The 271425-nt window shown below is 34.6% G+C and overlaps 1 protein-coding gene across 1 annotated transcript; it reads left to right on the top strand.

Moving 5' to 3' along the window:
* Positions 1-100845: 100845 nt before the first annotated feature.
* On the top strand, positions 100846-251440 carry NDST4 (N-deacetylase and N-sulfotransferase 4). Its single transcript, XM_001097335.4, has 12 exons — positions 100846-100957; positions 108660-108814; positions 141663-141848; positions 143827-143955; positions 207417-207599; positions 224822-224918; positions 229343-229466; positions 231375-231549; positions 237717-237887; positions 243574-243683; positions 247433-247535; positions 249862-251440. The coding sequence occupies exons 1-12, from the start codon at positions 100846-100848 to the stop codon at positions 249979-249981; spliced, it is 1665 nt and encodes a 554-aa protein (XP_001097335.2). The 3' UTR covers positions 249982-251440.
* The last annotated feature ends 19985 nt before the right edge of the window (positions 251441-271425 follow it).

Here is a 271425-nt window from a genome sequence, read left to right as displayed (position 1 = left end):
CCTCCGCCTCCTGGGTTCAAGCAATTCTCTGCCTCAGCCTCCTGGGTAGCTGGGATTACAGGTGCCTGCCACAGGTCTGGCTAATTTTTGCATTTTAAGTAGAGATGGGGTTTCACCATCTTGGCTATGCTGGTCTTAAACTCCTGACCTCATGATCCACCTGCCTCAACCTCCCAAAGTGCTGGAATTACAGGCATGAGCCAGTGTCTGGCCTCCTTGCCTCTTCTTAAGTCTTTCCCATCCCACCTAGAACCACTTATAACAGCCTCCCTTATTATAGCACATGTTGCAGTTTGTAACAGTGAGACTAAGATAGCCATATAACTCTATTTATGGATTATTTACCCTGCCAAATCCTGCCAAACTTGGGTTTGAAAATTGTGGTGTAAATAGAATAATGGAGAAACAGCACAAGACCTTTCTACAATCTCAACCAAGCATAATATTTGCTCATATGAAATGTTCAGATATCTGAAAATACAGATATTAGCAAAAACAAATCATTTTATAAGGAATGTGGCATTGAGTTGGCCTCAGGTAGCTTTCATTATTATACCTATATTATTTATTTATTGCATTATTTGGGAAAACACAGCAATGTTACTGATAGCACTTCTAGTTTTTGATCAATTGAGACTGAATAACAGATTCAGCCTGGGATTGCTACTAAATAAAAATAAACCCACTATGCTACACAAGATTAGGTGCACAATTCTGAAGATAATCATCTTTTAAACAATCTTGATGCAGTACTCTCACCTGATCTTTTACTTGTGACTATCTCATCCTACGTACAACTAAATTTATTTTGTGTGTAATTTATTTTGTATTTATTTTGTGTGTAAATGATTTTAGCAAACACATAAACAAAAATTAGAGGACACAATTGAGAATAATAAGGAATCAAAGAGTGTTAAGGTGTTATTGACTTTTTTGGATCTTCTGTTAAAGTGTTTATCTTCCAAAGATAAAATTTGGATACCTCTTCAAAATAACAGGGCATTTTTTTCATCATAAGACCTGATGGCCACTGAAAAGCAAAATGATTGAAAGCAGTAGAATAAGTTTACTTTTTAAAAACCTTCAAAGTTTATGTGAACCAATGAACTCTGTTTTTCATAAGTTCCTATGAAGCACTGCTTGACTGTGACCCAAATATTTTATTTCAAGACTGTTAAGAAAAGATAAAGTGACGACAATTGAGTTCCATCCAGATTTTTCTCATTTTTTCTTTTACATTTTTAGTATTTATTATTCTCTTTGATTAGTATAAATGATAGTGTTCTTTTAATTTTGAAACCATAGGCTTAACAAGAGGCCAGTTACTTCAAAAGGTTCTCTGAGTGGTTGGTTCCTTTCTTCACACCCTGAAAATATAGCATTTCCAAGTTTCAGGCTAAAGAACAATATGAATTAAAAAGTTCTTTACAAGTCTAAATGAATTTAATCAGCTCAAATTCAGCTATTTCACTTTTTTCTTAAATAGAAAAACAAATTGTTACTCACTGCTGCTCAAAATAATATTCAAAAGTCGCTGATGGCTCTCTCAACTGACATAACCCCAAACAGAATAAAATAATATTGAAATTTAACAAAGGCTTGAGCAGTGTCACATATGGAGAGAGAATCAGAAAGGCTATGTGTGTGTGTATATATTTATTAGTGTGTGTTCTTATGGATAGAATTATATCCTGTATATGAAGTAATGTATAATATTTATGTATGTACACATATTAACTGAACTGTGTTTTTGAAGAAAATACTCTTTACTGCCTTTTTTGTTGTTATTTCTGGTTGTCCCTCAGAATTATTTTTATTTTTACTTTTTTATTGACAAAAACAATATATATTTTTCATGTACAACATGATGTTTTGAAATATGTGTAAATCATGAAATGTTTAGATACAGCAAAATGACATAGGAATTAATTATCCCAGATACTTATCATTTTTTGGTGAAAACACTTAAAATCCACTCTTTTAGTAATTTTCAAGAATATGATACATTGTTACTACTAGAATCTACTATAGGTTTCTTCAACTTATTCTTCCAATCAACATGAAATTTTATGTATTTTAACCAAAATCTCTCCAACCTCCTCACTCTCAACCTCTGGGAACTACCATTTTACTCTCTGCTTCTTTGAGTTTAATTTTTTTAGACTCCACAAAAAGGTGAGATTATGTATTTATTTTGCTCTGCCTTGCTTATTTCAATTAACATAATGTCCTCTAGGTCATCCATGTTGTCACAAATTACAGGATTTTCTTCTTTTTGAAGTCTGAATAATATTTCGTTGTGTATATGTATCTCATTTTCTTTACTCATGTATCCACTGATAGACACTCAGGCTGATTCTATATCTTAAATATTGTAAATAATGCTTAAATGAGCAAGGAAGTACAGATATCTCCTTGATAAGTTGAATTCATTTCCTTTGGATATATACTCAATAGTAGGATTGCTAGATCATATGGTAGTTCCATTTTTAATTTTTTGAAGAATCTGCATGTTGTTTTCCATAGTGGCTATACTAATTATATTTCCACCCGTGTATATGAGGGTTCCCCCTTCTCCACATCCCTGCCAACACTTGTTACCATTTGTCCTTTTGATAACAGCCATTCTCACAGGTATGATGTGATATCTCATTATGGTTTTGACATGCATTTCCCTGATGATTAGCGATGTTGAGTATTTTTATAAGCCTATTGGTCATTTATGTTTTCTTTTGATAAATGTTTATTCAGGCCTTTTGCTCATTTTTTAGGTGAGTTATTTGTTTTCTTACTATTGAGTTACTTGAATTTGATATGTTCTTTAGCTATTACCTCTTATCAGATGTATAGTTTGCAATTTTTTCTCCCATTTCCTATGTTGTCTCTTCACTCTGTTGCCTCCATTGCTGTATAGAAGCTTTTTTGTTTGATGTAATTCCATTTGTTTATTTTTACTTTTGTTACTTGTGCTTTTGGGGTCATATCTAAAAAAACTTGCCCAGAACAACGTCATAGAGGTTTCCTCTATGGTTTCTTTTAGTCATTTTATGGGTTTAGGTCCTGCAATTAAGTCTTTCATCTATTTTAAGTTGATTTTTTAATATAGTGTGAGATGAAGCTCTAATTTCATTCTTCTGCATATAGATACCCGGTTTTCCTAACACCATTTATTGAAGAGACTGCCCTTTCCCTATTATCTGTTCTTAGAAACTTTGCTGAAAATCTATTGACTGTAAATGCAAGAATTTATTTCTGTGCTCACCATTTTATTCCATTGGACTGTGTGCCTGTTTTTATGCTAGTATCATGCTGTTGTGATTACTATAGCTTTGTAGTATATTTTGAAGTATATTTGTTTTCCTCGAGATTGCTTTGGTTATTTGGATCTTTTGTAGTTTCATATACATTTTAATATCTTTTAAATTTTTTTTTTCTATTTTTGTGAAAAATGTCCTTGGGATTTTGATAGGAATTGTTTTGAATCTGTAGATCATTTTGGATATCATAGACATTCAACAATAATAATTTTTCTACCTTACTAGTGGGGATAAGCTTTCCATTTATTGGTGCCTTCTTCAAGTCCTTCAAGCATATTTTGTATGCTTTTCTCTTGCTGCTTTCAAGATCCTTTGTCTTTGATTGTTTACTGTTTGACTATACCATGTCTTGGTGTAGTGTTGTTTGGCCTTCCTCTGCCTGAATATTTGTGTTTTTCCTTGGGTTTGAGCAGTTTTCTTCTATTATTTTATTAAATAAGCTTTCTGGATTTTATCTGTGTTTTTCTTAAACTTCTGTAATTTGAATATTTCCCTCAGACCTATTAATGAATAAATATGAGAAATTTGATTGGAATTGAGAATTGAAAACTATTTACGTACTAGGTTACTTATATGTCCAAAGAAAAAATGTTCTAGTCACAGTTTTTGCTTTTTGACTTTATTTTTTGGATAAATACAATTTTGTGGGAAATAATTTCAATTATGTGTCAAAAAGTTTTGATAGTCTCATATTCTTCACTCTCATGGTTTTTTTTTTTTTTTTCTTTTTCTGGTAGTACAACAGTAATACTAGTGCACAAAGATAATTTTATTCTCCTTCAAACTCTACCCCAATTCTAGAACAATGGTGCTGCATAGTTACTGACAATTTTCTATATTACTCCAAAATAATATAAAAGAGGCATTCAGTTGGTATTTTAATAGGTATTTCATACATATTTCAATTTGTATGAAATACCTATTTGAATTTGAAATTCAAATGTCATCCCTATTTCAAGGTATGAAAGAGGTATTCTGTTCCTCAATAAAACAGATTAAGGAAAGCAGGAGTGTTACGGATAAAAAATCTTGGTTATGTTTGTAATTGGACTCTTCTTCAGCCACTCCCACAATTAGACTGGAATAGCAAGAGCATTAACAAATTCAGACATAGCCTTATCCTCAGCACCACCTCACTCTATCAATGTGTGTGTGTGTGTGTGTGTCTCTGGGTGAGTGTGTGTGTGTGTGTGTTTGTGAAGGCATATTTTCATCTGAGCCCAATTTTCTCTTTTGAGATAGAGATTCTGAATTATACTGTTAAAGAGTAAGTACTTTTAAGGCAAAGAATTTTAATGCATTGAAAAGAATACTAGTTTTTATTTTAGTTTTTATTTTATTTTTATTATTCTTCATTTTGAAATGGAGTCTCACTCTATTTATTGCCCAGGCTGGAATGTAGTGGCACAATCTCAGCTCACTGCAACCTCCACCTCCTGGGTTCAAGCGATTCTCCTGCCTCAGCCTCCCAAGTAGCTGGGACTACAGGAGCACACCACCACACCTGGCTAATTTTTGTTTTTTTAGTAGAGACGAGGTTTCACCATGTTGGCCAGGCTGGTCTCAAACTTCTGACCTCAAGTGATTCACCCATCTCTGTCTCCCAAAGTGCTGGGATTACAGGCATGAGCCACTGTACCCGGCCAGAATATGTGTTTTTTGACTGAAATTAAGTGTTCATTATTTCTAATACTTAGTTATAATTGGCCTAAGCTATCTACTGCATATCTTTTTTTTTGTAGAATTATTCATGCCTTATTTCATTTTATCATTCTCTTCTCCAACTAATGCTACTGAGATAAAAATCAATGTCCTTTTATAAGGCAATCAAAATTAAATTCAGACAGTTTCAGTAACTATCATTTGTTTATTAATAAAATTTCATTGTATACCTAAAAATTCAAGATATATGAGAAAGATTACTCATGTATATAAGCTCCTAGAAACTAATTATATTTTTAAAGATGGTAAAATATTATCTATCAATTAAGTCAGACATATGGTCATGTTTTGACCTGTTAATATAACTGTGGTTCTTAAAGCCATCACCCTCTTCCCACTCTCCACCCTCCAGTAGGCCCCAGTATCTGTCATTCCCCTCTATGGGGAATGACATGTGTTCTCATCTTTTAGCTCCTGCTTATAAGTGAGAACATGTGTTTTTTGGTTTTCTGTTTCCATATTAGTTTCCATATCTGTTCCCAGCTACATCCATGTTCCTGCAAAGGATATGATCTCACTCTTGTTCATGGCTGCATAGTATTCCAAGGTATATATGTACTATATTTTCTATATCCAGTCTACTGTTAATAGACATTTAGGTCAATTCCATATCTTTGTTATTTTGAAGAGTGCTGCAATGATTGTATGCATGTATGTGTCTTCGTAATAAAATGATGTACATTCCTTTGGGTATATATATATAAAATAATGGGATTTCTGGGTCGAATGGCAGTTCTGTTTTTAGGTCCTCGAGGAATTGCCACACTGTCTTCCTCAGTGGTTGAACTAATTTACATTCCAACCAATAGTATATAAGCATTCCTTTTTCTCCACAACCTCTCCTGCATCTGTTATTTTTTGACTTTTATTTTTATTTATTTGTTTATTTAGAGATAGAGTCTCATTCTGTCACCCAGGCTGGAGTGTAGCGGCAAGATCTCGACTCACTGCAACCTCCACATCCTGGGTTCAAACAATTCTCTTGCCACAGTTTCCTGAGGAGCTAGGAATACAGACATGTGCCGCCACGCTCAGCTTTAGTAGAGATGGGGTTTCACCATGTTGGCCGGGCTGGTCTTGAACTCCTGACTTCAAGTGATCTGCCCTCCTCAGCCTCCCAAAGTACTGGGATTATAGGCATGGAGCCATCCTGACTGGTGTGAGATGGTATCTCATTGTGGTTTTGATTTGCATTTCTCTAATGATCAGTGATGTTGAGCTTTTTTTCATATGCTTATTGGCCGCATGTATGTGTACTTTTGAAAAGTGTCTGTTCATGTCATCTGCCCATAATGGGTTGTTTGTTTTTTTTTCTTGTAAATTTACTTAAGTTCCTTATAGATACTGGATATTAGACCTTTGTCAGATGCATAGTTTGCAAAAGTTTCTTCCCATTCTGTAGGTTGTCTGTTTATTCTGATAAAACCAAATTTCTAATTTCAATATTTCTTGTGAGCCAGCTCAAATATACATTTCAATATCTATCCTTCCCACTTCTCAATACACACTGTTTTTTGTTACACTTGCCCACTATATAGTTTTCAACTATGACTATCTCATGTCTACCACGACCTATTTTTCTCAGTTTCTGTGCCTTTACTAAACTACTTTTCCTGAATCTACCCATATATTAAGTTCTACTTTTTATAAGAATGTGACACATCCCCTAATGACTCCAGCAGATGGTTATTTCTTTTTAACTTGAGTCCCTGCATAATCACTGACCTTAATTCTCACTTAGTATCTTTATGTATATAAGTCAACTCCGAAATTAAGAGGTAACAGTTTTTCTCACACATCTAGTTATGCCCTAAAGAATGTAATAAGCAACCTTACAAATGATTAAAAAATATTTGACAGTTATAATATTGTCTTTTAACTTTTTTTGTGAGAGCAGAACCATTTAGTCACAGAACTGATTTACTTTCTTTTTTTTTTTTTTTTTTTTTTCTTTGTTTGGGATGGAGCCTCGCTCTGATGCCCGGGCTGGAGTGCAGTGGCACAATCTTGGCTCACTGCAAGCTCCACTTCCGGGTTCACGTCATTCTCCTGCCTCAGCCTCCCGAGTAGCTGGGACTACAGGCACCCACCACCATGCTCGGCTAATTTTTTTTGTATTTTTTAATTTATTTAATTTATTTTATTTTGGAGACGAGGTTTCACCATGTTAGCCAGAACGGTCTCGATCTCCTGATCTCGTGATCCATCCGCCTTGGCCTCCCAAAGTGCTGGGATTACAGGTGTGAGACACAGCGCCCGGCCAGAACTGATTTACTTTCTAAAGAAAGAATAATTTGAGGATAGTTTTGAACTTTATCTTGAAGCAAGTGATTTTTATATTTTGCATCTACAACAAAAGTGGAAAACAAAATCTATGTTATAAACTTGGAGTCCAAAATAAGTAGCTAGCAAGCTAATTGGTTTGGTTTTCCTTCCCATGTAGTGTTTTCAATGGATCTGAACCTAGGCTAGTATTAAGACTTGATCTAGATACAAGTAATTTACCGATGTCTTAACAGGAATGTTTTCATGCCTTTATTTTACGATATATTTTATGAGTTGAAAACCATATGCTTAAAACTATAAAGTGAAAAAGTAATAAACTGTACAAATTTGATGATGAAAACAAAGGTGATAAGTTAACAGATATAAAAAACAGTTAATAGAGAGTCTTGAAAATACAGGGAAATAATTTTAGTTAGTTCCAACAGCCATTTGAAATCTTCTCTTTTTTAAACAAGAAAATGATAAGGTTACTATATTTAAGAAGGACTCTTCCATTAGTAATGTAAACATCTGAAAAAAAATTCCGGTCAAAATATGTTAAGAATTATAATGTCATTAAACAGGAGACAGGTTGCTATGAACAGCAAAGAAGAAACCTAGTATAAAATAAAATTTTAAAATTTGATTCCTAATTTGAATAAGGGTTGGATGAGAGAGAAAAAAACCCTCAAGATTACTAAGTTGGTGCCTTTAGAAAATAAGACATTATTTATCCTGTGAACATTAGCACAGAAGATGAGGGGCTACCTTGGTAAATAAAAGTATTAGTTTTCTATATTTTATGATTATAAATAAGTTTGTTGTATTAGGTAAACTAGTAAAAAATCTGTTTTTAGAATATTTCATACTTCAAACTCAATGAGGTATGAATCATTTTCAGAGTTACAGATGAAAAACAAAGTCTGGTTTGTGGTAGATGGAATCCAGATTTGATGCATATCAGCCAGTGTAGATTTAGCAATGCAAAGAGTCCAGGCAGCAAGAATTGGGTGGATGACCCAGCCAGGCAGTGAAGCAAGCAGTATGTGAAAGTTACTGGCAGTTTCTAGGCGGGTGACCCAGCATACAATCAGCAAGTGTAGCATAAGAGCTGGGCAGTGGCCTGGACTGGTGGGAATCAGCATTTATCAAAGATATTCGGTAGTCGACAGAAGGTACTAAATGTCTGAGTTCAGTTTTGTGGGCAGCAGTCATCTTGAGAAAAATGGCACAGACAGCAGTGGCTTACTCCTGGAGGAAATGTGGGATTGGATAATTACATCACAATGTGGAGTTTGACATAGTGCACATGACAGAGAATGTGGTAGTTAGGAAGTTAGGAGCTCGGTCACAGCAAGCCTGTGCAGGAGAGAGGAGCCATCAGCAATACTTCCCAGAAATGATGGTCTTGATATCCTGATACAGAACTCCCTACGTCTCCCTTGTCAGGGAGGGATTACATTTGGAACATCATGAAATCCTTAGGTGCCCAGCTGTGCGAATTAGATGCACCTCAATTGATCAAGGAGAAAAGCAGGCAGTATCAAGGGCTTATAATAAGAATGGTTTATATTCCATGTAAACAAGGAGTATCACTGTGTCAATTAAATTGTTTTAGTAAGTAGAATTTGGCTTGTTTGAAAAGAGAAGATCTATTATCATGTATTTTGGCAATCAGTAGTGACCTTGGACAACCTCAAATTTACTTTCAAGAGGACAGTTACTGTACAGGCTTTATTTAATCATGATTTTTCTTCTTTTATTGAACATCTCAGTGTGAGTAATCTAGGTTTTCATTTCTTCTGAATTCTTTCAAGTAGCAGCACACATTTCACTTTATCAATGGAAAGAAAAATCATCTGTTTTAAAAAGGTTCATTTATGGAAGCAAATAGGGTTATTCTACACTTAAAAAATTACCAAAACTGTATAAAAATACATTTTTAAAAAAAAATTAAAAAGTTGAGAAAATGCTTACCAGCAATACCTTTTCCTTTGTATATCAGTCTTTATTAGAGAGTTCACACAAATATGTATTCAGTTCCTGATTTCAGTAGTATAGACAGGACATATTCACAATTTTTGCATTGCAAGGCAGAATGCAATATATACCATGCCAACATTATTGTACACAATGGGAACAAAGACAAGGTGACAGTAATTCTTCCTCTAGGAACTAGGAACTAGGAATGTTTAATGGAGGATGTGGCATTTGAGTCCTCTGTGATCACTGGACAGAATTGTAGCAAAGATAGCTGGGCAGTGTATTCTAGGCCGGTGGATCAGCCTAAGCTCAGACTTGGCTGAAAATATCAGGATATTTTTGAGAATGGTAAGTTGCCTGTGTTAATTGAATTATAAGGTAAATGAGAAATAGTTGGACTAAATGTAGGTTCTGTTTGTGGCCAGAATATAAAGCCCCTATCCTGTTATAGAACATTAGCCTTCATTCTGTTGAAAATAGGATACCGCTGGAGTCACTCAGGATTTTTAAGCTAGAAAGTGACATGATCAGAGTTGGAATTAAAGGAAAATATATTGTTTGAACCAGGGAGATGTTTTGAGGAGACCAATTAAATAATCTATTACAATAATACAAACACACTAATGATTGTAACTTAAAATAAGGTATTTATTGAGCATATTAATATATGCTTAAAAGGTGCTAATCATTTACAAGCACACAACAATATTAAGAAGTAATGCTTTATACACTTCAAATGAATAAAATGAGGCTTAACAATATTAAGATACTTGTCTAATATATGGCTAATAAGTGGCAGAACAAGGGACAAACCCAGAACTATCTGTCTTGAATGTTTAAACTCTCTTTTACAAGACAATGGCTTGGCTTGGGTTTGAATCTTAACTTCTGCACCTATTAGTTTACCTTAACCTAATATCGTCAACCCTCAAACCATATATCTGTAACACCAATGTAAAGCAACCCAATTCAGAATATTTTGGTGAGAATTAAAGAGATAAGGAGAGGAAAGTAGCTAAGACAGAGTTTGGTCTATAAGATAGACTCCGCTTATCTTGGTGGCAAACAGGATGGAAAGGGAAGATCAGGAAAGTGCATGCAGAAGTAGAATTGACAGAACTTGAACATGTACCCAATGGAGCTAAAAGAAAACTGGAAATGCAATGTCATCACTACTGTTTTTAGCCTGGATGTGTTCATCAAAATGTATGGAATCAGACAGTTAAAGGTGCTGGAAGGATGAGGAGTTTGATTTACGGTCTCATAATTTTAATGGGTTAAGGCCTAATGATTTAACGTGGGCATCCATATTTGGCTTCTGAAACAATAAATGTAGATTTTCTGGCCCCATCAGGTTGGCAGTGTACACTTAGAAATCATCACACTTAACACTTGCAATTTTAATGGTAATCATTACATAGAAATAAATCAAAGAAGAAGGAAAATAGATTGAATAAATTATTTGCAATATTCAGTGATAAACCAATGACAAGTTAGTTTCATATAGAGGAAAAATGCCTCATGCACTGGGAATGGAGGCTCTCGTATGCCTTTCATTGGTTATAAGGAAGAAAGCATGAATGCTCAGTAGGTACAAGAAGTCCTCAAAGAAAGAAAATTAAAGTAATGCCCGACTCAAAAGAGAACAGTGTTTATGAAACAGGGAAATTACAATATTTGTCTGGAACTTTGAACTCTTTTTTCCCTTCCTATTTATGACTCCTTGATGAATAAGAATTTCAACATGAGACCCTCCTACCATCACTGTGAAATGTATCAACTGACACTGTGTCACAGATACTCCTAAACTTAGAGTGTCGTATAGGGGTTAAGTGTCAAGACAAAAAGGAACTTAAATCTTTACTTTTAGTTGTTCTGCCTAGAAATTATGATCGATTGAAATAATTTTATTTAGTTTTATGTGTTCATTTTCTTGATGACAGAGTTGCAAATATGTCTATTTTTTGTTAGAAACAAGTGGTTTATAGGCATGCTTTCATGTATATCACTTTCCTGTGTGCCAACCAGCTATTAATTTTTAAAAATATGCATTTCAAAACAAGGCCTCTGACCATGTGAAAATTTTCTGCTCAGGATATTTTTATTGTTCTTAATGCAAATTAAATTTTAATTTACAAATTGGGCATTACATAAATTTATTAGTACTCAAAACAAGCTACATAGTAATAGTCTAATACTAATATAGGCGCTGACTTTGGTTACTTTACATTATTAGATAATTAGGGAGCTGAGAGCAATTTCTTGAAACACCAGGGAAGAAGACAATTAAAGTCCATGAGTTCCATTTCACTAGTCAAGTTGTAGCAATTGTCTACATGAGGAAAAGAAAGTATTAAGAAGTATTTTGGTAAAAGAAAGTATTGAGAAATATTTTGGTAAGAAGATAACAAAGTCTGAGAAAGGTAAAAAAGCAATCTTTTATAAGAGTCCTTAAATCTCATGGTAATGCTTTAGAAGCCCTAGGGGAAGTCCACTGGGATATCTTCTGATTGGTTTTCTATACTTTGTCATTCTCTGTGGCGAGATAAATTGTAATTAATTAGACAATTAATTGGCTCAGATTGTAATGAGCCTCCTCAGTTAAAGCCACTGTGTTCCTATAATGATAACCAGCAAAAGATACACAAAATGGTTTCATATCTAAAAAATGACCAAAGAGAAAAAAAAAACCAAAAATTTGCTATTTTCATGCTCCTTATAGAAATACACACGGTGCCCTGAAATACATTAAATTATCATGGAAAATGGCAACTAGTTTACATAATCCTGAGTGAGCTAGAATATATTTTATTACCATTTAGAAAATAGTTTAAACTGTTAATGTAGCCATAGACATTGTCTTTTATTTTTATTCAACTCATCATTACTCATGTCTACTCTGAGCCTAGCTCTAGAGCGTTGCTGGGATTGATCATTTCTACCCATCACTTTTTCTCCCCAAAATAATTCAAATAGTCTTCAGATGTGTTTTCTTTATTTTTATAATTTTGAAATATTTCCTACATTCTAAAGAGTATATATAACAATGTCTATAACTTAAAAGATAATAATAAGAACAGTTTGGCACAAACCATTTAGTTTAGAATAGAGAATAATACCACCACCTTTCCAATCACGTCACTTTTTTGCTACCATTAGAATGGCAAAATATATCCTGAATTTCAAGTGTATCATTTTCTTAACTTTATTTTTACTTGTATCACATAAGAAAACATCCCTAAACAATAAATTGCTTAGTATTTTAGATGTTTTAAATTTGAATTTATATAAACATATTTCTACCATCCACATTTTCTTCAAATTGCTTTTTCTCTTTCTTTTACTCCTATGGTTCACCCACATCGATACCTATAGCTCTAGTTCACTAAACTCATTTTCTTTGTAGTATTTACTATCTCCAGTGTTGGTAGTGTCAAACATTAAAAATTTTGTATTTTCCTGATTATGTGGATGAATAGCTACTCTTGTGCTTAATGACGATTTCTTTTTTATACAGTTTGCATACTCTGTATGTCTTCTTCCTCATTTTAATTTAGAATTATTTTTATATTTTATATTAATTTTTGAAAATTCTTTATATAGTCTGTATTTTAATGCCTGATATATTTGCATATATCTTCTCCTAATGGTATATTTCATGTCTTTTTTATCTTTTAATGATGATATTTGATTCATACAACAACTTAATTTATTGTAGTTAAATACATCAATATGATCATACATCTCTTGTGGGCATTTTTTGTATGCATATTTTGTTGCCTCTAGAAGTTCATGTAATACTGGCCATATTTATTATTTAAAGATTTTCTGAAATGGTCTGAGTCTGAAAATTTAATTTTGAAATGTGTTAAAATTACTTTGCTTGCTTATGGTATACTCTTTGTTGTTTTGCTTATGGTATATTCTTTCTCTTACTGTCTTCATGAGTTATTTGCAGTTTATATTTTCAAAAAATATCTCAAAATACCTCAACTGTCTTGCTTAAAAATTCTAGTTTTAAGTTGTTCATAATAGATCATTATTGTACTTTAAAACTCTCTACCTGTTGACTATGTCACATTTTTTTTTGAATGTTGTTCATTTTTGTTTTCTCTCTTGATTGATCTATTAGACAGAAATTAGCTCCCTTCATTTTCCCTTTTCTTAATCCTCACTATTTTGTCTTCCTTTTCTGTTTCAATGTTTGCTTTTTCCTTTGTGTGTTCCTCCCGTCTATAATTTTTATTTTATTCTGATGTTCTTTCCATGTCTTCCTAAAATATATGATTAATTAATGAAGTGTCACTTTTTTCCTCTCATATAAGCATTTAATATCATTTATTTCAAGATTACAATTTCAACTAAGTGCACCATACTTTTTAAAAGTAGTTTAGCTGTTAGCCTGCAATTTTGAACACTGTCTACTTTTTTTCTTTATTATTATACTTTAAGTTCTGGGATATATGTGCAGAACGTGCAGGTTTGTTACATAGCCATACATGCGCCATGGTGGTTTGCTGCACCCATCAACTTGTCATCTAGGTTTTAAGCCCCACATGTTTTAGGCATTTTTCCTAATGCTCTCTCTCCCCTTGCCCGTCACCCCCCGACAGACTCCAGTGTGTGATGTTCCCTTCCCTGTGTCCATGTGCTTTCATTATTTAATTCCCATTTATGAGTGAGAACATGTGCTGCTCAATTTTCTGTTCCTGTGTTAGTTTGCTGAGAATGATGGTTTCCAGCTTCATGCATGTCCCTACAAAGGACATGAACTCATTCTTTTTTATCACTGCATAGTATTCTATGGTGTATGTGTGCCACATTTTCTTAATCCAGTCTATCATTAATGGGCATTACTCTTGGTTCCAAGTCTTTGCTATTGTAAATAGTGCTGCAGTGAACATATGTGTGCATGTGTCTTTATAGTAGGTTGATTTTTAATTCTTTGGGTATATACCCAGTAATGGGATTGCTGAGTCAAATGGTATTTCTGGTTCTAGATCCTTGAAAAATCGGCACACTGTCTTCCACAATGGTTAAACTAATTTACACTCCCACCAACAGTGTAAAAGCATTCCTATTTTGCCATTCTAAATGATATGAGAGGGTATCTCATTGTGGTTTTGATTTGCATTTATCTAATGACCAGTGATGATGAGTTTTTTTTCATATGTTTGTTGGCTGCATAAATGTATTCTTTTGAGAAGTGTTTGTTCATATCCTTCACCCACTTTTTGGCGAGAGTTTTTTTGTTTTTTTCTTGTAAATTTATTTAAGTTCTTTGTAGATTCCAATATCTTTTTTCAATGTATTCAAGTATACATTATTCTAAATTACTAGTTGAAAGAAGAAAATTTGCTCATTTTCTTTCTACAATGTCATTTGTGTAATTTTAACAATTATTTTAATTATTTAAATATTTAAAAATGCCATGTTGGGACTACACTGAACAAAGTAACTTTGTGTCTCTCTCTCTTTGTGTATATTTGTGTGTGTGTAAATGTTCATTTGAAATGCTGCTGCTAGAAAAAAAAGGTATCAGTCTTATCATTACATAAACTCCCAAATTTATGCAGTCCTCCCCAATAATATTTAACACATATCTAATGCGGACCATCACAATTAGTTCCCTGTTACTCCTGGCATTCATGATATAATTTTTAAAGTATAAATTATTTTAAATATCGAAACTCTATCCTACTTTAATATTTCATGCAAATTTTAGTTTAGGTATGTACAGCTATTTTGAATTTTAATTTTGGTTATAAATCTCTCACAAATTATCAGTAATAGTTTACTTAATTGCAATTAGAGTTTTTATGATGCTTAAAGAGTACTGTATTGACCTCTCAAAATGAAAATGCATTTTTCATTTTCACAATGTAAAAGAGTTATAGAAGTTTACAGTAAATAAAGTTAATTCCTTTCTGAGAAAAGTTTTTCCAAATTGAGACATCAGAATGTCTCTGCTGAGAATTGTTCACCCTAAAGCCCATAAACTTTTCTTAGGCTGCACAAATGAAGAGAATACCTAGCAACTTTTGTAGAAAGACGAAGGAACACATTGATTGGCATCCATATAGCACTTACCTTACAGTATAAATTAATTCCCCTTGAATGATTTGTATGCCCCAATAGCCACTATTTAGTACTGCACCGTGTTAGTCTCTACAGGATATAAACAATAAAGGCTTGCTTTTATGGAGCAATATGGGGACAGTGGAATGGGAACTATCTGAGAAAACAGAAAAAAACCAACATTTAAAAATAACAGGGTTGCAGAGATGTAGTGGGAATAACCCTCAAGATAAGACATGCCGATTAGTTCCTATACTGAAGCTTCAGAGAGAGCTAACCTAGTAAGACTGAGCACCAGAAACACTCTTATAAAAGTCATAAGAGCTATTGCAACTTCTCCTCATGTGTCTGTGTGGAATTTCTTTCCCTTAGTTACTACTAATTAAAGAGTTTAGAAAACCTTGAAATGACTTGTCTTACTTCTAGGACTAGTGGAGAACAGAGGAACATGTGAACATACCCCCTTAAAAAAAAAAAAAAAAAAAAAAGATATAACATTGCAAAGTGAAAGACTAGAAAAAGCGGGTGGAAAGATAGATTGTCTGTATGAAAAATGTCTCTAGAAGAGTTTTTTAAAGTAAAAATAATAGAACTCCTTGGGTTAATAATTTTGTTCACAACTTTGAGTTTGTCCCAAATGTAGGTTCTTAGGGCACATCTGTATTTATTCTCAGCTCTCAAGCCTGCAGAAGGCCAAATGTATTTCTTTGTAATTCTCATCGTAAAATATTGCATCCAAGGATAGTCACATGTGTACCATATGAAACCCTTTTCCATTTGAAGGTAATCACAATGTGGAGAGGAGATATTTTGCATGTCTATAAATATGGAGATGGGGTTCTGTAAGCAATGAGACAAAAGACAACTTTCATTTATTTCATTAAATCATATTGCTCATTCCATACCTAACTTAATGTCTCTTCCAATCCGTTTCTTATCTGTTCACTTTGGTTATGATTAATTCTCACATTACCATCTTGGTACAATCAGAATTCAGTTGATCGCTTTGTTTTCTTTTGGTTCTTGGGGATAAAGTTATTACATTTTGGACAGTTACTCATGATTACACTAAGGAATACCCTTCTACTTTTCTGTTCAGTGCTATGTGATAATAGAAAGATATGTGTTTGGTTTTTGGCCTCAATAAATCTAATTTTGAGCGTGTGTGTGTGTGCGCGCGTGCGTGTGCACCTTCAGAACTCTTTCCACAGTTTCAACTATTCCCATCTGTTCTGACTCTTTGAAACCATTTAATTTTTTAAATAAAAAAGCACAATTAAGTTTTACTACCTGCTAAGATTATATAATTTAATGCTAAGCTTTTCTTACTGCTCTACCTTTTAAAAAATAATAAAAGTTTGGAGCTCCTGTGGAGTACAATTTCACTTTGTATCATTAATACTGAAAGGAAAGGAAATTGAAAGAGACCTTGAAATTGAAACTGGTTCTGAAAATGTTACATTCAAACGTTGTTGCCTTTACCTCAAAGCAGGAGAAATCAGTTCAAAGCATTGTGTCCTATAGAAAAGCACAACTTTATTTTAAATCTCTTAAAATTAAAAAAAAAGAATGGAGGCAGAAAAGTTAAACTATATGCTAAAAATTCAGTACAGACAGTAACATTTATCAGAAAACAAACATAATTTTTTACATATTGGAAAACAGCACATAGAAAGAAGATAAAATATCATGCTAGGATATTTAGCTCATCCAAACTTAAAAAGCAGTAAAATAATGATTAACTTGAAAGCCCTTGTTGTAGCAATAAACCCATTACAAAAATTGTCAGATCTACTGCATTTCCATTGGCAATAGTATAATTGAAGTTGCTTTGCCATCCCAATACAAGTACAAGAATATACACTTAGGGTAATAACATGATTGAATATCATTAACATCACACAAGGAACTTTCAAAAAGTCACATTCCTCAGTGACAGTAATGACTCAGGTGGATGGATAGCTATGAAAAGGTAAAAGTATCATTTCTCTGTGTTTACAGAGGAGACACATTGCCTTTGTGAGCTCTACATTCATTTCATTTTAAAGAAATAAATACTTTCTGGATTTTCTTTTTATGTCAGCAATCTTCCATTAACAGAACATGAAATAGATTCAAAGCCATTTTGCATTTTCAATGTACGACTTCTGAGTGACCTTTCATGATTTTAAAACATATATACATGTGCACATGCTTATAGATATACATATTTACATTTGCCTACTAGTATTATTAATCTTTAATATTCCATACTTTTTATGTGCCTTGCAATAGTGATGTAATATCATGCACACATAGTATATATATTATTGTTAAGCTTACATTCAAAAATAGATATGATTTAATCTATTAGTTTCATCCATTATGGAGATAAATGGGAATCTCATATCTGAACACTGCCCTTTTTGGTGTGTATATATGTGTGTGTGTATGTGTGTGTGTGTGCATGCATGCGTGTGCATTGCTAAGTGGAAAATTTCTATCTACAAGTAACAATGCCAAATTCGTGTATAAAATTACTCATTCAAGTACTATGGTTGAATCAATATGTACTATAAACTAAGGTTCAGTTATAAACGTTAGAAATAATAGAGAAATATAAGCAACATTTTCTGATGTCTGCCAATAGTACTTTCAGATTGGCATTTTTCTGCAGGTCGCTTATGGGTTGCTATATTGCTGGACAGTTCTCATTCTTCTTTCTCTCCTCCTCTCCTTTCCTCATTCTTCTTCTCTTCTCCTTCCCCTCTGCCTTCTCATCACTCTCTTTCTTTCCTCATTTTCTCCTTCTTCTCTCTCTCTGACTCTATTTCTCCTTCCTCCTCCCAGTTGCTTAATGTTTATTCTAGAATGCCAGTTTGAAATAATCTGTTACCAAGAAAAATTCAAAACCTCTTTGTTTAGCTATCTTCTCTTCCTTCCCAATCTATGCACTTCTGCAGGCAGGCTACTGTACCACTGTACCTCCATTGAAATGTTTGCTAACCAAGGACCATTTACTGCAGAGAAAAACATTTCTTATAACCAAAACAAGCATCAGCCTCTGGGATTATATAATGCCAATTTACTTACATATGTAAACTCATCCTGTTTAAGTAACTACAGTGCACAAGCATGTATGTTTGGGGAAATGTGTAAAAGAGAAACAGAAAGAAAAAATACAACGAAGTGAAAAAAATCATCCAAAATAATGGTCCTTTTTCGTACCAAAATTTGTTGTTATTACTAGGACTTACTATAACAGTTTTCAAAATTGATCTCTGACCGTAACCATACAGAAATATGAAGGATTTCTTTTTCTATAATATAAATTTCATAAAAGAACATCAATTGGTCTTTGTAAATAAGGAAACCATATTAATGTTAAGAGTCATGGTCTTGACAGTCTATAAACTGTGCTTAAATCATAGTAAAAAATAAATATTTTTTTTTCTGAGCATGACCAAAAATGCAGGGAAGAGTTTGGTTTTATGGTGATACAGTAGTTTCTAATAAAAGTTGGATGGTACATTGTGAAAGTGGCATTCTATAATACACTTGGTAGAGGGAATCCGATTTCAAGTTTATTTCCTATGGACAATGAAATGGCCTTTCACAATGCTTTATGAAACTACAAATCACTTCAGTTTTTCCCTGGTTGAGAAACTTAAGTTAAATTGAAAGTAACCTCCAATCAACAGTCATTTCAAATTAAGTTAGCTCTATCAACATCATCATCACTCTTAGATGATTACAAGTAATTTTGGAGCCTATAGCTGTTTTACTCTCTATATTATAAGCTCATACTACACGTTTTTTTGAGACAGGGTCTCACTCTGTTGCCCAGACTGGAGTGCAGTGGCATGATCATAGCTCACTGCAGCCTTAGCCTCCCAGGCTCAGGTTGATCCTCCTAACTCAGCCTCCCAAGTAACTGGGACTACAGGCATGAGTCATCATGCCTGTCTCATTTTTATATCTTTTGTAGAGATGAGGTTTTGCCATGTTTCCCAGGCTGGTGTTGAACTCCTGAGCTAGCCCAATTCAGCCTCCCAAGTACCTGGGACTACACGCATGAGTCATCACGCCTGGCTCATTTTTATATCTTTTGTAGAGGCTTTGTTTCTCCGTGTTTCCCAGGCTGGTGTTGAACTCCTGAGCTCAAGCCCTCTACCTTCCTTGGTCTCACAAACTGCTGGAATTACAGGTGTGAGCCATTGCGCCTGCCCTAATAGTATAATATAATCTTAATGCAACTTAATATATATTATTAGTCATGTCCTTGTTAGTATTATTCAAATTTGAACATTTTACAAGTTTCTTTTAAAAAATATGACACACAGTGATAATTGAAATCTAATGTGATTAACGATATTGCTGCTTAAATTAAATGTTGCCCACACTGTGAGTAACATGAACGATGAATATGGGATTATCTGCTGCACAGAGATTCATTGCGGTTCAGCTTGCTTATGCTTACTCTTTCTGGCTCATTTGTATATCTTGCTGGCTTTAAGTGGTGCCAGCTTACCACTTACCTATCATCCCTCTATTGTTTCTCATTAACCTACAGAGTCAAGTATTACTTTGCACAAATTTGATTTAAAATATAGACTCAAATTAAACATTGAAATCACCAGCACTGATCCATAGTAATAAGTTAAAAGAGACCCCAAAATCTATTCGGACTCAAGAACTGATATGAACAATGACAACTTGAACTTAGGTTAAAGTTGCTTTCACTTAGTTTGCTTTCAAATGAATAAACAATAAAATGATTTATACATATCAGTAACACAAGCGTAAAGATACAACTTCCTGTTTATTCAAGGGTGTGTGCCAACTTTATATTTAGCAACCTAGCAATGGGATAAGTCAGTGGTCCCCAATCTTTTTGGCACCAGGGACCAGTTTCGTGGAAGACAATTTTTCCATAAACTGGCGGTAGGAGGATGGTTTTGGGAGGATTCAAGCATTTATTGTGCACTTTATTTCTATTATTATTACATTATAATACATTATGAAATAATTATGCAACTTACCATAATGTAGAATCAATGGGAGCCCTCAACTTGTTCCCTGCAACTAAATGGACCTGTTTGGAGAGGATGAGAGACACTGGCAGATCATCAGGCATTAGATTCTCATAAGGGGCACACAACCTAGATTATTCGCATGCACAGTTTACAATAGGGTTCATGCTCCTATGAGAGTCTCATGCTGCCACTGATCTGACAGAAGGTGGCGCTCAGGTGATGGGAGCAGCTGTAAACACAGATGAAGCTTCACTGGCCCACTGCTCACCGTCTGCTATGTGGTCTGGTTGCTAGCAGGCCGCAAACTGGTACTGGTCCATGGCCCGGGAGTGGAGGAACCCTCAAATAAGCAATGTTCCATGTCAAAAGACAGGTTTTGGATTTTCTTAACTTTATAAAACCATCTTCCAAGGAGTAGGAACCACATCAGGAAACAAGGACCTAAAATTTCAGGATAATACTAACATATTAGGTAATTCTTGATCTGTAATTGTCAGGTCTATACAATAAACTCATAGCACATCACTGACTGCCATTTGTATTCCTCTGCAATGGTCTACAAAGGAAGCTGCATGCACTCCCATTGAAATATCAGAAGAAAATGTTAGCATTTCTGCTCTTTAGGCTTTATCTCACTTTTCCAATAACTATATTTTGTCTTATATGTGTTAAAATCCACATAAAATAAAAATATTGGTGACAATATTTCTTCTTGATTTAAAATATGCATTACACTTTTATAATGATTACTTCTCTAAAATGCAAAATTTCTTATTGTATGAGTGTGTGTAACTTAGAACTTGTGTGTCCACTAGAGTAAATATCCAAAGATTCATTCTAGTTTGAAAAATACTGCTCTAAGTAAATACACCAAGTCATGAAGAAAATAATTCAATTCAACTACTTTCTGTCTAATAGTTCTTCCTTATTTAGTTAAACTGATATGCAAGGACTCCCTCCAGTGATTGCTTGCCTCATGATAGATACAGTAGTTCTGTTTCTTTGTCTAGTTTTCCAATAATTTTAATATTGAAAATAAGCCTGCCATATATTATCTTCTTATAATATGTTATATCATTTTTAGGTAAATATTGCTTTAAATATTGTAAATATTTATTATCAAATATTATAAAATTTTAAAACTTTAATAATTTACATTATTTTCTTCCTTTGAAGGACATCACAGTGACCTCTTATCATTTAGAGAAATACAGTGGGTAACATGGGTAACATGCTTAGTAGATACAAAACTCTTTACTAAGAGCCAAAGTGATTAAGATCCATTAGGTTTCTAAACATATGTAATAGTATGGAATTACTAAACAAAGAAAACCCTTTAGATTTTTATATATATTTCTTACACTCGGTGTAAGAAGAGGTAGTATGATTGTCATAACTGTGTTGTTACGGGAAGGTAGAGAACCAGTAGAATAAAGGAGGTCAGAAGTTCAGAGACATTTGTAAGGGACCACGTACATCCCAATTCATGGTCCTTCTCTCTCTGAGTTGACTGCTTTATTTTCCTGCACGTTGTAAGAGCAGGTTAGGATGGTAGTTATTATAACACATTTTGGTAAATAGTCTAACAGATTTTTACATTCCTAGGAAAATTGCCATATCTTTGAGCATCGTTTTGTATGTGACTGTGTTTATCATTCAAATGTTAGAGGTACACAAGCATATAATAAAATGTCCCCAGAATGCAAGGACTGAGAATTTAAAGGCCAGTGAAATTGCACAGGAAAGAGTGTGGGAGGAGAAAGGATATATATACAGGAATATATACTTTATATGAACTTATATAAACTAGATGAAGAGGTTTGGAAATTTGATAGCATTATGTTTTAGAAAATTACTTAAATGTAAAGCCCTGGGACAATTAGCTCATCATTTAAAAGAAAAAGTCCATTCTACTTAAGTACATTGAGTATGTTTTTCTGAAATTCCATTACTAATTCTTTACTAGTGTTAAAATGTTCATGACTGGTTGCTATCTAGATTTTTTTGTAAATAAGACAACACGATTTTATTTTAATTGCCTGTTTCAGTTGTGTTTGCTGCTCTCTGGCTCTGAGAGAAACATGTTTTATTCAGTTTTACTTTCAGTCAATACATTATGTCTCCCATAACATATTGTGGTGCTTCCATTTATTGATATTTCAGCACATGCTGGCCACTCTAATTTTTCCATTGGGCTCTAGCATGGAATTAACAGTCTTATTTACTTCTAAACATGTACCTTTTGTTTAAAGAATAAATAAAATTTTGACAAAAAATATTTGTTATTTTCTCTTTAATGTGGTTTACATTTGCTGTGTGGCTTTTCTGCACCAGGAATCACAACAATATTTATAGTGACTATTGTTTTTTCTTAAATATCTTCCTCTAGACAGGTACTTAATAATTAGGCTTACTGGGCTAGAATGAAGCTGTTAACACTGTACAATGTTTCTAGAATTAACTGAATATTTGTTGAATGCATGAATGAGTGAATTGTATTAGTCTGTTCTCATGATGCTAATAAAGACATACCCGAGTAAATTATAAAGGAAAGAGGTTTGATTGACTCACAGTTCCACATGGCTGGGGAGGCCTCACAATCATGAAAGAAGGCAAATGAGGAGCAAAGTCATATCTTACAGAAGGGCAGGCAAGAGAGCTTGTGTAGGGGAACTGCCCTTTACAAAACCATCAGATCTCTTGAGACTTATTCACTGTCAGGAGAACAATACGGGAAAGACCTGCCCCCGTGATTCAGTTACCTCACACCAGGTCCCTCCCACGACACATGGGAATTATGGGAGACAAGATTTGGATGGGGGCACAGCCAAACCATATCATGAATGGATAGGTGAATAAAGTACTTTATCCTGACAAACTACAAAGGTGAAAATTTGCATCTACCTCTTTTCGTTATGTATCTTCTGAAAGTAAAAAAGTTTTAGGAGGTAAAATCGTGCTTAAATCTAATTGTCTACTGACATTGCTGGCTTGTGGAACAACCAACACACAACTGCTGATTTTAAAAGAAATCCTGATGAAAGAAAAGTGTTTCTGTTTGAATTTATGAAATATTAATTCAATCCATCAAAATGTGGGAAGCTCAAGACCAGTTTAAATATATAGTACTATTTAAAACTGGACAGGCCGGACGCAGTGGCTCACACCTGTAATCCTAGCACTTGGGGAGGCAGAGGCGGGTGGATCACGAGGTCAGGAGTTGGAGACCAGCCTGGCCAATGTGGTGAAACCCCATCTCCACTAAAAACATAAAAATTAGTCAGGTGTGGTGATGTGCACCTGTAGTCCCAGCTACTCGGGAGGCTGAGGCAGGAGAATGGTGTGAACCCAGGAGGCGGTGCTTGCAGTGAGCAGAGATCATGCCATGGCACTCCAGCCTGGGTGACAGAGCAGGACTCCATCTGAAATTAATAATAATAATAATAATAATAATAATAATAAATAAAAATAGGTAAAAGATCTGAACAGACATTTGTTAAAAGAAGTCATATTAATGGCCAACAGGTATATGAAATGGTGCTCAACATCACTAATCACCAGAGAAATGCAAATCCAAATTACAATGATATATCATCTTACCTCAGTTAAAATGGCATGGATGAAAAAAGATTCTGAAGTGAACATGTCAATATTTTTCATTAAAACGTTTCTGAGAATGTAAATTTTGTGAGAATGTAAATTCTGTATTGTGAGAATGCAAATTAGTACAAACACTATGGAGAATAGTGTAGAGACTCCTCAAAAACTAAACTAAACTAAACTAAAATAAAAATAAAAATTTCATATAATCCAGCACTTCCACTACTGGGTATATATCCAAAAGGAACAAAATCAACATATTGAAAAGATATCTAGACTCCCATGTTCACTGCATTATTCATAATAACCAAAATATGGAATCTACCTAAGTTCTTACCAACAGATGAATGGTTAAAGAAAATGTGCTACATATACACAATAAAGTATTATTTGGCTATAAAAAAGACTGACATCCTCCCATTTGCAGCCACATGGATGGAACTAGAGGCTACTATGTTAAGTGAAATAAACCAAGCACAGAAAGACTAATATTTCATGCTTTCACTCATATGTGGCAAATTAAAAAGTGGGTTTTTTGAAGATAGAGAATAGATTGGTGATTAAAAGAGGCCAGGAAGGATAGGAAGGATGGGAAAATTAAGGGAAACAAAAGAACGTAAATGTAGTTATTACTACTTAAATGTATACTTCAAAAGGGTAAAGGTGGTAAATTTTGTATGTATATTTTACCTCAATAAAAAAACAAAATGAAAAAATATATAAAATTTACAGATCTTTATTCTTTGTATGCACTTAAATAAACTCAGTGAAGACACTGAAATTTGACCCACTGTTGAGAATACATTTAAAACTGCATAAAATCATAAAGGCATGTAATAGTTCAATAAAACTAGGAAATATAAATAATAATCAACTGGCATGGAAAAAAGAGCAAATATGGAAAGGTAGTAAGAAATTTCTAGTTCATTAAAATCTCAAAATTTATAAATAATTCTATCTGCAACAATTGTTTAACTTGAAACTCTTACAGTGTAATCAAAATGCGTACAATCTAAATAAAATTCAGTATGTCACTCTGAGAAGCTATTTTAACTGAGTAGTCTGGGGATTTTCTTCTGGAATAGAGTTCTCTGCAATACAAACCGATAATGTTTTTATGTTTGAAGAAGATTGTATTTCATCAAGCCACGTATGAACAATTTATTTCTGTAGTCATAAGAATTTAATGCAGTACAAAGTCTCATGTACTTAAAATAGTAACTAATAATTGTTCTTTTGGTGGGAAAATGCAAGTGAAGACTGAATTCTTTATGACCTCACAAACTGTGCCTGTTTCCTCCCAGTTGTACCTGCTAAGATTCATGAACACAATAATCAAGCAAGATAAGAATGTTACAAACTATAATTTCATTATATTTTTTATTGAAGATGAAAACAAGGTTTTCCATAAAACAAAGTTATCTTCTTTGAACTTCTTTGAAATCTAGAATCACACTTGTGGAATATAACTAGAAACTATTAATTCCCAATAAACACCATGAATATTTCTGGGCAAATTCTGAAGTATTTAATTCTATTAAAAACCAACAGTCTTGCATTCCAAACAGCAGTGTGTGTGTGTGTGTGTGTGTGTGTGTGTGTGTAAAACTTCATTTTCAAAGCACTACTGGGCAAGGAGGCAGGTATAATTTATGATTGATTATATAGATTCTTACCTGTTTGCATGCATTAGGTCACTTTGCAATATTTGCAGATGATGCTTTCAGAAAAGTTTTAATGAAAAATATTGACATGTTTGAGGATTCTGATTCTCCAGGGCATTGGTATATAACAGACCAAAACTATTACCATTAAGGCTATTTCTGCATATGCAAGAATAAAACTTCAAGAATTCACTCCAATTGTATTCTTATGGGAAGGAAAATTTAAATTCTATGGGGATTGGTAGGAATATATAATATGAAAGCAAAATATTAAAGTAAAAGGTATCAGGTGAAAGATTTTAAAAAAAAAGGCAAGGACTCATGATAATCGGAAAGGTCTGGTTTTGGTTCTTCCTCTGACAGAATTTTAGGCCATATCGTCTCATTAATATTGCTAGGTCTTCATCTGTAAAATGAGCATAAGGAACTAAGATCCCTTAATGGGCTATAAGGCCTTCTGTGCAACCACAAATTGATTATTTTGTGTGGATGTAACCAAGATAGCACAAAACATATGTTTTACATAACCTGAATTTTAAACTTCCCATTTGAATGCCATAACCTCGTATTTTCTCTCCAGTATCCCAACTCCAACAATTTTTACCTCACTGGCCCTCATCACTGAAATGTTCTCATTTCCTGATTAATTCACTATAGATTTAATACCTGCTTTACACCTTCAATCGCCACTCGTCTCTCACAGGGCAAAACTCCATTCCATTTAAATGTAACTCTCCAGTTACTCTATATGCAACTTCAGTTACTGAAATGTATTAGAGAAAACAAACAATTATATGTTGGTTCAATTTAGAGTGATTACTTTTTTACCTGAAAAAGATGTTTGGTCTGGGGTGCTTGGTCACCCTACATGATCATCCTAGGGTAGGTGTCTAACAAACAACTGGTTTATGTGTAACCCTAGGGGTACACAAAGACATTTCTAGCAAGGGCATAGTTTTAAGCTAATCAATGTCAGAATCCTCAATTTGCCTACGTACTTCTTTCTATACATTATCTGCTTGAGAAGGCCTGAGATCCTGACATCCTACTGGTCTCTTTTTCCACTTTCTCTTTAATGATCACCCTTTTCCGAATTTACGAAAGACACGTTATTTCTCATCAGGCCAAATTTTATCATGCTGAAGGTTTATCATCTCTGTGCTGCAAAACAAAAGTTTCAAAATGTTGTTGATAGAATATACTGACTGTAAAGATGAGGCAACATATTCTGTTACAAGTCAATTGGCTTTAATTACCGCTTTCAACAAAAATAATTGAACATCCTCAATCATGCACTAGAGGGAAAACATAGCAACCATGAGAAAGCACTCCTTTAACATTCACAATATTTATGCTGTTTTCCTCCTACAATTATTTCACTAGATTTACTGAACGCACAAATATTCATAATGTGGGCCAGGCGCGGCCGCTCATGCCTGTAATCCTAGCACTTTGGGAGGCTGAGAAGGGCAGATTACCTGAGGTCGGGAGTTCAAGACCAGCCTGGTCAACATGGTGAAACCCCATCTTTACTAAAAATACTAAAAATTAGCCAGGTGCAATGGCGTGTGCCTGTAATCCTAGCTACTCTGGAGGCTGAGGCACGAGAATCGCTTGAACCCCAGAGTCGGAGGTTGCCGTGAGCCCAGATCACGCCACTGCACTCCAGCCTGGGCTACAGAATAAGACTTCATCTCCAAAGGAAAAAAAAATTCATAATGTGACTTACACATGGAAATCTGTTGTCTCTTTGTATTCTCAAATAACTCTAGAAGAAAGTAGTACCTTGAAATTTGATGTGTTCTATTTTCTTTTTCTGTAAAATTATAAGCCTTAAAAATTCTCCTAGACTGAAGTGGCATTACTAATAGTATGATTTTTGATCAAAATGCAATAATCTGCAAACTTTCAAAAGGAATTAGTAAACATAAAATGCTTTATTTGAAATGAGTCTCTTAAAGAGGCTAAATAAGGATTTTTTAAATAAGTGTATATTTTCATGAATGAATTTGACACACTACAAAGACAAGTTCAGCATCAATTTTCTTTCGATGATTTGTTTTTATAAATGTAAATGCTAAAAACCTTGTTTTTCTAGCTAATATGTCAGAGTAGAAGTTTTCTTTTAATATTCTTTTTCAATTCTTTTAACTTCTTCAAAATAGATGCTTAAAAAGCCCACATGGCTATCTCTCATTAAAACAAACAAAACAAAATAAAAAGCCTTTAAAGATCTATCAGCTAAAAAGTTTATCAGGTCTGGTGCTGTTTCAGGCAAAAAAAAATTATAAACTTCTTGCTGTATAAGAGGATGTATTACCCAGTCATTAAGTTTGTCTCGTAATAAGTTTCAGGAAAGAACACGAAATAGCTTTTCCATACTTATCAAATAACGACACTGCATGTAAGAGTTTCACATAATGACACCTCATTTAAACTCATACATTTATAAAAGGTTGAAAAAATCAACTATTACCAAGTCATTATTTTTATAATATTCTTTTATTGAAGGTCATAGATCAATTAATAGATTGATAAACGATATATAACAGGGGAATAAGCATATAGATACATAGATATATAGTCATCAAAACAGTGGAGATGTAAGATTTGATTCAATTAACTTCTTCAATTTATCTGCCATCAAACCTAATTAGCAAAGGCAATCTTTATGTCAACTTACCACCCAAATCAGGCTTATTTTAGCTCAAAGACCACCCACATTATTAAGTTAAAAAATATTTTGTGTAATAGCATTAAAACTATTCTAAAATAAAAGATGCATCTTTTAAAATAGATTACAAACAAAGTTATCAGAATTGAAATAAAATGGATGTAATTTAATTATCTTTTGAAAAATAAGTTATAAGAAGATAAATATATATGCTATTTTTATTATTTACTTTGTAATAATAAATGCTAGAATATTTTCATGTACCAGGGCAAGGAATATGCTAAAACTTATAGTATTCTTGTGGTAAATGTGTGCCTGTCTGTCTGGTTTTGGGCCTTCAAAAGTGATTAACAACAATATTGTAAAAACTCAAAAATTACTACATTAATTTCTATGTAGTTAAAATAAACATATCCACTGTTAAAACACAATGTTTGACACGTAAAACATATTTTTATTTTTGTTACTAGGTTTTAAAAATATTAAATATTTTATAAGGTGGAAACATAATAATTGACTCTGGGTAATGTTGTGATATAACAAAATAAGTTTTACACATCTTACTATGCAAAATTGTAATTTTTTTTCAAGTGGATTTTGTTCATTGTATCTTGCAAAATTTAGAAGTCTTAGGAAATATTCAAATTCAGCTGTAAAGAATGAACATCATTAAGTGCTTAAGCTGTTAGAAGGTGCTTTTAACTCCAGTTAAAGTGTTCTTGGGATGAATTTTGAGGCTATCTGCAATATTTTTAAATATATGAAAAGGAAGTCTTTTTTTTTTTTTTTTTTTTTTTTTTTTTGAGACGGAGTCTCGCTCTGTCGCCCAGGCTGGAGTGCAGTGGCCGGATCTCGGCTCACTGCAAGCTCCGCCTCCCGGGTTCCCGCCATTCTCCTGCCTCAGCCTCCCGAGTAGCTGGGACTATAGGCGCCGCCACCTCGCCCGGCTAGTTTTTTGTATTTTTTAGTAGAGACGGGATTTCACCGTGTTAGCCAGGATGGTCTCGATCTCCTGACCTCGTGATCCGCCCGTCTCGGCCTCCCAAAGTGCTGGGATTACAGGCTTGAGCCACCGCGCCCAGCCAAGGAAGTCATTTTTAAGAGTAAATATTTCATACAATTTTCTCTTTGATTTGCTCTCAGTGAACCTTTCTTCAAGCGCAATGAATTATTGGGCAATAATTCAGAGATAGAAGATATACTAATAAACAATTGTGATTCATCGCCACATTCTTCAAATTCCTGAATAAACAATTTTCCAATATAAAACACAGGCTTAACAGAAATAACTCTTGAATTATGTATCATCTATTTGTCCAAACTTGTCTTATCTATCTAATCATTTATCTGGTACACACACACACACATCACACAGGGAAAAATAAAAATCTGATGTGTTTATGATACCTTGAATAATGATTAAAAGAGGCTACCCTGAAATCAGTATAATGATTAATCCTTTTTCCACTCTTGCATATACTCCAAACAGTTTCTCACCTTGGGAAAATATACCACGATAGGACTCAACTGAAATAAAAGTTAGGGCTTTCTTTTACTAGTGGCAGAAAGACTGCCATGAATACAGGCAAGCACTTAAGAGATTTTTAGTAAATAGAACCTATGTTAAATAGGGATCTGGACAAGTAAGTCTCTTAAAATTCTCATCTTAGTTTTGCTTCTCTAGAGGTAGAACCTGAGAAGGAGATTCTCAAGAGATTGATTGAAGAAGAGCTTGGGAACAGGCCATAGGGAGGCAGAATGGGGCAGGGCAAAAAGCCAAGGAAGAAAGGAATATCAGCCAGGAAGCAGCTTCAGCCTTTCCTGAAAGGAACTCTGGAATGAGTTGCTTCAGTCATTGGCCTGGATGGCTCTTGGGAGTCGCAGGTATATCTGTGCAGCTACCAGGGCAATAAGGCTTCTGTTTGGCCTAAGTTATAGGTGACACATCAGAAAAGGGGACAGGTGTGAGCTATTAGCAGAAAAAACTTCCACAATTGGTGGATGGGCGTACCTTCTGGTAAACATGATTAAGACAGGACACCTCCAGATCCACTACAACTACTCATAACCCTAATCCATTGCCATTTCAAGAATTAGTAGTCACCCCATAGTTCATTGCTCATGGACTTGACTGTGGCAGTTCTCCCATTTTTCTTCCACATCAGTTTTTCCTTCTACTTGATAAGGCCTATCACATCCTCACTTGCTATTATATTCCCATCTTAAACTGAAAATATCAAATAAAATAAAAGTATTGTAGGGAGGGAAAGCAAACCCATATTAGGTGCAGGTTTCCTTCTGTAAGAGAGACTCAGTGGCCTCTCCAGAATGAAAAAGGTCTCCAGGAATGGTAGGGGATCTGTTGTTCAACGTCAGTCTACTGCTGGGAGGTCAGGCATTCAACAATGGCAAGGGGAAGATCACCCTTGTGAGAGAGAGTCCATGCATGAAACCTCTGTACCGAAAACATACCCAGTCTTTTCAGAGATCATTTCTGTGGAAACTACTAGAAGACTCAACTGAAGCGTAAGTTCCTCTAGAGCTCTACTTTTACTTATACAAGTCTAATGAGCAGGGATGGGAGGACTACCAACAGAAAGATCACTTAAATTGGCTAGTGAAGTTTTTGTTTGGTTTTGTTCTTCATTTTGCACAACATTGGCAGCTTGATTTTGAACTTAAAACCTATATAAAGATTGGCTTGATTCTGTATTTTTTCACACCTGAGGCAAATTTTCTCCATCATCTAGACAAATTTCCTCTTTCCCCTTCTATATATGGAAGGTTTATTTCCTCTCTACCCTAAGACTGAGGATGCAAAATTTGAGGTCTCATTTTTATGGATTTCTCTTATTAGACATCGTTCAAGTTTTTCTAAGAGTAAAATTCCCAAGTTGTATTCACATGTTCAACTCTGTTACTATCATTTATTTAATAAAATTACTCTACCAGCTTGCAGTTCATATATACCAGGAGAGTATAAAAGTTTCAATTGCTTCACATTTTTGTCGACACATAACATTGTCATACTTCTTAATTCTCCCTTATCTAGTTTGTGTAAATTTGAATTCATTTTAATCAAATTTGAATTTCCATGATTATTAATAAATTTAAACATCTTTTCATGTGTTTATCAGCCATTTTCATGAAATTTTCCTTGCCTTTTTTAGTCTCATTAATTTATGCATAATTATATTGTATTATTTATCTAATAACTCCAATATCTGATGTTCTTGGTGGTCTAAATCTCTTTTTTTATTATTATTGTTTTCCCTTTTCCTTCCTGCTGACTTTTACTCATGGTGTCTTGTTTCCTAACATGTTTGGTACATTTGTTTTTTTTTTTTTTTTTTTTTTTTTTTTGAGACGGAGTCTCGCTCTGTCGCCCAGGCTGGAGTGCAGTGGCCGGATCTCGGCTCACTGCAAGCTCCGCCTCCTGGGTTCACGCCATTCTCCTGCCTCAGCCTCCTGAGTAGCTGGGACTACAGGCGGCCGCCACCTCGCCCGGCTAGTTTTTTGTATTTTTTAGTAGAGATGGGGTTTCACCGTGTTAGCCAGGATGGTCTCGATCTCCTGACCTCGTGATCCACCCATCTCGGCCTCCCAAAGTGCTGGGAGTACAGGCTTGAGCCACCGCGCCCGGCTGGTACATTTGGTTTTGAAGTTCATTTATCAAAATACATAGGAGTGTTTTTCACCAGAGTGAATATGAATTCTATCCTACTGTTCAATCAATACTTACAAATGACCTGGAATATTTTTAGCCTTTCCGTGGGCTTCAGTTTATTCACAGAATCTTTGGAGGACGTTTCTCACTTTGTCATGCTTTTAGAATCCTTTGTTTTCCCTCACTAACATTAACATGGGCTTGTGCCCTCATGGCAGGCACAATGCATGATATCCTTTTCTTCTCCCTTGTTTCTTCCTTATTGCCCTCTGCTTATGGTTCAGCTCACAGTTGTGTCTGTTTGTTGCCCTTGAATCTTCAATCTTCTCTTAATTTTAGTGAACATATTAATGTAAAACATAAATGTTACTGTAATTTATTCCAGATCTTAGTAGTTTCAGTGGCAATCTCTGTAGCATACCTAGTCCACCATACTTTTGGAAGGAAGGATCAGTCCCTACCTAGGTACTATTTGATTCTTAAATTAAGGCTTCAATTCAGTCTCTGCCCAAGATTTAAATCAACACCTTTCCAACTAAGAGACGTGAAAAATAATTTAGTAGGTTTTAAACAGATGCACCAAATATAGATAGAAAATGCATCTTTTGAATTTGTTAAAATTATACGAACACAACATTTTAATAAAGCTTCTAAAACGCGTGTTTATTTGGTCATGGTAACACAATTTGGAAGTTGCTACTCTAAGTTATCCTTAAAAGCCAGTCATATAACATCTTTTTGACCTCTTCAGTGGTAAGTAGTTTCCTCCCTGAAATGCTATGATACTTCATACAATAACATTTATATTATATCCCTTCTTTATTTCATTTATTCAACATTTATTTTATTCATAAAGTATGCCAGAAAGTAAGCATTTTAGGCATCTTATTTAAATCAAAATAACGAGCTGCAATTTGAGTATTGTATGACCCATTTTACAGATGAAGCATTGACATCCAGGAGACAATTAGTAACTTTTCTACAGTCGTGCATTTATTGTGCCCTCTGAATCAACCAATCAGCCCTTGGTTGATTCAGGATTCTACTCCATCTGTCCCATATCTAAAAACCTATGTTCTTATCTTCCTCACTCTGTGATGCCTTTTTGTAACTCTAAACAGTGGTTCTTGACTTCATTTTTTCTGCAAAACTATGACTTACAGTGAACAGTGTACAGTGCCTATAGTCATGAGTGCATTATTTATACAAATATTAATGCACAATTGCCAATGAGCTGGATAAACAGATGAGAGTATATTCCCTCTACTAACTAAAGCATGCAGAAAGTATATTTTAGTGGTAACTTAAAATGTACATCATCCCCCAAACTTGGATACCTTAGCTCATATTAAAATGTTTTTATAATACTTCTGTCGACTCTTGAGACATACTCTAATGTATCGGTAAAGACCATGATTGACAACCAATATTGTACATATTTATCATAATTTCATTTTTATTTTTGAAGTTATATTTGATATATATATTACTTTAAGCCTTTAAAATAAATTTTAAAACTGAATGAATATTGCTGGCCTAGACTGAGAGTAGACTGTCTTTCATATGTAAACAACATGTGTAGTGGTAAATAAGTTGATCTGCATTTTTAGTGTACCTAAGCACCCTGAGGCATTCCGTAAATCCCGACTACCAAAATTTTTTTTTTAATATTTGAAAAAACACAGAGACATCTGTCAGGCACAACATATACTAGTATTGTTAAGTTTGGAGACCTTAATACATACTAATGAAACACTAGGATGTTTCTTTTGGTCTTGTAACGTCGTGAAATAAATTACCAAGACACTCAAAGTGTCATGAATGAAAAAGTTTGGGAACTTCTAATGCAGAGTCTGGAAACAACCTCTCTGAGTTCAAACAGAAGATCCGCCAGTTGTTAAGATGCCTAGTATATAATGAGTGCAGTAGTCTCCCCTCACTGCCAGGGGATACTTCCTTAGCAGATGCCGTAAACCTTGGATAGTACTGAACTCTATATATACTATACTTTTTCCTATACATACATACATACATGCCTATAATAAAGTTTAATTTATCAATTAGACACAGTAAGGTTTTAACAAAAATAGCAAATAATAAAATAGACAATTATACAAATATACTGTAATATAAGTTATGTGGATGTAGTCTGTCTCCTTCTCTTATTGTACTGCACCTACCCTTGTGATTATGGGAGATGACAAAATACCTATGTGATAAGGCAAAGCGAGGTGAATGACATAGGTCTTGTGACATAGCGGTAGACTACCATTTATCCTTCTGACGACATGTCAGAAGGAAAATCATCTGCTTCAGGTGATCTTGGATCATTGAGCCATAAGGATGTCGATGGCTGGATCTCAGAAGTAGATGACATTGATGGCTAAAGGGCGGGTAGTCTATATATGATAGATACACTAGACAAAGGGATAATTCACATCCAGGCACAAGATGAAGCAGGGCAGCACAATATTTCATCACACTCCTCAGAATGCCATGCAGTTTAAAACTTATGAATTGTTTATTTCAGATATTTTCCATTTATTAATATTTTCAGACAGCAGTTAGAATTAGGTAAGTGAAAATGGAAAATGAAACCATATTAACGGTGGGGCTACTATACTATAAATCTGTTGAATAACCTTGATAAGCAAATCATTATATCTTCAGCACTTACCTTAGAAGTTGGCGTATGATGAGCATTTGGTAAATATTTGGTGACTGAAATTCATTCATAATAGAATAAACCCTTCCACAATAAATCATCTCTTCATAAGGAAGAAAAGTACCACCTTGGTTTTACTTTTCAAATTACTTTCACAAATATCTGAGGTCTATAGTCCTTCCTGAATGTATGTTGAGAAAACTTAAACCTATAGGCAGAAACTCAGACATCTCACAGGTATGTAATGTGACGTGTCAGGAAGAAATAAATGCAACACACCAAATTCTGGTTATAATGATCAGTAACATTCTTGGAATGAAAAGGAGAAAGATATCAAAGGTCTGTGATTCAATTAACTTCAAAAAAGACACTTAATCTTTTTTTCTTTACATTACATTCATATTTCAGCCATACACTTTCATTCAGAGGTAATCCTTCTCAGAGGATATCATTAGCTAGCCTGTCAGCACACAGCTAACCAGAAATCACCTTGAACTGATTTGCATCGTATCATATTTAATATGGAGATTTTTTTCAAACCTGTTTGAGTTTGCCATCAATGAACTGGGAACATTTTTCTGGAAGGCTGAGTCACTTGATGAATAATTACCTCTTTTAAAAAGATTTATTTTTTAGGTAATAAAAAGAGATCCAAAAAAAGTCTTTTGTTAAATAAGTTGTCTAATAGTCTGTCCTTTAATATGCCCTGTATTTTCTGTAAATTGAGAGATGGATATAGAGATTAGATCAGTTTCAGTTTCAATATAGAAGTAAGACTGCTTCAAATAAGGGAGTTATCTTGTCTTCTTCCATAAGGAGACACTTAAAGTCTGTCTTTGTGTCATTTTAGCAGCGATCAATGATCAATGCCTATATGCATTAATTCATTAGGGATTGTGAAATAGTGATATTGCAAGTATTTCTTTATTTAATAGCTAGAATACCTCTATAAAGAGAAACTTCCCTTCTATTTGGTTACTCAGAGGTAGAGTTCGTAAAGGAAAGGTGAAAGAAACTTAGTTCTTTTTACTTATTAATTTTCAAAACAGAGTGTTAGAAAACTAGCATTCTCCAACTGTAGGCAATTACTTGTTTTTTTTGTTTGCTTTATTATCCTTTTGATTTAATACATTTAAATATATACATGTATATATATGCACACATACATAAACCTATTGAAGATGTTGTATTATATTATTGATGCTCAAATTATTCTAACTTTGGTGGGAAGCTGTTCATCTTACTATTAGTATAACAAAATGTTTCCATTTAGTCTTGTTAATTTTCTGGCCTAGGTCAGGTTTTAGCTACTTTGCCAAAGAGCCCTAACTGCTGTTAAAGGTAAAGGCATTTCATGGCTATGAACTGTGCTGTAGGGATGCTCATTGTTTTAATATAAAATATATTACCAGCTTTGGCATCATATTTGTACTTCCAAAGCAAACAGGAAGACACAGTGTTTCATTTCTGTCTCATATTTTGTTATCTCCTTTCTCCTATACAAAGAGGTGATCAAAGACACTGCGGATAACAGAAGAGCTCATATGGATGACTTATTTACCATATCTCATGATATGAATACAACAGTCTTAGAATAATAATGTCAATGTGATTATTGATAAAATCTTGGATTTTTTGGTAGTTCATCTTCTTCTTAAGATGTATCTCGTATGGATGTAGAGAAGAATTGCTTTGCCTACAAGGCCCTTGGAATAGTACTTTACTGTGTTATTATACCTCTAACTGGATATATATTTAGATCTATTGTATATCTTGTTTTTAATATTTATAGATTACTTTTTAAAATTTAACTTAAAAATCACAGAAAAAAGTTGCATGTTTTCAAATAAAAATTCACTAAAAAAGAATATTTACAGAAGTCTAGTTTTTATCTATGCCCTCCCTTTTACTTGATCTTTGCAAAGCTATAAATAATAAATCAATATAAATCGAAATTTATTTATTCATCAAAAAAAGTATATGTGTGTATATATGGGTATGTATGAATATATGTGTATGAATATGCATACATATTCACACACACCACTTACATCTTAGTATTGGTTGCATATAAGTGTTGGGGTTATCATGAGATAATGGAAAATGAATTATTTGAGCCCTTCTATTATTCTCAGTGTTGTTGAAAAACTCTTAGTATGGGAGAAAGGATATATAAATGTGAGACATAAATAAATGTAAGTATATATATGTGTGTGTGTGCATGTATTCTTTACACACCCCTCTTTTCTTAGGTAAATGTTATTATACACCACACACTCTTGATTTTCTTTTTCTTAACAATACGCTGGAGATTGATCCATTGAGGCATAGAGAGACATGGGACATGGTGTACGTTTAGCTTTGTTAGACGATGCAAATTTTTATTTTAATAAATGAGTTAAGTGGTTTACATTTATTGATATAGCTGTTATGAATAGCTTCAGTTCTGTCATATTTTGCACATATGTAGGAATAAATGCACACACACACACATCTTTTATATCAATTTATTTGTCCTATTTTCACTTCTTGCTTAATTTGGATTTGACCAACAAATTTGTTGTTTTTTTATTTCAATGCAGAATGTGTCCACACTAGACACTTCTGTTAGTTAGCTCTGAGGTTCATACATCCAGATCCCTCCAGCCTCTACAAATTTTAGGCTAAATTTAGTGAAAAGAAATACATAAATCCCTTTCTAGCTCTAGCAGGTCTTCTAAGGTTGATGTGCAATGATTTCCAGTGGGCATCCTTAGGGATTTCGTGTTCTATTCTTGGTGTTTCACACACCCTCTTTCTTTCCTTCACTTCCTCCTCTACAAATGCTGGTACTACATGAATCTCTTACCTATATGTAGTTTGGCCCTACTCACTCATTTTGTGGATTTCACTGAAATGCCTGCTAACCTGATTGTTGTATAGATATAGTCTATGATTTTTAGTTTCTCTAAAGTATTTGCTGTTCATGTTTATAAGAAAATCAGAGAGACATGCTGCTGACAACATATTTTGAGAATTTTTTTTTTTCTTTCTGAGATAGTATCTTGCTGTCACTCAGGCTAGAGTACAATAGAGCAATCACAGCTCACTGTGGCCCCGACCTCCCGGGCTCAAGTGAGTCTCCTAACACGCTCAGCCTCCTGAACAGCGAGAACCACAGGCATGGGCCATCACACTTGACTAATTTTTGTATTTTTTGTGGACACAGGGTTTTACTATGTTGCCCAAACTGGTCTTGAACTCCTGGACTCAAGCGATCTGCCCTCCTGGCCTCCCAAAGTGCTGGAATTACAGGTGTGAGCAACCATGATCAGCCCACAACATTTCTTATAACTTAATTTTTCAAGGGGAAATACACATGTTAAAAATATCTGTTCTTAATTACAAGTCCTTTACTTCTTTGAAAATAGATGTTAAGTCATTTTATGAATGTACAATATTGAGATTAGAGATGGGGTGTCTCAAGGGTTTTTAAATTTGTTGAATATTAAATTCAGTGAGTGGATATTAAGCCCCTGGATGTTTTCTCAGACTTAGGCTGTTTTTCCCCAGACTTTCTTTTACTGCATAAAACCAGAGGGATTTAGTCTTTCTACTGTCTTTGATGGCTTTCCTCATCCTTTCCTTTGCTGAGGGCCCTCTTTTCCATTGTCTTACCCTTTTCCCCAGCTTTCTCCTTTCTGTCGTCACTAAAGTTAAGAACAAATCTAATTATAATGATTTTCCTATTCAATACATTAAAAAAACTAAGGATAACAAAGTAATAAACATGAGAAAGCAGGAAAGGTTATGGGACTTTCTAAAATTTACTACAGTAGTCCCTGTCTATAGTTTCTCACTTCCTCATAAAAGATAATTGAAAACCCCGTTTGGGTTCATTTATTCACTAAACAAATATCAATCGAACATGTATTATATGTCAGCACTGTGCTTGATTCTAAACTCACAAAATGCACAGTGTGTTCTCTGTGGATGATATTCTCAATTCTATTTTCATCCTCTCTTTCTGATTTTTGCTTCAGCTGCAATCATAGTCAAAACATGTGTTTTACATAGAACTCACCTGTAAGTTTACCTTAAAGTTTGTTATTTTGCCATATCACTTTCCTTTTCTCTTGCTGCTCTTTTCAAATATTTTTTCACAGTATTTTTCTTCTATAATTTAAGTGTAGGCTACTGAGGGAGGCATAATATCAATGGCTTATGTTGTTGAATACCTGAATCAATACTGCTGACTGTGACTGACACGGACTAGAATTAGTAGGACCCTAACTTTGGCCTTCAGCTTTAGCTTTTTACTGGGAGTTACTCAAACCAATTATTTAGTCATTAATTTTTTAAAAATTGCTGAACATGTACAAGATTCTGGATGCTAAATTTATGCTCTGAAGATACATAAAGAAAAATCCTTGATCACAGAGAATATTCTGGAGAGAAAGATAAATACATACATATTTACATACACATGCACGTAACAATACAATAAGAATAATTTTAAAATTTGGCTTCTGAGGATTTGTGTGATATATAGACAGAAATGTCAAAAGATAAAATTATATCTTTCTTAGCTCACTTTGAGTTTATATACTCAACTCTTGATCTACAAGTTAGCAGTCATCCGTACAATTCAAAATTAAATTCACATATGCCAACTCAGAGTAGCAATCTTCTGTTCAACTAAAACTCCATCTATAGTCTCTTTCTCTTCCCAAGTGGTACATTTTGCTCATTTACCTTGACTTGTCTTGCTTTTACTCTGTTTCCTTGGGTCACTGGTCTCTACCAATGTTCACCAGACTGCAGATTACTCACTCTTCTCCATCTTTTTTTCTTTCGGGAAGAATCATTAACAACCACTATCCTTACAAAGGAGAAATGATCTTGGAATCACAACCTCATGATCTTAATTATAAAATCCTGCTCCTCTTTTCATGAAATCTCTTGTAGCACACACATACATTATTTTTGTTTCCTTCTCCCATCTTTTTATCTCTTAAAACACATAATTTATCAAGCAAAATAATATATAAAAAGCTATTTTTCTTTTAAATGTCTTATCCAAATATTTTAACTAACTTGTGCTTTTTATTTTACCTATTTTATTTGCAGAAAAATATATTATCAGTATGAAAATAAACGCGTTTGAAGGATATTATATAATTGTGTTCCCTATTTAATATCAATGTAATGCTTGAAAATTTTTTGTACTATTGAATAATGATCTTATTTTAATATCTTTATGTTTAAGGCCATCCTTTGATGTCAAGAACTTTGAAAGTAAATTACTCATGTACCATTAAAGTATGCCTTTATGGTAATTCTCTACCTTTAGAAAAGATGCTCAACTTGCAACAAAAAACTCAGAGTGGAATTTGGGTTTGACATCTGACCATTATACGACCTTGGCAATTTTATTAAACTCTTGTGTCAGAATTATCACCTAAGAATAAAGAATATATGAAGATTTTTACTTTTATTGGTCTGCTGAAGTGACTAGATGAAATTATTTATTTTAAATCACTTTATAAATACTATTATTAGTTTTCTTTGTTTATAATATTTTGAATATGACACATACATACATGCACACATATAATTTCTATCCTTAAAATTATATAAATATATAGTTTATATTAAATTTATATTAAAAATTAAATCCCCATATTAATAGCTGTAAACCATGACAACCAGTAATTATTTATATTATAATAATAATAAGGTAAACAGTAAAATGAGATTCTCTTTTGAACTGATGTAAATACCTGTTACAGACAATACTGTATTAAGAAACTTTATATAATAGTCAAATTAGAAAACACTTTCCAACCAGATAAAAATATCTTTCTCTTTTGAGAAGTTAGGCTTTTGCAATAAAAAACATATTAAAAATAATTTTTGTGTTATTACATTACCTATTAAAACAACTATGCTTTAATAAACATCAAAGAAAGCAGTCCAATTTTTCATTTGAATTTTTGTTTGCAAAGATAATTACTCAAGCTTAGAGTCCCAATTATTATTTTGTCTTGCATGAAGTGACAAAAGATAAATTCAAGTTATGCCATCAGTATCTTTCTGTATTTTTACTGGTAATGACATTTTTCCTCATAAGTACAATTCTATAATTGACTTTCATTTAATGAATTATATGTTTTACTAACATTCTTGGTATGCAGCTGAGAAAGGAAGAAGTAGAAATCAACATGGCACTTCTATCTCATATGTGACGGATATATTCATTATGTTTAAACATTCATAATGCATATAACCTTAAGTGAGATGTTCTTACTCCTCAATTTGTAGTCATATAGGTACACATATAGAATAAAAGTCAACCGAATACATATTGCATTATGTTCTCTTAAAACTAAAAACATGCCACTATGTTTTAAATAACACAGCATGTATTTTAATATATTTAACGTTAAGGGAGATTACAAATTATGTTTCCACACTTTGTTATTCATTACTCTTAAAATACATTTCTTCTGCTGCCTTTTTTATTATTTCTACTTCCCCTCGTCTGTAAAACCTCTGCCATTCATAGTGTTTCTCTACATTATTTAACTTTGAAGAATGAACTCCAATCCTATGATCATATAGACTTTACCCACTACTTCAACTATAACATATATCTTTCCACAATTTATAGCACTTGTTTTCTGTTGTTTTGAATCACATAATGAAATTCAATTTGATGAAATTTCTTGCATTATTGTTTTATTACTATTATTTACATATTCTTATTGTTTAAGTTATAACCAATCTTGTTTCTTCCAGAAATGTACAAGTCCTTTAATGGTATAGATCTATCACTTAATAGGATGACATTAAATTTATGTTAAACAAATGAAAGTTTCAAGCAAATGAAATGACAAAATAATGAGTTATAATTTTACTATGTTCTGCAATTGAATATAAAGATTTTGGAAAAATTGTGTTAGTTTGGGTACATTAAGGAACAGATGTAAAGTTGGTATTAGACATGCAAGAAATTTATTGATTGGGGAAGATGGAGAAGGTGGAATGAGCTTTCAGGTTGTAAGGCTCTTCTGACTTCTATAAAAGAGAGGAAGAAGAAAGAAGGATAGATAGGAAGAGTTTCAGATTGCAATACAATCTAAGAAAGTTTAGACTAGGTTGATGATAAATCCTTGAAGTAAAGACACCTATTGAAATAGTCATGTATCTTAAAGAAATAATCTTAAATTATTATTACTGCCATGATCAGTAATCACGTTGGAGCAGGCTGGGGGAGCATTTGGTGCAAAGGCAGTGGTGGATCAAGGCAGAGGCCATGCTTGGGGTCATCAACCAATGTCACTCCCTATAAAAGATTAGAACAGCACATTTTCATGGCTTCCACATCAGCAAAATGAACGTTTTTAGTAAACTTTCTCCCAGATCAAGGTAAATATATATTTTCAAGGCAATAGAATTTTGATTCCTACATATTTAAGCTTAATGTTATAATGAGCACTTCAAATATGACTCAAATTGTTGTAAATATTTATTAATTATTATAACATTTTATTATTGTTGTAATCACCTCTTCTTCCCCTCATTGGTGAGGGAAGGATTCTTGCCCTAAGTTTGTGAGGATAGTCAAACGCACAATTCCTGACACTGACAGATGAGATCAATGGCAATATACTGGTTAAATAATACAACCTGTGGAAGGAGAAAGGAGGACACTGCATCAGCTTGCAGGGCAGATGGGGGCTGCACTTGGGACAGAGTAAACAACCAGTGGATGTCTCAGGCGGCATCTGTATTTCCCTTGGTCCCTTCAGAGAATGTAATTAGCGTGTTTGAATATTTCTGTGAGCCAGCAGGAAGTGGGAACCTGCTACTCAAGAATAAGCAGGATCCGAGTGTGGTCCCCATAAGAAGGAGGATTTTTGACTAGGGACCTTATCCCCTTAAGAACAGTGAGGAGAGGAACATGTAGTTAGGGCATTTGAGGCCTTTCCTGTTTCACCAGATGTCAACACAGAACATAATATTAAACATTGATTTTAGGATCAAAATATGATAAACGTTGCTAGTGTCAAAATACAATTAATTTCTTTTCATATTGAGTCTTTAAGTTGTTTAAAACTGTCGAAACTTTTAAGTAATTCTGCAACTAGCACATTGAGAATAATCTTTTTGTAATTTATGTTAATTCTAAAGTAGCTTTTAAGAAGTATTTTTTTTATTACAGAAGAAATAAAATTTTTAAATGCTTGATAAACATCATTCAAATACTATTCAAAAAGACTGAACAACCAACCTGCCACTAATGGTTTATCTTGTGCAGTCTTTCAATACCTGTGTCACAAATGCCTACTCATTTAATGAATAATAAATGTCATAATCCTAATTGATGAGTACATTCTATATTATTAAATAAATAAAATTGGTTTTGGAGAAAAATCAAATGAGAGCTGTTACTCCACACAATTTACCAAATAAATTATAGATAGATCAAAAAGTTAAATATTAAGATAAAAATGTAAAAGAAAACATTTTAATCAATATTATGAATAAGTAAGTTTCATAAAAATTGAAGACACAATTAATTACTTAAAAATTAATAGCAGGACTATGCAGGGTGGCTCACGCCTGTAATCCCAACACTTTGAGAGGTGGAGGTGGGCAGATCACTTGAGCCCAGGGGTTTGAGACCAGCTTGGAAAACATGGCAAAATCTTGTTTCTACAGAAATTAGCCTTTAGTCCCAGCTACTTGGGAGGCTGAATGCTTCAGCCTAGGAGGTCAGGGCTGCAGTGAGCCATGATCACGCTTCTGTACTCCAGCCTGGGCAAAAGAGTGAGATCCTGTTTCAAAACAAACAAACAAAAACAGATATAATTTTTGCATTCAAAATAAACTTAATTGATAGATTATCAAAATTAAAGCCCCTTTAGAGTTCTGTAGATAAATTGACAAAGTAATCAGATAAAAATAAAAAATAAAATATTAGTGGTAAATAGACCTTGGTGAAAGATATACTACTAATACCTTATTAGTAATCAAAAACATACAAATTCAAAGGAATTAACATGTTTGTTTATAAAATTAGCAGTATTTAAACAGGAACAAATCATGAAAGTTGGTGAAGAAAACAGTATCTTTTGGGAAACTCAAAAGACATCACTAGTGATCTTCCAACTAATGAATTTCATTAGTTGGGACCAAACCTCACACTTCTATAACATTAACAACAACCATTACCTACCAAAAGCTCTTGCAAGGACATAAGCTTTGGTCAGAAGACAGTAATAAATGTGACTGTGATAGATAATATGTAATACAACTGAGGTAATTTCATGAAAACTACAGTGGAAACAATGTATTGCTCTATCATTTAATTATATAATCTAATACAATTTTACTCTAATTTTTGAGGCAGGCAGTGCAAAGAAGAGAAAATGCTCAGTTCTTTCAAATGTGGGACAGGCATTATTATCTCTTCTTTATTGGTTTCTGAATGAATGGGGATTTAGCTTTTACCCTGAAGCTTCTCAAATAAGTCTGGTTACATAAAGTAACCTCTTAATATAATTTTATGCAATTAAGCTATCAGAGAAAGTATTCAAATAAACAAGAATGGAGATTATTTCTTACATGAAAATTAATCATGATTCCACTGAAAAACTTAATTTAAAGAGAGATAATAAAAGTACAAATGTAGTCAATGTTGTTGCTGACTATTACTATTTTTTGGATTGTTTCTTGGGGTCATTTTAATTTTTATTTAGAGAATTACCATCTTTCCTGAAGACTAGGAAGCAGAATATATAGTTTAACATCAGCACCCTGTGGTTCTACAGAACATCATGTGTACTTAAACGTGATTTGCTTCTGTAAAGTCATTAATTAGTTCCAAAATCAATTTTAAAGTTTCCAGAAAAGAGAAGCTCATAATTTTATAATAGGCAGAACTCCCGCTTTTACTGCCACTTAGCAGGGGGCAGAAGGGGGTCTTGATTCTGCTTTCTGTCATTCAGAAAAAAAAGTTTCTGATGCCCCAGTCTTCCGTTACCGCTAGCCACCATAAACACTAAGTTTTATTCAGAATAACAAATATAACAGAATGTTCCATGGGACTTTTCCTTTTTTGTTGAAGACCATGGCATTAAATGCTGACACATCCCATAAAGAATAGGTGTTGGATGGCAGATAGACTCTTAGCCCCTTTCTTACTTCTAGTTTGTAAAAGGGAAGAAAAAAATCTAAGGAAGCTCCAGAGTAAAGATTTAGTTTTGGATATAATTACGGGGACACCTTCTTTTCACTCTCTTCTGTTTGGAGAGAGAGGTGATTTCTACTTTCAACTTGCATGCTTTCAACTACATGAGGGAGTTTAGTGAGTCCCAGAGCTAGCATGGAACCTGAGTGTGTGTAGAGAAACACTTCCTAGGAGAACTTGAACAGAGTTCCCTGGAGTTCAGAAAGAAGAAGGCTGGTGCCTTACTCTTACCTGGAATAATCCCAGGGGATGAGGTTGGCCAGACAGTACTCCACACCAGAGTAAAGAGAGGGTATTACTGGGAAGAGTCTGCACTTTCAGAGTGGAACGCACAAGCTAGATTCATCTTGCAAAAATTCCACCCAAGCAGTGAATTGATCTCAGCAATTGATCTCCTTTAGTCAAGCCAGACGTTATTCCTTTCCCACTCATCTATCCTCTGAACAATGGAGGAGTCAGAGCAACATGTTTGGGGCAGGAGGCAATAAAAACAGCAATGACAACAACAACGACAGGTGGAAGAATAACAAATGAACAGACCACTCCCCTTTCTCCCATTACCAAGTTAAATCTGGGCTGGGGAGATAAAGATGTGTATTAAATCAGATAGGTGATCAAATCAGTTTTTAAAGGGAATATATTTCTTTTAATCCCTGAAAATTAAACTGTTCTAACAATGACAATGAACAAGTAAGTTATGAGCTATCAAAGAGGATTAGAGTAGCAGGAGATAATACAGACAGGGTGATGACCTTGTAAGAGAAATAATGAATTTGACTAGTTACATTGTCTACAGTTGTTTACAGGGTGTGATATTAAGATTTTGAGGTGTTCTCATGACCCTTTTCTGAATTACCTACCATTTCTAGATTAAAGTTGAGGCCCAATACTTATCTCATTGTAATATTATTCTCGATAGAACATGATGCAGTTTTGTCTTCAACCCCATTAACATGTTCTTCATTTTATCTCAAACACATGTTTAAAATTTTAAGGTCTTTGGCAAACTCTCTACCAAACTGAATTAGTTTATCCTGTCTCTCTTTAAAATTTTTATTGTGATTACACACCTATATGATCAGTATTATATTTTTAACATTCTTCATCCCTTTTGAGTTGACATTTCAGTTCGAATCTTTCACCCTGGGATAATAAAAAAAGTTTCTGTTTTATTATATTTCTTCCCAAAAGTCTGACTTGCCTGTGAGACTTCCCTTCTTTCTCTGTTAGATAATTCAGGATGACCCAGTTGCTGTGACTTATGGTTCCTGTCAAGATGACATTACAGAGAAGCATTTCTGTGTGGTTCAGAATTAAGTTCGAACTGGCAGTTTCTCTATTATTTCTTTCTTCTGAGTAAGACAAAAGCCTGCAAATACTGTTATGAATTTTTTAGATGCTCAGTATTAACAGAATAAAAATTATAATATACATTCAAATAGATACCACTTCTAGTCACACCACATTTTGTATATTTTTATATTGTAATTTGTGTTAGAAAAGCATCTCTGATATCTTCTGGCTTGCTGGTGACTGCTAATATATTGTCACAAACCTATTGTTTCTGTTCTCTATCCATTTATAAGCATTCAATGTTCTTGTTTTCAACACTCTAGCTCATGAATTCTCACACAGGAATGTTCCTTTTCCATTGTTCCTCTTCACTGTATAGCATAAAACAGTAATAACAAAATTACACGATAAAGTAAAATAGATGGACTTCTTTGTGTTGAAAGAAAAAAATTAAAGCAAGCATACTTTATGCTCTTTCGCTCCTGGTTTATCACATAATTATGCCCCATCCTCAGCTACAAACTTTTTCCCTGAATTCTCTGTAATGCTCGTTAGATTATAAACCAACTTGCATACATTGTCAACCTTTCTGCAAAATGCTTTTAGCCTATCTTGTCTTAACTGAAAACTAGATCTCTTAGGAACACTTTTTTCTCTATAGTTATCTCTGTAGCTAAATATGCCTGGGCCAGTAGGGAAGTTTGGCATCCTCCTGCTTTATGGTGCCTCCAAACATCACTCCTTTGCCACCATGGGCATTTATGGTGTTTCTAGCTCCTCATTTGAGCATCTGGCCAACTGGCTGTATGAACCTCAGCCTATTCCATTGTCTTCTAACATCCCCCACATCATAAATTTTATTTTTTTTTTAAATTTATTTATTATTATTATACTTTAAGTTGTAGGGTACATGTGCATAACGTGCAGGTTTGTTACATATGTATACTTGTGCCATGTTGCTGTGCTGCACCCATCAACTCGTCATTTACATCAGGTATAACTCCCAATGCAATCCCTCCCCCCTCCCCCCTCCCCATGATAGGCCCCTGTGTGTGATGTTCCCCTTCCTGAGTCCAAGTGATCTTATTGTTCAGTTCCCACCTATGAGTGAGAACATGCGGTGTTTGGTTTTCTGTTCTTGTGATAGTTTGCTAAGAATGATGGTTTCCAGCTGCATCCATGTCCCTACAAAGGACACAAACTCATCCTTTTTGATGGCTGCATAGTATTCCATGGTGTATATGTGCCACATTTTCTTAATCCAATCTGTCACTGATGGACATTTGGGTTGATTCCAAGTCTTTGCTATTGTGAATAGTGCTGCAATAAACATACGTGTGCATGTGTCTTTATAGCAGCATAATTTATAATCCTTTGGGTATATACCCAGTAATGGGATGGCTGGGTCATATGGTACATCTAGTTCTAGATCCTTGAGGAATCACCATACTGTTTTCCATAATGGTTGAACTAGTTTACAATCCCACCAACAGTGTAAAAGTGTTCCTATTTCTCCACATCCTCTCCAGCACCTGTTGTTTCCTGACTTTTGAATGATCGCCATTCTAACTGGTGTGAGATGGTATCTCATTGTGGTTTTGATTTGCATTTCTCTGATGGCCAGTGATGATGAGCATTTTTTCATGTGTCTGTTGGCTGTATGAATGTCTTCTTTTGAGAAATGTCTGTTCATATACTTTGCCCACTTTTTGATGGGGTTGTTTGTTTTTTTCTTGTAAATTTGTTTGAGTTCTTTGTAGGTTCTGGATATTAGCCCTTTGTCAGATGAGTAGATTGCAAAAATTTTCTCCCATTCTGTAGGTTGCCTGTTCACTCTGATGGTAGTTTCTTTTGCTGTGCAGAAGCTCTTTAGTTTAATGAGATCCCATTTGTCAATTTTGGCTTTTGCTGCCGTTGCTTTTGGTGTTTTAGACATGAAGTCTTTGCCCATGCCTATGTCATGAATGGTACTACCTAGGTTTTCTTCTAGGATTTTTATGGTATTAGGTCTAACATTTAAGTCTCTAATCCATCTTGAATTAATTTTCGTATAAGGAGTAAGGAAAGGATCCAGTTTCAGCTTTCTACTTATGGCTAGCCAATTTTCCCAGCACCATTTATTAAATAGGGAATCCTTTCCCCATTTCTTGTTTCTCTCAGGTTTGTCAAAGATCAGATGGCTGTAGATGTGTGGTATTATTTCTGAGGACTCTGTTCTGTTCCATTGGTCTATATCTCTGTTTTGGTACCAGTACCATGCTGTTTTGGTTACTGTAGCCTTGTAGTACAGTTTGAAGTCAGGTAGCGTGATGCCTCCAGCTTTGTTCTTTTGACTTAGGATTGTCTTGGAGATGCGGGCTCTTTTTTGGTTCCATATGAACTTTAAAGCAGTTTTTTCCAATTCTGTGAAGAAACTCATTGGTAGCTTGATGGGGATGGCATTGAATCTATAAATTACCTTGGGCAGTATGGCCATTTTCACGATATTGATTCTTCCTATCCATGAGCATGGTATGTTCTTCCATTTGTTTGTGTCCTCTTTTATTTCACTGAGCAGTGGTTTGTAGTTCTCCTTGAAGAGGTCCTTTACATCCCTTGTAAGTTGGATTCCTAGGTATTTGATTCTCTTTGAAGCAATTGTGAATGGAAGTTCATTCCTGATTTGGCTCTCTGTTTGTCTGTTACTGGTGTATAAGAATGCTTGTGATTTTTGCACATTAATTTTGTATCCTGAGACTTTGCTGAAGTTGCTTAAATTAAAAGTTGGGTTTACTCCTTCCTTTCCCTCCCAATCCCCACTTTACCCTAGATGTCAAATTAGAAGTCAACTTCTAAGTAGAACCTCTCCCAGTCTCATCAGAGCTACCTGAGAGGACAAGAAGTTTGTTTTTTGTTTTCAGTTCCAATCTAGACTTACTGAGTCAACAAATCATAAATCTATTCCCTAAAGTAAGAGAAGAAGAAGAGTTCCTTTTCCTGTTTAAGACCAATGCCTTAACCTGTGCCACAATCCCATCTCTCTCTCCTATGATATTAGTGAACAGCTCTGGCTGCTCTATTTTTCAACTTCTCCTTCTCTAAGGCATTCTCCACACCCTATTAACATGCTCACTGCTTATCCAACTTAAAAACCCTTCTTTGACCTCACATCCCTTTCTGGTTGCAGCCGATCTTTTCTTCTCCTCCTTATTGATATTTCTTTAAACAGTAATCTACCCTTGATTTGAAAGCTTGATAATGACATCTAATTCTCTCTGGGATGGCAGCACCCTGACTAAGTTTCTTGACTGAAGCTCTCACTTTTTCCAAGTGACCCTTTCTACATAGAATTATTTTTCTTCCAGTTCTGGTAAACACTCCCTTCTTGTCACCTTAGTTTTAGAGTGATAATAGAGTCCTGCCTTTAGGCTCTGAGCTACTGTATTATCCTTTGTGGTTTTTCTACTCCTTGCCATCATTTTTGTAAATCATCCCGTTATTAAATTTGCCTCTAGTTATCTAATTTTAATGTGGCATGCTTCCTGTGAGGATCTTAACTAATGCAATGTTCAATTCTCACCCAATGTAATCTGGCTTCTACCATATTTTTGTAATAACACTGTTCTTGCTAAGTGCTCCAGCTACCTACTAATTCCTATTCATAATTAGTCTTTTCAATTTTTATTATATTGCCATTGCCATAAATCTAGTGACACTCTCCTGTGACTTGCTATTTTCACAAATTCAAATGTACAGCAGTCTTCTTGTCTTACTGTAGCTCCTCTCTTTCTTTGATTAATATGTATTTTTTTGGTATTCTCTTCTAATTTGGTATTCTCCTCTGGGAATTTCGTTGCTACCTCTAAGGCCAACTCAGCCCATTGTTATTTCTTATTCTACATTTTCATATTAGGAAAACTAATCAATAGACAGAGTTTCAACAATCACATGTATGTTAAAGTATCCTAAATCGATATATGTACCCATATTTCTTTCCTGACATTCATATTTTAATACAGACACCATCTCCTGGAAGTTTCTGTCCAAAGTGTTCCCATGAACTCTGTCCCTTGTTAAGAGTGTTTATCCTGTTTATCATTATTATTATTATTTGATAGCAAATTGATACAACCAGACATTCATGGTAAGAGTTATGTCTGATCATCTCCATCACTTCCAAGATCTAATCAAGAGTTATCACTGATTGTTATCTCCTAGAATGTATGCCATTCTATTCTTCTCTACTACAAATACATTCATAGGAATAATTGAGCTACTAATTTCTTCCACTCAGGATCATTCGTTTTTTTGTTTTTTTTGTTTTTTTTTTTTAACGGAGTTTTACTCTTATCACCCAAGCTGGAGTGCAATGGTGCAGTCTCGGCTCATCGCAAACTCTGCCTCCTGGGTTCAACAGATTCTCCTGCCTCAGCCTCTCGAGTAGCTAGGATTACAGGCATGCACCACCACACCCAGCTAATTTTGTATTTTTAGTGGAGATGGAGTTTCTCCAAGTTGGTGGTCAGGCTGGTTTCGAACTCCTGGCCTCAGGTGATCTGCCCGTGTTGGCCTCCCAAAGTGCAGAGATTACAGGCGTGAGACAAAGTGCATGGCCGTGAAGTTCTTATAACAGTGCTTATCAAAAAAGTTCAATGCTCAAGAATGGTGCTTTAACATGATGCCAAAGTTTAAGTTTCCAACAAGATACCAAACTACAATAGATATGAAATTACAAAATCAATCAGTATATAAAGGGTCGTCAAAGGAAATAATCAAAATTTGTATCTGTGTTATTTAAAACTTCTCACTTTTTATGAGTGTATAAAAAAGATCAAGAGAGCAGTTTGAGAAAATTTATTCGAAAATAAATCCTGTGAATCCCTAGTCTCCTTCCAAGGAGAAGGAAAGATGTAAGTTGTCCTCTTTATCACCTAAAAATATACAGTGATTGCACTTCAAGGAGATAGCCCGGAGAGCTTAGTCTGTATTATATACACTCCATAAGTGTTGAGATCCAATGCTCTCACCCAGAAATCTAGAAATCAATACATGGGCTGACAAACTGTTTTAATGGAGAGGCTGAGAGCTGAATTCCATCTTTCATCCCAGATGGTATGAAGTCCTGTTGAAGGGGAATGTGTGGGAGCATGTAAAGACTCCACCATATGGGTGGTGTTGCCCACCTGTGAAGTTCACTAAAGAGGAGTGGTCAAGCAGCGACACACAATAACGTGCCTACAAAGCATGCAGAAAAGCAGCCTGAGAATATCATGGGATCCATAGTGCTGATAACCTTCAAAGAACCATGAACACTCCAACAGATAAGGTGTCAACTTCAACACCTGCCAGGTTACTACTTTTTTCTGTCATCCCAGGCTGAGAGTTAAACAGCAACTAGATTCTGGAATTATGGAAGTCAGCAGAGAGAACAGAAGCCATCATTCTTCTTTCTTCAAATGCAGGTTGTAGCCTTTTACATGATTCTACTTTGATTTTCTCAAGGTTCATCTCCCATAAAACTACCAGAAAAATCTATTAAAATACAAATCAGATAAATCCCACCTAAAGTCCTACATGAAACTCTTCAGTAGCTCTTTTATCTGAAAGCACCTTTGCTGTACAATAACCTCCACAACGCTGTGCCTGCCTATCTCTCTGAGGCAAATTCTCAGTTAATTCCCCCACTGCCCACAAAAAAAAAAAAAAAAAAAAAAAAAAAAAGGAAAAGGAAAAAGATGAGGAAATGTTGAGCAAAAAACAACAAGTCTCCTATATCTGGAATTTAATGCTGCTGGCACAAGGGGACTGGAGAGTAAATTACAGAAATGATGAGAGTCAGTATTATTGTTTTTTTCTTTAAATTGTGATTTCTTTGAAAATTAAATTATACACATACATAAATACATGTGTATAATCTGAGTTTCACAGAAATCACAATGCATGTGTATATATATGTGTGTGTGCGTAGTTTAAAAAAATAAGACTATGAGAAAATGTTTGAGTGCATGTGAATGTAGGTATGTATCTTGGTGTTTTGGAGAAAAAACATGCAGAAATCATAGTTCAAATATACTTAACTATAATGTTAACTTTATCCATGACGTGTTTTCTATAGAAATAAATAATTATCATTTCTTCTTATAACACATTTTTTGAGAGCTTTTTACTGACCCAAATCAGTTGCTTCAATAAAGCCAATTATACAACACACTTATTCTACTATAGAAAATTAACTTAAGGTTAAACTACATGCAATCAAATGGAAAACTGGCAACACAAGGAGTTGAAAGGAAATATAATTTAATTATTCTAGAACTAGAGCAAAGAATATGTGGAGGAAAAGGGCGGGCTCTAAATAATGTTCAATATCATGAATTAAAAATCATAGATATTAATTTTAAAACTATAATACTAGTTCAATGGCTATACAAGTATTAGTTGATGAACCCAAGTGACACCATAATTGAAAGGCAAAAGCATCACATATATTACTTAAGAAAATGATTCCATCTATAAAGATTTTTGCAGAATTTACATAATTATTATCAATAAAATCATACTGCATAAATATGTACCTTGGAAAATTATATCTTTGTATTTCAACCCAGGATTACTACATTTGAAATTAAAGAAACTTTAAATTCAGGCATCACTTTAAATTATGTCTCTGTATATTAACTTCTATTCCATTTAATGTGAATAAATATACACTACAGAATTTATGAACTCTAGAAATGTAAGATATGCTCTTCACATTGTAGCATGCTAATGGAATTCACATGGAACAGGTCTCCTCTGATTATGGCCATTATGAAGAACAAATGACAGAGTTAGAAACCTACTAATAAATTTAAATTTTCCTTTAAGGGTAAATTCTATCAGGAACTCTCAATTATCTTCCTCAATTTTAAGTTTTTATTTCAGTGTATATTTTGTTTCCTCATGTTCATAAGCGAATTATTAAAAAGAAATATATCCTTACCTAATTGAAGTCAGACATTCTCCAGGTAAGATACTAAGCTATCCAACAGGATCAGATTGTGAAATCCGAGTCACATAAATCTCACTCACTGATATTCTACTCGGTATCACTCTTTACTAACTAATTTCATGGATGCAAGCAGTCAGGCTCAGATGCAGCAGAGAATGTTCTAGGCTGTTGAGGCTGTTCCCCAGCTCCCTTCCTTCCATGTTGGATGTGTCACACTGACCCAATACAGTGAGGTTCCTAAGGGAGATTTGTGGGGTCCCTAACAGTCTTTGTTTTGTGTTGCTATTACAGAGAAATAAGACTCTGCAATTTATAATGAACAGAAATTTATTTGGCTTGTGGATGTAGGAAGTCTAGGGACATAGCATCAGCATCTGCTAAGGGCCTAGGTGCCGTGTTACCCATGGCAGAAGGCAGAAGAGCAAGTGAATTCCCAAGACAGAGAAAAAATGGGGCCAACTTTTATCCTTTTATCACTCCCAAGATTTCTAACTCACACCCATGATACCAGCATTAATCTGTTTGTGGGAGAAAAACCCTCATGGCCTAATAATTTCTTAATAGTTCTACCTCTTAATTTCATCACAATGGCAATTATATTTCAACACAAGTTTTGAAAGGGACATCCCAACAGTAGCATTCTACCCCTGCCCTCTCAAAACTCATCATTCTCACATTCAAAATACATTCATTTGATTCCAATAGCCCCAAAGGTCTTAATTCCTTCCAGCACCAATTTAAAATTTAGAAGCACAGAGTCTCATCTGAATCAGAAATGGGTGAGACTCAAGGCATGATTCATTCTGAGGCAAATTTCCTCCAGCTTTAAGTCTGTAAAATCAAAATAAATTATTTACTTCCAAAATACAATGGTGGGACAAGCATAGGAGAGGCATTCCCATTTGAAAATAAAAGAAATAGGTAAAAAAAGATGAGTACTGCCAAGTAAGTCAAAACCCAAAAGGGGAAAAAACATTCAGTTATAAATCTGAAGAATAATCAACTTTGACTCCATGTCCCACATCCCCCAAGGCCTCAGGCAGCCCCACTCCTTTGGCTTTGCAGGCCTCAGTCCACTCAGCAGCTTTCAGGTGGCAGAGTTTCCTGTCTGCAGCTTTCCCAAAATGAAGCTGCATGATAGTAACTCTACAGTTCTGGGGTTTTCAAGGTGACCTCACCTTCATGGCTTCACTAGGCATTGCTCAAGTGAGGATTATCTAGAGTGGCTTCACTCCTGTGTTTTTGCTGGGCATTTTCCTAGTGGGGGCTGTGTGAAGTGGCTGTTCCCCTGTGAGGAGGTCTGCCTGGGCTCCTAAGTAGTGATGGACGTGGAGATCATCATGCCTTTACAGCTATTGAATGATGTGAGCTTGCAGAATAGGCACCATATGAACACTGCCAACTTGTACCTTCCAGAGTGGCAGGCCAAGCCACACCTGAGGCCACTTGAGCCATGACTAGGCTGGTCAAGAAGCATTGCACTAGAATGGCAGAGTACAGATGTCTATGGCAGATCTCGTCAATGAGCTTGTAGAAGGTGCCCTGGACCCATCTCCAAAACCATTCTGCCCTCCTATAGCATGGGCCTGTCATAAAAGTAGCAGCATTAAAGTTCTCTGTAATGCCTTTGGTGCTATTCTGCCATTGTGTTCATGATACCTTTTGTCCATACTAATCTCTTTAGCAAATGATGGATGGCTATACCCTTGTTTGCTCTTCTTAACACACTTTTTTACTCTTTGCATGGTCAAGCTGCAAATTTTATAATTTTTTACATTCTGCTTGTCTTTTAATTATAAATTCCATCTTCAATTACTTGTTTTCCTCTTGCATCTTACTGTAAGTGATTTAATTTTTTTTTTTTTATTTCCATAGGTTATTGGGGAACAGGTGGTTTTGGTTGCATTAATAAGTTCTTTTTTTTTTTTTTTTTTTTTTTTTTGAGATGGAGTTTTGCACTTGTTGCCCAGGCTGGAGTGCAATGGCGCGATCTTGGCTCACTGCAACTTCTGCCTCCCGGGTTCAAGCGATTCTCCTGCCTCAGCTTCCCAAGTAACTGGGATTACAGGCATGTGCCACAACACCTGGCTCATTTTGTATTTTTAGTAGAGACGGGGTTTCTGCATGTTGGTCAGGCTTGTCTCAAACTCCAGACCTCAGGTGATCCACCCACCTCAGCCTCCCAAAGTGCTGGGATTACAGATGTGAGCCACTGCACCTGGCCAACATGAATAAGTTCTTTTTGTGACATTTTAGTGCACCTATCACCCAAGCAGTATGCACTGCACCCATTTTGTAGTCTTTTAGCCTTCACCCCCTTCCCACCCTTTTCTCCTGAGGTACCAAAGTTGATTGTGTCATTTTTATGCCTTTGCATCCTTATAGCTTAGCTCCCACTTATGAATGAGAACATATAATGTTTGGCATATTAGTCTGTTTTCACGCTACTGATAAAGACATACCCAAGGCTGGGGAGAAAAATAAGTTTAATGGACTTTCAGTTCCACGTGGCTGAGGAGGCCTCAAAATCATGGCAGAAGGCAAGAAGGAGCAAGTCATGTCTTCCATGGATGGCATCAGGCAAAGAGAGCTTGTGCAGGGAAATTCCCATTTTTAAAACCATCAGACCTCATGACACTCATTCATGATCATGAGAACAGCACAGGAAAGGCCCGCCCTCATAATTCAACCACCTCCCACTGGGTTCCTCCCACGACATGTGGGAATTGTGGGAGATACAATTCAAGATGACGTTTGGGTGGGGACACAGCCAAACCATTTCATTTGGTTTACCATACCTGAGTTACTTCACTTAGAATAAGTCTCCAGTCTCATCCACATTGCTGCGAATGCCATTAATTCATTCATTTTTATGGCTGAGAAGTATTGAGAAGTATTCTATCATATATATATATATATATATATATATATATATATATATATATATGGAATATATACCACAATTTCTTTATTCACTCATTGATTGATGGGCATTTGGATTGGTTCAACATTTGCAACTGCGAATTGTGCTGCTATAAACGTGTGTGAATATCTTTTTTTGTATAATGACTTCTTTTCCTCTGGGTAAATATCCAATAGTGGGATTGCTGGATCATGGTAGTTTTACTGTCAGTTCTTTAAGGAATCTCCACATTGTTTTCCATAGTGGTTGTACTAGTTTACATTCTCACCAGCAGTGTAGAAGTGTTCCCTGTTCACCACGTCCGTGCAAATATCTACTGTTTTTTGACTTTTTGATTATGGCCATTCTTGCAGTAGTAAGGTGGTATCATACTGTGGTTTTGTTTTGCATTTCCCTGATCATTAGTGATAATGAGCATTTTTTCATCTAATATTGGCCATTTGTATATCTTCTTTTGAGAACTGTCTAGTCATGCCCTTAGTTCACTTTTTATGGGATTTTTTGTTTTTTTTTCTTGCTAATTTGTTTAGGTTCATTGTAAACTCTGGATATTAGTCCTTTTTCAGATGTATAGATTGTGAAGATTTTCTCCCACTCTGTAGATTGTCAGTTTACTCTGCTGACTGTTCCTCCTGCCATGCAAAGTTCTTTAGTTTAGTTAAGCCCCGCTATTTATCTTTGTTTTTACTGCATTTGCGTTTGGGTTCTTGGTCATGAAATCCTTGCCTAAACCAATGTCTAAAGGGGTTTTTTCTGTGTGTGATTTAAAGTAGCCATGCAGCTTCTTCAATATTTTGCTTAGAAATTTCTTCCACCAGATATCATAGTTCATCACTTTTAAATTCCACCTTTTATAAAGCCTTTGGGCTTGGATACAATTAACCCAAATTATTCACAACTGTATAACAAGGATGTCTTTTACTCCAGTTCCTAATACTTTGTTCTTTGGTTCCATCTTAGACTTTGATTGATTGGACTTTACAGTCTTTCTTTCTGACTACATTCTGATTATGATCACTTAGGTAATACCTAAGAAGTTTTAGGCTCTTCCTAGTTCTAGGATCTTCCTCTGAGCCATCACCAGAATTGCCCTTAATGCTGCATTAATGATAATCTAGGCTTTTTTCTAACTTGCTTCTTCAAATTCTTCTAGCCTCTATCCATTTCCCAATTCCAACAGTGCATCCACATTTTCAGGCTGTTACAGCAATAGTCCTACTCTGGGTAAATCAACTGATTTACCCAAACAAATTAGCAAGAAAAGAACAAAACAAAAAAATCCCATAAAAAGTGAACTAAGGACACGAATAGACAGTTCTCAAAAGATTTTCTTAGTCTGACTTGTGTTGCTACAACACAATAACACAGACTGGGTAATTTGTAATATACAGAAATTTATTTGGCTCATGATTCTGGAGGTGAGGGCCTTTGTGCTGCATCATCCCATAGCAGAAGGCAAAAGCACAATTGAGTTTATGAGACAGACTGGGAAGGGAGCCCAACTTTATCCTTTTATCTGCAACTCATTCCCCCAATACTAGCATTACTCCTTTGATGAGGGCAGAGCCCTTATGCCCTGATCACCTCTTAGGGGTCCCACTCCTTTATTCCATCACAATGGTAATTAAATTGCAACATGAGTTTTTGAGGGGACATTGAAACCAGGGCACTAACACAGTAGGATGAATTTAAATTATAAAACTTTTACATTTTATGCCCCAAGGACTTCATAAGTTTCATGACATTCTCCAGGAGACTAGACCTCATGCATGCTGAGTTCTATTTATAATAAGAATTTGCTGCCAGGGCATTATTCTCAGGGCATTTTAGAGATCAGGTCTCTTCCTTATGGCAAGTCTAATCAGTTGATTTACCCAAACATCCAGATGATGAAAAGATTAGGCTGGGTCACCTGGCATCTTTTCTTTCTTTGGGGTATGTCCTGGATGAAGAAACAAAATATATCAGGTCAGCTGCTTTAACTTCACTTAAATACATACTCCTTGTTTAGAGGAATTTATATCTTTATGGAGTTTAAACTTTTTTTTATAATAGTATATTTTGTTTTGAGGGGACACTAAAGAAGCCCATTGAATGAAGTAGGCAATATGTTCAGATTTATATACTTGCCATAACATGTTTACAATATATGTTAAAACATAGTTAAGTAAAAGCCAAATATTATATTAGTTCAATGAAAACCAGGTAATGTAGTATCCAGAAGGAATGGTGAGTGAGAATAAGAGGTAGGCTGGTTAAATGAATATTTAGATTAAAAATAAGAAAATAGATGATTTGATAATGAGTTAGCTATAAAGAAGTAATGGAAGTAATTTTGTCTCTGAGATAATTATTAACCACAAAAATTAGCATTTGCATTATCACCAATAAAATTATATTTTCAAATAAATATAGCTTTGATGCAATTTTCTGAAATGAAAGATAAGTTTTGGGAGATTGAAATTTTCATGTCCTGGTAACTTGCATTTTTTATTGTGTTGATATTGATGTATTTTTACTAAGCATGTATAATAATTCTAATAATAATTTTGTAAGTGCTTAGCCCCATGATTATTTTATAAATATTCTTAATTTTGAAATCTTAGAAAAACACAAAATAATGTGCATGTGTCACATATGCTGCTTAATTATGGTTCCTGGTAGTCATGTGAAACTCTGCCCAAGGTCCTTGATAATGGAGGATCTACAGTCTATCCTGCAATCCCTGATAAAAATCACTTGTTTGAATATAATAGTTATAGAAGCACTCTTTATAAGTTAATTGATTTCCATAATTTTTACTCTATTGGTGAACAAATGATTTAAAGTCAATATAATACAGCTAAGATTGTTTGCAAAGAAAACACATTATCAATATTAAAATAGATATTATTAAGAATTCTTAAATCAGCCCCATATTGTTTGTGTGAAAAAAGAGATTTTGCAAACAAAACTAAAATTAAGATATTTCCATTTTGTACTGAGAATTTTAACTCTATTCTACTAAGAAATCTCTCTGCCATATGTTATACCAGTCAATGACTAGTTTGTAATTTGGGTTAAGGACACTTGGAAATTAGTACATTTGGAGTGAATTTGTTTTCTGCTCTCAATGGTTTTCATTTGTACTTTTGAGTATAAATTACTACTAGCTTCATTTCATTTATAATTATAAATTTAAAATATTTTGGCTACAGTAGCATTTAGTGATACATGCATGCTCCAACAGCATTTTGACTTACAAAAAGTAACTAGATTTTGAGAGATATTTGTTGTGGTTCAATCACATATATCCATATTAACATGTGTATGCCATATTAATAAATCATAACTCCTTACCCTTATTAATATGGTAAATGTGTAATAAATTTGTTTTCTCAAATTTTTTATACAAAAGAATCTCTAATTCTTCTAACAAGTTATACTTTCTCTAGTATCCTCTGCATGTGAACAATCAAGAACTGGCTATGTGGTTGGGCACTGGGCAGCATATGATCTGATTATGGATTACCTCTTCTCCAAAAGTAAAATTCACTCTTCTAGATGATATTTTTATTAACAATTGCCTTTTTATTCCTAAATAGCAGAGACATTTTATAATATACCTAGCACATTGTAACATTGGATTGATCTCTTATCATCTGAATGTTTTAATACACATTCCTTTATAAAATAAAGGAATGTTTTAATGATAGTGAATTCTATGGCAAAGGAAAAGCAAATTCATATCTGGTGTTTCCTAAAATCACCTTCAAGGTGTCTAAGAATCTCCTGCCAGGTGGCAGAAGATGATATTTGAATCTGAGGATGTTTAGAGAAACAAGGAATGGCATAAAGCAGTGATCTGGATAAAATAGTATTATATGTAGCAATGCTTTATGAATAAATAATATCTGTGATGTGGCTTTTTTATTTGGGTAATGTGATTGACGGATAAAACAGAAACAGAAAATGCATATATTGAACAAAAATTTCTATGAAATGTATTTGAATTCTGTAGAACCCCAAAGTATAATTAAAAGAGAATCCCTAGCAATCCATCTGTGAGGTTTTGTAATAATATGCTGAAGTTCCAAAAAGTCGGTTTGCTTTATTAAACAGTGTGTTCTTTCCTAATAATAATTAACAAATATTTGACAACTTTTAAATGTGCATTCTGTTTGAACGACTTAGTTGTAATTGAAACCATTTTGTAATTAAAAATCAAGTAACTAATTGAACAATACAATTTGTCTTAACGACACTACAAATTTCTAGATTTTATTATAGAAAATCTTTTCCTAATTTGAATACACACACACACACGCACACACACACACACACACACACATAACAAAACAAGGAGGAAATATTCATGATTATTCATGATTATTACGGTTCTTTTTCTACAACTAGTCACATGGTCATAGCTGGTATTTATCACTATCTTCTTCTACTGCCCATTCTATATATTTTTTGCCTTCAGCAAGCACCTCAGGGGGGTCATACTTCTTTCCCTGGTGGGATGACCCATACCTTCATTCTGGAAGGGTCTGAGTCATTAGCAGTCTTGCCTGGATTGGGTTGTTGTAATTTTCCATTGATAATCACAGGGCATGCTAATACTAAGAGATGTCCTAAAGTATCTCCTGTATTGCATACATATTCTCCCTTTCCTCCATTGTGGAGTATTATCCAATATCCCCCTATTAAGTCACATCAATCACCACAGCCAACACAATAACTCCCTTCTTTCCCTGTTAAATCAGAGGCATGCAAAAGCCAAAGTGGTCAAGTGGTAGTCTTCACTACTAATTCAGTGGAATCATTGTTGGGTCTCCTGGTGGAAATATTCCTCCATTTGGAGATAAAACCTTTATATCAGCAACATGTAAGATTATCGGAACAGAGAGCAAACATTTTGCTAATGAGACATTAAGAGTAACACTGAGTGATGTCATTCCTATTTCCTCTTCTGGATTTCTGGAGCCATGAATTCTGTCTGTGGAATAAACAGTACTGTATACTGGACAATTATTCAGATTATACACAGCCTTCTGAAGAACCTTGCCCTAGCTGCAAAGAATTGCCACCTGCTTGGTGTTGTAGCTGAGTTTTTAAAATGCCTTTCCACTAATCTATCAAACCAGCTGCTTCGGGTTAATGCAGAACATGGTAAGACCAATGAATTCTATAAAAATCCCATCACTGCACTTTATTTACTATGAAGTGACTGCCTTAATCGGAAGCAATAATTGATGGATTAACATGACTATAAATAAGGCATTCTAAAAGCTCATGGATGGTAGTTTTGGCAGAAGCATTGCACAGAGGGAAGGCAAATCCATATCCAGAATGTCTATTTCAGTAAGAACAAAATACTCCTCCTTCCATGCTGTAAATGGTCCAGTATAATCAACATACCAGTAAGCAGCAGACTGATTACCTTAGGGAATGATGCCGTATCAGGAATTCAATGTTGATCTCTGCTTCTGGCAGATTGTGCATCAGTGGTGGCCATAACCAGGTAAGCCTTCATAAGTAGGACTCCATATTGCTGAGCCCATGGATAACATTTATTCCTGCCACCATGGCCACTTTGTTCATGAGCCCATTAGACAGTGACAACAGTAGACTGAGAAAGAGCTAGTATTCATAGAACAATTAGTATTATCTACTTGATTATTAAAATCCTCTCTGCTGAGGTTACCCTTTAGTGAACATTCACATGGAATACAAATATGTTCATACATTTTACACTTTAAGAGAGAATTATCCACATACTTCCCAAAATTTCTTTGCTACCAATTTTTCAATTGTTTTTCCTCCAAGTGCCTGACCATCCAAATAAATACCATTGGTCACAGACCATGAATTAGTCTATTACTGCACAATTTGCCATTTCTCCTTCAGAACAAAGTGAAAAACCAGATGCAATGTTTGAAGTCCTGCCAATTGGAAAGATTTCTCTTCACCACTATCTTTTAAGGATATCCCAAAAAAAAGCCTGTAGTGCTGCACCTGAATTTTATCAAGTCTTGCCTGCATTTCATGCAGAACCATCTGTAAACCTGGCATGAGTCTTCTTTCTCTCTGTTTGATGATCATAGATATTTTCCCATGAAGCTATAGGCACAGGTTGGGAGAGAAATGTCCATGGTCCTCGCACCAATTACACACAAAAGCTGTGAAATTGGTGTGACGACCATGGGCATTTGGGCCACTTCTTCAAATATCTTGTCATGTCAGCTTGACCCCAGTGGAGTGCTACTGGGATTGCCTACCTTTATGACTTGATAGGTCAGATGATACCCAGTTCAAATGTATTGTGGGGATTTGACTCTCTATTTTTATAATCCAGGTTAGACTTCGCTCACTTAACCTAGAACTTACCTGTTCATACACACCAAGTAAGAATTTAGTAGCCATCTCTTTTACTTTTAGGAGCTCTATGACCAACTAGTCAATGCTCAGGTTGTGTGGTAATTTTGTGGCAAATGGTTAAGTGTTCAGACCTAATAAGGTCCAGTAGGCCAAAAGATGTTTTCCAAAAGGAGAGTAGTTACCTAAGGAGGATGGCAAGGCATTGCTCCAAAATTCTAAGGGATTGTGCTGTGATCGCTTAAAGGGGCCTGCCAAAAACTCCAAGCAGCACCCCTATCTGCCATTGATACTCCAAGCACAATTGATTTGATAGGTCATATAACCCAAGTGACGCAGCAGCTTGCATAGTAGCCTGGACTTATTGCAGAGCCTTCTTCTGTTCTGGACCCTACTAAAAACATCTAAAAACCAGTAGATTTTCAAGTCATTAAGTAAATGTGATGGAGTAACACACATCAATGAGGAATACATTGATGCAATAACTTATCCTTCACCTTAGAAAATATATCTCAACGTGTACAATACCATTAGTCCCTAAACATTTTATTGAGGTAGAAGACCTCTGAACTTTTGTTGGATTTACTCCCTACCCTCTTATATTCAAATATCTTACCCATAAGCTCATTAGGTCTAATCAATATGATTCCATTAATGTAACAGACTAGTGTGATAAGTTATAGAAGGGAAGTGTGATCAAGGTTCCTGCAAACTAATTTAGGACATAGGGCTAGAGAGTTGATATAGCCATGAGACTCAGGACAGTGCAAAAGCATTGCTGGCCTTACCAGCCAAACACAAACTGTTTTTGGTAGGCCTTATTGATAAGGATGAAGTAAAAGGCATTTGCCAGATTAATAGCTGCATAACAAGTACCAGAGGTTGTGTTGTTTCTCAAGCAATAAAACTACATCTGATACAGCAGCTGCAATTTGAGTCACCACCTGTTTAGACTTAGGGTAATCCACTGCCATTCTCCAAGATCCTTCTGTCTTTTGCACAGGCCAAATAGTCTATTTAAATAGGGATATAGTGAGAATTATCACCTCTGCATCTTTCATGTTCTTGATAGTGACACTAGTCTCTGCAATCCTTCCAGGAATGCAGAATTGCTTTTGGTATACTACTTTCCTAGGTAGAGGCAGTTCCAGTGGCTTCCACTGGCCTTTTCTATCAAAGTAGCCCTCACTTTCCAGGTTATGAAGCCAGTGTAAGGATTCTGTTAGCTGCCGAGTATATCCATTCAAGTTATGCATTCGAAACTGCAGAAATAAACACAGGATGAGTTCAGGGACCTACTAGGCCTACTGTGAAATGGACTTGAGCTAAAACTCCATTGATCACCTGACCTCCATAAGCCCCTACTCTGACTGGTGGACCACAGAAGCATTTGGTGTCTCCTGGAATTATTGTCAGTTCAAAGCCAGTCTTTATAGTCCCTAAAACATCTGATTATTTTCTTTTCTTCAGTACGTATTTTCCCTGGTCAAAGACTGTAGATCCTTATGGGGAAGATTGGGAGAAAGATTAATAGGGTGTTGTAAGTTTTTAAGTTTTAATTTCTGTGGGTACATATTAGGTGTGTATATATATATTTTATATATATAATATATGGGTACATTTTAGGTGTATATATATTATATATGTATATGTTTTACTTTATATATAATAATTTATATATACTTTATATATAATAATTTATATATAAACACTTTATATATATTATACATAAAGTATATGTTTATGGAGTACATGAGATATTTTGACACAGGCATACAATATATAATAATCACATTAGGGTAAATGGGATTTCAAGCATTTGTAAATCATTTCTTTGTGTTATAAACATTCCAATTATACTTGTTTGGTTATTAAAATGTACAATAAATTATTGTTTATTGTAGTCACCCTGTTGTGCTATCAAATACTAGATCTTATTCATTCTCTATAACTATATCTTCATATATTAAACATCCCCACTTTCCCCCTACCCCCCCAGTACCCACTCCTAAAACCTGGTAACCATAATTCTACTCTCTGTGTTTATGAGTTCAATAATTTTAATTTTTAGCTCCCACAAATAAATGAGAACATGCGAAGTTTGCCCTTCTGTGTCTAGCTTATTTCACTTATCACAATGTCCTTCAGTTTCATCCCTTTTGTTGCCAATGACAGAATCTCATTTAATTTTACTTCTAAATAGTACTTCATTGTGCATACATTTTAAAATTTTGTACCACATGGTCTTTATCCATTTATCTACTGATGAACAATTAGATTGCTTCCACATCTTCACTATTATGAATAATGTTGCAATAAACATGAGAGTACAGATATTTCTTTGATGTACTGATTTCCTTTCTTTTGCATATACACCCAGCATTGGGATTGCTGGATCATATGGTAGCTCTATTTTTTCATTTTTTAGAGAACCTCCAAATTTCCAAATATAGTTGGCAAAATTAATTGTGGAATTGAAAAGACATTTAAATCAAACCGTTATATCAAAATTGGTAGAGTAAAAACATACTCCAATATTAACTGTTTATTTTACTTAATTTGGGTGAAAAAAATCCAGCAAGAAAAGAGAACTAGTGAGATCACTTAAGCTATGGTGTTGGGATGATAGTTTTACTTTGTAACCATCAAGTAATAAAACATTTGATTTAGAATGACATTGAGCCATAACATCAAGTAGTGAAAATTTAAGATGCTGGTTCAATTTCCCATCAGATAACTCAGCCATTTATAAATGAAAGCTCCCATATATCAGTGATAAATGTAAAAACAAGATGTTTTGCTGGTTGTAAAAAATGGTCTCAGAAATACTTAGCTTTGATAGGCATGATATCTAGGATGTAAAGTTGATAAACTATCATTTGTTTTATGATGGTATCATTGATTCTTGGAATCAATTGTTGCCTGTTTATTGGTTTGTAATTTTTTGTTATTGTTTTGTTTTCTTTTGTGAAGTAATTGGTCAGCTCTAAGACTCTAGTACTCATTCTAAGTAGGCTTTGAATCCCCTCTTACTTTATTCATTTTACTCCTATCACACATACACATTTTTCTCTCTCTCATGTTGCCATTTATATATCTTATTTGTAAAATTTAAAAATAATTTATTATATTTTTTGTTAAATTAACAAAGCCTGTTTTATTTATGGACATAAAAAGTTAACACTGCTTCATGAACTTGCAACATTATTCATCAAGGGCAATGTAACTATTGTAGAATAAATATGTTTTTATTTCTATTCTTGTTAGTTGGCTTCCATGTGAAATTGAGTTATTTTATCTTGAGGAAGCTATATTGGAATATAAAATAAAGTAAGTTCTATATTTTTTCACAGAGATAAAAACTTTTAATATTTAAATAGACACTACATTACTTATTATTCCTGAATGAACAGACCTTACGATAGATTTTTACTGTTTATTATTACCTGAAACTGCTATTTCTCTAATAAATTCTTCACTTAGAAAACAAGATGTCTAAGTTGACAATGGTAGGATTTACAAGAAATGTTAGTTCATAAAGCTATCAATCATTTTAGGGAAGTGAGTGCTAAAGATTGCAGGAAAATAATAGTGATGCCTTAATGTTAGTCTGAAACTCCATTGTAAAAGTAGAAAGTTTGATGGTGCATGACGTATAAAGAAAGGTTAAGAAATTCACTTGAATGGAGTATCTGAAGAGATAAGTGATAAGACTTTTCTCAGATTGTAGAAATATAGATAAGTACCAGAATGGCATGACAGCTACGAAGCACAGTTAAGGTAATTGTTTGGCCTATCAGTAAACATGTTACATAGAAATGAATAGAAACCATTCAAGAGACAAGTAAGTCATACAGCAGGATAAGATAAGCATATTATTCCTGAGTACTAAGCTTCTGAAGGCAAACTGCATGTATATAGCATGAATGTTTCTATTTTCCTTTTTATATCTATTTGTCAGTGTTCAATATTGTGGGAATTGTGGGAAAATGAAGGCATTAGAATTATATTGCATATGAAAATCAAATTATTATTAATGTGAAAAGATCAACATAGGCTTTATTAACAGTTATTTTTGCCATGTTTAATTCTGAACCTGTGCTAAATTTAACATTGTATTTAATCAAAATGGTTATAAATATGTTGCAAAAATTTTAAGCAATAATTTATTTTGTATTAGTAAGTGACCAAAGTGCCTAGCAGCAGCTTCATTTTTAGAAGCAATTTAGAAGAAAAATGAATTGTGTTTGAAAGAAGCAAGAACATATCTGGTGATTGTTTTTCATATTATCTGATATTTCAAGTCTATATTCTGATAATCATTTAAGATTTCAAAGTCACAAAGAGCCATGTATGTATTCTTAACATGTACGTGTTTCTTTGAGATACTTTTGTGTATCTCAGCTTGACTCTCCCTCAAGTAGTTCAAATTCAGCCTGTCTCAAAAAGATAACATCATCTTTTCCCACAAACTTCTTGTTCTTCTGCCTGTGATTATCATTCTTGTGATTCCACATGTCTAAAAGTATTGTAAGTAATAAGAATATGGAACATTATATTCATTTGAAAAACGAAAAACTTTATACCCTCAAAAACCTAATTTATTAAACAAAACAACAAAATTATATTACTTTAGATTTAAAACGTACAAAGTGTCCTACTATAGTATGTCACAAAAGAGCAAGTTATCGTCGTGTAGGGTGAAAAGAAGATAGGAAAAAGATACAATAGAATTATATCTTAAAGAGTTAAACTAGTTTAATCTCAATACAAACATTTTAATAAATAATTTTGAAAATGACAGTCCAGCTGCCAGTCTCCCCCAAATTGAAATGTCTCTCTTGCTTATTTTTTGTGAAATAATTCTCAGTATACTACAGTACATGATATTAAGAAAACTGTTCTATATATCAATGATCTTTTTATGCAGTAAAGGTATTTAGTAGCAAGTGAGTGTTTAATTCAGTGACTTTTATTTGTGGATTTTCCCCCCTGGGATTCCTCATTGCAAGGTTGCTATAGTAAATTATTTAGTAAAACACTGAAAGATCAAGTAAATTGGAGTGACTGCATATCAAAACATTTGACGCTTTAAGTTTATGCTAGGGCTCATAGGCAAATCCTATCAGCTTCAGAAAACAGTACGCTATCTAACACCCATATGTGTGTGTAAAAGTGTATATGATTGCTTGAGGCATTATTAATGGAAGTCTATGTTGTTAATATGTGTGCATGGTATTTTATTGTTCCAATATTATAAAGTAAGCTGTTTGTGAACACTATTTGACTGTGACCTGTGTCTTTAAAAGACAATTATAACATAATTGTCAATAGCCATTTGCAAAGAAATATAAAAGGTAAATTCATAAAGATAAATGCAACAATTTGTAGTCAAGATTACCAATTAAAATTGTAGTTGACATCTGAAAGGATTTTTGAATAAGCTGTGATCTCGGTAAAAGAAGAGTCTTCTAAAAATATTCAATTATGAACCTAGACTTAGATATCAATGAATTTACTCATTAAGAAACCAAAAGTTATCAAATTATAAAGGGCTGTGAAATAATTCATTGGTAACTGTATGGAAATGATGGAAACATGAATGGCATATTTATGATATAATCATTTTTATTATCCCTCTAATGTAAATACATTTGATACATGTCTGATAAAAATGCTACAGTTTAGAAAATTCCTGAAAAGGCAGAATTTTAATTGTCCCATTCTTGTACCCCAAAAAGAGCTATCAGGGTGTATTGTATTTCTAAGACTATTCTGGTGGTCAACTCAAATTCTCTTCTGGGTTAGAAACCTCAGAGAGACTCACTGACCTCTAGGTCATTCCCAGGGTTTCTAATTCAATTGAAAAGCAAATAAAGAAACGTAATGCCCATCCTGTGGTGGATTTAAAAGTAAATTTTATTCTAGCATCTTCTGAACCACTTGAATTCCAAGGACAATTTAGAAACAGAGCCAGATTTTACTCAGGCCTCAGATCCTTACAGGGGCAATGCAAACAGAGCCCAGAAAGGATGGGTCTTTGCCACAATTACATTTCTCTTGAGAAGCAAGGGGAAATGCTTGGACCCGCCGAACATATTCCAGAAAGTCTTCCTGTTGTCTTTAGCATCTAAGCAGATATCAGCTAATGAGATCTTTTATTTTGGTTTGTTTTTGTGTGGTAAATGATTCCCTGCACTTCATATCCCATTTCTCCCAACCTTCCTTAGCACTTTATTCCATCAGTCCTTCTATGTCCTTCTTGTATCATCATTCCAGCTTTCTGTTGGAATTCGCAACTCACCCTGCTTTCCTCTTAAACAAACCAACAAAGAACAACCGAACCAAAAATCTCTTTCTTAATCCACGTGTATCATTACCTTCTGTTTCATCAGTTTTTGTCTGTTCACTCTTGAAGGTGCTGTCTACATTTGCTTCTCACTTAACTTTTCAATTGCGTATAGTCTGTATTTTTGCCACTATCACTCCATTGAAATGGTTCTTGTTATTTCCCAGCCATATTTACATTGTGAAAGTAAAGGCACAAATTTTGTCACCGTTTCACAAAACAGCAATATAAGGTTAAGCATTTGGAAGTTTTAACCATACTACAGCTGCATGTTTACTAGTTCCATAGGCTGTGCCTCGATTATCATGTATGTAAAAGGAGGTGATAATATGGTAATAAGAGTTAAATTATTTACATATAGTGTTATTAGCACTGTCTGGCTCAGCAAGTTTAATTTAACTATCAGTGTCTCAATTTCCTGAGATATAAAATGGAGAATTACAATAGTTCATTTTATACAGGAATTAAGCCCTGAGGCTGAATGCTTTAACCAATGTAAAGTACACAGAGTAAATATTCCATAAAACCCTGTCATTTTTAACTCTCACAATTGTAAGTCTTGATCACATCTATTATTATTACTGTTGTTATTATTATTATCTCTCAAGTTTTCTGGCTGTTTCTTAGTAGTCTTCTTGCTGCCTGTCTTTCTCCATTCATGCCGTAACCATAAGTGTTCCCAGGGTGCTGTAGTTGGCTTTCTACTATACTAATTTGACATAACTCTTTGTAAACTTTATCCAAACCCATGGTTACAACTTCACCAGACACATGACAACTCCAGAATCCTCTCCTTATGTACAGTTTATATATAACGCTTTTGGGTATCTCAGCCTGACTATCCCTCAAGTAGTTCAAATTCAGCCTGTCTCAAAAAGCTACCATCATCTTTTCCCCCAAACTTGTTCTTCCTCTGCCTGTGAATCTCATGCCTATGCCTCTACATGTTTACAAGAAAAATTTGGGATTTAAATTAACAACTTCTTTTTGACTTCTCCCCTATATTAAATCTGTATCTAATACCTGTGTATTAAACTACATTGATAGCTTTCATATTTATTACTACCCCTTTTTTCCCAAGTTCAGTTTTTTACAATTATTTTTATAGTTATAGGATTCTAACTGCTTATAGGCTGATTCAGCTTCTATTCATCTGCAATGAATGCTATCTGTTTGATCATCATCATTCCCTTGATTAAAGATATTAAATGGCACCCTGTTACTTTGAGGATGAAATTCATATCCTTTAGTTTGTTACACAAAGTATATCTTTATTTTTGTCTTCTGTTCTTAATCAACTCTTCCTCAGTCATACAGGACTTCTTGCCATTTCCTGAATGTATGTTTTGTGTTGTCTTTCCAGGCTTTACATATACATATTTCTTTCTATCTTTTCTTTCTATCTTTTCTTTCTTTCTTTCTTTCGTTCTTTCTTTCTTTCTTTCTTTCTTTCTTTCTCTCTCTCTCTCTCTCTTTCTTTCTTTCTTTCCTCCCTCCCTCCCTTCTTTCTTTTTCTTTCTCCCTCTCTCTCTTCCTTCGTTCCTTCGTTCCTTCCTTCCTTCTTTCCCTCCCTCCCTCCCTCCCTCCCTCTCTCCCTTCTTTCTTTCTTTCTTTCTTTCTTTCTTTCTTTCTTTCTTTCTTTCTTTCTTTCTTTCTTTCTTTCTTTCTTTCTTTCCTTCCTTCCTCCCTCCCTCCCTCCCTCCCTCCCTCCCTCCCTCCTTTCTTTCTTTCTTTCTTTCTTTCTTTCTTTCTTTCTTTCTTTCTTTCTTTCTTTCTTTCTTTCTGTCTCTCTCTCTCTCTCTCTCTCTCTCTCTCTCTCTCTTTCTTCTTCTTCTTTTCTTTTTTTTTGAGATACAGTCTCACTCTGTCACCCAGGCTGCAGTGCAGTGATGCAATCTTGGCTCACTGCAACAACCTCTGCCTCCCAGGTTCAAGCAATTCTCTGCCTCAGCCTCCTGAGTAGCTGAGATTACAAACGCACAGCACCACAATTTTTGTTGCTATTTTTTGTATTTTGTGGCTAATTTTTGTATTTTTAGTGGAGATGGGGTTTCACCATGTTGGCCAGGCTGATTTCGAACTCCTGACCTCAAATGATCTGCCTGCCTCGGCCATATACCTATTTCTATTTTCTTTTTTCTGGATTGCCCCCACCATCTCATCCAGCTAACTTGTACTCAACCTTCAGATATCACTTATCTCTTGGTCACCCCCTCTAGGATGCCCCCAGTCTTAGTCAGAAGCCCCATTCATACCTAAGATTAATTTGAATATAATAAACCCTGCACTTTTAGGATCAGAATTCTTGCCTTTTCCCAGTGGACTATTAACTCAATAAAAACAAGGACTTCTCTCTCACTGTTCAACCTCCCACTCTCTTCTCCTCAACCATGTGGGCCTCCTAGTTCTTCCTCTACTACCTCAGACATGCTTTCTTCCCAAGATATTGGTGTTGCTTGCCCCTTCTGCCATATATACCTATGGCTCACTATCTCCTCCTCTTTAAAACTCTGGTAAGATCCCAATAGCTTAGAAACACCTGCTGTTACCACCCTATTTAAACTGCAAACCACCCTCTCAGCAGGCCCAGCAACCTTACATTTTAATCTCTACGATATTATGTGATGTATTTATTAGGTCTATAGCCTGTCTCCTCTGTTTAATGTAAGCGTGAAAGAGGGGCCATTTGTGTGTATTGTTCTCTATTGTATCACCAGTGCCTGGAAAAAAAAGTGAACACTCAAAAATATTGAGCAAACAATGAATAGAAAGAGTGATGAATTATTCTTCTTTTTAGGCAGTATAGTGACAAACACATAATAAGTATCCCATAAATATTTATAGAATTAATAATAAATTAAAATGTTTAAGAAGTTCAATTTTAATAATTAAATTCAATTTAAAATTAAATTGAATTTAAAATTAAAGAATTTAAAATTAAAGAATTATTTAATTTTAAATAAAACATTTTAAAATTAAAGAATCCAATCCTTATTAAAATTAGAGGAAAAATTCTCCTATCATGGAAATGTTGAAAAGTAGTCAATCCCGTAAATTCAACTAAACTCCTGTTTGTTCACCTGAAAAGTAAGCTGTAGCAAACTTAATTTTACAGTGAAAAAAGCTAAACTATTTCCCACTTTTTCTCCAATAAAAAATTTAGGAAAAACCCTGAGAACTTTTGCCCAATTAGCCCTGAAAAGGATGAAATATTAAGTACTAAAGAAACACCATACATGTCTTACACAACTCACTGAACTAATATATCTGTTATAGTAGAATAACTTTCTATTATATGTTCAAATTGTACTGTGATTGGGGGTTGATTGAGAAGGGGTGGTTGGTGTGACGAGGAACAAGATGAAGATATATTTATACCAACCTCATGCTCAGGGCCAGCTTTACTTGCAGAATGACAAATAGATATGCTTTTTCTCAGCCGCAGCTCAGAAAGCTTCCTATTGCCTTCGTTGTACATAGTGCACCCAAAACTTAAGACTTGGGAAATAAAGTATTACCATGAACCAGCTGCAAAAGCTGTCTGCAAATTCACTTTACCTCTCACAGGGATGAAAACTGAATTATGTTGTTTGCAAGCCTGTACCTTTCCTAGATCTCCACTGAAAATTCTCATATATTTATTGTTTTGGTAAATCATGATACAAATTTTGAAGCCAAAATAAGTGCTAATAATTGAGTGTGGTCAGGATAAAAAAAACCTTATAATTAGCTTTTTGATTTTAATTGGTTATGGAATTAAGTTGGTACAAATTATTTTCAGCTGTTTATATTTTTAATCTTTTTTTTTTTTTTTTTTTTTTTTTTTTGCTATTTGATTAAAATAAACAAAGGTTTAGGCGATTAAATCCATAGAGATAGGCAAAGAGCAGGAAACTTGTTTAATTTCTAGAAGTAAAGGAGACCACATGTCAATAAGTAAGGAAGGAACAGAGTCTTGCTGGAATGGAATGTCCAATGGTCTAGAGGTACACAGACTCCAAGTTCTCTTCCCCACTCAGCCTCTTATTGACTATTAGAAGGGGCAACATCTATTTAAACACTCTGTGCCTCATTTTCTTTATTTTAAAACAACATTAATTATAATTAACTTTTTCTTTTTTCTTTTTTTGAGAGGGAGTCTCACACTGTCACCCGGGCTGGAGTGCAATGGTGTGATCTCAGCTCCCTACAACCTCTAACTCCCAGGTTCAAGTGATTCTCCTGCCTCAGCCTCCCAAGCAGCTGAGATTACAGGTGCCCACCGCCATGCCCAACTGATTTTTTTTTGTATTTTTAGTAGAGATGGAGTTTCACTATGTTGGTCAGGCTGGCCTCAAACTCCTGACCTAGTGATTTGTCTGCCTCAGACTCCAAAATTGCTGGGATTACAGGCATGAGTCACCGCTAAGTACTAGTATCCATTTTCCTAAAAAAAGAATACAGTCTTTAAATTTATTCTTAATGTCCTTCAGTGACAGACTGGATTAAGAAAATGTGGCACATACACACCATGGAATACTATGCAGCCATAAAAAAGGATGAGTTTGTGTCCTTTGTAGGGACATGGATGCAGCTGGAAACCATCATTCTCAGCAAACTATCTCAAGAACAGAAAACCAAACACCACATGTTCTCACTCACAGGTGGGAATTGAACAATGAGAACACTTGGACACAGGAAGGGGAACATCATACACCAGGGCCTATTGTGGGGAGTGGGGAGGAGGGAAGGATAGCATTAGGAGATATACCTAACATAAATGACAAGTTAATGAGTGCAGCTCACCAACATGGCACATGTATACATATGTAACGAAACTGCATGTTGTGCACATGAACTTCAAGTATAATAAAAAATAAAATAAAATAAATTATTGTGAAAGTGACTTCAACAAGATTTCCAGGCAGAGGTGAATATATCATACAATTAGGTAAAGGCAACATAAAATCTGGAGAATAATAAACACTAGGTTTAAGAACATGGTGAGAGATGACCTTGTAATCATGCATCAGCTTCAGTTCCCATGCATTTCTTGGAGAAACAAGATATATAATAAGATCACTGTTATCACTGTAAGCTAACAATTCCTATGGCCAGTAGTAGCCAAAGACAATCTTAAATTTTGTTTGATTTTAAACATCTAGAATTCTTTTTTTCTTCTTCTTTTTAACTTTAAGTTCTGGGATACATATGCAGTATGTGAGGGTTTGTTACATAGCTATACATGTGCCATGGGGATTTGCTGCACCCTTCAACCTGTCATCTAGGTTTTAAGCCCCACATGCATTAGGTATTTGTCCTAATGCTCTCCCTCCCTTTGTCCCCCCAGCCCTCAACAGGCCCCAGTGTGTGATATTCCCCTCCTTGTGTCCATGTATTCTCACTGTTCAGCTCCAGCTTATGAGTGAGAAAACGTGGTGTTTGGTTTTCTGTTCCTGTGTTAATTTGCTGAGAATGATGGTTTCCAGCTTCATCCATGTCCCTGAGAAAACATAAACTCATTATTTTTTATGGCTGTGTAGTATTCCATGGTACAAATGTGCAACATTTTCTTTATCCAGTCTATCAGTGATGGGCACTTGGGTTGGTTCCAAGTCTTTGCTATTGTAAATAGTGCTACAATAAACATACATGTGCATGTGTCTTGAGAATGGTGTGAACCCAGGAGGTGGAGCTTGCAGTGAGCCAAAATTGTGCCATGGCACTCCAGACTGGGTGAGAGAGTGAGACTCCATCTCAAAAAAAAAAAAAAAAAAAAAGAAAGATTTATAATCCTTTGGATATATACCTACTAATGGGATTGCTGAGTCAAATGGTATTTCTGTTTCTAGATCCTTGAGGAGTGGCCACATTGTCTTCCGCAATGGTTTAAAGACTTAAATGTAAAACCTAAAACCATAAAATCTAGAAGAAAACCTAGGCAATACCATTCAGGACATAGGCACGGGAAAAGATTTCATGACTAAAACACCAAAAGCAATTGCAACAAAAGCCCAAATTGGCAAATGGGATCTAATTAAGCTAAAGGACTTCTGCTCAGCAAAAGAAACTATCATCATAGTGAACAGGCAGCCTACAGAATGGGAGAAAATTTTTATAATCTACCCATCTGACAAAGGGCTAATGTCCAGAGTCTACAAGGAACTTAAACAAATTTACAAGAAACAAACAAACAACCCCATCAAAAAGTGGGCAAAGGATATGAGTAGACACTTCTCAAAAGAAGACATTGATACGGCCAACAAACTTATCAAAAAAAGCTCAACATCCCTGGCCGTTAGAGAAATGCAAATAAAACCACAGTGAGATACCATCTCACGCAAGTTAGATTAACAATTATTAAAAAGTCAGGAAACCACAGATGCTGGTGAGGTTGTGGAGAAATAAGAACCCTTTTACACTACTGGTGGCAGTGTAAATTAGTTCAACCATTGTAGTACCCATTTTATATTAGTCCTTTTACATCTTCATATACTAGCATCACAACTTTAAGAAATAACTTTTTAATTTATTATTTGATAGAGAAGGAGATAAACTATAGGGACATTGAATACGATTCCCCAGCAGACAGAGCTTATAAGTAATGGAGTAGGATTCATACCTCACTCTGCCTGGGCTCTTACATATTTACCATGCTGCCTTTAGGCATGATTATAATACCTGCCTTGGGAAAATGCACACAGTGAATATGAAAACAAATTAAGTTCCTTTCATGAAGTAAATTGAAAGCTGCAAGTTATTTTTGAAAACAAGGCACCATTTACACAATTATTTATTAAGCAAAAAATACAGCAGAGTGCTATATTGAGAGATGCTGTAAAAATAAAATGTGCTACTTGGTTCTAGTTCTGAAGGATTCTATATTACATTATAATATATATAGTATATTATATTAGAGTAGAGTGTATAATTATTATATAGTAAAAATTACCTAATATAGGGAGTCACTGTTCTTTGGTAATCAAACATAAATCTACTCCGGTAAGCAAACAGAATTCTCTTCTGGTATCTTAAGTCAAATCAGTTTATTGGAAGCCATAAGACAGCTTATATATTCGTATAAAAAGCAGGAAAAAAACACAAATCACAGAATAGGGGGCAGGACAAGCTCTGATAATCTAGGTGGGGAAAATAATGGCTGTGCTCTCTACAGCATTAGTCTGGTGGGCTGACCAACTCTAACATTCTGTCTTTGGGTCACTCTTCTGAATAATTACATTCCTGAGAAAGAGTCTGGCTAGCCTAGTTTGAGTGTATGCTGACCCCTTGGACAAGGCAGGGCAAACCATAAGCATCCCATTGAGACCTCATGCAATGCCAGAAAACCAAGATGCTATTACCAGTAAAAAGGAAAATGAATGATTAGCAGGAAAAGCAAAAATGATCACTCTAACAAGTAAATCAATGCTATGGTCTGAAAGTTTATGTCACTAAAATTCATATATTAGTTAAAACTGTCACCCCTAAGGTGATGATATTAGAAGGTGAGGTCTTTGGGGGAGATAATGAGTAGGTCATGAGGATGAAGCCTTCGTGAATGGGATTAGTGCATTTATAAAGATGCCCAGGGGAGCTCATGCATCCTTTCCACCATGTGAGGTCAAAGATAGAAGATGCCATCTATGAACTAGAAAGAGTGCCTTCGCTAGACATCAAATATGTTATTGTCTTGACTTCGGACTTGTCAACCTCCAGAACTATAAGAAATAAATTTCTGTTATTAATCAGCTCCTTAGTCTATGGTCTTTTGTTGTAGCAGCCCAAATGGACTAGGACAATCAGAGATCATAATGGAAAGATTTGGATGAAGATGTCAGGAGAGATGTAATTCTGGAAGGACAGAAAGGTTTTCAACAGTTGAGTGCAGAAAATTATTGCAGAAGGGTAAGAAATTTTGCATAGTAATTAGTTTCATACCAAGGATTATAGACTACTACTTCATTGTTAATAAAGGCTGATAATAAGTATTTGCCTCATGTCATTTTAGGTTTGTTTTGTTTTATTTTGCTTTATTTTTAAATTACTGACAATTCTTTTGGGTCCATATCTGAATAGTCCCCACTGCATACATTCAAAGGGTCTGAAGACATCTTACAATTTGTTATAGCTTTGTGATTTATCATCATTAGTTTATTCAAAGAGATATTTGATTTCTTAGCAGAATTCTAAGATGTAGATATTCTCATGAGGCAAAAAATAAAAAAAAGAAAGGTTAAATTCCTGAAAAATCAGCTAAAATGATAAATGAAGATACTTTACTTTCTCACATTGTAATTTATGTCATTTAACTTTACCCTCATTTTATCATTCTTTGGAACTGGCATAAAAGTCAAATCAGTTCCTCTTAATGTCAGATGATCTAGTTGCCATCACATTTTAGAAGTGAATTGAGTTGACAAAATATAGCTTTTAAACAATTATGAAAGCTAACATTTCAAAACACATATTTGTATATGCTATGGCATTAGATTACAACATGGAATAACAGGTGTTCTTGACTTTCGATAAAAGAATCAGAAGTATATACTTAAATTACAGATTTGGAAGATATTCTTGAAAGATAATAACATTGACACATAAGATTGGAAAAAAGAGGATTTATTGATAAGTGTAGGTCCTTCATTGATCACCTCCCCAAGGGCCTTCCAGACATATCAATTACAAGTTTACTAAATACCTCATCAGGATTGTGAGGTATTACATACCTCCTAACAGCCCTTATGACAATAATTCCTTTCCTCCTGACTTCCATATTTTAGGATACTTTTTCTGGAAAACCTCCATGATTACTTATTGCCTAGAAAGTAAGTTCAAAATTCTTAGCAAGAAAATAGAAGGAAGGAATGCTACTCAGAATGTTTTACCATTCCATGAATAAGCTAAGACTTTTGGTAATGTTATTATTTGTTTACAGTTATTGTGCTTCTAATCTTCTTTAGTCGGAAAACCAGGTGTCCCGTAAGAGTTTTCTTAACGAACGAATATCCAGATAAGAATTATGATAAACTTTAAATTTATCATGATAATATTAATCACTTGCTTTTATGGAGCCCTTTCTGTACAAGAAGAATCAATCCTAAGAACTTACTATGTAGCATCTCAATTATTTCTCACAGGTGAGAAGTAGATATGAATATTAGTTTCATTTTACAGACAATGGAATTGAGAGGTGAAGGAGAATCTAAGTGGTCACACTACTAGTACACAGAGGACCAGGATACAAATCTAGAGCTCCTACAATGACTCAGAAGCAAGACTACTTAGGGTTAAATCTACAGGGCTTCATACCAGCTGTTTTACTTTGGGCAATATACTTAAACCTCTCTGTACTTCAATCTCATAATCTGTGAAATAAAGTAATACTAACCTGCACCCAAATGGTGCAGATTGAATTAGTTAACATGTGTATAATGCTTACAATAGTGCATAATAAATGCTCAATAGAGGATAATTTTTATTACCTGCTAATTCCTATGGAAGTCAAACCTATAGGCATTCACAAAAATGCACAGCTAATTAAATATCTCAATGAAGCAAATAAATCAAAAATAGATATATGAATCCACCCATTCATTAACAAATATGCATCATGTACTTAATTCACACCAGAAACTGTGCTCAGTATTTGTGAAATAACAGCAAACAAAATAGACCCTGACCCCATCTTCATGAAGTTTACTTTCTCAATCTTGTGTGATTATGATATGAGGTAAATAAGACACATTGTCAGCTTGATCCAAAGTTTAGGCCACACAATAGGGGAAATCACAAGTCACGCCTAATCATGAGGCTTGGTGGATGAGGTAACTCCTCTGAAAAGGGCAAGCCAGATTCAAACCCAAGGCCTACAGGGAATTTATTTACCAGCAAGAGTCCTTTGCGAAAAGGAAAATACAACATGCCATAGAGCAGTTTATCAGGGAAATAGAGGCAAGACCACAAAATACTCTATTGATAAAGTTTAGGGGCATGTTAAAAAATGAAACTCTCTAATTACAAAACTATAGTCAGACTACAAAAGTTCCTGTATCAGGAATGTCACTTTGATGATGTATCTGAAAGCAATGAGGCTTAAAAGCCTGAATTCTAGCACTTATGGTATGAGACTGCTTTTAATTCTTGCCCAGAATCTGTTTTCTTTTAAAAACAATGTTTCCCTAAGGCCTTCATCAAAGGGGTGAGGTTTGTGCTACTCCAGAGTATCTGTTACCCAGGGAATAGTTAATGGGGTTGCACAGCATGAGCCATGACCTCCCCATCTCTGCACTTTGGGGAATTCATTCTCAACTTGGATTCTAGGCTGGAAGTGATTCTTTCCATTAAAACAGGTTTTAGAAAACCTCTATCATAGCACACAGCATGCAAGAGAAAGCTAATCTCCAGAAGAGGCTGTAGATATAGGATGCTCACTATGGAGATAGACAAAGAGAAAGTTACAGTGTGAAGCATCCGTGTTTGCATTTAGCAAAACAAGCACCAAGTTTTGTGGACAGCTGCAAGAATTCTCAAACTAGAGGGCATGACAGGAAAGCAGGCAAGGGATAAGAACCACTGCTGGTAGTGATTAATCCTTAGATCCTCTAAGTATGGGAATCAAGTACAAAGCAAAATGATTCCATTAGCCATACTACTTAAAAGTTATCATCAGTACAGGAAACCTAGATATGACCACACAACATATTATATATACCAATGTATCATAGACTACATACAATTTTCAGCATAGCCTGTCATTTCCAACAAATCCTTTAATCCTCTTCAAAAAGATGCAAGTTTAAAACCCCTAGAACCAGGGGGAATTACTTGTCTATTAGAATCAGGATTTTGATGGTTGGAGTGGGCGGAAAAGAACATCGCTAAACATAATTCTTTCATAATGAGTCATATTTCTTTCTGAGTGTATAGAGCAAGCTAATGGAGTATTCACTTCAATACATTGCCTTCTGCATCTGTACTATAGATAAGGCATTGTGCATGTTTATTTATGTGAGAAACATGAAGATAAATAAAACTCAGTTCCTTCTCTCTAAGGCTTTGCTATCTTGTACGAAGTTAGGAAAAGTTTCACAAAAACAATACAAGACTGAATTAATTTACATAGCCTTACTTGGGCGTAATATTTATGATTCAATGTTCTGATTACTTAGACATCAATGTGGTAGGTTATGTTCTGCCATACTGAAAAAAAAAATTCATCACCAAACAATTAAAACAGTGATAAGTTTCACACTCCTCAGAGCTGGGTTTGTGAATTTTTGATAATATTATCACCTATCTGACAGATATATTTTTCCTTTAACAACTTGGGGAACATAAGTCTCTTTGTTTTTTTCTCATTCTATCTGCTTGATATAAACTTGCTATGAGAAGGAGAAAGAAAACAATATGAAAAAATAAATTTTCTCCTCTTAAATAATCTGGGAACACATTGTGGAAGATTTGGATTTATAAGAGGACTAGTTAGTGGGGATATTAGTTTTGTAACAGAGCTTTGGTAGAAGTGAAAAATACCCCACATAAGCAAAAACTCAGAAGTTAGAAAATGAATCATATTGGTAAATAAGTCACATCATTAGCCTGGATAAGGGGAAAATGCGAGGAAGTGAAAAATATCTAAATGACTTTGTCCATGGTACAAACACTTAAGCAACTAAATACAACATTGCTAGGTCAGGTAGCTGCCTCATAGGTACCAGAAGTACCTGTTCAATGCAATACCCTGCAGCACTATTGGTATTTATGACCTCATTTGAGTAAAAGTGAGTAGATAATTCTTCTAAACATGACTTTTTAATTTTTGTTTTGCTCTATGAGGCCACTTATGAACACATGGAAAAGAAATTATCCAGAATCATTTTCTAATTTAGCCTGCATGAAAAGAAGTACATTGGCAAGTAGTTTGAGTTCTCAATTTAAACTAGTGGAGGAACACATACTGAATGAAATTTTAATTTTTAGTATCAGTCTTCTTTAAATAACCTAAGCAATTTGTTGTAAAGAAAATGAGATGTGCTTATTTGATTTTTGGTTGACCATTTTCTGACAGGTACAAGGAAGGGGACTTGGCTTGATGCAGAAGCTGGAACTTAGGAAACAGAGAGGAGAGCTAAGGTTAGCCCATAAAACGCCTCTTGGATGTTTCTATTACTTAAAGGCATTCTTGTCTTGAAAAAGTCTTCTCATACACAAAATTGGGAATTAGTTATGAGTCATAACAATATAACATGACAGAAAACTGCTGTATTACTTCTCTCTCATGTTGCTATGATGAAATACTCAAGTCTGGTTAATTTATAAAGAAAAGAGGTTTAATTGACTCACAGTTCTGCATGGCTAGGGAGGCCTCAGGAAACTTACAAACATGGTGGAAGGCACATCTTCACAGGGGCAGCAGGAAAGAGAGTGAGTGCAAGCGGGGAAAATACCAGACACTTATAAAACCATCAGATCTAAGAACGAACTCACTGTCACAAGAACAGCATGGGGGACACTGCACTCATGATCTCATTACCTCTACCTGGTCCTGCTCTTGACATGTGGAGATTATGGGGATTACAATTCAAGGTGAGATTTGGGTGGGGACACAAAGCCAAATCATATAAACTGGGAAATCAGAGAACCTGGATTATGATCTCTAAGACAAGCTTCCTATGGAAATGTCAGCAATATTACGATCATTCTAGTTTTTGTTTTCTTCATGAATAAAAATGCTATATACATATTGCATATGAGTCATTTCATTTATATTCCACATTAATTCTTTACGGTAGGTATTTTTCTCCATATCTTAACAATAAGAAAACTAAGGTTCAGAAAACTCACTCAGCCAGTCAGTGGACAACCCAAGTTTCTACTTTAAGTCTTTACTGAGTTGTCATTTAATACATCAAACTTTTTTTTTTTTTTTTGCTCAGGGAGCTACAGAGAGATTTTAAAAAACATTTGTAACAATCAAATGCACCATATAGGAAATAAAAACAAAATAAAAACAGAAGCATTCCAATAAAAATGAATAATTGGGAAGATAATTTTGGATAATTCAAATAAAATTCCCACAGAAGTGTCAGGATTGTTTAATGTCAAATAATCATATTTTGTGGTCTGAATGGAGTACATTAGGCAACCCAAAATGACGGTACATGTATGTCTAAGTCAGATGCTTATTCAAATTAACATTGCATTTCAATGCCAGGATGTCAGCATCGTAATGATAATAGTTATTTCTATAAAAGAGATGTCAAAATACTTTTGCTGTTTGTTACTTCTAAGTGAAAATAGAAAATAGAGGTGGCAACTGAAAATGAATCAATAGCATACATGATTATGAATCTAGCTAATCTCTTAATTCAAATTAGAATATTATCAGCCTGTCAATGCGAATGTGTCACTCACATTCACATTAATGTAAGAATCACATTAATGATTCTACATTCACATTTCCCTTCACAGTAGTGAGACAGTTCTGGCTTCATCCTGTTATATCATTAAATGGACAGTTTATAACTGCATAGCTTTCTACCTAGCTTAGGTGAAATTAGTAACAATGAGAAAGAATAATATAAATGCTTCTTTGGGATTCTAGAGGAAAAGCTGTGAGAATTAGCCAGTTCAACACACATTTTAGTATCTAAATTTATACTTCTCGTCCAAGTTCAATGATCTATAATATTTATAAATCAGATAAAATCTCAGGCTTCTTGAAGTGACCTATTCCAAAAAAAGCAGATAATTTATTCAAGAATTTTTCTTCTGCTGCTTAGGAAATCTGTGGAGATTTTATGATTTCCTCCATTCAGCCTGTCATTTTCTGGTTAATCATAAATAGTGATGGTTTGTTGATTAATTAACAGGAAAAATGAAAGCCATTAACGTTTTTTAAACCCAAGGGGACAAGATTTTTTACAAGCTCAAAGTATTCTTCATATTGCAGTCTTATTCTTGTTGTATCATCTGAATATCTAACCCCAAAGGCTCCAAAACCAAGCTGTATACAATGGTTCAGTAACTAAGGAAAACATTTATATATTTGAACATGATTTCCTATTCATCTCAGTCAACTGACAGTAATTACAGCCATACTGGAAATTTCTTTACCCTGGGGACATGAATGTTGAGCACCTACCTCCTTGTAACTGATTTCCATCAGTTTCAAACACTACTAGCTTTCATCCCATAGACATTTATTGATCACTCTGTGTTCCAGGTAGGTTTAGGCTCATGGGATGCACCATGGTACAAAGAAAGACAGAAAAAAAGCAAGGAGATTTGAGGTGAAGCCAAATATTCCAAGCATGTATGTACCCTTGCAGACAAAGAAAGGTTTTCTGCTCTCATTCAAGTGGCTGGGAGAAAGTTTAGATATATAATGCTAAATTATATGGTATACCAGAAGGTGTTAAGTCATATGGAAAATAACATTTTTTAGACAACTTTATTTTGCTTTGTTTGTTCAGCAGAAAATTACATATTTTAAATGTGGGAACAGTTACTTTATTATTTTTGTTCTTGCTAAGATCACGGAGCAGTTCTAAGTGGGTACTAAGTACTCCAGCAATACAAATTTCATTAAATAGAAACAAGAATATGAATTTTTAACAAATAGAATACTATATCAAGAAAGTCAGACATTCTTTTTGGAAATTATACAAATGTGTTTTAACAATGTGGCATCAATGTCTGGGCCAAATATCTGGATTCAATATGGCTTTGAAAAATGGAATAGAGGGAGCATCATATTTTTATCAATTTCCTTAAGATTTGTCAATAGACACTGTTGTTAGAGAAGATATGGAATGTATATGACCACTTACGAATCATGAATAGAAACAGAATTTCCAATTTTATTTTGCATCCTGAGTTGCAGTGGTACAACCAAAAATTAGAAAAGCAATGTCTTTAAGGAGTTAAATTTATGGACAAGGATGGAACTTTTTTAGAAAATTGCTTAGTGGAAGATAGACATTATGAATGCACAGGTTTCCATGATTCACACAACACCTAGATGAGCAGTTGCCTTCATCACTTGGTTTTTAAAACAGAGGCTAAAAAATATTTTTAAGTATTTTACATTTATTTCTCTGTCAAAAGCAGATTTAAGGAAAACATATATTCTCCAATAAAAATAGGTGTAAAGGTAACAGAATATAAGTCTAGTTGGGAAGTGTGATACTAAACTGCAATTAATGCTGAGTGAGTTACTTTCTATTTCTGATTTCTCCACTTGGTACCCAGCACTACCTCTATAACTAGTATTACTTAAAACAGAAACAATAATTTTAAGGCTACAAGGTGAAGGAACACTCAAGTAAGTTTTTTGCCTACTCCAATTCTTACAGATACATGAAGAAATACACAACTAATGCAGATATTGTCCAAATGGATGAATCCTAAACTTTTAAAATTAGGTCCACTTTATTAGTGCACAAGATGTCATTTCTATATTCCCAAAATTTCTAGGATCCTACCATCTAAATAAGAATAATAAGCAAAAATATTTTTAATGCCTCAGCTAAAATTACAAATAAAATATGGAGCCTTTGCAACATGAGTGTCATCTCTTTATTTGAAATTCTAAACACTTACTATCTATAGTATACCATGAAACTAAGTTAGAAAGATATATAATTATTTAAATACTATTTCATTTCTGTGAATTTTAATTCTTTCTTTTGGAACATTGAATTCTGGAACTGAAGTGGTTATTTTTTAAGTAAAATATACAGATATCAGATAAAATGTTTACAATTCAGCTGACCATCAGTGAGTAGTTGATGCTACCCTTACCCAGGAGCTAGAGTTCTCATAGGAAATGTAAAGAACAGATTTGGGATCAGAGATTTAGAGTTTAGAGACTGGTTAAGCAACACCCCTTTCTAAATTAATTGTTAACCTTATCTGTGAAATAAAAGTGCATAGAATTATTGTAAAAGTTAAATGAAATACCGCACGATGACCTTTTGAAAATTGTAAAATGCTCAATGGAGATTATGCATAGTATCCACAGGTTTGGCATCCTGTAAATACTGTACTTTCTATCTAAGTTTTGTGGCAGATGTGGAACCCATGGAAACAAAAGGCCAACTTTATTTATTGAGGAAAAAAAAAAAAACAAAAAACCTTCCTATAAGCAGACCCACATAGTTCAAACCTGTTCTGTGAAGGGTCACCTGTACAACCCAGTGAATCCTCATGTAAATTCTGAACTTCAGCTAAGAGTAATGTGTTAGCATTCATTCATACATTGTAATAAATGCATCACAATAATAGAAACTGTCAACAGTAGAGGAATCTGGGTGGTGGAGCAGGAATGAGAAGACAAGGGACATAAAACTCTGTAATTTCTGCTTAATTTTTCTGTAAACCTAAAACATCTCTATAAAACATAAGATACCTTTAAATGTTGCAGGCAAGAGTAGCTTAAAGAGACGTAAAAACTATAAATAAATGAAATGTGTTAACCTGATGGGATCCTGGAACAGAAAAAGGAAATTAGGGAAAAACTGAAAAAACAAAATAAAGTATGGACTTCAATTAACAATAATGTACCAATATTGGTTCATTAATTGTGACAACTGTACCATACTAACATATAATGCAATAAGTATTGTGTATATGGAAACTGTACTATTTTTGAGATTTTTCTGTAATAATTCATTGAAGAAAAAGATATACTGATTATATACTTTAAACCAGAAACAATACTAGAAACATAAAAAGGCATGTGCCAGATCTCACACATTAATCTAAAGTTATTGAAGGCATATGTACAAATATATATATATTATTAGAATTAGTTTAACTTTTAATTAAAAAGCAATGTAGTACAAGGTTCAAATAATCCATATGTAGAATGTGTATGTCCTGAGAGCACCATGAAAATTTTTGGTTTTTAATCTAAGCACATTATTTCTTTGTTTGTTTGGTTTTTTTTGTTTTTGTTTTTGTTTTTGTTTTTTTGAGATGGAGTCTCGCTCTGCCGCCCAGGCTGGAGTGCAGTGGCGCAATCTCGGCTCACTGCAAACTCTGTCTCCCGGGTTCACGCCATTCTCCTGCCTCAGCCTCCTGAGTAGCTAGGACTACAGGCACCCGCCACCGCGCCCAGCTAATTTTTGTATTTTTTAATAGAGACAGGGTTTCACCATGGTCTCGATCTCCTGACCTTGTGATCTGCCCGCCTCAGCCTCCCAAAGTGCTGGGATTACAGGCGTGAGCCACCGTGCCCGGCCCACATTATTTGTTAAGTATACATACTCCATTTAATTTAGTGCTCAAGTCTCTTAATTTCATTTGTATTAAATTTTATATAACTAATAAGTGGTTCATATTATCTGTTTTGATATTATTGAGATTTCGCTTTTCTCTTGTGGCTAGAGGTATGCATTACCTGCAAATGTGAATAATAACTGACATTCCCAGGAATGTCACATTTTAGCAGCCAGTTTTTTCTGAATATACAGTATGTATTCCTATACCTCATGCTGTGTCCACATAGCCTTTATGTTATTAAAAAATAGTTCTTCAAAATATTTATTTGCCTTTGCTTTACTTTCAGTGGTAAAATATTTGAGAATAGTTTTTCTTGGCTCAGTTAATGTGGCATTTGTTCTCTTCAGCCCATAAGTCATTCATCGTGCAAAAGTCTTGCTCCTGCAGTGGTATTGATCCACACGGCCCTTTTGGTTAGGAGTAAAGCCTCTTTAATTACTTTAGCTGACTTTCATTTTTTACAAAGTCTTAGGCACATTAGCCATCATGTTGTATTGTTCTCATTTGACTTAAATTTAGATGCACCATGGTCTCAAGAGATTGATCAACTGTCTATAGTCTTGAGAAACCAGGGCCTACACCAGTCTATACTCACTCTGCTTAGCTTAGAAATCTGAAAGAGCTATCTCTCATCTTCTCCTAGGGTTTGATAACCTCTTCTCTTTACTTCGCCAGAGGTGTTTTGACCTTTAATTAAAAGGAAAATTTGTTGTCTTCCTTTCAGAAGACAGCAAATAATGAACTCATTAAAATGAGGTTAGTGTTCAGGCCTTAGAGCAATAAGAGTTGAAGTCTCATTAGCAGCTAACAATGCAGAACACAGCACATAAATAAACCTAATATGGCACAGCGAAATGCCTCGGTGCATTAAATTTGAGCAGAATCAAATGTTTACCGTCAACGATGTCTGGGGCATAAAGTTTTAATGCACTTAATAAAGAAAAGCAAATTACTTCCTATTAGCCATGAAATGTTACCACAGAAATTGCCCCAAAAAGTGTATTATGTAAATGTGAGATATATTAATTATTAACAAAGATACTGTAGAAATATATCAGTTCTTGCTTGATATATGCAACAATTAGGAAAAATAAAGATCACTCAAAAATTTCTAAAGGTAATTCTAGTGATTAATGTAAAATAATGTGGGATGTAAGATTTTTTTTAACAGACTTTTATCTCACTGCTGGCCCTAGATAAGAGATATTTGCAATGTCAAACTAAAGAATCAGTTAATAAAACATCCTTGTAGTTTATAAAATATCTTTTGGTCAAGGGATTCCTTAAGAGCATATTTAAAAGAGCTACTATACTTCATTTACACAAGTATAAAGAATGTCGTATGCATAAATTTGAATACTTTGTGACTTTTTATAATATTAAATGTGCTATAGTTAGTAAAATCATAATTAAGAGTTTTATGTCAATAATTCAGTGAATGGAATAAAAGTACTGGTAATAATATGCTTTTTATTCTTCATTGTTTTAGATTCCTTATGTAAAAATAGAAATTTGTTTCAATTTGATATTTCCTCCACAATGAACCTACTATGCTTCTCAAATTTTAAAAGAATTAGTATAGTTATTTTGCTTGATTACTCATTCTATCATCTTTTCTTCAAAATATTGGAACACAATTGCTTCTCTTCCTCACTTCTTGAGCTCTCACGAAAATGCAGACATCAAAAAAAATTGGAAGTGTCAAAAATGCCATAGATTAAGAACACCTGGTTTATGCCAATGATGTCAACTCACTAAAGGCTAGATAGGGGTTTTGAAGAGATGCTTCTTTACTGAAGAATAAAGGTAGCTGGTACTTTGCAAACAATGTTCATCTGATACATAAAGTGTGGGAACAAATCAGAAGTCATCACATGCTACATTCAATTCTTTCACAACCTGCATTTAAGGTATCATTCGATATTAAGAGTTCTAGAAACTTTATCTTCAAACTACATCCCAAATCTGACCATTTTCTTCCTACTTTACTACAAACTCCCAAGACCTCATTTCTCAATTGGCTGTTTTTCTCCTCCACATGTTTTCCTCTTCCATTCTTCTCCTGTCCTGACCCAGGCAATTCTTCATACGGTGGCCAAATATTTAAGGTATAAATCATGAACATTATTTATCTGCTCAAAACACTGCAAAGGTTTCCCACACATTCAGCTGCAATGTATTAGTAATTTATTTGTTTATTGTTTGTGTCACCCACTGAAATATAAACTCCAAACCAAATAAATGTTTGTTTCATTCAAAACTTAATCTCCGGCACCTATGACAGCTGGACTATATTAGCTGCTTAAATATTTCTTGAATAGAAATAGGAACACTTTTACACTGTTGGTGGGATTGTAAACTAGTCCAACCATTATGGAAAACAGTATGGCAATTCCTCAAGGATCTAGAACTAGAAGTACCATATGACCCAGCCATCCCATTACTGGGTATATACCCAAAGGATTATAAATCATGCTGCTATAAAGACACATGCACACGTATGTTCATTGCAGCACTCTTCACAATAGCAAAGACTTGGAATCAACCCAAATGTCCATCAGTGACAGACTGGATTAAGAAAATGTGGCACATACACACCATGGAATACTATGCAGCTATAAAAAAGGATGAGTTTGTATCCTTTGTAGGGACATGGATGCAGCTGGAAACCACCATTCTCAGCAAACTATTGCAAAAACAGAAAACCAAACACCGCATGTTCTCACTCATAAGTGGGAACTGAACAATGAGATCACTTGGACTCAGGAAGGGGAACATCACACACCGGGGCCTATTATGGGGGGGACGGGGGAGGGATTGCATTGGGAGTTATACCTGATGTCAATGACGAGTTGATGGGTGTTGACGAGTTGATGAGTGCAGCACACCAACATGGCACAAGTATACATATGTAACAAACCTGCACGTTATGCACATGTACCGCAGAACTTAAAGTATAATTAAAAAAAAAAAAAAGAAAACTCAAAAAAAAAAAAAAAAAGAATAGGTAAGCACAGCAACGTAGTTCACTCAAATAACACCAAAATGTCTTTATTAAAGAAATAATGTGAAAGATGTCAGTCACAGAACTCCAAAGGATACCATTCATACAGAAAATAATCATACTGTTGTAGTCTCTTGTTGGGAAATGAGAGCTGTACCGGAAAATGTTACCATACATGCATTTTTGGTTTTGCTCTTCTCTTTCGTGAGTGTCTCACTAGTTTCCCTTCATCGACACAAAATCACTTGGTAGACTAGTAGGTGTTTATTAGATTATGTCACTTGCTTTGTTATAAATGTGCATCATAATTAGGCTTTAAATAGGTCTGAGTCAAGGAGGTGACAACCAGACTTCACAGGAGTTTTTATTTTTGAAACTTTTTTTTTTATCAGAGGGAGAGACTTTCCAGAAGAAAAAGATTTATCTGCTGAGTAAAGGAAAATCCATCTTAAAATATTTTGCTATACCATGGATTTTAGTATATATTTTTCCGTCTAGTTTCTGTAACCAATTATGGTCCTATATGAATGATAATGGTTTTCATATTTATTACAAAACCTAAAATTAGATATCTTTATCCTACTGGCAGTGCACTGAGAAAATTCTAGTATGTTTGAGCTTAAAAAGTAAATAAGACTTAATGCCTCAAGTGTATGTAAACTGACTCATAATTTGATATTCAGTCTTTGAAAGTGGTTTTGAGGGTACACATTTAAAGATGTATGTATCTGTGTGCTTACAAAATATGCAACTATATATCATGAAAAATTTCAAAAAGTTTATGAAATTGATCATGAAAATTTGAATTAATCCACATTTCATTAACAACTTAAAAGTTGTTTTCATTAGCTTAATAGTTGTTTTTCATAATTTCTCAGCAAGAATAAGATGCTCCAAGAAATATACCATAGTATTTATCAGCATTATAATTGTTAATTCTAAATATATTTTCAGAATTCCATAATCTAAAGGAATTTATCTTTATCTGAAGCTCTTTAAGGATAGCAAATCCTGGAATAATGGAAAAACACGCCTTTGTACAGATCACTTGCAGAGAGTTAATGTGATTATTTGACTGCATGCATATTCAGAATCACATTTCATATAAAATCACAGCTATTACATTTTTCATTTGCATTGCATAATAAGTAGGAAACTATATTCAATAGAGGAGGCCATGACCCCAAAAGACATCTCTACTTTCCCATGATTAGCCATTCACTTTATGTTTTTTCCTGAATAAGCAAATTGCAAACTCAGGCAAGTGGAGGTGGGTGTTTCTGGCTGATTATTTGAGGTAAAAGATAAGATACATTAAGTGCAAGATTTTCCTACCGAAGGACTTCAGTATGTTAACGTGGGCTGAGACCCTCTCTAGTGGTGTATGATACAGACTGTTTCCTAAACATTTTGAAGACGCAATTATTTTTTCACAGACATTAAATTTTATAGACCCAAATTTATAGCGACCCATGGATCATAGTTTGGTTTACCACTTGTCTGTGGTAAATATTTCTCTTTCACTGGTTGTCTCTTTTTACACAGTGAAATCTTTCATGATGACTTGAAAAAGAAGGTGGCTCAAACATCCACATTCTGCAGATCTTAAGCCGTTTCTGACAGTGGTAACCAAATCTGTACCTGCTCTGGAGCTTCCACATGCAATACAAAGTGTCTCCATTAAGCTGGCCTTCCAACACAAAAGCCAGGATTTTGCAGAGGGATTCAAGTTACATTTTAAAGTTCCAAGCAAATGCAAAGAGGACTTGGACCGAGTTCTCACATCCTTTCTGATAATTCTTGGGAATATTTTGTGTTATAAACTCCTTGTCTCCCACTCTGACCCAAAAAAGATTTTGACTTTATTATTTTGTTTTTATTGTACATATGTATGTATGTTAGTTTCGGCTATTTTATTTCATACTATTCCTAAAGCCATTTCTAAGTCAGTGAGGTTAAAATGACTGACTAATGGATTCATTCCGCTATTTTCAAAGAAATCCTAACTAGTTTGAGTTCTACCCTACTATTACTCTATGACATATTTAAATACTTTGGCTTTAGGAAATACAAATCATTTTTGTTATTATCTTATAAGAAACTTTTAAGGAAATAATTATGCCACACAAACAATGACCTCTGAAGTTAAAATATATATTTATCTTTTTATAAGACAAAAAAAAATTTGTAAGTTGTAATGGAGACTTGAGAGCAAGAGCTTATAGGAATAGTATATTAAAAATATATATAATTGGATGCCAGGCTTAGAGGAACTAAATTATAAACAAAAATGCCAATGCCCTAAATGATACCATTTGAAGGGTCATAATGAGATCACATTTGATTCAAACATACTTACTTGATTCAAAATTCCAATCAATTCAGTAGAGGATGGGAAACATAGAAACCAGAAGAAAAGAGTGCAGGACACAGTCATAGTTTGAGATGATCTTCATGAACTGAAATAAGATGCAATTGAAAGAGAGATTAGAACTCATAAGAACTGAACAGTATTTCACCATTCTTAAGGAAATGTTCTGATCTCAGGAAGAGAGCCAGAGTGCCAATCAGAATACTGAAGCAGAAGCTCGTCTCACACACTTTCAGAATGGACTAAAATCAGTGGCTTATAATTCTGTGGAAAGGAGATGCCCAGGACACTCTCCAGTAACAACGTTTAGGGGACAAGACACATCCACTCACATCTACTAGGAAGGGGGTCAAAGACACATGGAGTGTTTTGCTGATGCAATAAAATATAATTTACAACACTATGAACACACTTCAACTTAATGATTTATATAACCTTCATTGTGTTCTTTGATAATCAGGCAGAAAATGCAAACTCTTCACATACGTGACTTGATTTAATATTATTTTATAAGGTCAAGTCAATTTTTAATTTTTTAATTTTCTTTGCTATTATGTTTAATCAGTATCAATGTTTAAACTTCCAGTATTCAAAAAATACTCCTTATGCAATGAGATCAGTACCCTTACCCATATATATACATTTTGTGTGCAGTTAGTTCCTGAAACTTACCCTCCAATCCTGTGTAACAAAGTTTTGAAAGTAACGACACTAAGTTCTTTTCTGACCCTAAGATCTGTTCTCATTGGTCTCTTTGTTTGGAGCAGACTCCCCAGGTCCCATTTTAGGCATAACTGGTCTGTTATTTTCCATGCACCAACAAAATGGCCTGCCACTTTTCCAGGGTGGACTTTACTGATCTCATTGTCTACCCTGTTGAAACATAGATACTCTGTGTTTCTTTCAATAATAGCAAGGTACTAAAATTAATTTTGCAACACTAGTAACAATTTGTAATTAAACAATTATTTGATTGATTTGTTATGTGTATCCCCCGTGTGCCTAAAAAGAATGTAGGTTCCATCAAAAGACAGAAAACTTACCAGTTTTGTTTATCAGGTACTTTCTAACTCCATACCTAGCTTAAATTATGTAGCCTCTCTGTGCATTATTTTTTCCAGTTGTAAGATAGGATTAATAAAAAGATCATTGGAAGATTTAAATAAATAGAATGTTTCTCATCACCTAACACATAGCGAAAGCTTGATAATATTAGATATTATTTTTGCCATTCTCCACTCTATCCTGAGTACCTAGAAGAGTACCTAAAACATAGCAGTCCAATTAATATTGTTTGAATGAATGAATGATGGCAAAAGGAGGGAAGAGTGCCCAAAGAGAGTGAGCTTTTAGATTCCTGTCTTCCTGGAGACAGACCAAAAAAGAAAAATGGCAATGAAATACTCAAGTGATGGATGGGTTGAAAGAGGAAAGAAAAAATTGCTCTGAAACGTCAAGCTGTTCTTTGGCTCACTAGGTTTTTTTCAGATTGAGTGTGATTTCAGAAGTAGGATCCCTACGGTTCAACCTTTCTCTCCATAAATATCCTTACACTTGTTCAATATTGTTATCAGAGGCATTCACTCATTTTTAATTAATTAACTTATCCATTTCACAATCTGAGCTAAACCGTTTAACATGAAATTACGTAGAAAATTTGGTATGTTGGTATAAGTATTTTGTTAGTGTATACATTATAGCACATTCCTCCTTGAGTGGCAGTAACAGTTTATCAAAAAAAAAAAAAAAAAAGAAAGAAAGAAATGAGATTGAGATGAGTAAGAAGAAAGGTGGAGCTATAAAACGCAAATTTCCAACGCTTCATATTTTCATCCTGGGTCAGCTCTATTCATCTTCATTTGTACATTGACAAAGAGTGTGCAAAAGTTTATGGAATCCCAACTCCATTTTATCGAGGGAGATACACACAAACTTGCTATATTGGAACATGAGGTTACTAAGGTTAGACTGAGTTTTAAGGCAGGCACGGTCAATTTTGGCCTTCTTCTTGTGATATCTGGGTGGACTATTTAATCTTTCCATAAAGCAATATTTTTTACCTGGAAATTATAAATATAAGTTATCTCTTCTGATTCCCATATCAGAATCTAGTTAAGATAAATAAGATATCTTTTTAATTGAACTATTAAGTACAATAAAAGACCGTATGAAACAAACACTATCACTCTGAGGTAGCTGTTTTGAAATTTTGAAAATATAAGACTGTATTAGGCCTGGTGCCATTGGTCATGCCTGTAATCCCAGCACTTTGGGATGCTGATGCAGGTGGATCACAAGGTCAGGAGTTCGAGACCAGCCTGGCCAATATGGTGAAAGCCCATCTCTACTAAAAATACAAAAACTAGCCTGGCCTGGTGGTGGGTGCCTGTAGTCCCAGTTACTCAGGCTGAGGCAGAAAAATCAGTTGGACCTGGGAGGCGGAAGTTGCAGTGAGCCAAAGTCATGCCACTGTACTCCAGCCTGGGCAACTCCATCAACCAGAGTGAGACTCTGTCTCAATAAATTAATTAACTAATTAATTTTAAAAAGATTGTATTAGTTTGTTCTCACACGGCTATAAAGACATATCCAAGACTGAATAATTTAGAAGAGAGAAGTTTAATTCACTCACAGTTCTACATGGCTGGGAAGACCTCAGGAAACTTAAAATCATGGTGGAAGGCAAAGGGAAAGCAAGGCACATCTTACTTGGTGAGAGGAGGAAGAAAGAAAGAGTGCAAGGGAAAGTGCCACACACTTTTAAACAACTAGACTTGTGAGAACTCTTTCACAAGACAGCACTCGGGGGATAGTGCTATACCATTAGAGACCACCCTCATGATCCAATCCCCTCCAACCAGGCCCCACATACCACATGTGGGGATTATAATTTGACATGAGATTTGGGTGGGGACACAGAGCCCAACCATACCATTCTGCCCCTGGCCCCTCCCAAATCTCATGTCCTTCTCACATTTCAAAATACAGTCATGCCTTCCCAACAGTTCCCCTAAGTCTTAACTCATTCCAGCATTAACCCAAAAGTCCAAGTCCAAATTATCATCTGAGACAAATTAAGTTCCTTCTGCCTATGAGCCTGTAAAATCAAAAACAAGTGAGTTACTTCCAAGATACAATGCAGGTAAAGGCATTTGGTAAATGCTCCCATTCCAAATAGGAGAAATTGACCAAAACAAAGGGGCTGCAGGCCCTATGCAAGTCTGAAACACAGCAGGGCAGTCATTAAATCCTAAAACTACAAAATAATCTTCTTTGACTTCAGGTCTCACATCCAGGACACGCTGATGCAAGGGGTGGACTCCCAAGGCCTTGGGCAACTCTGCCCTGTGGCTTTGCAGGGTACAGCCCCCATGGCTGCTTTCACAGGTTGGCATTGACAGTTTGCACGTTCCAGGCACACAGTGCAAGCTGGTCAGTGGATTTGCCATTCTGTGGTCTGGTGGATGGTCTCCCTCTTCTCACAGCTCCACTAGGCAGTGACCCAGTGGGGATTCGGTGTGGGTATTTCAACCCCACATTTCCCCTCTGCACTGCCCTGGTAGAAATTCTCCATGAGGGCTCTGCCCCTGCAGCATATTTTGCCTGAATATCCAGGCATTTCAGTACATCCTCTGAAATCTAGGTGAAGGTTCCCAAATCTCAACTCTTACCTCCTTCCCACCTGCAGGCCCAACACCACGTGGAAGCCACCAAGGCTTGGAGCTTGCACCCTCTGAAGTCACAACGTGAGCTGTACCTTGGCCCCTTTTAGCCATGCCCAGAACTTGAGTGACTGGGGTGCAGGGCACCGTATCCCCAGGCTGCACAGAGAAGCTGGGCCATGAACTTGGCCCAAGAAACCATTTTTTCTCTCTGAGGCCTCTGGGTCTGTGATGGGAGGGGCTGCTGTGAAGGTCTCTGAAATGCCCTAGAGACACTTTCTCCATTGTCTTGGCGATTAACATTTGGCTCCTCTTGACTTACGCAAGTATTTGCAGCTGGCTGGGGCTTGAATTCCTCCCCAGAAAATGGATTTTTCTTTTCTACCATATGGTCAGGCTGCAATTTTTTCAAACTTTTATGCTCTGCTTCCTTTTTAAATATAAGTTCCCATTTCAGACAATCTCTTTCTTTATGCAAATGAATTAGGCTTTTAGGAAGGGCCAGGTCGTATCTTCAACACTTTGCTACTTAGAAATTTCCTCTGCCAGATCTCCTTAATCATCTCTCCCAAGTTCAAAGTTTCACAGATTTTTAGAGCAGGGGCAAAATACCTCCAGTCTCTTTGCTAAAGCATAGCAAGAGTGACCTTTGCTCTAGTTCCCAATAAGTTCCCCATGTCCATCTGAGACCACCTCAGCCTGGACTTCATTGTCCATATCGCTATCAGCATTTTGGTCACAACCATTCAACAAGTCTCTAGGAAGTTCCAACCATTCCCACATCTTCCTGTCTTCTTCTGAACCCTTCAAACTGTTCCATCCTCTGCCCATTACCCAGTTCCAAAGTTGCTTCCACATTTTCAGGTGTCATTATGGCAGTGCCCCACTCCCAATACCAATTTTCTGTATTAGTCCATTCTCACACTGCTATAAAGACATACCTGAGACTGAATCATTTATAAAGAAAAGAAGTTTAATTGACTCACAGGAAGAGAGCAAGTGTGTTGGGGGGAAGTGCCCCACACTTTGAAACAACTAGATCCCATGAGAACTCTGTCATGAGACAGCACTAGGGAGATGGTGCTAAACCATTAGAAACCACCCTCAGGATCCAATCACCTCCCACCAAGCCCCACTTTCAACATGTGGGAATTACAATTTGACATGAGATTTGGGTTGGGACCCAGAGCCAAACCATATCAAATACTGTATCAGAATGTGAATATGCACATGACTTATTAGGTACACTTAGAGAAAGGGTTAGCCTGAGAGTAACAACCTAGTATCAGAATGGTTTAAGAAATATGCATAACACCTTGAAATTAATATAAATAATATACTAACAATATTATTAGGACACTAGTATCCTAATGGTGATAATCTCCAGATTAAAACTGTAAAAATCACTGTTAAAAACAGATTTTTAGTTTTCATTTTATAGTTTCCAATTCAGAATCCCCAGAGGATAAGCCTGGGAGTAGATACTTTACAAGCATGCTGGTGATTCATTTCATGTGGGCAACTTGAAAGTAATTGCTTGACATTTATTAGAACCAGCTGGAGTATATGATGAAGTGCACATTTCTAGGCACTACGACAGACAAAAGCACATTTCCTAAAGTGGGCCCCAGAATTGACAATTTTATCAATTTTCTCTAGAAAATTGTACACACGATAAAGTTTGAATATCATTGCTGCTTTATCAAACAGTATGTAGCTATATAGGGGCAAAGTTGGACTCTCTTTCTTTTTCCTTCCTTCCTTCCTTCCTTCCTTCCTTCCTTCCTTCCTTCCTTCCTTCCTTCCTTCCTTCCTTCCTTCCTTCCTTCCTCTCTTTCTCTCACTTTGTCAGTCAAAGTGGAGTGGCATGAACATGGCTCACTGCAGTCTCAACCTCTGGGGCTAAAGTGATCCTCTCACCCTGGAAGTAGTTGAGACTACAGGCACATTGCACACCCCACCATGCCAGGCTAATTTTTATATTTTTTTGTAGAGAAGGAGTTGCATCATGTTGCCCAGGCTGGCTTTGACTCCTGAGCTCAAGCAATCCTCTCAGTTCAGCCTCCCCAAAGTGCTAGTAATATAGGCATGAGCCACCACAATCAGCCTAGACTTGCTTTCTTCAATACTGAGAAATTTATTAGGAGGATATTGAATTAATGGAAGTAATGTTTATTAAAGTAATAAACTATTCATTTTTATAAGTTACATATTTATTCTCTTTAATATACAATCAACTTACATAGTGAGTTCTTCATAAACAGTAAAAGAAAAAATTTCAGTCATTTATCTTGCTTGTTATGTCATGCAAACTATTAAATAAATAATGTATATTGTCAAAACTATATACACATTTTATTATTTTTATTTTATTTTATTTTATTTATTTATTTATTTTTTGAGATGGAGTTTTGCTCTTGTCTCCCAGGCTGGAGTGCTATGGGGCAACGTCGGCTAACTGCAACCTCCACCTCCCAGGTTTAAGTGATTCTCCTGCCTCAGCCTCCCGAGTGGCTGGGATTACAGGCATGCACCACCACGTCCATCTAATTTTTGTATTATTAGTAGAGAAGGGATTTCACCATGTTGGCCAGGCTGATCCTGAACTTCTGACCTCAAGTGATCCACCTGCCTCGGCCTCCCAAAGTGCTGAGATTGATTACAGTCATGAGCCGTCGCGCCCAGCCATATTTTATTATATATTTTCAAAAGCCAAAGTTCCCACACAAAATATTCAGGTAGAAAAAAGTGTATTTCCTGAGCTTTACTATTTTATATGTATTCTAAATTGAGACACTCTATTTCTAGCTCATTAACAAGTTTTTCCAAAATAAGGGGTTTTAAAAATTAAGGGGTTTTAAAAGAATAAGTTAAATTTATACTTAATGTATTCTTAAATTTATATCCATATTATTATTGCCCTAATATTTCTTCTGACATTTTACATTTTTCCTATATTTGAATTCTTTCTTCTTTCTACTTTTCTTCTTAATTTGTACGGTTTAGCACTTTTCTCTTTTAAATTTATTTCTGATTTTTTTTAGTTTGAATCATTATTTATTGTTATTTTTTTCTCTCTTCCTTTGTCATTGAAAAGCATGAAAACTTCTCTGAAGTTTGAAAACTAAAGAACATTTGCTTGTACTAAACAAGGAAGGCTTGAAAACTTCTTCAGATTTGCTTTTTTTTTTTTTTTTTTTTAGTAGTATTTGTCCTTTTTACTACCTCATTAATCCAGACTACGTGTTAGGAGGCCATGACTAGACAACTCTATTTTTTTTTCAACAGTGAAAAGGTTGGTTAAGTTCTTCATATAGCTAACTAGCCTCCCGTCTGCCTTTGCCTCTCTGAACTTGCTTTGGAGATCTATGACACAAGGCTATAAAACATCTGTGTTATAAAACATCCCGGTGAAATGCTAGATTCTATCTATATTGTTCTGATATCATCTTGTGGTATGGCCCATGAACTATGTTTATCATATTACCATTGGAAAAATGTTACTGATAAAAATTTAAAACTAAAAATAAATGAAACTAATCCAATTATTGCTACGTATTAGTATGTACGTTTATTATACTTTGAATACATCAAACCTTACTCATTTTCATGTATCTCATGTTATTAAATGCAAAAAAAAAAAAAAAAAAAAAAAAAAACCAGTAACGAGATACATGAAAATGAGTAAGGTTTGGTGGAACTTCAGGTGCATAGACTAGAGGAAATCATAAGATACAGCATGGATGCAATAAAGTCAGAAATGATGCAAGTCTTAAGAAAATAATTTAGAAATCTACTTTGATGTACTAGAGGAGGCTTTATACAAAAAGTTGGCATTTGGGTGGAGATATAAAGAGTGGGTGGGATTTGGGAAATGGGATTGGGAGCTGGGGAGGCTTTCTAGGTAAAGAGAATACAGAGAGAAATGGCGTGGGGAAATGTAGGAGGTGGGAGATAGTTAAGTTTAAGCAGAGTACATGGTGATTGAAGGAAATAGCAATGTGTGTTGGAGGCACCAAGGGTACCTAACTGATGGAGTGAGAATGATAGACTCAGTTGTCAGCAATAGTATTTATTAGGCTCATGCTACTTGCCAGACACTTAGCTAAACAATTTGCATCCCTTATCCAATGTAATTCTCATAATAATAGTATAAAATAAGTATTCAAAAGTACTTCCCCCCCATTTCACAGATACATAAATGTGGAAAAATGAATGACTTCAAGAACTTAGAGGAAGAAAGCTAAGTGGATGAAATTGGAGTGGTGAGGGGAATAGCAAATGGGAGAAATTTTTTTACAAATCAAGATAAGGAGACTCAGAAATTATGCATGGAATACAGCCAAAAAAAGTCAGAAAAGGGAACTCACTAAGGGAAATAATGCATAATGTTCTTATTTTACGGCTGTATTCCAAAGGTTTCACCAATATGTTCAACTAGTTCAATACACTTTTTATCTCAACTGTTTTTAATATTTAGTTTAATCTCTCTGAGAAATATATTTTAATATTTTGTAGAACTGAGTTAAGCTAGTGATTCTATTTTTGCCTTCATCTACTTAGTTAATAATATTTAATAAGGTTGAACATGATAACACCCAGTCTAATTGTGGTCTTGGATAACCATTGACTATATATTTTATCAACATTTTAGTTACTTAGTCATTTTTAAAAATCAAACTAATGTGCAGGAGACTCCTTTCACTGTAAAGGAATAAACAGTTAGGTTCACAAGTCTTTGAAGCAAATGCTTAGCCACCACGACTAGTGGAAAAAAAAATTGTTTAAACCTCTGACTCCTTAGTCTCCTTAACAGATGGATAGGAGTAATCAAAAATCAGTCTTATTAATATCTCTCTTTTGAAATTAGCTTCTCATTTTAATCAGAACAAAGTATGTCCTATTTAAAAATTCATTAAAAATAGAAAAAGCATTCTGAATCAATATGCAGACCAGTAAGCAAACTAAAAAGCCCAAGGATATAAGAGTTCTGAATTATGCTACATATTTTGACACAGGAGTAATGGCGGTGAAAGGATTGGCAACAAATTTACGTAACTAATGATGTGTCGTTATTAGCAATGTGTTATTCTCCTGTCCACAAACCAGACTTTAATATAGTATAATTCCAAATCTAAAACCTAGGGAAATGTTTGTCACATTTAGAGAATTTCTGTTATGGAATTAGTAACAAAAAAGGGTATCTATTTTTACGTGTTCTTCTCTTTTTCATAATTAGATTTGCAAGCAATGTCCTATAAAATATACATTGCTCTTTAGTTTGTAAGGTAAAACCCAAACTTTCAATTTAATAATTATGCCTTTAAACATGATGAGAATGGTAGCCCAGTTAAATTAAAACAATACTAAATTGCAGTTCAAACAAAAGTTCTCCTCCTATTGCTTCCCAAGAAAACAGGACTTGTCTGCATTCAACAATTCTGAAACATTTTCATCACATAAAGGAAATACAATAATCCAAAGTTCAAGAAGTGTCTCACACAGAAACGAAAAATGATATCAGTGCTGTGGAGTTGGACAATTGCCTCTCAGCAATGCACAATGTGCTTAGGACTTAGCTGGTTCATAATATGGTGACCTTCAATAAAAGTAATGACAATAATCATTACAATACCTGAAATATGAATACTACATAACAGTACCCATCAAAAACAAGAAAGCTCATATCATTTTGTTTTACTCATGCATACACATTTGCAAAAGAGGCATCCCAAAACTTCATATTCATTTTTCTAAAATCATGTTAATTTCTTATTTATTTCAGGCATTACTAGAGACTCAAAATTTACTGCGCACTCAGGTTGCAAATTTTACCTTCAACCTTGGATTTTCAGGGAAGTTTTACCACACAGGTAAGAAGGAGCTTTGTGTTCTCAGGCAGCTACATATAAATAGGAAATAAAATTTTGAATGATCCATAAGTGGTAGAAATAGATTCGCCAGATTGATTATGGGAAAAACTTGGGCACATTATTTGAGTAGCCAAATCCAAAATCAATGAGCATATTTACTTTGGCAAATACTGTTAAAATCAAGGGCAAAAGAGAAAGAGAATTGATGTTTTCAACTAATTTTTTTAAAAATAGAAAGCATAAGCACTGTACTGAGTATGACTGTGCATCTTGTTTCTCAGCACAGTATGGGTAGAAGGCATAGTAATAATGATAATTAAAATACTAATAATAATAATCGACAGAATTTTTAAATCATCAAATAGTTGATGTGATAGATACTTTTGTACATATTATTTTCCTTTGGAAAACATCTGATGATAGAGAGAAACTTTATGGTCTCAATGAAACGTAATAGACTCTAAGGGTCATCTTGTTAGTTTACCTTCCCTTGCAGGATTTTTTCCCTAAAACAATATTACCACTAATTTGGCCTAACATAGACTAAAACCATCACAATTAGACTTGTATTTCTTTCCATCTCTATCCAGCCACAACTGTACTTCTGTGCAGTCTCACCCTCTCAATAAATTCTCAAAATGTGATTGTTATTCATGTGCTACTGTGTTCTGATATTCCTTACTTACTTACCTACCCTCACCTCCAAAATGCTGACTTTTATTTTCTGAATAGTAGCATTGAAATAACTGGTACCATTTTAGAGAAAACTATGTTAATAAAATCGTTTGTCTTTGACAAAAAGAGTACTAAACTATGTGTTGGGGCCTGTATTAGGGGAATACCTGTAATCTGCTTCTATTTGTGCATCCATGCTGTGAACTAAATGCTTTGTTTAGAACTTTGCACTGTTGTTTCACAGCGTCTTTGAGAAAACATTTCACAGTATTTATTCTGTATGCATGTATGCAATTTATTGACTCATTAAAATATTCTATTCAAAGGTAGTCTTTAGTTTTCATAAACATCTTGTTTACTAAATGAGGCTTTTTAATGTAAAAGCTCAATATGGTTTGTTAGAATATTGAAATAACAATGTCTTATTGGCTTTTCCGTGATGCTTTTTTTTTCCTGCTTTGAAACATGTAAATCTGCTTAAAGTAATAGAAGGAAAATTAGTATGTATGCCAGTTGATAAATCAAATGATTGCATATCTTAAAAGGATATTTTACAGAAAGAGATTTGGGTCATCATATCTGCACAGGCAAAGCAATTTCAGCTTACAATTTTGAAAATAGACATGGTTTTGTAAATCTTTTTCAAAAGCTCCCTCAAGAAATGATTTGAGACCGAAGAAGCTCTGACTATCAAGTTATAAAGCAGATAGCTTTAAAGGCTATGTCTACTCATGCAAGAGGAAAAATTATGGGATTATTTGGAGTTCACACGCAATACTATTTTGTCTTAAATAGCTGTAGATTGTTAAGTAAAGTCATTCTTTTGGCTGAAATGTACCTGGATAACTGCCTCAGTTTTTATTTACTTTTCATACTCAGACCTATTAAATGTGCCAGACATTTGCAAAGTTAATGTTGACAGAGGTTATACCACTTCCCATTTCTTCTTTAAAACACTGAACATGCACAGAGTACACAACCACTGGGAAATGAGCAGCACACTAGTCAGTATCACAGGCGTAGTTATTGAAGAAAAACAGCAAAAAAGAAAGATGTATTTTAATTATATCTTTTAAGCAGACATTATTGACTCTTTGTGTTGGAACCAGTATAACAAAAATAATAGAATAGTTTGTGCTGTAATACTGTGGTGATAGTACACTTTAGAGAATAAGCAATATTTATAAATTTATAAATTTTAGAAGTTTAATTTATTTCACATAAATATGTCATTTTTATTTAATTGACATATTTACTTCATTTGTAGGATCATTGAAATGCCCCTATAATGTATTTCAAGCACCATCATAATTATATTGAATACTTATTAATGCATTTAGGGATATCAAAGTTTCTTCTGGAGCTGAGTTACAAAACAGTGATACCCTTTCAGATATCAGGAAGACGTGTCTCATTCCTATCTTGTCACATTTCTATATGGAAATTTCACATTATAGAAAAAACAATTGCAAATCAAGGAGGTGCATTTCTTATCTGTGCACTTGGCTGTGATGTGTAACCGTGAGGAGATGGCCTTGTCGGATTGATTGTCTCTGTTCTCTAATGATCTGATTTCCCAATGCGTGAGGATGCTGATGGATGAGCCTCATTGTTTTGAAGACATTTAATCACATATGCCCAGTGTAATAATGATTGATTCTGCATTTCTTAGACTGCTTCACTTATTTGTATTTCTCATGTATTCTTTCCTGTTCAGTTTCTCTGTCCTTCACATGCTAAAAACAATCTCACCCCAAAGGGCGTACCACTAAGCTTTTCCTAAAGTCATTCACCCACAGGTGCCAAATTGAAAGAGGAAGGACATAGTGCGGATTAAATGGAAAAAAATAAATAAAAGCATGGAGTTGAGAATGAAATATCTTAGTCTGGAAATATTTAGAGCTTGAATAGAATTGCATAACAAAAGCTTAATTGAGAAATGGAGACATTATAGTATTCAGGTGGCTTCTTTGAAAAAGGAGTTACCCACTGTACTTTGCGAAGGACACGATTTTTGGTGACAATCATTGCTGTTCTTTGGAATTAAATATGACCTTATCAATAATTAATTCATGAGTAATGTTTGCAAACCGAATTAACATTGGTCTTTTCCATGAGATATTATTTTATGAAAAAATAGCATTTTCTATAAAATCATTAACTTTCAAGTATGACAGTAAGTAAAGTGTTAGATTCTTTCCCCTTTTGTGATTTTGTTTGTTTGTTTGTTTGTTTTGCTTTTCTGTATAGAGCATTAGTTGAAAGACCAGATACTGGTAATAAACTTTATGTTCAAATCCAGATTCTGACATTTTGCCAGCTATTTGAATAAGGTTTACTTAAATTTTCTGTGCCTCAGTTTATATATCTACCCAATGGGGATAATAATATCTCTTTTATTAGGGGGAATGCCACGCATGTTACAAGTGCTATGTAAATGTTTATTATTATTAATTTTAAAATTATTTTCATATAACATTCAAATATTATCAAAAAGTAAATAGTAGACAATTCATATGGCACTATTTTCTAATTTTGGAACTATAGGTAGCTTTTAATCAATGTTTATCATCCCACAGTTCTTTATATTTAATGTAATATTTAAAAGTGCTTTATTCTATGTCCACATATATGGAACCATACCAGGTTCAATGTACAAGGAAAATTAGAAAATATCTCACCATTTAGAAATTATAATATTTTATACAAATTACACAAATATAAGGTAGAAATTTTACAAAAGAGAAAATACATACACTAAAATTATATATATCTTATTTTAATGTAATAACTGTACTTTTAAGGAAATTAACCTATAGATCTTGCTAAATTATTCTTATTTTGGCAGACTTAAAGAAATTTTAGAAGCATACTTTTATCTCACAACACAGATTCTCCAAAAGTGATAGTAAAGAAACAAACTCTTCATGTATTTTACTTCTGAATTAAAACATTTTTTATTCATTGTTAATCAGGAAATATAAAAAAAATAAATTTAATAAGAACAAAATACATCTTTCCATCTATAATTGTCTAGACCAGGATCTAGATCAGATTAGAAGTGAAAGGTTTAATTTGAGCACAGATATTTTAATGGTCTCTAAGTTGTGCTAATCTGGTCACATATAAACTGTAAATGATAGTTCCACGTATAATTTAAGTATATATCAGGTACAGAAAAATAAATGTTTACAGGAAGTCCAAAATGTAATACTTTCATCTAGTTGGATTTAAAATCATTTGAGATTCTGCTGCTGTCCCTCAGTATGGCTTAGTATCATATTTTTTATTAAGCTGTTTTCAGTGTCAAAGGTTTGCCTCATGTGGCTTTGAATTATATGACCAGCATAAAACGAGAGAAAAGCTGACAAAAATTAATCCATGATGCAAACAAAAGGAAAGTTTTAAACGTTACTCTTAGACTTTTTGAGGGTGTTTATAAATTAACATAACCTCTAATATAAAAATTGCTAAGATTTTATGATCAGCCATGCATCTGTTTCTAGCAATAGTCCACAAAATTTTCTTTAAATTGAATAATTGACCTCCTACCTGGTCAAGTGTGCATTATGTGCTTCCTGCCACGTGCAGTAATGATCAGCAGAGTTTAAAATGTATGGAAGCATTTTTCAAACATTCTGTATTCAAAGCACAACAAGATAATTCCAGGAGGGTGGGAGAACTATCAATTCTTTCATCACATGTGATATAATGTAACTCTTTCTAATCTATGTCTCAGTTTGCTAAAATATAACCATGAGAAACATGAAACATCGTTAATATAAACACCTCATCTGAGGAAGTGATAAAATTTTACTCATTTGAATTTTAATATTTCATATTCTTTTTTTAGGGGGGAGCATAGAGCACAGTCTCTTCTCTCTCTTTTTTTTTTTAATTATACTTTAAATTCTGGGATACACGTGCAGAACATGTAGGTTTGTTACATAGGTATACACAAGTGATGTGGTGGTTTGCTGGACCCATCAACCCGTCATCTACATTAGATATTTCTCCTAATGCTATCCCTCCGCTTGCCCCTCACCCCCGACAGGCCCTGGTGTGTGATATTCCCCTCCCTGTGTCCATGTGTTCTCATTGTTCAACTCCCACTTGTGAGTGAGAACATGCGGTGTTTGGTTTTCTGTTCTTGTGATAGTTTGCTGAGAACGATGGTTTCCAGCTTCGTCCATGTCCCAGAAAAGGACATGAACTCATCCTTTTTTATGGCTGCATATTATTCCATGGTGTATATGTGCCACATTTTCTTTATCCTATCTATCATTGGTGGACATTTGGGTTGGTTCCCAGTCTTTGCTATTGTGAACAGTGATGCAATAAACATACGTTGAGCACAGTCTCTTAAGTGCCAGATGAGGTGTCTGTGGTTTTGTTTTCTTCTTCTTCTTCTTCTTTTTTTATCATACTTTATGTTCTAGGGTACATGTGCACAACACGCAGGTTTGTTACATATGTATACATGTGCCATGTTGGTGTGCTGCACCCATTAACTCATAATTTACATTAGGTATATCTCCTAATGCTATCCCTCTCCACTCCCCGGACCCCACAATAGGCCCCAGTGTGTGATGTTCCCCTTCCTGTGTCCAAGAGTTCTCATTGCTCAATTCCCACCTATGAGTGAGAATATGCAGTGTTTGGTTTTCTGTTCTTGCGATAGTTTGCTGAGAATGGTGGTTTCCAGCTGCATCCATGTCCCTACAAAGGACACGAACCCATCCTTTTTTTTATATTCTTAATATATTAACAAAAGTCAATGAATTATGAGTCTGTAATACTAACACTGTTAGCTAACAACAAAAATTAAGAATTCTTCTGCTCATCTTAATTATAGGACTTTATTACTTTCTAAATTTCTGATAGAAATAGAATTTCTTTACTCTGTGTAGTAGCATCGAAGGTGCCAAAACCCTAATTAAACCTGAAAGTCCTTATACCTTTTGAAGATTATGAATTACGAACTGTATTCCAGCAACAGTGAATATACATAAAAGAAATAAGTCGCCATATACTTTGGTGGTTATGTGAAGCTGCTAAATCCACTGCCTTTGTTAAATATAGACTAAATTAAATTATTCATTTATTCACTGCTTTGGGGAAGTGGCATGTTACAGTACAAGGTAAAGGGATTCAGTACCTGCCTTTAAGAAATTTATAATTTAGGCAGGCAAAGTTTCTAAAACAGTGTGAACACATGTAAATTCAAAACGCTGCAAGTATAAAGCAATAGATGGAATTTTTAAGGAGATCCTAATATTTGAAAAGTGCTTACTATTTGCAAGTCACAATATTAAGTGCTTTAATGAATTGATCTCATCAGCTCTTCACTAAGACCCTGTAACATAGGTATTTATAATCCCATTTTAAATCAGGGAACTAAGATCTGGAGAAGTTAACTTGTCCGAGATCACATAGTTAATTAAGTAGCAAAACTAGGGACTCTGCTCCAAGTACTGAATGACACCAAATACATGCTTTAATCCTTTCATGGTACTACTTTCATCACCATGGAAATCTTTGTTTTAGGACACACACACGGAACATTCAGAGAAAACCCTTATAACCATCTTTAATATTTATTCCCTGCATTTAAGTTAAAAAAAAAAAAAAAAATCAAACCCCCATCTGTAAGACATACTCTTTTGCCTGTAATCCCAGCACTTTGGGAGGCCGAGACCGGTGGATCACGAGGTCAGGAGATCGAGACCATCCTGGCTAACACGGTGAAACCCCGTCTCCACAAAAAAATACAAAAATTAGCCGGGCGAGGTGGCGGGCGCCTTTAGTCCCAGCTACTCGGGAGGCTGAGGCAGGAGAATGGCGTGAACCCGGGAGGCGGAGCTTGCAGTGAGTGGAGATCGCGCCACTGCACTCCAGCCTGGGTGACAGAGCGAGACTCCGTCTCAAAAAAAAAAAAAAAAAAAAAAAAAAAAAAAAAAAAAAAAAAAAAAAAAAACTCTTTTATGAAAGAGTAAAGCAAATAATACACTCCACAGTATAAGCCAGGACTTATTGTTTTACTTTACTTGTATAGTTAAGTAAGAGAGCAAGCAGGAATTAATTCTTATATTATTGATTCATTCACAACATTTGTAAATTGAGCTATATATAGTAAAATTGTACAAAATCAGACGAAAACCCTATCATTTCATTTGTGGATATTCTTGGATAGCTGCAATATAATTAATTCTCTTAGAAGTAAGTTTTTTTTTTCTTAACTGTGGCATAACAATGTTTTTTGGTTTTATTTCCTATGTATTGGGTGCTGTTAACAAATTTTCTCAAAAGAAGAAGAGAAAGTAATACTAGTTTTAAATTCTCAAGTCACGTTTATATTATAAACAGTTATCAAATCCATTGTTTAGTTTTTATGAAATATTTATATTAAAATGGGAAATTTGATATGTATAACATTAAGTGAAAAACATAAGCATGCAAAAATATTAATACAGCAAGAGCTGAACTTTTAAAATATAAGTAGAAAAAGATTTTTGAAAATAATACAGAAATGTTTTTACTGGTTAGCTGTAGAAGACGGTCTTACAGGTTTTTTGGTTGTTTTTGTGTTTCTTTTTGGACTTTACATACTACTTGTCTGTGCTTTCCACATTTCTTTAATAAGCATATGATATTTATTTAATCTGAAAAAAAATAACAGATTTTATGAGTTAAAATTCATTTTCAATTATTTGAAAATTACCCTTAAAATATAAGGGTATAAAATACATGTAAGGGTATAAAATATATGTTAGGGTATAAAATACCCTTAAATTCTAAAACGAATAACTGTCTGACCTGCTCCAGCCACGCCTACCCACCCCATCCTAATCCCAAGTCCCCTTGCCTTTGATTCAATTTAGACTGTGGTCTTTTATTCGGATTTTAAAAGTCCACAGAATAGGATATATGTATTAGCAGCATGAAAAATAACATAAATCTGCCAAAAATAACCTTTAGGATAGTAAGATATTTTCACTAAAGTTGTTTTTAACTTGGTGTTTTATAGGGACTGAAGAGGAAGATGAAGGAGATGACCTTTTACTTCGGTCTGTGGATGAGTTCTGGTGGTTTCCTCACATGTGGAGCCACATGCAGCCCCACCTCTTCCACAATGAGTCATCTTTAGTAGAGCAGATGATTCTCAACAAGGAATTTGCACTGGTGAGCACATTTTATTGTGGTATCTTTTGAGCTATAAGTTGTGATCTTGTGGTGGAAGTGTAAAATCAGTGATAGAAAGAGAATAAAATACAATATCAGGGTGCATCACATGTATTGAGGGTACATATAACTTAGTGATATTTTGTTTCAGGCATGTGTGTTTATGTATAGGGCCATCATGTGTTTATGTAGAAAATATATTTCAAAAAGTAAGTTATTTTTAGGAGGCTTTCAACTCCTATTTTATGAGATGACTATTCTTGTATCTATGAAGACAAAAAAATAGTACAACTTTCATTTGTGGTGCAATATAATTAACCATTCAAAAATAATGTATTGCTCAACATCAGTAATCATTAGAGAAATACAAATCAAAACCACAATGAGATACCATCTCATTCCAGTCAGAATAACTGTTATTAAAAAGTCATAAACAACAGATGTTGGCAAGGTTACAGAGGAAAAGAGAACACTTATACCCTGCTGGTGGAAATGTAAATTAGTATAGCCATTGTGGAAAGCAGTGTGGCAATTTCTCAAAGAACGTAAAACAGAAGTACCATTTAATTGAGCAATCCCATTATTAGGTATATGCCAAAGAAGTATAAATTCTTCCACCATAAAGATGCACACTCATGTTCATCACAGAGCTATTCACAATAGCAAAGTCATGGAATCAACCGAAATGCCTATCAACAGTAGATTGGATAAAGAAAATGTGGTCCAAATACACCATGGAACACTATGCAGCCATAGAAAGAATGTGATTATGTCCTTTGCAGCAACATGGACAGGGCTGGAGGCCATAATCCTAAGCAAACTGACACAGAAACAGAAAAGCAGACACTGCATGTTGGCACTTATGAGTATGAGCTAAACACTGAGTACACATGGACGCAAAGAAGGGAACACTAGACCCTGGAGCCTGCTTGAGTGCGGAGGGAGAGAATGGAAAAACTACCTATCTGATACTATGCTTATCGCTCGGGTGACAAAAGAATCTGTACACTGAAACTCCATGACACAATGTGTCTATTTCATAAACCTGCACACAGTCCTGAGCTATTTTTTAAATAATAGTTTAAAAAATCATTTGTTGCAAGAATGAAGGAAGAAATGAATGAGTTGAATGTTTGGAGCCATGACTCTAGACCAGTGGCTCTCATATTTTAGTGTGATCTGTTGCACCTAGAAGACTTCTAAAACACAGACTGCTTCATCCTTTGAGTTTCTGATTCGGTAGTTCTGCAGAGAGGGCTGACAATTTGCATTTCAGAAACTTCCCAGATGATCCCCGTGATTCTACACTAAGAATCACTTGCTCTAGAATAGGGGCAGGAAAATTATGACCTTTGCTTTTTATGATCCCTGAACTAAGAAAGCCTTTTAAAAAACGTTTCTTAATAATTCAAATCAAAGGTAAACAACAAAAGGAACAGTGATATTTTGTGGCACATAAAAATCATATAAAATTTACATTTAAATGTTCATAAATAAAATGTTGTTGGAACACAGGCACACTCCTTCCTTTATGAATTGCCTGCAGCTGCTTTCACATTTCAATGGCAGAGTTGAGTGGTTGCAAAAGATATCCTGTGGTCCACAAAGCCTAAAATATTTTTATCTCAACCTTTACCAAGAAAAAGTTTGCCTATCTCTGCTCTAGACATTAATTAAGCCATGTATTCCTTTAAGAATCTAACTAAAGACAGAAACATTTTCCCTAGAAAAATGCTCAGATGTACATTCTCACATCTTCACCCAGTGGGCATACAATCACAAAGGGTTTGTGAATCCACCAAAGACCCTAGTTCCTAGTTAGGAACTCCTAACTTAAAGTGTTATTATTCATTAGTACTGTGCGATTACTGATATCTTCATTTTTTAAAGTCATCTTTGGAAGCATAGCCCCCAAGTCAAATTAATACTATGATATTTTATAGTTATGTCCAGTTGTTAAGCTAATAGGTCATCACTCTTTGCATCTCTAAATCCCCAGACCAGTGTCAGATCTGCACACAGGATTCTCAGTAGTAAATGTAGAAAGCATAAAAAGCAGGTAAGATCAAGGACTCAGGCACCAGATTATCTGTTTGAATCCTCACCTTCCATTGATGGTTGCTTGACCTTGAACAAATTACTTAGATTCTCTATGTCTGTTTCTCCATTTATAAAACTGAGGATAATGGTAACAACTACCTCATGGAATTGCTGGGAGGATATACATAATGTGCTGAGAGCAGCCACTGGCACACAGTAAGCATTCAATAGTGTTAATTAACCAATTATGACCTTTCTAAATATAGAGGAGCATGCAGTTACATCTTGCTTTTAAAACAGCTTTTTAAAAAAACATATGGATTACAAGGGGTCGTTTTTTACTTAAGTTTTAGGAAATGTCTCATAAATGTTGTGCTGCTTCATAGCATTATAAAATTAAGTAAATATTTTCCATTTCAAAAATAAACTTACCTTGAGTAAGCATGCTAAATTCTCTCAGGACAGTTACCTTGAAAATAAAACATGTGCATCACCTGTCTTAAACTTCCCCCACTTCATTCCACTCCACTTCCACTCTTGAGCCTTGCTCTTCAGGGATATAGGTTATATTTCATAATGGTTGATTCCACCTGTTTGTGTAATTTCTTTTTTAAAAGCCATGCCGAGAGCTCTGGGAAGACTCAAATGTAATTGCTTTGTAATGAAATGTTGGAAGGTATTTAGAGTCCATTCACAGTAATTACATTTGTTTAGCCAGCGTGGCCAGAAACTACACTTATTCCTATAAATATATTGTTTAAAAAATCTTACTATATTTTACATAGTCAAAATACTACAACTGAAATGAAGTCCGTTAAACATACATCATACTGAAATGACACTGTCCTTTTCCTTCTGGAGTTCAGCTCAATAAAACTCAAGACTCTTCAAGCAGTGACATTCAGAACCCCACCTTTACTGTCAACATAACATGACAATATGTGTGCTATCCAGAGAGCCAAGAGAGATATCTCTTTCTTATTAAATTATTATCTTTTCACATCCAGCTGACACTTCAGAACCGTCAACAGTGTCAAGATAGGATAGAATAGCAGAAACACTAAATGGATATTGGTGGAGTGAGTTTTAGTCCTGACAGCTAATAACAAGTTCTGATAAAATTGGCAACTTATTTAATGTCTTTATACCTCACTTTCCTCTCTCGAAATAGTAATGACTTGCCTTTTCATTCTCTAAACTACAAAGTTTTTAGATAATTAATTTACATCAACTCATCTGCCAGCCAAAGGCACTGGACCAGATAATGCTACCGATCAATTTCAATTTTAAAATTCTGTGATCGTTTGTGGACAACGTTGGTTCGCAAATTTGGAATGAACATGGTGAAATCCTTATCTAGCTGGAATTGAAGTAATTATGGGAAAATATTTTCAAACTAAATGAATAACTTATACAGATAAAAATTAAAAGTCTTTAAATCCTTTTTTTAAGTTCTGTTCTGACATTCCTCATTATCCCTTGATATGACCTTGGCTGTCAGAAGGATTGTCAGTCTCAAAAGCACGTTTGTTCTCATAGCAGTTCCAAAAACAAATCAAACATATTCAGACCTAATAATAGCTTGATACTGATATTTCAAATTAGCTTTTTTAAGAAAACCAAACAATCTATCTGAGTGGTTTCATTTGTGGAATTTCTCTGAAATCTTTCTGGATGGAGTTTATTTTCTCTTGTAGTATGTTTAAACATCATGAGAGAAACACATTGCAAACCTGGTTCTTTACCTTTCATCATGTTTGAAGAGACCTTATTAATATAAAACATTGTTATTGTTATTGCTTAATCCACACACACACATACACACACATATGCCTTGTGTATATGTATATGCTTGTTGGAGTTATGTGTATGTATATGCTTAATCCATGAGCACAAATGTATGCAGTGGGGGTGTATATGTGTATGGATGTATTATGCTTACTCCATGCACATATATGTCATGTGTATATGTGTGTGTGTTTGTATACAGGATGTTAGTCTAATGACAAGCATAGGCAACTGAAATATGGCAGTTACAAGATACCCTTCTTGGTATGGCAGTAGGGTGGAGAAAAATACTTTTTGGTTCTTTTTCCTTCAGTAACTCACTGCTGTTCAGTTGCTTGACTATGTCAATAAATAGATGGAAAGCTTCATTAATGACAATAGACAAACGAAGGCTGAAGAGAACTAGAAACATTGGCCAACATGAAAGCACTAATAAAAAAAATTACCAAAAATTATTCCCGATTTAACCTATGCTATTTTCCAATCACAGAAAGAAAAGTGCATATACCATAAACCTGAATTGTTTATTTTATTCCACAATATACTTGAAAAAAATTTTAAAAATTGTATTTCGTTGTTTTAAGTTTTACATATAAACTCATTAAAGTTTTCAAGCCAGTAGAGCTTTTCAGTCGTTAATAGTTGCAGACCATGAAATATCCTGAAGGGATAAGTATCAACTTTTTGCCTTTACTGTTGACATTTTCAATGATGATGTGAATTTTACTTGCTATGTTCTTGAGCAGTCTGGTGTCCTTTTCGTGACTACGTGAAGATTCTTGAAATAAAGACATAGGATTTTAAATTCTGATTTTAAAATGCTACACATATTTATGAAATCTATATAACTTTTTTCATAATTACACAATATTCATGAGGTAAAAAATGCTGACATTTAAATTGTTCTCATAAAAACACAAATCTATTAAAGAGAGACTATGGAAAATCCTTAAGTGTCATAATAGACTGAACACTCAATCAGCTGTGTAGGTGTTATATTAAAAAGAAATAAAAGTAATATGATAGCAAATTAATAGTATAATGAAACTGAGAGAGAGCTTCCTTTCAATGTTGGCAGTGCTTTACAGTATTTTTACTGGATTATCCAGTTTACAGCCTTGTATTGTGCCACAAATGCAAGATGTCAGAAAAAAACTGATTATAACTTCTAGGGTATTTAAAGGTAGGGAATTTAGAGAAGATAAGGATATTTACACTAAAATAAAATTGTGAACAAATACACAACAAAAATTCACAATGAACAAACAGTGCATTTTGGAACTTCAATAACAAATAAAACAATATTTATGCTCAAGAGTGGACCCACATGTGCAGGAAAGATTTAGATTAAATCACAATAATAAAAAACCTCAAAGCACCAAGGCATTGAAAAAAGAAGGAAATTCTGTAATACGTGACAACATGGATGAACCTTGAGGGTATTATGCTAAGTGAAATAAGTCAGTCACAGAAAGACAAATATTGTACAATTCCACTTATATGAGGTGTCTAAAATAGTCAAATTCGTAGAATGAAAGAGTGGAATGGTGGTTTTTAGAGGCTGAGGGAAATGAGAAAAGAGGATTCAATAATCAAGGGGCATTAAGTTTTAGTCAAGACGAATAAGTTCTAGAGATCTGCCATACAGCATTGTGTTTACAGCCAATATTGTGTACTTACAAATGTGTCAGAAAGGTAGATATCATGTTAATTGCTCTTACCACAATAAAATAAAATAATAAAACATTTTTTGGCACTTGAACAAGATCTTGAGGTATTATATGGAACACCTGCCAATTTAGCACACATTTCTATGTAAATTACTTCAGTAATTGAGTGTATTAGTTGAACATTCAGATATCTTAGATATTGTTTAATAATACGTTACTTAGACTATAAAGATCTAAAACACACATTAATTATTTAACAGTTTATGTAAGTCAGGAAGTTGACTATGACAAAACTGGATCCTGCAGTTCAGGATTTCTCACAGATGTCAATCAAGGTGTCAGCTGAGGTGGCACTCATTTCAAGGCTCAACTGGAGGGTGGACCTGCTGCCAAGCTCACATGGTTATTGGCAAGATTCAGCTCCTCACAAGCTGTTGGATTGATTGAAGACTTCAATTTCCCACCAGCTGCTGCCTGGGTCTGCCCTGTGTTCCTTACCATGTGGGTCATTTGGGATGGCAGCTCACAACACAGTAATTGACTTCATTAGAGCTAAGGCTCTGAGAGAGGAAGAGAAAAAGAGACAGATTGATTCAGAGTCTTTTATTATATAAATATTAGAAGCAATACCTCTTCACTTATACTATATACTCTTCAGGAGAAGCCAGTCACTAGGTCTAGCACACACTCAAAAAAAGGGAAAATAAACAATAAAGGGAATACCAGGAGACAGAAATAATTAACTGGAAGACATTATAGAAGCTGCCGATCGTATCTAACTAGAAATAAGAAATATAGAGGATCCTGTATGAATATTACTCACACTTATTATTGCATTAATTTAAAAATATTTGCATATTAACTAAAATCTGATATTTTTCCTCAAGTTTAGTGTCAATTACATCCTTCAAAGCCATTAATATTGAACTCATCTATTACCTCTCTCTCATCTAATCCATTGTCTATTTTAATTCTTACCACTTCTACTATCCATCAATTTAGTGCAAGTTATATTGTATCATTTTAGCAGCTTTATTGATATTGGTATTAACATATCATAAAGTTCAACCATGTAAAGTGTAAACTTCAATGGTTTTCAGTGTATTCACAGATCTGTGCAAACTAACCATAATTTTAGGACATTTTCATCAACTCATTTAATAAAAGTACCCCTTAGCAATCACTTTCCATTTCTCCCCACTCCCTCAACCTGAGCAAATAACTGATTTATTTTCTGTCTTTACAGATTCGCTTATACTGGACATTGGATATAAGTAGAATCATACATTACATGGTCTTTTTGACTAAATTTTTTCACTTAGCATAATGTTTTTAAGGTTCAAACATGTTGTAACATATATCAGTACTTCATTCCTTCTTATTGACAAATAATGTCTCATTGTATGGCTATATCATATTTTCTTTATCCATTATATATCCATTCTTTATCAGTTCATAGACACTTGGGTTGTTTTGGGGTTGTTTTCACTTTCTGGCTAGTATTTATAATGCTGCTATGAGCATTCAGGTACAAGTTTTTGTGTGGAGATATGTTTTTATTTTTCTTTAGTATCTACCCAGAAGTGGAATTACTGGGTCAGTAACTTTATGTTTAACATTTTGGTGAATAGCCATGCTGTTTCCAAAGTGTGAGTACCATTTTATATTCTACCAGCAATTCATGAGTGTTCCAACTGCTGTCACCAACTCTTATTGTTATCTACCATTATTATAGTCATTCTAGTGGATATGAAGTGATTCTTTTCTGTCAAGATTATTTTGGCTATTCTGGGTCTTTTGAATTTCCATACAAATTTTAGGATCATCTTATCAATTTCTGCACAATAAACAACTGGCATTTTGACAGTGATAGCAGTCAATCTGCAACTCAATTTGGTAAATATAGCCATCTTACCAATATTAAGTCTTCTGATAAATGAACATGGCCTATCTTCTAATTTATTTGGATCTGCTACAATTTCTTTAAACAATGTTTTATAATTTTCAGTTTAAATTTTGTACTTCTTTGATGAAATACAATCCTAAATATTTTATTCTTTTTGATGCTATTATAAACAAAATATTTTAAAATTCCAATTTTATATTGTTAATTTTTTGTATAGAAGTACAATTGGTATTTGTATATGGCTCTTGTAACATCCAAACCTCCAAATTTGGTGAACTCATTTATTATTTTTAGAGTTTTTCAGTGGATTCCTTAGGATTGGCTACATATAAGATTATGTCATGTGCAAATAGAAATACTTTTACTTCTTCATTCTCAATCTGGCTATATTTTATTTTATTTTATTGTCTAATTGTCCTGACTGTAACTTGCAGTATAATGTTGAATAGAAATGGCAAGAACAAATATCCTTGTTTTATGCCTGGTCTTAAGGGGAAAGTATGCAGTCTTTCACCATTAGGCATGATATTAGCTGTAGATTTTTCATAGATACCTATTATCAAGTTGAAGAAATCTCTTTTTCTGTATGTATCTGTATGTATTTTTATCATAGGAGGATGTTGGACTTGTTACATACTTTTTCAGTGTCTATTGAGTTAATCGTGTATTTTTCCTCCTTTATTCTCTTGATATGGTATATTACACTAATTGATTTTTAGATGTTAAGCCAACCTTGCATTCCTATAATAAATCCCACTTTGTTATTGCATATAATCAGTTTTGTGTATTATTGAGTTTGATTGCTAGTGCCTTTTTGAGTGTTTTTTTAAAACTATATTAATAGAGATACTGCTGTGTACATTTCTTTTTCTTTAGACATAATTATTTGGCTTTGGTGTCAGGGTAATACTAGCCTCATATAATTAATTGAGAAATATTCTTTGCTCTTCTTTTTTTATGTATAAAGGGAGGAGAAGTCATGAATTACAAACATTAATTATTTTTTGTATGTTTGGTAGAACTCACCTGTTCCTTGCTTTTATTTGTGGGAAGTTTTTAACTTACTAAGTCATTCAATTGACTTGTTATAAGTCTATTTATATTTACTATCTTCACTTGAGTCAATTTCAGATGTTTGTGTGTGTCTAGATATTTACTAATTTTATCTAAGTTATCAAATATTTAGCATAGAATGTTCATGGTACTACCTCATGGCACTTATTATTTGTATAAGGTCAATAGTGTTGTCTGCATTTTCATTATCGATTTTACCAGTTTGAGCCTTTTCCCCAACTTGGTCTATCTAAAGTTTTTTCAATTTAGGTGATCATTTCAAATAACCAAATTTTAATTTTATTATCTTCCCAGATTGCTTTTATCTTCTCTATTTCATTAATTTCTTCTCTATCTTTATTATTTCTTTCCTTCTAATTACTTTATATTTAATATGTTTTCTTCAATGTTTTATGGAGAAATATCAGGTTATTGACTTGAAAGCTTTTTTTTTTATTTTTAATAAAGGCATTTTACAGCTATGAATTTCCCTCTAAGCACTAATTTTGCTGCATTCCCTGAGTATTAGTAAGTTGTGTCTTCATTTTTATTCATCTCAAAATATTTCCTAATCTCCCTTGTGATTTATTCTTAGTGGTTGCTTAAGAGTTGCAATATACCTTTTAACTTCTTAGAATCTTTTTCAATTTCATAGTGACTTTTCCAGTGAAGTATAGAAACATTATATTTACATAACTCTATTCCTCCCTCCTTCCTTTTTTGTTATTATTGCATATTACATCCATATACATTACAAATTCAGCAATACATTGTTATAGTTTATACTTTATATAATTGTATATGCTTTTAAAACTTGAAATAAGAAAGCGGAGAAAGTATATATTTATACTTTTCTACACAAACTTTCTTCTATGACATTTTTCTACTCTTCATTTGTTCTTGTAAATTTAAATACTATTTGGTGTTACTTCCTTACTTCAATATGGCTTTTCTCCCACCTTTTTTGTGCTGTAATTAAAAATATATTGCATTTACACCTGTTATAGCCCTGGCAACACAATTATGTTCATATTGTTTTCTATCATTGTTTTTTAAATCTGATGAGAAGAAAGAAGATATGTATATTTATACTGTCTTCCATAAATACATAATTATCTTTACCAACATTCTTTATTTATTTTTTCTTTTTTTCTTTTTTCTTTGAGACCAAGTCTTTCTCTGTTGCCCAGGTTGGAGTGCAGTGGTGTGATCTCAGCTTACTGCAACCTCTGCCTCCCGGGTTCAAGCAATCTTCCTCAGCCCCCTGAGCACCTGGGATTACAGGTGCCTGCCACCATGCCCAGCTAATTTTCGTATTTTTAGTAGAGATGGGGTTTCACCATGTTGGCCAGGCTGGTCCTGACTTCATGATCTGCCCATATTGGCCTCCCAAAGTGCTGGGATTACAGGCATGAGCCACCGCACCCAGCCTTTATTTCTTCATGTTGATTCAAATTACTCTGTGTGGTTATTTGCTTTCAGTCTGAAGAACTACATTTGTAATTTCTTATGAGAGATTTGGCAATGTATTCTCTCAGTTTTGATGTATCTGTGAATGTATTTATTTCACTGCTATTTTTGAAAGATGGCTTTGCTAGATATACAATCACTGATTGCCATTTTCTTTTTTCTTTCCACTTGCTTCTGGATCCCACAGTTTCTATTGAGAAGTGAATAGTTAATTTTGTGTTTCACTTCTATGTGATGAGAGTTCTTCTCCTTTTGCTACTTTCGAGATTTGTTGATTGCCTTTGTTTCCAAAATTTTGATGATGATATATCTGTATATGGATTTCTTTGTTTATTTTAGATCTAGTTCACTGAGCTTCTTACATATGTGAATTAATAATTTTCACCAAATTTGCAAAGTTTTTAGGAAATAATTTGTTGAATACCTTTTGTGTTTCTTTTTCTCCATCCATTCTTGTGATGATCCCATCTCACATTTGTTGGTGCATTTAATAGTGCCCCACATTTCTTTGAGGCTCTGGTCATTCATTTTTCCTATTTTTTTCCTCTTTATTCTTCAGTTGCATAATCTCATAATCAATTTTCAAGTGTGCTAAATTTTTCTTCTGTTAGCTCAGATTTCCTGTTGAATCCTGATATGGTTTGACTGTGACCCCACCCAAATCTTGTCTTGAATTGTAGCTCCCATAATCCCCTTGTGTTGTGGGAGGGTCCTGGTGGGAGGTAATTGAATCATGGGGGCAAGTTTTTCTTATGCTGTTCTCCAGACAGTGAATGAGTCTCACATGCCCTCTTGCCTACCACCATGTAAGATGTGACTTTGCTCCTCCTTCACCTTCCACCATCATTGTAAGGCTTTCTCAGCCATGTGAAACTGTGAGTCCATTAAACTCCTTTTTCTTTACAAATTATCCTGTCTTGGGTATTTTTTCATAGCAGTATGAAAATGAGTTAATCCAGGAAATTGATACTAGTAGGGTGGAGTACTGCTATAAGTACACCCAAAATTGCGTACGTGACTTTGGAACTGGATAACAGGCAGAGGTTGGAACAGCTTGGAAGGCTCAGAAGAAGAGAGGAAATTGTGGGAAATTTTGAAACTTCCTAGAGATTTGTTGAATGGTTTTGACCAAAATACTGATAGTGATCTGGACAATGAAGTCCAGGCTGAAGTGGTCTCAGATGGAAATGAGGAACATTACAAACTATAATAAAGGTGATTCTTGCTATGTTTTAGAAAGACATTGGTGGCATTTTTCCGCTGTCTTAGAGATCTGTGGAATGTTGAACTTCAGAGAGAGGATTTAGGGTCTCTGGTGGAAGAAATTTCTAGGCACTGAAGTGTTCAAGATGTGACTTGGTTGCTTTTAAAATCATTCAGTTTTATTCATTCACAAAGATATGGTTTGGAATTGGAACTTACATTTAAAAGAGAAGCAGAGCATAAAAGTTCAGAAAATTTACAGACTGACAATGCAGTAGAAAAGAAAATCCCATTTTCTGAAGAGAAATTCAAACTGGCTGCAGAAGTTTGCATAAGTAACAAGGAACCAAATGCTAATCACCAAGACAATGGGGAAAATGTCTCCAGTACATGTCATGCAGCTCCTCCCATCACAAGTCATGTGGCATAGGAGGGATAAATGGATTCCCGGACTGGAACCTGGGCCTTGCTGCTTTGTGCAGTCTGGAGACTTAATGCCCTTTGTCACAGCCATTGCTAAAAGGGGCCAATATACCGCTCAAGCAGTTGCTTCAGATGGTGAAAGCCGGAAGCATTTGCAGCCTACGTATGGTGTTTGATGGAGATGATTAATCTCAGATGGAGATGTGGAATATGTTACAAACTGTAATAAAGGTGACTCTTGCTATGTTTTAGAAAGAGACTGGTTGCATTTTGCCCCTGCCCTAGAGATCTGTGGAACTTTGAACTTAAGAGAGACGATTTAGGGTCTCTGGTCAAGAGTTGAGTTTTGGGAACCTCCACTTAGATTTCAGAGGATGTATAGAAATGCCTAGATGTCCATGCTGAGTTGTGCTGCAAGGGCAGAGCTCTCATGGAGAATCTTTGCTAGGGCAGTGAGGAGGGAAATGTGAGGTGGTAGCCCCCACACAGAATCCCCACTGGGGCATTAATTAGTGGAACTGTGAGAAGATGGTCACCATCCTTTAGACCCCAGAATGGTAGATCCACCAATGGCTTGCACCGTGCACCTGGAAAAGCCACAGACCCTCAAGCCAGCCAGTGAATGCAGCTAGGAAGGGGACTTTACCCTGCAAAGCCACAGGAGCAAAGCTGCCCAAGACTATGGGAACCCACTTCTTGAGTCAGTATGATCTGGATGTGAGACATGGAGTCAAAGGATATCATTTTGGATCTAAAATTTGATTGCCCTACTGGATTTTGGACTTTCGTGGGCCCGTAGTCCCTTTGTTTTGGCCAGTTTTTCCCATTTGGAACAGATGTGTTTGTCCAATATGTGTACCCTCCTTTGTGTCTAAGAAGTAAATAATTTGCTTTTGATTTTACAGTCATAGATGGAAGGGGCTTGTCTTGTCTTGGATGATACTTTGGATTGTGGACCTTTGAGTTAATGCTGAAGGTAATAAAAACTTTAGGGGACTGCTGGGAAGGCATGTTTGGTTTTGAAATGTGAGGACATGAAATTTGGGAGAGCCAGAAATGATATGGGTTGGCTCTATCACCACTAAAATCTCATTTTCAATAATTCCCACCTGTCATGGGATTAACCCAGTGGGAGGTAATTGAATCATGGGGGTGGGTCTTTCCCATGCTATTCTTGTGATAGTGAATAATCTCATGAGATCTGATGGTTTAATAAAGGGGAGTTCCCCTATACAATCTCTCTTGCTTGCTGACACGTAAGATGTGACTTTGCTTCTCCTTTGCCTTCTGTTACTTGTGAGATCTCCCCAGCCATGTGGAACTGTTAGTCCATTAAACCTCTTTTTCTTTATAAATTACTCAGACTTGGGTATTTCTTCATAGAAGTATAAAAATGGAAAAATACAAGACTTTTAGTAATTTTTTATTTCAATAATTGTACTTTTCATCTCTGGAATTTTGACTCTTTATTAATATTTCTATCTCTATTGATATTCTCATTTGATGAGATATTGTCATCATGCCTTTGTTTATGTCTTCAGACATAGTTTGCTTTAGTTCTTTGAACAAATTTGAAGTCTTTGTCTTCTATGTCTGACACCTTGGCCCTTTAGAGGCAATTTCAATTGCTCGCTTTATTTTCCTGTGGAAGAATTCCACCATCCTGTTTCTTTGTATATCTTGTATTTTTTTAAGGACATTTTAGATAATTTTTGCAGCACTCTTCACACTGATCCCTTCCCTCCATGTTAAGGAAGTATTTTTGTTGCCATTTAGCTATTTATTTTTTAAATGAAATGGCTGGATAATTTAAGTGACCCTTTCACTTGAAGTGTGCGGCCTCAATGTTGCTCCTCATAGGGAACATAGTCACTCTTGGACAAGAGTGGTTTTAGCACAGCCCTCTTTGACTGTCTTTTCCTGATATTTTTGTTAAACTGTCTACTTATGAAATAGAGCTTTGTCGGAAGTGGACCTGTACTAATTATCAGCTGTATACTTGATTGCTTTTGACAAAAGGCACTCAGATTATGAGGCTTTTACTGACCCAAAGAGTATTCCTCTTAGCTACCTCTTTATCTGGTTCGCTCTAGATAGGAAGTTTCTGTTTAGTCAATGATTCGCTTGTTTTCTATCTTAATTATGATAACAACAGCCTCCCACTTACTTGCTTACCGTTAAAATCTCTACTGTTTGAGAGTGAACTTAGGCTAAAACTTCTTCACACTGTGTCTCAAATAAAGTGTTTCCTTGGGGGAACATTGAAGATCTCTCTTCCTGAGACCTGCCTCTCTCCCTGGGCAAAATCTCTGTGCCACTGCTCAGAGATAAAGGTAACTACAATTGTCTGCTTCTCTCAAAGTAACACCCAGATTCATAGGCAGGGTCCTGGGTTGGGGTAGTAGCCCCTATTATTCTCTGATTTTCTTTCTTGGAATGGAATCAACACTCCACAATTGAGATGAGGCAAGGGAAAATTAAAATTACAGTATTATTGGCCTTCTGCACTTAGAGTGCAGCTTCTTTTCTATGAGTGGGGCTACAAGTGGAGGAAAACTCCAGGTCTCAAATTTGCTCTTAACTAGAATAGAACTTTTGCACACAGAGGTGCGGACAGGAGAAAGGCTGTGAACTGCCATTCCCAAGGAGAAATCATAAGCCTACATCTGACACTGGAGAGACATGTAGCCCTATGTTCTTGGTTACAATTACCCAAGGTAAGAATTCTGTTACTCTAAACTGGGGCAGGGACAGAAAGCAGCAGGTCATGGCTCACATGCCATTGACTCTCACTATTCTTACCATTTGTAGTAGATTTTCTTGAATAAATGGTTTTGCATGGGTTATATGCCCTTTGTTCACTTTGCAGATATTTTTATTGTTTTTAAAACAATTTTCACCAGTTATAGGTGTCTCACTGGGAGATGGTTCACAGAACTCCTCATACCACCATTGCACAACTCTGCATTCTACTATTCTTTCTTGACTAATTTATGGCAGCAGCATCTTTATTGCTTTTCATTTCCACTCTTGGCCTTTTGAGTCCATTCTCAGCAAAGCAGCTACAGTGATCCTGTTAACATGTAATTTATGTTCTGTCACATTTTGTCTCAAAGCCTTCTAAGCTAACTTAAGATAGCCCACAAGCGCCTAGCAACTGGCCCCTTGTTTCGCATGCTGTAAGCTCCCCTCTGGCTTTTTTAATGATTGGTACTTGGATGTTTTCAGTGTGCCTCCAATCCTGTAGTTGCTACTTACTCCCTGATGACTACAGTCAATCCGCACCATTGCCACTCTTGTGTCATGCTTTTTCTTCTGAATTGGTGACTCTCACCTTGACTTCAAGGATCCCCTGATCTTCCTACAAATTGATGCTGAGCTGCTTCCATCATGGCTGTACAGTTCTTGAATTTGGAAGAGTGTTTCTCTTCCTACCATTTTTCTCATATATAGTATGAAAATACTATATGTATTAGTCTGTTCTCCCACTGTTAGAAATACTTAATACTGGGGAATTTATAAAGAAAAGAGATTCAATTGGCTCATGGTTCTGCAGGCTTTATAAGAAGCCTAACAGCTTCTGCTTCTGGAGAGGTCCCAGGAAGCTTCTAATCATGGTAGAAGGCAAAGCTGGTAGTGAGATGTCTTCACATGGTGGGAGCAGAAGCAAGGATGGGGGAGGTGCTACACACTTTCAAACAACCATATCTGAAGAGAATTCACTCACTATTGCAAAGACAGTGCCAAGAAGGATAGTGTTAAGCCATTCATAAGAATTGTGATCTCATTATCCAATCACCTCCTACCAGGCTCCATCTCCACCACTGGAGATTACAATTCAACATACAATTTGGTGAGGGCACAGATCCAAATGATATCACCATATATACACTTTTAAGAACAAATTATGAAAGCCAGGATAAAAGAATATTTTAGTAACATTATCTTGTATCAATTCAAAATTTAACTTTTCCGTATCAAAAAGCTGTTTGGGGAGAGTATAGCTTTTATCTGTTTTTCACAAAATAAGTAAGTTACTTATCTTCTAGTCTTATCTTCCATTTCCTCTTGTCCTTGCTTCCCAAGAATGAGATCATTTTTATTTTATCTCATTTTCTAATATACCTCAATCCGTGTAATTTATTTTGCTAATACTATGTGCCAAAGTTGCCATCCTGCTTTTACATTTAAGCCTCATGATAGATGTGCATTTAGGATTACTAATAATTTCTCCTGAAATGCTAGAATTTCTAGACTGGGCATTCAGATTAAATTTAATTTAAATTAAATCCATCGTGGTTTTATAATTATTTTTATAGAATCTGTTATATTTGGGATTTTTTGAAACAGTATTTTTAAGTCATAAAACAGCATAGGAAAAAAAATTAAGTTAAAAAAATCAAATAATAACAAAATATTACTAGCATTTCCCTGGAACACAGAGCAATGAAAATTTACTAAATGTTTAGAAAATGGAATATGTGAATGATCTCGAATATAGTTAATTCTCTTTATCAGAAATTTGTGATAAGTAAAACAGTCTTAGGGAGGAAGAAAATAAAAGCACAGTGGGAAAAATTACAGAACATCAGCTAGTAAGCTTGAAACTCATTTATATGAGTGGTTAAATAATTTCGTTACTGCATATAGAACACTTATTTACAGATGGCATTTTATAGCAACTTAAAAGTATTCTTTTATATCCATACAGTTAATAGAAATATCTCTTCGTCATTTTGTCTGTTAATTAGTTTTGCTGTTGATGTTAAATATGCATACATTTCTTATGTTATTCAGTATAGAATATAATATTACAATGAATGAGTTAGCCATTTGTCACTTAAAAACTTCAGCATTTGAGTTATTTATTGTTTTATTCATTTCAGTGAACAACTTCCTAAAACAAAAAACTTACTGCTTTTAAATTAACAAATGTGTGCCAGGCATCACATCACATTCACACAGACTAAGTTTGCATCGTTCACAAAGACTAAGTTTTCATTGTTAATATGAGTGATTTCACTGCACTGTGCTCCTGATGTGTTCTTGGAATCTGCTGATATAATAAGGACTATTTGCTCCTAAACTATGTTCCTAGAATTTTTGAGCTCATGTGTCTACTTTTTCTTCTTTCTCAGTCTCCTGGTCCAAGTTTGTAAGACTGATAACTTTCTCTTGCAGCCATTGTCATGTTATTTGATTCTAGTAGCCAGATTCTCACTTCAGTGAAACAAAGTGATCAAACTAGATGACCATCGGAGCTCCTGATACTTCTAAAAGTATACAAATCTAAGTTGTTCTGAGTTTGGAAATCAGATGGAGAAAGCTTCTCAGGCTTGTTTCTAAAGTGATATTGAAAGGTCTCAGTTTTACAAATGAGAAAACCGAGCCCTAAAACTTGTTTATGTGACTTCTGCATAGTCACACAAAGAACTCACAAGTGGCCATGTGGTGCCAGTTGTACCACGCAGCACTGCAAAGTAAGAGCTGATGGTCTCTGGGAGAAATGGACAAGGCCTTCCCACACACACAAAAAATGAGCCATCTTGTGTGCCTGGTTTTCTTAAAGCCTTTTTCGGTCATAGAACAGGTAATTAAAGTAACATATGAATGACCTTTGAATAGACGAGTAATTGTTGAAAAACTTACTCACCTTTAGGTGTTGAGATGTTATTGCATAAAGCTTAGATTAGCATGGAAAATTGAGGTGTATAAATGGCATAATGGTTCACATATTGAATAACAAGAAAAAATATTTTTATTTCTCTTTCTTTAGATACCCATTGGCAATAGATAAGGTTTTTACCCATTTTACAAGTAAGATATTGTTTTAAAAATTTCTTAACTGGCTTATTCTAGCAGTCTCCAACGTTCTCATCAATTCCTATTTCCACCAAACTTACAACATAAAGGATAGCATGAACCTTTTGCTTGCAAATTAGAATTGGTATTTCATTAGCTATTAATATTCATACTGCTTAGCAATGGATTTAGAGAAAAATGGCTTTTCTTGTCATGTGTTATATCATGGTAAGTCCTTGACTTGCTGGTCTGGTATTGGCAGGTAGATGAAATAATTTTCCTTAGACAGAAAATCTCTACAATACATATTTATCTATTTGATTTTCCTAGCAGATGGCAATAGCAGGCCCTCCCACCCCCCTAAACTGCTTTTTTCACTGCAGCATCTTTTTCTTGTCAAGCAGTGTTTTGTTTCTGAACACATTTAACCTCAAAGACATAAATGCCCCCTACAAAATGCAATTCAATATCGAGCAGCAATAATTGAAAAATGAACTATTTATATCACTCAAAATTCATTAATATAAATCTATCAAGATTTACATCTGTCTGTTCTGGATACCTTGTTATTATTATTTTTCGTAAGTATAAAGCCTTAGTAAGTATAAAGCCTTAAAAATCATTCTTTCTGCTTTACTTGATCATTCTATAGTCTTATGCTTTTAAATAATGTTCTAAGATTAGCTAGAAGAACTCCAATTCTTTTCAAATACTGATACATGAAAATTATAACATAGGTTTTCCCCCAGGAGGTAGGCTGATAACTAGTTAATGTGCTTGGGGATATTTAATTTACTTGCTTAAGCAAATTAGTATTTTCTACAACTATTATTTCACTTATTCAGAACAATAGTCTGTGCACAAAATACAAAAGAAGTCATGTTTTTCAGAAAAAAACAAAATTTTAGCTACTTTTATACATAAAGGATACTTCCTGTGTGATATGAGTTCACATTATGTGAGTCATTACCCAGCTGCTCAGTGTAGAAGTCAAACCCTTGTATTTGGCTTCGGACCAATCTTGGATCAAGTTCTGTCTTTGACAATTATTATATGGATGACCTTGACAAATTACTTAAAATTCCTATGCTTTAATTTTCAAATATGTAAAATAAGTATGCCAGTAGTTCCTACCCCACAGGTTTTTATGAGGATTGGATATTGTGTGTACATGTTTATGTATACATAATTCTTAGCAAAGTATTTAACACATAAGTTTTTCAAAAGTATTTGTCACCTTTATCATTATGGTTATCATTACTTTTACCATGTTTCTTCAAGAAGTATGCTATCTTTCCTTTTGAAATAAGCAGTTGATGATGCATGAAAGAACCAAACAAATTTTTCAAGGTTACGTAATATTCAAGTTGGAAACAGAAACAAGACATTCTAATTTGCTTTTCAATTCTCCATCTATCCATAACTCCATACTGAAAATGGTCACAAGTATTTAATAATGAAGAAAACTAATATCTTAACAAACGTTCCAAGATAAAAGAACATGGAGGTAAAAATTGTCTTTTTAAAAGTAAAAAAATTAAAGAGTTCATTCATGTGCATGTGAACACATGAATCTTTGAAATTATTGTTTTCCAATGATGGCCAAGAATTTACACTTTCAGTGTGAAAACTACCTCCCTCCTTTCATTTGTCAGTCCTTTGTTTTTGCTTGTTTCTTCCTTTCTTCGTTTCAACCTTATTCCCTCCTTCTCCCCTTATTTTCTTTCTTCACTTCCTTTCTTCCTTTCCTCAACAGATAATGCATATGCATTATCTGCTGAGCACCTTACTTGACACTAGGGATGCCAAAATGATCGAGATGCTGAGATTTTACTTACTTAGTTGATGGGAGAGGGGAGAGTGCATGAAGAGTAATAAAGTGGCATTTTAGGTTTTTGAGAGAAATGTACAGAACACAATACAGCCACAAAAGAGACACAGGTTTGTTATAAGGGTAAGAAAAAAAATGAACAACTGAGTTGATAACGTTTGTGAAAAATGAGTAGGTGGGCATGAGGCAGAAAGCAGGAGGGGAACCCTTATACAGAGGGAGCCGTAGCAGAAACAGCACAAGACTATGCCCAATTAATGCACTCCTCCAGTAAAATCCACATAGATTTAGCAACAACCTATCTATGCGTTGGGAACTACTGCCTGTGGGATTTGGCCTGCAATCTCTTAGTGTGTGGTTGGTGTGCTAAGAGTAAGTTTTACATTTTTTAAAGAGTTGTAAGTATCAAACAAAGAAAGGAAATATGTGACAGAGGCAGTATGTTGCTGGCAAAACTTTACCAAACCTTAACTTACACACGGTTCTGAAGATAGTATATAAAATTGGAATCATAATGATAAATTCTTAGCTAATGCACATTTTCATCAGTTACTATTGGTGACCTACTATACCCTTAGAAATATGAAATTTATGGACAATAAAATCTTATTTCCAATATTCTTGCCTTAATGAACCTCGGAAAGGTGGATAAAATGTTGAAGAAAGAAATAATAAATTGATTTGGCTCTAGAGGAAGCTCTGTGTTGGAAATTAGGAGAAGATGGGATCAAGTAGCTCATGTGGTCCAGAATATGGAAGAACTTTTTATCCTAGGTATTGGAGCTTCAGGTAACCTAAATCCAACTGTATAAATGACCTTTGCTTAGAGCTCTACATTTGAAATAACAGTTTTCCAGTTTCTCACCTCACCTCCTTGTGTTTCTAATGAATATATCATAATTTATTGCTCTCCTATAATCTTCTAAATCAGTATTCTTTATATTTTGTACATAGGAAGCAGACTGCTTAGTAAACAGGGAATTTGATTCCGTATTTTTGCCTTCTTGTTTCAGGCTACAGATGTCTTAAATCCTTGGGCATCACTTCTAAATGTATACTCAATGCCAATGTTTACTTTCTTCCTCACTCAATAAAGCCAAAGTTTGCTTGTGGAGCCAAACCATCCAGTTAAAAGAACAAATTTCTCAGCTTTTATTTTAGGTAGTGGACATTGAACACTGTTCTGCTCAGTCAGATGAAAGCACAACTTACAGTATGGGGCTTCCAGGAAAACTTCAGAAAAAAGGAGGCTAGGTATTGCTGGGGCTCTGCCCTTCTGCCCTTAGCTTTTGTTTCTTTCTCTAACCTGCTATATGGTCCCATTGGCTGGAACTAAAGTATTCATCATAAAACTGTGGAGCAAATGCCAAGAGAATCCTCACCTTTGGCAATCTTAAACTGCTGAACCAATACTAGCAACCACTACTCTACAGGTTCCCCATTACATGAGAGAAAAAAATAAAAATAAAACTCCTATGCTTTTCAATTTACTGTTTTTGGCATTGTTCCTTTTGTGGTACAAAGGCTGGACCCATTCCCTATCCGATGTCATTCTCTAATGCTTTCCCTTAGAGTTTTTCTCTTAAATTATTTTGAGATTTGCTTATATTCAAGTTGTTCCCATTGTCTAGAATTTGCAGACCCTCAAAGGAATATTTATATAGAATAATATCCTAAAATGTAATATTTTAATACTGTCTAAAAAGTATTGATAGTGAGAGTTATTAATAATTAGATAACAATTTTGTTATTGGATTCCTGAAGTGGTCAATAATAGCATAATTAGCTCTCAAAAATTTAATTTAACTGTTTCAGTGATCACCCTTGTTTTTAATTCTTAAATGTGAAATAATTAAGAGCCAACGTTTTCAATGATTTTTTAAACATTATTATTTACCCCTTTTGTTTTATTATTATTATTTAACTACTCTACTAAATATGACTATTTAAATTGGATAATCCCTCCAAACTATTAGTTAAAACATCTCTTTCTCTCTCTTTTTTCTTTTCTCTTTTGCATTTTGGAGTTTCAAAAATTATTTTAGTCTGATGGTGTCCTTTCTACTTTATCTATAGTAGCTGAACATTTTCTGCATTCCATGATTTTTTTAAGTAGTTGACACTTCAGTTCTCTGCAGTCTTTTCTGCAGTAACTTGAGCAATATTCAAATATAAGAAATTGTTTCCAAATATGTTTACAGTGGAGAGAATTAAAGCTGGTTAAGAACATAGCAGAATTGGGGTTTTTAATGTAAACTTGTTTGGGGATGAAAACTGTATTGATGACCTTATTTCCAAATATGATATCACTTCAACAGGATAGCAAAATGAAAATGTAATAATTTGTATGATTTTAGTTTGAAATGTGTGAACATGTCTACAGAAAAATATAATTATTTAATAATCTATATGGTCAGTTACTCAAGTAAATGAAATCATTCATGTAATTCTTTGAATATATAGATACCATTTATTAATAGGAACCTACTTTGGGACTGATGAAATTTAACCTGCTTTGCCTGGTAGTAAAGGTTACACAAAATTGCAAACTATCATTATTTTAAGTAAGAGAAGGCACAGGATGTCATAAAAGGACAAAACGTAATAACACTTTGTATTTGGGGGGCGGGGGAGGGAAGTGACAATCAGAGGGATGGCTCATGCATATACCAAATGTTTAAAACATTTTCCCATAAATGTGTTAAGCTGACATTAAGTTGGGAAAATGCCTCCTAAGGGAAATCTCAGCTTGAAACAAAAATAATATTTAAAAAAATTGCATTGCTAAGAGAAAGTAGTAGTTTATGCTAATCTACTCTTTCTGCAAAGTGATGTCTTTGAATTAATGATTCTAACCCATCAGCTGCTATATATAATTGTAGAAGGATCCAAAAAGTTTGGAAATATGTTTGTAATCAGAAAATGAAGCACACTTTACACAGCTTTGAAAAGGACAGTTATCCCTCTTCCACTTGTCTTCTTCACATACACAGGCATCCCCAGCTATTCCATTGAAATCAATGCTTTACTCCATGAAAATATGCAATCAGATCGAAGATTTTTTAAAGCCTAATATTTTATTTGTGTGCTGCATATAAATACTTGAAGTACTAAGAATGAAGAGAAATATGCCAAGATATTTACATGTAGTAGTTACTTAAGACGAAATTACAGAAGGTCACATCGTGAAAATTTTATGATTTGTATTAAGCAAAATTATTTTGAGTACCTTCCTCTTCCACATTTCTGCCTACAGTACTATAGAAATGATGTAATAAGCCGGGCGCGGTGGCTCACGCCTGTAATCCCAGCACTTTGGGAGGCCGAGGCGGGCGGATCACAAGGTCAGGAGATTGAGACCACAGTGAAACCCCGTCTCTACTAAAAATACAAAAAATTAGCCGGGCGCGGTGGCGGGCGCCTGTAGTCCCAGCTACTCAGGAGGCTGAGGCAGGAGAATGGCGTGAACCCAGGAGGCAGAGCTTGCAGTGAGCCGAGATCGCGCCACTGCACTCCAACCTGGGCGACAGCGTGAGACTCCGTCTCAAAAAAAAAAAAAAAAAAAAAAGAAATGATGTAATAATGGGCAGAATAATACCATTCTTATTTCCACCTGACTTAACACCTTGAAGAATTTTGAATGTTATTATTTAGTCCAGGTTAATGGCACTATTAGAAACTTAATATTTAACACCTGTAACTTTTCTCTTGCTTCTAAATTAAATCTAAAAACATCTCTCTATGTAACACAGGCCTGCAATTAAAGGAGTAGGGCTAAAATGAAGTTCTGCGTTTCTCAGGCTATCATGATACATCTTTGTTGTCCCTCACTCTTCTTGGGCACTTGCTTTCCTCCTTATTCAACCTCTTTCAAGAGACAATCATAATAAGCATTCATTCCTTTGTATATGCTCTGAATTTCTTTACACTTTTCTTTTTATCTTACTTCCCTATAAAGCCTCAACCCTGGTTAAATCCAGGTTGACTCTAAGTTTAGGCCTATACTACTGAAAGTAAATCTGTCTTGGACCAGTGTTTAAGTGTTCTCACTTTAAAACCTGGCCATAGACCCCAAGGGGACCCTCAATGGTGCCCAGACGTTGCATTACAAGTTTTATTTTATTCATAATCCTACTCTTCTTTATCATTTCCTCTCTCTTCAAACTGCCACGCAAATTATCTCATCCCTACTCTCAGCTGATGATCTTGTTTCTTATTTCAATGAAAAAAAAAATCGACCCACAAAAAAAACCTTTCACATACTCCTCTTATTACAACTGCCACTTCAATACAATGATAACAAAATAAAAATAAAATAGTAACCACAATTTTAAATATGTGAAAATATCTACAGAAAAAATGTAATCATCATAACAATGTTTATATATGAAAACCTAAAAGATCTGTACCCATTCCTTCTCTTCAGTGTTGCTGCATTGCACAGCCTCTGGAAAAGCATGGTAAATGTGAATGATGCCCACTGGAGTTGTTCAGTGAAAAATTTTCAAAGCTATTTGAAGCAACTCTGCCCCTTGACATCATCTCTTGCTAATCTCCCCCTTTGCTAACTCTGCTGCAAAAACAGTGGAATCCTTGCTATTCCTCAGAAATGATCAGGCTTTATCTGTGCTGTCTCCTCTGCCTGGAATAGTCTTCCTCAAATTGTCTGTGTAGCTCAATCCATCACAACTTTTTACCTTAACTCAAAATACTACCTTCTCCGTTAGATGATGGCTGAGTAATCTATTCAATTTTGCAACCCATACCCCTTGATTCCACTCTATATTTCTGCTTTATTTTTCTCCATATTTCTAATCACCTTCTAATATATTACACAATTTACTCACTTCTTTTGTATGACCTTGGACTCACCCTGCTAAAATGTAAGCTCCCTGAAGGCAGGCATTTTGCTGTTTTCTTCACTGCTGTATCCTCACCGTCAATAAAATTAATTAATAAGCTATGTGCTGCACATTTTGATTGTCAATAAAGTAAGACTTCGGAACACAAAATTTAGCAAAGCAAGTGCTAAATCAACAGAAATGGCACATTTTATAGAACGTGAATGAAAACTTGCTGGTTTTTCTGTTAGTCTCCTTTAAGCAGCAAAGTAGACCTTCAGCAGGGTCAAGAATATTAAAGGGATGTGTCTCAATTGACCAAAATAGCTCTACTTAGGATCGGAAAGTTCAAGACTGTAGAGGCAATGCCATTTCTATGCTATTTCTTTTTTCAAAAGAAAAATCCATTTGTAACACAGAGTCCTCCAGAGATTTGTCACCATTTGCTAGGCTTCAGTCCAAAAAGTGTCAAGACTGACCTAGCCAATTTCCAGAGTCACATAGTCATTACTTTTATCACTTATGAAAACAAGAAGACAATTTCAGTCCCCTAAACACAGTGGAAAATCAATGATTCTAGGATCATTTTCAAAGTTGACAATATGAATCCAAGTCCTTATTAAAAGGAGAAATAGATAATGAGATCTATTCTCTTTAGCACCAGTGGCACTCCCTAGAAGTTGTGCATTTAGGAGGAGAAATCAGTACTTTCAGTTCAACAAGGTACTGTTTAATGCATTATCTCTTTACTACAAGTGCATTACTTTATGTGGTCATTATTTTATTTTTTTCTTTTCACACTAATTTATTAAACACCTATGACGTGTTTCTTTGATAATATTTTTATTTCCTTTAAAATTATTTATTAAATGTCAACAATGTACCAAGCACTATGCTAAGCACTGGGGATATATTATCCCAAATATATTGTGGGCTGGTTTTACAAGTCATATTTCCTGGATTGCAAACATAGGATCATAAAAATAGAGAAAATACCATTTGCTGGTTCTTCCCCCTCTTTATATTGACACCTTCATCCACTTTTCAAGTTTCTGCCCAGCAATTTGTGTAAAATCCTGGAAATGATTCCTGTATGTTTATGAGCCAAATCCTCTGCACCTCCATTTTTCTTTTCTTTTCTTTTTTCTTTTTTTTTTTTTTTTAAAAGGGAATTTCACTCTAGTTGCCCAGGCTGGAGAGCAATGGCACGATCTTGGCTCATCACAACCTCTGCCTGCCGGGTTCAAGTGATTCTCCTGCTTCAGTCTACCAAGTAGCTGGGATTACAGGCATGTGACACCACGCCCAGCTAATTTTGTATTTTTAGTAGAGACAGGGTTTCTCCATGTTGGCCAGGCTGGTCTCGAACTCACGACCTCACGTGATCCGCCTGCCTTGGCCTCCCAAAGTGCAGGATTACAGGCGTGTGCCACCACACCCAGCTGTCCTCTTTTATTCTCTGGCCCTCTGTGGAGTGGCCCTCCTGAAAAGTAGCTGTCAGTGCCTGACCAAAAATGCAGCACCAGGGTGCTTCTTATGCTCACCTATCGTTTCTTCTACCTCTGCATGTGAAGCTTTTGGCTATGTTTGCCCATTTTTTAAAGATGTGGTTATCTTCACAAAGGAGCACTGCAAGGCATGCTGGCACCAAGGTGCTGTGATAATCAAAATCAATCCATTGGAGCAGTGTTCTTGTCCCCTTTTGTGAGGTTACCTACATTGTATGCTTTCACCATAGTGTTCATCTGTATTCCTAGGCTCTAAGATAGATTTCATAGAAACTATCTGCAGCATATCAGGTGCCAGAAGATTAGAAGTGATAATGACAATTGCAGAGGATTTAATAAGAAGACTATTTACAAAGGAATAAGTAGGGTATAGAGAAATGCTTAAGTAGTATCCTAGGACTAAACACAGTGCAGGTGGAGAGCTGTGAAATTCCAAAGTTTGAAGGGGCAGAGGGGAGAAGAGATCACCAGGGTTGAGATGGAGAGAGTTATATGTGATGTGGGATTGGGGACACTTTGACAGTTGTTTTAACCTTTGATTGAAGGAGTCTGACAACTTTAGATGGCATTGCATAAGAAGAGCTAACAGAACAAACATCTCAGCTTCACTCTTTCTTCTCTCTGATCTCCTACTAGGATTCTCCATTTGCCAGACTCAACTGGAAGCAAGAAAGCAAGAGAACCCCTTGAAACAGTTCACACACTCTGACCCCTAAATTATACAGCAGGGTGGAAAGAGGTGGCAGTGGTAATGGACAGGCCACTCTTATTCCAGATTTTAGCTCTGCTCCATCTCTGTGGAATATATTTTGGAATATACATTCCAAATAGGAATATATTTTGCTGTCGGTCTAAATCTCCTCTCTGCTTCAATACTTAGCTGAAGTTTGTGGTCCTTGTGCTCTCATTTCCCGAAGTTGATATTTTTCCCAAAATGATCTGTGTACCTTTTCTCAACAAATTAACACTTAAATAGAGTTCATGGCTTAGTAGCCACTATTTCAAGCAGAGGAATTATTAACTCATCTATTCCCCCCAACTATTTAATCCCCTAATATTATTAGCCTGATTTATAGATGAGAAATTTGAGGCACAGAAAAATAAATCTCTCAAGGTCATACAACTAATAAGTGGCAAAGCCAAAATTCAAATCCAGCCAACCAGCCCAAGCTCTCGTACACTGTTTGGAATAAAAAATATTTTATTATGTACTTAAAATAGTCTATATAATTATGTGAAAAAGGAAATAATCTCCCTACACGAAGAGGTTAGGTTCTATTGGCAGAGATACTCAAATGTAATAAAGAAAGTTTTAATATAGAGATATTCATGTAAGACTATAAGGGCCCAAATCTACCTAACCAACCTCAGTCTAGGGTGGGAGAAAAGAATCAGAGAATGTACCCAAGAGGAAATCATTACTGATATTTGGAGGGCAAAGTTTAGTAATTTGTACTTTAACCTGAACACAACAAGGAACCACTAGATGAGTTAATGCTGGTGGATTACATAATTAGGTTATTACTTTTAAAATAACATTCTGATGGTAAAAGAGCAGATATAAATTATAGTGTAAATATACCATTTAAAAATTATTTGTATATATTAATGTATATTTAAGTGTATGAATGAATACTTATTTGTCCTGTTTTTAAGATTTAAGCTTATTATTAAACATTCAAATATTTTTATATGAATTTTATGGGAAATACTTGGGATCCAGTAATGTTATCTTTTAATGTTATCCTTAGCATATACATATATTATAGAATATAATTTTTATTATATAAATTTTATTATAAAAATAAATGTAAATATTATATATAAGTATATATAAATTATGTGTATATATATCAATTCTACTCATCTGAAACTAAAACAAACTGAAATAAACTGATTCAAGAATTCAAGATATTCATTTTTTTCATAATAACCATTGATCAGGAGTACTTTATTCCTTTCCGTATTTTATGAGATTATGACCTTGTTTGGAATACTTTTGATTCTGAAGTTCACACTTATTAACTGTTATTTAAAATCCATTACAAAAATCATTATTGGAAGCATCAATACTAATTTCCATTTGATTATTTTGTGTATGGGAAAAATTTACCAACATAAAGTCAGTGGGTCAAAAACTTGCTTGTGCAGCCATATCACTAGAAATATGACTGTAACACAAGCAGTAATTATCCACATTCCATTCTTATCAAAAGCTTCCTAGACACAATTTATTATATTTAATTGCATGTATCCAATTACTAATAATAGCCCAAGGAAGATTAAAATTGTAGTCCCCTAGATATAAATTTCTTATTTTAATTTCAATATCTATTAAAGAAATGTTAGTAGGATGAAGACTTCAACCTCTATAGACGTTTGTGTCAAGGATATTATTCTTTTCTGCTAGGAAAATGCCTACAAGTTAAAATTAATAATGTATTTTTTAAAAAATTAAATAATCTTAGGTTAAAATTCAACCAAAATTAAGACACTTCTATCTGATTTCAACAATTGTCTCCAAGTTTCAAACTTCATGAAGGTAGAAGCTCTATCTTAGACCCAGTGTATCCCCAGTACTTAGCAAAGTGATTGACATAAGTCATGCACTGAAAACCAATTATTTCAAATGTAGTTGAACTTAATTGTTTTGATGTGCATTTGGTATTTTTCATTTAAATGACTGTAGTCTCCTATTTTCTATACAGTATTCACTGGCTACTCAATACATGACATTTAACAGTCACATACATTACATAATAGTATCCAGCTAGCAAAATAGGTATTTACTATGTTAATCATCTTTATAGGATAAGTATTGAGCAGTGTTTTACCAATTTTTTCCTCTGTTTTCTTAGAATTTAAACCAATAGATATCTCACAAGAAGCTCTTAAATCTTTTTATACTTATTAGAAATGGACAAAGATCAGCTCTAGCAGTCAGGTTGCCAAGCGTTTAAAGTGACATGAGCCACTTTAAGTTATTTTAAACAAGAAGACTTTATTTAATGATTTCAGTGCTTCCAAAATCTTCGGAAGGACTCGTGAAGCAGATTCTATTCTGTACTCTGCAGGGACTCTCAGAACCATATAGAACTGGTTCCCTGGGGGAGCTGCCATTTCTGAGACTACCACAGGAGCTCTGTTAAAAACAATAAGTCTCCGCCACTGCCCTGAAAATGGGCACCAAATACTGCTGGAAAAAACCTGCTAATTTGCAAGAACTTGCTGCCAGCAACAGGAGCCAGGTGCTGCCAAAATTGAGGATTTGACTGCCTACTGCCTTCTGACACTGGTCCTGAGTACTTCTAGTAGGCTGAAACTCATTTTCATAAAAAATGATAGCTGCAGAGGAGTCTGAGAAATGTAGACTTTGTTTTATAACCTCTCCAAGGGGGGGAAAAAACGTGAACAGGAGATCCAGTTTAGAAACATGCATATCAAAATCAATTCCCTTTTGTAAGACAAGTGTCTTCATTCATACTTTGAGGAGGGGAGGGGTCACAGTAGAAGCAACTTAGTGAAAAAGCCAAAGCAAAGACGATGAATCTAGACAAATTGGGTAGAAGTATAGCTCTGACACTTGTGAATATAAGCCAGTTATATGCCTTCTCTGAGCCTCTGTTTCCACATTTTAGAGGAGCATCCAGTCTTCCTCACAGAATGATTACGAGAATCATATTAGACATAAATGTAAAAGTACTTCATAAATATTGATACAGACATGAGGCAGGAAAATACTAGGTAGAAGAGGGAGGTTCCGAACAAGGGCCACACCCTCAAGCCTGGGACCGCGGCGCAAAGTGAGAACATGCATTCCTGATTTCCCACTTGAATGTTGCTTTTTGGCCTGCTCCGCACCCCATCCTGTACCCATAAAAACCCCAGGCTCTACTGCAGAGGGGCAGCAGAGCCGGAGAGCCGCTGAGCAGCAGAGCCGAGCAGCAGAAGAGAGAAGAGAAAAAACAGCTGAATGCCAGAGAGTAGCAATTTGACTTCAGAGGGCCAGCTTGACAGCAGGACTCTGGCGAAGTGTTCGGCCACGGACAAACTGAATAAAATCCCCCACATTCACCACCCTTCAATTCCTTCATGCGACCTGATTCTTCCTCGACACTGGACAAGAACTTGGGTACCAAGAGGGTGGGTGCAAAAGGCTGTCACCTGACCTTCCACTGAGCTGTTAAGCCAACCATGGACGGCAAAGCTAAAAGAGCACACTGCAGCTATCCTGCTGGTGCCCAGAAGCACTCATGCCGGCCTCTGCACCTGCTCATTCACCTGCATGCTCCCCGTCCTGTGAGGAATTGAGAGCTGTGGGCTGAGTACACGAGCCAACCCAAGGGGACTATCCCATTTCAATATCAGGTACTAAGCAATTAAAAGAAGATATAATCAGTAGGAGTTATCAAGGCAAAATTAAATGACGTTATATTTCAGTTGCTATTACAGCTTCAGTGCTAAATACATTTTATTTTATTCTAATTTTTGAAAAATGGTGATCTTTTTTATATAGTAAGTTACTGCAATGTCTCATTTCACAACCAACTGGGATTTAATGGACTGGAAACATTAGATCAAGTTAAATCCCTCTAAATATTTGTGGTATCATGTCTTATTGTAGTATAGACTCCATAGATCCTATAAGAGACATTGTTCTAATAAATAATTAAAGCCATATTTGAATTTATTTGTTTTCTGTCATTTATGTGTCTATTTTTATGAAGTCTCTAGTGCTTCCTATATTTACACTGAAAGGCTTTTCAAATTTTGTAATTTTTGTGATCTTGTGGAGATATGGTGCTTGGTTGATTTTCTAGTTGGTCAAGTCTCTGCGAAGTAGATTTTAAGCCCTGGACAGTAAAGAATAGAAGCTTCTCGGTCAGTAAGCCCCATAATAACAGCTAAAGTGTTGCTAGGGAATTACTTCTCACTTTGTGTTGTCATTTAGATTGAAAAAGCATAAACTCATAATTATGTAGTGTGATTTACTATTTTAATTGAGCTCCAGTTGCCAGTGTGATAAGATGACGTTTTAACAATATAACACTGGACCCCTAGAAATCAATAAATATAGTAGAATTTTTTTACTGCCCCCTCCTTCTTACTCACCAAATCAATCGCTTTTTACCTTTTGTTTTTTATGAAAGTTCTTCAATTCATTTTATTACCTATCAAAAGTGAAATGTCTCTTTTTTTTTTCCGGAGGGATATAGTTGTTTGATATTTCAAAACTTTTTGCTGATTTTATTTTTCATTGTTTTGTATCCAGGACACTCACATACTCTATCTAACCTTCTAGGCCCCAAATTTAGAGTAAAATTTATACAGTTGTAGAGAATGAGGACTAACGAAGTGATTAGTAAAGACTATTAGGATTTGTACACTGTTGATTTTGTCACTTTTCACATTGTGGGACAAGTTTTATAAAACCTCAGTATGAATCACTTGAGAGAGTAAAAAGGAGAATAACAGGTTTGATTCCCTTTTCTTGTGAATCAGGAGCACCTCTCTAGGCACATTCATACAAATTCTATTTACCAGACAGAGGAGTTTGGACACGCTTGTCTCTAGATTTTTCTCATAAAGTACATCTGTGTCTCACACCCAATGCATCCACAAGCTTGCAACGTCATGGATGCTGGAGGATTGCTTATCCTCAAAACACTTTGTGATCACTCATTGGGGAGCATGGAACAAACCTGAGAGAACTAAGGCTGTCCCAGTACATGGCCCCTAATGATATCAGGGTAACAACTGTTGCCTGTCCTCTCTGGTAGTTTCCAAGTACTTTTATTACTGGACTTTTCCAGCTTTGCCTTGTATTGGAAACACAAGTGCTAGGAAGAAGTATTTTTCTTCTGCACAGATCAAGAAATGAAAATTTCCCCAGTGTCTAGCAAAAGACTCTAGCTCATTTTACAGCATTGATTTCATAATTCAGTCTTCTACAGAGTCATTTACTGTAATAGATGTTAGAAAACACCCATAGTCTTGAAGAAAGAGAGGTGACTTTGGCTATACAATGAGGGTCATTACATGAAAGGAAGAATGATGGAGACTTGTGAAAAATTTAGGGTTCATCTTCTGAGCTGAGTGTAGTGTATGACTAAGGCATTGTAGATATGTGATCCATTCACTATTTGCTTATTATACCAGACTGAATTCTTTTCCTATGCTGGGTACCATGTAATAGAAAATATAAATGGTAATTGTCAAGTCAACACTTTTGTGTTCTGTTTTATTGATTCAATCAGCTTTCATATATGACTGTGCATTGTCATTTATAACCTCAATTGATGACATTCAATCCTACAAGGAGTCTTTTAAAGCAGATAAGCATTTAAAGGGAGGGATATAAAGAAGCAGAAATTAGAAAACTGCAGATCTATTTTATGTACCTAGCAATATAATCCCATTCTTTGACAATTTTTTTTTATATTGTTGTTTAAACTTATACTTGTTTTCTTTTAGAGTTGACAGTTTACCCAGGAATCTCATAGTAAAGTGTAGGTTTTATAAAAATAGATTGAGTTGTTTAGGTTCAAAACCAAGGAGAAAATCTTAACCTTTACCTTTCCTTTACCCTGGGTGTCTAAAATATCACTGGATCTTGTATGGTATTAATCTCTTGCCTTTGAATCTGACCATAAATAATTGAATTTAGTTACCTATCTTCACCTAATTGGCACCATAGAAGTAGTTTCCTAATGCATAGCCCTTATTCATTTTCTCCCCCTTACAGTTTATCTTACCATGTTGTCACTCAGAGCAGATCTTGGTCCTCCAGGCTCAGAGGGCTTCCTTATCTACCTTGTTGAAATCAAATTAATCCCAAATCCTTCAGTTTAAATGTAAAAGCTCACCACTTCATTATTCATACTTACCTTTCTGATTTTCTTCAACACCACACACACATACACACACAACACACACACATGTACACATGCATTCTATGCACTTTCATCCTTCATATTTGGGCGCTTCCTCAAATGACACCTTTCCCCACCCCCCACATTTATCCGAGGAAGGGCTAATTTCACTTCTTATCTTCCCCCAAAACTTTACATATTCAAAATTTTAAATTAATCTCACCCACACACCACATGCCCGAAGTAATGACTATATCTGTTATGACTTCAGAGTTCTGTAAGATTATGAGCTGCTTGAAGATAAAACCTCTACCTTGCTGGATTTTTAATTCTCAAATTTAGCATAGAGTTCAATGTATTCTAAATGGATGTTGGTGGAAATGATTTTCACTGAATTAATTGGCCATGTTCCATTATGATGTTGCTCTGGCTTTCTTTTAGGAACATGGAATACCAATCAACATGGGCTATGCTGTGGCCCCACATCACTCAGGGGTCTACCCAGTTCACATTCAGCTGTATGCAGCTTGGAAGAAGGTCTGGGGTATTCAAGTCACCAGCACTGAAGAATATCCACATCTGAAACCTGCCCGGTACAGAAAGGGCTTCATTCACAATAGCATCATGGTGAGCACAAAGAGCCATGTATATTAAAAGATGTTAATATCTACATGTGGAATGAAAACAGAGGGCCCTTTCCTCTAAGGATGTAACCTCAAACCTCTTTTACATGATAATCAGAAATGACCAACATATCTCAATGGTGACTGGTTATGCATTAACACATCTTTTGGCTATAGGCTTGCTCCTAAGCTGTGGAGTGGCTTTGGCAATCTAAAACAAGCTGAAACTAAGAGGAATGAATTATGTATAGATTATCCACTGTAGTTTCAGTGTTGAAATTTTGCCTGGGGGTTCTGTACTTTTCCTAGGAAATTTCTCATTATCTATTTGGTTGAGTGGTTTTACTGAGAGTTTTACAGGCAGAGTAAGGCTCCACGGATCAAGAAAACACCTCTCAAGTTGTTATTCTGTCAACAGACAGAATGTAACAAATAGCATCTGAGAGTTAAATTTATCCACTCAGTTTATTTTGGCTTTCAGACACTCAAAAGTATCTAAGAATACTGCTCTTTTTTGTTTTTGTTTTTGTCTTTTCCTTGCATACTCCAAAAAGGGAGGTATGTGTTTTTCTTTTCAGATATAGTAATTGAAAGTTTATAGGATGTAGGAATCCTATAAACGCCAATAAAACCAATTGGATTTTAGATGGCAATTTACAATCATTCATTGGTAAAAAAATATATATTACTCACTTTGAGATAAAATAGCCTATTTTAAAACAAGTATCCCTACTTCTAGTGACTTAGATGATGTTTTCATAATCAGTTGCCAAGATCAGAGCATTGGTTTACAAACTGTTCTCACTCATTTAAATATTTACACCTTCCTAATTCATTATTCATATTGCTGTTAAATCCATCATCTATCTATCTATGATTTATTTTTCTATCTAACCACTATCTGTGAGTAAAGCAACCGCACACACACATATCTAACCAGAGCTGACACACAATATTTATTAGTCGTGAAGCTTTATTTTATTGTAAATTGGCACCAGAAGGCCTGAAGAAGCCTCAAATTAAGAGAAGTTATTGGTAATGCAAATAGTGACATTGATGGCCATAGAAATCCAGAAGGTATAAACAGAATTACTCACATAATTTCAAATCATAATGAAAATACCCAGGTTTCTCTTTACCCTTCCTTTATCTTCTGTGTCTAAAACATCACTGGATCTTGTATGGCATTAATTCCTTGCCTTGAATAACCATTCAACATATTATGAAATAAAAGCATTCTTTTTAACCAATATTATATTCATTTATTTACTTTAAATGTAAGATTAACCCTTATGATAATTAAGCAAATAATTAAAAAAAAAAAAAACTCTAGGCAATTAGATGCATTTGTCCATTAAATTACCAGTAGTTTGTTATTCAAAATATGATTTTGGAATAAAATTACTTATTTGCTTTCTTTATTAAACATTCAGATTTACAGAAGAAACAACCACAAAATATACCAGAAGTAATCACTAAATAATTTGACTATTATGTGATAAAATTTAAATTCAGAGTGTAGTGAAAACAAAGTTAGTGTGGAAGGGGTTATGAAAACCGATTGTTTGAATCCCAGTACTTGAATACCTTTACATTGCAGGACTTGATTTTAGAAGCAAGGAGAGTGATGGCCTAATGGCATGAAAGATGTAACCTTGGAGAATTTCCATCTTTGGATGAAATTAACCCTAAGAAGGCTTTGCATTTTCCGTAATCATTTAACATAACACAGGTGGTGGGTTAGATTTATAAAACCAACTGAAAATTATTTTACCTTTATTTTTTATGCCTTTGATATGGAAACTTCCTTAATATTTACAGAATTACACCAACATCAACTTGTGATTATAATAAGATTTTGACTTTAGCAACCAAGAAAATCCAATAGGAAATTACAATTTGCAGATTCTAAAGTTATGAGATAGTGGTGAAGTTCTTAATTAAATCATGTCCGGGTGCTGTTTTTCCCCTCTTTTACTCAGGTCCTCCCTCGACAGACTTGTGGGTTGTTCACTCACACTATTTTCTACAAAGAATATCCAGGAGGACCCCAAGAACTGGATAAAAGTATCAGAGGAGGTGAACTTTTTCTCACAATCCTTCTAAACCCAGTATGTATTCTATGCATGCATCTTACAATAAGATTAGCCTTTTCAAATGTGTTTTATTTTCCTGTCTTTTAAACTAAATAATATTTATTTTCTTTATTTACAGCACATCTTACTGGTCATGCATTTAAATCTACATTAAAATACTTTTATTGATGACATTTGACTTTGGGGACTGAATTTTCAGTAGATTTGATTACAAAGTCAGGGTTTTTACTTTGTAATGTGGGTAGTGAAAATTTATTTCTAGCAGTAAAAGAGTAGCAATGTTTTCCACTGTTATTTTTTTCAAGTGAGGTCTTTCAACTTTATGAAGGTACAACTGACAAATAAAAATTGTTTATTTTTACAGTACAACATGATGCTTTGCTATATGTGGACATTGTGAAATAATTAAATCAACCTAATTAGCATACTATCATCTCTCATTCTTATTATTTTTGTAACAAGAACATTTAAAATATTTATTCTCTTAGCAATTTTTAAGTATAAAATATGTTATTATTAACTATTAACTTATTCATCCCATCTAACTGGAACTTTACTCCCTTCCACGAACTTTCCCCGAGCCACTGGCATCCTACTTTCCGGATCTATGAGTTCAACTTTTTTTCTTTTTCTTTTTTTTCTTTTTTTTTTTGAGAGGGAGTCTCGCTCTGTAGCCCAGGCTGAAGTGCAGTGGCGAGATCTCGGCTCACTGCTAGCTCCGCCTCACGCCATTCTCCTGCCTCAGCCTCCCGAGTAGCTGGGACTACAGGCGCCCGCCATCACGCCTGGCTAATTTTTTGTATTTTTAGTGGAGACGGGGTTTTACCGTGTTAGCCAGGATGGTCTCAATCTCCTGCCTCATGATCCGCCCTCCTCGGCCTCCCAAGAGTTAAACTTTTTTAGATCTTACATATAAGTGAGATCATGAAGTATTTGTCTTCCCGTGCCTGACTTATTCACTTAGCTATGTCCTCCTGGTTCATTTATGTTGTCACAAATGACAAGATTTGCTTCTTTTTTAAGGATGAATGATTTTTTATTTTATATATAGATAGATACATACATGCACCACATTTTATTTATTAATTCATCTGTCAATTGATACATAGATTGATTCCATATTTAGGCTATTGTGAATAATGCTGCAATGAACATGAGAATGCAGATGTGTCTTCAACACACTAATTTCATTTCCTTTGGCTATATTCCCAGTAAAGGGATTGTTGGATCATATGGTAGTTTTTAAGGAATCTCTATAGTATTTTCCACAATAGATGAAGTAATTTATATTTCTACCAACGGTGGTCAAATGTTCCCCTTTCTCCACATCTTCACCAACTTTGTTATCTTCAATCTTTTTGATAATATTCATTTTAACAGGTGTGAGGTGATATTTCATTATGGTTTTAATTTGTATTTCCCTGATGATGAATGATGTTAGGATTTTTTCATATACCTGTTGGTCATTTGTATTTCTTCCTTTGAGAAATATCTTTTCAAATATTTTGCCCATTTTTAAGGGAGGTTATTCCTTTTCTTACTATTGAGTTGTTTGAGTTCCTGATATGTGTTTTGGATATTAAGCATTTGCAGATATATGGTTTTAAATATTTTCTCTCACTCCATAGGTTGTCTTTTCAGTCTATTATTTATGTTCGTTGCTGTGCAAAAGCTTTTTAGCTTAATGCAATCCCATTTGTTTATTTTGCTTCTGTTGTCTGGGCTTTGGGATTTATATATATATATATATATATATATATATATATATATATATATATAAAAGAAGAAGAAGAAGAAGAAGAAGAAGAAAAAGAAAAAATCAATGCCCAGTCCAATGTCAAAAACTTTTTTCCCTATACTTCCTTCTAATAGTTTTCCAGTTTCAGGTCTTTGATTTAAGCCTTTAGTCCATTTTGAGTTGATTTTTAAATATGGTGTGAGATAAAGGGCTAATTTTGTTCTTCTCTATGTGGATATTCAATTTTCCCAACATCTGTTTATTGAAGAGACTGTTATTTCCTCATTCTGTGTTCTTGCAACCTTTGACAAAAATCAATTGACTGTAAGTGCATAGATTTATTTCTGGACTGTTTGCTTTGTTTCAGTGGTCTTTATGTCACTCTTTATGTCAGTACCTTGCTGTTTTTATTGCCATAGCTGTGTAGTATGGTTTGATGTTAGATAATATGATGTCTTCAGCTTTCTTCTTGTTTCTCAAGATTGCTTTGACTATTCTGGGTCTTTTGTGGTTCCATAGAAATTTTAGAATTGTTTTTTATATTTCTGTGAAAAAGTCATCAATATTTTGACAAAAATTTCATTGAATTGGTAGATCATTGTGAGTAATATGGATATTTTAGCAATACTAATTCTTCCAATCCTAAGTATTTTTTTGATGCTATTGTAAATGGGATCCTTTCTTGTCTCTTTTTCAGATAGCTTGTCAGTGTACAAAAACTACTGATTTTTGTACGTTGATTTTGTGTACTGCAACTTTACTGAATTTATTAGTTTAACAGTTTTTTCAAGGAATATTTAGAGTTTTCTACATAAAAGATCATGTCATCTGCAAACAGAAACAATTTAACTTTTTTCTTTTCCAATTTGGGTGTATTTTTTTTTCTTTCTCTTGCCCAGTTTTTCTGGCTAGAACTTTTATTATTATATTGAATAGAAGCAGTTGGGGTGAACATCCTTCTCTTGCTCCTGATCTTAGTAGAAAAGCTTTCAACTTTGTACAAGTAAAGATGACATTAGCTGTGAGTTTGTAATATATGGCACTAATTGTGTTGTGATGCATTTTTATACCTAATTTGTTGAGCTTTTTATGATGAACGGATGTTGAATTTTGTTACATGCTTTTACTGCTTCCATTGAGATGATCATATGATTTTTGTCATTCATTCATCTTATTAATATGGCTTATCGCACTTATAGATTTGCATATGTTGAAACATTTTTACATCCTAGGGATAAATCCCACTTGATTATGGTGTATTAACATTTTGATTTGCTATTGAATTTGGCTTGTTAGAATTTCATTGAGAATTTTTGTCTCTGTGTTTGTCAGAAATATTACCCTATAATTTTCTTTTCCTATAGAGCCCTTAACTGGCTTTGATATCAGGGTAATGCTAGCTTCATAAAATGAGTTTGGGAGTGTACTCTCCTCTTAAATTTTTTGCAAGAGTTTGGGAAGGATTTGGTGTTAATTCTCTTAATTTTTCTTTTTTTTTATTTTTGGTAAAATACATCAATGACACTGTTAAGTCCTGAGCTTTTCCTTGCTAAGAGACCTTTAATTACAATTCATTCTCCTTACTCGTTATTGGTCTGTTCAGATTTCCTGTTTCTTCATGGTTCAATCTTGGTAGGTTGTATCTTTTTGGGAATTTGTCTATTTCTTCTAGGTTAACCTGTTAGATATATCATTGTTCATAGTAGTCTGTTATTGTCCTTTGCATTTCTGTGGTATTAGTTGTAATATCTCCTCTTTCTCATTTTATTTGAGTCTTCTCTCTTTTTCCCTTAGTCTAGCTAAATGCATGCTAATTTTATTTATCTTTTTCAAATTCCAACTCTTAGTTTCATTGATCTTTTATATTCTTCTAATCTCTATTTTATTTATTTTTGCTGCAATACTTATTTTTTTCTTCTTTCTGCTGACTTTGGACTTATTTTGTTCTTCTTTGACTAGTTCCTTGAGATACGAAATTAAGCTTCTTATCTGATATCTTTCTTTTTTCTTAATGTAGGCATTTAGTGCTCTTTTCCTCTTAGAACTATTTCACAACTTCTTCACAAAACCAGTTGGTAAATACTAGCACTGCTACAAAGAAATTAGACTGCATCTCTAAATAATTTGTTTCTCTTATGATAGTCAGGAAAACCACATATACCTGATGTAAATGACGAGTTGATGGGTGCTGATGAGTTGATGGGTGCAGCATGCCAACATGGCACAAGTATACATATGTAACAAACCTGCACGTTATGCACATGCACCTGCACGTTATACTTAAAGTATAATAATATTTAAAAAAGAAGCATATGTTTAATATAATAATTAAATATTATATAATATCTCATTTGGCTTCTATTTTTTAATTATAGTAATGAAATATTGATATGTGAATCTCTAGCCAAAAATTAAAAATCGTAATTTTATCAGAGGAGCCTAGGAGGCCCATAAGTTGAGTTTGCTTGTGGCTGGAGATCTCAGTAGGCACACTTATTTCAGTTTCTAAAAGTGGCCACAATATAAAGCTGAATTAAAACTAGACAGCTTTGTATTATCTTTGTATACTTGGATGACCTGAAGCTCATTTTTTAAATCTTTGCTAATTTTTCTTAATCTAAAATAGAGAGCTTGACCCTTTTGTGTGTGTGTCTTTTCATCTTTTATAGTTGTAATTTTATTTCCTGTTATAAATAGAGGTACGATGGTATAGCAGTGTGGGAATCCCAACATTATATAATGTTGTGATTATTTCAGCTTTCTAATTTCTTCTCCTGTAATGATTCCATTTTTGAGGTCTTAAGAAAGCATGTCCTCATTCATGTCCCAGTGTATACAGAAAATACGAAATAGTGAACCTTATGCTATGCCCACTTTGCTTCATGGAAGAAAGTCTTGTACTTGAATAAAATGATATACTTTGAACAAAGCTATAGCTAAGTTGGCTATGGTAAAGCTCTAGGTGTGTTTAAAATAAATTACATTAGATAATTCATATACACTATTTTAAATTCCTAAAAAAATAAAAACTCACATTGTATGAAAATAGAAACTTCTAAATTTGATGGGAAGATAGGAAAGTGAGGGCAAATATGCTTTGTCAGGTTATGAGTAATTAAACTGTCTTCCCCTACAACTGCATGACTATTAAAAACAAAACAAAACAAAAGGTCTGTTGGGTATAATGGCACCACACTTGGAACAGGAGCGTGGATGCTCTATGCTCTTTAGCAAGAAACTTCATTTCTCAGAACTTGCTTGTACTTCTGAATAGCAAGCTAGTTGAATTAATCCTCAGTGTACCTCAAAAGTATTCCTACCAAACCTATATCTGAGATATTTCAATTTTTGTGCATATTTCAAAATGCACATCTTTTGTATATATATTTTTAAAAAATCGGGGATATTCTAAAATAATTTTTAACAATTGAGATGTAAACATTAATTAAAGCAAGTGGAAACCTCTCTCTTCATTCCTTTCCTTAGCGAGAATTTAATCTCAGCAGAGGTAAGGGTCACTTCATCATACCCTTTTCATTCTGGGGCTACATTCCTGACACATGTCTTCCCTAGTCGTGTCCTTAGGGTAAGTCAGTAATTTTCAGAACACTGGCCATTGCCTCCCCTGGACCTCCTGTCCAGGTGTGATTGTTACTGGTGTTTATTACTTGAATATTTGTCTGACTATTTGTCAATAAAGACATAGATTATGCATCTGTTTTTAAATATTTTGAACCCAGTGTCCCTCATAGAGCCTAATTTGGAGATTTGTACTTAAAATAAATCTCAAGATTTTAAATAACATAAAAGACTATTTGGCTTCTAGTATTTCCATGTTTACCACTTGTGAACTAACCAAACTATACTAAGTTTTATAAACTTCACTTTTAAAAGCTTATCATTGCTACACAGATTTATTTTAATTTTAGGCAGAATAGGATAATCAAAGATGGGGAGTTTCAGGAGGCTTCTTCTATCCAGTCACAAACTATACTTGCTTTGTCATTGTAAATTGATGGTGAGCTCAAAATATGATACATAGGTAAATGATAGAGACCAGGATAGACACAGCAGGAATAGACGGTCAAGAGGGTCAAAAGGGTCAGTAGTATGGATAAGATAGCACATCCTAATATGGGATGAAGTATAGATCAAGCAAACAGTAGTTCATAAAGATGACTGTTAAGGAACAATGTTGCTCAAAACAAGGACTATGTGTCGCCTCAAGCAGTCTGAGTAGATACTGCTCAGATCTCAAGGGAAACAGACTACAGGTAGCATCTGGTAGAGCCCAGGCCAAATGGAGCTTACTTCCCAGCCTTCATAGGGAGAAGTTATCAGATGCCTTAGTTGGGGTTCTCCAGAGAAACAGACCCAATAGGATATAGATAGATAGATAGATAGATAGATAGATAGATAGATAGATACAGAGAGAGAGAGAGAGAGATTATAAAGAAGTGGCTCATGCAATTATGAGGGCTGTCAAGACCCAAGATCTCATATACAGTCGAGAAGCTGGGGAGACCCAGGAAAACTGATGGGACAGTTCCCGTCCAAATGCCAGCAGTCTCAAGACCAGTGAAAGCCAAGATTGCAGTTAGAGTCCAAAGGCAGAGAAGAAAAAACAGTGTCCCAAAGTGAAGGCAGTCAAGCAGAAGGAAATTCCTTTTACTTAGCTTTTTTGTTTTATTCGTGTCTTCAACAGCTTGAATGAAGTCTACCCACATTACAGAGGACTATCTGCTTTACCCAATACAAGGGTTGTGCACTGGACTAATTAAAATGTTATTCTCATCCAGAAACACCCTCATGGACACACCAAAATAAGGTCTGACCAAATATGTGGCCATTTCATGGTCTGGTGGTCAGGTTGACACATAAGATTAACCATCACACCAGATGAGGAACTTAATGTGGGAGGCAGACTTGGAGTGAGTGAAAGAAAATCGGGAACACAAAGAAGGAAGAAGTGAATGAAAGAAAAGACAATGCACACTTGGTTTTTCTCCGTGTAAGTGTCTTCTCATAAACAGAGAGGTGATGGGCTATGATTAATACTTACCTCACTAATGTTGAGAAAGTAAATATTGCGGCTTCTTGATCATGAGTTACTATTTTGAGTTTAAGGTTCCAACAAGGCTGGCAAGGAGGAAGCCAGGAATGGTATGAGGAAAGAAGTAACCAGAAAAAGAAAGCAATAAGCCAGGCTTCTCTGTTCCAATCTTTTCTTCTAATCATCACTTAATTCTTTGTCAGAGTAAAGAATATTTTCATATCTTTCACCCAATGCTGAAGAAAGAACTATAAGTTAATTAATTTGAAAATTAAAATTATTGATATGAAATAATATGCTGACTCTGAAGAATATTTCTATTTAACAGAGCTGACTTTTAAAGGGGAGATCCATGAATACATTATTCTAGGTATCAAAGTCCCAGGGGAAATGTGTTTTTAGTGGGAAGTATTCAACATACGTGAAATCACCCAGAGACTACCATTTTCTCTACCTACTTTCCCAGCTGACTCTCAGTGTGTAAAAGTGATGTTTGTAGGAACTTATAAGTAGAAGAGGTGATCAATAATGTTAGGATAAATTCTAAAACATAAAAGTCAATCTATACTAGATTTCCCTTTCAATTAATCATCTATACTTTAATCTTATAGAAATGCTATAGGCACAATGTATGACGTCTCTCTTGGATGGTAATTTTGTCTGTGGATTTGAAAATGATTAATAGCTTTCTGTACTTAGTATTGTTGTTTTTATATGTTTATCAGTGGATGAATAAGGACATACTAGCTTGACACAAAGCTGACAGTGAAAGTAAATACACCAGACAGATTATGATATTAATATCTAGTTTTGGTTAGCATATTAGAATAAAAAAATCAAATCTAACAAGGTGAAATTTAAAAGGAAATAATGAAAAGCCTCTAATCATTTTAAAATAAAATAATAATATAATCTCACCATTATATAAGGATAAATATTATATAAGGATAAATTAAATTTGTCAGAAAGTTGTGTGGGCTGCAATCATGACATATTAAGTTCCTTGTTGTTGAAGCTGTCCAAACAGAAATTTTGTAGAAATGTGAAATCTATTACTGAGCTTCTAATATCTCATCTTATACTAAGAATATGTGATTTCTATGTTCTTATACAATTAAATCGTGGCTACATCTCTCTCACTGTAAAACACACACACACACAAATCAAGTTAATTTTAAATAGTACAAGCATTATAAATCTGGATCTAATCTATAATTATAAGATCGGAGGAAATGGGGAAATGGTAGTTTGTCAACATATTTAATAATTAAAGGATGAGATAAAATTGGAAGATATCTAATGGTAGATATATTGAGGGAAGTAGAGAAAAAAAGACCTTCCCATTACTTGTATACTGAAATATAATTTCCAGATTTTGCAGGACCATTTTGAATTTTGATTAGTAGTTACTGAATTCATATGTATGTAAGATCCTATGAGGTTAATAAAAGCTGGAAAAAATATATGAAGGAATGTCCTGGAATTTCCCCCTCTAGAGTACTTTAAAATAGAATCAACAACTCTATAGTTCTTTCTTATCGCCTTGGGAATTCATCTGCCTAAAGGAAGGAGACTGTATTAAATAACCTTGAAAAGTTTCACATTTTGTTTTTCTGGTTTATAACATCTGCAACTTTGCTCTGCAGTCCAAAAGGCAAATGCCACAACAAAATCAGTATTGTTTCTTTCCTTCTTCAGCTTCCAGTTTGAGGATTCACATTATTTTGTGTTGGCCCCTTCTACAATACAACTGTATCTATTCTGTGTTCGAAAGTCTCTGATATTTTTTTCTTTCTGCATTTTCAACAGTTTTTTTTTTTTAAATTCTGACTCTTACTGGCATTCAGAGATATATCTTGTTTTCATAGTTTGACAAATTTCAAAACATGTCATTATTTTGTAATCTACCATAAAACAGAAAATATGAGTTGGAATAAAGTTTTACATCTTGATTCACATATGAACTCCTGTTACTATTATGTATTATATTTTTTGATTCAGCCAACTACAAGGAATGGGGTTTCTTGATTTCCCTGGATACCAAGTTGCTTTGCCCAAATGAGCCTAACAATTGAAAATTAAATGATCTGAGGGCCATTTGAATGGGATTTCAAAAGCATCTTTGACATCTGTCTATTTAACATTCATATAACTCTCTCTTATTTTTCTTAGATTCTTAGCATGTCTTCATCACATACTGATATTTTTCTGCACTGTTCCACACTTGTCAAATACTAACATGTATTTCCCTGGTGCCGAATCCTTCCTGTATTTTCAAATAATCTTTGTTCAGACAGGAAGAAATATAATTTAATCATGTATGAGGTGAAACAGCTTACACCAGGTAGTCCACCATCATTCAAGTTGAGACACTACCCTATAAAATATGCAGCAACTGAAAATAGTCAAAACAGTCGGGAGTCTTATCAGATGGTTTCCACAATAAATATAAAAGCTTGCAATTAATATGTCCTACAGGATTTAATTTTTTCTACTCATTTTAATTTCATGCTACACAAAGAGCAACATAAAAATATAATTTTCTGTTTTCTTGACAAGTAAGTTTCAAGAGGCTCAGATTCTAGAATGCTCTAAAATAACAGTTCAGGAGCCAGAAAAGTTATTACACTTTTCAAAGTTCAGAGCAGTGCCTAGACTCACTAAACCTCACCTATTCTGTTGGCCACTTGCAAATTCAGGTGAACAAAAAATATGTGCCTGAAAGAGTGGTGTACTTGAAATTGACAGTAGAGTATAATGGAACTGCAATGATAAACTTCTCCGTGTGCTGTCTGCTGAACTTTCATACACCTAGTCTGGTTAATGAGCTTTCCTTCTCCGTGTATATCAATCTCTGAGTTCATGGAATCTAATAGCAGGTGCAGTACATTATGGATTAGTGCCGGCTCTTCAGACAGGTTAGAGAAAAGGCAGCTGTGAGGCACAGGATAACATCAACATAAAATAACCTGAAACCAACTTTGAGGAGTTCTGTTTAATGCTGAAATAATATAGAGCTGGATATGCAAGGTAATTTACAATAAACTATTTTATGTGCAGAGCAACAAAATAAAATGCAAGCAATATCCCAAGTCTGTAGCAGATTATAAAGAACTGATTACTGATATCAAGGTATCCAAGTATTCTTTGATGATTTTGGCTTTGATTTCCTATAAACTCTGTGGTTCAAAGAAAATTATGACAATGAGATAATATTCCACGGAGAGCAAAGCAATTATATATTCCATCAAAATATACATCTTCATAAAATAGTATATTAATATTTCTAACTTGGAGACCTAGGAGATTTTCTACATGTGTTCCAGGAGGATTTATATTTTTCTTTATCTTTTTTATTGATACATATTAGATGTACATATTTTGGTGGTGCATATGATAATTTAATGCATTCTGTATAATTTGGAAAGATTAAATCAATGTAATTGGGATATCCATTACCATAAATACTTGTCTTTTCTTTATGCTAGCAACATTGGAATTATTCTTTTTGAGCTACTTTGAAATACATAACAAGTAATGTAAACTATAGCCACCCTACTAATTTATCAAGCACTAGATCTTACTTCTATCAAACTGTATGTTTGTACCCATTAATCAACCTCTCTTCACCCCCTAGCCCCTCTCCCGAACTCAGGGGTATTTATTTTTATAGAAATTAACTTCTAACTTTCCTACTATAGTGAAATCTACTTCTCAAGACAGGGACTTTGAAGCAATTAATGTTATTGGGAGCTCTGGGGCTTAGAGCTGGGGAGAACAGCCACCAACTGTGAGAGGAATGGACCCCTGTGGAGTATATAGATTGTGGAAAATTCTATTTCCACTCACTGAAAGACCTACAGTCACTTCCTTTTTTCCTTTATCTTCTTTTTTTTTAATTTTTTTTTTTTCTATGCTTAAAGATTTGCAGGACTAACCTTTACAAAAGGACATGAATCACCACTTCTGTAAGGGGTTCACACTCACAGCAGGGATTTTGTAAAATCTAGAGTCAGCTAAGATCCATGGCCTCACAACATATGATATTATTCTTTCGTTCACAATGAAAATCAGGATCAGAGTTAGCATAAAGATGTAGAGAATGTGGGTAAATTTTGTGTTTTTTCCCTAGATTTTTAGTAGTAGTTTTGTTTCAATTTTCCACAATAGAATTTATTTAAAAATGAGTAGTTCAGAATGTAAAGTGTGCCCTAAAAAATGACCAAAATATTTTTGTCTCCTAAACTTGAACCCTGTCTTCTCATGAAATAAGAGATTTATTTTACTGTGTAGATATATCTCTTTCTAATACAATATTTGCTACAGGTTCTGATGGAATACAATTTGCATTGCTGTATATTTCCAGAACATGAAAAAATCCATAAGATTGCATTTTTTTTTCCAATTTTGTTTCCACAGAAAAATAAATGAAAGCTGCAATATTTTATTAGGGCAGTCTTTTCCATCTAGTATAACTGGCTACTTTAGTTTTCCCAAAGTTTGGAATGAAAGATAGTAAAATAGCTCTTTAGCATAAATAAACTTTCATCAGGAAAATCACAGCCTCCTGTTTATATGGATGTTAGTCGGTAAATAAAACGTTTTTTCTCTCTATTTTGGGGCATGCAATATGTAAATACTAGGTACATAATGCTCTTCACATTTGGGGACAGTTTGCAAGCATTATCAGTGAATTCATAATAAGAAAAAAAGAAAAGAAAACACTCCTTGTATCAGTGTTTATATGACTAATGAGTTGGTGAGAAAGTAGAAAAAGTTGGTTAGTCTACAAAATTAAATTCGGAAATGTGTACTTTTTTGGTTTATTCTTTTTGGTTTGTTTGTGAGGTTTCACTCTACTGAAGAGTTCAAAATTCTGGATTTTATTATCTATTTTACAAATTTTATACACCTAAATATTGCAATATGTCTTGTTTCTTTTCCTTAATATTTATTTTTTTAAGTACAGTGAATGAGAAAGACTCTTTTTGGATCACTTTAACTTATTTCACTTTCTTTGTTCCTATTTTATGTCCCTCTGGTTATTCCTCAGAGTTAGATAGGGTGAAAATAAAAATACAAACTGTTTTCTAAAACATGTTGACATTTTCCTATTTTTATATTTGAGGAAAGCAAATACTTCTGGCTTAGCTTTTCCCTAAGTGGCTTATATGCAGATATGATATGAAGTATTTATGTAAATGCTAAATAATGGTGATCTGGAGTTCCATTTGACATGTCAGGGCTTATTCTGTATCAGAAGGCCTTGTATGTATAGCTTCTTATGCCTACAGTACTTTTCTATTAATATATCTACTACTCTCACTTTAACCTCACTATTTATCTATCGAATTTCATCTCTGCTTTCTCTTTCTCATCCCCTGAGCCTGCTCATGGGTTTGGGTCAGATTTCATGGCTGTTTACATAGATAGAGTCATATGCATAATACAGCTCATGGTGGTACCTGTTTAGTGACTATCTTCTTCACCTCTACTATATGTATCCCTAGGCATAGAGTATGGGCTCAATAGGTTGAATAAATTAACAAACAAAAATTATGCCGTAACTGCATATGTCTACCACATGCCCTTTTGTTACCACTACGGAATGGATCTGAGTCACATGGCACTGAAGTGTGTTTGCAGTGGTAAATCTATACAGGTCTCCAGAAACCTCAATTGTTGTCTCCTCATAAGAAAGAATTCAACCAAAGGGCGTAAGGGTAACTGAGGCAAGCTTCAGAGCAGGAGTGAAAGTTTATTAAAAAGCTTTAGAGCAGGAAGTAAAGGAAGTAAATTACACTTGGATGAGGGCCAAGCAGGCAATGTAAGAGATCAGTGCGTGGTTTGACCTTTGACGTGGGGTCTTGTACATTGACATGCTTCTGGGGTTGTGTTACTTCTCCCCTGATTTTTCCACTGGGCGAGGCTGTCCACATACACAGTGGCCGGCCGACATTTGGAAGCTGAGCATGCATGGTATGTTTACTAAAGCTGTCTGCATGCTCACTTGAGGTGTTCTCTTACCAGTCAAGAGTTTCTAGAGGAAGATCATATACCAGTTAAACCCTGCCATTTTGCCTCTTAATGTGCATGCCTGAGCCTGCTCACTCCACTACTGAGATCTTATCAGGAAGTTGCTGATCACCAGTTTCAAGTGTTTTGATATGTCAGGAGACTACTTTTCCCTGGCACTGCTGTGACCGATTATTATTTTAGAGAGACAGTTAACAACCGCCTGACCATCACCCGATGGTGGCCAAACATTTCTGGTGACTGGAAGGCGGTGTGGGGCGGTGGGATCTCCTGCCCTGCCTGTGTCTGACTAACTACCAATGCTTTTGCATGAGTTGTTTTTGTTGTGTCAGAAAAAAAAGGGAAATGAGAGAACAGGGGAGAGGAGTCAGGAGAAGAGGAGGAGAGAAAAGGAAGAAAATGAAAAAAAGGGACAGCAGGAGAGTGAGTTGAGGGGAGCGGAGAAAAAGGGAAATGAAGGGGGAAAAAGAAAATGGGAAGTTTATTCTTGCTTCTTTCATGAAATCAAACATGCAGCAGGAATGTTAGTGCATCATCTGATAACCCAAACTCAGAAAACCTTGTTTTATTTTATTTTTTTCTAGTTTACTAAGTAGCAAAGGATACGTCATCTAATTTCCTTGGGCTTCAGAATATGTCTGTAAAATGAGAGAAATAAATGTTGTTTCCCTTACTGTTTTACACAAACAGTACATGATGTGATAAAAAGCAAGCGATTTTATGTTTTAGAGAAAATATAAATAATTTGGTTGCAATTGTTATTTGAAATGTCATTTTTATCATCAAATGATATTTGAGGCGTATTAGAAGCCCATGAGCGCTGGGTTTATTTACAGCTTGAATTTTGGTTGATTGTTTCTCGCTGCTTGAACACATAAATCATGTGATAAAGACATCCTCTATTACAAAGACTTTTAGTTCATTACATGGTTTGCTTCTGAAACTATTCTTGTGCTATCAGTTTATTATGCCTTCTGAGCTATTTTTAAGTGATAACATTTACATCATTATTTTTTATTCCAGTGAAACAAATGGAGTCATTGAACGCAATGCTTGCTTGGTTGGTCAAAACAATTTTTTTTTCCTTTGATTTTGTTCTCTGCTAAAATACCTCAGATGTTTTTGGCAAAGGTTTTTGTTTCAGTTGCTAGTGTTGCTGGTTTTAAGGTCTTTTAATTTTTGTATTAATCGATACATTTTTGGAAACACTAAGTTCTTTGTTTATTGTCATTACAGACTGTTGCAGAAGTTTAGCTCGGATGAGGAATACATAGAATTATGGCAACCTCTGTGTTTGGTAAACATATATTAATGATATGAAAACTTAAAGCCCTTACTAGTTGTTAATTTTTACAAATAATTTAGAGGGCTGAGATGAATTTAATATAAATAAGAAATTCAACCCCAGAAATCAAATAGAAAACTTTAGACTGGGTTTCATCACCCATCACTAGCGGAAAGGATACTCTTCATGTCTGCAGTTATTGATCCTATGGATCTGTCTCCATTGAACTTCACACCTAACAGAACAGTCAGTGTTCAATTACCTCTCTGTGAGAACATTAACTAAAACTAGAGAAACAGCCTAGATATTTAGAAGTAAAGAAAAGGTCATGTTCTTGTAAATGGAAAGTTCATGATGACTGCTAGCCTCCTCTAGCACTGTATGGAAATTACCAGCTTAAACAATGTAAAAGATAAGATTCCAAGCATGAAGTGTTTCCTTGATTTATAGTTGTCACTTGTAATGCAATTTAAGATATTCAACAATGCCATTCAAAGTATAAAGTGTAAGTAACAGAATCTTGCTCCTTTTTGAAGCTGTTATTATATCCACTTAAACTCTCTTTCACACACAGGTACACATTCAAATCAAATGTGAATAAAAGATGTGACTTGAAAATTGCCATCCTCCTGCAATTTCTTTTTAGAAGTCCATTCTGCAATTTACTTAACTTGCTCAAGCAATCAAATCTATACAGACAGAGCTTCCTACATGGGCTGAGATGTTATGCTCACATACACAGCATTTGGGAATTATGAGCTATTGAGAAAAATAAAAAAGAAATTAAATATATTCCATTGCCCCAAATTTAATGCAGCTTTTACCAAATCTTTTGCTGAATGCATCTTGAATATATATATATATCAACATATATTTATACATAATTGTTTATAATGACTGTGAATATTTACTGTTTAAAGTTTTGAAAAAGAAGCCCATCAGTGCCATGATAGTAACTTGCAGTGTGCAGTCATTGGCTCAATCATTATGGTTTTGTAAATGACTTTCTAGAGGATGGGTGACTTCCCAGTAATATCAAGAGATATTCCTTTCACCAGTGTGTAACTATAGTAGGTTCTATTATATATCTGTTGAATGAATGAATTCATCAGTAAGTACTGTCAACTCTCCTTCCAAATTATATCCCAATTATTTTCTCTCCATCTCTGCAACAACCCTGCAAGACAAGGCATCTGTTATCTCTCCTCCAGAAAAATTGCTGTCTCTCTGGCCACATAGAATCTGTTATCCCTAGAGCAGTTAAAATGTTATCATTAAACGTAAAATAGAGCATGCCACAGCCATTCTTAACGTCTTCCAGTGCTTTCTCATTTAATCTTAAAATTAACTTCAAACTCTGGACCATGACCTGGCCCTCTGCCGCCCTCTCTGCATTTACTAAGTTCCACTCTGACCTTCACTTACTACACTATAACCACACCATCCTTCTTTCCTTACAGGCCTTCATACATGCCAGGATTGTTTGTCCCTCAGGGCTTCTGTGCTACCATTAATTTCTTGAAACAAGTTGCTTCCAGGAATTTGGAAGCCTGATTTCTTCTGCCTTTCATGCCTCAGGTCAAAAGTTACCTCCTCAGAGAAGGGTTGCCCGACTTTTTCCAGTCACTCTCTATCACTAACTTGTCTTATTTTTTCATAGCATTTACCACTCTCTAAAGTTATTTATGTGTTTGTCATCTGTCTCCCTTTCCTACTTTCATTCCCCACCTTCATATCACCAATAATCCACTCCACATTAGCTCAGTAAGCCCAGCCACATTTTTATTGCTGTGGGAAATTCAGGGAGGTGACCGATGGCATAGAAATTGATTTGAATGTTAACCACTGTATGTTGTTGGATAAATATCTTCGTGAGCGTTAGAAGTAATCTTTAGCTAAGATTTTAAATTTTTAATGTGCAAATGAGATCAATTCTGTATTGATCATTTTTTTTTTGTTTTGGCATACACAGATAACTTTATAATTTTTATGGAAACAGCATATACCTGAAGTATTTGTTAACAAAAGACCATGATATCTGCCAGAGGAAGAATGGAGATTTTTATTTTCTAAAAAAAAGATACCAAAAAAAAAAAAACCCAAAAAACAATCTGCAGACTGGGGAGGCACAGTCTTTGGTAAAAGTTAAATTGTGCTCTCCAAAGAACAAAGTGAGAGTCTGGCTTAAATAGAGAAAGTGCTCCCCTATGTTCTCAATCAGGTCCTTTTATGCAAATGAAGACTCCAAACTTGTTCATCTCTGATTGGTCAAAATAGTTGATCTCCAACTGGGGGATTTCCAAGCCCACGCCAGAAGTCTCTGTCAGATGTTTCTTTCAAATGATCAGGGGAGGGGTGAGACAGGTTTCCAGCTGCAGTTTATCTTGGCAATGACAACAGGAACTTGTTTGGTTTGATTCTAGAAAGGGAGGTCCTGACACACTTTTACAACATCTTTCTGAGAACACAGTACATGATTGCTCCTTCACCCAGCATCGCAGCCCAATTCTGTTTTAACTTTGAGCACCTCAGTTAGCCATGAGGAGCCCATTTTGTCTGTCAGCCGGGGACATATTTTAACATTTTTTATAAAGTTTGCACAAGTTTGACTTAAAGAAAAAATTTATTTTACCTTTTCAAAATAATTATAGTAAGATCTGTCTAACATTAAGAAAAGATACCTTGTAATCATTTTCTAAGAACATATATCTAAAACTGGAATATGACAGCAAAATCTGCAAAATTCCTGTGATATCCAAAGCCATCTTCAGTATCCACTCAAGTACTGACATGATTATTTTTAATGTAATAAGTCTCTCTTTGTTCTGATTATTCATAAATGACATTTATTGTGTTTACCTTATTTAATCTTCCAAATGCTTTCTATGTATTAACTCACTTGAGCCTCCCATCAACCATGTAAAGTTGAGACTATTATTGTTTTTATTTTCTGGATGAGGAAACTATTCAGAGAAATTAACTAATGAATTCAGTATCACAGAGCTTGTGAGTAGCAGAGTTACAGTGTGAACGACAGTATGTGTGTGTTTAGCAGTGGAAATGCACCCCTGCACTCCCTTTCTGTGGTTTTATGCTTTTATTTTTGACAGCACTAAGCATCTCTCTATTTTTTTCTAAGTTATATATTTTATTTTATTTTTTTAGAGACAGGGTCTCACTATGTTGCCTAGCCTAGACTTGAACTCTTGGGCCCAAGCAATCCTCCAACCCTCCCACCTCAGCCTCTGTAGATGCGTGAAAGTCGAGTTCCAAAGTCCCTATTCTTTGATCAGTACAGTATGCTGTCTCTTTAAGGCCCACTACTATCAAAATACTAATATAACTTGGAGATATATGTCTTTTTGAGGGAGAGGAATTTTAGCAGCAATAACTAGACTCCATCAACTTCCAAGGTTGAACGCATTTCTGTAATTGCAGAGGTATACAGTTGGCCTTCTGTATGTGAGTACCACATTCATAGATTCAACCAATCTCAGATCAAAAATGTTCAGTAAAACAAAAACATATGTGCTGAATATAGAAACTCTTTTGTTCTTGCCATTATTCTCTGAACAATACGAATATAACAATTATTTACATAGAACTTTCATTGTATTAGGTATTATAAGTAATCTAGAGATGATTTAAAGTATATGGTTGTATGCAAATACCAAATGATTTTATATGAGGGACTTGAGCATCCATAAAGTTTGGTATTTGCAGGGAGTCCTGGAAACAACTCCCCACAGATATCAAGGGACAACTATGTATACCTTTCAGAATTCCATGTTCACCTCACAGCAATAGGTTATTTGATTCACTCATTGAACATTATTAAAGATTTATAGTGTTCCAGAGAAATTATAAAAAACTAAGGGTACAGTTCTCATGGACTGTGGGAGAAAAAAAAAATCCAACAGGAAATTTAGGTAAGATTTGCTGAAGACAGGCACTGTGGCAAGCACCTGTAAAGGCTGAGGTGGGAGGGTGGGAGAGTTGCTTGAGCCCAAGAGTTCAAGTCCAGGCTGGACAACATGGTGAGACTCTGTCTCTAAAAAGAGTAAAAAATATAACTTAGAAAAAAATAGGAAGATGCTTGGTGCTGTCCAAAAAAAAAGCATAAAAACACAGAAAGGCAGTGCATTTCCACTGCCACACACACACACACACACACACACACACACACACACACACAGCCTACCCAGACAATGTGACATCTGAACTAGACAGAGTACTTAACATTTTTACTTTAATTGAAGAGGAATATTGTTTCATGCTGAGAGGAAGCTAGTGAGCTACTAAGCTAGAAGCATATATGGAAAAGACTATAGAAAGAACATATAATAAAAGGAGATAGAGGTAAAGGTGATAGGAGAGAAAGAGGCTGGAAGAGAACGTGGTTCTACTTTGGGCAGGTTTTTACGGATCACATGTGGGGGCACTTACGTAAGGGAATGGCATGATACTCAGGTTTAGAACAAAAGTTAATGTTCATATTCTTAGTATTCAAGCTATTCTATTGAAATGGTGGCCTTCCTTGAGAAAGGATAGTTTTCCTTTCACCAAACCATGAGAATGGCTCAGCTCCATGCTAGAACTTTCCAAAAACTGTCCTCATCTTAAAGAACATGAGGATAAATATTGATAGTCCATTACTCACAAATGAAATGGTGATGTGAGACCCACAGGTTGTGCCATTTCTTCATCCTAGGCTGTGTTCAGAACAAAAGATCTCAGGACTTCTGAAAATTTGTCTTTTCAAACTGATTTTAAAACTGTGTAACAAATGAGAATATTGTGATTTTAAATGGGTGGACTTTGCATTTTTTCCTTCCTTCTTTCTTTTTATCCTTTTTTCTCTCCTACCCTCTTCCTTCCCTTCCCTCTCCCTCTCTCCTTCTCCTCTACTACCTCCTCCTTCTTCTTTTCTGTTTATTAAGCAACTTCAGCTCATTGCTTCTAGAATCATTATACTATTAGACTATAATAAAATATATAGTAATATTACACTGTCCACTGACTTTTAATGGCATTTATAATAAAAGTGATAGATTTCAATTAACAGCCAATGAGGTAGATTTTAAAATGAACTTGTATTTAGAAAAGCACACAGGATTTATATTAGTTTACTTAGTGTCTTTAATGAAGTGTTTTCTGCGTTAAAGAAAAAACAGAAAGGTAACTATTGTTAAGACTTTGTCACTGCCCAATAAAAACAACTTTTCAATATAATTTTATTCATGAAAATTACTATCACTCTTTGCACATTTTGGCTGTTAACAAGATTATTATTAAAAAGGAATGAATTTAACATAAAGCATATTTATCTTAACTTCTAATTTGACTTATTAACCTTTTTACATCCTACCTGGTATAAGTGGGGGGATAATAGTGAACTGTGAAGAAGTAAAATAAAATTCAAGTACAGCAAGTTCACTGGCCCCTTATGGCATTGGACAATCTTTCCAGGCTTCCTTTTGATTATTTGATAGCTTGATGGTTTTGTTATTAGCCTGAAGACCAGAGAGGCCACAGAACAAGCTGACTGTTTGTGATTGCTGGAGAACAGAGTGAGGTTGGTGAGAACATTTGAATTCAGGAATCTTATCAATTCTGCAGGGTTTTGTTTTTATTTATTCACATCTAGCACCTCTGCTAAGCAATCTGCTATATTTAATTTTTTTCTTCTTGTTTTAATTCGTTAAAAATAGTGCCAGTTTAATATTTTAAGGGCAAGTCAAGATCAGATATTGAATAATACAAGAAGAATTATAGGAACAGATATTAAAAGATGCCCCACTTCCATCTACCACTATTTTGAGTCCAAATTACCTATTCTCTGCCTGACAACAACACAAGTAAAAAGAAGTTAATGAAACATTAAAGGAAAACAAGCAACTGCTCTTACGTTTTAAAAAAAACAGTCATTAAAAGCATGGACTGGAAATTCAGGTACTTCTCATCTCCATTTCCTTCTACCTCACCTTTAATATAAGCAAAAACAAAACTTGAATTTAGGCTAATGCCATGACTTTTTGAAATTTCAGGGAACTCTTGAAAAAGCAGAACTGATTCTGAAAAAAAGTATCGTTACTTCACTAAACAATAAAATGTTCCCCACAGTCTACACACAGTCCCTAGCTTGTAGTTAATGTATTTATAGGCATTAAGACATGTTTACTATTTCTCCTCCTATGGGTAATGTAAACTAAAACTTCTTTCTAATGCAGTAGTATCCTACATTGCTTTTTAATTTTATATTTTAATTTTTGTGGGTACACTGTAGGTATATATATTTATGGGATATGTGAGATGTTTTGATACAGGGATGCAATGCATAATAATCACATCGTGTAAAATAGGGTATCTGTCCTCTCATTTATCCCTGTGTTACAATCCAACTATACTCTTTTAGTTATTTAAAAATGTGCAATTAAATTATTATTGACCATAGTCACCCTGTTGTGCTATCACACAGTAGGTCTTATTTATTTTTCTATTTTTCTGTACGCATTAATCATCCCCACCTCCCCCCAATGCCCTGATACCCTTCCCAGCTTCTGGTAACCTTCCTTCTACTCTCTATCTCCATGAGTTCAATTGTTTTGATTTTTAGACCCCACAAGTAAGCGAGAACTGAGATGTTTGTTTTTCTGTGCCTAGCTTATTTCATCCATGTTGTTGCAAATGACAAGATCTTATTCTGTTTAAATAGCTGAATAGTACTTTATTGTGAAAGTAGATTTTCTGTATCCATTCATCTGTTACTGTTCACAGTGGTCAAAACTTGGAAGCAGCCAACACTTTTTAACACATCAATAAAAATAATTTTGAACAAGTATCCTCAAAATGTTCACAAATGTTTATTTATGTATAAATTAAATGCATTCCTACTATACCAGTGCATTACTATGCCATATGTGTTTATATTGAAGTGCAAAATAAATAGAAATAAAAGTGTTTTGTTTTTTTTTTTTCTTGGAGATAGGTTTATTAGCCCACAAGGGTTTTTGCATACCATTCTGGGGACCAACACTGTAGTAGATTGAAAAGTTGATTAACAGATAGAAAAAATATTCTTAAATATGCCCAAGAAATTAAACAAGTTATTAAAATCTCTCCTTTAAAAACCAAAGAAATTGATTATATCAATGATCTCATTCTAAAAAACAAAGCTCATTTTTTCTCTAGGCCCGTGTTTTTCAAAATATGGCAGATAATCTCTATTACGATCACCCAAATCAAAATGTTGAAGTCTAGATATTTCTGCAAATCCTAAGTCAACATTTTAAGACATTTTATTTTATATACTAAGGTTTGAGAAGCACCACTATAGGCAAAAATAACTATTGTTGAAAATTTTAGAAAGTTGTATTTTCATGTCCTGTTATCTTCCAAATGTACATAGCTTACAATCAAAAACTTTAATAAAATTTGCCATCACTCTAAATGAGCCCTTTAATCCCAGAAGCATAAAGAGGAATTGACATCACAACGTCAATATTTAACATACAGTCATTATTTTAAAAGGATATTTGTCGTATTTTTATTTTTGAAAAAAAAATAATTTTATTTTTCTTTCTGAGGCTTGTAACTACATTGTCAAAAATTGGATATGGGTTAAGTTGTAAGAGCTCAATAATTTATTAATGTTCATTTAAAAACAAACTCATATCATAATGTTACAGAGAAAGAATCAGTTATCAGGGTCTCTTGATATAACACTGAGAACATAAAATTGAGTAAGGATGGATATATTTGCATCCACCCTTATTTTACAGCCTGATTCATAAAATTTTATCACTTTTAAATGGTCTGGATACATAAACATTTTCACCTGTCCATCCTAATTTGGCTATATGTAAAAAAATAAAAACAAGTGATTTTTATATGACAATGAGTTATTTGGTTGTTGTGATGCTAATGACATCAGCAGTGAAGCAGACATGATAATTCTTGCACCCAAAATGGATTCAAGCACACTATTTTGCCTACAATTTAACTAAATACAAAATGATTTTATAAGAGAATCATGACCACTTCTAAATGAATGTCTTATAACCATTTTTGAGTCGAGGTGGGATGGCAAGGTTCTTGCTAAACTTCTGAGTTTTAATTGAAGGTTTAATTCTACCACCTTCCTCCTTGCCTTTCATGCTTTATGCTTGTTCAGGCACCTGCATTTTGGTTTAACTGCCAATATGACAAGCTGCACTACAAGTACGTCAGAAAACATAATTTCGAATTCATCCTGACTCAGTATCTATCAAACATGTGTAAATGGGGAGAATGGTTTGACATTTACAAAGTCTCTATTTTTCCAGATATTTGAACATCCACTTGAGGATTTGAGTAGAAAAGAAAAGAGCTGTGTTCTTAGGCCATTCAAAACTTCAAGGATGCTTCTCCTCACAGCCACCATGACCATAGTAGATGCTTTTAAACTTAATTTTAAACTTAATTGTGTGTGTCAGAGACTTTATACAAAGTGGCTTTTTTGATCACCTCACTTGTCACATTGATAGTGCCATCTCTATGAGGATATTGAAAGAAATCCTGAAAAAACTTAGCATCTAGAGTATTTCTTCTGAGCAATTGGTCTCTTAGAGTCTTATGAAATGGAAATTTTCACAACAGATTTCCCTTTTTCATTTTGGATGTTAGAAAGCTTTGCACCAAATATATGTTCCATTGGTAGCAGGTTATTACCAATATATTGTATTAGACTACACCTGCCTACATGTGCTGCCTATTAACTTCCCCTTCTCAGCTACTTTCAGTTGATGTTGTATATTATTCTAACCAGTAATTAACCCTTTCTCAAACTAGGTAAATGATAGCATTAGATGGTTGAAATAGTGAAAAGAAACAGGGGCTATAAAATACTTTTTAATATAATATATAATAATTCTGTACTTATTGTAGGAGACCATGAAAGTGGTCTAAATTGTCACTTACCAATTTAGAAGATACTATTGTGAGGTTTTAAAGGAAAAAATACCCAATACCCACAATGTTTTCTTGATTTTTTTTTTTCTCCATTTTTCTATGGAAGAGCCACAAGTACTTAAGAAAAGTGAAATATTAGGTCATTCCTCTTTCTCTGCAATAGTGTTCAGTTGTTCTACAGTTTTTACTGAGTGTGGATTTTCTTCCAAGTAGGACCTAGGTACAGAGAAATAAGAAAAAAAATCCTTGCTTTCATGAGATTATATTATAAGGGGGAGTGATGAAAATAAATAGAGTTATTTTTGTCATATAAACGGGAGATTTATATATATATCTTAGCATGGCAGGCCTCTGTGATGAGGTAATGTTTGGCAGAGAGCTAAGTAATGAGGCAATCATTAATGTGGCCATATAAAAGAAGAGGGCTCCTGTTACAGAGAGTAGCAAATGGCATAAGCTCTGGGGTAGAATTGTTTGGCATGTTTAAGAAACCTCCAGAGGTCCGGTTGGCTGAGGCACACTGAGTAAAAGAAGTGGTTGGAAATAAAATCAGCAAAGTATCAAGACTAAGTCATGCAGTGAGTACTAGGCCATGGAAAGAACTGTTTTACTATTTATATATTTCTTATGTATTTTTATAAAGCCTTTTTATTCATGTAAGTGAGATGTGAGCCACTGTGAGATTTTGACTAGGGATCTGATTGAATCAGATTATGTTTTAAAACAATCTGATTACTGAATGGAGAAGAATCAGTAGTCAGCAAGTGTAGAACAAAGATACCAATTAGGAGGCTATTGCAAAGCAGAAATTAATGTGTCAGCTAGGCGGTAATAATAGAGATAATGAGAAACAATTGACTATGGGATATGTTTTAATTTCTGATGGATTTGATGTGAAGTGTAAAAGAAAGAGGAGTCAATGATGTATCAAATATTTTAGCCTGAAGAGCAGATGAGTGAAAGCATGTTTACTAAGATGTGGAATACTGGGAGATGATCAATTTGGAGAAGGGCCTATTAAGGGTACATGGATTGATATGCTGATTTTGAAACAAATTTTAGGCATATAACACATGAGTCATTTGGCTAGGTGAGTCTGTAGCTCAAGAGCTCCATAACAATGAGATGTACTGGCATCTAGATGGCATATAAAATCACAGGACTGAATGATATATCTGCAGAGAAAAAGAACACATTTCAATAACATAAATTTATCTTGTGTATTTAGAAATATTATTCAGACACTGCTATTTCTTGTTGATAATTTCAAGGAAAAACTTCTCATTTTCTCTAGGACAAAGAATGAGCTACTACCGCTACACACACAGACACACACCCACACACAGACACACACACACACCTGTTCTCTAGAATGACTGTCATAAGATTGAAATATGATGATGTTTTAGGGCCTCTTTTTTCTTCTTAATAAAGATGTACATTTCCTGAAATGCTAATTCTGAGAAATTGAGGAGATGAATGAAAGAGATGAGCTTTACTTTTTTGCTCACCTACTGCAGTTTATGCCTCATTGAATACCTTTAATTTTCCCCCTATTCCTTCATCAAGCTTCTGAGTGGATCTTGAGAAAATGTGCTCTGACATGTTTAAAACATCCTGAGACAGAATCCAACCTGTGATAATATCTCTTCAGTGTCCGCAAGGTCTCATAGTATCTTTCTTCCAACTCATCTTTCTTACTCCCTTGGCATTTTGGTTGATAAAGAACTAGCTGATAAATGTTTAGCAGACAAGATAAGCTAATAAATACAGCTCTAAATACCATCCCCTTACAATAGCCAAATAATTATCTGTTCAGAAATAATTCCTTATGCCAACCAAGAAGAACTCTCTGTAAGTCAAAATTAAAAACAAAATCTACATTTCAAATGAGATATTAGCAATTCTTCTGGCATTTAAATAACATATCTTGCTATTCGTATCAATAGACTTTTAATGTCATACTAATCCATAAAATTGTCTTTATTAACCAATAAGGGTTTGCCCAAGGAAACTGGTGATATCTTAGTTTATAAATCCCTGAATGGCCATTGAATTAATCTATATTAATAATTCAGCTTTCTAAGATGTCTCAGTAGTTGAGATTTTAAGACCTGTAACCTTGATACCACGTCATCATAGATGTACTTAATTACCAAACTACCCCCACATCCTAAATATGCTTTATTCATCATCATCATCATCATCATGAGAAAACATTAATTTTTTTATTATGTTGGTCATATGTACTCTACTTTATATTGAAAAATATCCCAGAATAAGAGGAGATAATTTTTGATAAATGAATTTTTAAAATAATAATAATATAGAGATGTATTTCAATTTATAGAATTTTGGTCAAATCACCATACTATTTTGATTAGAATGTGGATAGGAGGCATCATATGAAAGTAGTAGAAAAAGATTTGTTCTACTTCATGTGTTTTACTTGAAACATATTTTTTGTAAAATTTCTCTGTCTTTATAACTAATAATATCAGTACACATTTCATGTTAGTTAAACAAATTCTAAATATATATATATTCCAATCCATGGTTTACTTTCCTTACTATAATTATGAAAGTAGAAAATGTTAAATCAAAATTCTTTTAGAATATTTAAAGTATGGACTTAATAAGGCTTAGTTAACATTAATTCATCGGTTTAAGAAAAAGGTTTTGAAAGTCTCCTGTGTGTTTGTGTATGTATGTGTGTTAACATGTTTCTTGATTTTACTCAATTTTTTAGTCTCCTTTCTGAGACAAGGGAAGAAAATTTAACCTTATATAACACAAAAAATTGTTTAAAACCCAAATATAATTCATAATTCAAACTGCACGTGTCCTGCAGCTGCTAACCAATAAAATGACTTTTCATATCATATCATATCAAATGGAAGGGCCAAGCATTTTATAGCTAACAAACTCTACATAATTAAAAAATATGTCAGCATTGTTTTTACTGTTCCAGAGGGGAAGAGAGAAATTCACCAGAATTAAATTCAACTGATATGATTTAAAATGTATACTAGTATATATTATTCTGGTAACAAATGTAATAAATGCATGCTTATTGAGGACAATGTGAAAATAAAGAAAAATAAAAGTAGATAATAAAATTCACATAACTCCCACCACAAGTAACATTTTATTTTAAAGTACTAGAAAGTTCTTTAAATACATATACCACCAGACAATTCATTTATATCTTAGTATCTTATATCATTTATATCTTTTTAACTTAGTATGATAGCATTGGGATTTTCTCCTGATGTCAGAATTTATTTATATTACCCTATACATGATTATATTATAGACAAAAAAATGTGACTTTGGTAATATTCACTTGATCATTCCTCTGTTGTTGAATATTTCTTACCAATATTGCTCACTTTGTTCACCTTTTAACGCTGCCACAAGGGACATATTTTGTTAAGCCAAAAATCTTTTCAAGTTACTGCTCTCAAAATATTAGATGATTTCCCTTCAAGAGAAAGTCTAAGCCTCTTAGTATAGCTCCAAGTTTCTTCACAATCTGACTCTAGTTGGTCTCACACCAACAGGAAGACTTTAACATCCAATAATATTGATGTTGGCTTCTTCCCAATAAAGCCGTTTTTTTTCTCATACCTGTAAGTTAGTACCCTCTCTTTTACCCTCTTTTTCTGTCTTTATCCTTTTCCACATTCATTTCAAGTACAACCTCCTCCTTGAAAATTTTTGACCACTCCCATCCCAGGTTGAGGTAGGTACCTCCCCGCTAAGCTTCCATGTTAGCTTGTATAAACTTATAACTGATCCCCCATCATAGCATATTGAAAACACCTATTAGCTTGTCTGTCTCCTGTTTAGATAGCAAGTAGCTTGAGGTTTAAATGTGCATATTAGATTTATTTTTGCTTCAACAATGTGGGTTATCGCTTATAAATATATTTGTTAAATACAATTTAAAATCATAACATCTATTAAGAACTTTCCTATGTGCTAGAAGTTGCTGTAACTTTTTTGCAAGTATTAACGTAATTAAATATTCACAACAACCTTATAAGAGAGGTATTATTATTATTTACCGTATTTTGAAATGGAGAAACTGAGGCGTAGTGAGGTTAAACAATGTGTTGACAGCAAGACATTTAGTAAATGTCAGAGCCATATTCTGAAGGCAAGCCCTCAGGAGGAGAAGCCTGTGCCCTTATTCTGGGCCACATGTATTTCCTCCATCTACAATGAATCCAAGAACAAGCACGAGATAGGACTTTAAAACAAAATAGCTAATTAAAACAGTGAGGACGTATATCACTGCCTCGGCTTTATTTCCCTGAGTTTCAAAAAATTTGATTGTCAGAAGGGGTAAATGATTTACCAATGTGTTTTTGCTAGTTAGGATCATATCTGGGAAATATTAGTTCTCCTTTCCCTAATTCTAGTGTACTTTCCCACTAGATTAAGCTGTGTTAGTACTTCTTTTATGTCAAATTAAGATACAGTTTCAAAGAAAATATAATCATGAATCTAAAAGGACATAGAGTTATTTTTACTTATTAAAAGCCAAATTTTATAAAAATGCGCAAAAGACTCCAATCTTGACAAACAGGCTTAATTGTGAAAAATATATACACCATGGCCCCTTCAGAAGAGCTGGATCTAGATACCTTCAAGTCCAAGTTGATTGGAGACATGCCTTTTGTCTACAAAAAGATCATTATAAATATAACTTAATATGTTTTAAGAGATATATTTATGACATTTATGTAGACAATATATAAAAGCTCTATCTCTTAAGATGTATATATTTTAAAAAAGATGGTTCATGGTTTTATTGTTCTTCAACAAATATAGTGAAATTTTAGAAATAATGTATTTTATATATTTTGAGTTGGTGGTACGCCTGCGAAATTAACTGAGCTAGAGAGACAGAATGGGTTAACCACAACTGTATGTTTACAACATGGGAGTTTGAAGATTACATTCTTAGCGAACAGTATGTTACTAGAGAATGCTTATCTATAGAATAATCTCCCCCAAATATCTCCTTTCATAACAAAAAAAAATGCCGCTAGAGAAGATAACATGATAGAAAAATTAGAGTGCAAACATAAAAGTAGAAGGGACTTTTATCATCCAACTCCAGATATATGATTAAATCTGTTTCTTCCTAACTCAAGCTTTTCTGCACAATTTTTCTTTCTAAATATGACTGTAAGTCTTTCTTTTCAATCTTTCTCCCTTGTTTTTTTTAATACAGCATTCCTAAATGAGGCAAAATATCAAAGTGCACTGAGAATAATACTTTTCAGCTTCATATTTTATAGTTAATTATGTTATGACTCATAGAAAAATTGATCCCAAGGTTCATCATTTTTCTTTTTCTAATTTCTCCTGTTCCGAAGCTGCCGTTTCACCACTTCCTCGTTAATGTAAACCAATAGTGGTCCTTGTTTGAAAGCACTTCATCAGAATTAGCCTCAAGTGAGTCAGCTGACGGAAGAAATAGTAATAAATGAACATGTGTCAAAGAGAGGGCTGTTGAGCAAAAAAAAATTCAGTTACCTTCCAGCACAGACTCCAGAATAATTTATTAAAGTGTCAGAAGCAAACCTTTAAGGTAAAAAACAGCTGATACAAAATTCTCTGATTACCTAAAATGAATCTTTAATGAAGTAAATGAAAAAGAACAGTATTCCAACTGTACTGTTTATCTTTCAAAATTAATTGGATAATGGTTAATTTGAAAATATAATAATCTCTACTGAATTGACTGAATAGTGAATAAAATGAATTTCAAGGTTTATTTACATATAGTAAGGCTTCAAAATAGATGTTAATTAATTATCATTTGCAAGTAGTTTTTAAAATGTTATTGAAATCAGCTTGACAAAAACAAAGTCATGAAAGGCAAATAACATATTTTTATATTTCAAATTCACTAGTTTTTATAACTAAATTTTTTTTAAAAAGCACTCTGTTTCTACTCTGTATCAAATAAAACCCTTTATCTACACTTAAAATTGTGTGGATTAAAAAATCAGATTGTCCTCTCTGTGTGTAGCTTATAAATTGATAAGAAATTCCCTTTAACATATCACAGAGAGGTTCAATTTGTGTGTGCTACGCAATCGCTTTAAGAAGCTAAATATTATTTGTGTAATTCTATCCAAGATGGATAACCCACTTAACAAGCTTTATTTCCACCAATTAGCAATGAACTGGTCCAGAGAATGCATAATGTAGGGATTTTATAGGGTGGTATATTAATTAGGTTGAGGCTACACACATACCACACACTGATTTATTGCAGAAAAGGAAAGGAAGAATTTTTATCTTGCAATTAAATTTTTGACAGGGTAGATGAAGAAAGAGGGTTCAAACAAATCATTACAGGCTGTTTTTTGTTTGTTTGTTTGTTTGTTCATCTGTCTTTCATTTTCAGCCTGGTTTTATGCTGTAGGCAAAATAGCTTTAATACTATGTAGAAATTTTTAACTCAATAGTCCATTACCAAAGAAGGAAAATATTCCCTTTGAGGTCTTTTCCAGTCTTTAATTGTGAATTGTATGGATAGGCAAGAATTGCAATGTCCCAAAACTATTTAATTATGGGAAGAATTTCTATAGGCCACAAGTGTGGCCTGCAGTAATTACAGAAGAGAATATAGGTATAACATGCCTATCAATGTACTTGGATTTGTGTATATCTAATATTATTGCTATTAAAAATTTATACCTCTTATTCCCTATGAAAAAATCTACAAATTACACAACATTCCTTCTGTCAAATATTTTAGAAATATTGATATAATCATTCTAAAAAATTCCATATAACTTTCAGCTATTTCTAGTACCTATGCAGCAAAAACAATTGGTTAAACATTGTCAAAAATAAGTTGCAGGCATAAAATCACACATTTCTTTTCTTTCTATTCTATGACTTTTAAGCAATCTGGTATCATAAGCAAATAAAGAGAACATGTATTATTGATGCTAAAATTATTTTGTTAGTTTAGGTTATTAATGAGAATAATATCAATTACATTACTAATAATAACTTGTGTAATTCTAGAGTAAAAGAACAAGTATACCGCATAAAGTTTTCTCTTCCTATACTTTGCTTATCATTCTGATGTTTCAAATTTCTTCACATTTTTGATAATTATTCTGTTAGTTGTGAAAGGAAAAATGAATGAGAAATTTATGATGTATGTGGTAGTTAAAAAATGTACATTGCTTGAGTGGGAAATAGTGATTATTTCATGGTCAAAAATATTGCCACTAAGAGGTAATTAATATGGAAAAGGATAGTACTTTATGAATTGAGGGATCACTTTCCCACTTCTTACCCTTTTTTCTAATAACTGCATTAACGAAAGGGCAAACTTTTTTACATATAAGTCTATATTATTGTGAAAGGCATGTGACATCAGGACTAACATTTTTAAAAGCTTGAGTATAATAGGTATGTAATGACAATCTCAAAGAAATCCGTAACTAAACCTTGCAGAATTTTATTTCATTCAATTGACTTCTACTTTTGATATCTATAACTGAAGTAAAAATTCCTATGCGTGTCAAAAATCTAGAGATTACCAGATATTGGAGGGTTCAAAATAGGAAACTAGAGTTCAGATCACAAGTGATTCACTACTAAAAATAGTGCCTAAGTTGCCTTTTCTTTATTTCTCCTTTGTTTTTCTTTATTGTAAATCAATCCAGAGACTTACAGTTTCTGGTCTAGCATTTAAGGACCTCGGCAGTCACAACTCCGTTCTAACAAGTAAAATACTGAACAAACTAAAAAATCAACTTTTCTTAGAGCTCTAGGAGAAGTGAAGTCACAGGACATACCTCTGCCCTCAAAACTGGAGACAGAAATGCAAATACAGATAATTACAATTGACTGGAATAGAAACCTCCTAAGCAGAAGTCTCCGTGGGAACCAGTGCTCGGGTAGGAAAACCTGAACTGTACTTGACAAATTGCTACAGGTTCAGTAGACAAGTCTGAAATCCAAAAACTCCAGGGAAACCCAGTCATAAGGCCCCCCACACTTCTGTGACTTTTACCTCCAGAAGCTTGATCAGGTTTTTACAGTGAATATTGGAGAAAAATAATTCTCCCTGCTATCTTCAGTGGGAGAGGAAAAGTAATTATTTTGAAATATGCCAGAGAATCTGTTTTTCTTAACAAGTTCTGCCCTCGAGAGAAAATATTTAACTAGAGCCTAACCCGCAGGGGTTTTATTGGAACCTATTTACAGTAGTTCCTTTTATCCAGTAATCATACCTGCCTGCCAAGAAAAAATTATGGAGCATACAAGGCATACTAAAAGGCAGAAAACACAGTTTCAAAATCAATCATCAGAACAAGATTCAGAGATGGCAGGGATGTGGAAATTTCAGAACAATAATTTTAGACAACTATAACATGCTAAGGAATCTACCAAATAAACTAGACAGCAAGCAAGGCAATGTAAATAGATAGAATGTTGTAGAATGTAAGAGATGGAAATTCTAAGAAAAATCAAAAAGAAATACTGAAGACCAAAAACACTATAATAAAAATGAAGAATTCTCTTGATGAGCTTATTAGTAGCTTGGATATAGCTGAGGGGAAAATCTCTGGGCTTGAAAATATCTCAGTAAAATCTTCCAAACTAAAAAGCAAAGAAAAAAAAGAGACTGAAAAAAATAATCCAGAATATCCAAAAACTGTGGAATAAGTACCAAAAGTTTAACTTATGGTTAATGAAAATATCAAAAAAAAAAAAGAGAAAGAGAGAAAGGAAGAGAATAAATATTTGAAGCAATTATGACAGAGATTTTCCACAAACTGATGTCAAACACCAAACCACAGATCTAGGAACCTCAGAGAGTATCAAGGAGGATAAATCTCCCCCAAAATTACACCTAGGCATGTCATATTCAAACTACAGAAAACAAAAGTTAAAAAATTCTGAAATAGGCCGGTCGCAGTGGCTCAAGCCTGTAATCCCAGCACTTTGGGAGGCCAAGATGGGCGGATCACGAGGTCAGGAGATCAAGACCATCCTGGCTAACACGGTGAAACCCCGTCTCTACTAAAAAATACAAAAAACTAGCCGGGCGAGGTGGCGGGCGCCTGTAGTCCCAGCTACTCGGGAGGCTGAGACAGGAGAATGGCCCGAACCCGGGAGGCGGAGCTTGCAGTGAGCTGAGATCTGGCCACTGCACTCCAGCCTGGGCGACAGAGACAGACTCCGTCTCAAAAAAAAAAAAAAAAAAAAAAAAAAAAAAAATTCTGAAATAAGTTACAAGGGGAAATACAGAGCAGCAAAAATAAGAATTACATCTGATTTTGCTTCAGAAAACATGCAAGCAAGGAGAGAACAAAGTGAAATATCTAAAACATTCAGACAAAAAGCACCAACCTATAATTCTGTACTCTGAGAAATATCCTTTATTAGGAAATAAAGACTTTCTAAGAAAAGCAAAAATGGAGGGAACTTGTTGCCAGTAGACTTGCCTTACTAGACATGTGGGAAAAATTTTTTTTAGACAGAAGGAAAGTAATGCAGGTCATAAACTTGATTCTACATAAAGAAATGAACATCATTTGAGAAAAAATAAGTGTGTATCATTAAAATGTATTTTTCAATTCTTGGTTAATCTAACACATAACAGTTGGTCCAAAATAATGATAGCAACAAAGTATTTAGTCATATATGTAATCATATTTGTATGTCTCATATATGTGTCACATGTATGCTTACATATAAGTCTAGTAAATGACTGAAATAACGCAAGTATTGGAAGGAGAAATTAGGATTTTTTTTCTTGAAAGATATTTACACTATCCATGAAGCAGAATAATGCTATTTGCAAATGGACTTGGATTAATTGTAAATGTATCTTGAAAACTCTATGGCAGTCACTAAAAAAATAAAGAAGAAGAAAGAAAGAAGAAGAAAAGAAAAGAAGGAGTGGAAACAGGAGGGAAAATGCTATAAGAGAAAATACAATGATATGCAATGCTTAACTAAAACCAGAAAAGGCAAAAAAAAAAAAAAGAAAGACAAAAATAGAAACAAAAAACTAGGTATCAAAAAGCACTACTAATATGGCACATATTATTTCAGCTAAATCAGTAATCACATTAAATTTCAATAGTCTAAGCACATCAACTAGAAGACAGAGATTGTCAGAGAGGATAAAAAAACAAGCCCCAAGTATATGTTGTCTACAAGAAATTCACTTCAAATTTAAAGATGCATATAGATTAAAAATAAATACAGAAAGATAAATCATTCTAACACTAATCAAAAGAATGTGGCAGTAGATATATTAACTTCAGACACAGCAGACTTCAGAACAAAGAAAGTTGTTCAGTGATTAAAAGGGGCATTACATAATAAAAAAGTGATTAATTTTATAAGAAAACGTAACAATTTTTAGTATGCATGTGCAAATACTGAAGGCAAAAACTGATAGAACTGCAAAGAGAAACAGATTAATCCAGTATTGTAATTGAAAATTTAACACCCAACTATCAGAAATGGACAGATTCATCAGGCAGAAAAGCAGTAAAGACATAGTTGAGCTCAACTACACCATCAGTCAACTGGATATAATGGACATCTATAGGACTAATTCATTAAACAACAGCATAATACACCCTCTCCTCAAGGTTACATGGAACAGTCACCAAGGTAAGACCACATTCTGGGGCATAAAACACACCGTACCTAATTTAAGGAAAAAAAGTCATGTGGTGTCTGACCTCAGACTATAGTGGCATTAAACTAGAAATCAATAATAGAAAGATAGCTAGAAAACCCCAAAATGTTTGGAGATTAACAACACACTTCTCAATAACACGTGGGTCAAAGAAGAAATTTCAAGAAAAATTTTAAAAGATTTTGAAGTAAAAGAAAATGAGAACACAGCTGGTCAAAATTTGTGAGATGCAGCAAAAGCAGTGCTTATAGGAAAATTTATAGCATTGAATTCATGTACAGTCATGTATAACAATGACGGGGATACATTGTGAGAAATGCATCTTTAGGTGATTTTGTGTGAATGTCATAGAATGTATCTCCAGAAACCTAGATGATCTAGCCTACTAAACACCCAGGCTATATAGTATACTCTATTGTTCCTATGTTACAAACCTACACAGCATATTGCTGAACTGAATACTGCAGGCAATTGTAAAACAGTGGTCCATATTTGTGTATCTAAACATATCTAACCATAGAAAAGGTATATAAAAATATGGTATTATAATCACAGGCACCATCCTTGTATACATAGTCCGTTGTTGACTAAAACACTGTTATGTAGTCCATTATTGTTTTAGAAAAAATGATCTAGAATAAATCTAAGCTTCTACCTCAGAAAACTAGAAAAAGAAAATCATATTAAATTTAAAGTAAAAGAGAAGAAACAATAAAAATTAGAGCTGAATACAATGAAATTGTAAACAGAAAATCAATAGAGAAAATCAAGAAACCAAAAGCTGGTTCTCTAAAATGATCAATAAGAGTAATATGCCTATAGTTAGGCTAATTGAGAAAAAAAAAAAAAAAGAGAGGACTCAAATGATTAATATCAGAAATGAAAGAGGGGACATCATTTTGGACACCATGGACATTGTAAGAATAATAAAGAAATATTGTAAACAACTCCATGTCTACATATTTGATAAGATAAATAAAATGGGCCAGTTCTTTGAAAGACCAAATCTGCCAAAACTCACACAAGAAGAAGTAAACAATCTTACTAGGATTATATATCTATTAAAGAAGTTCAGTCAATAATTAATTATCTTCCAAAACAAAGTTCACTAGGCCAAGTGGGTTCACTGGTGAATTCTAACATTTAAGGAAAAAATCACGGCAATTCTCTACAATCCCTTTTAGAAGATAGAAGCAAAGGGAGTATTTTCTAATTCATTTAATAAGGCCCTCATTTTCCTAGTAGTACCACAACCAGAAAAAGATATTCCAAAAAAAGAAAACTACAGATCAATATATATTGTGAACAAAGATGTAAAACTTCTCAGCAAAATATTAGCAAATTAAATCCAACAGTGTATAAAAAGACCATGATCCAGTGGGATTTATTTTGAGTATGCAATGCTGGCTCATCATTGGAAAATCGATTAATGTGATCCATCATACCAACAGGCTAAAGAAGAAAGATCACACCATATTAGTAGATGTAAATAAAGGAATTTGGAAACAGCCATCTCCCATTCATGATTAAAAAAAAAAAAAAAATTTCAGTAAACTACGAATAGATTGAGACTTTCTCAACTTAATATAAAAAATCTAGGCCAGGCATGGTGACCCATGACTGTAGTCCCAGCATTTTCGGTGACCAAGGTGGGTGAATCACAAGGTCAGGATATCCAGACCATCCTGGCTAACATAGTGAAAACCCATCTATACTAAAAATAAAAAAAAAAATTAGCCTGACATGGTGGCACACGCCTGTAGTCCCAGCTACTCAGGAGGCTGAGGCAGGAGAATCCCTTGAACCTGGGAGGCGGAGGTTGCAATGAGCCCAGATTGCACCACTGCACTCCAGCCTGGGTGACAGAGTGAGGCTCCATCTGAAAAAAAAAAAAAAAAAAAAAAAAAAAAAAAAAAAAAATCTATAAAAATCTGTAACATCATTCTTAATGTTGAGAAACTGGAGGCTTTCCAACTGAAATCAGGAATCAGGAAGAAGGCAAGCATGTCCCATCTCACCACACTTTTTGAACACTGTACTAGAAAACCTAGCTCAGCCAATACAACAAAGAAAGGAAATGAAAGGTATACTGATTGGGAAGGAAAAATAAAACATAAAACTGTCTTTGTTTGCAGGTGACATGATTGTCTATGTAAAACATCTGAGAGAACTGACAAAAAAAAAACCCTCCTGGAAATAAGTGAATATAGAAAGGTCACAGGTTACAAAGTTAATATACAAAAGTCAGTTGCTTCCCTATATACCATCAATAAACAAGTGAAATTTGGAAAAAAAAATACTGTTTACATTAGCACCCTGAAAATGAAATGTTTAGGTATAATTCTAATAACCTAAGTACAAAACTTATATGAGGAAAACTATGCAACTCTGATAAAATGAATCAAAGAATAACTAAATTACTGGAGAGTTATTCTATGTGTATAGGAAGACTCAGTATTACCAAGGTGCCAGTTCCTCCCTATTTGATCTATAGATTCGGCACAATCCCAATTAAAATCCCCAAAAGTGGTTTGTGAGTAATAACAAACTGCTTTTAAAGTTTATATGAGGAGGCAAAAAGACCCACAAAATATTGAAGGAGGAGGAATAAGTTAAAGCACAGACACTACCCGACTTCAAGGCGCAATATAAAGCTACAGGTACCAAATACAGTGAGCTTATGAAAGAACAAATAGATCAATGGAAGATAATAGAAAACCCAGAAAGAGACATTCATAAATATAGTTAGCTGATCTTTGACAGAGAAGAAAGGGTAAAACAATGAAAAAATATAATCTTTTCAATAACTGGTGCTGGAACAACTGCACATCAAATAAATAAATAAATAAATCTAGACACCTTACACCCTTCACAAAAATAACCCAAAATGGATTATAGGGCTACCTAAATTTAAGATCTAAAACTATAAAATTCCTAGAAGATAACATGGTTAAAAGCCTAGATGACCTTGGGTATGCCAATAAATTTTTAGCTATACCACCAAAGGCATGATTCATGAAAGAAATAATTGATGAGCTTGACTCCATTAAAATTAAAAACTACTATGAGAAATACAGCATCAAGAGAATAAGAAGATGAGCCACAGACTGGGAGAAAATATTTGCAAACGACACATCAAATATACAACTGTTAACTATTACAAAGAATTCTTAAAACTCCATAATAAAGAAACAACCAACCAGATTTTAAAAAGGGCTGAAGATCTTACCAGACACTTCAACAAAGAAGATACTCAGATGGCAAATAAGTATATGAAGAGATGTTACACATCATGTCATCAGGGAAATGCAGGTTAATACCACTACACACCTATTACAATTACCCATATATCAAACACTGACAATACCAAATGCTGGTGAGGATGTGGACCAACAAGAACTCGCATTCATTGCTGGTGGGAATGCAAAATGGTATAGCTAATTGGAAAACAGTATATCTGTTTCTTATGAAACTAAACATACAGTTGCCATAAGATCCAGCAATCATGCTGCTTGATATTTACCACTGAAAGTTGAAAATTTTTGTCCACACAAAATTGTGCACACAAATGTTTACAGTAGCTTTATTCACAATTGCCAAAACTTGGAAGAAACGAGATATTATTCAATAGATGGATAGTGAAATATACTGTGGTAAATCAAGGCAGTAAAATATTATTAAGTGCCAAAAAGAAATGAGTTATCAAACCATGAAAAGACATGGAAGAAACTTAAATGTATATTATTAAGTGAAAGAGGTCAATCTTAAAAGGCTGCATGATTTTCAACTACATAACATTCTAGAAAAGGTTAAAACTACAGAGACAGCAAAAAGATCAATGTCTGCCAGGGGTTAGAGGGAAGATAGGGATGAAAAGGTGGAACAAAGAAGATTTTTAGGGCTGCAAAACTTTTCTGTATACTATAATAGTAGATGCATGCCATTATACATCTGTCTAAATCTACATAATGTACCACACCATGAATGAAACCTGATGTAAACTATCTGTGGACTCTGGGTAATAATGATATGTCAATGTAAGTTCATCAGTCATAAAAATTGTACCACTATCGTATGGAATATTGATAATGGCATAGTCTATGCAAGTGTGGGGTCAGAAGATGTAAGGAAAATCTCTGTACCTGCCACTCATTTATATTCTGAACCTAAAATTGATCTAAATAATAGTCTATTAAGAAAAAATAATAAGGAAGAAAGAAAGCTTGAGTTGTACATGGTTGACTTCTGGGAAACAAAAAGAGAAGGTGACAAAATCATAAATGTTCAAAAACATGCAAATAGAAAAAAAAAAAAAACAAGTACAGTGATACTAAAAATACCATGTAAAATAGCTGCTGGCTTGTATTTTCTTGCAAAGAGTTTTCATGCAATGTGAACATCTCTTATATAGACAAGGTTGATTTATATAATAATATGTGTTCTTCTAAAATTCAGTATTTTATCAAAAGCAAATAATTTAACAGCAGGTGATGATACTTTCACCCTCACCCAAAAATCCATTATAATAATAATAAATAATAATAATAATATAAAACTACACTAATTAATGTGTTTTTCTCAGCCTCTACTGAAAGAAATACAGATGAATGCTCTCAAAGATTGAGTCCAATGTTCAGAGACTGATGTTCATAATTGGCTAAATGGTATCAAAGCCTCTAATTCCCAGAAAAATTCATACTATAATCCCATGAATGTGAATATATGGAGAATTTTGTTATTACTTAATATTTTGTATTAGAATCACATTCTTTATTGCTTTGTTAGGTTTCAAATACAAGATACTGTATTCTTAAGGTAAATCTGTCAGGCAAGCTTGATCATTTTGAAAATTAGGAAGCACGTTGTTTTTGTCTTTAGTTCTGTTTATGTGATGGATTACGTTTATTGATTTACATATGTTTAACCAGCCTTGCATCCCAGGGATGAAGCCAACTTGATCGTGGTGGATAAGCTTTTGGTGTGCTGCTGGATTCAGTTTGCCAGTATTTTATTGAGGATTTTCACATCGATGTTCATCATGGATATTGGCCTGAAGTTTTCCTTTTTTCTTGTGTCTCTTCTCGATTTTGGTATCAAGATGATGCTGGCTTCTTAAAATGAGTTAAGGAGGAGTCCTTCTTTTTCAATTGTTTGGAATAGTTTCATAAGGAATGATACCAGTTCCTCTTTGTAGTTCTGGTAGAATTCAGCTGTGAATCCCTCTCATCCTAGGCTTTTATTTGATTGGTAGGCTATTAATTACTGCCTCGATTTCAGAGCTTGTTATTGGTCTACCTGGGGATTCAAGTTCTTCCTGGTTTAGTCTTAGTAGGGTGTATTCCTCCAGGAATTTATCCATTTCTTCTAGACTTTCTAGTTCATTTGCATAGATGTGTTTATAGTATTCTCTGACAGTAGTTTGTATTTCTGTGGGGTCAGTGGTGATATCCCCTTTATTATTTTTAATCATGTCTATTTGATTCTTCTCATTCTTCTTCTTTCTTAGTTTAGCCAGTGGTCTATCTATTTTGTTAATTTTTTCAAAAACCCAGCTCCTGGATTCATTGACTTTCTTGGAGGATTTTTCAAGTCTCTATCTCCTTTAATTCTTCTCTGATCTTAGTTATTTCTTGTTTTTGCTAGCTTTTAGATTAGTTTGATCTTGCTTCTCTAGCTCTTTTAATTGTGAATTTAGGGTATCGACTTGAGATCATTCTAGCTTTCTGATATGGACATTTCGTTCTCTAAATTTCCCTCTTAACACTGCAGAAAATGCCTTTGATAAAATTAGACACCTCTTCATGTTAAAAACTTTCAATAAACTAGGTATTGATGGAACGTATCTCAAAATAATAAGAGCTGTTTATGACAAACCCACAGCCAATATCATATGGAATGAGTAAAAGCCATTTGGGTAAGGGAATGGATAAAAGCATTCCCTTTGAAAACCGGTAAAAGACAAGGATGCCCTCTCTCACCACTCCTATTGGTATTGGAAATTCTGTCCAGTGCAATCAGGCAGGAGGAAGAAATAAAGCCTATTCAAATAGGAAGAGAAGAAGTCAAGTTATCTCTATTTGCAGACGACATGATTTTATATTCAGAAAACCCATCATCTCAGGCCAAAAGTTTCTTGAACTGATAAACAACTTCAAAGTCTCAGGATACAAAATCAATGTGCAAAAATCATAAGCATTCCTTTACAGAAACAATAGGCAAGCAGAGAGCAAAATCGTGAATGAACTCTCATTCACAATTGCTACAGAGAAATAAAATACCTAGGAATACAGCTAACAAGAGATGTAATGACCTCTTCAAGGAGAGCTACAAACCACTGCTCAAAGAAATAAGAGAGGACACAAACAAATGGAAAAACATTCCATGCTCATGGATATGAAAAATCAATGTCATGAAAATGGCCAAACTGCCCAAAGTAATTTATAGATTCATTGCTATTCCCATCAAACTGCCATTGACATTGTTCACATAATTAGGAAAAAAAAACTATTTTAAATTTCATATGGAATCAAGGAAGACCCCGAATAGACAAGACAATCCTAATCAAAACAAAACAAAACAAAACAAAACTGGAGGCATCATGCTACCTGACTTCAGACTATACTACAAGGCTACAGTAACCAAAATAGCATGATACTAGTACTAAAACAGACATATAGACCAAGGGAGCAGAACAGAGACCTCATAAATAACACTACTCATCTACAACCACATGATCTTCGACAAACCTGACAAAAACAAGTAATGGGAAAAGGATCTCTTATTCAGTAAATGGTGCTGGGAAAACTGGCTAGCCATATGCAGAAAACTGAAACTGGATCCCTTCCTTACACCTTATACAAAAATTAACTCAAGGTGTATTAAAGACTTAAATATAAAACCCAAAACCATAAAGCCCTAGAAGAAAGCCTAGGAAATACCACTCAGGACATAGGCATGGGCAAATACTTCTGATTAAAATGCCAAAAGGAATTGCAAGAAAAGCCAACATTGACAAATGAGAGCTAATTAAACTAAAGAGCTTCCAGACAACAAAAGAAACTATCATCAGAGTGAACAGGTAATCTAAAGAAGGGGAAAAAATGTTTGCAATCTACCCATCTGACAAAGGTCTAATATCCAGAATTTACAAGGAACTTAAACATATTTACAATAAAAAAAACAACCCCATCAGAGAGTGGACAAAGGATCTGAACAGACACTTCTCAAAAGAAGACATTTATGCAGCCAACAAACATATGGAAAAAAAAGGTCAACATAACTGATCATCAGAGAAATGCAAATCAAAACCACAATGAGATACCATTGTATGCCAGTCAGAATGGCAATTATTAAAAATTCAGGAAACACTAGATGCTGACAAGTCTGTGGAGAAATAGGAATGCTTTTACATTGTTGGTGGGAATGTAAATTAGTTCAACCATTGTGGAAGACAGTATGGTGATTCCTCAAGGATCTAGAACCAGAAAAACCATTTAACTCAGCAATCCCATTACTAGGTATATACCCAAAGGAATATAAATCATTCTACTATAAAGACACATGCACATGTATGTTTATTGCAGCACTATTTACAATAGCAAAGACATGAAACCAATCCAAGTGCCCATCAACAATAGACTGGATAAATGAAATGTGCTACATATACACTATGGAATACTATGCAGCCATAAAAAGAAATGAGATCATGTCCTTTGCAGGGACATGGACGAAGATGGAAAACATCATCTTCATCGTTCTCAGCAAACTAACACAGGAACAGAAAATCAAACACAGCATGTTCTGACTCACAAACAGAAGCTGAACGTTAAGAACACATGGGCACTGAGAGAGGAACAACACATGCCACGGCCTATTTGGGGGGTGAAGGGAAGGAACTTAGAGGACAAGTCAATAGGTACAGCAAACCACCATAGCACACGTATACCTATGTAACAAATTGCATGTTCTGCAAATGTATCCCTTTTTTTAGAAGAAGAAATAAACAAATAAATAATCTGCCCTCCCAGCTCCCATCCCAACAAAAAAAGAAAATTAGGAAGTAGATAGAGACACATTTCAGCATTTCAGCAGGTACAGTTCCTTCTTGGGCCCCTCTTATCTCTGGTATACCCGTTTCTAACTCAATGCATACACACACACACACACACACAAATAATGAGTTAGTTGTGAGAGGCACAATGTATGTGAAAGAGTTTACTTGTATTATCATAAAAACTTAAGTGGTAGGGATGTAAAATAGGACATCTTTGATGGTCAGAAATATTGGCTACTTAGGTAAAATTTGTATGCAAAAGAAAGATAACATTTTACGTTTCTTAAAAAAGAATAAGTTGAGACAACTTGCACAAATAGATACTAAGGCTAATAGAAACAATTTTTATTTACTTTTCTGCATGCACATTATATATCAAAGCACAAAATGTTAAAAACAATTAGTGTAGAAAAATATAAGCAAGCCAAAAGTACTAAGTAAATTATTTACAATACATCCAAGTGTAAATAATGTACTTGGTATGTATTACCAACTCTTAAATTCCATAAATAAATATTGAGTGATTATAAATATCAGTATGCCAGGGAATTTATAAGGATAGATAAAACTCAATTCTACTTTCAAGGAGCTTCCAATCCAATAGGAAAAATACTAGGTTTCACCAGGTAAAATTTTCCATTCTCTACCATTTTTGTCCTACAAAATGGCAATTTTATATGGTTCATCTAATATAACAAAAATCCCAAAACCTTGTGTATGGTGTAGGCATTAAGAGAAGAGTGAAGTGCTACAATTATTCATAAGTTGGGCTTGAAGATATAGTATTTCCAAAAATAAAATTGGAAATGTGATCACACATTTCCAGACAAGAGCATGTGTAAGGTGTAAAGAATGTTATGTTTGAAAGATGACAATTAGAATGTTTTTGTATCAAAGAGTCAACACCTGGAACTCAAGGTTAAGGTTAGACCGTGAAGGGCCTCAAATAGTTTTGAAGCAACTTCAACTTTAATGAGAAAGTACTGAAAGCAGTGAACATTTCTGTCAGAGAAAGGCAGAGTTATGCTTGACTGTGATTAATGCAGTGTTTGGTGCTGAATGAATTTCTACAATAAAGATGGAAGTTGAGACCAATCAGAAGATTCCTGCAGTAGAGATAAAGAGACCTAAAAAGACTCCGTATTAGAATGATGGAAATACAAATAAAGAAGGAAAAAAGTACAGCAAGAAAAAATGGTAGGGTAGAATCAATAGGACTGGTAACTGACAGGGCATCTAGAACAAGGGAAAGAAATGAGTAAAACAGAGATTCTGAACTGGTTGATCTTGTGGAAGAGTTGGTTTGGAAAGAAAACCAAGAAATTAAGAAGAATGTGAAATGATCTAAGGATATTCAGTCAAAGAGGTCTTCATTTCAGATTGCACATGTACACTACAATTTTTAGCCTTGAAAGTAGTTGTGAATGCTTTAAGACAGGAATGGAAGCTAAGACCTATAATAATATTAGGAGAGGATATTATTTAAAAAAAAAAAAAAAAAGAAAAGTCATATGTAGAACTCAGAGGACTTTTTGGGTGAAGAGAAGAAGAATCAATAAAGGAGAACCAAAGTGTGAACTGAAAGTTTATTATCACTTGTGGCAGACGAACACTGCAAAGACAAAGGAAAAGTCAACATTGTCAAATGGAGTGGAAGTGTCAAGTAAGATGAATCCCTCAAAATTTAGTAACTAGGAAGTCATTAGTGACTTTCAAATGAGGAGAGTGTTTCAGTAAGGTCAAACCCAAAGCCAAATACAAAAGAACTAATGAGTCAGTTCCTGGGGAAAACATGAAGGAATTTGAAGAAATCAGTCAGAATGAGGTAGCAGAAAGTTTGCATAACAGCTCCAGGGCGTAAGTCAATTTTATCCTATTTTAGCATAAAGCCACTATATGATTGTAGGCAAATTGATAGTGGAGAGGTGGGAGAAAAAATTTGTGTGTATCTTAAGAAAGGAGCAGGGAGTGATTAATTAATAGGAAAAATTTTCTGAGGACAAATGAGAGTACCACTAGAACACAGAAGATTAACTTTGAGTACACTATTCTATTCTGAAGAAGCAGGAAAAAAGAGAGAGAGGATAAAGCTAGAGTTTGGGCATATTGGGAAAGAACTTGCAGAAATCTCTAACCATTGCTTAGCACTGCTTTCTATACTAAGATTGGAATAACAACTGTTATTTTTGTGGAAGGAAAGTTTATGCAGTGTAGTCAATCTCCATATATTTAGTGAAAATATTAGTGATAATGACATGAGAAAAAAAGGTGTTTAGAGATTTGTCCTAAAGTATTTCCTATAAAGGAATAAGGCAGTTGTATATGCAAGGCTTTGTGCATTAATGAAGTTTTAATAACATGTGATTTGCCACCTGTTATTATTTATTTAAAGTTGCTCTAATATTTTATTTATATTCTTAACTTACGGTCATTGTGATAACTATAATTGCATTAGATTTATAAATATCCTTATTCTCCAAAATACAACCTGGAAAATGGTACAAATGGGGAGTCTACAAAAAAAGATGTCAAGAGACTTTATAAGACAGAGCTTTCCATTGTTAACTACTCAAAATTTGTACACATGCATTAAAATAATGAAAAGACTTATCCATGGGTAAAATAAAAATTTGGAGTGATATAAAGCATTGGGGTTTCCAAAGAATAGCTTGAGAAAGGCACCAAGAGTTTTTCAGGCCCAACTTTGTCCCATCATGTGAATATATTATACATTCCAAAACACATTTTTTATATTCACTGTGAACCAAGTACTTTCCTTCTCACAGCAGAGCGTTATCATTATCCCCAATTTACAAATGCAGTCTCTGAGGCTCTGAGAAAATAAAAAAAATTCCCCATAGCCAACAGTTAGAAAACGATGAAGCCAGAAGTTAGACACAGGTGCATCTAATATCAAGCTCTGTACTTTTCTCCCCCCATTCAAGGCTGTCTCCCTGAAAGGTGCAGCTGCTTTATTTGAAGACAGCACGTAATGTTTCTGAAAGAAGCTTATGATTGATGTTTGCTTTGACATTTTCTAAAAATCTTTGTAAAGTTCCATAAGGATTATCAACCTTGCTGCACCTTTGCTGAACCAAAGTTTTGTGCTTTGTTCCAAATATGGCCTAACCTCAAATACTTTATTACCTAATGTGAACACAAGTTTTATTATCTCCGCCAAAGTGTTCATGTTCAGCATAGACTTTATGATCATGGTCTTCTGACTACTTTACTTAATATATTCTTCAAGGTCATCATCATTCTACTCTCCACTTCTTTGTTTGACATCTCTTTAATATTTGATAAGCAATAACCAGTTATATAATTTGTATATTCATCACCTGTCTAGAGTAAGTGGGATCAAAATCCACTTAATGTAAAATGCACTAAAATGAACAATTCACAAGTATCTTGGGAAGGCAGCCTGAAAGAATATCCCTGTTTTCCAAAAACAGAATTATGAATTAAGTATTTAACTTGGTCGCAAAGTAGGCAGCTTTTCTTTTGCTCAAACACATGCGCTTTTGTAAAATATAAAAATTTGGTTTGGAAATACATATGTGTGTATTTTATACCATCAAGGAAGTAGTCATTTAAGAAAGTATTGTAATATCTAGTGTTCCTACATATATATGTGAGGAACTGATAGCTAAGCAGGGATGTATAGATGAGAACCTGGAGGTGGAAATAACCTTTAAAAAATAAGAATAAATACGGGAAAGTAAAGCTAAAATGCAAATATGTTAGTGTTCTGATTCCCAAGGTATCAAAAAAGTGAAATAAGAAAAAAAAATGACTATGTGATTAAAACCCACTACCTATCATAGACTCCCATGGTCTCAACAGAAGAAATACTGATACCGTACTTCTTACGGCCAGAGTCATGGGCTACTCATTGAACTGATACAAGCAGTGACAAGGACAACAAAATTAAAGAGGTAGGATAAAATTTGTATCAAATGTAAGAAATAATTTATGGATTAACAAAGAGATATTAAAAAATGGTGCAGTGTACTTAGAACTATGGTTGAGAACATGAGCTTTGTAATCTCAAACTGCTCTGTTGTAAGCCTAATGCATTGCTGTAAGTTATGCAATTTCTCTGAGTTTTAACTTCTTGACCAGTTCATCCATTAAATGAGCATTATAAGGCAGTTGCAAAGACTAGCATATAAGAGCTACTTTGTGAGTGATAGCGAATTGACATTTTTAAACTTCACTTGTCCTTTCCATCAGTAACCAGGTAAATAAATGCTTTTAAGTTTGAGCCATACTGAATGAGCAGGTTGAAACTAAACTGTTTATACTTCTCAGGTATATTAGTTCTCCCTGGAATTGTATCACTTGTAGTAAGATTTAGTTACATTCTAAGATGAGTTCTTGAAGAAATATACAAAGGAAAGGTATCAATATATATATATTTTTAATTAACTAATTAATTAATTAATTTTGAGATAGAGTCTCCCTCTGTCGCCAAGCTGGGGTGCAGTGGCACCATCGTGGCTCATTGCAACCTCTGTCCCTAGGTTCAAGTGATTCTCCTGCCTCAGCCTTCTGAGTAGCTGGGATTACAAGCATGTGCCACCATGCCCAGCTAATTTTTTGTATTTTTCTAGTAGAGTCAAGGTTTCGCCATGTTGGCCAGACTGGTCTCAGACTCCTGACCTCAAGTTATCCTCCCACTTCGGCACGCCGAAGGTATCAATATTTAAATGCAAAAATTATAAGACCTAATAGGACAACCAATTCGATAAGAAGAATCTATCTCCTTTTATCTATCATTAAAGACAGTGAAGAAAAACTTGAAATTATCTAGTGACTGCAAAGTGGAAAATTTGTTAGTAAATGTCGCCTTCTCCTGCTTACCAGTAGTCTAAAGGGTGAAAAAATTAAGTTGCATGGGGAAAGCAAACTCTATTTTAATAAATAAATTGAATGTGCTCCAGATGAGCAGATGTATTAACTAACATTTAAAGGATTTTAAATGCCAAATTACTTTAAGCTAGATAGTTTGGGATTTCATAGAATAATTATTAAGTGGATCTGTGTGTGGATGTCTGTTTGTTTTTGTGCCAACAAGCAGACATCAATGCTTATAAGTTTTAATCACATAACCTCTTCTGTGTAGCTGCAGCTGAATGTCAGTTTATCATTGTTAATCAAAAACTCAGCACTAAAACTTACAGGTGTATGACCAGGCAGACATCCTCTTAACAATTCTGACACTTAAGCCCTGAACTCTTCTTCAGCATTATAATCTTCCCTTCCCTGATTCTTAATATAATTCAGATTAAAAGTCACAGGGGTACTAATTTCTATTTATCTGATTTCTTTCTGTATCACAAAAAAATCATGTTTTATTTCTGAGTCTATCAATTTTTACACTAAACAAAGAGTTTGCTGTTGCTTTCCAAAGTGTCTCACATTAGACCCAGATATTCTTAAAGGTCTTTATAAATAATCTAATTTCTCTCATTTAAAACCTGATTTTGAATTCAGATTCTTTAAGAATAAATCTTTAGCACATTGAGGAATATTGGATTTTACATTAGCCTCTTTTGTTACTGCATTGTTGTTTTCACAATCTGAAAGCCAAAGTGTAATTCACAATGGATTAGTGGCCATTATGTATCTCTTAAAAAGAAATACATAGGTATATCTGCTAGATAATTTCACATATTCACTAAATGGCATAACTCCGTCTTACCTTTTTCAGTTTTCTCTGTTCTCCTGTGAGTTCGTTTGTTTGCAAGCAATTCATAAAGCTAAGACCTCTCTACTCCCACAAAAGAATTCAAAAATTCAGTTTGTTATTTTTCCAACAAGCAGACTAGGAGATCAGGAAATCTGAATAACCCAGCATCATGTACTTGCTGGATTTTTTTTCTCTCCATCACTTCTTCATTATTTATTCCTTATTTTCTTATTGAATAAAGCAGCATATAGTATCTCAGAATAAGAGAAATAAATTTTCCCATCAGCAAAGATTGGTTCTATAAAAAACTACGTGATAATGAGCACAACCACAAACTGTAAACAGATTTTTTTTTAAATGTCTATAGTACTTCACAAATTAGAAAATACTTGGTGGTACACAAACTTTTTTTGTTATATTGGGTTTAAAACGTGATTGCTGTATCATAAATACTTATTTCTCACCATCATTAACTGGCAATTTGATATTTTCACAAGAAATAATGAATAACTTTCAGATGAACAATAAACAGCTACCGTAAAGTGTTTTCTGCCTCCATCCAAAGAGTTCCTCAATGAATTCAAGGATTACCTCTATACTTTGAAGTATTTGAAGTACACTCAGTTCCATTATATTCCAAGAAGGAAGAAGTAGGACAGCGACATAACTCAGCATTTCTTGACTTTTTCTACCACATAAGACAGTGATGCCCTGCACCTAGCAATTCTTATATTTTTCAAATACTTTCTTCAAAGTTTGAAAAACTGTCTGCCAATGACCTGAATTCACCTAACAGGCATGTTTTCTTTGGCAAATATATTATTCATCATTTTAAAATTGTAAACATATTAGCAAAATTTACATGAAATCTTTTGAAATATAGCATAACTTTCTGTTGGAGAGTAGAGAGCAAAAGGTGACTTCCCTAGTTCGATATTGACATCACCACTCCCTATTGTCTCAAACATGAATGTGATCTTTCTAGAAATGTGTACCTGTTTTTTGTATTTTTTTAATTCATAGGCTTTACCTGCTCAGTTATAACTTGATTGCTTGTCCCTTACATGCAACTGAGTTTGTGATTCCTGCTCTGTTTTCACTAGAAACTATACAGAGCCCAAGATAAAGATGTATAAAATTTATTTTAAAAATGTATAAAATTTATTTCAGATCCAGATATGCTCACAGTTAGTGGAAGAAATAATTAATTACTTAAAATACAATAAACAGTATCAGAAATCCATGCTCAAAATCCTATGGGAATACAGAAGAGAAAGAAAAAAAATCCACTTATATGTTGCCTGTATGACCATTCATTGAAAAAATATTACTAAGAAAACATTTAACTTTTTTGTCAAATAAACTGACATAAAAATACGAGAAATCTATAAGGGCACCAAATTAAGGCACAGAAACAATTTTCAGGCATACAAATTACTTTGTTTCAGGACCAGTAAGGTCATGAATATATTATAAAAAGCATGGAATTCTGAGACCATTTGTCATTATTAAAATTGGTGCTCTGTCAACGCAAAATCTAGCTTTCAGCAATTATTTGTTACTGCAGCTGTTTGTTGAGTTACTGTGTCCAAATATTCTAGGAGATCCAGCAGCAGTGAATGGACAATGTTTTTTAATCTATAATAGCAGACTATAATCTGTAATGGTAGACTGTCAGCATGTGACATATGTTCAACACTCAAATCTCAAAGAACTTGTGTGACAGATAACCAAGGATGGAGATGTTTTAGTACTGGGAAATGGACAGTTGACAGGAACACTTTTGTTCACAATGCTATTCATGTATTTAAAAATATAGCCTGTTGGCATACAGATCAGATTTTGACAACTCGGAAATTATCGAACATTTTGCTAGTATAATAAAAAGACTTGAGACTAGCAAAACCCATATTTATATCAGCATACAAGAGAGTAGAAAAGAGGAAAAAGGCAGACAGGAGGGAAATACAGAAGAAAACAATTTTAGTTTCTCAGATCGTCTTATATATAAAGTGCAAAACCACTCTGAGCTTACTATCTCAAAATAGGGTCGGCCTCCAAACCAAATTCGTTTTAGCCGCCTGGTTCACTTTAATCAAAAATTTAATACCTCTATTTTTAAACATCATGATATGTATTTTGATAGTGTCGATCATGTATTTCAAAAAATGATTTATTCTAACATGCTTCATTTAGCATAAGCCGCAGAACCATTCATATGCTTTCTATGACTTCTTTACTAAAAGGCAATAAAGACAAAAAATGCACTTTCAAATGAGAAATTAATACTTTTAAAAATTAATTCAAGTCAACATTAGAAGTAAATATTGGTGTAACCTTTCTTAAAACAAGTTTTAACATAGATATAAGCATTATTTCTGTTGAGATGTTTAGACAAAACATTTTTAAAGGTGCTACATCACTGTGGAGACTTAAAGAACTATTATTAGAACGTATATGGTATATAAGTTTGTTGAGAACTCTCACGTGTGCTACATTGAACCCTACTTCCTCTAAAGTAGGGAATTTTGTAAGATCCCTTAGCCAGAATTTATAATTCTCTAGCAGTTTTCAGTTATAAGAAGATTATAGATGTTTCAAGCTAAAAACTGCAATTATAAACACAAATAAAGTTTTTTCTTCTCCTCCCAGTGCTATCTCTTCCTGCCTCCCCAGCAGCTTGGAGTTGGTATGTGTGCACACATGCATGTGTGAATAAGTGTGCAAGTTAGTGTGTTCAAGTTCGATATGAGAGCGTAATAATGTGTGTATGAACAGATGAGTGAGTGCGCAAAGTCCAGCGTCAGCTCTGGGCAGCAAATGTACTCATTATCATAATAATCTTTCTCATTATAAGTGGGGTTTTCTAAAATTAGTATAAGCACCCTGGCATTCTTTTGATCAGTGTGAGCATGGCATGACTTTCTCTAACTCTTGACTTCTAATTCATATGAGTCTTTATTTTGTAGGGAGTGTCTTGCAGACCAGGGGTCCCCAACCCTGTAGGTGAGTGGAGGGCGAGCTAGCACTACAACCTGAAATATGCCTCCTGTCAGATCAGTGGTGGCATTAGATTCTCATAGGAGCATGAACCCTATTGTGAACAGAGCATGCAAGGGATCTAGGTTGCGGGCTCCTTATGAGAATCTAATGCCTGCCGATTATCTAAGGTGAAAGAGTTTCATCTGAAACCACTCCCTACTTCCCCCTACTCTAACCATCCATGAAAAAGTTGTCAAAATTGTCTTCTTGGTCCTTGGTGTCAAAAAAGTTGGGGACCACTCTTATAGACATCAAATATCTGGATCTTGTTTGTTTTCTTAACTTATGTATTTAGACAGTTTATGATTAAAGTGATTATTGATACGGTTGAATTATTTATACCAGTTGTATCTGTTTTCTACTTTTTGCATTTGCTCTTGCTCTTTCTGTTTTGACATTTCTGGTTTTAATTGAACATTTTATAGAATTCCATTTTATCTCTTCTTTTAGCACATCAATTATATATTATTTTAATCTTTCTACTGATTGCCCAGAGTTGACAATATACATTTTAAACTAACCTAGACAACTTTAAAATAACAGTATACTGTTTCCCAGATAGTGCTGTAGTGCAGGTCCCCTATAACTCAAGATCCCCAATGCTTCCTTGTCATTTCTTAGGCCATTTCTGTTAATCATTTTACTTACGTGTATGCTATACTCACCCAATGCATTACTTTTATTGCTGGATACAGTCATCTTTTAGATTAAGAAAAACAATATAATTTTACCTTTATTCCTTTAAACACATTTTCTTTCTTTATGTTGATTTAAGTTTCTGAACTGTATCATTTTTCTCTGCCTAAAAAGCTTCATCTGACTTTTCTTTTTTCAGGGCAAGTCCACTGACAAAGAAATTCCTGTGTTTTGTTTGTCTATGAGTATTTATTTCTCATTCTCTTTTGAATAATAACTTTGTTGGATATAGAATTCCAGATTGGTAGTTTTTAGCTTTTAACATTTTAAATATTTTATTCCACTCTCTTATTGCTTGCATGGTTTCATATGAAAAATTCCCTGTAATTCTTGTCCTTGTGTGTCAATAGGTAATGTTTCTTTTTCCTCTGGCTTTCTAGGTGTGTTTTTGTTTGTTTATTTGCTTGTTTGTTTTTGTATGTTTGTTTGGTACTTATCCTGCTTGGTGTTCCCTGAGCTTCCTGGATTTGTGATATGCTTTATGTCATTAATTTTAGAATACTTTCAGCTGTCATTACTTTAAATTTTCTCCTGCTCCACTCTCTTTTTTCCTATTCTGGCATTACAGATATATTACAACTTTTGATATTGCCCCTTACTTCTTGTATGTTTATTTCTGTGGTCTTCTTCGTTATTTTTTTTTTCTCTTTGTACTTTAGTTTGGGAAGTTTCTCTTTACCTCTCTTCAAACTCACGAATTTGTTCCCTGGTCATGTTGAGTCTGTTTATTAATAACTGACTGACTAGTTAACACCAGTTCACTAAGTATATGTCCAGTGTGGCTGACACTCAAATGCTGCACTTCTCAGGGAGGCCTATGAAGTTCTTCAGGAATCATAACAGTGATGTTTTCTACCCATATCCTATCTCACAAGTATACTCAACTCTTTTTGCCCCCTTGAGGCCCACATGTCATAAAGCCTCTTACTCATTGAGATCGCTTGCTTTGAGGGGAATCTTCTTGCTTGAAATTATGTGCAAAATAACTCTAGTGAAGATACTTTCCCTAGTGTCACCCTGATCCACAAGAAATTCATGTGTTTTGTCATGAAAAGCTGTTTGATCCAGAGGAAAACTTAAAAAAAAAATCCTTCTAAATTATTAATAGGGGAGAGAAGAGAGGAAACGTGTGAGAAAATTTTGATCCTTTTTTTTCTTCTTTTAAAACAACACACTGCATATCCCTTCCTTCATTGTTGTCACTTATCAGAATACTCCCTTGACATTTGAGGGAGCAGAAAGTATATGAGTTTTGTAGAATTAAAGAAAAATGTCTAAGTAATTGTCAATGCTTCCTAATGCACTTTGGTAGAAACTTTAAAATGTACACTTCAATATGTAAACATATTTTTAGTATGATCTACTTGTAGTCATACTGAATTGTTTAAAATATTATAAAAGTATATTTTGGAAGATTGAAACTGTTACTAATGTAAAGAAAGCACATTGGGAGATTATTTCAATCCATGTCTTCCAATCATTACAAACATGTCTCTTATGCCACTGCTCTTTGATTCCATTTATTTGGCAAATACTCAAGGCTAGAATAATTCAGCTGTCTGTTTCCTCCAGACCTATAACTGGCTTCTCATTGGTGTACTGCTGGAGAATAGCATGCAGATTAGAGGCTGTATAAATTTATATGGGCTCATCTGTACCCTCAGAGCAGCCGCAGCATGTTTCTGTCCTCCCTTGTTAGCTCACTGTGTGGTTCCTGATAGTCACTATTTTGAGGTTTCTGTTCCTCTCAATCTTTTGTTTCGTTCATCACTTTATTGTTCTCTATTTAGGTGAAATTACTCCAGTTTCTATCCAGTCACCTAAGCCAGAAACCTGAGTATCCCTTTGATCTTTCCTTTTTTTTTCATCCCTGACATCAAATCAAATACAGATCATTGGAGATTCAATATCTTAACATATTTTGAATCTCCCTTTTAATTTCCCTCCTTTCCCATTGTCACTGTTCAATTAGTCATCACTTCTCAATTATACACCTACAGCAACCTTCTAAATGACTCCCCACCTCCAGTCTTCACTCTTCTTCATAAGACAGTCAAGATCTAAGAATTTGTAAAATCCATATCTGACTGTGATCCCTCCCTACTCAAAATCCTTCAATGGTTCCTTATTGCTCTTAGGATTAAAGTCCAAGCCCTCAACAGTTTAAAAGATTTATATGAGCTTGTCTCTTTCTTTTCCTTTCATGAACCACATTGTATAACTTTTAGTTTCTAGAAGGCACTGTGTTGCCAATTGCTTTTCACTATGCGTTTCTGTCTAATACATAATCTCAGCCCCACTCCTACTCCAACCCACCATCTCACTTTAAGTTTCTCTGCTCTTCCTTGAGACCTTAGTTCCCATGTTTCTGTTTCAAGAAGACCTCTGCAAGTCTTAGATCAGTGCCCTGCCCCAAGCAGCTGTGTGATATTATAGAACAATAGAATTTCCATTTCACATTGTATCATAATCTGCTGTTCTCTTTTTTATATTCCCATTTGACCCTAAGCATCTTTAGGCAAAACTATGGATAATTTATTTAGTATTATATCTCTAGTTTCTTATATACTGTCAGGCACCTATTAAGCATTTAATAAATGTTTCTCAATTGGTTGATTGCTTGAATAACTAAATGTGACATTATTTTCTTCACTGAAAACTGTTGAACTCTATTTGAGGCTGTCAGTGAAGCTTACACTGATTACTAATGGACATGTTTTCTCCACCCCGTGGCTGAACTGCCCATGATTATTCCTGGGGTTATGAATTTGCACTTCAGTGACTTTTATGTGGCATCATTGCAACATGGTTGAAAGGGAGATTTAATCTCTTAAAAACAGTAATGGTAAATAACTCAGATGGAAAGCAGCTTTGGTTGTCTCCCATCATATAAAATTGGGAGATCTTTGTTGAAAATCAGGGTATTCTAAAATGCAGTTGCCAGGACATCTAAAATCCCAGTTCTGACTTGCCTACTAAAAGAAAACAAAACACAAATATATGCAACAACTATATGGTTGTGAGCATGTGTTGCCTTTTAATGACTAAGCCTTTATTAATGTACAAGAAAAATGGAGAGTAAAGCGTCTGCTCACTGAAATATAGCAGGAGCCTTCTGTTCTCAGTTAGAACAGCTGCCCTATTTACTGCTGCTTTGACAAAGTCACTGCCCAACATCTCTATTCAGGAAGATCGGTGTTTACACCCTAGCCGGTCTTGAATCAAAACAGTTCTGATTTGTTAATAATGCACTAACCAAATATTATGATGGGAAAACTGGGACACTGGTAAATAATCAGATGCAGAATGGAACTTCAGTTGCATTTAGTCTGATAATGGAAATGGCAAACACAAATAAAAAATGTAATTTAACAATTCATTGTATCCTGTTAAATGCCAGCTGTTTTCAGGGTTTTAGGATAGTGTTTTGTTTTTCCCCTCGTGTTTTCAGACCTTGGGGAATAACTGGAAAGCTATTAAATTACTCCATATTTTCTGCTGGCAAAGAAGTGTATGTTATCAAGGATTTATTTGTTCATTCAATAAATATTTTTTGCATACCTATTATATGCCAGTTATTTTACTATGCATTGAAGATACAGCAGTAAACAACAGCACCAGAGTTCCTGTATTCAAGGAGATTAAAATGCAACGTGAGACTGAGAGAATAGCCGATAAATACCCAAACAAATACATAATATGTCAGGTAGTGAGTAGCCTGAAGGGCAAGGGAATGGGGAAGACGGATGGGGGTGCTCTTTGATTTAGGTGTGTAGAGGAGGGGCAAAACAAGGCATCACCTCATCATACTACCCTTGAGTAGTGTCTGCTTCTCAAATCTACTAATTGAACTTTTAAAAATGAAACAAAGGATTCCATTTAACAATCTCTTCCTATATTGATTTTTAACTGCAGCTGTCAGAGGTGATTCTGATGGATAAAACTTGCATGTATTAGGATTAAGTTTTAGTGTCTTATTACACAGCCTGGGGACTATAGTGAATAATAATGAATATTATACTTCAAAATAGCTAAAAGAGGATTTTAAATGTACTAATCACAAAGAAAGGTAAATATTTGAGGTAATGGATATGCTAATTAGCTTGATTTGATAATTCCACAATGATGTATCAAAACTTCACATTGTACTTCATAAATATACACAATTATTATTTATCAATTAAAAATGAAATAAAACTTAAAATAACACAAAGACTACAAAAGAGTTTCATTTATTAGGTATCAAAGTTAGTCATTTTCACTCTGGTATACATGTATCCAAAATTTTCTGGTTTAACCAGAAATTATATCATCATAGGCCTTGGTATATACGAATGACAGCAGAGGAACAAAGAAACACTGGTTTTGCTTACAAAATATATTATCTATTAGATATAAATAAAATAAGTTACATTATATTTGATATATTAATTATTCTAAATTTATTTTAACTGAATATCCATGGTGATAATATACAATGTTTTTCATTTTATAAAATGTTTTGGCATACCTCAACTCATTTGGGCATCACAACAAACCTGTAAACTAAATTATTGTTTTCATTTAGCCATAGAGATGTCTGAGATTCAGAGAAGTTAATTGATACAGTAATGAAGAGCCAGTTCTCAGGCATAGGCATTCTAATTCCAAATTTCATGTTTGTATTGTTCCATTGTGTGCAAATCAAAACAATATGAATATTATAGCAGTCTGATTTTTTTATATTTTCAGATTTACGAAATACAAACTTCTGGAATATTTTAATGAATATCCTTTTTTATTTTTTAACTCTTTCATTGCTATTATTTTCTTCATGAAGCCCGCTCCAAATTAATAACCAAAAACTTAGTTTCTCACACACCCAAAAAAAGATTTCCTTTTAACAGTCAAGGATATGGGATGTTACAACATCAACTAGGAATAGTGATTAATTATAAATGCTTGTGATGATGCGCATCTTATATGAAACCACAATGAAAGTCACATGGAGCAATAGAGCTCCTGTGCTTAGGGAAGTAGCCTGAGTGGAAAGATCAATAACTGAAATTTATTGTAAGTGGAGATTTAAAGACATGAACTAAACAATTCTTAGTAGCCTAACCTTTTTACTGCTCATCTGACCTACACATGGTGAGATGTGTTTGATTCTGGAGCTTTTCTTCGCTTCCTTTTCTCCCTTCCTTTTTCCTTTCATTTCTTTTTTCTCTTTCTTTCTTTCTCTTTCTTTCTCTCTCTTTCTTTCTCTCTCTTTCTTTCTTTCTTTCTTTCTTTCTTTCTTTCTTTCTTTCTTTCTTCTTGCTTTTCTCTTATTCCTTTCTTTCTTTCTTCCATTTTCTTTCCTTCTTTATTTTTTCTTTTTCCTCTCCTCTTTCTCTTACTTCTCATTTTGTTTGTTTGTTTGTTTGTTTGTTTGTTTTTTGAGACAGAGTCTTGCTGTCACCCAGGCTGCAATGCAGTGGCGTGATCTCGGCTCACTGCAACCTCTGCCTCCAGCGTTCAAGCGATTCTTCTGCCTCAGCCTCCTGAGTAGCTGGGACTGCAGGCACCCACTACCATGCCTGGCTACTTTTTGTATTTTTCGTAGAGACGGGGTTTCACCATGTTGGCCAGGGTGGTCTCGAACTCCTGACCTTGGGTGATCTGCCAGCCTCAGCCTCCCAAAGTGCTGGGATTACAAGCGTGAGTCACTGCACCTGGCCTATTTCTCCTTCTAAATGTAGTTCTTAGAGCAATAAGTCTTGAAACATCTACCTAAATTAATAAAGTGTATCTCTTTGAAATTGGAAGATCAGAGTTACTTTTTATTTTTAGAACACATTTCTTAGTGGAAATCTATTATTATGTTCCATTGTGAAAAAGCTTGGCATCTGCTTTTAGTGCTGCAAGAGAATTAAAATATTTCCAAGTGAAGCAATCATTTCTTTCTTCAGTACTTGTTATCTTGAAGTGTCTAGAGTCAGTAATCAGCTGAAATGTATGTGTGTGCATAGATATACATATTGAAATATCAAATTTTATTTTCATTTCCAAAAAAGTAAAAATATGTAAGTAATATTTTAGATTTAATCCATTCTATGAAAAGCTTATGAAGAAATATCATTAGTTGCAATATAGAGTTGTTATAAATAAAATTTACCAGGTAAATAAAATAATAGAAGATGAAACAGAAAATAGATGGAAGTTTGATGAATTTGTCACCAAAGTTCTGGGAGAACCATGGAATAAGAAAGAATACTGATTCTAAATTCCTATGTCCAGCTTTGCGCACACACGTGTGTGTGTGTCTTAATAACACTTAATGTAAGAACTATTCTCTTAACAAATTATTAAGTGTGCAATCTGCTTGTTGACTACTTTGAATGCCGGATTTGCTAGAATTCCCTATATAACCTCAGATAGGCCACCTGAAACCCTTGATCCTCATTTCCTTTTCTCATAAATAAGATAGTTTCTTAGTTCCTAGTAACACAACAAAAGTGCACATAAAACCACTTTGTAAAGTTATATAAGTAAATTAACATTAACATTCAACAACATAATATGTTAAGATCAATCATTAATCAATGATTCGTTGGAGTGTTTCGTTTTTAAAAAAACAAAGTGATGTATCCAAATAGTAGACTACAAGCTGAGAGCCATTTTTAGATTGAGCGAAAGATTAATATAGTTATATTAGGTTTGGACAAACTTTCCTTACTTTTGATATCTAAGAACATAGATGTTAACGTTTACCAAGTTATTAGTTGCCCAGGCCTGAAGAGTTGCCTAAGACTGGGTTGCCTACAATTATTACCAATAGTTATGTGTGTTTAAATCAAGAAGTGTTATTGGCACTCATATTAGTAATGCTAAGCCTAGTCTGACTCTTAATATCCCTTGTGTGGTTCCAGACTATTTTTAGAATAAAATAAAGACACAAAATTACCTTTTATAAGAAAAATATGAGTACAATGCCAAAGCCCATCAGATGAGCCATCAGGGGTGTATTTCCCTATATTCCATCTACCTTCACATTTTATGAGAACTAAAAGCATAATCAATAATTTAACAAGCTAATGGACATATTTTTAAACACAATTGAACTATTCTGAAAAGCAGCACGCTGTCAAAGCCACAGAAGCAAAAATGGAAACTGCCTGCTAATATTTAATACCTATCTTGAAAAATACTGTGCTGCAGCATGAGCACAAAGCAAGCTGCCCTAAAACAGGGTGCCTCTCTCCTTGCTCTGCAAAGCAGCTATCCAACAGCTCTGCAAAGCTGTTGTTTCCTTCTGTGTTTGTGATTGTGCATTTTTTTTTTCCTAGGAACCAAATATCTGACTATTCTGTAAATGATTTGACTTTTAAAGGCACTGTAAGGCACAGGACTAAATACCCAAATATTCAATGTGTACTTTCACTAAAAATGTATGCTCTAAAAATGATTTTTAATTCCAATTTAAAAATGCTGTATAATATATTCTGGCTACTGATATTCGTGATCATGCAGTTTACAATACCATTCTATTTGTCACACAAGTAGCAAAAGCAAGGAAACTCTTCTGGTCTTGGCAGTGAAAATATTCTAACTCAACTTGGAGAGTAATGCTTCATTCTGTGGATAAAATAAGACCTTTCACTTTTATTTTGATCTTCCCTTTTTTCTTCTCTTCTTATATTTTGGATATTGGCAGCTTCATAAGACAAAAACAAAATGTTAAAAAGAACAATTAATTGTATAATTTTTAATTAAACACTCAGGGGGATAACCAGTTGCCTAATTTATTTACCACCATTCCATTTGTCCTATGACAGTGTGTTTACCCACAGTTAAGGATTATCCATAAAGTTCAATTATATTTACTCAATTTCCTATCATCAAGATTTATACATTATAATACGTAAAGCTTCCTTTTTCCTTGAACTTTAGATACATCATTAAACAGATTTATTTCATAGGTAATGTCTTCCCAAATTTTGAATATATGTATTGTATCTGACAATCAGGTTATGAAAAACTGCTTATATTTCTAATGAATAGACTATGAACGTGCCCATAATGTTGCTTGTATATTTTTACAACAGATAAGAAAGTTTAGACTTGTTTTATGTTTGGTTATAATGAAGTTGAGAGCCTTGAGAGTTGAGGGAGAAACATAGGTAGAAGTGCCAACAACAAGATAAAGGCAGTCCAGAGTGCTTGATGACAGAAGCAATGGCACCCAGACCCTCGGTGCCCTCTTGGAAAGCCTGCTGCAATTGGCCTACTGAAATTAGCACTTACTGAATATCTTATTCTCCAATGCGTCCATTGAACAAGATGTCCTTTCCTGTCCTTTTCATATGAAAGATGAAGCTCTGCTTGTTTGAATCAATGCATATCTCTGAGCGGCAATATTTCAAGGTTCAGGAGGCTGTATATATAAACCATTTTTATCCATGTAGTACTGTCATACTTTCCGCAGATGATACTTTTGGGAGTACACTATTGAAACAGATTATTTTTAATATGCAATAAGAAAATAATAATCAAAATAAATATATAAAAAAACAAAATAGACAGTAAAAAATAGTAGCAACATAAGTCTGTGAAAAATTATTTGCTATCTCATACCACATGTCTTTTGAATTCTCTTATTTATGCCTCAACAACATCCATTTTTAATTTGTCTTATACACTTAACACTCTCTGAAATAGGTTTTATTTTGTTTGTTTAAAGAAGCCATTTGCCCAGAAATGCTAAAACTCTTAAAATGCTCTGTCTGCACAATAGGTGATTTTAGCAAGCCAGATATGCACAGTTAAGCTGTGCTTGCAGAATTGTTTTTCTTAAAGTGCAACCAATTGACCATATACCAGCACTAATTTGTTTCTAGCCAGTAAGGCATGTGCACATGTTGTCCCATACAACAGTGATTGCAACCAATATGGACAGGGTGCTTGTTTTTATTCTCAGTAAAGGAAAATTTAAATGCAGCAGCATGCCTCAGCTTAGAACCACATATCTCCAGACTCTGCTTTCTTTCAAAGACAAATTTTCCATTTGCCCTGCATTCAGTTTTACCCTTTTTTTTTTTTTTGTCATCAAACAAAGCTTATCCTCCTAAGAATGTTCTGGAAAAATGACTTAAAATCACTCTGCTACAAAAATCTTTTAAAAGTCTACATTAATACCCTAAGGAAATGATAATATACATCTGCTTATGATATAAAAATACTCTTTACGATACTCTCAAAGTAATATTCTTATTTAGAATTTTGTCAGACTTTAGACTCTCACAGGTGCCTTACAATTCCTTCTTAAAATAACAATGCTAAGAGGGCAGGTGGTAGATTTCTAGGACATTATTATATTTCTTCAGGCATTTAGCTGGCAGCCTGGTTTTCATACTATTTTCAGTCCTGGGAAACCATAATTATCCTGAAGCATGCTACTTACACTGTCTTATTTCTTAATTACAGCAGTGACATGATATAAATGCATACTTAATGGGATCAAATGCATATTATTTTGTGGTGATTATCAAGAAGTTCTCATGACAACAGTGGCAATTATATGGTCATCAACTACTGATACCATGCTATGTTACAGAAACTCTGTAACTAAGTCCCGCCAAGAGGGAACTTTCTATTTGAGATAAAAGAATTTAAGGGTGAGAGATTGGCCAATTTGACATTGGATAGTGTTATGTTTATATAATTTATCTAGGTAGAAATTTAAGTTAAACCCCTAAATATTAGTTGATACAATGATTTTACTTGAGCTTCACATGGAATCATTTAAAATTTTTAAATGTTTTAAATTTTACTTGAGATTCCATATGAATCTCAATTAAAATCATTGTCAACTAATATTTAGAGGTTTAACTCAAATGTAAAGGGATTAAGAGGCTTAACTTAAGGGGTTTAACTTAAATTTCTACCTAGATAAATTAAATAAATAATATTTTTAAAATATCTATTGTCTTTTTTGATGATTCAAATAAAATATTTGAATATATTCCAAGGATAAAAATGGAATAGAAATATGATAGCAGTGATATTGTCTTCAAAGATAAATTTGCAGCCTATTAGTAATATTCTTCTCAGATGCTATAATTCACTGTCTTAAAAGATTTCATTTAAGGTTTCCAAACTATTTTTTTCATTCCAATGTAAAAAGAAAAATAAAAACTTTAAGCTGCCAAGATAATACTTACATAGTTTTCTACTGCCTTCTATAAAAATATGTTCTTTGTCTTGCTTTTTTGTTGTTGTTGAAAAGGGCAAAAGGAAAAAATGATGGATGTCAAACTCAATGTATATACATGTTTTGGCGAAAGTTTCAGTTACATGTCGGAATTGGGAATCTGGCTGCCTGGGTTTAAATTCCTACTCTGCCACTGACTAGATGTAGAACTTGAACAAGTTGCTTAACTGCTCTGTGCTTCATTTTCTTGATCTGTAAAAGGAGACAATAGCAGTAGTTACTTGTAACAGCGTTGAGAGGATTTAATTATTTCATCTATGTGAAGGGCTTGTAATCCTGCTTAGTACATAGTAAGCAAGCACTATATGAATTTTAGCTATGATTTTATGTAAGTTAGGGACATTAAAGGCACATTCTCTTCTCTACCTTCAACCATGATGAGGTGTGACTTTGATCATTTTAACAGGTTTCCTTCAGATATTTTTTTCAGTATTCTAGTATGACACATAATAGAGAATGTGTTTTCTACAATAAAAAGGGCATTCAAACAATGAATTGATATCTATCAGATTGGTCAGTGTAATATTGATCAGTGACATATATGCCTGTATTTGTTTAAATGATTCCATATGAATCTCAAGTAAGACCATTTTATCAACTAACGTTTAGGTGTCTTTAACGCATAGAGGGGTTTTAACTTACAGTGCCTTGCCAGAGTAGATTTTCTAAATTCTGGTACAAGGTAATGCTTCTATTATTTTTTAAGATAAAAGACCTCCTCTTTAGACATTTACAATTATCCAGTGACATATTAGATCATGGGAACAGAAGGTCTGCGTATAGTCTTTATTGCATGGCTAATATCTAACCAGGTGTCAATAAAATTAACATTGGAATAGTTCTGCAAACCCATTTTATTTCCAAATAACCATACCAAGAAACATAAACCCTTAAAAAAAGTGTCAGCGAGTTTTCATACAAAATATTAGCCATGAGACACTTGACTTTTCTTCTATATTATTTTTCTGTTCAGCTTCAGATGTTACATTTGTTCTAATATTATTATTTATAACCTTATTTTAGCCTTGCATTTCTAATAAAGTTAATAAATTATTTCATTATAATATTTGGGTTGTTATAAAACATTTACAATATAGATCAATACAGTAAATAGTAAAATGAATTTTTAAGATAATTAAATTTGAAAATATTATGAGATTAAGGAACAAATACAAAATTATGCTTGTCACAAAGTAATGAACTCTCTTTTTTATGAGTTGCATAAACAATCTCTGCAATTTAAATCAGAATTTTGCAATTTCTCTTTTATTTAGTATTTTTTAAAATCCCTGCTGCAATGCCTAATTAACTAAATATTAGATAATGTTTGTAATAACATTTGAATTTTTGGTTGCTCTTTCAATACCAAGTAATCTAATTTCACTTTTTCTTTGTCTATGATACACAAAAGAACAACACTGAAATGCCATGATATTTTTAGGGTTAATATTGGGGTATGAAAAGTTGTAAAAGGATTAATGAATGGGGAAGAGTTTCTGGCTAAATGCAATCAGTTTCTGTGCAAATATTTACAGTCTCTACTGCAATAAAATTTGTTTAATAAGACCACAAAGAAACACGTTTTCTTGAGTCTGATTCTATTTCAACCTGTACACATATCTACACCAGAAAAGTTCTGGAAAATTTGTTTAATTTTAGAACAGGTCTAATATTAGTTCTTCACTGGTCTGAAAGTTACTAGATTGAATTTGATGGTATTTGTTCCACAATAAGCAAAAGTGAGATGCAAAGTAACACTATACTTCTGAAGAACAGTGAGGAAATGACACTCTCAATTTCAATTTTAATTTTAAAAGTGAGTTTAAGTGTTATTTTGTGATTAAAATTAAATGTGTGGCTTTCCACTTAAAAAGATCATTGTACTTCTTGTGAAATTCCAAAGTGAGGCGAAGTGCTGCCTGGGGCTTGTACTGCTACTTTTGAGCTTAAGCATATGATATTTTTGTGGTCATTTTTATTTATCTTTCAGATCAGCATTTTCATGACCCATTTATCAAACTATGGAAATGACCGCCTAGGGTTGTATACCTTTGTGAACTTGGCCAACTTTGTGCAGAGCTGGACCAACCTGAAATTGCAAACTCTGCCTCCAGTGCAGCTGGCCCACAAGTATTTTGAGCTCTTCCCTGAGCAGAAAGACCCTCTATGGCAGGTAACATTTAACATTCTCTCCTGGGGTGGAAGGAAAGAAACTAGCAATTTGTGAATGTATAATTTGTGTTAAGAACTCTGCTGGACATATTAAAACTGGAATTTAACTGCAAATCCTCTTTTATACAATAGTTTTATTCTCTTCCTCAACAATTTTTGCTTATTTTATAAATTGCATTTTTTGCTTGCTTTTCTGGGTTTTTGTTTGGTTGGTTGCTTGGTTGGTTTAAAATTTTTGCTTTGAAGATGTTGTTTTATTGTTGGTGTCTCCTCCAAGCTAATCATTTTAATTTGCATGCAGTGTGAGCACTAACTAGCAGTAAAATGGTTAGACAGTAGATATCTAGAGAAATAAAAACCTAGAGCCACGGGAATCTAAGACTTATAATTAGACTTTGATATGTATATGTACAACATTGTGTATATAAGAAAGGAAAAGCAATTTTACCTTGTATCCATATAGAGTTAATCTCTCAAGCCTATCTTCTCTTTTCTTTAAATGTAACAAATATTTCACTAACAGTAGAACTACTGAAAAAGAGAATTGTCAGTGTTAGGATTGTTTTTACTAATAATTCAACTTCATATGGGGCCACTTAGCCTGGATGCATCAAATGTAAACTATCTGCTTCTTGGCAGTTATCTAGGACAATGTTGCCTCCCATTTTCTTGCCTCTTTATGCATCAGATTACATCGACCCACAAAATCAATAGGCTGGCTGCAGAGAGCAGATCAGATAGTCCCCTGCCAAGCAGTCGGTTGAGAAAGTAGCATCACCATTAATGAGAAATTACTGTGAAACAGACTTTTTGTCATCCTCTTTCCCTCTCTTCAAGACTATTTGTTTCTCTTTGTTTCATAAATCATATTACATGCCACTCTCTGTCTACACTGTCAGAAATGCATCCAACACATGTTCATTGTCTATCTGTTATGTGTAAGGTAAGGCTAGATGTTCTAGGGCATGCAAAGAACAAAATACATTTTTTCTTAAAGCCAGTGGAGAGATTTCTCATTATTCACTATCATATGTTTCAAATGTGTTTTAAAACTGATTGCTATCATATGTCATATTATATTCTGATAATTTATTAAGCAGCTTTTTACTATTTGTGTTTACATTGAACTACACATTCTATTTACCATTCCAATAAGTTACTTGACCATCTACCATTTGATATGCAATTTAGAAAGACAGATAAATAGATAGAAGCATAATTATTATGAGCATATATCCACACACAAAATAGAATTGTATAAAGACAAAGCATGTGTCCCACAAATGGTGGTTATTCAAAAGATCTCACACACTTTTATGAAATTGATAAATTATTGATGGTAAATCAATTCTTTTGTCACAAATGTTTATATAAAATATATCTATAATATTTATGGTACAGTAATAGTAAAAATCAGACAAATTAACAAAGATTTTAGACAGCTTACATACAAAGAATCCTTCAATGGCCTCCAGCTCCATCTCTACTCTTCCTCTATCTGTAGAAAAAGGAAAAAGTTTTTTTTAAATGATGAACTGAATTTCTTGATATTGTTTTAACTTTTTAAGATAATTGTATTTATTAATATGTTTGGATGTCAGTGACACTTTTCTTAAAAAATAAATATAATCAAAGATATGCCAGCTCCAATATGATTTGGAAAACATGATGATTCTAAGTATTGATTGAAGGTTTGTTAAATATGGAATACAGTGCTGGTAGATTAGGGGTGTAAATGGAAATCCGAAATTAAAGTATGGGATTATTCTTTCAGAAATCATATCATTCTTGGAAGATATAAGAAATATATATTTATATATAATTTGCCAGTGCTGATAATTTTAATTTCACATGATATCATAGGGGTAAGTTCCTTGGAAGTTCATCATAACAGAGAGAATAGCTCAGAAAAGATAACGTAGAGTTTGCAAATTTTCATCATTGCTGTTGTTTATATATGTTTAGGAATTTTTATACAATTTATCAAAATATAGTTTTCTATAAGAGTACTTAAATGATACATAAGCAAATGTTTTCCTACTGAAAGACTCCCTTTGCTATTATGTGAATTATATTATTTATATGGTTACTTTTCACTGAAACTTTAAAGTTACAAACATTTTTGTTAACTAAAAATCATATATTCTCAAATATATTTAAGAAGAAAAACAAGGAATAGAAAATAGAGTAGTTAAGTTAAAGAGAGAATTATTCAGATACATGAGATTTTGAGAACAGTTGACTTACTGCAGCAAATCCAATAAACTTCGCCAAACACATCGTGTCCAAAAATCTTCAAGCTGTGAAGTAACAATAAAGTGCATAATACTGAGTTTGTTTCCCTAGTGATTATCTCTTCTTTTCATATTCATATCTATAATAGGCCATTTAAAATAGGCATTGTCACCCTTTTCTCTATAAAATATGAACTTAGTTTTATTTTACTTAGCATCAATTGGTAGGTTTTTTTATGGCCCATTCATCACAATGCTAGAGAGCTAGAATAGATAAATATAGTGTGTTTCTGTTATTGTTACAAAGTGTCAAAATAAAACATTAAAGTGCTTTTTTGTATTTACCAGTGTGACTTCTTACTCAGTATATTTCATGTTTAAAACTAAGTCAACCATTATCTTTCTTTAGATTTTTCAATTCACACATTCTTGTTACCACAAATAAAAGAAAAAGTGAAAAATAATAATATTCACATCTATTTAATTTCCTTTGGTTCCTCGTGTAAATTTTCATTAGCACCAACTACCGTATATGTGAAGCTGCTTTGTCACCTAATTAAAAACTGCAATATGAATATCTGTCAATGGGTAGCCTGATAAGTACGGCACAAAATGCATTTGTGTTCATCTCTCACTGAAAGTTGATTCTTGCAAAGGTGATTAATATGGGAATGTGTACTGAGGACACATATGAAATGCAATCCCCAGACTGTATCCTTGTCAGTTTAGTCCTTAGTGTGTAAGATTCTTAAAATTGTACTCACTGGTGTCTATTAATTCATGTCTCTTATTATTTTGGTAGAATAATCACTATTATTTTGGTGAAAGAATAAGGTTTCTTTCTTTTTTGTTTTTGTTTTTTATTTATTTATTTTTTGCTTTTTTTTTTTTTTCCTATAATTCTCATTATAGGAACCAAAACCACAATATGGAGGAAGTTACAAGGTCAGATTCTTACACATGAACTAATCGATGCTTTTAAGCTCTCAAACTGTCAGGTTCGCTCAGTTCCAGTCTTCACTCCATCACTCCAGAGTCTCACTATCAACAAACATGCCAAACATGATGTGGAGTCCTGCTTTTCTGTGTGACCAGGAGAATGCTCAAAGAGCTGAAGTTTTCTCTCTCCATGCCAATGTCTCCAGGGTTAAAGAAGTGGGAAAGTAAATCACAGAGCACTAATCTTAGATGGTTAATCACTTTGCTGATTCTAGCTGTCAAGACATCCAGCCCCAGCTTAGAAATGATGAAATTTGAATAACTGTGACATAAACAAATCTTAAGATCTAGTGACTTACACACTATAGGTTTTATTAGTATGTGTCTGTTGAAGCAATGAAGGAATGCTGACACAGAGAATTAAAGACTGTAAGAGCAGAATGAGAAATTAGGGACATCTAGCTCAACCTATTCATTGTAGAGAGAAAATGGATGACACACAGTGAAGTGAAATGCCTTGTTCTAAGTCACATGGCTTATTAGGAACAAGTCAGGACAAAAGCCTAGGCTTTCTGACTCCTCCTCCAGGGTAACTTCAACCAAAAGATGATGGTTTTACAATTGAAAAAGCAAATATACTATTATCATCAAATCTCTATGTCGAATGAAATGTCAGGGATAACTCCTTACTTTAGAAGGAGCTGACAGTTAGTCAACCTATGCTTTTGAAGTACCTACATAATCAAAAGAAAGTTCTTGCCTTCATGGAACTTATAAGCCACAATAACTGCTTGTTATGTGAACAAAATAGTGTTACAATTTTGTCTTGATATTTATTTCTCTTTTTACCACCCTGTAACTTATTTATAATTATATTACTGCACTTACCACAAGGTATTGCCTGTCATATACCTGTTCCTGCAAACCTTGAAGAATGAGACATTTTTGGTTCATATTTGCACCCTGGAACCTAGCATAGTACAATAGCCACTGTCTTCAAAATATCATTAAAGAATAACCAAAAGCAAAGGGCTGTGTGTACAAAGAACAATAAAAGTGGTACATCTGTTTCTCAGATAGTAAGTTGCGATGTAATGGTAAGTAACCTATAGAAGCAGGTACAAGTCAGTGGGGGAAGCTTTGAATGCTGCCAGTGTAATTTGAATTTGGTAGGCAATTAGGTACAACAAGCTCTAGGCTCTGAAGTTGAGAGTGAAGTGACTTTAAAAAATGTTGGTCAATGAAGATTACACCAGAAGCCTTTTCTCAGGACAGGGAAGAATAGGGAGGTGCTGAAGATAGGACAATATCTACCTATGAGAAAGGGAAGCCCAGAAGAGCTTCATGGTTGTGAAAAGCAAGACCTTCGAAGTAGGAGTGAGTGAGACTGAGAATAACGAAAGAGTGATCTGTGACTAATTACCCCCATTGCTGAGGAATAGGAGTTCTGTAATAGCACTTTTCACTTTAATTCATTCATCTTTTAGTCTTTTCAGTGAAATTAAGTCAGTATAGTTTTTATCACATCACAGATGAGAGAGGACAGATTTCATTATTATCTTAAATATTTTTTCCTAATCAAAATTTAAATTTATATTTTGCCATGTTATCTTTTCCTTCCTAACTTAACAATAGTAAGTTCTATAGCTTTCAGGAATATCTCCTCCACCAAAGATGGCAATAATTTCTCATGATTTTGATTCTTTAATTTATACTGAAGCCACATTTTGATTGTATGAGGCTGTCAGACACTCTGACATCCAAAAATGATGACTTAAGTCTTGGATTGTTTTCCCTGGTAATCAATTGCAAACATGTTCTTGTCAAGTATCAAATTCCCCACACAAACCACTTATTGAGGTTCAGTCTTAAAAAAGTTACTTGCAGATAGCTCCCTTAAAAATAAAATAAAGCAACAATACTTTCTAAATTAAAATCATCATAAAATATATTTGAGCTTAAAAATCCAAGTATAATAATGAAAAAGGAAACTGATTTTTTTGTTTGTGCCTTACAGAAACATTTGATAAATTCAATGTCATATATGAGTGAATAGTACTATATTAGAACAACTGATTCATAAGAATTTAAAAATATAGTTCATTTTATTGAGTTGGCTTTCTTTTCCCTGCCAGGATATTCATTAAAACATAAATAATAACATAAGGGATTACATTCAAAAGTACACACTCATTAGTTTAAAGATAGAACTGGCCGGGTGCAGCAGCTCACTCCTGTAAACCTAGCACTTTGGGAGACCGAGGCAGGCAGATCACAAAGTCAGGAGTTCGAGACTAACCTGGCCAATATGGTCAAATTCTGTGTCTACTAAAACTACAAAAATTAGCCAGGCCTGGTGGCGTGTGCTTGCAGTCCCAGCTACTTGGGAGGCTGAGGCAGGAGAATCACTTGAATCCGGGAGGTGGAGGTTGCAGTGAGCCGAGATCGCGCCATTGCACTCCAGCCTGGGTGATGGAGTGAGACTCCTTCTCAAAAGGAAAGGAAAAAAAAAAAAAAGATAGAACTACAGAAAGTAAACATGCCACCTTCCCTTGGGGTCAATTTTACTATGAGACTACTTCATGGGAAAATACCAGCAGTATTAACTTATTTAAATAAACATGAGTATAATATGGTGAAGATGGATAGACGTTTAGGATAAATTGGAAACACTTTGTGTCTAAAGCAGCACTCTTGAAGCTGTCACTCTAGACAGACACAGAACCACACTCTCCTTTCCATCCAGTCCTACCCCCAGAGGTTGGCATTATAAACCTCTGTAATTCAGGGTACTTGGTAGAAAAGTTTGAGAAATCAGTCTATTAAGTGCTACAGGAGTTCTGTAACGAGTGCGTTTATTATGGATCAGTGTACTCACACGACGAACGCTTTCCCAAGAAGTTGAGGGACTGCATGGATTTTACATGGAGAACAAGGAGAGTCCAAGCCTTCATAAAGATGTCTCTCAGTTTTTCCATAAAGATTTGTCGATTGGAGCACTGAGAATAAGCACCCTTAATCTATTAAACTTCCTCATCAATGTACCTGGATTATGTTAGGCTTAAATGATATTGAAAGACAAAACTTGAAAGTCACCACCCTGTACAATACAACTTGGAAAAGGCATTTTACAGACATACACAGGGCAAGACTCAATAACCAGAAAAAATTTAGAAACAACACAGCCCAATTGTAAAGGAAAAATATGTTTTAAAAGATGCCTTTTATAGCATTCTTCTTTAAACAGTCGAGAATAGCAAAAGGGAAATGAAAAGCAAACCAATGGCCTCTGAAATGTTTGTAATTAGTAAAATAATCCTTCTATCATGAGCACTGCACATTTTTAAAGTTTCATATATTAAGGTCTAGAAATGTCCTAGTTATCTAGAATAGGCACATGACCTGGATGGGATAATCAATCTTGAATTGATAATTCCATGGTGTCCTTGCCAGTGAAGGATGTGGAGAATAGTAAGCAAAGCAAATTTTTAGTAGCAAAAAGGCAATGTAGACTTTGAGTAACTAGATATAATAAGAACAAAAGTTATTTTAACGTATTCTATAAAAATATGGAATTATAATAAGGTAAATGATATGACATTCTTTCAATCCATGTTCTTTTTAGCTTGATTGCAAATTTGCAGTTTTTACTTATTTGGAGGGAAATATCCAAGGATGCTTCTGCCCTTGTAAGGAACATAATTTCATCAGATTTTACTGCCCTTTCCAAGTCTTGTTCATTGCTTCAGGAAATCTTCTGCCTGCTTGTTTATGTTTACTTAAATGTAAATTTGCCTTATATATTCTACATACAAAAACCACGTGCATCGCCTGTACCTGTGTGACAGCTGAGTTACATGCATTTTCACTGGACTGGCACTGTAACCATAGACTGCCTAAAGCAATTGCAACTGAATTTCTTTTTTGAAGTTTAAATATATCTACAGTGCTAGATACTTAAACCAGTAAATATCTATTGCAGTTTCATTTATACAGGGAACAATCAGATTGCAGAATGAAAAGGGAAATAATTGCTTTCTAATTTTCTGACTTAAAAATTAAAACAACAGAAATAGAGCAAAGTAAGAAAGTGCAATTAAATGCTTAGCTTTTTTGGGAGAAGATCCTTTACCCTTCATAATCATTGTCAAAAACTTCACATGTACATGTGTGCGTGCATACACACACATAATTTAATTGCAGAGACAATGCCAGATTTGGATTCTAAATCTGAAACTACCTTGCTGTGTGACCTTCAGCAGGGCCTAAATAAAACACCTTGCATCTCAGCTTTCTCAGCTATCAAGAAGGGATAATAAAATCTGTCTTGCCAGGTTGCTTTGAAGATTAGAAATAATCTACGTCAATCAAGTGCCTGGAACATAGAAGGTGATCAATAAAAGTTAGACATTATGTTTGCTGGTATTCAGATTTTCATACAGTATGAGAAAAGTCAGAGTAGCAAAAGTCTGAACAAACATTTCCAGAAAATAGAAAATACAAACATCCATTAATAAAATTTTGATTAACAGACAAAAGGAAAAATATGCCAAGAAGAGAGGTGAAAACAGAAATGGGCATCTGGAAATCCCTAAAATAGCATAATATAGAAGGAGTGTAGTTACAAAGAAAGACAATCTGCCTAGATTGAGGAACACACCGATAGGAGAACCTGAAGTAATGTAAATTAAGTTGTTAGTAATAAAAAATTTGGAACAGCATGTATTGTAACAGCTTAGCATCCCAACTTTCTGGGAAAGTATAAATAGATATTAACTAGTGTCATCCTCTTCCCCCCAAAAATATGCTTATCCATATTCTCTCTGTGTGTTGGAGACAACGACAACTCTTTTCAAGTCTTACATTAAATCTGCTTATTTCTGTGAACATTTTATTTCACCTGTTTTGCAAGCAGAAATCAGAATGCGAAAGACATGTGCACTGCAATAGAGAAGATAAGTGGCCGAGTGGAACATATAGAACCGAGAAAGATGTCACAAATAAGACTTTGACTTTCAACAGCGGCACTGAATAATCAATTAGTCCACTCTTCTACCTTTGCTAAGCATAAAGAAATCTTCATTTGAGCAAATGAAGTGAACACCTACTCTGAGATTTTCTCTGCTGGGTTATATGTGGGGAAATTCAGGAAGTATAGGTTGAGAACCACCTTCCTATTGCTTTGTATCTAAAAATGCAGTTCAGAAATGAAGTTATTTATAAATCAAGTAGTTATATAACAATATGAGAGAAATAATGTTTAAGTTCTAAAGTGATGGTGTATTCACTAACTAGCTTCTGGGATTGCCATGAAAGAAAGCACTGGGGATTGTGTATGGTTTGTTGTAGGAGTTTTAGATGCTAAATGTCTATACAGTTAACATTATGTTTGTTTTCAAACATATATCAAAATTAGTCTATGCCGATTCCTAAATGTTTACTGTGCCTGTCCTAAGTCAGTCATTCTACAAATATTCACTCAGCATTTCTTAAGTATTGGGTTGTAGCAATAAAGAAGACAGAGGCCTCACCTTCAGAGAACTTACATTCTAGTTGAGAGAGAATTATTATAAACTATAACTATACTTATTTAGATAAAATTACTACAAACATATACACAAAGAAAATAATTTTAGGTACTGACATGTAACAAAGAAAATATGACAGGAAACTCAGAAAGAGACAAGAGTGGGAAGAAGCTTTGACTATTATCATCAGGGAAGGCCACTTTTCATGAGTTGATATTTGTGTTGAGATCTGAATGGTAAGCGGTGCTGAAACTATTGGCTTTATGAGTTACAGGAACCAGGTAGCAAGTATACACAGATTTGTGTTAAATTAGAATTATATAATGGTCTTCGGGTCATCTAGTAAGGCAACCTATATCCTCAAGTCGGCTAAGGATACTCCAAGCTATTTCTCTACAAAGTAACTCACAGATGCCAGAAGTCTAGTGATCTGACTATGTCAAGTAAAACTTATTCTATGGACAGACAGCCACACATGGTGCTGGTACATTCTGATAATGGACTAAGAAGTCTGCTCTCAAGATGAACACCTGTAGCAAAGCAATCCATCAGTGAGATTTACTCTTTCTCTTGCTCCAATTGCCTAACTAATCTTGCCTAAATAATCCGGACAATAAGAAAAGAAGGGCAAATGTGGAATCAAATAATAATTACTCTTATATACAGCATTATTTAACCATTTTAAATAACATATAATGCTGTCAACAACCATATGAGATAAATATTATCAATAATTATGTTATAAATAAGGAACTGAGATCCAGAGAATTTGGGAAAATTGCTTAATGCACAGGCAGTCTCCCTCATGAGCTCAAGCTCTTAATGACTGCACTACGCTACCCCTCTAAAATAAATAGGGAAGGTTTATGGTAGATATTAGCTTAAGCTAGAAATGTAGGCAAAGTTTTGGGGAAAAATATGAGCATCACATGGAGAAATAATTCAATGATTAGGGTACAAACATGAGAATTTCTACAGTGGTGAATACAGTATAACTGAAGCATTAAGTTGATGTTGGCAATTATTAACCCAGAATAGTGCTACTCAAAATGTGGTCCATGAATAGCCTGTTTGGATTATGTTGTTGCTGATTCACCATGAGACAAGAAGCTGGTGCCAGAGTAGAAATCAACTATATCACTAAGCACACCAGTTGCTTTCCTTGAAATTTTGTTTTTATTTTGTAACAGAATGTTCTTTTTGAAACAAGCAGTGCATTGATTCACATTCTTGCAGAAGCTCCTTCTCATAGACAAGTACTTTGAAACACAATGAGCTAGCGTTTAGGTGATGTTGCTGCAATTATGCCATTCAAAATACATTGGCTAAATAAGATGAAAATGTATTTCTCACTCATGTAACTGTCCAGAAGTAAGCAGGTAATCTAGGAGCTGCAGACAGTTCCACTCCACATGATCACCCAGGGCCTCAGACTGATAGGCTCTTCAATATATGGCTTCCACTTGAGGTCAAGTTACATGCTACAATCTATCCCTTTTACAACTGGTGGTAAGTTGGAAGGGAGAAATCCAGGGAGTGTGGCTTTATCTTTGAGGGTACTTCATATTATTTTGGCTCACTCTCCATTGGACTGAAATTAATATGAAGAAAGCTACATTGAAGAAAGAGTGTGACATATACTCTCTAGCTGGGAATCTGTATAATAAGCTAAATAGGGGATGTTTCATTGTCGATTGAAGAAATAAAGAATAGATAGTTCAGCCTTCTGTTCCACAGTGAAAAATATGGTTAGTTGCACTAAAACTACACCATATGGAGTATATGAGATGGAACACTGAATAAAAAGATGGCAGAAAATGGAGATACCAGTTAAAACAAAATTTCAGTTATGTAAATTAAATAAGGAATGTCAAGTTTACTGGCTTGTAATTAATTCCTTTTATCACAGTTTCCATAGATGCATTTGTAGAAAAATCCAGGATCTGTAACCTAATTTTTCCAAGGTAAATTCTAACATAATATGGTTGTCACTATACATTACTGGTCCTTTTATATTGTACTTCAGCCTTGTTCCAATGAGAGCAGGGATACAAATGTATTTGAGTCAAGAGTATCTTTTAATTTATAGAGTATGAATATGAATAGCCATTGTCATAGGTAGTGTTCTCTAGAAGCAGAATGTGAGATAGAGATGCCATTGCAAATGATTTAAGAAATGCTTTCAGGAAAAACCTACAAGGGAAAATGTGGAACTGAAAAGAAGGGAAAAGAGCTGAGCAAGGATGTCATCTCTGGTAAAGCCTAGCCTTACCTGATCTGCAGGGAGCAAACTAGTCACAGGCAAATTGTCTCACCTTGAGGCAAGCAGGTCAGTCTTCTGTACCCCTGCATCCACTGGAGGTGGGCCATCCCCCGAGAGTGAGAGGGGATGCAGAGCTTCATTTGCAGTCAGGTGGCTTCTATTAGCCAGGGAGAATTCTTAATCCCCCAGCTGGGGGCAATAGCAGCTGGCAAAGTTCAGAGAAGGAGTGGAGAGTTTGCACTAGTTTGAAAAGAGGATGCTTTCAGAGAAAAGAGCATCCACCACACTCTATTCTACAATGCACAGTTTCATTTGTTATGTTCAGTCCATCCAGACACATTTTTTCTCATGATTCTATAAACTTCATGCCTGGGGAAATTTATAAGAGGAGAATTATTGTGAGAAACTATAACACAATTGCTGCTTTTGGTCCCAAAGGTGAAATCGGTGATTATTTTCTCCCATTTTGTCTCCTTTTCTGTATTTCCCCACCTTTGGCTAGCATTTCTGCTAGCCTAGAAGAAATACTGGGTAGGTCAGATAGTCTTAGGAATGGAGGAAGTAGCAGCAGTGGTAGTATGTCTCACTAACTCTCCTCTTGTAAATTTCTTTAGGAGAAAGGCTGCATTTAGATAAAGATAAGGAGTACACTGTGGTAGTCTGTTCTGGCACCCCCATATGGCACTTACCAGACAGTGATTGTTGTACTTTCCCATTTACAGTTATAACTGGATATGAAAGTACCAACAAGCATGATGTAGGTGAATCATGCCCTTTTCATTATCAAAGCATCCAATATAATCAATGTTTCACTAATTGGCAGGAGAATGCTATTTTTGAGATTTGAAAGTATTTGCTGTTACTGTCAGCTCAGATATTCAGCAGTGGCTGTAACTACAACAGACACAGGAGAAAGAGGTCCATGCATGGCTTTCACCTGTGCTGCCATGGTTATTCTATTCATGAGCCATTTGCATTAGCTCTGGGTTAGTTGACAACAGAGGTTAGGCAACATGTAGGAATGTTGTAACCTGGCTGAATCATACTGCTCTCCTGGTTGTCAATGCCTCTTCTACATAAAATGCTCTCTGGTGTACATTAATGTATAATGCAAAGATTATCACACATTTTGAACACTATCATAGGTCCATCCACATGCCTCTTTCTTAGAACTTCCTATCTTAATTTTCCTAGCTTGTTCCTTCAAGTTGTCTGGCCTGTCCATTCTATGCCATTTATTCATCTCTGCTCATTAGTCTGTCATATCCTTACCTTTGGCTATGAGTCTATCAACAAAAAAGCAGATGACTAGGTACACTGCCCACAACTCTGACAACTGAGAGTTCCATTACCTAGCAATTTTTAGAAACCCCTCTGAATGGAACTGTAGTGCCACCAAAGTCCATTTTTGTCTTCTACTAACATAGAAGTACCAACATACTGCAAACCAAGCCTGGGTTCCTCCTCTTTATCAGCAGCTTATAGGAACCCTTCATGAAACTAAAAATGAGCTGATGGAGAAGCATCAGTGCAACAGTGACAGGTGACATAGAGTCATGGGCCACTGATTTGTAAGTGGCCCCTGGATCAGCCTTTCCCATCTTCAAATGAATTGTTGCTGGACATACCTGAACTTATTATTTGATGGGTCTATCACTATTCAGTTCATGGTGGATAGTTATGGCCACTTGATCACATTAATGACTCATGACAAACACTCTCTTCCATAGCACTCTCTTCTTGTATACAGCAGTATACAAGAGTTGTGGTTTGCAAAATATGATTCAGATAGTATGCTTTGCTACAGAACCTTAGAAGTGTACATTGTGATTCTTTTCAAGTACTTGCCAGATATTCCACATGGCATCCATTTATATCACTGATGCCATAGTATCATGAATCTTCTGGCATATAAAGCCCAAGTGTGAGGGTGGCTTGTACTTCAGCCTTACCTACTGCATACCCCTTTCTTGCTCTAGGCCCCATCCTAAACTTGAAGCTATCTATATCACTCAATAAATGCACGGAAAAATATTTCCTAGCACTGTGCTACCTCTTAGCAGTAGGAGTTGCAATGTACAACTTACACTTTGCTATGAACAGGATGTCCCAGTGTGCTCAAGATGTCCGGACCCCTGAAAGCTTAAAAGGTGGCAGGCTCCTAAAACTTTGTATGTTTGTCTTCCATCCTCTGAGGTGCATGTGTTTTATGAAGGCAGCCAGAGTAATTGCCACTTATTTGTCAGGTCCAAATACTATGTCATCAATATAGTGGGCCAGTGTTAGGTTCTACAGAACGCCAGGGTGATACCGGTCCCTTTAGTCTACATAGTGATACTGGGAAGAATCAGCCTAAGCATTTCTTAATGGATCCCATATTTTAATTGGATAAAATTATATTCTGTGCTAGAATAAAATGATATTGAGAAGTCTATGATTTTGCTGCACCTATATTTGACAAAATGGTTAAAAGAATCATAATTAGAGAAAACTCACTTGACAAGTGTTATATTTAAAAGTATTTGTCAAAGAAAAACACTCTTAACAGAAAATAATTGTGAAAATACCTGGTCTCTAATATTTAGATATTTTAATATTTAAAAATTAGAATTGAAAATTAGCTTACCGTCCAGGCACAGTGGCTCATGCTCATCCCAGCACTTTGCGAGGCCGAGGCCAGAGAATCACTTGAGGCCAGGAGTTTCAGACCAGCCTCAGCAACATGGGAAAACCCCATCTTTACTAAAAAAATTTAAAAATTAGCCAGGCATGGTGGTGCATGCCTGTAGTCTCAGATACTCCGGAGGGTGAGGCACGAGAATCGCTTGAACCTGAGAAGAGAAGGTTGCAGTGAGTCAAGATGGCACCACTGCACTCCAGCCTGGGTGACAGAGCAAGACTGCATCGAAAACAAAAAAAAAGAAGGGAAGGGAAGGGAAGGAGCTTATCTCAACTCTCTCTCCAGTTAAAAATACAGTGGCTTACAGAGAAGAGTAATTTGAGTGTCCGCATTTTCACATTTATTAACTATGAAATGCAGCTTTGAGAAGGATTGCAGACAATTTTATAGAAAAGCAAAACATAATAATATATTGAAAACAATCATTCTTCAGAAGAACTTTGGCAACATAGTATTAAAGAAAGATGTATCTAAAGAATTGATCAATACCACCAATGGCACTCTTCACAGAAACACAAAAAAATAATCCTAAAATTAACATGGAACCACAATGGACCCAGAATAGCCAAAGCCATCTTAAGCAAAAAGTACAAAATAGGAAGAATCACATTATTTTACTTCAAATTATGCTACAGAGCTGTAGGAACCAAAATGCATGGTACTGGCATGCAAATAGACACATAGACCAATGAAACAGAATAGAGAATCCAGAAATAAACCCATACTTCTACAGTGAGCTCATTTTCACCAAAGATGCCAAGAACATACACTGGGGAAAAGATAGATTCTTCAGTAACCAGTACTGGAAAAACTGGATAGCCATATGCAGAAGAATGAAACTAGACCCCTATCTCTTGCCATACACAAAATAAAATTAAAATGGATTAAAGACTTACAACTAAGATCTCAAACTATAAAACTACTAATACAAAACATTGGGGAAACTCTCCAAGATATTGGTCTGGGCAAAGATTTCTTAAGCAATATCCCACAAGTCCATGCCAAAGCAAATATGGGCAAATGGGATCACATCAAGTTGAAAGGCTGCACAGCAAAGGAAACAATAAAGTTTAGAGACAACCCAAAGATTGTGGTAAAATATTTGCAATGACCCATCTGACAACGGATTTTTAACCAGAATACATAAGGGACTCAAACAACTCTACAGGAAAAAAAAAAAAAATCTAATAATCTGATTTAAAAATGGGCAAAGGATCTAAATAGACATTTCTCAAAAGAAGACATACAAATGGCAAATTAGTATATGAAAAGGTTCTCAACATCATTGATCATCAGGGAAATGCAAATCAAAACTACAATGAGATATCGTCTCACCCCGCTTAAAACATATCTTATCCAAAAGACAAGTAATAACAAATGCTGGTTAAGATGTAGAGAAAAGGGAACACTTGGAAACTGTTGGTGGTAATGTAAATTAGTACAGCCACTATGGAGAACAGATGTAAATTAGTACATCAGTTAGTAAATTAGTACAAGAGAACTAAAGTAAATTAGTACAGCCTCTATGGAGGTTCCGCACAAAACTAAAAATAGAATACCATGTGATTCAGCAATCTAACAGCATGGTCAGTAAAAATATTGTAAAAAGGAAAGGAAATTGGTTGGGCATGGTGGCTCACGCCTGTAATCCCAGCACTTTGGGAGGCTCAGGTGGGTGGATCACAAGGTTAGGAGATCGAGACCATCCTGGCTAACACAGTGAAACCCTGTGTTTACTAAAAATACAAAAAATTAGCCAGGCATGGTGACACATGCCTGTGGTCCCAGCTACTCGGGAGGCTGAGGTAGGAGAATTGCTTGAACCTTGCAGTGAGCTGAGATTTCGCCATTGCACTCCAGCCTTGGCAACAAGAACAAAACTTTGTGTCAAAAAAAAAAAAAAGAAGAAGAAAAGGAAAAAGAAAGGAAATCAGTATATTGAAGAGATATCTGCACTCCCATGTTTATTTCAGCACTATTCACAATAGTCAAGATTTGGAAGCAACTTAAGTATCCATCAACAGAGAAATGAATGAAGGGAATGTGGTACTTTTACACAATGGAGTACCATTCAGCCATGAAAAAGAATGAGATTCTGTCATTTTCAACACTGGATGAAACCTGAGGATATTACATTAAGTGAAATAACCCAGGCACAAAAAGGCAACCTTCACATGTTCTCATGCTTTTGTGAAAGCTAAAAATTAAAACAATTGAACTTATGGAGATCGCGTGTACAATGATGGCTACCAGGGACTGGAAAGGAAAGTGGAGGTGGTGGGAATGGAGATTGTCAATGGATGCAAAAATATAGTTAGATAGAATGAATAAAATCTAGTATTTAATAGCACAACAAGGTGACTAGTCAACAATAATTTCTTTTACATTTAAAATAACCAAAAGCATAAAATTAGAACATTTGTAATACAAGAAATAATAAATGCTTGAGGTAATGGATACCCTATTTACCCTGATGTGATTATTATGTATTGTATGCATGTATCAAAATATCTCATGTATTTCATATATATATATATATATATATATATATATATATACACCCACTATGTAGCCACAAAATTAAAAATTATGTGAAAAAGGAACTGACTAAAGTACAGAAATATGCAGAAATATGAACTATAAATGCTTTCTTGTTTCATTGTTAATATTGGGATAATAAATATAAAAATAGAATGTTTTAATTTCCAATGTGTATGTTTTTTAAAAATACTTTTACTTGTGACAATCATCTTGAATATTATTATCGTTTAGGTCACCAATATAATAAAACCAATATGGCAGTCAATAAATATTTCAAAAATTTTATTTTTTTAATTTTAAAAACCCTTTTAATTCTCAAAAGTGTAATGATTTTGATAATAAATTAGAGTCAGCCAGATAGAATGAAATAAAAACTGGCAATGGAATTGTAGGTTAGATGGGCATAATATTGGACTAGTGGATACATTGGGTATGTTGAGTATGAAATTTCCTCACTATATCTATACAAAAATCATACATTTGCAGTATAAAAACTTAAGTTCAGAGCTCAGGAGGGAGGTAGAGGCTGGATACTGATCTAGAAGCTATCAGCTTAGAAGATGTGACCAAACTATGGGAGTATCTGAATCAAAACATGAAATGAAATGAAAAAGAAAAGTTGGCCAAGTCTGGAATTCAAGGATAACATTTCAGCCTCTAGGAAGAAAAAATAGGAGTGATTAGGGAGAACACAGTAATATGAGGAACTATGATGAAACCAGGTTAAGTCAAGTCCTCTGATATATGGACATAAAACATAAACCAAGAAATAGAGTAGTAGCACAGGGATTAGAGCCTTGCCAAACACTGAAAGATGATAACACCAGGCGCGACTTGAGGTCGAGTCCCAGCCTTGAGATAAGGAAGGTGCCAATAACTTTATTTTTAAAAGACTTGGAAATCAGAGAACCAGAGTGAGGTCTAACTTCAAGCTCTAAGGTATTAGGCAACAATTCGATTCCATCTTTTGAACAATTTTTAGAGAACAGAGCCAGATAGTGATTACTCTGTAAGGTCACTTATTCTTCCTTCTTGCAGAATCCATGTGATGATAAACGACACAAAGACATCTGGTCCAGAGAGAAAACTTGTGACCACTTACCAAAATTTCTAGTAATTGGTCCACAAAAAACAGGTAAAAGGAGCCAATTGTGCTACTTATATCCTTTTTAAAAATATTTTATGAGATATATTGTTATATGGAGTTATCAGATTAGATTTTTCTTTGTGAAATATTTAGCTATCCATGCAAGTTTACTATTCGAACTGCTTTTCATCTCCATGAATCGCATTTATACCGTGAACCTCAAGAGGATCTTAATGTTGCCCACTAATTAGTCTTAAACACTAAATTCTTTATGAATTTTTAAACTGTTCAATATACATGTCAAATTTGGAAAACTTTGAACTTATGTGTCACAGTTGTTGTACTTCATCTTTAAATTTTTACTTTTCTGGCTTTATTTAATTAATTTCTATAGCAATTTATAAAAACATGTTTTGGCTTGATTCAAACTATTTTATCTGGTACATCAGCCTTTGAATTGATTTTTGTTCAGAGCCACTGCCATGATTACTTTCAAATATTTTACATGTGTGATTTTTTTAAAAAAATAATCATTAGGTATTAGCATGGTATGGACTTACTTTCTGAAACACTTGAAGTTCATCAAGTATTTTTTCCTTGGTATTTTCTCATGCACTGAAGGACAACTGCATAAGAATGCAGTAAAAGAGAATGAAAGTATTTCACCAACGAGATGACACTTTCAATTAGAATATTTTATACTTTCTTCAGTATGTGACAGTTTTATACACTTTGCTCATGTCCTGATTAATTAAAGTTTTTATTGAGTTGCTGTATTTTGAATTCACCACTTTGACTAGAAGAAGCATTTTCATCAGTGAGTGCACAAACCATAACAGAAAACAAACAGTCTCAATAAATAAGCCTGGCCCAGATGAAGATATTTGTAATACAAGTAAGTAGACCATTTTAAAAGTTGTGGGCAAAATTTCCAGACTATTAAATATTGGTTGTTGAAATCTTTTCTTCTTCTAGGAATATAAATTGTATTACAACAGTAAGTTAACACATGTGCAGGGAGGGGAAAGAGCAACATATATTTTCAGATAGATCACTTTTGTTGTTGCTTAAAATGTACATTAATTTTCTACCAACTCCCTTACAGCATTGCTAACTCTGGAGTGACTACTAAAGATATAAAACAACCCTGTGTTGTAAAATTGTGTTAAAAATCTAATAGAAAGACATATCCCTTATCATTCGTCATTGATGTTATTATATTTTAGTTCTGTGAGAAAATTACAGCTTAGTAACTATAAATCTATTTTTCCTTCTTGTTGTTTGCATTCATAAAGACATTAAACTATACCTTTAGATTTTCATATTTGACCTACCAGTATGGAAATGATAAAGCTTTTAACTGGTTTTGGCTTTCCTAAGACAAACAAACAAATCAGATGTTAAAACAAAGGAATCAGATGGTAATAATCTTTCATAGGCTATGAAAATATTATTCTAATATAAAAATGGTTGTAGTATTCTTAAAATCCAATTGTAGAAGTCTGAAGTCATAGTTTGTTGTTCTTATTGCTTCAGTTGGCAAAACACCCAGTGCAGTCAGAGACTATAAATTCACTGCAGCGGAGGGTTCACAATTAAATGCTGTCAATCTGCCCTTAGATGCACAGTTGTCTTTCGATGACTTAAACGTGGCACATGCGTCTCTTACAATAAGCATGAGGTATAAAAGTGGTTCCCAAATTGCTATTTACTCAGTTGTTATGAGGTGAGAATGGAAAGACGTGATATTTCACTTTGCCATTGCTGAATCCTAGAAGAGATAGATTCCTGTGGGCTGAAATTGGGTCAGGGAATGAGGAAATGGAGAAGAGAAACAGGCAGAGATGATAGACATAGACTCAGAGACTTTAGACTTAAGAGACTCAAAGTTCAAATCATAGTCCCTTGTGAGCCCTTGAACAGATATTCATCCTTCATCATTCAGAGTCAAATTCTGGTATTGTCAATGCAGAAGAGGATTCTAATAGGGTTACATTTAGCACAACAATTATAAGAGCATAATTCATTGGCCTTGGATCTTTCAGAAGATCAATGTTCACATTGTCAATATTAATGTCTCATGATTTGTCTGGCTTATCTCGGTACATCAGAAATAAGGAGTTGATTGTATACAAAATAGAATAGTTTCTATTAGTATAGGATTTTTTTCTCTTCTTCCGTGAAATATTTATATTAAAGAAATTGATATAAAATGAAATGAGGTAAAATAAATTGATAAAAAATGAATGTCAAGGATAGATGAAAATTTAGGTGATAAGTTTTTAAATGTACTTTTTGAGGTAGTGGGCCCAGATTTTATGACTGATTATATGAATATCAAGCCACATTTTTTCTATTTCTATTTGAGAGTGCTTTCTCTCTCCTCCTTATCAGATGCCTCTTGATGTCCCTCAACATCCTGGAGGCATGAAGGTATAGAGTTCAGAACATAAAGGCTTTGACTTTCTGTAGGCCAGGGGAGATCTGGGTACAATTCTGTGACCGTCAGGGTAATTAAACATTTCTACTTACTACCGAGTGAGGCTATAAAGTATCTATATTTAGATAATCAACAACAACTAAAGAATATTTTTTATATGTGCCCTGCATTCATCTACATTTAATACCTTCAGAATATTAAACTATCAGTTTTCTCATTTGTCTTGTGTGTCTCAAATCTCTCTTTCTCTCCACGGCCCCCCCCCATGAAAGTGTTATCTTAAAAAGTACTTAAAAAGAACACTTCTGGATTTCATGTTTCCTTCCAGCTTCTACTCTATTGCTAATTCATTTCCCTAGAACATTTTTTGGTTTTGCTCTTCTCATATTTTCTCCTTTTTAAACTCCTGTTATATTTAGGAGTAAACCAGATGAGCTTTTGAGGATGCCCCTCGTCCCTCGTAACTATTAAATCTGTATTTTTCAGTGTGGTTGAGAGATTTCTCCTGTCTAAACTTTAGGATTCTAATTTAGTTCTTAACCAGTTCTGTCTCCTTCATTCTTTTAATCGAGTTTGTATAATTCAATTTCATACTTGTTATTCCTTAAAAGTCTTTTAAAATTGGTAATTACATCTCCCTAGGGCATTTATTAATTTTGCCATCTTATTTCACAGAGTCATTCATTATAGGTGTTTTAACATGTCTTCCATCAAAGTGGTTGGTCCCCATGGATCTGTTGTTACATTCTTTCCTTTAGCTACTCATTAATTCTTAGTGGCCATGTAAAGCTGTGAGGATCTAAAAGGGCGACAATGTCATTAATACTCAAAGCGCAGTAGCCTTTGCTAATATGAGCTTAAGGTATATGTGAACAAAATGCCAATTACCTGCTGGCCTTCTCTACTTCCAGATTCCAGTTGCAATGATAGTTGTTCTGCCAGCCCACCTATGTAGCTTGTCTGCAGCTCTGCAGATATCTAACATCTAACATAAGGGCTAGGACATCTAACAAATGCTGCTCACTCCAATGTATCACAGAACACTTTACCTTTTCAAGAAGAAAAGTCTTGATTTATGAGAGTTATGATGACCCAGTCACTTCATGAGTTCTTTCTGCTATAACCGCCAGTCTCTGGCCTGGCTCTGAGGGAAATAAGGTTCAGAGATTACATTTGAGACTTCTGCAGTGTGCACACAGGTGGTTTCTATCAGCTAGTCTGTTCCATCTAGTGCTCCAATTATCAGACTTGATTGTCATATTTTCCAGAGAAGTCATTGAAGCAGCCATCTTTTGAGAGTCTTGCCTTCTTCTTTCAACCTTACTGTGTAACACTTATGTTTTAAGGAACAGTATTACAGTACATTTCCTCCCAGAATCTGTCACTGATTTCCCAAGTCTAAATCACCCATTTTCTCATATATTGGAAATATACTCTGGTCTTCTCTCATTATGGCACCTGTCACACTACATCACAATTACTTGTGTACTTGTCCAAGTCCACACATGGACTTTAAGTTCATTGAGGGTAGCAAATGTGTTTTCTTAATCAAGAGTTACTTCCAGATCATACACAGAGTAGCATGTCAACTTCTGTTGAATAGTTTGATTTCATTCATCTGAATTTCAATGCTAATTGAAGACCCACCAGTTAAGGTACTGTGCTTAACGATAAAGTTGGAGACAGAGGGATCCATGCCCTTCATGCTTTAGCCACTCACCTGACTCCAGGAGGAAAGTTGAGCTGCATGACTTCCACAGTGCCACACTACTGCATTATCATTCTGCTTCACTATGGCCATGTGTTAATATTAAATCAGGCATTTTGATAAACAGAATCATGTCAGACTAATAATAGAACACTTAGATTGTGACTGCATGGAATGCACCTAATAGATTTTAAGGAAATCATTTTGACACCGGAAATAGTTGATTATTTTAATATTCCTTTTTGAGCAAAAATATGCTAAAATAATATTTTGTCTCTTATTGCCATATAACTTTTTACCTTCTTTTTTTTTTTTTTGTAATAGGAACAACTGCACTTTATTTATTTCTTCTAATGCATCCTTCAATCATCAGCAATCTCCCTAGTCCAAAGACATTTGAGGAAGTTCAGTTCTTTAATGGCAACAACTATCACAAGGGATTAGACTGGTAAGAAAAGTAACGAAAAATAAATTCCATTATTAACACATGCTCAATCACTGCAGAGCAATTACAGATGTATGTGTGGCATCTGCATAATTACAGGATAAATTTGTTATGCTCAATTCTACCACAGTGAATTAGAAATTAATTTATAATGATGATATGTTTAATCAGTGTTGCCTATAATGTGATTTGGACAGTGCAATAATGATAATATTTTTCTGCTAAATTAATATGATTGAATAAAGAACATTATGGGATATATTTCATCAGAATTATTCATAAGGGTATTTAAAATTCTTTTTAAGCATAGCATTATTTAACTGTGCCTAATTTTTTTTCTGAACACATAATTTGTTTTCACAACAATGTTTGAGGCAACAAATAAATCAGTAGTTTGTTTTATTTTATAATTCGTGACATGTATCTTCATTAACCACATAAACCTATAAGTTTTGTTATAATATAGACTGATACTTGTCATGAAAATAATAACAGCACAGTTTCAAAACCATATCAATTCTAGTCACACACGTACATAAAATAAATATTAAGTAACATGTGGTAAATTATGAAAAAAACAAAATCACAGTATTTCCCCTAAAATAAAATAGAATAAACCTGATATTGGAAATGATTTTCACTCTGGTGATTTTTTCTAGCTCTATCCCAATTTTTCAAGAAAACGTGGTCCTGAATTTAATTTCTAGTTCACAGGTAAATAAAGCAAATCTCACCTGAGGAAAATTCCCCTCAATGCACACATCTGCAGCATGTAAGTTTGTGTGTCATCATCATGCATGAACTTGTTTGCAATGAAAGACACATTTTTTTAAGGTACAGCTAGGATCAGGGTTGGGCAGGTGCAATACCGGTGAGCAGATCAAGTTTGCCATTGTGGTTAGAGATGTGTCAGCTCTGCATCTAGGAGATTATATCCTACCTTACTTTAAAAAGACTAAATAACCTTTGGAATTGCATGCAGGTTATTAAAAGCAGAACGGCAATTTTCTCTGATCTGTGAGCCCAAATGGAACACAAATCGTTTAGCAGGAATATAGATGAGACTCTTCACCACTCCACATTTGGGAAACATAATAACAAATGTCAAAGAGGGAAATAAGTGTCTTATATGAATTCTTAATTGCTCTCATTATTTATTTCTAGAACATTTGAGGGTGAGAGAAGTGATGAGCTGTAAGGAGGGTTACACACATAATTAAAGACTTGTACTGAATTAACCTCAGAACATATTGATTCCATAATCCGCACGCAGAGGAGCATTCTGACAGCATATGGAGGAGGGAACCTACTGAGGCACCACAGGATCAACTGGCAGGAAATAGCCCCTTAATTACTCTAGATAGACTATACTGTGTTCACATTGCTACATATACTACAAATTATGAAGAAATTCAGAAGGAAGAGAACCGCCATGCCCTAAAATGGTTGGTATTTTATAGCTATTCAGACTTACACATCTTTCTGTCTTGTGAACTTTAATCTCACTGAAGAATTTCTGCATTCAAATTTGCAAACATAAATTTACTATTTTTTAATATCAACTAAACAGTATAGTGTAATTTGCTGTTTGCCACGGGCAAATGGTATTTCTTGAATTGGCTTTTTATAGCACAGAACATCAGCCCAAATGTATAGTACTTTTCCTTTGACCCTTATTGGCCTACGTATTTCACCTCACTCCTCCCCACGCCCAAAATGGGTCGTTAGAACAGGAATATTTTGGGTTGTCTTCACATTCAATGTGTATATAATGTTTATTATTTAAACTGTAACAGCATAATAATCAGAAATAGCTATAAATGAATGTTAAAATGTTCCAATTATTTCACATTCAGAGTATGGCAAGAAAAATTATTTTCAGATTAATTAGTTGTCTTTCTCTGCCTTCAGGTATATGGACTTTTTCCCTACACCATCCAATACTACAAGTGACTTTCTGTTTGAAAAGAGTGCTAATTACTTCCATTCGGAGGAAGCTCCCAAACGAGCTGCATCTCTTGTCCCCAAAGCCAAGATCATCGCCATCCTTATTGACCCCTCAGACAGGGCATACTCTTGGTACCAGGTATGGTCAGTAAAAAAATCTGCTAAAAGCATTTTGTTATAGCTTAAATGGAGGCAGTGACAAATAACCAGAATAGAACCCAAACATATGAAAAGTCAAGTATAAGAATTTCTGAACCCCAACCCCCCACCAAAAAAATATGAGAAATAAGGACTTTCAGGCATAAAATAATTATTTAAAAATCACACATCATCAAAGAATTAATAGATTTCCTAAGCTATAGAAACATGTAGAATGTTGATTTATCAAAAGTTAACAAATTTAAAAGTCAGTATCTAGAGTAACAAATAAAAGGTAAATGGCATAGTGCCTTTATTTTGTAAAAGTTTCCTCCAAGTTAATAAATAAATAAAATATCACAGTAGAAAAATGAGCAAAATGAACAAAAGGCACAGCTAAACAATCACACATACACAAAAAACTGTCCAACAATTTATGTGAAAAATAATCAACCCAATTGGAGACCAGGTCTCACTCTATTACCCAGGCTGGCGTGCACTGGCATGATCATAGCTCACTGCAGCCTCTACCTCCTGGACTGAAGTGATCCTCCTGCTTCAGCCTCCCAAGTAACTGAGACTACAGGCACACACCACCACACCTGCCTATTTGTTTTGTTTTTTTTTTAGAGATGGGGTTTCACCATGTTGCCCAGGCTGGTCTTGAACTCCCGGGCTGAAGCAATCCACCAACCTCAGCCTCCCAAAATATTGGAACTACAGGCATGAGCCACCAAGTCCAGCCCATTCTTTTTTAATATCTTGACAACAATTGTGATGTTTTTCTATGCTGGCAAGAGAGTGATTACAAAGGTTCTCAAGTGTTCCAATAGAAGGTACACTTGGGATATTTTCTGAAAATTCATTTGGTAGTAGTTCCATAAAAGGGTATAAAGATCTTTCGGTGATGTGATTCCCCTTCTGTAATAGATCATAAGGGAAACTTCAAAAGGATGGACAAATATTTAGGAACATTGCAGTACTATCTACAAAAATAATAACAAGAGGAAAGTGTCCATCAATATAGATTTGTGTCATACTAAAGTGGAATATTCTGCAGTAACATTTAACTACGGTTTTAATTAACAAAATAGTAATTAAAAGTTGTTTGTCTAATGTGTAGATATTAAGTAATCCTGATGATATGTAATTAAACATTATCTAAATACTGTGAGGAAGTATGTAGAGGTGCTCTGAAAGCATGGTGTAAGAAAATAAACTTAAGACCTAAAACTGAAGGACAAGTACATATTCCCTGAGTGAGAATAGAAGGAAGGTGGAGTAGAGGATATAGTATATGTTAAATACATTGGATATAAAGAATCATGGCACATTTAAAAAGCTAAAAGAATTTCATGTGGCTTGTGGGAAAATCCTAGGTAGAGACCTATAGGACTCAAAGCTGAGAGGCAAACTAGGGCTAGAACCATTTGGCTGCTGCCATTTGGTGAGCAACTGAAAGCCTTTGAAAAACGGTAGCCAATGTGTGACTACCATATTTTCTCTTACAATACATAGAATTATCTGCTATTTGAAGAAACTGGAATAGGACAAATGACTCTTTGGAAAAATCACACTTGAGGCTATTGCAATAGACCTACTGAGATATGGAAGTGGTGTAGACAAAAATGTTAAGTAGAAGCTGAATGAAGAATAAGTATTCAGAGATATTTAAACATTAAAACCAAGAGAATTTGGTGAGAACATAGTGTCAGGGATGAAACAAATTTCCAATCTGGGCACCTAGATGATGGCCACACATTCCCATGAAAAAAGAATCATTGCAGTATACAGGAGGCGGTGGGGTGGGGTGGGAGGTGGGGACTAAAAAAGGGTAGATTATGATCATGGTGAATGAAACCCTTCATTATCAAAAGAACAGTAAAGTCACCTGACACTCTGGAAGAGGTCTGAGATAGAGACAGATGTTTGTGAAGCAGAGGTAAGAAGCCATGGCCATGTAAATGGTGAAATCACCTAAGGAAAGAATTTAGAGATGAAAAGTGCAGAGCAGGATGAGGCGCCAAGAAAGATAAGAAAATATAGCCAAAATAGAAGAAAAAAATATTCAGGAGTGCAGTGGCACTGAATCGAAGGGAAGGGAGTACTGCTAGATGGAGGGGTGGCAACAATTCCAAAAACTGCTAAAAAATCAAACCGTTAGGCAAAGCGAAAGATGTGGAGGGAAGTGGAGCCCTTACCAAAAGAGTAAAAAAGAGCAAAGCCAGATGGATTTTGGTGAAGAAAGAAGTAATTGGGGGTGAAGAAATAGAGGCAGCACTTGCGAAAGACTCCAAAAACGTGATTTTGAAGGGGTAAAACAGGACACTGGTTTATTACATAGAAGTAGAAGTGGAATTGAGAAAACATCGTCTGTGGTAGTGGTGATTTGATAAGTCATTTCCAAAGAAAAAGAGAGGTTAAAGGCCCAGAGGAGAAAATAGGTAACTAACTCTGTGAAGATACAGGAAAGAATGGCTATAGGAAATGGCTTAGATGGTGAGACCAGTGGCAGCCCTGCCTCCATTCCAAGTTCTTAACTTTTCTTGTGTTGGGATTCTTCCAGCTGTCTGATGGTTCCTACGAGTGTTTCAAAAATATATTTTAAAAGCATGAAACTAAATATATATACAAAATAAACTGCTATGTTAATGTGAAATACTTTTTCAATCAGTAACAAACTTTTTAATTAAATCATTATATGGTAAGTTCTAATGATGAGTCTAGTACTATAATAACTTTGAAATAGTAGTGACCATAAGCAACATTTTGATATATCTAAGACACCAGTAATGGGATATAAAATAACTGATTTTTATTGGTGATAAAATCGCAACCACAGTACAATAAATACTGTGGCTGTTGTCTACATTCATTCCATTCAGTAATTACTGAAAACAAAAAGCTTTTTGTTTGTTTGTTTTTGTTTTTGTTTTTGTTTTTTAATGGAGTCTGGCTCTATCGCCCAGGCTCGAGTGCAATGACGTGATCTTGGCTCACTGCAACCTCCCCCTTCCGAGTTCACGCCATTCTCCTGTCTCAGCCTCCCAAGTAGCTGGGACTACGGCACCTGCCACCATGCCCGGCTAATTTTTTGTTTTTTTAGTAGAGATGGGTTTTCACCGTGTTTTGCCCAATCTCCTGACCTCGTGATCCGCCCGCCTCGGCCTCCTAAAGTGCTGGGATTGCAGGCATGAGCCACCGCGCCCTGCACAAAGAGTATTTTTGTCGTTTTTCTTTTTTTTCTTTTGCTGATCCAAATCCATAGACACACTGTATTCTATCAACAGGCCTATGTTTAAGAATCCCTGGGTTGAAACTTAAGGGGTAGAAGAGGGGAAGAATGTAGACACTGGTAAATCCAAAGGCCTGAGATAGAAAAATTGAAGTGACTATGATGGCCTCTCCTTCCTTTGATAAGCCTGGAATGAGTTAATCTGATGAAAAGACGGTGATAGTTTCAGGACATAGCAGTTTGAGAAGAGGAGAAAAAAGACGATATGAAATCATCATACAGTGGTGGGATAAAGCTGATAACAGAAATGTGAATTTGCCTACAGCAATGATGGCCTAATACAAGTTGGTAATCTTGAAGTTATGATGGTGACACTGTATTATATACCAAAATCCCAACGTTGTGAGTGCATTTTGTGTATGCACAAATTGAGTGCATATACAAATTAATATCAAAGTAAAGAATACTAAAAGGGAATTTTTGAAGGGTGTAGTAGGATAACAAGTAATTTCATTTTTTTTCCTTCTTTTTCTTGATTTTTCAAAATTTATTTAATAAAAAATGTATTACTGAAAACAAATACTGATGTATAGAAAAATGTGACATTGCAAACTGGAAGGCAAGTAGTTGGGATCTAAAACTTAGATTGGAAGCAAAATTTATAAACTACCATCAGAATTTATCTAATCCATGAGTCAGTATTTCCCACAAGGTACAAGAATTATGTCTTTCTCACTTTGTGAACACTCATTGCAAAGCAAGATAAACTTATTTTTTCAGTAGACCAAAAGCATTAAAATGTGAAGTCTTAAAGTTTTGAATTTAAGCAACTGAGGAAAACGTCGAACAGTTCGCTAGCATGGTCACCACTTAGAGCAGATTTAAGTGAATCTTTTTTTTCACATAGATTAAACCAGTTCAATAAAAGCGAATCTTTATGATGTGTGTGCCTCTCTGAGCTTGCTTTTTCAAATAAATTCTTTGAACATACATACAGGTTTGAAAGGAATTATTTTTTCTGATAATATTTTTTTATTGCTGTATTTCAGTGAGTAGGGCCCCACACTGCTCCACATTTCAAAATAATGTAGCCTATTACTTAGCTAGTCCCGTCTATTCAGTAAATACCATAAATCCAAAGCTCAGCAGGTATAATTCAGAAACTCCTACAAATGTCACCTGCCACTGTAATTTCTACCCCACATTTTTATAATGGACCTCGCAGAGGAGCTATAGTGCTATTTTTCCATAAAATATGTCCCTTTGTGACTTCATGGTCATATTTTTATGCTAATCTACTTAGCTGCAGGAAATAAAGAAAAGTTGGTGCTAAACTGGCATAAGTCAATATAGAACAGATTAAGCACAGTTTCATATTATCACTGCTTAAGGTAGACATTTTAGCATTACTGTATTAAATATGTGTGTAGTTTGTTTCTTATTCTTTATTGAAATTATGTAATTTCTACACATTTTGTTAAAATGAGTTATATAATCTATATACTCAGCATAAGGTATACACATGTAAAAATATCAATAAATATACAACAGTGAGAGGACTTCAAAAGTGTGTGCCACTTATTAATTATTCTTTAACCATTCACCATTTCCTAATCATCTTTACTTTTCTAGTTATTTTTATTTCTAACTCGCACATAAGATCCATCACTCACACATAAGGCCAGCCATTACACAGTTATAAGCAGGGACCCGTATACTTCCACCTTTACCCTACGCTAGAATTTCTTCAAATTCACTTTCAGAAGTCTCACAACACTTATTCCCACACACCTCATCTACCTTCGCTCAAACTTACCTTAGATGATGAAGTCCTCTTAGTTTTCATATGTGTTTGGTGTTTTGTTGTTGTTTTTTTTCTGATTCTCACAATCTTTCTCCTTACATTTTAGCTCAAAAGCTTCAACCATTGAAAACTCCTTTCATGCTGGAGTCAGAATTAATCACTTACTGATCTGGCTGTCACAGCAAGTAACTTACACCTCTAATCAAATATGTCAAATATACAACTTTATTCCTATCTGTTGTCTCCCACACTAGATCTGATTTCTTTGAAGAGAGTGGTTGTGTCTTATATCTTTTTATCTCCAGGATCTATCTCAGATCTTTGTTCTGGAAAGAAGCTTAAATAATGCTTGTTAAATTGTATTGACTGTTAAATTTATCTCTCACTGAGCTGGGCTGTCTCCTGTTTGACCAATGATAGTTTGATGTGACTCAGGATTTGATACTGAAAAGTAGAAGTGAAGCAGTATTCGTAAATTAGCAGGTTTAGGTAGAAACCCATGTGAGAGCAAACAGAAAGGACCTTGGGTGACATCAATATGAATATGACACCTAAACAAGCATGAGAAATGGACAGCAGCTTTCTCTGTACCCATAGCACCTGCTACACAGGGGTATTGGGAAAATGTGAGAATCTGAGGGAATGGCTGTAATGAAATGATGGCCCAAGAAACATGGATGACTACTCTTAAAAAGACTGTTCTTGCAAAATCTAATTTTTTCATCAGGCTTGATTTGTCTGGTCTCTGACATCTTCTCATTCTTAATAATATCCATGAAGAAAATCCTCACATCCTATCTCTGCCTTGCACCTAACCACTTTAGACATATAACTACAAGTTTATGTGCATACCACTTGATAGATAGTGAAGGCTTATACTTTAACTTACTTTAAAATAAGCAGTATGCCAATGGGTGTTCCAGTGTATGCAGTTGTCTTTCTATTTCATTTCGTTCATTTTTTTATTCTAATATTAAGTATTTAATTTGTTATTTTTTGTGACGTAAAGGACACACACACACTTATACAAACACACCAAGCACACACATGCATGTGCTCACCTATACACATATGCATATCTACACAGGCATGGAAAAAACTAACTTTACAATTGACTTTCTTGTTAAAGCACCAACGATCACATGAAGATCCAGCTGCTCTGAGGTTCAATTTCTATGAAGTTATTTCAGCAGGACATTGGGCTCCATCTGACTTAAAAACTTTGCAGAGAAGATGCCTAGTACCTGGATGGTATGCAGTCCACATAGAAAGATGGCTAACTTACTTTGCTACTTCTCAGGTAATGTCCTGAAATTACTTTATTCTGTTTATTTTATTATAATGTCCTGAAATTTTATATTTTATCATAATGTCCTGAAATTACTTTCTTGTGCTTATCATGATTGTGTTGCACTGACAAGCAGAAAATGTGAATGAACATTGCCACAGACGGTGATTTATAATCAGAGACAATTATAAGTAAGGAAGAAGTGTGCATTTTACATTTTTAATTTTATTAATACTATTAACATGATAAATATCTCTAAAACACATTCTTGCAATCTTCTTTTGAATAGTAGCTAGTCTCAGAGTGATAAGTTCTCCACAGGAGACATCATGTGATTTACAGGCAACAACTCTCAACTACCAGTACAACAGCCAGTTAGACAACAACTTTATGAAACACCACATGCAGATAACTACATGATGTTTGTTCTGTATGACCCTTATAAGGAAAGAAGGTTATTCACTAGGCTGCCAAATGGGGGGTGTTATAATGGCTACAGGAACATGAGATAGACGAAGAAATAAGGATTTGAAAAAAGGCATCCATATTTTTTTTTTGGATTGATCTTTAAAAAAAAAACTTTTAAGTTCTGGGGTAGGTGTGCAGAATATGCAGGTTTGTTACATAAGTATACATGTGCCATGGTGGTTCGCTGCACCCATCAATCCGTCATCTACATTAGATGTTTCTCCTAATGCTATCCCTCGCCTTGCCCCACACCCCTGACAGGACACAGTGTATGATGTTCCCCTCGCTGTGCCTATATGTTCTCATTGTTCAATTCCCACTTATAAGTGAGAACATGTGGTATTTGGTTTTCTGTTCCAGTGTTAGTTTGCTGACAATGATGGTTTCCAGCTTCATCCATGTCCCTGCAAAGGACATGAACTCATCCTTTATTATGTCTGCATAGTATTCTATGGTATATATGTGCCATATTTTCTTTATCCAGTCTAAAATTGGTGGGCATGGGGCTGGTTCCAAGTCTTTTCTATTGTGAATAGTGCTGCAATGAACATACATGTGCATGTGACTTTATATTAGAATGATTTATAATCTTTTAGGTATATACCCAGTAATGGGATTTCTGGGTCAAGTGCTAGCTCTGGCTCTAAATCCTTGAGGAATTGCCATACTGTCTTCCACAATGGTTGAACTAACTTATGCTCCACCAACAATGTAAAAGCGTTCCTATTTCTCCACATTCTCTCCAGCGTCTGTTATTTCCTGACTTTTTAATGATCACCATTCTAACTGGCATGAGATGGTATCTCATTGTGGTTTTGATTTGCATTTCTCTAATAAATAGTGATGATAAGCTTTTTTCCATGTTTGTTGATCGCATAAATGTCTTCTTTTGAGAAGTGTCTGTTCATATCCTTTGCCACTTCTTGATGAGATTGTGTTTTTCTTGTAAATTTGTTTAAGTTCCTTGTGGATTCTGGATATTAGCCCTTTGTCAGATGGATAGATTGCAAAAATTTTCTCCCATTCTGTAGGTTGCCTGTTCACTCTGATGATAGTTTCTTTTGCTGCGCAGAAGCTCTTTAGTTTAATTAGATCCCATTTGTTAATTTTGGCTTTTGTTGCCGTTACTTTGGGTGTTTTAGTCATGAAGTCTTTGCCCATTCCTATGTCCTGAGTGGTATTGCCTAGGTTTTCTTCTAGGATTTTCATGGTTTTAGGTCTTACACATAAATCTTTAATCCATCTTGAGTTAATTTTTGTAGAAAGTGTAAGGAAGGGGTCCAGTTTCAATTTTTTGCATATGGCTAGCCAGTTTCCCCAACACCATTTATTAAATAGGGAATCCTTTCCTCATTGCTTGTTTTTGTCAGGTTTGTCAAAGATCAGATGGTTGTAGATGTGTGGTGTTATTTCTGAGGCCTCTGTTCTGTTTCATTGGTCCGTATATCTGTTTTGGTACCAGTACCATGTTTGTTTGGTTACTGTAGCCTTGTAGTATAGTTTGAAGTCAGGTAGCATGATGCCTTCAGCTTTGTTCTTTTTGCTTAGGATTGTCTTGGCTATACGGGCTCTTTTTTGGTTCCATATGAAACATCAACATCAACATAAAGTACTCCTACACAAAACCCCATCCAAAGGTTGTCAGCCCCAAAGATCAAAGGTAGATAAATTCATGAAGATGAGGAAAAACCAGTAAAAAATGATGAAAATTTCAAAAAACAGAGTGCCTCTTCTCCTCCAAATGATTGCAGCTCCTCTCCAGCAAGGGCACAAAACTGGACACAGAATGAGATTGATGAATTGACAGAAATAGGCTTCAGAAGCTGGGTAATAACAAACTCCTATCAGCTAAAGGAACATGTTGTAACCCAATGCAAGGAAGTTAAGAACTTGATAAATATTACAGGAACTGCTAACTAGAATAACCAGTTTGGAGAGGAACCTAAATGGCCTAATCGAGCTGAAAAAATGCAGCATGAGAACTTTGTGAAGCATACACAAGTATCAATAGCTGAATCAATCAAGCAGAATAAAAGCTATCAGAGATTGAAGATCAACTTACGGAAATAAGGTGTGAGGACAAGATTAGAGAACAAAGAATAAAAAGGAATGAACGAAGCCCCCAAGAAATGTGGGACTATGTGAAAAGACCAAATCTACAACTGATTGGTGTACTTGAATGTGACAGGAAGAATGGAACCAAGTTGGAAAACACAATTCAGGATATTATCCAAGAGAACTTCCCCTACCTAGCAAGACAGGCCAACATTCAAATTCAGGAAATACAGAGATCATCACTAAGATACTCCATGAGAAGACCAACCTTAAGACACATAGTCGTCAGATTCTCCAAGGTTGAAATGAAGAAAAAAATGTTAAGGGCATCCAGAGAGAAAGGTCAGGTTACCTACAAAGGGAAGCCCCTCAGACTAACAGCAGATCTCTGCAGAAACCCTATAAGCCAGAAGAGAGTGGGGACCAATATTCAACATCCTTAAAGAAAAGAATTTTCAAACAGAAAAAATAATTTCATATTCAGCCACACTAAGTTTCATAAGCAAAAGAGAAATAAAATTATTTAATGAGAAGCAAATACTGAGGGATTTTGTCATCACCAGGCCTGCCTTACAAGAGCTCCTGATGGAAGCACTCAATATGGAAAGGAAAAACCTGCACCAGCCCTGCAAAAACACATCAAAATATAAAGACCAATGACACTATGAAGAAACTGTATTAACTAATGTACAAAATAACCAGCTAGCATCATGATAACGGATTCAAATTCACACATAACAATATTAACCTTAAATGTAAATGGGCTAAATGCCCCAATTCAAAGACACAGATTGACAAATTGGATAAATAGTCAAGGCTCATTGGTGTGCTGTATTCAGGAGACCCATCTCACATGCAAAGACACACATAGGCTTAAAATAAAATAATGGAGGAATATTTACAAAATAAATGGAAAGCCAAAAAAAGAAAAAGAAAAATGCAGAGGTTGCAATCCTAGTCTCTGATAAAACAGACTTTAAACCATCAAAGATCCAAAAAGACAAAGAAGGACATTACATAATGGTAAAGGGATCAACACAACAAGAAGAGCTAACTGTCCTAAATATATATGCACCAAATACAGGTGCACCCAGATTCATATAACAAGTTCTTAGAGACCTACAGGACATTCAGACTCCTACAAAATAATGGTGGTTGACTTTAACACTGCACCGTCAATATTAGACAGAACAATGAGACAGAAAATTAACAAGGATATCCAGGAATTGAACTCAGCTCTGGATTAAGTGGACCTAATAGACATCTACAGAACTCTCCACTCCAAATCAACAGAATATACATTCTTCTCTGCACCATATAGCATGTATTCTAAAATTGACGACATAATTGGAAGTAAAACTCTCCTCAGCAAGTGCGAAAGAATGGAAATCATAACAAACAGTCTCTCAGACTACAGTGCAATCAAATTACAACTCAAGATTAAGAAACTCACTCAAAACCGCACAACTATGTGGAAACTGAACAACCTACTCCTGGATGACTACTGGATAAATAACAAAATTAAGGCAGAAATAAAGAAATTCTTTGAAACAAATGAGAATACAGAGACAACATACCAGAATCACTGGTACACAGGTAAAGCAGTGTTAAGAGGGAAATTTATACCACTAAATGACAACAACAGAAAGCTGGAAAGATCTAAAATCAACACTCTAACATCATAGTTAAAAGAACTAAAGAAGCAAGAGCAAACAAATTCAAAAGCTAGCAGAAGACAAGAAATAAGTAAAATTAGAAAATTAGAGCAGAACTGAAGGAGGTAGAGACACGAAAAACCCTTCAAAAAATCCATGAATCCAAGAGCTGGTTTTTTGAAAAGATTAAGAAAATATATGGACCACTAGCTAGACTAATGAAGAAGAAAAGAGAGAAGAATCAAATAGACACAATAAAAAATGATAAAGGGGATATTACCATTGATCCCACAGAAATACAACTATCATCAGAGAATACTATAAATGCCTCTGTGCAAATAAACTAGAAAATCTAGAAGAAATGGATAAATTCCTGGACACATACACCTTCCCAAGACTAAACCAGGAAGAAGTCAAATCCCTGAGTAGACCAATAACAAGTTCTAAAATTGAGGCAGTAATTAATAGCCTACCACCAAAAATACCAAAAACAAAAAAACAAAAGACAGGATCAGACTGCTTCACAGCTGAATTCTACCAGAGGTACAAGGAGGGACTCCTCCCTAACTCATTTTATAAGGCCAGCATCATCCTGATATCAAAACCTGGCAGAGACATAATGAAAAAAGCATAATTTTACATTCTGTCTTCCAGCTCAGGGTAAGTTGAAATGCTAGTAGCTGGGCCTTACCATTGACCTTTTTCCAGTATTCTTTTTTCTTGGAGACGGAGTCTCGCTCCATCACCCAGGCTGGAGTGCAGTGGCGCGATCTTGGCTCACTGCAACCTTGGCCTCCTGGGTTCAAGCAATTCTCCAGTCTCAGCCTCCCAAGTAGCTGGGATAACAGGTGTCTGCTACCACACCTGGCTAATTTTTGTATTTTTAATGGAGATGGGGTTTCACCTTGTTGGTCAGGCTGGTCTCGAACTCCTGACCTCAAGTGATCCACTCGCCTGGGCCTCCCAAAGTGCTGGGATTACCAGTGTGAGCCACTGTGCCTGGTCTTTTCCAATATTCCTTTGACAATTATGATATTCTAGGGCAGTGATCCAATGATCAGTAAGGCAGGGACCAACATTTCCCTCCTCCCTCTGTCTTGTTTTTTTAAGATTAGATGAGTGATTTTCATTTGGATGACCACTATTTCTGAGCCCTAAGCTCCAGGGTTACTAATAGGAAATTGGTAGGCTGGATGATTATCTGATCACACAACAAATGGAAAATTATGTTTCTACTGAAGTACTAAATCAAGAAAGTGTCTATGTTTACTTCTGATTTACAAAAAGCAAGTTAAGGGCTATAACTTGATAATTCACAAGAAATGATGCCTATGGCAAACTTTATTGTTTATGTGGAAAGATGGAAGAATAATAAACATTCAAATGTATTCTAAGTAGGGCATATTTGCTTCCCATCCACACTGATCTAATTTATGAATGCCACACCAGGTAAAGGAAGGCATCACAGTCTATTCAATTTAATTTTGTTCTTCAGAAAGTGATTATTTCTGACTTTACAGTTGCTAATTATTGATGGACAGCAGCTGAGATCTGACCCAGCTACTGTGATGGATGAAGTCCAGAAGTTTCTGGGAGTTACACCTCATTATAATTACTCTGAAGCACTAACGTGAGTCTATTGTCATGCTTGATTTCATTTCTATTATTTGCCATCATAAATTATCACTGGTAGGTGTGTATATAACATCATTAATACTAGCTGGAATTTATACATCCTATGCTACCTACAAGCAATCAAAGGAATCTCCTCATCAATCATGCAGTGTTTCTCTTTTATTTATTTATTTATTTTTAAATTTTTTTTTTTTTTTTTTTTTTTTTTTTTTTTTTTTTTTGAGACGGAGTCTCGCTCTGTCACCCAGGCTGGAGTGCGGTGGAGTGATCTTGGCTCACTGCAAACTCCGCCTCCCGGGTTCACGCCATTCTCCTGCCTCAGCCTCCCGAGTAACTGGGACTACAGGCGGGCGCCACCATGCCCGGCTAATTTTTTGTATTTTTAGTAGAGATGGAGTTTCACCATGTTAGCCAGGATGGTCTTGATCTCCTGACCTCGTGATCCACCCACCTCGGCCTCCCAAAGTGCTGGGATTACAGGCGTGAGCCACCACACCCGGCCATGTAGTGTTTCTCTTTTAAATACCAGAAATACTTTATTTTATAAAGTATATTTTATATTATTGTAAATTCTTCTTTTTGTGAGTTTTCCCTGCACCAGTTTGATTAAGTAAATTTTTTACTTGCCTACCTGTGCAGACAGTGTCCTAGAAATTTAGGTTACAAAGGTGAAAATGATATTGTCTCCTTTTTCACATAATTTACAGTTTAGAAATGAAATGCAATATTTAGGGCAGAATTGGGAAATGAGTATATTTGTGTTTTATTCTGTATTTATTGAATTATTTATAACCAAATATAATCATGTATACTGTTCCAGCTATTTATTGTTGCATGACAAACCATCCCAAAGCCTAGTGGCTTATAATGACCATTATTTTATTATGCTCATGGAATCTGTGGGTAGGAATTAGACAGGCTACAGAAGGATGGCTTGTCTTTGCTCATGATGTTTAGAGCCACAGCCTGGAAGACTTGAATAGCTGACTTTGACTCAGATGACTGGGACCTGAAATCATCTGGAGTCTCCTTCACTCACATCTCTGAATCCTGGACTGGCATGGCTCAAAGGCTGAGATCAGTGGGTTGGTGACTGTCCATGAGGCCTCCTGGATGACTTGGCTTCCTCACACTGTGGTGGCTGTGTTCCAAGAGGGAGCAATAAGTCAAGGGAGCATGTGGTCCAAGACAGCCAAGTCCTTCTCTAACCTAGACCTGCAAGTCACACAGTTTAACTTAGGCTATATTCTACTTGTTATAATAGTCAGTAAAGCCAGTCTAAATCCAAGGGGAGAAAAACAAGACAGCACCTCTTGATGGGGTGGGGCAACATCACCAGTGGGAAAGAATGTGGGATGGGAGATATGATTGCTATCATCTTGGGAAAATAAAACCATATATGTTTATAATTAAAAATGGGGAGAAATGTAAAAGAAGAAAAATGACAAACAAAAACAAGCAGCCAAAAGACACCTTAAAAGAGATTATACTTTACTCATAAAAGCCTCTCCCACAAAGTCTGATACACAACCTGTTAAATTTTAGATAAAATTCTAACAAGCGCAATTGTATAATTTCCCATTTCACAGCAGATTAGAATCAGCAATTAGACAATTAGAGAGGCTAACAGAGGAACAGGAAAAGCAGTAATAAGATTGGGTTGTTCCTTATCCACTAAAACAACCTTAATGAAGTTTTTACCTACACATGGAAATAACAACAACACAAGGCATATTCATGTTAATTAAGTAAACAAAGCTTCCTATAATATGTTTGTATTAATAGTTACTGATGTTGGCCTTTTTTCCCTGCCTCTCAGCAGTAGTTGAGGTAATGTTTCTATCCTGTTTATGACAAATAATTGCTTATGGTTCAATAAACCTGTAAAATTACACTTTTGAAGGAGAGATTACAAACAAGTACAAAATATATGGTTTTAATATGTCTCACACATCACAAAAAGTAATAACCATAGAATAAAAAAACTCAAACCACAACCAACTCATGTGCTAAAAGTTGCCTAACAGTTATATTGAGGAAGATTTTGCATGTTAATTTCACAATTTCATGCCTACTAAAGTAAAACCATAAAGCAATGAATTGATGTAACTTAGAGAGGATAAATGTCCTTTGTTAGACGTAAGGCATATGAAGTTGCCAATGCAATAAATGAAACCAGTACAGCAAAATCATGTAGATTCAAGGTTATGACAACCCTATCTAAGAAAAAAAATGACTTTCAGTATTCTGGATGGCTCTCCTTTCTCTGATTGTATTAAGCTGTGCCTCACAACAGCTACTGTGGAAAACAAGGAGAGACCATGGCCCATCCTGAGACCACGGCTCTACCTGAGAGCAAAGGAGATGTTCTCAGCATGTGTATAAATATGTTGGCTTTGCTGCCAGGGTTGTATTTTACCTTAATGCAGTTAACTATTCTCATCCTGAGGCAGAAAACAATGTTTAGGGGCACTGTTATGCCAACTTCCTCATCTCATTTTATACAGCACGCTGAATTGTCTTTCCTCTTGGGAAATTAATGAAAACAGGAGAAAGGACTGTGATAGGCAGAGAGCAGATTGAAAAGTCCAGGTTGGAAATGACTCTGTCTTTCTTTTATCCATTTAACTAGTGATGTATTTAATTTTAATTTACAACATGTACTAGGACAACTTGGACTGCAAGGTTCAGGTCTCCAATAATAGGTTGGGCAGGGAACTGTGAAGAAAACTTCCCTCTCCCCCTAAATGAATTCACATATGTGCAGAAGCAAATTGCAGGTGCACCGGTATTATAGGAATGGGCCCAGGGCAACAAAATATTCTGCAACTAATTAACTTTACATCCCAGTCAATTATGCTTCATCCTTCTAAAACATCTGCTGAGCAACAAAAATGCAAACCTTTTCGATGTTTTATGCATGCAGCAAGTCCCGTAGTAATGAACTTAAAATTTCCCTTCTTATTTGGTTCATTCTTCCGTTTTTCCTCTCCTGTTAGTCCTAAACAAAAATTCTTATATATTTGACTTTTAAAAAAGGATTAGGCCACACATCCTTTCTTTTGTAACTCAGTGCAGCTATGGGAGCAAAACAGCAATAGTTTTCTTTAAGAATATGGGTACCTGAATTATCTAACAGAGTATCTGCGTTCAACAAGAGAAACAAGAGGTTGTCTAATCTTCCACTTTATTTTTACACTTCTAATTTGTTTTTTGAAAAGTGTAAGCATTTTGAACTATAAAAAATGCAATATTTTCTGAATTGAAAGCTTTAATTCACATTTATATTCACAGAACTATACCTACATTACATTCTACCCCTTTAATGTATACCAGTGAATGATTTCAAATAAATCTGTTAACATATCTTTGAAATCACCTCCATAAGTAAATAAAGTATCCTAAAGTTCATTTATATGTGGGCTGTAATTTTAGCTATTGGTCTTTGATCTTTTATGGATTCATAGGTAAGCTAAGGAACTTGTTAAAAATTTAATGTAAAATTAAACTAAGGATCTATTTCTTTTTTTCATTAGAGTATAGTTACTTAAAATGCATCATAATATATAGCTTCTTTCATCTCAGTTTAGCCTCTCTCAAATCAGCTAAATAAATATCTGGAAAAATGAATTAAATTAAATCAATGGGCATACAAAAATACATTTCCTTTATTCAATTGGTGAGGCTGTCTCACTGAAAATTCTGCACACAATTTGTAATCATTATATGTTTTATGTATTGTAGGTTTGATCCCCAAAAGGGTTTTTGGTGTCAATTACTGGAAGGAGGAAAGACAAAATGCCTTGGAAAAAGCAAAGGCCGAAAATATCCACCTATGGATCCAGAGGTAATATTTTCTTAATCTTTGAATTACTCTAGCAAAAATATTTGCAAACAGCTATTTCAAAACTAGTAACAAGAAATTTGCTTCCTTTCTTTCTCTGCTCTTTCTTTGCAATTAATAATTGTATATACTTAGAGGATGATAGAGATCATTGATACATAGATAATAGATAGATAGATAGATATAGATTGATAGATAGGTATTAAGGATTAATATACATTCCTAGAAATTCTTTGCTGTTTGAATGCAATTCAAACATAAATATTTACTAAAAAGTGACTCATTTCCAAATGTAAAGCACTTAGTTTACTAAACAAGTGATTTTGGATAAAATATTAAAGCATCATTATTATATATTCAATACAGATATTCAAGGCCTACATCACAGGTGGAACTGGACTAAGCAATGGAAAGAATACAAAGACAAAACAGTTGTGAACCCAGATTTATTACAGGATAAATAAATTAGTTATATCCACTGATTTGTAATAGGGACATAAAAATATAAAACAATGACAAACGAAACCAGAAAATGGCAGGAAAATATTTCAATAGAAGTGAGGATGTGAGAAGAAATGCCTTATCTTGTAGAACAGGCTTGGAAAACCAGTCAGCAATTGGCTCAGCCAGGTATCATACATATTTCTCTTACGGCAAGGTGGGCAAAGGGCGATGCAGATGATTCATGGGTTACTATGGAAATAGATGTACCAGAAGGTCCTTAAGCTACATTTTTGAACTCAATAATTTCAAAAGGGTTTCAGAAATCACTTTAATCTACCAAGAAATAAATATAATGTTCCCACTACTACTATAAACATCTTATCCGAAATGTGAAGTGTTTACAATCTGGTTTAAGGGAAGAAACATAATGAAATACCTGGTGAATGGTCCAAGATGAAATGTAGTTGTCTTAAATCCATTTTCACAGTATACACAAAAGTTGCTAAGGGAGTTTTATGTGGAAAAAGACCATTTGTGTTAAAATATTGAGGAGGGATTAAGAGAGATGGTGCAACTTGGACCAAACGGAAAACAATGAAGGAGCCATTGTTACCTATGCCAGCAACAGAAAAAGTGTTCATCTCTAATTTTATCAAACAGATGGAACGCTGCCAGTTGGGCTATAATATGAGATAAATGACACCCGGGAACAAAGTCCAATTGCAAATGTCCTGTTTTCCAGAAATCTGTGTAGATGAAAGATAACTATAGAACTAAAACCATTCATATGTTTTATATTTTTTTAGCATTTCTCTAATAATGGCCCATCTCTGCAACATGATTAGAAACATGAGCATTGTAAAAAGGATCAGGTTTCAGAGACCTTATAATATTTTGGAAGCCTAAAGCTCTTAGTGACTAAAAAAATATATTTCAGCTCTGAGTAAATGTATAAAAATTGTGCATAATATTGCAAGTTATTGTTTGTAATAGTGAATTTTAGTTTTTATGATTATGCTCACATTTAATTTTTATATTATGAGCCAATTTTCAAAAAATGTATGTCAGTTTATCTATCTTACTTCTATAAATTTCATTCCTCATGCGGTCCTTATCTCATTTATCTCTAGTATTATACTCCTGTCATCGTTTTTTCTTTCTGTGTAGACTTCATATATCCCACAATGAATATGTGCTGTAATGACAGATAAGCCGCATAAGATACACCTGGTCCTGTTTCTATTTTGTAGCCACACATTCACCAAATATTTTCAAAGGGTAAAAATAACTGATATTTGAGGAAAAATACAAGAAATATAATATGTTGTAGACACATATATTGTAGTAGATATATTCCTTAAGAAATATAGATTACAGGCCGGGCGCGGTGGCTCAAGCCTGTAATCCCAGCACTTTGGGAGGCCGAGACGGGCGGATCACGAGGTCAGGAGATCGAGACCATCCTGGCTAACACTGTGAAACCCCGTCTCTACTAAGAAATACAAAAAACGGCCGGGCGCGGTGGCTCACGCCTGTAATCCCAGCACTTTGGGAGGCCGAGGCGGGCGGATCACAAGGTCAGGAGATCGAGACCACGGTGAAACCCCGTCTCTACTAAAAAAAAATACAAAAAATTAGCCGGGCGCGGTTGTGGGCGCCTGTAGTCCCAGCTACTCGGGAAGCTGAGGCAGGAGAATGGCGTGAACCCGGGAGGCGGAGCTTGCAGTGAGCTGAGATCCGGCCACTGCACTCCAGCCTGGGCGACAGAGCGAGACTCCGTCTCAAAAAAAAAAAAAGAAAGAAAAGAAAAAAAAGAAATATAGATTACAAAATCCTGTTTGATGAAACGAAGAGCTTTTTTCAAGTTCTTTTTTTTTCTTTCCAGTCTAGAACTTTCCTCTCTAATTACTACCGAGATCATAACGTGGAACTATCCAAACTGCTACACAGACTGGGACAGCCTCTGCCATCATGGCTGAGACAGGAACTGCAGAAAGTGAGATAGCACTGGAGACAAGAACCAAGCCTCTCAAGATACTTTTAGTGTTAAAAAAAAAAAAAAATCCACAACCTTTATTCTTAAGCACTTGTGATTGTCAACAAAGAACTGTGTGAATAAATTTCCTTCAGCCTTTTTCATAAAATGAAAACTATTATATATGCACGCATTGACAATTACTAGCATCAGTCCCTGTGTAAGCTTCTGGGAGATAATGTGGGGGTTTGTGGCATTATCCAGTTTCTAGTGTATAGATCATAGCACAGCCCAGTTCCTATGTTAAGCATAAGGTTTCAGATGCTCTATGTACGCCTGATAATCTGGATTATATACAAGTGACCAGTTAAAACGTTAAGGAAAAAATGAGTGAGGTATCTGTAAATGAGGTTAGTCGTAACTCAGTATTTGAAGTAAGGGCTAACATTTTCCCCTTGGGAACTTAAAAACAATTTTGCTTTTATTATGAGAAGGAATTATGTGACCCCATACTCTTATTGTGAGTAATTATTCTTTATTATATCAGCCCACATATTTTCTTTCTGCAGTGACTCCTCTCTATTAATTTCTTGACTTAGAGCTTCCCATGTGTTTTGTTTTCCTCCTGTAAGAGGAGACTGTCTGAGAGCTTCCATATTCACTGATATTATTTTATCTTCCATATTCACTGATATTATTTTATCTGGCAGCACATGCCTTTCCAATTGAATTTGTCATTATGATTCCAGCAAAATCTGTTAAAGTTTTTGGGGAAAAAGAAGAGTATGAAGCTGCATAATACCACTATTAAGTCTAAGGCCATCTCTAAGTGGGTCCAGAAACTTACCATACTAATAATCTAGATATTTCCACCTTGACAATGATATAGTATTTATATATTTTTCACTATCTGAGGTAGAAATAAAGCTTTATTGATAAAATATGGAATGAAAACACCAAGGTGTGTTTGCATATATAGTGAGGCAGTGTGCCTTCTACATAGTATATGTCAATCTTTTTAAAGCATGAATTTTTTCATATATGCCAGTACATCTACTATTGTAGAAGATTATGTTTTTAATGCCTATTAAAAAATAAGTATAATCCAAATCTTACCTCTTCAAACATCACTTATTCTCTAACCTAAACCCAATTTCTCAGCTACACCACCCAAATATTAATTTCTGGAGAAGTAATGTTCTTTCTGTCTTAGAGTTATAGGTTATTTTCTTATTTGGAGGTTATTGTAAGGCTAGTTGCATTTTTATCTCATTTGTCAATGATGGTATATTGATATTTTGTTAAACTTTTCAGTAATACATGAAGGTAAAATTTCAACAGAACAGTAAATCAAACTGACTTTGGTAACATTACCCAACAACCTCTGCTTCCTCCAGAGTAATTTTTCTGTTGGCTGTAGATAATACTACTTTTTCTTGTAATTTGAGAAATTATGCTTGCAATAATATAATATTAAATCAAAGATCTGTATTTTTCTGTATGTTGTTTGTTGTTGATTTTTAAGCAAACACATCAAATTTATGTGTCCTAATTGGGGTAGTCAGCATCCAACTTTACATTTATACTTCATTAAGATTGTTTGTTTTCCTGTTGTTTCTCAGCGAAAGGATCTTGACCCTCTTCAAAACATGTAAGGCTTTTCATGGATATGAATGTCAATCACATATACTTTTGTTGTTCCTCTCTGTTAACTGTGAGGCTCAATTCTCCACCTTATTATTGCGTAAGTGAGTGTGTGCTTCACAGCATTTTATTATGCACACTAAAATCACAGTAACTGCATGTAGACCTCTAACCTTTGATTGATTTATTCATTAGTTTCCTCCAATGTATAATTATTTCTTTTTAAAAATAGAGATTAACTTTTTTTCAAGTGGAATAAAAGTAATATTTATAGAACAAAGGGAAACTTTTTTACATCTCAAGTACAATCTATGTAACTCAAGGTTCTCCCACCCATCACCTGGCATTTAAAAGTGTAACTCATTTTATGCCATTTTCATTGTTTTCTAAATAATGTATACAATATCAGTTAGCTGTCTACAGATATCTGGGAGCAAAATTTTCCCCAAACTCAACTAGTCTTTTCAATTTGGTTACTTTAATCAGTGTGAACATATTTCTCATGAAGGTTGATAGTGAAGACAACAAAATAAATTTTAATTATATAATTTATCTTCATCTTACAATAAACTACTAGGAGGAGCTCTGGGCTGTGAGATTATAGTTAATCAGGAAAAATTTAATATTTAAGAATATCTTGCTGTTTTTTTCCAATTTTTACCCACTGGCTATTTTAGAATTATTGACTCAAGATTTTAATACATGTAATTGTTTAAAATGTTAAATGAATTTGATCTCATGGTCTTAAATAATATATGTTTTAGTAGTCATGAAATTTATTTAAGCTATCTATAAATAAAAAAGTAATTACAATGAAGTTACAGAAATGGAGACTTTTAGTTCTTAGGCTAAATTCAGGCTGTTTGTTTAAACTTTCTTTTAATTTCTACCAATGAATATAAGGCATCACAAACTGTAGGCAAAGCAATTAAGTAGAGTAGTATATTAATCTCTCAAATAAGGTGTCAAACTAACTTTCAGTGGTATCTATTCAATAGTCAGTATAAATACAGAGACGGGGTCTTGACAAAAGCCACAATAAAAACAGCGTGGTGGGCCACAAAGCAAAAGAAGTTTCTCAATAAATATTTCTGAAAAGGGATAGATACCTCATCGCTGTGAAATAACAACACCTTAGAATCCTATATGTTCTCTTCACCACTTTAAATGACATACTTTCTTTAAAAATTCTAAAGCAAGCTAGTTTCTCTCCTTTCTTTTTTTATAATCCAGTTGCCTAATTCACAGATATAATTACTGATGACCTCACATTGATAAAGGCAAAAACAATATTTGATTATTGTCTTTATCAAAATGTGTATGCATATCAAGTAACAGTCTCCAAAAATTATATTACAAAACTGATCCCAAACCAAATTTTGTTTGTATTTAACAATGGCCCAATGAGAATTAAATAAACAACAAGAAAGAATGCTAGTGAGAAAAAATTATACTCTTTTTATCACATTTTTTCTAGAAAAATAGCTTTTAGTCCAATACAAGATTTTGTAGCTCTCGATTTTAACAAACCCATCCATTGACCCTGTGTAGTTTTTGTTGTTCTGTCTCACTATTTTAATATAATGTGACACACTTACCATGAGAACTGCTTTATTTTTAATTACAGACAACACAAAACATGTATGGAGGAAAGATATCTTAAAAGCTCAGTTTCTGGTGGCTAGAAAACATAATTGTTTTGTTTATTGAAGTACCTCAAAAATAATGCTGGCCCATTATTCCAAAAAGAAAAAAATCTGTTAGTCTTGCAAGTAGAATTTTCTTTCAACAATAAGAACACAGCTTAGCTATGGACACACACACACACACACACACACACTATATGTGTATAATGCAAATGTATATGCATATATATGGTGTCTGAGAAATTTCAACTAGTTTTTGATCTCCCAAATTATATTTTCTGTGTCAGCCAGTGAGGTGGGTGGGAAAAGCAGAGAAAGAACTCTGTATTTACTGAAATTGTTAAAAAAACAAACAAACAAACAAAAAAACAGATGTAGTACATGCATAGCGTATCATTGGTTCTCACTTCCTCGGAATAAATACTACTGCTGGTATGGTCACTAGAGTCATGTTTTTTCTCCTCTGAAATCCAAGGCTTTAATCAATCGTTGATTCTTTATCTTTTCTTTTATCTTTCTTCACTGTATACATACTCCCTGAATTTTAAACCCTTAACAAGTATAACCACAAGGTTATGAGAACAGGCTTTGAATGTCTGAATTCTCACCCCAGTTCTACCTCTTACTAGCTACTAGCTGTGTGGCCTTGGACAGTTTGTGGAGCTTTTCTATGCCAGTTAGTAAAAGATAGACAATAATTATTCATTGGGTTTTTGTAGGCATTAATTGAAAATACATTTAAATAACTTAGCACAATGCTGATGCAGTTGGGTGGGAATGTGTTAACAACATGTAAAATTTGAATCATTCTCTCTTTGTTTATCAAAAAGAATATGTTTTTCCTACTCCTTTTAAAATAAAACATATAAATCTTAAACATATAATTATATATGGTCAAAATGGGAAACTGTTTTCCTCATCACTATCAAAAAATAAATTTTGTACTTCTCCTTGCTGTTTTTCTGATAATATTGACAGTAAAATAGTGCCATCTGAGTCCATTCTACTGAAGTCTCTTTCCTTTTTCTCCTATCTATTCCTTCGTCAATCTATTCAGTAGAATATCTCCCTTGTATTTCTCTTTATATTGCTCTCTTAAATTTCTTTGCAACCTAACACATATTCTATCAAAAATATCAGATCTAGAGCTGCAACTTCCTCAAACCAAAGTCACAAAATTTAATGACAGCATATGTATCATATGGAGACACATATATAATAGAGGCATATATTATAAAGAATCAGTACTATAAAATTACAAGAAAATTTTTCGGAATTCTCCACAAGTCTTTATCTCTAATGTCACCTTCTTCTAGTAAGATTTTGCCACAAATAAAAATGATTTATTATATTTAAATATATTTTCCATTACATTTATTAATATCAAACACTGTTGTTTTCTGCCTTTTTTTTTTTTTTTTTTTTTTTTTGAGACAGTCTCACTCTGTCGCCCAGGCTGGAGTGCAGTGGTGTGATCTTGGCTCACTGCAACCTCCGCCTCCTGGGTTCAAGCTATTCTCTTGCCTCAGCCTCCCGAATAGCTAGGATTACAGGTGTCTGCCACCACGCCCGGCTAATTTTTGTATTGTTAGTAGACATGGGGTTTCACCATGTTGGCCAGGCTGGTCTCAAACTCCTTACCTCAGGTGATCCACCCACCTTGGCCTCCCAAAGTGCTGGGATTACAGGCATGAACCACCGCTGCCCGGCTTGTTTTCTGCATCTTTAAAACTGCAGATACACAACATTTCTTGCCTGAAATAAGATATTTATATAAGTGATTAATTTCCATTCAAAAAATGTTATTGTTTTCCTAATGTCTAAAATCTCATATATCACCAAAGCCTGGCACCTAGTAGGTAATCACTAGAGGATAATTAACCTATACTCAAGTGTGTTCAGCAGTACTAATTTACTTAACCCTTTTATGCATTTTAATATATACCATCCACCTTTTCAGTTTGCTCTACATTCTAGCTCTAGAAATTTATTCATGACTTTAGATGCCAGAGCTAGCAACTCCCAAATCTGTATCTTCAGCCCAAGCTTCCTCGGGAATTCCAGACCTATTATCCACTTTACACTGTTTATCTTCAACTAAATATCTGCCTGACATCTCAAATGAGCACATGCAAAATCATCATCCACTTTCGGCTCCTCCTCAATCTTTTTGTCTTTTTAATGACTACACCCAACCAGACCAACATTTTAGTCCTTTCTAGAAATCTCTCTCTTCCACACACCCAAGTTACCCTGCATCTCTTCCTGAATACATTTCACTAAACCAGAGTTGCAGAGTACAAATATAACATGAGTCACAAATGGAAGCCACATATATAATTTATAGTTTTCCAGTAATCACTTTAGAATATTATAAAAATGAAACATTTTAATATTTTATTCAACAACAATATATGTAAAATATACCAACTTGCAATTAATATAAAAATGTTTACTGAGATATTTATATTATTGTGTTCATACTCAGTCTTACTCTTATGGCACATAACAATTAGGACTTGCCGCATATCAAGCATTCAATAGTGGCATGTGGCTAAAGGCTACTAGATATCACAGCTCTGACCACTACTCTCCACGTATAATTGTTTTGAGGTCCTCTTGTCACCCCATTGGTGAGACAGGGATTCCTACCCTAGGGTTGTGAAAAATGCCTGAACACATAACACTCAACACAAGACAGATGAGATCAACTGTACTCACAGCCCAGAGAGGAGGACATCCCATGCCATGCAGACCCACAGGGGCTTGCACTTAGGAACACAGTGAACAATTAGGGGCTGTGGGAGGCAGGTTTTGGAGTACCAATAGAGAGAGGTCATTGCTAGCTCCCACAGGAAGATGTGATGGGCTTGTCTGAATTCCTCTGCAGATAGGGAACTAAAACCTGCTACTCAGGGATAAGCAGAAACTGCAATGAGTCCATTTAATCAGGAGGATTTTTGACTAGAAAGCCTTATCCACTGGAGCAGAAAGGTAAGAGAAAACTTGTGGGTATGCCATTCAAGGTCTTTCTGATTTTGCCAGATGTCAAGAAAGCACATAATATTAAGCCTTAACTTTCAGCCTCATATCGCACCTCTCAACACTCTTTTACTCTCTCTAAGTTCTCATTATCTCCCTTTGTTACAGCCGGGAACTTTCACTTCTCTCTAAATCATACACCACACTACTGATGGGATAGTCTACATAGCTTGTACATTGGACTATAACATTTCTTCCCTTAAAAAACTCTAAATCTTCCTCCAAATGAAATGTTTGAAAACGCCACGATATATTCTATGAAGTGTTTTATAAGCTAAGATTTTGTATACCAGACTATTCTTTTCTTTCTTTCCGTCTTTCTTTCCTTCTTTCTTTCTTTCTTTCCTTCCTTCTTTCTTTCTCTTTCTTTCTTTCTTTCCTTCTCTCTCTCTCTTTCTTTCTTTCTTTCTTTCTTTCTTTCTTTCTTTCTTTCTTTCTTTCTTTCTTTCTTTTCTCTCTCTCTCTCTCTCTCTCTTTCTTTTTTTTTGAGACAGAGTTTCGCTCTTGTTGCCCAGGCTGGAGTGCAATGGCACTATCTCGGCTCAACACAACCTCTGCCTCCCAGGCTCAAGCGATTCTCCTGCTTCAGCCTCCCGAGTAGCTGGGATTACAGGAGCCTACCACCATGCCCGGCTAATTTTTTGTATTTTTAGTAGAGACAGGGTTTCACCATGTTGGCCAAGCTGGTAGTGAACTCCTGACCTCAGATGATCCACTTTCCTGGGCCTCCCAAAGTGCTGGGATTACAGGTGTGAGCCACCGCACCCAGCCCAGACTATTCTGTTTTTTATTATTTTTTTATTTTACAATCTCTTAAAAATTACATTCCTAATTCTAGTAGCAACAAACCATTTGCAATTCTCCAATTACTATAATTTTTACATCTTCAGGCCTTTGTATGTAATGCTGCCTAGAACACTTTTTTGTCCCTTCCTCAACCAATTTTCTGTATGAACTGGAGTTGCTGATTCACTTACATAATAAAACTGGACCTCAAGCAACCTAGCTGTGAAAGTTCACTTACTTTTCCTCCCCTATTCCTTTATATCTAAAATACAGAAATATCAAGCTTCTAAACTTTACAAGATTTCACATGGCTCTCCAGCTTAAAGTAGTTTCAAAAAATCTCCTGGTTCCCTTGGCATTAGGCCATCAATATCTGGGTATTAATGATAATATATTTAAACTGTAATCCCAGAAGGTGATTTGATATTCTTCCATTATACCATTATTGTTGAATCTACATTGTACTGTAATATTTTACATGTCTCTCTATATGATAAAATGTAAGTTATAAAAAGGAGAAATGTCTTTTCATTTTTGGATCTCTCATGCAGAACACAGTATCTGGCACAAAATAAGTAAAGTGAGTGTTAAATGATCTTACATCTTTACACTGGTGGGATATTAATTTCTAAGTATAAAATTCTAAGTATAAAATTTCTAAGTACAAATTTCTAAGTATAAAAATTACTGTCATTCTGTCATTCACAGTCTCAAAATATACATTTTCAAGGATGTTTGAGTTTAGGAGTATTGACTGTTTTCTGTGAGTCTTTATGTGTGTATATCTAAGTCACCTATTCTGGCTTAATAAGACCATGCTCCCACTTTGCCAGACAGACAAATTTAAGCAACTCTAAACACATAAAAATTTAACTACATCAGATATTGTTCTTTTGTATTAATTTAAAGATCTCACAGCATTTTTTTCCTACCAATACATTTGTTTACAATCAGAGCAAAGCTAAGAACTGTCTATCTACAATGCAATTAGTGTGGTGACAGTGCATGGCTTAGAATTAAAAAGAGTTCAACTTATTGAAGGGAATAAAAGATCACTGTCTTAGTATTTGACTATTGAAGCCCTGAGTTTCATATATTTTTTTCTACTGACAAAGAGAATAATGCTAATTGTTTAATGATATGTTTAAAATGTCTGTGTAAATACTGCCAAGAAAAAGGATAGGTGAAATTGTTATGTCAGAAAGCCTTGGCAGTTTTTCATTTGAATTCAAGTGGAATTAAAATATCCCCACATAATCAGGTATATCCATGTAAACAAGATTATTTCTAGAATATTCTGAATTATTTAAGGCTCCATTCTCACATCCTTAAATTTCATAAGTCTTTCCAGAAATCTAAATAATATGCCAAAAATACAACACTAGCAACACGGTAAGAATACACAGCAGAAAAGAGAAATCGGAAACCAATGTGCAAGAATACAGAAGAATAATGACTGCATTCCTATGACCACCAATGGCCATTTCCAGATCACATGTGTTGGTGTAAGAGAGAAAATTTACTATGAGTTGTACAATTATCAGCAATGTGTTCAGAAAAGCAGGAAGAAACTTCAACTGTTTTTGACCCAGAACAAGATATGAGGGTGTGTCAGGGGAGCAAATCTTACCTTGCATGTATTTTTATTTTTCTCCCATCTTGTTTGCTGATGAGAATAGATCACAAGTCAAAGATAGAGTAGTATGTGGTGGGGAGTATTGAGGGTGATGGGCTTATGGTAACCCACTTGGCATTTGAGGTGCAAAATGTACAGACTTTGATTTGTCTGGGTTACCTAAAATAAGCTCACTTCACTCTACAGGGCGAAGCTGTAGACATGATTTTCTCTCTGTGCCTCCAGATAGCAGTCTATACACGAAACTCTAAAGTCCAGATCAATTGTAATTCTCTCTTGCATGCTTCCAGAATGTTGCCGGGAAATCACAGTTTTTACACAGAAGTCTTTAACCTGTTAATTAAATTAAGCATATATAAGCCTGTAATTATGTCTTGAAGAGATTGGTAATGTTCCCTGTAGATGAGACTCTGAGGCCACTTGGATCCCATTTCAGCAGCACAGCAAAGCTAAAAGAAATAATGCAATCGATTTAGATAACAAAAGTTATAGTGCCTTTGTCACAGGTGACACACATACAAACACATAGAATTCTCAAATACCTTCAATCAAAATAAATAATGCAAGGATTTATCAGTTTTTGTGCTACTCTCTGAAATGAACCAACTCGTATCAAGCTCCTGTGATTTCAACGAGGTCCTTCAAGTTATTTAAAATGCTTTCAACTGGAAGAAGTGGAGTGCAACATAACACATTTTATGGATCTCTGAAGCCAGAGTGACAGTTCCAATTCTGACATTACCAATTACTAAATATGTGGTGTGTCATAGGCACATTGCTTACCTTCACTATGCTACAATTTCTGTATCTTAACATTGCAAACAATAAAAGCACCTATCCCTTGGGGCCATTGTGAGTATTATATTAATTAAAATACACACCCAGAACAGTAGCTGGCACGTAGCAGCTACTTTAAGAGTGTTCACTATAATTATTTACTTTTTGCTTTTCTACTTATAGACACAAAATATGTGTTTTTAAAAATATGTTCCAAATGTGTTGGCTTCATATAAAATTAAATATATATAAGATTAAGTATATTTAAAAATATAACATTCTATAACCACAAGATAGTTACAGATAATAACAAAGCAATAACAAGATGATTACCTACAATATATAAGTATTTTAAAATTGTAATTCTGTCAACTATTTTTACATGGTTGACCAAATTATGGAATTCTGAATCTCATTTTTCCTGAGTAAACACTGAGAATAAGAGCTTAAAGATAGAGTGCCAATAAGTGAACCCAAAGTTTAAGGTGAATTACTAAAGAAATTGAAGAGAAAACTGAACTGTTACTAAATTAAAATTGCCTATAAAGGATGGACCATTGAGAAAACCTGCAAAGTAGATCATTATACAGAAAAAGAATAGCATAAAACTGTTTAGGTGCTCTTATTGAGGAGTAATGGAAATGAAAAAAAGTTTTTAAAAACCAGAGATTTAAAAATATCAACTCAATTTTTGAAAGTGGATTTAAAAAGTGTCTTCTGTATACTATAGACTATTAAGCTTAACAATATTTAGTCATGGGCAAGATTTTAAGATCCTGGAAAAGAGCATTTGAAGTATTTTACAGACACTAAAATTCTTCAACTATTCTTCAATACATGTGATTTAACATTAAATTTTCAAGACATTAATGAGAACTCTGTGGAGAAAGAAAAGGATTCTGTATTCAAAAAGTACTACTAAAAATGGAGCTAATTGATCAGACAACTCTCATCTTTATATATGAGCATTTACTATGTTGATTTACTTTGTAAATCTTCATAAGGATGAAATAATGTACAGTACTTCCACCAATTATTTGAATGAGAATTGTTGGCTTATACATCCTTCAGGGTTACAATTTCATGGAATACAACTTAGGAACCATTCATGTAAGGAAAGGTACATAGACAGCTTGAAGAGAATTCGTATCAGCAAACCATGGCCCATGGGCCAGGGCCTCTTTTTATACATACAATCATGAACTAATAGTTTTATATTTTTAAAAGAATGTTTAAAATATGTAAAATGAGAAGAATATGAGTCAGAAACTGTGGATGGGCTGCAAAGCCTAAATACTCACTGTGGGATCTTTTACAAAAAAAGAGATTGGCAACTTTTAATTTAAAGACACAGTCATTTTATAGTAAACATTATCTAATTTTACATGCTAGGATTCTAGATTAGAAAAATACAATAAATGAGAAGAACTAAATCATAAAAATCGCTTATGGAGCTGGTCAAGAATCCAGATTCACAGTTCCATCTCCCCTGAAATCTGAGTGAATAAATTGAGATGAGATAGAATATTCAAATTATTTATGTGGTTTATATGTTGAAGGTCTTCAGATATTTCAAACATTTGGAGCCCCAAATATATAGATGTAAGTAAGTCATCTTTCTGGATTTCAGCAGCCATGAGCCAATGTTTCTCTTGATATCTTTATAAATGAATAAGAGAAATAAGAACCACAAACTAATGAAGTTCAGTAAATTGGCAAACAGTTGAAATAACACACTCAAAGAATATGGTTAATGAATACATGTTTGTGTAAAAAAAAAAATTGAGTGGCTCACTCTTCAGTTTTGTGCAAGAAAATTTTTATTAAAATATTCAAATAGAGAAACAAATCAAAGGTCTGAATATTGCAGTCTTTGAAGTACACTAGCCAGTAGGTTTTTTAAATTACTGTGTTGCCTTTAGGTAGGGCATGTTCTCTTTAGTTCCTTGGGATGTACTGCCTTCTATTTTCCATTTATAACTGTCTAGATGCTGAAGGCATTAGGGTTTATGGGCCTTGATATGAAATTTATCATTAAGAAAATTGTATATGGAAAATATCGGAAGAGACATAAATCTCAGGCGATGTTATGATCTGGATTCAGCATAAATAATTTGTCTTAGGTTCAAACACCCAACAAACCAAGTACTATAGTTTTAGTAAAGATTTTTCAAACTAGTATCCTTTATAAAAGATAAATTTTTAAAGTTATAGCTTAACACAATCAAAGTTTACTTTGCACTCACATAAAAATCTAATCAGTGAGGAGGAAGAATGGGCAAGGGAGGAAATTTTACTCCATGTCGTTATTTAGAAAATCAAGCTGCTCTAGTCTCCGTTGTCCTTAAGTGCAAATGTAGCTTTCACTGTCACTCTAGACTTCGACCAGCCTGCAAGGCAAGGAAAGTGGGAATCAGAATCATTCAGGAGTATTTTATGGACCTCAGAATGATTCATAGCACTCTAAAACATACCACATTGACCAGAATTTGATTATAAGGCAGACTTTACTGAAGGGAGGTTGGGAAATGTTGTCTAGCTTTATGCCAAAAGGAAAGGGAAATAGGTTTGATAAATAACTAGACATTCTCTGTCCTAGTCCACCCTTCTAGTCACCAAATATCCATTACATTCTTCCATACATAGAACACATTCATCCTTTCCTCAAGGAAAACAGCACAAAATCCTGTCTGTCCACTTCATTCAGCTTAATGTAGAAAATCTCTGAGTTATACATCAGCCTCTTTGTCAGGTCCAGGTATGGCTTTTTGTGATCTAGCAATCCATGGGCAGGTCATCTTCTCTCATCACAGGCAGGTATACAATGGTGGACCAGGGGCATGATATCCACAGTAGACATTCCCATTTGGAAATTGGAAGGATGGATAACACATGGTTGTTAATAAACGGTAGTTATTATGTGTTTCTGCTGGCAAGGCAGGGGATGCCTGCAGTGGAAATGTGTTTTCTTGATTAGAGCTGATTTTGCTCTCTGAAAGGAGCTCCCTTGATCATTTGGTGATCTGGAGTTTGGTGATTTGGAGCTACTAGTGATGACCATCTCTATCTTCTAGGCACATTTTCCCTTATAATCTGGACTTATGATTTATTTGCCAATATACTTACCTCAAAAACTTAGCAGGTATCTAATCTAGTTGCCTCCATTAGTTCTGAGGGCCAGTGGTCATCCTCCAAGCCCTGGCTCTTGTATCTACTTTTTTCCATCATTTTCTTGCACCAGTCACTCCTTCTCTCTGTGTTACTCCCTCTCTCTGTCTCTGGAGTTCTCTCCCTTCCTCAGTTTAATGGCAGCCTCCAGAGGCATCATGCTTATATGTAAAAGTAATATTCAATTTTACTCTTTTAAAAAGGCTGAATCTTAATGGGGCCTTTAAACTAAAGTTTTCTCTTGATATTATACCATTGAGGTTTAGGACAATTTAGATTTTTCAAACTTTTGAGGTCTCAGATATCTGGAGTATTTATTTCATTTTATATATTTGCCTACAAAATCAACTAATTGTTGGGCAAGCCCATTTCTTTCTTCTAATATCTTCTATTACAAATAAAAAACATCTTATCCTGTAGCTTTCTCCTTAGAAATACAGTCTTGGAGGCATTTGATCTGTTTTTCAAGTTATCATAAAGGACAATTTCACCAACGTTTTGCCACTAATATCCAATCTCTCATTTCATTGTTCTCATTAGCAGCCACTCTCACTGCTGGGAAATGTTGCAAATGTTAAACTTTATTTATAACATCCCTTCTTAAGCTACCAATTTTCAAATAGTTAAGGTGCTCCTAGCTGCTGTAATGGATTAATACCAAATTCTTAGCAGTATCATTTTTCAAAAGATCATTTTTTTTCTTTCACATATACTACAAATAGTGGAAGAGAGAATTGTTTTCCTCTACACAGAGAATCTGCCTTGAAAATCTTCCTGGATTATCTTGTGTCAATGAGAAAGCCTTATGAGAGAAAAGAGTGGAGGTTTTCTGAGTGAACGATTTTTTAAAGATAAGCTTAGAAGTCATGTTCATCACTTCTGCCCATGTTCCGTTGTCTAGAATTCAGTCATCTGGCTACTTTTCACTACAACAGAGGCTGAGAACAGTAGTCGAGCTGTTTGATAAACAGCTATCTATATTTGATATATATTTGATAAACAGCTATCTATCCCTGGATATATATTTGATAAACAGCTATGTATCCCTTGCCACACAGATTGGGGTTGAAAATTAGACCAGGATTTAACCTAAAGGTAAACTCAACATGAAAAATAGTAGACATCCACAAACGATGATGTAATATCACTGTACACTAATAACAGTACATCTAGATCATGAGATAAAATTACAATAAATCTAGATCATAAAAAATGATTGCTTTATTTTGTACCAAACAGATCACACCTAGGACATAAAAAGTTCTTGAGTGAAGTTTACACTATCAAAGAATAAGGTGTTAAGGAATTGTAGCCCAACTTTAGTATTTTTCTGACCTAAGAAAACTGGGTTACCCATTTCCAGAAAGAACAAGTCCATTTGTTCAGGCTAAAAACTTCAGTCAGCCATGACCTCCTTCTTTCCACAACCTTCGTCTATTGACAAATCCTGTCAGCTTTATCTCCAAGACTACTCGGACTCTAAGAAATTCCTGTCATCTCCAACTCTGGTATGCTAATTGAAGACCCCACCATCTTTTCCAAAATAAACTAATAGCCTTTTCTGCTTAAAACTTGAGGTCCTACAGACTAGTTCCCATAACAACCAGAGAAATTCTTTGACCAATTTTCCTATCACTTCCCCCTCAAGTGACCATCTTCAGTCAACATCAGTCTCCTTAGATTTCTCTGAACATGCTAAGCAGGCTCTTATCCCAGAGCCTTCATGCTCTCTGTTCTATGCATAAACACAGTTTCCCTAGATATATGCATCGCTCATCCTCTCTCTTCCTTCAGGTCTTTGTTTAAATATCACCTTATCAGGCAGGTCTTCACAGCCTCCTGCGCCATTATACTTTCATCTACTCTTCTTGCTTAATTCTTCTCCCTACCACTTACCAACAACTGACATATGAGGGTTTTCTTGATTATTTTTCTGCTTCCTCTATCTTATCAACTCCATGAGAAAATGACTCTCTTCTATCCCCTGCTGCTTTTCCTATGCCTGGAGCTCTCTGCCACATTATATTAGGCTCCCAACAAATATTAATAAAAAGATGAATTTAAAAAAAAAAAAAACAGGATGGTGAAGGATCAGGAAACCATAAATGAGGAGCACATGAAAAAACTTGAACTGTTTTTTAACAAAAGCTTGAGTGTAGACAAGGGAAATGAAGTCATAGCAAGTGAAGAAAAGGTTTTGAGAACATATTGATATCAAGAATCTACTGCATAAAAGAATAGAAGTTATAGAAAGGCAAATTTTCTTTTAATAGGAAATAGAAAAATATTTAATGTTTCCCATTAAAATACTTCAATAGGAAAATATTTTCTAGTAAATAGGGTATTGGAATGATATGCTTGGAGAAGTAACCTTCACATATTTTTAAGTCTTCAATAGACATAACTGGAGTTTTCCAGAAAATTATAAAAAAGTCTAAAATCCTAGCCTTTTGTTCCTTTCCAGTTCTAGAGAATGTGATATTTAGTATAAAATAAAAGTGAGAGAGAAAGAGAGTATAACCATTGACAGGATATTACAACTAATATTTGATTGGTTGGTTGATTATCCATTTGTCAACCAACAAACCAATTTATTGGTTTTACCTTTATTTTTTAAAAGTATTCACTTATTTATAATTCAGATAGTCATCTTAATCAAATCTATCTGCTAAGCAAGAAGCATGTGGGAAGGAGACTTATATCTACCCTAAATTTTATAAAAGAGGGAGAAATTTCTTGATTTCCAAGTCAAGTATTCTGCCCTAGTTAGAACATACATATATATTATATATAGTGTGTATATATACAGTATGTCTATATATGTATATGAAATGCATACACACATATATGCACATTCACACAAAAATGTATGCTTATATATGTGTGTGTGTGTGTGTGTGTTATAGAGGTACAGATATAGTAATCATGTCTCCAATACAGCAGGCCTGCCACTTTGCCAAACCATTGTAAAGTTTGCAAAACATAAATTTATCATCACTGGGAATGCAGTCTTGTCTTTTTTAAGCTGTTTCACTTCTAAAAGCAGTAAATAAATGCTTTTATTTTGTGCATAGCATTTTATCCTTTGCATTATGACACTTATACCACTCATCACCAAATCCTTTCTTTCTGGTTGACTTTATGATTCAACTTCTCCAATAAAAGTTTTATAGCGGGAGTCTAATGAATTAGACCCTACAGAAAGGAAAGTAAATTGGTCTGTTTCAAAGCTTCAAAGCTGCAGCAATAAGTTCTACAGATTTATTGCAGACCTCTTCACTGTTCCAATAAGGGTGCCAATTGTATTGTTTCCAATTTCCCTTTACAACATTTTTTAAAGGCAGAAACTTCTAGGATATATCCCCTCAGAATTACAGAAAGCCAGGATTCACAGAGAAACCAAGTAAGAAAAGCTGTATTGGATTCAATAAGAAACAGCATGGGAAAACAGTGGTCATGTGGGTCATGTTAAAGGACTGCATTTAGGTACTGGTTATAGAAAGTATGTATATGATTAAGCCAAGCAAAACACAAGGAAAGTCCCAGAAATCAGCCTAATTATTCATGACACAGAGGAGGCCCTGAGGCATGACCAGCCAGAACAAGTGGAGGATTCTTAAGGCTTAGGAACCCTGGAGGAGAAGCAGGACCCAGGAAGACAAGAGATGCTCCTCACATCTCAGAGCCCGAGGAAAGAAACAGAAGAGGGTTGCAAAATAAGATGCTTTGTTTTTTAGTCGTTAAATTTTTTGTTGTTAAATTTTAGAAGGGGGTTATTTTGTCGTTGTTAATTGTCTTTTTAGGAGGAAACCAAAGAGGATTGGATTGGTGACCTGGAACCTACTCGTGGTCGCGCTGATGGTTATTAATTTTCCCAAAGGCTAGTGTTCTGCTGCACAGCTCTGGGTTTCAGATTCAGATGAGAAAGAAGAAAGAATCCAGATCATTAAATTCAATGGTAAAACAAGTAAAAAGAGAGAGATAAAAGTTTCAACATAGCATTTACATGGTTAAACAAATGACATTTATTTTAGTTGGTATTGGCGATAGTTATTTTCCATACATGATATACCAAGTAATAATCTATCAATCAATAATTTAATTTAAAAGAATTCTATATATAAATAAAACAAGTAAAAGATACAAGTGAAAATCTACAAAAAAAAATCTGTTTTTTTTTTCCTTCAATGTTTTAAAAACACTTACAAACAAATAAGAAAGTAAGTTAGTTTGAGCAATTGGGGTAATTTTTTGTTTTTTTTTTTAATTTTATTTTAGATTTGGGGGCACACATCCAGGCTTGTTACGTAGGTATATTGCATAGTGGTGGGGATTGTGCTTCTAGTGAACTCATCATGCAAATAGTGAACGTTGTACCCAACAGGCAATTTTTCAGCTCTTAACCCTCTCCCACCCTCTCCACTTTGGGCAATTAATATCCCAAATGGCCAACTAGTTTGCTTCCTTATTTGTTCATATTTTTTTAATACTAGGGGAAAAAAAGCAGATAATGTTTTGTAGCTTTTCACTTGTATCTATTTTCACTTGTCTATTGTTTCTGTCTTTACGTCCACGTGTACACACTGTTTAGTTCCCACTTGTAAGTGAGAACATATGGTATTTGACTTTCTGTTTCTGGGTTATTTCACTTGGAATAATGGCCTCCAGCTTCATCCATCTTACTGCAAAGGACATTATCTCATTCTTTTTATGGCTGTGTAGTAGTCCATGGTGTATATATATTATAGATAGACATAAATATATATCTAATGTATATATAATATACATGCATATATATATAAACAGTGCATTTTCTTTATACAGTCATTCACTGATAGACACTTAGTTTGATTACATGACTTTGCTATTGTGAATAGTGCTGCCATAAACATATGTGTTCGGGTATCTTGTTGATAAAACAATTTAATTTCCTTTGGTAGATACTCAGTAGTAGGATTGTTGGGTGGAACTGTAGTTCTATTTTTAATTCTTTGAGAAATCTCCATACTGTTTTCCATAACAGTTAAATTAATTTACAAACCCAAAAACAGTGCTTAAGCACTCTTTTCTCTGCATCCTAGCCAACATGTTAATTTTTGACTTTTTAATAATAGCCATTCTGACTGGTATGAGATGGTATCTCAGTGTGGTTTTAATTTGCATTTACCTGATGCATACTGTTATTGAACAATTTTTCTGTTTCTTGGCCACTTGTATGTCTTCTTTTGATAAGTGTCTGTTCATATACTTTGCCCATTTTTAATGGGATTATTTGTGGGATTTTTTTCCTTGTTGATTTGTTGAAGTTCTTTATAGATTCTACATATGAGTCTTTTGTCAGATGCATAATTTGCTTATATATTTTCCCATTCTATAGATTGTCTGTTTACTCTGTCAATAGTTTCTTTGCTGTACAGAAGTTATTTAGTTTAATTAAGCCACATTTGTCTATTTTTATTTTTGCTGCATTTGCTTTTGAGGTCTTAGTCATAAATTCTTTGCCTAGGCCAATAGCTAGAAGAGATTTTCTTAGGTTTGCTTCTGGAAGTTTTAGGTTTCAGGTCTTACATTTAAAATTTTAATTTATCTTGAGTTAATTTTTTTATATGGTAAGAGATAATGGTCTAGTTTCATTCTATTGCATATGGCTAGCCAGTTTTTCCAGCACCATTTATTGAATAGGGAGTCCCATGTTCATTATTCATTTTTATTGACTTTGTCTAAGATTAGTTGATTGTAGATATGTGGCTTTATGTCTGGGTTTTTTATTCGGTTCCATTGATCTATGTGTCCATTTTTGTAAGAGTGCCATGTTGTTTTGGTTACTTTAGACTTGTAATATAATTTGAAGTCAGGTAATGTGATGCCTCTGGCTTTGTTCTTTCTGCTTAGGATTGCTTTGGGTATTCAGGCTCTTTTTCAGTTCCATATGAATTTTAGAATTGTCTTTTCTAAATCAGAGAAAAATGTTGCTGGCAATTTGATAGGAATTACATTGAATCTGTAGAATGTTTTGAACAATATGGTCATTTTAATAATATGGATTCCTCCTGTCTATGATCATGGGATTTTTTTCATTTGTTTGTATCATCCACGGTTTCTTTCATCAGAGTTTTTTAGTTCTTCCTTGCAGAAATCTTTCACCTGCTTAGTTAAATGTTTTCCTATGCTTGTGTGTGTGTATGTAGTTGTCTAAATGGGATTGAGATCTTGATTTTTTTCTCAGCTTCTGCACTGTCAACTTAGAGAAATGCAACAGATTTTTGAACATTAATTTTGTATTCTGAAAATGTACTGTAGTTGTTTATCTGGTCCAAGAATCTTCTCAAGGAATCTTTAGGATTTTCATGGTATAAGATCATGTCATCTGTAACAGAGTTAATATTCCTTCTTTCCCAGTTTGGGTGCTTTTTATTTCCCTTCCCTGATTGTTCTATCTAAGACTTCTAGTATTATGTTGAATAGGAGTGGTGACAGTGGATATGTTTGTCTTTTTTCAGTTCTTAGCAGGAATGTTTTCAACTTTTCCCCATTCAGTATCATGTTGGCTGTGGATTTATCATAGATAGCTCTTATTATTTTTAGGTATATTCCTTCAATGCCTAGTTTGTTGAGGAATTTTATCGGAAAAGGATGCTGGATTTTATTAAATGCTGTTTCTGCTTCTACTGAGATGATCACATGTTTTTTATTTTATGTTTATGTGGTGAATGACATTTACTGACTTATGTATGTTGAACCAAACTTGCATCCCTAGAATAAAACCTACTTGACTATAATAATTTATCTTTTTGAGGTGCTGTTGGATTTGGTTTGCTAGTATTTTGGTGAGTCTTTTTGCATCTACATTCATCAGGAATATTGGTCTGTGTTTTTTTGTTATTGCTGTTGTGTCCTTGCCAGATTTGGGTATCAGGATGATCCTGGCTTCATAGAATGAATTAGAGAGGAATCCCTCCTCCTCAATTTTTTGGAACAGTTTCAGAAATATTGGTACCAGCTCTTTGTATGTCAGGTAGAATTCAGCTGTTAATCCATCTGGTTCTGGGCTTTTCTTGGTTAGTAATTATTTTTATTACTGATTTAATTTCATAACATGTTATTTGTCGAGAATTTCAAGTTTTTTTCTGGTTCAATATTGGGAGATTATATGTTTCCAGGAATTTATTCATTTCCTCTAGGTTTTCTAGTTTATGTACTTAGAGCTGTTCATAGAGGTCTATAGTGATCTTTTGTATTTCTGTGGTGTCAGTTGTAATGCCACCTTTATAAATTCTGATTGTCATTATTTGAATCTTCTCTTTTCTTATTGGTTAATCTAGCTAGTAGTCTATCAATTTTGTTTATCCTTTCAAAAAACCAACTTTGTGTTTTGTTAATTCTGTATATGATTTTATTAGTTCTAATTTCATTCAGTTATTTCAATATATATATCATATATATGCAATAATCAATTTCTTTCAATATGCATTTATATTTTTAATTATATATCATTGAAAACTGTAATAATTCAATAATTATTTGATATAATAATTATAAAGCATATATAATTTCAGAAGTGTTTTATATATATGCTGTTTTATATATATAAATCTATAAACTATTTCATCTTTCTTATCCTGAATCATGTTTTCTGGTTTTTTTGTGTGTGTGTTGGCTTTTAACTTTCTGTTGAATCTCATTGAACTTCTTTGCAATCCATATATTGAATTCTTTATCTGTCATTTCAGAATTTTCATTTTGGTCAGAATCCATTGCTAGAAAGCTGATGCAATCTTTTGAAGGTGTCAAAACACCCTGAGTCTTTGTTCTGCCAGAATTACTGCATTGATTCCTTCTCATCTAAAGAAGCTCTTGCTTATTGTTTTTGAATTTGCTATTGCTTGGATGAGACTTTCGTTTATGTGTTTTTTCCTTGAGCATATGACTGTAGTGTATATTGATTGTGTATGATTGCTTGGCTTTGTTTCTGGGTGTTTTCAGAAGGCCAAGGTTCTGTATGGGTTCTTTGGTTATGGATAGCTTTTGGTTATGGATAGCTTTTGTGCCGTGGCTTTCTCAAATGCCTCTTGCTGTAGCAAAAGATTAAATATATGATCTGACACACTATTCTCTACAGGGCTGAGAGTGCCAAAGTCTCAGGAAGCGGATCTTCTACACCAGCATACGCCTTTCTGAAAGGTTTCTTATTTGGTGGTGCAGTTCAGTCTGAAGTCCAGTAGGTGGCGTATAAGAGTAAGCGCCAGCTTGCCCTGGGGCAGCCCAATAATGCGCGGAGGCACCTGCCCCGATAGAGGTTGAGGAGAGATAGCAGGGTGAGATTGCGTTGGAATACACTGAAGTCTCACGGGGTGGGTTGAGAAGAGGCGGTGTGAGGGTGGATGCACCAGCTGCTTGTTCTGACCAGGGAGGAATGCGATCTTCTTCCCCATTAAACTCCTGTTGCAGGGCTTGCGACCTTTGATTAATATTGACATTGTCCTTTGGCTACCAGCTGCAGTGCAACTGAGGTCCCCCGAAATCCTCCTCTGGTGGCTACCCCCAAAATGGGTTCAACGCAGAGCCTCTTCCTCCATTCCAGAGCAGAGCTGTGCGGTTTCTCTGCTCTCCGTTACCCAGACACTGCTGCTCTCTATAGGTCAGGGAAATGGGTCCACTCTTCATGCAAGTCCATGCAGCTTGGGCTCACTTTCAGTGGGGGCGGAGCCACCACAAAAAGTGCTGAAAAGGCTGCCTCACGAGTGAAAATGCACTCGTGTCAGCCTCCAGCAAGGA

The sequence above is a fragment of the Macaca mulatta genome, chromosome 5, assembly GCF_049350105.2.
Source record: "Macaca mulatta isolate MMU2019108-1 chromosome 5, T2T-MMU8v2.0, whole genome shotgun sequence".
NCBI lineage: Eukaryota > Metazoa > Chordata > Mammalia > Primates > Cercopithecidae > Macaca > Macaca mulatta.
The sequence above is the reverse complement of the archived record's forward strand: the minus strand, read 5'-3'. Positions and strand labels throughout refer to the sequence as shown.

Excerpts from the sequence above, each read along its gene's own strand:
- NDST4 (XM_001097335.4), top strand. The coding sequence starts at position 100,846 with ATGTTAATTTCTTATTTATTTCAGGCATTACTAGAGACTCAAAATTTA. Across the intron at positions 100,958-108,659 it reads AGGGAAGTTTTACCACACAG|GGACTGAAGAGGAAGATGAA; the intron begins GTAAGAAGGAGC and ends GGTGTTTTATAG. Across the intron at positions 231,550-237,716 it reads GGGCATACTCTTGGTACCAG|CACCAACGATCACATGAAGA; the intron begins GTATGGTCAGTA and ends TTCTTGTTAAAG.